Source organism: Eumetopias jubatus, unplaced genomic scaffold (assembly GCF_037043125.1).
Source record: "Eumetopias jubatus isolate StellerSeaLion01/CBP00866 unplaced genomic scaffold, mEumJub1_p1.0 scaffold_9, whole genome shotgun sequence".
Lineage (NCBI taxonomy): Eukaryota > Metazoa > Chordata > Mammalia > Carnivora > Otariidae > Eumetopias > Eumetopias jubatus.
In genome coordinates this window covers 8,006,352-8,291,499 of record NW_028274815.1, presented here as the reverse complement: position 1 = coordinate 8,291,499, position 285,148 = coordinate 8,006,352, and the positions used below count along the sequence as shown (strand labels likewise).

The 285,148-nt window shown below is 52.7% G+C and overlaps 2 protein-coding genes, 2 long non-coding RNA genes and 1 other non-coding gene across 8 annotated transcripts; 4 read left to right on the top strand and 1 right to left on the bottom strand.

The window, feature by feature from the left end:
* Positions 1-74,677: 74,677 nt before the first annotated feature.
* Positions 74,678-79,206, top strand: LOC114205863 (uncharacterized). Its single transcript, XR_015768896.1, has 2 exons — positions 74,678-75,073; positions 75,583-79,206. It is a non-coding gene; the product is annotated as an uncharacterized LOC114205863 (long non-coding RNA).
* A 2,973-nt stretch (positions 79,207-82,179) lies between these two features.
* ODC1 (ornithine decarboxylase 1) lies at positions 82,180-90,109 on the top strand. 2 transcript variants are annotated; one of them, XM_028099436.2, is made up of 12 exons: positions 82,180-82,390; positions 84,948-85,068; positions 85,357-85,490; positions 85,770-85,943; positions 86,133-86,305; positions 86,779-86,913; positions 87,035-87,116; positions 87,309-87,392; positions 88,151-88,313; positions 88,491-88,603; positions 88,688-88,902; positions 89,629-90,109. In XM_028099436.2, the coding sequence occupies exons 3-12, from the start codon at positions 85,389-85,391 to the stop codon at positions 89,771-89,773; spliced, it is 1,386 nt and encodes a 461-aa protein (XP_027955237.1). In that variant the 5' UTR covers positions 82,180-82,390; positions 84,948-85,068; positions 85,357-85,388; the 3' UTR covers positions 89,774-90,109. The 2 variants fall into 2 exon arrangements, with proteins under 2 accessions (XP_027955237.1, XP_027955236.1); XM_028099435.2 differs by having other exon boundaries at positions 84,921-85,068.
* On the top strand, positions 83,880-84,012 carry LOC114206052 (small nucleolar RNA SNORA42/SNORA80 family). The gene has a single exon (XR_003608545.1). It is a non-coding gene; the product is annotated as a small nucleolar RNA SNORA42/SNORA80 family (small nucleolar RNA).
* A 10,438-nt stretch (positions 90,110-100,547) lies between the features above and the next one.
* Positions 100,548-207,789, bottom strand: HPCAL1 (hippocalcin like 1). 2 transcript variants are annotated; one of them, XM_028099339.2, is made up of 5 exons: positions 207,484-207,789; positions 125,022-125,107; positions 105,347-105,742; positions 103,355-103,460; positions 100,548-100,829 (listed from the first exon to the last, which is right to left on the bottom strand). In XM_028099339.2, the coding sequence occupies exons 3-5, from the start codon at positions 105,722-105,724 to the stop codon at positions 100,732-100,734; spliced, it is 582 nt and encodes a 193-aa protein (XP_027955140.1). In that variant the 5' UTR covers positions 105,725-105,742; positions 125,022-125,107; positions 207,484-207,789; the 3' UTR covers positions 100,548-100,731. The 2 variants fall into 2 exon arrangements, with proteins under 2 accessions (XP_027955140.1, XP_087882443.1); XM_088026317.1 differs by lacking the exon at positions 125,022-125,107.
* On the top strand, positions 121,017-148,458 carry LOC114205798 (uncharacterized). Of its 2 annotated transcripts, XR_015768895.1 has the most exons (6): positions 121,017-121,169; positions 122,616-122,700; positions 127,588-127,861; positions 135,141-135,275; positions 144,934-145,059; positions 146,774-148,458. It is a non-coding gene; the product is annotated as an uncharacterized LOC114205798 (long non-coding RNA). The 2 variants fall into 2 exon arrangements; XR_003608472.2 differs by lacking the exon at positions 122,616-122,700.
* Positions 207,790-285,148: the final 77,359 nt, after the last annotated feature.

Genomic DNA, 285,148 nt, shown 5'->3' with positions numbered 1-285,148 from the left:
GGATAATAAGATTCAGGAAAATAGAAGGAGTGGGGTGAGTCCCAGAAAGAAATTTCCTGAGGTCAAGCTGGGCAGAAGAGAGGTCAGCAAGAGGCCAGGTTATAGGTCTTCGCATGAGGTGCCACGGAGTTTCGACTCTCCTCCCAGCGTAACGGGAGCCAATGACGGGCTCAAGGGAGGTGTCAGGGAATATTTGAATTTTAGGAAGATCTCTCTGACAGCAGATTACAGGATGATCCAGAGAGAAGGAGACACAAGAAGCAGGGAGCCAGCTGGGGGGCACTGTAACTGTGGGGTGGTGCCTCGGGAAGGCGAGTTCCCTGGGGCTAGCCAAACTCAAGGTTAAGGGCCATCCTCCACAAGACAGACCTCACTTTAGACACCAACCACAAGCTCAGGGGTCCCTGGGACCACCTTCACTTTGGAGCCGCCGGCTACGAATTTGGAGGTCCCCATGGACTCTCTCAGTCTTGATAATTCCCTAGAAGGACTCACAGAACTCAGGAAAGTGCTACTCTTGATGGTTGCAGCTGTATTATAGCAAAAACCCAAATTAGAACTGGCCAGGGGAAGAGATAACACAGGGAGAACGCAGGAATGCAGAGCTCCCATCATTGTGGGGGGTCACGGTATTCTTCCCGCATCGAGTGTGACGATACTCAAAGACTGTTGTGCACCAGGGATGCTCACTCGAGCTTTGGCATCCAGCATTTTTATTGGGATTTAATTACATAGGCACAACTGATTGAACCACTGGCTGTGGGATTGACCGTGACCTCCAATTCCTCATCCTGCCCCCCAGGTCAGGTCTGATAGCATGTGGCTTCAGCCCCGACCCCTTATTCACACGGCTGGGCATTCTGGTGTGGCCAGCCTCCATCCTGAGTCATCTGCTACCGTGAACTACCAGGACTCCCTCATCACCCTGAGAAACGAGACCTCTATCACTCAGGATCCCGAGGGCTGAGAGGTTTGTCCCAGGAAGCGGGACACAACCACTGGTGCACGGAACACCGAGGGAATGTGTGGAGTCCAGGGCCTGGAGGTGGGACATGCTGGAAGGAAGGTAGGCCTGAGCCTTGGGGGAAGGATGGCTGTCGTCTGGAGATGGGGTGGGGCTTGTGAAGCAGAGTTTTATCTTTTTTTTTCCCCGCATCATGTGTGTATTTGGGGTCTTGTTCGGGAAGCGTTTTCCAATCTCTAGGTTACACAGATTCTCTATTATATTTTCCTTCTATAGGCACATCTCAGAGATATTGTGGGTTCAGTTCCAGACTATTGCAATAAAGCGAATATTGCAATAAAACGCATCAAATGAAATTTTTGGTTTCCCCCCAGTGCATATAAAAGTTCTGTTTATACTATACTGTAGTCTCTTAAGTATGCAATAGCACTGTGCCTACAAATGTGCGTCCCTTAATTAAAAAGTACTTTATTGCCAAAATATGCTAGCCATCATATGAGCTTTCAGTGAGTCATAATCACTGACCACAGAACAGATCATGGATCACCACAGCAAATATAATAATGATGAGAAAGTATGAAATATTTACCAAATATTTCATTACCAAAATGTGATACAAAGAGACAAAGTGAGGGGCGCCTGGGTGACTCAGTCAGCTGACTGTCTGCCTTCGGCTCAGGTCATGATCCCAGGGTCCAGGGATCAAGTCCCGCATCGGGCTCCCTGCTCAGTGGGGAGTCTGCTTCTCCCTCTGCCTGCCGCTCCCCCAGCTTGTGCTGTCAGTCTCTCTCTCTATCTCTCTGATGAATAAATAAAAATCTTAAAAAAAATAAAACAAAACAAAACAACAACAACAGAAAATCAAAGACACAAAGCGAGCCACTGTTGTGGGGAAAACGGCACCAGGAGACTTGTCGATGCAGGATTAACACAAACCTCCAGTGTGTAAGGAATACAGTATCTGCGAAGCACAATAAAACGAGGTATGTCTGTATTGGGTTTGTGATTGCAGTTATTAGTTCATCTGGAGTCTACTATTTAAGATGTGCTAAAGATAGAGAGGAGTCCAGCTTAATTTTGCACAAACCAGGACCAGTTTTCTCAACCCCACTTTCTGAATGAGCCCCCTCTCGTTTCTGTGGGGCCATCATTCCTGAAGAGCAAGTGCCCAAGTATATATGGAGCCATTTATGAGCTGTCTATTCTGTTTATTACTTTACTTGTCTACTCCCGGCCTAGTATCAGACTAATTTTATTTCTGACTTTCTACTCACAGGCTAACAGCCCTGGCTGGGGGACTGGGGGCTCGGAGCTGGCTTTGCCCAGGAGGGCCGGGCAGGAGAGGAGGCAGGGCCTCGGAACCCTGCTCTCGGGGTCACCCACCCGCCCGCCCACTCTGACGTCCCTGAGCCCCCCCTCCGCGGGCCACAGACCTGGTGCAACTGGGGGACTTTCGTGCTAAGATGGTCCCGGGCAAACCAGCACTGACTCAACCTGGAAATGAAGAGATGAGGCCTCTCTTCCCGAATACCCTGCCTGAGCGGCAATCACCGTCCCCGGTCTCAGAAATAAAGGCTTTCCAGACACAAGATCAAAGCTAAGAGCCAGAAGAGTATTAGGTTCCAGGCATTTCCAAACAAGCAGGCTCCACTATTGGTACGTCCGCAAAGGCTGAGATAGGGAAGGCCCTTCTCTTTCTTTTTTTTTTTTTATTTTCTGGACGCCAGGGGAAACAGAGCTAAGCGAAGAGCGGCGGCCCGGGGTAGCCAGCAAAAGTGGATTTGTTAACAAGGTACTCCGCCCAGCCCAGCCAACCCCTGTTCTGGGGGCCACTTTCCCACCTGCGGAGGGTCCCACGAGCAAGAGGACACTTGGGAAGACCAAGAGTCAGGTGATCAGGCTTTCGGTGTGTCTGAACCCAGGCAAGGGGCCGCTGCATGCCCGGGGAGACCTGGATGTCACCACTCCCCCTGGGGACCCCAGGGCGGTCTCGCAGTGCACCCACCAGACACCACTCAGGTCCTTCGACCAAGGCTCCAGGTGGCCCATGTGTCTCTCCGCCAGGTGTCACCAGCCTGGAGCGCATCCCCCCAGCGGAGGGGGAGGGAAGCTCCTGGCAGCCCGCAGTGGCTCTGATGTTCCATCAGCCTCCTCCCCCCTTGCAACCAGCCACCAGCCTCGGTGCCCCCCTCAGGGTTGCCCTACAGAAGCCAGAGCCTTCTTTTCTCTGCCAGTCCTCCAGATGTTTGATCAGCTCTTCCTTCTCCGTGAGCCTCCCACGTTCTCCGGGGTAACACACCCAGCCCCTCAGCAGGTTTTCAGGCTCGTGGAGGCCCGTGCCACCCTAGCTGGGCCCAGCTGCGGAATTTGTAGAAACGTTTAATAATTCAGGAAAGCCCCCTTGTTCCTCCTGCGTCTCATCCGCTTGCACGCTGCTGCCACACCCGACAATTCTGACACAAGAGGCGGGGGGGGGGGGGGCGGGGGGGAGTTTCGCCTGGATTGGGTGCTTCCTCGACACCAGCTGGAGGTCCCAGCATTGAACTCGATTCTGGCACCATCCGCCTGGAGAGAGCATCGGGGCCCACGGGTTAGTGGCTCAGGCCCACGAGACTTCAGCCGCCAATGGCAATTCCAGATTGGCACCTGTGTTTCTTTTTTTTCTTTATTATTATTATTGGGTTTTTTTCTCTTTTTATTAACATATAATGTATTATTTGTTTCGGGGGGGGCACCTGTGTTTCTGACCTCCTGGCTGCAAATTGCAGGTTCCCGCAAACTCTCCCTTCGATTAATTTGCTAAAGTGGCTCTCAGAACTCACAAAAACAGCTTATTTACTGTTTACTGTTCCTTCTAAGAGGATACGACAAAAGATATGGGTGAACATCCAGCTGGAAGAGATGGGTAGTGTGAGGTGCGTGGGACGGGGATTCCCTCCATGCACGGCGCCGCCGGCCACCCAGCACCTCCACGTGCTCCCAGCCTGGAAGCTCTGCGAACCGCGCCTTGTGGGATTTCATCACCTAAGCACGATTGATCATTAACTCCATCCCAGCCCCTCGCCCCTCCCTGGAGAACGGAAGGTGAGGTTGGAAACTCCAACCTTTTAATCACGGCTTTGTCTTCTGGTGACCGGTGCCATCCAGCAGCCTGCCCAGACTCACCTTAGAACAAAGACATTGCTATCACCCAGGAAATGCCAAGGGATTTAGGAGCTCTGTGTCAGACTGCCGTCAAAAGACCAACTATTTGAACAAAGGATGCTTCTAGTGCTCTTATCACTTAAGACATTATGAAAGTTTTAGGAGCTCTGTGCCCAGAACCAGGGGCAGAGACCAATATATGTATTTTCTAGCATCTACCATTAATGCAGAATAAAAATGTGGGGCCGTTGTTCAGAAACCAGGACACATTGCAAAATAGCAGCTGCAGAGGGTTGAAGGAACTCAGGGCCCTTTGTGACGGCACAGACCGTACACTGGGAAGACAGCCCCCCCATCGCGGTCACTTCCTCCTGGGTACCCTCTGGCCTATCGGTATCCTCCTCAAAGGGCAGGGGTCAGGCTCACTGGGCCTGGTCAGAGCAGGCGTCAAAGCTAGTCATGTCTTACTCCCTTGCCCAGCACTGCAGCCTATGGTCAGAGAGGAGACACTGTCCTCTGAACCCCTGCAGGGCTGGCCAGGAATGCAGATTCCAGCCCCCCGCCCGTCCAGCCCCCAGACCTCCTGGATCAGCGTCTCCAGGTGTGAGCTGGGGCCTCTGCCTCCTAAACCTGGTCCTTACCTCAGTTCGTGCTGCTGCCGGAGGAAAGGCTGAGAATCACTGTTGGCCCCGGGGCTGGTCCTGCAGCCTCTGCGGGAGGAGGCTGGGCTCGTTCATGGAGCTGACTGTGAACTAAACATCTTTTCCCGAGGGCTGCTGGTCAGCCCCATCACCCCATCCTTGGCGTGAGCAAGTTCCTTCTGACCTTCTCCTTGCAAGAGCGGGCCTGACCCGACATCAGACAATGGCAGGCCTGAGCGCTGCCCAGCTGCCCGAGTGCAAGGCTGAGGGGCCTGGGGCCCATTTGGAGCTCCTGCCACGTGCCCCGGAGGCCAGACTAGCGAGCAGGGCCACTGGGGTCCAGGGCAGCTGGGGAGGAGGGGTGGGGGTCAGAGCATACTCTGGGGGGAGGGGACAAAACGTGGGGCTCCTGTTTGCAGCCACAGCTCGTCAGGGCCCCCGGGGACCGGGACCGGTGGCCGAGTCTGTGGCCTTCCTGCCAGGCCCTTCTCTTTTCTGGGCCTGCCATCTTGGTTTTCCTTCCTCATCCCCAGGCCAGCTTTCCTTTCGGGGAAGCCGCTCAGGGCATGAAATGTGTCTCCTGGGGCCTCCCCGTGCCCCCGGGGCCTCCCAACCAGTCAGAGCCCAGGGCTCCGAGTTGAACTGAGGTCTGTCTGGGGCCCAAACCTGGAGTCAGAGGTGAGAGAGGGGCCTCGTGTGGCCCCAGACACTGGCCCATGTCTGCCTCAGGAACAATTGAGAAAGGAAGCTGGTGGACTCCCCACCACCCTCCACCCCCCCCGCCCCCACCATTCCTACCTGTGGAGGATGCTTTCACAGCACCATGTCACTGCACCCTGCCGTCTAGGGGGCATGGTTTCTGTTTTTGAGCAGCAGAAACCGAGTCTTCACATAGCAGGTGGGAAAGCGTTCATGGGGCAGGAGGGGGCCACGTCCATGATTCTGAGAGGGACGTTACAACGTACCCTGTGAACGGCTGCAAAGCAAACCTTTAGGGACAAGAGGTTTTCCCCAGGAGGGAAGTGGCCCGGGGACCAAGCCAGGAGGTCTGGGCCCTGAGGGGCTCTGCGGAGGGGATATGCATGTTTTGGGGCTATCCTCGGGACCAGGCGTCTACACCCAGCACTTCAACCCCCCTCCAGTGACTGGGCCAGGTCGGGGACTTCTCCCTCCTGGAGCAGAGGAGGTCAGGGTGGCGGGGGGGAGGGGGGATGCAGGGAGTGACCCCAGCAGAGGGACGCAGCTCCGGATGCCGTGAAAACCACCAGTGAGGCCACGGGTTTTCTCCATGACAGTGGCAGTGGCCAGGGCGCCTGCAGGGCACGGCACGGGGGCTGTCACTCTGCGGACCCCAGGAAGAGAGTCCAGTGGTGACACACTGCTCGAACCCCGCCCGCTAGGCGAGGGCCTGGACAGGCAGCAAGTGTCCAGTGACCCTCCCGGGGCTTGACATTCATTCACTGTGTGCGAAGGAGGCCCCAGCATCAGTGTGAGCGCACAGACCAGAGCAGGGGGGCACAGGAAAACCTGCATCCAGAACATTCCTGCTGAATGAAACGCGACGACAGAGCAGGGCAAGGAGAGGCGCTCCACAAACGGAAATCTCCCAGGGCTGCCGCTGGGGCAAATGCACGCTCAGCAGGCGTAATCCAGGATGCTTTGTTCTTTGTTCTTTTTTTTTTCTTTTGGTTGTTGTTTCTTGTGTAAATATTATAGTTCTTTTGTCTTCATCAAAGCCCTACGCGCTTATGTGTCTTGTCTTGCTCGGCCGTTTCTGAGCTGGTTAGACAGAGCCCCGTGTCCCCAGATGAACCCGGGATTTCAAAATGATCTCCGGCCCTGATTGATCCCCCGTCCTTCCAGAGACAGCCTCCACACGCGCGATCACCCGAGGATGGAAAAGCAACGCCATGCCTGGTCCCACCCCAGAGACCCGGATTTAGTGGGATGAGAATCTGCTCCCCCAGTGACTCCAGCACAAGGCCTGGGCAGGAACCGAGGCTCCAGGGAACCTCGCTGGGCGGTGCTGCACGGATGCCCGCCGACCAGCCAGAGGCAGGAAGGGCCCTTGGTTCTTATCAGTTGTGTGACTTTGGCAAAGGCTCCGAGCTCCCTGGGTTTTGGGTTCCCCACATGTGAGTCGGGATAGCAGCCCTGCCTTCTGTGTCTCTCAGGACTGTGGAGAACATCAAATGATTTCAAGGATGGGCCAAATGCAGGCCAGCAACCAGGAAATGCTCTGTCTCTTCCAGGCGGCGCCTCGGGGTCGTGAGTCTGTCACCTTGGGAAGGGCACCAAGCCTGCATGGGCTACAGACAAGTACAGCAGGAAGCCAGATGGATCAGCTCTCCCGTGGGTTCTGTGACCGTGCAGAGGATCTGCCGGGACGTGATGGGGGTGTTCTTTCCAAGGGCTTCTGCAGTGAGCAAGGGCTGGGCCAGGTGGGACACAGCAGGGACCAGGGAAGATGGGCAGATACCAGCAGCACAATGCCAGGAGGGCCCGTAAACAGTTTCTCTGATGGGAGGTTTCACCTGGGTACGGAAAGAGAAGAAGTTACAGGGCAGGAGTGATCGGAGACCCTGGGGCCATACTGCCTGTGGGAGAATCCAACCTCTGTCCTCCATCAGTACAAAGGGCCTAGAGCCACTCTGAGGACCAAACGAGAGCATCCAGACCCACGGCTTGCTTTCGACACTGTGTCATCACGACCGTCACCACCAGCACGGAGGGCTGACGACGGGCTCTGGGTGGGTGCGGCTCGTTTCTTGTGAACAGCAGTCTTGCTGGAGGTCCTACCCTCCCTCCTTTTCTCGGGGAGACAATTGGGACTCAGGGCTGAGTCCACTCACCTGAGGTGACAGAGCCAGAAGTTGAACTCACGTCTGCCTAACCCCAGAGACTGCTGTCCTCCGGTGCCTGGCCTCGTCCGAGCGAGCACTGGTTCTGAGCTGTCCGTAAATGGGACGAGATTGGGCCCCGGGCAGCTGGGGGCACGGCTGGTGGCCGCTTGTCTGACAGAAGCCCCTCAGCCTCCCAGAGAGGAGCACAGGGGACACGTGGGGGGCAGGGGGCATGGGGAGGCCCCGAGAAGCAGCCGCAGGGCATGAGGCTCTGGGGTCTCCTGCGCTCCTATTATGTGCCCCAACACATTTGCTGAATCCTGAATCCTCACACGTGGTGGGACTATCCCGGAGATAATCTGCGATCTGTGACAGACAAGATAGACAGACCAGGCCCTGCGTCCAGTCTCCGGGAAAGACACAGAGGTTTGCACAGGATTGCGACAGACAGCAGGGTGAGAGGACCTGGGCTCTGGGACGGCTGGGTGCTTTCCGCCGCGGAGAGGCCCCGGGAGCACCCAGCACTCACGCCTGCCCCCGGGGCCTCTGCAGGGCTGAGGCCTCTGCTGCAAGGCCTCTCTCTGCGTCGGTGCGGCTCCGCATGGCCGCTTCACATTCCTCTCTGGGATCCCCGGCTGGAATGGGCTCTGCCCTCCGGTCTGCACAGCTGTCCTGCCTGCATCCGGGCACCGGCCCCACCTTCCTGCCCCCCTGACGAGACTGGAAAGGCAGCTCGAGGAACAGCTGGGCCCGGGACCCCGGCACTGGGTGGGTGCTCCGTCCTGTGCCTCCGTTATTCGCAGGGCTGACAAGCAGGCCTGCAGAGGGGTTTCTTTCCCTTCCTTCCTTCCTTCCTTCCTTCCTTCCTTCCTTCCTTCCTTCCTTCCTTCCTTCCTTCCTTCCTTCCTTCCTTCCTTCCTTCCTTCCTTCCTTCCTTCCTTCCTTCCTTCCTTCCTTCCTTCCTTCCTTTCTTTTTTAGATTTTATTTATTCATTTGAGAGAGAGACAGACAGTGACAGAGACAGCGAGAGAGCGCACCAGCCGGGAGGAGAGGGAGAAGCAGGCTCCCCGCCGAGCAGGGAGCCTGATGCGGGGCTCGATCCCAGGATGCTGGGACCATGAGCTGAGCAGAAGGCAGACTCTTAGCCGACTGCACCCCCCAGGCGCCCTGGGGGGAACCACTGTGAAGGGTTTGAGCTGCGTGGCCGAGAGTTTGAAGAAAGAAATGACAGGCTCAAGACCTGCCCACAGAATCACAGAGCTTGTCTTTGTAGCTGAGGCTAATGTGACTCAAAACAGAGCAGAGGGTTGCCGGCCGGCTCTGTTGATTAAGCGACCGACTCTTGGTTTCAGCGCAAATCATGATCTCGGGGTCCTGGGATCGAGCCCAGCGTGGGGCCCTGCGCTCGGCGGGGAGCCTGCTTCTCTCCTCCTCCCTCTGCCCCTCCCCCTGCTCACGCGGGCCCTTACGAATAATCTTAAAAAAAAAAAAAAGAAAAGAAAATTCACTTGCTATTTCATTATTAAAAAAAAAAAAACAAACTGAGCAGAGCTGACTTTAACACCGAGTGAATTCGTAGCCCCTCTGGGCCTCTTAAGGGCAAGTGCCAGAACCTTGGGAATTGTTGGGGCACTTTGGGAATGTTTGCTTTGCTGGGATTCCCAAGGCCCTGGAGCCCACAAAGCACCTCTGGCAAAAGCAGCCCGTCCCTCCCAGCTGAGAACGCTTGACCTTTCTGTTTCCTCCTCACCCAGCGGCCCTTGCCTCCTGTAGACCTGTCACGGCACAAGATGAGGGAGATCAGCACAATCCTCAGGAAGGACGAAGGCTATGCACCCTCCCCTACCAAAACCCCCAATATTTGCCAGTTTTTTAAATCCCAAACTCAGGGAATATATGTGAGAATGGATTTGAGAACATTAGACTGGGAAGAAAGAAATCGAATATTAGACTGGACTGATTTTATTAATATAGCTGCACTTAGCAAAAATCTGGAGTCCCCGGGGGAGTGGGGAGCGGTGCTGTTGGCTCAGTCACGGACTGGAACCTGGACTCTGCGGGCCTGAGATAAAGAAAGGGAAGCTTGCCGAGGTTCCTTGCACCAACGTGGAGCAAAGAATCCACACACGTCCAGAGAATAAACGGTGGGCAGATTTGTGCAGCCCCTCCCCCACCCCCGCGGTCCCCCTGCGGACACTGTCCCTTTACCTGAGACTAGTTATCAAGGTTATCACCAGCGTCTTTTTTCTTTTCTTCTCTTCTTAAAGATTTCACCTATTTATCAGAGAGAGAGAGCAGAATGAGAAAGAGAGCATGGTGCGGGGAGCGGGAGGGAGGGGCAGAGGGAAAGGGAGATGCAGACTCCCTGCTGAGCAGGGAGCCCAACGCGGGCTTGATTCCAGGACCCCGAGATCATGACCTGAGCCGCAGGCAGACGTTTCACTGCCTGAGCCACCCAGGTGCCCCTCACCAGCGTCTTTGAAGAGAGATGAAGTGAATATCGCCCCCCGCCGCCCCCCCCCCCCCCCGCCACTGCCCAGAGCTGCCAGAACCGCCTAGGATTTGCGGCCAGTGATTTGCTGGGCTCTCTGATTTCAGAGGGCATGATGGGATCCCTGAGGGGCAGGGCGGGGGCAATGTTCCTGAGATGGGCAGCAGGATCCAAGTGGCCATCAAAGGGGCTGGCCTGCAGAAGTCTTCCACTGATTGCAGGATTTCCAGGACCTAAACAGGAGAACAGCTGCTCAAGTCCTCCTTGATTCGTACGACCAAAGAAACTTCCGGCCAGACAAGCAGAGACCTGGCTTGATCCATCATGATGGAGCATCATGGTGCTTCACCCACACTGCAGACCTCAGAGCCCCTGGAATTCCCGAGAGAAATTCCTCGAGGAAATGCTACACGTCAATAACTCCACAGGTCAATGCTGCAAAGCTGCCGAACACCTCCTGAGGTGCCTATGGCCATCACGGGGAACTATGGAGTGGGCAAAGAAGAACCAAGACTTTGGGGCGATCACCTGACACTGATCCTGCGCTCTAATGACCAAGGATGAGTTAGTAAGGTCTCGTGACTGTAGCACACCAGTCCCGACACTGGTTTATGGGAGTCGGTGATAAAACACATTCTTGAATGCTTCTATCATACATTAGCCTTGTGGCTCCAAGACCCCGTGCCATGGGGGAGTTTCTAGATTGTATGGCTGGAATCCCCAGACTGGCTTCCCGGCTCACAGAACAAGGACCGTCACAGCAGACACCAGTTACTCAGATGTCTCCAAAGCTCCCTATCCTTATAAAAAGTATCCAAGCATTACCACATCCCTGCTGACATCAGAGATACCGTTTTTACCATCAAGCCTCAAAAGATGGAGAGACAGTGAATGAAATCCTATCAATTTGGGGTTTGCAGAGACCTAAGTGTCCTGGAAAATGACCGTGGAGTCACTGAAGCTTAATCGGGTGGGGAATCCACCTGCAGCTGCTGATCTCTCAGGGGCCCCTTTGCTGGAGCGAATATGGGCAGTGATGGGTGTGGGAAAGGCCCCTCTGCAGCTTACCATGCAGACGGCATCAGAGGTGATTTTTTACCTGGCCAGATCTGCAGAGAACTGGGTCTGCAGGGTTGCTCTCTCGCTCCTTGCTATAATGTCGTCCATAGGGACTTGAACCCCTCATTGTTGCAGAAGTCATCGGGCTGGACCATGACACGGATAACACCACGCTGCAGGCACCTGACGAGCGGGAAGTCCTAGGTACCCTCTCAACATGTCACCAAGACCCCTGTGTGCCCGCGGGTACAATAAACCCCTCCTGCCTGAGCAAAGTTCCTGGGACTGTTGGGCACCTTCCCTGCAAAATGAACTTTGTAGTCTACACTGAGGAAGAGGTACAAAGCATGGTGAGTCCCTGTGGATTTGGGAGACAACAGATATTACCCCTCCATGGGCAGCTCAGTCTCACGTATTGAATAGCTATACCACAGGCTCTCCTCTTTGTGTCGAGAGCAAGTGAAGCCTTTCCAGCTGATTCAGGCCTCTGTGCAGGGAGCTGGGCCCTTGATGGCAGAGAACGCAGAGGCAGGGGGCCCTAAGGGTCTATGCCAGACTGGAAGGTGGTAGACCAGAGGACCCACGCCAGCCCCAGTGAAGGGATCACAGCACAGATGCCCAGCTCTAGGAGCAAAGCCACACTTTTAACAGCAAGTAACGGTCCTTCAGTTGAGAAACAGCCCCCAGGCTGAACGTCAGCCATGGAAGAGACCAAGTAACTGTGACCTTGAGCTAGACATCTCATACTGAGTGTTGTCTGAGCCGTCCAGCCGTAGGCTGGGTGTGTCCAGCAGCAGTTAATCACCAGGGGAGGTGGTAGGTACGAGACCGGCCTTGGGAGGAAGGTCCCAAAGGCACAGGTAAACGGAAGGAGCGGATGGCTCAGGCTCCCGGTTCTCCCCCTCCTGCTGCACCTGCATCACCTGACGCCACGTCCTACTACGGAGGCCCTGTAGCCAGTTGGGTTGGCTTCCTGGGGCTGCTGTACCAAGTGTCTCAAACGGGTGACCCAAAACAACCAAGTGTACTGTCTCACAGTTCTGGAGGGCAAAAGTCTGAAATCAAGGTGCTGGCAGAGCCATGTGCCCTCTGAAACCTGTAGGAGGAGTCCTCCCTTGCCTCTACCAGCTCCTGGTGGTTGCTGGCGATCCTTGGCATGCCTTGGCTTCTAGATGCCTCCATCACTCCAATCTCCATCTGTCGTCACATGATGTCCTCACCTTGTGTGAGGACACCGATTATATTGCATTATATAGGCCTACTTACTCCAGTATGACCTCATCTTAACTAACTACATCGGGAATGACCATATTTCCAAATAAGGTCACATTCTGAAACACTGGCGGTTAGGACATCCACATATCTTTGGGGGGGCCACACAATTCAGCCCTTAGAACAGGCCCGGTTCTCCGAGCCCCTCTGAAGCTCGGCGCCTGAGCTGTCACGCAGGGCACTGAAACCTAGTTGGAACATTGGATTAACGGGACCCTCTCCAGGCAACGCTTCTCGAACATTGCACGCGCAGGAGATGGGCAGATCGATGTGGCAGTGCCTGGAGCTTACTCAGTTTGTGGAGCCCCGTTTAAGAAAAAGAACACACAATTATGAGTATAAAACCGCAGGCTCTGTGAGCTTCCTGGAATATGGCGCGGTCAGGGGGCCGTCCGGGAAAGCGAAGCAGCACGGGCACACAGTGGGGGGGAGACCCTGCAGGCCCAAGCAGGACCCGCCACCACGGCTCTGGGCAGCGGAGTCGCGCGGGGGCGTCTGGGGACCCCGGACAAGGGAGAGGCCTTTGCGAAAGGAGCCAGGCTGGGGGCCGCAGAGAGGGCAGGATGGGGCCCAGAGCGCGGGGCAGCACGGCCAGGAGGGGCTGGGCCAGAAAAACCTGGGTCTGGGGCCCCGCGCCTGAGGGAGCCAGCCAGCCGGGTGAGTACGGGAGAAAATGAGTCTGGCAGGAATATCTTGAGTAAATTAAAGAGTACCGATGCGGTGAGGCTGGGAGAGGGACATTCCTGGCGGCACAGGGGGAGAGGAGGTGAGCACAGGTAGAAGCTGCATAATATGGGCTTTAAATCCCTTATATCCGGGAGGAGCTGGGCCTGGCAGTGGCCCCGAGGTTCTGGGCTGGAAAGAGAGGGAAGAAGGGAATTTGACCTGAGGTGACTGATGGGGGATCTGGGAATCTGCAGGAGGAGAGGAGAGAGAGGGGGCAGGGGGAGGGGGAGAGGAGTAGAGAGGAGGGAGGAGCGGGGAGCCAGTGGGCGCAGGGTGTGCGGAGACTCAGGCCGCGAGAATGGGCTGTGGGGAAGGACGTGTGTCCTTCACGGTTGGAGGAAGGTCAGGAAGAATTGGCCCAGAAGGGTGACCAAGTAGCTCTTCTGATTAAAGGAAGGCGCGTGGCCAGCCCGGAGCGAACCGGCCAGGGGGCCCGTCTCTGAATCTAGTGACTCCAATTCCAGTAACAGCCAGCTTATCTCAGCAGGAAGAACCCGGGGAGCATGGCCCTGTCCTTCCATTATACAGCTGGGGAGACTGAGGCCCGGAGCTGGAACCAGAACCCAGCCTCTCTGGGCACCATCCCTGCCCCTGGTGTCAGGCTGCCCAGCAGGGCCCCCTGTATCCTGCCCCCGAGGCCCTGTGCCAAGAGGAAATGAGAATCCATACACACACAGCTCAGGGAGCGAGCCGAGCACAGCCCTCAGGAAGGGATGCTCCAGCCCTGTAGTCTTGAAAAACGGAGGTATCACTCCCCACAACGTTTTGCTGACTAAGGGTCTAATCTAAGACGTTTGAGATTTCAGTCGGCTTGCAGGTGCTTAGCCCAAGAGTAGGGCTCTTCCATGAGAACCTGGCAGAGGGATGCTCTCCCTGTGAGTGGTCTCCCATGACCCAGAGCCGCTGTGTTCATTGTCCAACCGGCACAAGGCATAGTGGGGTCCCCTGGGGTTTGTCGCAAACCTGAAGGTCAGCCCAGGGCAAAGAAGTACTGCTCCTCCTCCTGCCCCGGCTGCCCCACCTGACCATGGCCTGGATACCATTAGCTAATATATGTTTATAATGTGAATTGCTTTTTGTGATTATGAAAATAATCCGTGCTCGTGAGAAACTGGGAAAATAGAGGAAAGTAAACGAAGACAACAGAAATCACTCATAACCACACCTCTGAGCAATCATAGGAGATGTTTGGTGGTCTGTTTTTTTTCTAGGCATTTCTCAGTGTGTAAATGTAACTTTCAAAAGTCGTCATAACTGGGGTCACACCACCTGCGGTTTCATATGCTAGTTTTTTCTTAACTGAATATAATATTCTGTGGAATCTCCCACATCAATATACATTATCCAAAAGTAAAATTATGAATTCACTTTATTTAAGCCTAAATTCTTGGAGAGGTTAAATTATCCAAGGTGCCCGACACATGATAAATCCCCACTGCCAAATAAACACCTAAATAAAAATGCCACTTTGTCCCTGCATTCCAGAACTTCTGCCTCTGATCTGGCCAGCCTCACGGTCTGACTTGGGCCAAGCAAGTCAGGCCCAAGAGATTTGGAGGCATGATGGATAATGGAGAAAAGATCTTTCCAGAAGACAAGGCTGTTTTCTAGCATAGAAAAGGGGTGAGACCTGGCTCTGCCCTGATACGGTGCAGACACTGTTTGAAGTTTCGTGTACATTATTCTCTCAAACTATATGACAATCTGTCAGATGGCACAATTAGGCCGACGGCCTATTTTCCCCCAGTGTTCCTCGCCCTTCTTCCTTAGCATAAAGACCTCGATTTTATCAGGACACATGGGTACTGGAATAAAAACTACATTCCTGGGCGCCTGGGTGGCTCAGTCAGTTAAGCGTCTGTCTTTGGCTTAGGTCATGATCCCGGGGTCCTGGGATCGAGCCCCACATCAGGTCCCTGATCAGCGGGGAGCCTGCTTCTCCCTCTCCCTCTCTCTCTGCCTGCCACTCCCCCGGCTTATGCTCTCTCTCTCTAATAAATAAATAAAATCTTAAAAAAAAAACCCTGCATTCCTCAGAATTCCTGGTTGCTGGGTGGGACCATGTGACAAATTCTGTCTAAAGGCCTATAAGTTAACGTGTTGTGTGCGACTCCAGGAAGTGCCCTTTAAAGAGAGGCAGAGAACCCCACTGTGCTCCTTACTCCTTTTTGCTTGCTGGAAATAAGACGTAATGGCTGGACCTTGGCAGCAATATTGGGCCAGGAGGTGAGAGCTTCCGGCAAGAAAGAAGGGGACTGTATCCCTGTAGATTCACCCTATCAGCCCAAGACTGCTTACCTGTAGAACTTCATATGACAGAAAAATAAACTTTTATCTTGGTAAAAATAAATAAATAAAAAGGCCATGGCAGGACTTTCAGAGCCCTGGGCTCTTTCCAGAGATAGAGCCTCACTACTATTAGGGAAGATTGTTAACATTTATTGAGTGCCTATCACTTGCCAGCATATTATATACCTTATTTAATTAAATTTAATGTAATTTAGCTTAATTTAATTTCCCCAACAACCTTGCAGTGTTAGTATTATTATCCCATCTTACAGATGAAGAAACTAAGGCTCAAAGAGGCTGAGGAACTTGTTAAGCCACACAGCTAGTAAATGATAGAATGTGACAACCCAATTTCTGTCCTCCCCACTTTCCCTCCCTGCCTCCCAGACTCTTCTGGGTTCATTTGCTTGCGCTTCCAACAAGATGAGCGCCCACCTGAGAAAGCGAAGTTGCTAAAGGTAGCTTTGTCTTATTTTCTGCCAGCCTCACATTTGAGCTGAAGTTCCAGAAACCACGCCACTTCCCAGGGGTGTGAAGGAAAACTTAAATCATGTTTTAATATCAGTAAATTATTTTCTTCACTTAAGGGGGAAAAAAAAAAGCCCGTCGTCAGCTATAATAAATCCAACTCAATTACACTTATTATAGTGATGACTGTTCATGCCACTCTAATTGGCTTCTCTCGGCATTTTCATTAAGAACCTGCATCTTCAAAGGTTTATAACTCAGACCCATCTTTACTTGGAGCTGAAATTTGGCGTTAACAGCCAGATGGGGAACCCAGGCGCCACAAGAAGGAAGAAAGCCCAGGCCCCACCCCCCGGAGCCAACCCTCTGTGCCTCGGATGGTGTTAGCAGGTTCGTCTAGGCGACTGGTCACTGCCCAGTTGTCTCCACACGGACCTGAGTCTTGTTGGGACGGGTCCCTGGGCTTGTCGGATGGTAGTGGGGCCGCAGCCTGGCTGAGGCCGGGCTCCAGCTGGGATTCTGGCAGCTCATTTCACTGGGAAACAACTCCCCAGGGGACCCCCCCCCCGACAGGGGTTGTGGGGTTTGGTGGAAGGAAGCCAAGACGAGAAGTCAGACCTGGGTCATGGTCTTCCTTGCTGTCCCACGGCCTTGGGCAAGGTGCTTGGCCTTTTGAATGCCTCATCTTCAAAGTGGGTAATATTTACCATGAGGCTCAAATGAGCCGTGGAAAGCAGCTATGGAAAGCGCTAGATAGATGTCAATCTCTGTTATGGCCCCCCCAGGACACCAGTTGACTTTTCTCTTAAGTAGGAAGCTTGGACAGGCTGGTTTTCTGGACCAGTGAGACTCGGACTCAAGTCAGTTCTGCCTGCGTGTGTCAGGCCAGTGAGAGTCACAGCATGCCCCGCCCAGGTGGACGGGCTCATGGGTGGCTGTGGGGCTCCTGTACGGCAGAGGGGAAGGGTGCTTTTCTTAGCCGGCCCTGGGTTCCAATCCTGCCCGCTCCACTTACTCTCCAGGTGACTCTGGGCAAGTCACTCAGCTTCTCTGAGCCCCAGTTTCCACTAGTATAAAATGCAGGTAATAACTGTGCACGGTACAGGCCAGCACAGGTCGGCCCTCCACACAGCAGACCTACTGCTATTAGCAGCAGGTAAACTTGCACGATTCCGAGAAGCTGGTGAGTGGAGGGGAGCTGGTCAGCAGTCTTATCCCGCAACATGTCCCCAGCCCTGGTGACTCCTCGCGGAGGAAAAACAAAAACTGTCCGGCTCAGGGGGACCAGGCCCATCCAAGGGTGGCTTCTGGGAAGTTCACCTGGAGACCTCTGCCTGGGGATCCCCCACTGGGACCCTCAGCTCTCACCTCCGCGTTCCTGCTGCTCATCCCCAGCCAGCCTCAGATGACTTCCTGGAGCAAGACGGAGCCAGCCTTGATTCAAGGGGTGTGCAGGGACAGAGAGAAGGGGGTGGCCCTTGGTGGAAGGGCCAAGTAAATGTCTAGGAAGGGCTCCTTCATGTGGCCACGATGCAGGGTGGCTGTGGGAACAGGTAAGCTTGAACTCACTCTTGGCTCCCCCTCTGGCCCCATACCCCTGCCCTGGGATGTCTCTCGGTGTGACTCTCTCTCCCACATGTTGGGTCCCAACCACCAGTAACTGTACCGTAGTACACGGAATGTGGGCCCCAGGCTCAGCAGGCTGAATGCTAGCTCTACTCATCTGTTGGCTGGAGCAGCTTCCGGGGCCTCAGTTTCCTCAGCTGCAAAACGGGGTAACAATGCATACCTGGCAGGGTTGTGGTCAGGTTTAAACGAGGCACTGCACTCCGGGAGCTGTGCAGGGCCCAGCATGCAACAGGCTTTCAGCAAACAGGGCAGAAGCAACAAGTTTGGAGCCTCCCAGGACCCTGGTGACCACCCGGTCCCACCCCATCATCTAACACACCCATGGTCCAGGCATCTGGGGTGAGGGCGGAACCCTACAGCTCACCCCCTTGCACCCCTCCCACCAGGCCAGCTACACCCACCCCTCCTCATCAGGGCTCTCGTTGCCACTTGCTTTGTGCAGCAAGCTCCTCATCAGTCTCTCTGCCTCCGACCTCTCCCCTTCCTGTCCCTTCTATGGCCCACTGCCTAAACTGCCCTCCTAAAGTCTCTCCGTTCAGAAGTGCCCAATGGTACTACTGTATGAGTCCAAGTACATGACATTCTGGAAAAGGCACAACTATGGAGACAGTAAAAAGTTCAGGGGGTGCCAAGGGGAGGGATGAATGAAGCACAGAGGGGTCTTATGGAAGTGAATATTCTGTATGATGCTATCGTGGAGGATACACAACATCATACAGTCGCCCAGACCCCTAGAATGTATGACAGCAAGAGTGACTCTAACGTAAACTGTGCACTTCAGTTAATAACGCATCAGCTGAGTTCGTCAATTGTGACAAACGCACCACATCTATGCCCTGTATTAAGACTAGGAGAAATCGGTGGGCAGCGAGGGGGAATATGGGAACTGTAGTTTTGGCACACTGTTTTCTGCACACCTAAGACCACTCAAAAAAAAAAAAAACCCTATTACTTTTTTTTTTTAAAGCCTCAATTGTTCTAAACCTCTCGATTTCAACCCCTCGATTTGACACTGAGGCCCTCTAGGAATGGACTTCACCTCCCGCCACAAACACCCCCCTGGGGCGGGGGTCTATCTGGAATCCCCAGAGCCCCGGGTCCCAGCTCAACCTTCAGGCCAGAGACTGACCTGTGCGGGATCAGAACAAATACAACTCAGCCCGGGGCCCCGACAGAGATGCACCGGGGCCTTCCCTGGCTCTGGGGGTCCTCACACCCACCCAGCAGCACCTCGGGCTAGTCTGAGCGGCTTGGCCTTCCCCTGAACCCCCCTGCGCGGTGATGGGCTGCAGTCTCGGGGTGCCGAGAGGCACTGCAGGGAGGGGACATTGTCAGGGCTGCTCTGGGGGTCCCATGTCCTCGGGGCCACTTGCTGCTGCAGACCCAAGGGCAGGAAGTCCAGGGCGCGTGAGGGCAGGGTGGCTGGTCACCGGGTCTATTCCGTGCCACTAGTTCTAAATGCCCCGTTTGTGATTCCCTGGAGCCTCACGACGCCCCAGGAGATTTACTTCCCCGGTGTTTCAGACAGCTGAATAGTGGCCCCCGAAGGCCTGCGTGTCCTAGTCAGCGGAGGGTGACTTAGGCGGCCCGCGGGGCCCTGTGGATGTGACTGGGCGGAGGCGCTGGAGAAGGGGGGAGGCCCCCAATGTGACGCCATGGTCCCTCCAGGGAGCAGAGGGAGCGCCGACGGCAGAGGAGGAGGGACAGGCCCAGACCAGCTTCTCCTGCTGAAGGGACCAGCCCTGAGGTCACCCTGGCTTCAGCCCCGAGACACTCACTTCAGATCTCTGGCCTCCAGAGCTGTAAGAATAAACTGGGTTATGAACCACTAAGGCGGTGGTGATTTGTTACGGCAACGGGGAAGCTAATCCAAAGGCGCAGCTGCCTCGCCCAGGACCACACAGCCGCCCGGTGCGGTGGCACCAGGCCCGACCGCCCACGGAACCCTGGGTTCCGGGGCCTTGCCCTCCGCCGCCCGCCCCGTAAGGCCCAGGGGCCACTACGGGCAAGAGGTGTGCCACCCCTCCTGGGCGGCCTGGACCTGATGGCGTGGGCCACTGCGACGTAGTCCTGGCCAACCCCCCGGGGGTCGGTCCCTTCTGGCTTGGCACCTGCGACATTGACCTCGGAGCCAACACCTGCAGCTGCCTCTGGCCTCCTTCCCTCTGCTGGCCTCACACCTGGCCCCTCCTTCCTGACGCCAGCCGCCCCCCCGGCCCCTCCTCTTCTTTCCCCATCTCCCCAGCATGTTTGTGCCCCCTTCCCCTGCGCCCTCCCTGCCTGGTGGCCTCTTCCCAGTTCATGTGCAGCCTCTGCCAGGCCTCGCTGCCCGCTTCCCACACCCCTGCCTCCTCATCCCTCCGCCCCTCCAGAGCACTGACTCCCCACTGCTCGGGGGCCGAGGCCCACTGGCTCACTCGTGATTCATTTCTTCACTGGTTCTTCATTCGACAAACTTCAGTCAAACCCCCACAGGTGCCAGGCCGCATCTGGGCGCTGGGGATACATCATGAACAAGACCGAAAAATCCTTGCCTTGGTCAGTTCCATTCCAGGGGACAGGCCCCCACAAAATACTAAGTGCTGCAGGGGGAGAGTGGGCAGAGCAGGGCAGTGGTGCCGGGGACTGCTGCGGGGAGGGGCTGAACCAAGGTCTGAGGTGTGGGGGTGTGAGCCAAGTGCGTGAGGGGGGCGGGGTGCCCCGGCAGAGGAGAGGCCGCAAACGCACCGACTGGGCACGCCCCCCCATATCAGCCTGCCCCGGCTCTCCCTACCTCAAGACAAAAAGAAGATGAAAAAACAAGCAAAATCTTTCTTGATCCCACTCCACCCCACCCACTCTCTCGCTCTCCTCTCTCTTCCCAACTTCTCAGAAGACCCATCTAGGTTCTCGGTCCTCACCTCCCACCCTCCCACCCCCATCTCACCTCCGAACCTGTGCACAAAGGCCCCTCCGACCAGTGGTCAGGGCACGTTAGGGGAAACCACCCCCCAACCACGCATTGCAGGGACTCATGAACATGGGAGATGGAGGACCCACCCAGGGGAAGGGATGCAGTCAGAGTAATCGGGGGGCTCGCGGGTGCTGCCAGGTTCTAGGCTCGACCCTTGGGTCCCCGGCTGCAGGCCGGCCGCTGCTGGGGCATCGTGGACCCCAAGGGGAAATAGGCATGAAGTCCTTCCCCTCCACCTTCCAGGCCGCGTCAGCAGAGCCAACCACAGCGAGTGTGGACGGGGCATTTTGCCGTGTCCCCCTCCAGCATCCCCAGAGCCCAGCAGGGGAGGGCGGTGTTGGGGCGGGGGGCTGACAGGTCCATCCCTGGCACTTTTCCCACCAACGGTAGCGATAGTTAACATCTAAGAGCTGCCTGGGGAGGGCCAGCAGCATGCCAGACACGCCCCCCCCCCACGCTCTGTCTTGGGTCATCACCTGCTCCTCCCAGTTTGGCTCCCAAATTTGGGGGGTGGGGGAATCTTTTCCTCCCCCTTTCTCACCTCCGGTTCCTCCTATCCAGGTAATTGCAACAGCTTAGACTCAGGCTTCCTGCCTCTATTCTGCCTCCACACCACCGCACAGGTGGCCTATCCACATCACAAACCCCTCAACGTGGACCCCTCTGGAACACCCCCTCAGGCCCAGCGCCCTAGCACCACTGAGACAGAGCCCCTGCCCCTTCTCGGGGTGTGCACAGCTGCCTGATGTGGGGGAGGCCTATCCGTCCCTCAGCCTTGGCTCTGGCCTCCCTCCAACAAGAACACTTTCCCCTGGCTGCACCTCTCCATCACACTTGACCTTGGACTTGGTTCAAGCAGCCCCTTGGTGCCAGGTTCTTCATCTCCTCCCCTTGCTCAGCTAACACCTACACAGCTTGTAAGACCTGGACTGGGCGTGGCCCTCCATCAGGGCCCGAGCTACCCCACTCCCTTCCCGGGTGGTGCCAAGGTGTGCCCTTTGAACAGGAAGCAGGGTGTGGGGCAGCCTCGACCGGGGCAGGTACCTGTGGCTCTACACAGGAGGGGCCTAGGTGGACCTTGCTCTCCTCAGCTCTGCTGAGCACCCACGGCAGGCCAGGCACTGTGGAGTGCTGGGTTCAAACACTCACTAAGAGACCGACATGCAGAACAGCCCAACGAGCTGGGTAACCCCGACAATCCTAAGACTGCCCGTGCGTGTTCTGGCCTCCAGCCTCCCCTTCTCCAGCCCTCCCTTCTCTGGGCTCCCAGACGGCTCTTTCCAAACAATAGGAACACCCACCTGATCCAGAGATTCTATGAGGAACTGATGTCAAAACTGAGATCTGAAAACTTTGTGGAAGTATCTACATCAGGCTGTGGCTGGGAGGTAACATTTTAAGCAGAGTAGCACGTGCAAAGGTCCTGGGTCTGGGACACATATGACACATAAGAGAAATAAAAAGAAAAATGTGGCAAGCACAGAAAAAACCTGCTCCTTCCTTCCCAGAATATCCCTGCAGGGATGGATTTCTGCCTTGCCATACCCTCTCCCTGTGACTCACCCACCCCAGGAGGCCCTGTCTGTCACTCACCAGCCTCCTAGGACGGGAGACCAGAGACATTTTGCCCATGTTGGGAATATGGAAATGGGAGGACATTGTTGTATATTTTCCCAGTGGACTCCAGATTTAGGTCTCCAAGGATAGGCCCAGCTATAAATCCTGTAAAAGACGGGCCAGGTCCTCCTTTATCTACCCAGAAGGGGAAGATTGCTACTGATGCCTATCAGACCTCGCCTTCAAAGTACAGCAGGTGCGCCCTATCTGATGTTTATGTGAGCAGAGAAAATGCTTGGATGTAACTTGCCAGAGGGATCGTGAAAAGGGAGGAAGCACCTCTGGTTCCAGTATCACTGTCTACACCTCTTTCTGGCACTGAAAGGGCAAACCCTGATGGGTTTCGTCACCCAGCGGCCTGGCCTGGAAACTGCATGCTTTCTCTACCTTGACAACATCTGGACTCCCCCGCCTTCATCTGCATCCAAGCAGAAGCTTTTTCAAGGGCAGTCATCTCCCCCAGACATTTGGGGTATTTAAAAAAACAACCACAACTGTGATTAGGAGAGCCATCCTCCAGCTAGGAAGCCCACTTCCGGAGGCTCCCCTACACAGCAGGCTCTCAGCTCAGTGGATTGGCTTTGTGCTGCTTTGCTGGAAGGGGGGCAGTTGAGCACAGTGAGCTCCAAGCCTGACAAGCCCTGGATCGCCTCTCTAACACAGTCTTGGTTGTCTTCAGAGCAGGAGTGTGCTCAGTCCAAGGGGAGAACCAAGACTGGTTTATGTAGTCATGACAATCTGATTCCATTTGCCGGATACTTGGTTTCTTAGTGTTCCTCATAGCTAGGGCTAGTCATGTGACCACATCCTGGACAGTGAGATGGACAGGGAGGGGTCTGCTGGGGAAGCTTTGGTTTTCCTGATAAAACAGACAGATGGGACTCTTTCTTCTTTTCTTGCCTTAAACCAGGATATGATGTCTAGAGTTATGGTGCTCATTTTTTAACAATGAGATGATCAACATGAAGAAAAGTCAACACATATTAAGGGGACATATAGAGAGAACCTGGACCATTCCCCCACCCCACTGCATTCTTGAGCAGACGACTCAACATCCCCAACTGTCTACCCCTACATATAAGAAAAATAAGCCCCTATCTCTTAGGTCTCTACTATTTGTAGTTGAAAGCATTCCTACCTGATTCACCTTGTATGTCTAATACCCCTAAAATTCTCTAAAGCTGGTTCCGTAGCATTTATATTTCCAGAATCTTTAATACGAGCAAGTACTGTGTCTGGTGCAGCAGAAAGAATGCCATCAGTTTCATTTCAAGGAGCCTTGTCTCCTTTCATAATTTTCTGAGATTTAGCACACTACCAGTAGATTCATCACTATGCTTAGAAGAAGAAAATTAACCTAGGATTCAAAATTCAAAGCCCAGGACCCATGTAAGGTGGGGACACTACTAGAAGATCTTGAACCCATCATGCTAGAACTCTAAAGGGCCACGCCCCCAGGATTAGTGTGAACCAGAAGTCCATCTTCCCTTCTTCCCCTACTGTAGAGACTACAAAGAACAGTTTCTTGGCACTGAGGAGATCAGGGGGAAAAGCTCAGCTCTGGGAAGTTGTGACCACATACTAACCCTTGTGCAGACAAGTAGCCCAAATACAACATTCCCTGAGGGGTCCAAAAAAACTTCAAGAAGCAGGTGTACATTAAGGCAATTCTGGAGTGGAAGTGCTCCCAGTGCATGGCAGAAGCAAGCGCAGATCCTTTCTAGAAGAAGCCACATTCATCCCAGCCTCAAAAAATTCCTGCTAAGTAATTTTTCAAGGACAGTAAGCACACTCAGTAAAAATATAAAAAGCACAAAGGGAATTAAGGCAACAAGAGCAAGAACAAGCAGGAAAAAAATAGATAGCTAGCCTGACCCCCAAATGCTCCATATTGGTATATTGGAATAATATTGGAAGAATAGGAAGCAAACCATAAAGCTGTTTAGTATGTTAAAAGAAATAAAATATAAACTTAAAAATATCTGCAGGAAACAGAACTATAAAAAACTGACCTGGCAGATTTTTTTTTTTTTAAGAATCAAATATATGTTTTTTTATAGAAATGAAAACTACAATAACTGGAATTTGAAATTCAGTAAATGGATTTAATAGATTAAATATAGATAAAGAGAGAATCAGTGAACTGGAATATGGGTCAGAAGAAAACATCAAATGATAGCACAGAGAAACCAAAATATGAAAACCATGAAAAAGAGGTTCAGGGATGCGCAGGAGAGAGTGAGAATGTCCAAATATATTCAGCTGCAATTCCAAAAGGAAAAGCAAGAGAGAATGGGGCCAGACTATTATTTGAAAAGATAATGTCTCAATTTTTCAGAACTGATGAGCGAGGTCAATCCATGGATTTAAGAAACCCAACAAATGCCAAGGATGAAAAATCAAAAGTGAAAAGGATGTTCAGACTCTGAGTACTCATCACAGCCCTTGTCTCTTACAGGCAGGGTAGACCAGTAACATGTCCCAAGGGCAGATGTTACTCAGCCCGTCCTGGAACGTGGGGCTCCTGCAGGGGCATGAACAAAGCAAGTACAAGTGTGTGATAACCATTTCTGCAAAGTCCATTCCTTCTTTCCTGTCCTAGGTCTGCAGAGGGCCATGATCAGAATGATAGCTGAGGTGTCAGTACATCCTGACCCTCCTTCTGTTTATTATGTACAGCGCAAGAGAGACGGAGGCAAAGATGGAAACCCCATTCCGCCAAGGCTGGATTAATTTATTATTGAGAAGTCTATCATAAATTCCTTGTTGACCTCACCTGGCTCTTTACCTTAGTCTCCATGCCCACCTTTGTAGCTCCGTGCACTTAGGATTTGATAGCAAACACTCTGGGATCTCTTGTCTAGCAAAACTCTTGGAGAAAAGTTCAATCTTGTAAATTTTGGAATATCAAAGCTTACATCTCATTCTCAGGCAGAAAAACTGAGTCCAGAGAAGGTCAGGAACGCACGAGGGAGGTCTGAGTTAAGGGCAACCTGGGCCAGGGTCTCCTGATGCCCGGTTCAGGGCACTCTCTGCCATTTGCCGGCCCACTTCTTGAAGAACACGGAGGCAGGCTACTTCATTCTCAGGGATGGCATTCAACAAGTGGTCGTGACAGCATGTAACAGAGTGTGTGAAAAGGAAGATTCCTAGAGCTCCCCAGGGGTGACATGGAAGTACAGATTTGGGCACCCCAACTCCAAACAGCCCAGTTACATAACCGCAACAACAAATGGTGAATCATTGCCGTGTAATGGAAAAATCAGATTGGTCACTAGGAAAAGTAAAAGGATCACTGTGCTGAGTCACTGGGCCCACCCTCACCTCGAGTCTCCGAAACACTACACCTACCGGTTGATTCAGAGTCTGGCCTTTGTCTTCCTTTCTTCCACATCAATGTTTTGATATTTCACAATGGAGCTTTGCAAGTGATGCGAATTTCTAAAGAAGGCTGGGCCAAAGCCCCACACATTGTCTCTGGACTGTTCTAATGGGTGGGCTCTACACCTACACCCAGCAGAAATAACAGCTTAAAATGGAATAATAGCTAATATTATCGAGTGCCTACGGTGTTCCAAAAAGACACTTGGACTCCTGGAATTCCTTATACTAATTCATCCTCATTACAACTCTGTGAAATGGGCATTGTCCCCATTTCATAGATGAGAGAGCTGAGGCTAGGAAGGATTAGGAACATGCCCAGAGTCTCACAATTAGCAGGAAATGACAGAGGCAAGAATCATCCCAGGAAAATCCATCCTAAGGCCTACCCACTTTCTACCAGAATAGAAGACCTCCTCTAGGCTTTTGTGATTTAAAAGAAAGGCAGACACCCAGATGGTGGTTGTCATTAGGGGGGGAGGGGAGAGAGAATGGAGAGGTCCCCACTCTCCTGGTGCCCACGGTGACTGCGCAATAGGTATGATCTCCCCCTTTTTCGGAGATTGTAAGAGTTGAAGAGAAGTGGGACAAGAAAGGCAAGCACAGCTCTTGGAAGAGGCCTTTTTGTTCAATGGGGGGCAAGGCTTAAATTTCTCTGTTACTCCCTTGGTAGACCACGTGGAAAGTTCTAGAAGGCAACCTTTTTACTCAACACTGATGAGGAGCACTGGCCCATACTGCGTAGTGGAAACTCACCCAGAATAACATTTTCCAAAGCAGCTGTTCACTTGATAGGCTGGGCGTGGAGAATGCCTCTTCCACAGGAAGTTCCAGCTGAGCACATGTAAACACGCTGTTTTGATGGCCTGAAGAGTAATTCACTTATTTATATATGTTACTGGTGTGACCCACGTCCTCAGCCACTTCTTTTAGTATTCAAATTAGTCAGCTGAGCCATTGCCCCAGAGCCTCAGGGACTCAGTTCTAAAGGGCCAGACCCTCTGCCTCCAGTTGCAGAGAAGCTGACTCGGGTTCCCTCTGCAGCGAAATCCCAGACTTGAAAGATCATTGTCACTCACAGGTCCATCTCGGTGCTCTTCCCCACCTCGGTCTCAAGGACACCGCAGCTGGCCTGGAAACAGCTCCTCAGGGTACCTGTGAGGAGGAGCGGTCTCTGCCTGCATCGGCCCAGCTCTGGCTGGCCCCTCGACAATCCCTCAGCTGTGGGTCAGACCAAGGGTGCGTGTGCCCAGGCTCACCTGTGCCCTCCAGGTCCCAGCCCTTAGCACTTCAGAACCTCTGTCCCAGGGGGGCAGCGGCCAGGCCAGCAGTGTGTGTGTTCTGGTCGGAGGCCCACGGGGAGCTCAACCAGCTTCTGCCCAGTCATACTCCGCAAAGTCCCTTTCCTCCTGGTGGGGCTTTGTCTCTCCCACCCTTGGAGGTTCTGATGATGCTGAACGTTACTGGCCTCACTCCACACACTTACAGAACTCAATTCCAGGTGGACTGGAGACCGAACTGTGAAAGGAGAAACAACAAAGCCTCTAGAAGAGAAAATAGGGGTGCATCCTCATGGTCTTGGGATCAGCAAAGAGTTCTTAAACAAAACACAGAAAGCGCTAGCCATAAAGGGAAGAGACTAGAAAGTCAGACTTGACTAAAATTGAGAACTGCCGGTCGTCAGTGAAGATGCCATCACCATTAAGAGAGTGGAAAGGCCAGCCACAGAGTAGGAGTGACCTGCCATACGTATTTCTGACAAAGGACGTGCACTGGGAATATGTTTTTAAAAATTCTCATGAACCGCTAAAAATCAGACAAGCCAATAGAAAAATGGGCAAAGGACTTGAACAGGCTCTTTGATGAAATCCAACGGCCAGGAAGCAAAGGAAGCAAATGAAATTGCATGCTCCTTCATCCGCCACCGGGGATGTGAGGTGAAACCACAGTGCCGAACAGTGGTGCCACAGAAAAGACACACAGTGCCTGGTGGTGGCAGCAATGCAGGGTGCCTAGAACTGTCCCCACTACTGTGGGAGGTGAAAATGGGGGCAGTCGCTTTGGGAAGCTGCTCAGCCCCCTCGACTGGAGTGAACAGAAGCTCACTGCCAGTTCGGAGACTCGCCAATGGCTACGTATATGCACGTGCATATACACACATGTGAAAGAATACCCACAGGAATCAGTCTACCAGAACTGAAGTAGTGTCACACAGTGGGATAGAACACAGCCAAGGCCAAAGTGCTGATTTTCTGAGCCGCACGTGCAACGAGACACAGGCCGGCAGCTGAGCAGCGGAGAGCACGCTGCAGGCTTTCCTACATGAACTTCTGAAACAGAGGAGGGTCTGCGATGGAAGAAGTCAAAAGAGAGGGTACTCTTGGGGGGTATTAGTGACTGCGAGGGGCACAAGGTGGCTTCTGGAATATTCTGTTTCTTGCTCTGGGCACCGGGTTCAGCTTGTGAGAGTTCACCGAGTTGTTCACTTACAATGTGTGTGATTTTCTGATGCAGGTTCTAGTCAATGAAAATTTTTCTTCGAAAATGTGAAAGGGAAGGGGTCAAGGTGTCTACCTCTTTCCCTCCAGGGAGTGTCTCCCACTGTTTATGAATTTGCACACCTCCTCTGTGGCCCTTGAACTCTGTGTTTCAAGGATTATGTCCAGGGAAGGGCTGTGACTCTTCCATGCGTATAGCTGTGCAGGCCGACTCTGGGGCCTCTGCCCAGAATGCAGGGCACGAGCTTTGCTTTTCCTGCTGGAGAAGCCTCTGGCAACCATGACATGACAGCTTTTCTCACCAAAGCAAACAAGTAAGCTTTGCTTCACATCCTGAGACTCTCTCTCTCTCTCTCTCTCTCTCTCTCTCTCGCTGTTTTTCTGATTATGCAAGATCTGCAGGCCCATTGTAGAACATTTAGAAAACATAGAAAAGAATAAGGAGAAAAGTCATTTGGATCCTATTGCCCAAACACAAGACAACTTCTCATTTTGGCATGTTATCTTCCAGTCTTTCTTTACATGTATATTTCGTGAATACATTTTTTTAACAGCGTCCTTGAGGTGTAATTTACACATAATGAAAGTCACCTGCTTCAAGGGCACAATTCAATACTTTCCAGTAAAGTTAGAGTTGTGCAACCACCATCACAGCCCAGTTGTAGGACGTTTGCCTCACCCTCGAAGGATCCCTCGCGCCCGTTTGCTCTCACTCCCCATCCCCCACCCCCACCCTCAGGCAGCCGCGATCTGATTGCGGTAAATTTGTCCTTTCTAGGCATTTCATATAAATGGAATCATACAATATGCAGTCTTCCTCATCTGGTTTATTGCACTTACCATAATTTTTTTGAGGTGCATCCATGCTGTAGCATGAATCAGCAGTTTGTTCCTTTTTTTTTAAGATTGTTATTTATTTATTGAGAGAGAGAGAGAGAATGCTAGAGAGAGAGCATGAGAGGGAGGAAGGTCAGAGGGAGAAGCAGACTCCCTGCTGAGCAGGGAGCCCAACGCGGGACTCAATCCCGGGACTCCAGGATCATGACCTGAGCCGAAGGCAGTCGCTTAACCCCAACTGAGCCACCCAGGCGCCCAGTTTGTTCTTTTTTATTGTTAAGTATCACCCCCGTGTGTGGAGATACTGCATTTTGTTTATTCATTTATCAGTTGAAGAGCATTTGGATTTTCTCCATTTTGGCCATTGTGAGTACTGCTTCGGTGAAAATTTGTGTACTACCTTTTGTCCGGCCCTCTCTTTTCATTTCTCTTGGGTATGTGCTCATGGCGGAAATCCTGGGGTATATGGTAAATGTACATGTAACTTTTTAAGAAACTGACAAACCGTTTTTTGAGGTGGCTGTCCCATTTCATGTTCCTGGCAGCCATGGAGACTCGTATAACTGCAAGTTTTTAAAATTACACCCATTCTGGTCAGTGTGAAGTGATTTTAATTTGCATTTCCCTAATGACTAATGAGCCATTTGTGTATCCTTTCTGGTGAAGTGTCTTTTCAAATATTTTGCCTGTTTTAAAATTGGGTTGTTTTGTCTTTTTATTGAGTTGTAAGAGTTCTTTATATATTCTGGGTACATGTCCTTTGTCAGATATATGATTGACAAATATTTCTCCCAGTCTGTGGCTTGTCTTTTCCTTTTCCTAGTGGTGGCTATTAAAGCACAAACTTTTTTTTTTTCCTTTACTATTTGCATTTTTTTGGTGTTGTATCTAAGAACTATTTGCCCAGCCCAAGATCACAAAAGTTTTATCCTATGTTTATTCCTAAAAATTTTATAGTTTAAGCTCTTATGTTTATGTCTAGGATTTATTTTGAGTTAATTTCTGTGTATGGTGTGAATTAAGGGTCTAAATTCATCTTTTGGCACGTGGGTATGTAATTATTCCAGTGCCATTTGTTGAAAAACCATTCTTTTCCACCCTTGACTTCCTTTGGCATCTTTGTTGAAAATCAATTGACCACAGTGTAAGAGTTTATTTTTGGGCTCCTGATTCTGTTCCCTTGATGTGTGTGTGTGTGTGTGTGTGTGTGTCTTAAGTCAGTACTATACTGTCTTAATTATTGTAACTTATTTGTAATAAGCTTTAAAATCAGGAAGCATGAATCCTCCAACTTTGTTTTTCAAAATTGTTTTGGCTAGTTTGGGCTCTTTGCATTTCCTTATAGATTTTAGGATTAGCTTGTTAATTTCTGCAAAAATGCCCACTGGGATTTTGATAGGGACATAACTGTAACAGTCCTTTTGAAGAGAATTGCCATGTTACACAATATTGAGTCCTCCAATCTATGAACATAGAACATCTTCCCATTTATTTCAATCTTTAGTTTCTTTCAGGGATGTTTTTGGTGTACAAGACTTGTGCTTCTTTTTACTTAACTTATTCCCAAGTATTTTATACTTTTTGTTGCCATCGTGAGTGAAATTGCTTTTGTGATTTTATTGTTGGATTGTTAATTGATTTTTATAATTGAACTTTAAACTGTGACCTTGCTGAGCTTGTTCTACACTTCTAGCAGTGTGTGTGTGAGTGTGTGAATGTGAGTGTGTGTGTGTGTTTTCCTTAGTTCCTTAGGATTTTCTATATACAGGATCACACTGTCTGCTAATAAAGACAGTTTTGCTTTTCTCTTTTCCAATCTAGATGCCTTTTGTTTCCTTTTCTTGCTTGATTGCTCTGGCCAGAACCTCCAGTAGAAAGATAAATAGAAATGGTGAGAGTGATCATTCTTGTCTTGTTACCAATCTTACAGAGAATGCATTTAGCCTTTGACTGTGAATTATCATGTTAGTTATAGGTTTTTGGTAAAGTAGGTTGGGAAAATTTACTTCTATTACTAATTTGTTGAGAGTTTTTATCATGAATATTAGATTTTTTCAAATGCATTTTTTTGTGCCAACTGATCCTGTGGTTTTATTTTTTATTCTATTGATATGATGTATCACATTGATTTTTCTTGCATTCCTGCAGTAAATCCCAGTTGGTCATGGTGTCTAATTCACTTTATATGTTGTTGGGTTCAGTTTACTAGTATTTTTTTGAGAATTCTTGTATCTGTATTCATAAGAAATATTGGTCTGTAGCTTTGTTTTCTCGTGATGTCCTTGTCCAGTTTTGGCATCAGGATAATTCTGGCCTCAGAGAATGAGTTGCCAAGTGTTCCCTCTGTTTTCTGGAAGAGTCTGTGGCAGATTGGTGTTATTTCTTCTTTAAATGTGAAGTCATCCGGGCCTGGACTTTTCTTCGTGGGAGGATTTTAAATTACAACTTCACTTTCTTTACATGTTAAAGGTCTATTTAGGTGATCTCTTTCTCTTTGAGTCAGTTTTGGTCTTTTGTGTTTCTAGAAATTTGTCCTTTTCATCTTCGTTGTCTTTTGGCATCAAGTTTTCCGTGGGATTCCCTTACAGTCCTTTACCTTTGCTTGAGTCAGCAGTCATGTCCCTTCTTTCATCCTGATTTTGCTAAGTGGTGACATCTTTCCTTTTTTCTTGGTCAGTCCAGTGAAAGTTTGCTCACTGCTGGTGATCATTTCAAAGGTCAGGTGTTGGTTTCATTACTTTCCTTTTTGTTTTTAGTTTATAGAGTCCACTTTCATCTTTATTTGATGTACATATACATATATGTGTGTGTATGCATATATATATATATTTTTTTTTTTTAAGTAGGCTCCACGCCCAGCATGGAGCCCAGTGCAGGTTCCAAACCCATGACCCCAAGATCAAGACCTAAGATCCATAATCAAGGGTTGGACACTTAATTAACTGAGCCACCCAGGTGCCCCTGATGTAAATATTTTTTAATGAAATTTGATTCACACAGCTTTATATCCTGTTTTTTTCTTTAAAATAGTCGTAAATCTTGGGCGCCTGGGTGGCTCAGTCGTTAAGCGTCTGCCTTCGGCTCAGGTCATGATCCCAGGGTCCTGGGATCGAGCCCCACATCGGGCTCCCTGCTCAGCAGGAGGCCTGCTTCTCCCTCTCCTACTCCCCCTGCTTGTGTTCCTGCTCTCACTGTCTCTCTCTGTCCAATAAATAAATAAAATCTTAAAAAAAAATAAATAAAATAAAATAGTCGTAAATCTTTTCCCATCATTAAAAATTCCTTGAAACTCAGTTTTTGTGGATGCTTAATATTACATTGTGCTAGTTAGTGATTGCCCTAAATCCTGAACATTTGAATGGTTTTCTAGTTTCTCATGATCATGAACAACGCCTAGACGAACATCTTTCTACTTACATCTAATTATTTCTTTTTTTTAAAAGATTTTATTTATTTATTTGAGAGAGAGAATGAGAGATAGAGAGCACGAGAGGGAAGAGAGTCAGAAGGAGAGGCAGACTCCCCGCTGAGCAGGGAGCCCGATGCGGGACTCGATCCCGGGACTCCAGGATCATGACCTGAGCCAAAGTCAGTCGCTCAACCAACTGAGCCACCCAGGCGCCCACATCTAATTATTTCTTGAGAGTAGTTTCTCAGAAGCAAGTTTCCTGGATCAAAGCAGGTGAATACTAATTTTTTCTAGAAGGTCTTCACCAAGTTATGCTCTCTTGGCGGGGATGAGAGCATTTATCTGACTGTTCTTCCATCACAAATGTTAAAGGAGGAGCCTTGGCCCAGGTTTTCTGGGGCTCGGTGACAGTGGGGACCTCGAGGCCTGCAGCAGGGCTGAATCTGAGCACAGGCTCCCCGAGCTGCGTTAGGTTGGGGGCGAGTGGAGAGAATGCGAAAGATGTCCTCTCCCAGGTCTGGTCTCAGGGCCTGCACACCCATGCTTGCTGGCAATGGCGATTCAGCACTTTGAGGCCAGGGATTAGCTACCTCAGCCTCTGCAGGGGGAACCTGGAGGCTGGTTCACGGACGCTTAAGAGCCACGTGGCTCCCTCAGGGTTAATGGGCCTTTCAGCTCAGCGCATACTTTGTTAAGCACCACACATCAGTCACCAGAACGATTTGAGCATGACGAGGTTGGCTCACTCCATACCCAGAAACTCGCCATTGTCCTGCAGGGAATGAAGTGCAAGTTCTTTAGTTCCGTGTTCCACACCTTTCCAGAGACGGGCCCAACTTAATTTCCCGGCTTTGTTCATTTTTTCCTTCATGTATGCAACAAATGGGAGTGCCTACTATCTGCCAGGCACGTTTCTGAGTCCTGGGACCCTGCGGTGGTGAACACAGGAAGCCTGCCTTCAGGGAGCTTCCGGTGCGCGTGGGCCTCTCTGCACCCGCTCTCCCCACGCACCTGTGCCGTCACCATGCCAGCCTCCTGCTCCTACAGAACACCGAGAAGCAGTCTCTCGCCACAGTTCTGCCCCATCTTGCTAGAAGGTCTGCTGCCGCCTGGTTGTAAAGCTCTGCCCCCCCCCGCCCCCAGCAAGGCCCATCAGAGGTACCTCCTTCAGAGCAGCCTTCCCCTGCAATGCCGTGGATCTCCTGAATGCAGGGCTGCCTTGATCCGTCCCCTATCCTTGGTGCCTCCTCACTGTCAGAGGGTGCCCAGCAGGAGGGGTGCAGGTGCGCAGGTCACAGGGACCGGTGTGGGATGGCAGAAACCTCACTGGACACCAGCTGTGTACCTCTGGCAGACTACACATCCCCGTGAGGCTTTGGGGTGCTCTCCTGTAAGACGAACGGTTTGGCGAGATGGGGAGTCCCCAGAAAGTAAGGACCCCAACAGTGCCCCCCTCTTGGAATTTTGTTATAGAGGCTCTGAGGCTCTGATCCAGGGGGCTGTGGCAGGGCCCAGGAATCTTGAGTCTTCGATGACTGGCCATCGTTGGCTTGGAAAAGACTGGACAAGGTGAACTGTGAGGTCTCCACGGCTTCCTGAGTCCCTTGGATCTAAATTCGGTAACTCAACCTGGAAGATCTGTGAAAGTCTCTAATTAAATCTGCTCCTTAGGATTTCTGCCGTGTTTCTTCCTTTGAAGACAGGGCCCACTGCTGCTGGCTTGCCCAGGTGTGGGGGAGCCAGGCCAGCTGGAAGCTGTATGCAGCCCTCTGCTTCCACAAGACTTAGTGGCCTCAGAGCCGTGCTGTGCCCCGAGTCCAAGCCTGGGAATCCCTTCTGCAGTGGCCCCTCTGCTCTCTGAGCAGTCTACTAGCCACAGCGTCCTGCAGGGGTGGATGATGGGGAGCCACCACACCTGGCCTGCAGGAGGGTCTGCCACCTCACTGAGCCTCAGCTTCCTCTTCTCTTCCGAGGGGGCCCCTGCCAGCCTGCCTCATAGGTGGTCCCAATGTTAGGGTCTGAGCCCCCGCTCCGTCCCCGGTGGGGAGCAATGCTCCACGTCAGCCCTGGTGCTGAGCCCACAGGGATAAAGGCATGAGGATCAGGGGCAGGACTCAGATGGGGGCAAGCAGAGGCTAGACCCCCCCGACAGTTGTCAGGCAAAGGCCTGAGCCAGGAGCCAGGCTGAGCGGCAGGCATGCAGGAATGAGGCCGAGAGCGGTGGCCTTCGGTGCCCGGCCCCGACGCCCGGCCCCGACGCCCGGCCCTGGGTGATACTGCCTGCCCCCACAGCTCTTGGAGGCCCAGGGCCCACCGAGGGCGGCTGCTCCTCGAGGCTAGGTTTCCTCCCTCTTCCACAGCCATGGAGAATCTAGGGACCCACCTGGGAATGCCGCCCCTCAGAAAACTTGCACTGGCCAGAAAGGGTGGTGAAAGTGGGCCCGGCCAACCCAGGACTGTGGCCGGCTTCATTTGGCTCAGCTGCAGGTTCATGCAAACTGCAAATGAGGTTGGAGCCCGGGGTGAACCTGAGCATCAGCTAGTCCAACACGTCCATTTTACAGACAAGCAAACTGAGGCAAATCAGCTGAGCTCAGGCTCCAGGTTCCCGGGTCAGAGAACCATTTCTGCTCAGCTGCTGTCCACTGCCTTCCACGCCTTCCTAGGCTGGCGCAGGGCTGGGTCCTTCTGGGAGTTTTTCCCCAAGAAGTGCATGGTGAGCCCCGACCCCCCTGAAGGATCTTCGGCGGTGATGGGACGTGAAAGGGGTTTCTCTTGTCTCTCCTGGCGCTCAGCTTAGCCACCGACCTTGGCTGGCCTTGAGGGAAGGAAATCAAACAAGGTACACCCGTTTATCTACCGTGAGGCCGACTTTGGACTGAGGACTGCTCGCTGGGGACAGCAAGGCAGGGGTGGGGTAGGAATTTTCGTCTCTTCCTCACAAAGGTGGGGAGAGCCCAGAGTCTCAGAGCTGTCAGTGCAGGCCTGCAAGGTGAACCCTGGCCCTTGGACTCAAGGATTGAGCTCTAGAAGGAGAAGAGAGAACTCTGAAATGGTGTCAGGACTTCGAGCCCACGAGCCACGCCCCTGCGCCCCCAGCTTTGCCTGTGCTCCTGTATCTGATTTTCATTTCTCGGCTACAATGGTCTTGTGAGGGGGACATGACTGTGCTCACAGTCCTGCATGGGGTCATCTAGCTGGCAAGGTTGGACTGAGAGCTGGAGCCTGATGCTGTCTGAACCCACCTCCACTGACGCCATCCAGAACCTTCTAAGGGGCGAGAGTAATGCCAGCTCCAGAGCTGCCCGGCCCTTCCACTTTACAGGCAGGGAACCTGAGGCTCGGAGGGGCATGCCTACCTGCCAAAGTTCGCATCGCACACCGCAAGAGGCTCCAACCAGCCCAGCGGTCTTTCCTAGCCCTGGGACCCCCTTCCAAGCTCATTCCCACCTTTCCCCAGCTCTTCCCAGACCCGTTTGTGGACAGGCTGGGCCTGAGGCCATCTGGGGAGTCTGCCCACCAGCCCAGCCGGGGCCCGGGCCCGCGGCAGCCGCGGCTGAAACCCGAGGTGGCAGGGAGGGCGTCCGCAGAGCCCGGCACAACACACAGCCATCTGGTACTTTCAGCTTTTTGCAAATCCTGAAATATCACCTTCTAATTGCTTAATTTTCTGAATTCGTTCATTTATTTAGACTAGCCTGGGGCTCTCCCGCCCGGCGTATTAGAGAACTTCTTACTTTTTAATAATAATACTTAGCATTTATATAGTGCGTTTCATGTTCAAAGTGCTTTACAGAGTTCACTAATTAATCAGAACGCTAACTGCCGCCCTGGGCAGGTTTGACCAAGTTCTCGGGCTCCTAATTGTGAGGGGTGTAATTCCTCCCGCTGCCCGACCCCCGGTTCCCCCCCCCCTGGACCCCCATTTCCACCTGCAGCTGAGATTCTGGGCCATTGCTCACAGCTCGGCCCCTTTGCTGGGCCGGGCCCAGGGTTGGGGACATGGAGCTGGGGCAGACAGGCTGCCACCTCTGGGAGCCCCCCGCGCATGGAGGGAAACAGACTGTGTGCAGGTGACCCTAGGGCTGGGGTCGATGCCAGAGCGGAGAGAACCAAGAGACCCATGGAGGGGGCACAAAGGACAAAGTGCCCCAGTAGGGCCTCCCAGAGCGGGACTCCTGGAAGGATGGAGATTTAAGACTGACAAGGAGCTGCCCCTGCAGGGGAGGCAGAAAGGGCATCCGAGGCCGAGGGAACAGCCCGTGCAAAGAGATGTCGTTGAGAAGCAGGAGTTTAATGTTGACACAGCAGGAGAGGGGCAGGCGGGCAGGGAGGCCAGGGGCCAGACTGCAGTCGCTGAAGGGCCTGCAGAGGAGCTGAGGTCTTATGCACCGACCTGTCAGTGTGGATCTGCTCTTTCCAGGTTATTCCACGGGGAGCAGGGAGGCTGAGCCAAGGACAGGAGCAAAATGGAGAGGCCTGAACCGGGCAGATGGAAAGAAGGACAAACCCAAGGATGATACAGGGGAAGATGAACAGGACGGGTGCCCAGGTAGTAAGAGTGGAGGGGCACGTGGCTGTGGGGCGGCCTGAGGTTCCCAGCTCACTGAGGGAGGGTCCAGAAGGTGGTGCCCGCGGACTTCCTCCCAGTGTAGCTATGGTGAGACTGCCTGGGGGTGAATCTGTGGGTCTAGGGCTTGGAGATTTGGAGAGAGGTCTGGAAGAAGCCAGACTTGGAAGTCACTGGGGTGCAGGCGGCATCTGAGACCTGGGAGTGTCTGGGCTCTCTGGGAACATCAGTCTGTCAGAGGTGGGTGGAGCTAAGGGGCTGGCATAAGCAGCCGAGGTGAGGTGGGCAGAGCGGGGCAGGGTCAGCTGGACAGAGTGGTGCCACCGAAGCCAGAAGGGGGATTTCAGGACAGCGGTGGTGCAAGGTCGGGAAAGAAGGCCCAGGGGAGTGGAGGAGAACTGTGTCAGGAGGGCAGGGTGCACAGGTGAGGGAGGGTGGGCCGGTGTGTGTGCCGGGGGTGCAGGAGGAAGGGTGGCTGGGCAGTGACCGGTGGGAGAGAGGGCAAAGGAGAAACTTAGGAGCGTGTCCAGAAAAGAGGAAGGAGACTGGCTGCAGCGGGGGAGAGCCCAGAGGGGCCTCTGTCTTCACCTCGGTGGGGCGTGTGAGCATGCACATTGGGTGGGCTGGCAGGAGCCGAGGGGATTTCCTGTCTATGGATGCTGGTCATGTCAGTGGAGGAGGAGACGAATCTTTCCATGGGGCAGGAAGACCAGGCCCTGGTATCTGAGACCGTGACCCAGTCCTGGACCTGCCCCGGGCCTGCAGAGCTGGTAGGAGCTTAGGGGCCATCAGGATGGTGGGCAGGTTTGTGGTCTACATCGTGGGGACTGGCTGTGCCCATGGAGGGCTCCAGGGGTCCACCTGCGGCTCCCCGCCCTCCCCAGAGGCTCCTGTGAGGACAGGGCCCAGCTGTTCACTCACGCTCCATCCCAGCCTGGCCTAGTGCCAGGGCCTGCCCCACCAGGAGTCCCTGAGGGAAGTGGACTTCAACTCTTTGGGTGTGGCAAGCAGTAGGGGTCAAGTGCCCCTTATTCTCAAATCCCCATCCAACCTCCAGCACAAGGGTCAGAGACGAGGCTTGAATCCCAAATCTGTGGGCCCAAGGGTGTGCAGAGCCTCAGAACGCACTTGCCACTCACCACGATGCACCCACAGCTGGATGCACCCCCACCTGAAGCAGACCTCTAATCCGGGAAGACCGGGGAGAGAGCAGAGAAGCATGAGGGCTGGCCAGACAGCCGGGCCCAGGAGCTAGAGGCCAGAACACCAGCAGCGGCCGCCCCGCCGGGTGACCAGGGGCTGCAGGCTGTGCAGGCCGTGGGAAGATGAGGGCCGGGAGGGTGCGGAAGGAGAGGAGAGGAGCCTGGGGGAGGGGGGAGAAGGGGCAAAGGCCAGGCCAGTGCCCCTGGTGTCTCCGTCTGATCGTCCGATTGTCAGATTGTCTTCCCCAACAACAAAATGAGGCCGGGAGGGAGGAGGCACTGACTCCTGTGGGCTGGGGCCCTGCCAGGTCTGCGGCAGCCCAGAGACGCTGTGGCCCCGGAGGGAGGGCGGGGCGCACCCGTTCTTAGTCTCCGCTCAGGCTTCTGACTAAGGGGGTGCTCAGCGCCCAGGCCCAGCAGCCTCCTGGGTTTGCAAGTCCTCGGGGCTGGGAAGGAGAGGAAAGTTAATTGAACAGCTAATAGGGAACAGGCCCCGTGCCAGATAATAATGATTAGCTTTTATTGAGCACTGTGCTTGGCGCTCCCCGCAGCTCTTCGCACGGATTACCTCAGTGAAGGTTCGCCACAGCCCTAGGAGAGAGGTGTCTCTCGCTTTACAGATGGGGAAACTGAGGCAGACTGCTGGGCAGCAGCGGAGCAAAGCCAGCATGGAGCTCTGTGCCGTGCGCCCCCCCCCCCGCCCCCGCCACACTGATCTTGGATGCTGTTGTCCACTGAGGCAGACGGGGCACCGAGGCTCGGGATGCCCAGAGGACATGGGGTGGGTGCGGGCTGCAGGGTGTATGGAGGGTGGGGTGTGTGGTGTGTCTGTTGTGTGGGGGTGTGTGTGTGTGAAGTATGTGTGTATGTGTGGGTGTGTGTAGCTTGTGGACAGACAGCTTCCTCCCCCCGCAGTCATGGGCTTCTTCACGGGCGAAACGAGTGCTTTGGACCTGAAGTAGTCCAAACTTTTTAACCACAAAATCTTACTCAATGGCAATCTTACACGAGATCACCAAGATCTAAAACAGATTAAAAAGAAAGAGAGAATAGAGAGAATTTTCAGGTGGAACCCCAGCTGACTCGACTTCTTTCCCGGCCCCCTTGATGGCCCCGGACACCCGGAAGGACCCCTGAGCGCTGCCAGCCTTCGACTCCCAGAGCCCGGCTCTTGCTGAGAAATCTGTAACGTCCCTAAACACTACCACCTTCAAGCATGAAGAGCACATGCTGATCAGAAAAAGAAAGCATCGCCCTATTGAGTTGTATATAAGCAATCCCCACCCCCCCTCGCCACACACACACACTAAATAGGAATAGCCCCAGCACAAAAATTAATTTTATTTGCAATATAAAGATATACAAATTAAAAAATCATGACACAGTGATTTGTGAACTTAGCATTTTGCAGCCTCTCCCAAAATGTGAATGGAAACCGAAGCTATTTTATAGGGAAAAAACATCCGTAGCATATTTGACAAATCTTAATCTAGTTGTTCTCTCCGTGAAATCCTGGGGTCCGGCTCCCACCCCCACTGGTGCAAGAGACTTCAGGGGTGGGCCTGGCCATTTGGAGTGCCTTTGGGATTGAGGAGCCCAAAGGCAGAGCCATGCCGTGCGTGTTTTTCGTTCATTCATGTTATTTATGCATAAGAATTCAATCCACATATACTGGGTGCTTTCTGCCCAGCCATGTTGGGTGCTCAGGATCCTGGGGGCCAGGGAGGTGACACCTCTGGTGTGGAAGAGTACCCCTATTGTAATGGCCAGTGTAGGCAGATTGGGACGCTTGGGCCTCACTCGGGCACCCCCGATCTTTTGCTTCTGCTCCCACTTCCTGGGCTGAGGCATTGGGGGAAACCACTGGGAGATGGGCCTCCAGACACACAAACAAGCCAGGTTGGGGTGACAGCTGGGAGGGGCCCTCCCATAACACTGGCTTCCCCTGACGCACCTGTGGACACACCTCCCTCCAGCCATCATTCACTTCCTTCTTCAGGGGCCTGGCCCTGACCACCGGGATCCTCACTTGCCTAGTAAGGAATTTTGGCACAATGACTCAATGCAGTCACCTAAATGGGTTTGTCAAACAAATCAGAATCCTTGAATTTCACCAATGGAAAGTCCCCTTGACATTATGCAATCCATACGAATGTGGCCTAAACAGGTGGCTAGCCTGCCCTTGCTTGAACACTTCCTGTGACAGGGACCTCACTACGTTTAAGGCGGCCCCTTCCTGTTCTCAATGGCTCTTATTAGAAATGAGTTAAATTTTCCCCTTGGTGGTTTATACACATACATCCTTATGGCAGCCCAGACCAACCTTTATCCTTTTCTACAAAACATTTCAGCTGCTAGAAAACAGGACTCATGTGGGCCAACCAAAGCTGCAGTCACGTCTGCATGGGTGTCCCTCATGCCCCCACCTGCACTGGCACAGGACACGGCATTTACTCCTGTACCTTTCATGGAGCGTGTCCAGCTCTTCGCTCCAGCCCCCAGCCCTCCTGGGCTCATGGCCTGCTCGCTGTTCCGCAAGAGCTCTTCCATCTCCTTTTTAAGACCAGAAACATCTATTTTAGCTTGTAGATTTTGCCAGAGAGTCCATTAGGGTGACCACCACCATGAGTCCTTTGGTGGCAGAGGGAGGTGGTGTGGCTCAGGAGAGAGTGTATGGCAGGATCTCCGGGGTCCAGGCTGTACTGCCCACCTGGCCATGGGATCTTAAGGGCAGAACTAGGGGTTCCTGGCTAAGGGTTCTACTTGCCAAGCTGAGTGCCTGGTGGGGGCTGTATCTTCCTAGAGATGTCCCCCCTTCTAGAGCACAGGAACGCGGCTCTCAGCACCAGCTACAGCCTTGCCTGGGGAGTCAGAGCATCTCTGAGCCTCAGTCTCCTTCCCCGTATAAACCATGTGAGTGCTGACACCTAGGAGGTGCTCAGAAATATTTGAATGAATGAATGAACGAACGAAGGAAGCCCATCTTACTGGGCAGTTGTAAAGACTTAGTAGGATAATTCGGGCGCTTACACCACACTTGGCACACAGTAGGTACGCGATCTATGCTCATTTCCTTACTCCACCTCCTTCTCTAGGTCAAAAGAAGAAAACCCTGCTGCATATCCGCTCCTGTACACACAGCTGCTCCACTTTGCGGCCCTGCCTTGCATTTGCATTTCGTTCTCTTTCTACACTGTGCTCTGAGCCCGGACCGACCTAGCAGCGCGTCTGGTCCAGGCCTAAGGTGAGCCACGGCTGCACACGGAGGCTGGTGGGTGGCGTGGTTGATGTTCCAGGCCCAGCTGGCTGTCTTGGCCGCGGGCCCCGCCACAGCCACCCTCTCCCTCAGTGGAGGCGATTACAGGCCGTTGACAGAGGAAGAAAGTTAGTCAGTGGCCCCGCGAGCCGGCAGCAGCAACAGCCTGTTACATCACAGCCCACACGCCCGGCCGCCTGTCATCCACCCAGCACGCTGGACAACGCCCCAGCCCCAGCCCCGGCCAGGGATGCATCATGCAGGTAACTCCCTACTGCCTCCCTCAACAGTTGGCGGGCCCCGTCTTGCCTTGGCACCATTGGCTCCGGTTCTTACCCAGATCATTACGGGGAGTGTGGCGTGAGCAGCCTCTCTGTCTCCTGGGGTGAGGTGGCTCAGAATGCTTGCACAGGGCTCCGTGGGATCTGGGGTTCTCTCCCAACAGGCCTCTGTGACCAGCCACCAGAGGCCCAGGGGACAGCTGCAGGTGGTCATCGGTTTCAATTGTGCGAATGGACCGGATAGGGGTTGCATGTCAGGTTGGGAGTTAGGGCTGCCACTGACCAGCTGGAACTCTGGACAGGTTTCTAGCATTTCTGAGCTGTTCCATCAGCTGTAAAGCTGGGATGATGACGGCACCGACTTCTCACAGCGTCTTGTGTTAAATGAGATAATGCTATGGAGCCCCACGCACCACGTGCCCGATGCAGAATCAGAGCTTATTCCGGAAATGGCTACCACCGGCGTAGCCGGAATGATATTCCACTGTTCTTTTCCTTTACTATTGGTCAAATGGCCAAATGCAAATGCTCTTTCCAATGACATATGGTCACGGGGAGAATAGAAAGAAAAACAAAAACAGTGTAATTTTGAATTAGAAAAAAATCCTCAAGTTGGGGGCCATGGGTGGCAGAAAGATGGGACGAAGATGGTACCTGTTCAAGCGAGGCCAGGGGCACACGGGGTCCTTACGCCATTCTGTCAACTTTGTGTATGTCTGATGTTTTTCATAATAAAACGGCTAAATGAAAATCATAGTCTGTGTGTCAGGCCGACACTTGGGTTGGTTTGGGACACTCACACTGACTGACATGGGACAGATTTAATAACAATTTTTCTGAGGGCTGATTCTATGGCAGGCCGGGGAGTCGAAGATTCGGAACAGAGGGTCCACTCTTAGTGCTTCCAGTAGAATAGAAGAGAGAACCATCAACAGGTCATCTATTGGAGATGAGCACAAAAGGGGGCCTTCCTAATGAGATGAGTTCTGCAGGGGAGAGCATTTCAGCAGCGAGAACAGCCTGAATGAACATGCAGGGTGCACAGTGGGCCCCAGGCAGTTCTGGACGAGGGTGACTTGTGACACCCTGCATGGCAGATAACAAAGCTGGGCAGGTGGCGGGCAGTGGGTGGTAACTGTGGCTGCCTGCATCGCTGGGCCTTCGTCTGGAGACTGGGAGAGCCCCCAGGGGTTGCACCAGGTAGGAGAAGGGCTTACAGTGAGATGTTTTTCAAAAAGTTCATTTCACAGCCATGGGGAGAAGATTGGAGGGAGCCAAGGACCAGCTGGGAAGCTCCTGCAAGGGGAGCTTTTGAGAGAAAAATCAGTAGCACTAGGCTGTGGTCAGATGGAGGTGAGGGCAGGGCTCTGGGTGCCCCCCCACCTTGATTCCTGGCTGGGATGATTTGTGGAATCTGAATAGTGGTGAGGAGGGCATGTGGGATGGACCCCAAGGCCGAACTTGGCCCCCAAAGGACCTGCTATTGAAACTGTCCAGGAGGTGGGTGCATCAGGCTCAGCCACGGCTGGAAACAGGGGTTGGCATTATAAGCGGAGAGGTGATAGCCGAAGCTGATGGGTCACTCAAGTGGAATCTCGAAAGTGAGAAGGGTAGGGATCAAGTCAAGGGCACCTCAACTTAAAGGGGAAGCAGGGCAGGGAGGAGGGAGCAGTGTCATGGAAACCAAGTTGGAAAGAGGATCTGGGAGCAATCTCAATGTCAGATGGGGACCGGCAAAACATGAAATTTGCTCATTGGATTGACAACACAACCATCGCTGGAGACTTCTACCAGGATGGAGCAGGTGCTACAGCCAAAATGCCATGGGTTGAGTGGCACACAGGAGGCCGGGTCATGCATGTCCTGATGGTATAAGTGAATCCTGCAAAGAAGGAAGGGGACAGGGAGCTGGAGCAGCTGGGGCAGGTGGGGCTGCAGCAGGGTTTATTTGGGGTGGGCAAAGTTTCTCAGAGACAGCCTCACCTTTCTGCAGGGGACTCTAAGCCTCATGTCCTGACCACAGGCACACCCACAAGGCCACTGCCAGCCTGGACCCAATCACACAGCATTGGGCTGTTCACACCATGGACCCCCAGTGACTCAAAGGAGGAGCAACAGGTCCTAGAAGGAGGTCACAGAAAGGAGGTCTGAAGACCTGGATTCTTGTCGCAGCTCCACCAATCCTCAATGTTCTCGTCAGTGAAATGGGCATAAACATTTTGGGTCATTCCCAAGCTTGGGCAAGGTCACACACGCAGACGTTCTCTGTGTTTGGTATTGCATAAGGGGAGCATGATCCTTGCTAGACAGTACTGGCCTCAGTCCACGGGATGTTCTGCAGTGCTTCCTCCCTCGAATGAATCTTAGTGTGTCAAGGGTCAGGCTCCATGATCCCACTGTGAGAAGCTGCCATGATCTTCTTTGGGTTGTAGCTCCCCACCAACTTCAGGGACCTCATCTGGCACAGGGGTGTCTCCAGAGCTCACCCGAGTCCACGGCACTGTCCCGCATTCTGCAAAAGTAAACACTGCCCAGCCGAGGTGGCTCCCTGAATGGTTTCTGGGTGAATCAATGAGACAGTGTACACATCCTGTTAAGTAATCATCCTCTCTCCTGGGGATTCCCCTCTTCCCAGGATGTGATCTGTAGAAAGCCTGCTGTCTCTGTATGTGCCCTGACCCAGCGTCATTGCCTGGGTTGCGCAAATAGCCCGTGAGGAGTGCAAACAAATGCCAGCTGCTGAGGTAGGCGCTTCCAGTGAATGGTGACATAGGGCCCCGTGTGGGTTCCTGAAACTTCCACTGGTGGTCTTGGCCCACCAGTCTTGGCCCTCCAAGGGCCAGCTCTCCTTATTTTATGCTATTTGGGTCTCAAAGTGCCAGTCCAGGGGAAGGACAGACGCTGCCTCCGAACCTACCAAGTCGAGTCATCTCCAGGATGAGACACCTCCTTCCTTGCAGTTTAAGGGTTCAGTACCTTGAAGACAGCTCAAGTCTTAGGGCCTCGAAGGGTAATTCATGAGCAGCCAGATCCAGCAAACATTCCACTAAACACCTACTATATGCTCATGACAGCTCTTTTTACCCTGTCATGAAATTACAGTGTTTTATGGTCAGAAGGGACTTGTATGGTCATCTAGTCCAACCCTGCCTTCCCAACCTATGCTTGAATAATCGCTCCACAGGTTCAGCTGGACAGTGGATCAACCCCTGCTTTGTTAAATCCTTCAGCGCCAAGGAACTCACTACCTTACAAAGTGGTCAGTACTGTCTTATAGCACCTTACACTGATAGATTTTCTTACTATGAGGATTTTAGTAAGTCCTTAGCAAATCATCCAGGATTTAGTAAGTCACCCCAGAAGCTCTGATTGGTCTTGCACTGACTCTATGGAGCCATGGGGCCCTCATCCACTTGCCAGACACAAACCTGTTGGCTGCCACTTTTCCTTCTCATGATTTCTCTCTAATAGTTGTTATTGTCTATTTTTTAAATTATAACCATCCTGGCTGGTGTGAGGTGGTATCTCATTGTGGTTTTGATTTTCACTTAACCTAATGGCCAACGATGTTGAGCATCTTTTCATGTGCTTACTGGCCATTCATATATCTTCTTGAGACATATGTCTATTCAAAGCCTTGGCCAGTTTTTAAAATTGGATTATTTGTCCTTTTTTTGTTGTTGAGTTGTAAGAGCTCTTTATATATCCTGGATACTAAACCCTTATAAAATATATGATTTGCAAACAGTTTCTGTCATTCTGTGGGTTTTTTTTTTTTTACTTTCTTGATAATATCCTTTGACACACAAAAATTTTATTTTTCCAGCTCTATTGATGTATGATTGACAATTAAATTGTAAGATATTTAAAGTGTACAACATGATGATTTGAAAAAAATTTAAATTTTTTAAGGCCTTATTTTTAAAAAGTAATCTCTATACCCAATGTGGGGTTCAAACTCAAGACCCCGAGATCAAGAGATGTGTGCTCCACCGACTGACCCAGCCAGCCACCCCCTCAAAAATTTTAATTTTGATAAGGTTTAATTTAGCTATTTTTTTGTCTCTTGTGCTGTTGGTGTTACATTTAAGAAATCATTGCCTAATCTAAGCTCACGAAGATTCATAGCTAAGACTTTTTTTTTCTAGGGGCGCCTGGGTGGCTCAGTCGTTAAGCATCTGCCTTCGGCTCAGGTCATGATCCCAGGGTCCCGGGATGGGGCCCCGCATCTGGCTCCCTGCTCCGCAGGAAGCCTGCTTCTCCCTCTCCCACTCCCCCTGCTTGTGTTCCCTCTCTTGCTGTGTCTCTCCTTTGTCAAATAAATAAATACAATCTTAAAAAAAAAAAGGCTTTTTTTTCCTAAGAGTTTTATAGTTTTAGCTCTTACATTTAAAAATCTTTGATCCATTTTGAGTGATTTTCTGTATATGGTGTGAGGTAGGGGTCCACCTTCATGCTTTCACATGTAGCTATCCATCTGTCTCAGCACGTTTGTTGAGAAGACTATTCTTTCCCCCATTGAATTGTCCTGGAATCACTCTTGAAAATCAATTGTTCTTATGTGTATGGGTTTATTTCTATATTCTCAAATTTATCCCATTGAGATGTCTGTCCTTACACTTGTACCATACTAGTAGCTTTGTAGTGAGCTTTGGAAGTGGGAAGTGTAAGTCCTCCAACTTTGTTCTTCCTTATCAATATTGTTTTGGCCATTCTGTATCCCTTGTCTTTCCATATGAGTTTAAGGATCAGCTTGTCACTTTCTAAAAAAAACCAAACCAAAACAAAAACCCATCTGGCATTTTGATAGGGATTGCATTGAATCTATAGGTCAATTTGGGAAGTATTGTCTTCCTAACAATATGAAATATTCCAATCCATAAACTGGGAATGTCCTTCTGTTTATTTAGGTTTGCTTTAATTTCTTTCAACAATGTTATCCCCCTCTCTCTAGGCCCACTCAAACTTTTCTCGGAGCCAAAAACCTGCAGTCCCTCCAGGTTACACATGGGACGTGCGTATATGACCCTCGGCCTCCAGGCTGCTCCTCTGAATGTGTTCCTGTTTGTCCAAAGAACCCCTGAGCACCGTGCTCCCAATCTGGTCAGCATGGCAGGGGAAGAGGCCTGCTCCTCTGGGATCCCCTCAGCGCCCTAGAATGCCCATGCTGACCTCCAGTGACCCACCTGCTCCTAGGTGCTGGCATGGTGATCCTCAGGGTTGAGTCATTTGCCTCCCCCAGGACACTGTGAACTAGTTGGAGGCAGTAACCCAGGCTCATTCAGCTCTGTCTCTCCAGGGTCTGACTCCAGGGCTTCCGTGAATGTTTGCAGAACAAGGCAGTTTCCTTGTTCTGGATCTAGACAGCTACGAATGCCACCAAAGAGAAAACACCTTGGGGATGCTCCTAGACCCTATTGATCTTATGGCATGTCTGTGAGTTAAAATCCCTCTCTCTTTGGAAACCAAGCATTCTGAGCATTATTGGAGATTCCTAACCCTCTTTTCTCATTCCCTAGCTTGCTTCAAACTGACGACTCAGGACATTTAGCTCTAACTTGGGTGCTTAAATAGGAGCACTGTTCACTTTATGAGTACCCAGAGGCTCAGAGATGGAACACTTTAAATGTGATAAATAATAATAATAATAATACTCTCTTCTCTTGGGGGCTAAGTATTTAAATTAAATGTTTGGTTTGGGTGGCGCCTTCCAACGCCTGCAGGCAACATGTAGCACCTTCAGATAGGAATTGGAAATAGTGAGAACCATGACTCAGTCACAGGAGGGACTCAGGAGAATATCAAGAGTGCTGTTTCTGAGATACCACATCTCAGGGGACAGAAATATTCGGAAGTTTCCCCAGTAGGGCAGAAACAAGACCACTCAGAACAGAAGACACTGGATATGTTGTAAACTAGATCCAGAGCCTGAATGAATGAGAGGTTCCTTGGGGAATCAAACTGTGAATCATCTGAGATTCAGCCTACCCTCTTCACTTGGGAGGTTCTCACTGAGTTAGGTTATCTAGAGAAACCCTACCGGCCAGGTCGCTGACACCCTGTTGGTGTCCAGATACCAGGTGGGTATAGTAGGTTCTCTTTTGACTAATAGAAGAGTCTGGATCCTCACCTTAAGTGGCTGGCATGATTTTACTCACCCAACAGAAATTCCAAAGTAGGTGCCATTGACACTACTTGGTCTGGTCCTACATTATGGGGACATCTTTTTTTCTTAGAGCACTCTAGAATCTGAATTTTACAAACTGATCATGTTTTATGCCAATCTGCTCTCAAATGTTTATTGACGGATTGGCTGGGGCTCACCCAGCCCTGCCTCTCATGCACAGTGGGTACTGCTTTTCTTATTTTGGATCCTGAGACTCAAACCCTTCCTCCCTAAGGTGGAGTGTTGGATTCAGTGAGGTCCAGGCCTTCAGGCCCTGATGCCCCAGGATCCTTTCCACCCTGACCATGTTTGAGCTACAAACTGAGCCTTAGGAAACTAGGGGCCCCTCCCCAGTGCCCCTCAGTGAGGGGTAGGCACTGGGGTTTGATCCCATGGCCTGAACACTCAGGATTCTCTCAGGGGTGGCAAATCTGAGTAAACCTAACATAGTTTCCTATTGGATTATCTCTTTAAAAAATAAGAATTGTCACACAACAACATTTAAGGTTGAAACAAGTTCTAAAATACCAGCCCAGCTTTCTCTCTCTTCTTTACCTGTGGGCTCCTCCGTGTTCTTTTCAGCTCAACTGTTGAATCTTAGTTTATCACAAGAACCTCTCCCCCCGGCACACTCAAGGTCTTGGTCAGCTTGACACTAAAAGTTCCTCCTGGACTTGGCCCTTTCTCTGCCCCAGCCACAAGCAGGCTGGGTGGCCTGGCCGGCCCTCCACCACACGGAGCAAAGCCAACCTGCACCCAGAACCTTCGGCAGGGTCCCCACGGAAGCTGGCAGGGGCAAGGCAGCGTTGAGGCTCTGAGGCACCTTGAGGAGGTGGAGGGACCAGGTGGGTTGGGGAAGAGGGTCTGGCAGCAAGAGCAGGGAGGCCCGTGAGGAGAGGGGTGAGCACTTCCTCCTCGCCAGAGGGGGGTCCTGGGCCAGCACCCGAAGAAGGCCTCCCAACATGAGGCTGGAGCTCAGGCCACCAAACACTGCCTTGAAACATTAGTCAGGGTCGTTGGAGCCTCAGGCTGGCCGGGCCACCAGGCCTCCTAGGCCAGGTATCCTGGGCCACCGCCTACAGGACAGGTCCTGCTGCCCCTTGTGTTCCCCTCACTAGATAGTGTGGCCCTGTGGCCATGCTTTAAAATGGAAGAAGTTAGAGAAAAGCCCCCAATTGTATCTTCATACCTCGTTGCCTTTTGGAATTTCCACCAGCACCAAAATAAAGCCCTCAGGATACGCACATTGTTGCCCCTCCGCAAGAAAAGTCCTCGGACAATGACCCTACAGCCCTGTCTACATGCCAAGGGTTTCTCACTGCCATTTCAGCACCTCAGACAACCAAGGACCCAGAACCTGGAAATACAGAGACCCAAACAAATAAGCCAGAAGAAATAGTCTATGCAGGGGAAAGAAAAAAAAATCATTCTTATTAAAATCCTGAAAGAAATATTAATTCCACTCATGAAGGAAGCAGTAACAAGATGCTTGATAGAAGGACAAGAAAATTAAGGAACTCTCTCCTAGTAAGTAAAGCAAAAAGGTAAGTGAAGGTACAGGAGAAGAGACACAAGAAAACTAACAGGTCTAGTGCAGGAGGCCCACTTACAATAGAATGGAATACATTCCAGAAACAGAAGCCAAGAAAAGAGGAGAGGAAGTAACCAACAAAATAATTCAAGAAAAAGTTTCCCAAACGAAAGGCCCAAGTGTCCAGAATAGCACTGAGTTACAGTACAATGGAGGCAAATGGACTGATGACCAAGGCTTTCCTGGGAAGGTGGCTTGATTTTATTTCTCTGAAAAGTTGTAAAATGTAGAAGAGAGGCCTCTAGTTCTGGCAGGTGAGAAGGCCTTGCAGATGGAACTAAAAGGGAGGCTTTGCATGCCTGTCACTCAGGCATGGCACCAGGGCCTATGTTCTGTGGGCCCCCAACACTCCTTGAAGCATGCTCCCTCCTTGCCCCCTTGGGAACCACCTGATATTTTCCTTGGATCCAAATGTCACGGGAGGAAATGGACTGGAGCGGGGTCTCATCAGTTGAGCAGCTTACTGAAGGGAAGTGAAGTCCAGCCTGGGTACAGGAACTCCATTAGAGGTCCAGGCCCCCTCAACACCAACCCTCCAATGCATGCTGATTCCCTGGGGAGCCGGAGAAAAGAACTAGGGTCTGGAACAGGGGCATCAGGAACAAGGATCTTTGAAGGCTCCACAGGGTGCATCTGTGATGGTTGAGGCAGGGGTGCTTTAAATGCATTTTGGCGGAAAGAACAGATGATACCATGGCATCACCCTCCCCCCTTGGCCTCCTTAAAACCCTTCGTCTGTTGTCACACCGGTACGTGAGGCAGTGGCAACGTGTGTTTCGAAGCAGTTTGCGCAACCCACTCAGACTTACTTTGTGGTTGGGTGTGAAGAGACCAAGGCAAGGATGACAAGGCCGACGGCCTTTCTCCAAGGACAGGATTGATCTGTGATTCCTGAGTCACAAGCAGGCGAATGGGAGAGGCTTTCAAATCAGGGCGTTGGAGAGAAGCTCGGGTTATGTAACAGAAGCAGGGTGAGCTGTTCTTGATATGATTACCACTCTCGGTAATTATTATTATTATTTGACCCACTCAGATAAATCCAATTAAATAGAATTATTTTGCAATCCGTTGTTCCGATGATGGCAAGGAGCTCTCTCTGCCGAGGCACGAACAATCCCTTGGGTTTGTACTACACTGGGTGGTTAAGAAGACAGCCCCACCTGTATGGTCTCTTTTAGATTTTGATCCACACAACCAGAAGAAGATCAGGTATGATTTCCCCGTTTTATGAGCACAGAGTTATTTTATGGCTCAGAGACGCCAGGTGACCTTCCCAAGATCACATAGCAGAAAAAGGACAGAGCCAAGACTGGGCTGGTCTCCAGGACCCCGTTTCAGACTCGGCTCTACCACTTCAGGCGAGGCTGCGGAGAGCCTCTTATCGGGTGGCACTCTTCTGGGCTGGGGGGTCAGCAAGTGCTAGAAAGAGTAGGAACTTTGGGTTAAATAAAATAATGCAGTGTGGGTTCCTGTAACGAAACCATTGTGTGGTAGTGAGGTATGGCGTGCCCCTGAGCCACGCAGAATCCGTGAGCGTCGGTTCTTCACTGAGCCCCGAGCAGCCTGAGCTGTGAGAACCCTGCGCGCTGTTTGCACCTGAAGGAGACATGACAGTCCTGTTATCGCCATCTCAAAATGAAAAAGTGGTTTTCCTCCTGATCATAACAGCATGACAGATTTACTCTAGAAAATCTTGAAAAACCAGAGAACTATGAGGAACAATATAAAAAGCATTCATATTTCTACTAACATAATGTACTTCCTTCCTGAAATTTTTCTTGGATAGATGGGTATTTCTTTTTTAAGGACTTGGGATCATGCTGTATAAGGTTTTGCATCCTAGGTGTTTTTTTTTTCCCCCACTTTAACTTATTTCACAGTTCTTTCCCCATGACATTGGTCTTCGAATATAAAAATTTTCCTTGATTTTTGTCTTTGTTAAGCCATAGAAATGAATTAAAACAGGAAGAATGAGAAACAGGTTATATGCCTGTGTAAATTTCCAAGCATGAAAAGCTATTCTTGAAAAACAAAGTTTGAGCAATGTAAAGAAAAAAAAAAATCACACACACACACACACACACATGCACACACACACACACACACACACACACTAATTGAGCCTAAAAAAGCATTTGACAAACATTTAGCATTCTTTCTTAAAAAATTCTAAATAATAGAGCATGGAAACTTTAAAAAAAAAAGACCATTCACTAAGAACCGACAGAAAACAGTTTTCTAAATGGTGAAACTTTAGAACAATGTTCAGTGAAATCAGGAACTAAACAATGACGATACTACCACCATTATTATTACTGAACATGGTCTTGGTGCTTTCAGCAAATGCAATAAGATAAAAATACTATAAAACTGATTTGAACCTTGGAGAACAAGAAATTAATTTGTCTATTTCTGTTGATGATATGACTATATACTCAGAAACCCCAAAATTAGCAAAGTGACTAGAATCAAAAAGTATTTTCTAACATAGCTAGATATAAGATAAATATACAAATATTGACAAGTTTCTATTCTAGCCTTAAGTAATTCGAAATGGAAGAAAATATATTCACAACAGCAAATAAAACTATTCAATACTTAGGAATACAATATACAAGAAAGAAAAATATTTTGCATTAAATTAATATTATATTAAAATAATAAAATATTATCAAATAACATAAACCAAGACATGAATAAAGGGAAAACCATATCCTATTCTTACATGAGACAACATAATATATATTTAAAGTTGCCCCTCCAGAATTAATATATATATTTAATTCAATTCCAAATAGACTCCTAACAGAGTTTGTGTGTGTGTGTGTGTCTGTGTGTGTGTCTGTGTGTGTGTCTGTGTTTTTGGACAGATAATTGGACAGAATAATTATAAAGTTTATTTGGGAAAATAAATTCTTAAGAATACTAACTTTTTGAGGGGTGCCTGGGTGGCTCAGTCTGTTAAGCATCCAACTCTTGATTTCAGCTCAGGTCATGGTCTCAGGGTTGAGATTGAGCCCCACATTGGGCTCTGTGATGAGTGCAGGGCCTGCTTAAGATTCTCTCTCTCTCTCTCTCTCTGCCCCTCCCTTGCCCTTGTGCACATATGCGTGCGTGCTCTCTCTCTCTCAAGAAAAAAAAAAGAATACCAATTTTTTGAAAAAGAATAATTAGAGGAATTTGCATTTCCAGACCACGACATACCAAAAAGCCATTCTATTCAAATAAATATGGTATTGTCATAGGAAGAGAACATTACATCTAGAACAAAATGAGAAAGCAGTAGAAAGCAAAAGCAGTATGTTTAAAAATATAATACATGAAAAAATGGTCTTTTACTAATGGGAAAAGATAAATTGGTCTTCAGTCTTACAACTTTACAATGACCAATTTCAGATAAAGGCTTAAATATAAAAAGGAAGACAATAAAAATCGCAGAAGAAAGACTTTATTTCCTTTCTTTTTTTTTAGGAAGCTACATAATAATTTAGCAATAAGAAAACCTTTTTCTAGAAACTCAGAAGCTGTTAAAAGGGAAAAAAAGGCTCATTTGTCAATATTAAACCACTTAAAATTGTTTATGGCACAAGATACTTTAAACAAGTTGCCAATTATATATATTTGCAATTCAGAGAACAGACAGTGGTTTAGTATCTATTTACATAGAAATTGATGAAAGACAATCACCCAGTAAAAAATGGATTAACAATATGGAGAAGCAATTCATAGAAGAGCAAATCTAAGTGACTAACAATTTTTTTTTAAGATTCCCAAAACTCTAATAGTGTAGGAAATGCAATTTACACTAACTGAGATAATTCTTCAAAATGATAAAACTAACAAAAGTTAAAAACAGCAATAATATCTTTTGAAGTATGGGAAAATCAGTACTCAGTTACTGGTTACAGTTTAATTGAGAGGCAATCTGGTAACATCTATTAAAATAATCCTTCAGCCCAGCAATAACCCAAGCCTGGGAATCTAGTGCATAGAAATAAAAGCATCAGTATATAAGGCTTTATATTCAAGAATTGCAGCCCTGGAAAACTGTGGGAACAAAGTGAATACATACCTGTCAATAAGAGAGGTTGAATAAAGCATAGTAATTCTCACCTTAGAATATAATATAACCATTAATAAGGATAAATTAGGGCTATAACTGTTGACATCTATGAGAAAACGGTGATGCAAAAACCTGTATAAAGTATGACCTTGTTTTTGCAAACGATAGGATAAAAACCCTCTCTGAGCTTGTATATTTATATGAGTAAGGAGAATATATATTAGCTTGTTAGCATAGACATCCTGGAGAGTTGCTATAGGTAGAGTTGGAAGGGGCATGGAGGGCTGGCAGAAAAAAGGAAAAGGAAAAAAATTAGCACCCCAAAAGAAAAATAAACCAAAAGTGGGGATGGTGTGTTCTGGGCCTTTTCCCTTGGCCTGGACCCAAGGGAAGTCCAGTGAGATTTGCCATATCTCGATATAAAGACCCAGCATGGAGGCTTTTCCTCTAATATTTAGCAAGTGGGAAAGTGGGAGACATAAGCTTATCAGCTTATGCTTATTATGACTTAGAGCTGGTCATATATTTCTACTGTGACTTCTTTAACAATAAAGCAGTAATGGAAAATCTCGCCATATCCCTCCTTCATATGGGTGATGAAATGCAGTATTTGCCCTACCACAAACCCTTCCTTGGACAACCTCGCTCCCCAGAATGTCTGCGGCCCACAAGGACCATCTGACTCGGGTAGCTTATCCATTGGCAGCTGATCCCGGTCAATTGGAATCAGGGTGAAAGTGGGAGCTGAGAAGACACCAGGACCGGTCATTTGGTGATTGCAAGCTTTTGCACTGAGAGGTCATATTGAGTTGGGGTTGGCGTGACCATTGGGGCTGAGGAAGCAGGATTGCCAAGAGTGAAGGCACCTGACTCCATCAGGTGGGTTCTGGAAGAGCAAGGCCCTGTGCCTCTGCAGTCTCCTTCCTCAAAGAGATCAGTGGGGAGCAGATTCGTCCAGGTGCTGAACACAGCAACAGCCTGTGTCCCATGCTTTCCCTGGAATGCGACATTCATGGATATGGGCCGCTAGGTTTCCATCTCACCTTTGTGGCTTACGAGCTCTGTACCCCAGGTGCGGTGCTTCATTTCACTTTCTCATTTGTTAGCTGGTGATCGTGACACACCCCTCAGCGGGCTCTGCCGAGGGGAGGTATCTCGGGTACTTAGCACAGGGTCTGGCACTTAGCAAGCACTCCGTGAACATCATAGTTATCAGAAACCAAGTCAGTGCTCATTCATTGACCAAATAAAGTGATGAATTGGTTTCCATGACACTGCACATTTGTGTTTCTCTTTCTCTGCTTTCTGATAACCTTCACAGGAACTAATAAGACTTTAGATCACTTTATGCTACTAAAGGGTATCATGATTTGCCACAGGCAAATTTGTGGGTCATTCAACAATTGCATTGCTAGGTATTTACCCCAAAGATACAAATGTAGCGATCCGAAGGGGCACCTGCACCCCAATGTTTATAACAGCAAGGTCCATAATAGCCAAACTATGGAAAGGGCCCAGATGTCCAACGACAAATGAATGGATAAAGAAGATGTGGTGTACACACACACACACACACACACACACCACACACACACACACACACACACACACACACACACACAATGGAATATTACTCAGCCATCAAAAAGAATGAAATCTTGCCATTTGCAAAGACATGGATGGAACAAGAGGGTATTATGCTAAGCAAAATAAGTCAATCAGAGAAAGACAATTATCATATGATTTTACTCATATGTGGAATTTAAGAAACAAAACAGAGCAGCATAGGGGAAGAGAGGTAGAAATAAAACAAGATGAAACCAGAAAGGGAGACAAACCGTAAGAGACTCTTAATCAAACTGAGGGTTGCTAGAGGGGAGGTGGGTGGGGGATGGGGTCCCTGGGGGATGGGCACTAAGGAGGGCACGTGATGGAATGAGCACTGGCTGTTGTATGCAACTGATGAATCCCTGACCTCTACCTCTGAAACTAATAATAATATACTATATGTTAATTAATTGAATTTAAATTAGAATTTTTTTTTTAATTTGTGGGTCATTTCACCATCTTGAAACTGCTGACAAATGTTTTCAAGTGAGCACATCTACTCGTGTTAAATTGAGTGGAGTTACAGGCCTCAGAAAAACTTAATAATGGTTGTTCTTGAAAAATTCAAATACCAACTTTAATCAAGAGGTGGCTTAAACTCTGTATGAAGAAGTTTATGTGACCACCACTGTTAGCTCTAAATCTAACTCCCATGTAACCAGAGAAATTTATTTCTACTATCTTGAAGAGAAGAGAATCTCCATTTGTCTGTTCACAAAAAAATTGTGATTTTTTTTTTTTAATGGAAACTTCCAGGAGAATATTCCACAGGCACAAAGTTTATGACCTTTACAGAGTGGCAACATTTCCCTTTCATCTCTCCTCTCTGATTTCCCACCTCGTCTTTGTTTTCCCGCCATTACAGAGTGGCAGGGTCAGACCAGGGTCAACGGCCATCATGAGAAAGGAGAGTAAAACACTCCTCATCTCTTGCTAACAGGAAGACACAGGTAAACACATTATGGTTTCTGGTGGGGTTGATGTGTGGGGCACACACCCACACACTGCTGTGTGGACTTGTTCCCACGAAATGAGTCTCTCATGGTGGGAAGGGAATATTAATTTATTTGATTGGATGCCTGTCAGCATTGTTCTAGAGGGAAAATGCCAGAACCGCACCAGCAGACATAGTCATGACAAAGCATCAGCTGAAAAGCTTTCCTTGATTTACTTTAGCATTTCTTCACCACAACTTCTTGCAGCCCTTGTGCCTACGTACGCCAATTGAATTCATTCCATACCTATCCAATATCTTCCACGTGTCGAGGACACACAAAGAACCTAGGGTTCTGCCTTAAGGAGCTCCCACTTGGGGGGCAGAAGAGGGAAATACACAAAGGACCAGTGCCCAGTGCCATGGTACAGGGCAGTTTGGTGGATAGGCAGGCCACTGGCTCAACTCGGGACAGAGGAGCTGCCCTCGTTGGGTCTGGAAGGATGAGTAGACCTCACCAGGAAAAGAACCAGCAGGTACAAATGTTCAGAAGAGGAGGAAGGCAGGGGGCTCAGACTCCTCCAGCAGCGGGGTGGGCCAACAGCGCGTAGACACACAAAAGCACCACCCTTCTTTGTTGGGCTGTGTATCTTGCCCAGTGGACTGTGAACGTTAGGGCACAGATGGCATTTCCTTCCTTTGTGGGAGCCCCAGTACCCCACAATGGGCTTGATACAGGTGGGGCTACTCGGTGAATAGAGAGTGATTCAAACAAAGGCCATCACCCAGCTAGCCATGCGGTGGGCTCCATTTTGTCCTGGCCCAGAAGGGACTTGGCATCCTTTCTTCTTTGGCAGAGCCTGAGACTTGGGATTCTGATCTGAGAGCTTCGTGGTTCCCTCAAAACCCCAAGATTCCTCCTCTCTCTGTACGTATTTACAGAAGCAGCGGTGAAAAATACAGCATTTTAAAGCTGACTCTGGAATACTAATGCCAGATCCAAAAATGGGATTTTTTTTTTTTCTCCTCCCTTTTGGTCTATCAATTAATGTCAAAGAAAGACATATGGGTAGAAGATCATACCCTTTGAAAAAAAATTAATTCTTTGATCAAAGAAGAATGTTTGGTAAACTTGCCCAGAGTTAAACTAATTGGTTTGGGAGCTGATAGAATCTTCCTGAGGTGCTCTGTTGCTAAATTAGTATTGGTCAAGATGTTTGAAGTTCAGAGGAGAGCGGATTCTCAGAGGAGAAGTCCATTTGCATAATTGGCATCACGTGGTGTTCTGGGTTCGCAAACACCGTCTTCCAGCATCCAACCCTCCTGGAGAGATGAAAGAGACACTTCCTCTCTAACTGACCTAGCTCTTCTGCAGTGGAGATGCTCTGGAAACTTTGAAGAGCAAGTGGCTTACCTGCCCTTGAAAACAAGGTGTTCTGGAACACTGACAAGCAGAAAGAGAAACGGCGGGAAGGCCTCCCACAGGGTCTGGACCACAGCGGGGTTTCTCAACCTTAGCAGTGCTGTTGACTTTAGGTGGCAGCTAGGTGCTTTGTGACACAGGTAGCAGCATCCCTGGCCTCTCCCCCCCCCCCGCCATTGTGACAACCAGGTGTCTCCAGACATTGCTGAATGTCCCCTGGGAGGCCCAAATCACCCCCAGTTGAGAACCCCTGGGCTAGACCTGTAGAGTCTATTCTTGGCTCTAAACAAAATTTGGTACCTGTAGCTTCAACGTGGAGACTTCCTTGGTCAGAGAGTGTTCCCTCCTCCAGCTTGTTGCTGTCGTCTTCCTAGCCTATAGTGTTAAGGCCGAGATTGACATTATAGGGGCGCCTGGGGGGCTCTGTTGGTTAAGCGTCTGCCTTCGGCTCAGGTCCACGATCTCAGGATCCTAGGATGGAGCCTCACATCAGGCCCCCTGCTCAGCGGAGATCCTGCTTCTCCCTCTGCCCCTCCCCCTGCTTACTACTAAGTCCTCTTGCTGTCCGCTGAACTCATTCACAGCCCGTCTTACACATTTTGAAAGAGCCAGGAGGCTGTGTTCTCTGGGACAGGCACTCAGGGCTCAGGAAGGAGCACGGGCCTTGGGCTCAGTCGGGCCACACTCGGTGTCTGGCCGCACCATGGCCTGGCTGGGGCGCGGGCTGGGTCCCTTAGCATGTTCACACTCCCCCCACCTCCCCTGAGCAAAAGGAGTCAAGAATCCCTACTTCACAAGGTCTTAGCAAGGAGGAAGTGGGGAGACAGATGGAAAAGTTCCCGGCACAGAGCAGGTTCACGGACATGGTAAATGATCCCGTCTGGTTTGGTCATCATGATGAGCCCAAGCTGCGGAAGGAAGACAGGGAACAGAGCGTGACAGGTATCTGTCTGCGGAGAGGCGACGAAGCAGCTCTCCGCTGGAATGTGCTGCGGTGGTTTCACTCAGATGGGGCTCCTGTGCAGCATTAAACCAGGCACGAGCTCAGTGGAAGCCTGCTGGCTGAGCACCTTCAGGTTCTAGAACCATGAGATGTCAGCGCCGAGGGGACAGTTCATGACCGTCTCCTTCAGGTGTTCCAGGCTGTCAGTTTTCTTTAAGGAAGAAACTTCCAAATCTTCCGAACTAAGCCATTGGTTCCCCCGAGACTATAAAACTCACAAAGGCAGTGCCGAAGAGCTAGGGGCAGGTGGGGAGCAGTGTGGGCTCAAATCCTCTGGAGTCCCCCCAGGGGACCTTCAGGGTCAGAGACACCCAAGTCCAGAAGCACTTACTTCACAGTCTTAGATTTGGCACACAGTTCACTTCCCCTTTTTCTTACTCTGAGAGCCTTGGCTCTCAACAACATCACCATGGGTCCTGCTATACTTGCTCACATATGCCATGGTTCTGGAATGACCGTGTCTACCTTAGCACTTCGAGGACAGCCACCGAATGCAGCCTAGATCCTTCGGGGGGTCCTTAGGGTGACTGTCATCACCAGCATAGCGGTGTCAATGGAAAGCACTTTTCCCTGGACGTGTACATCACCAAGTTGATAGACAAACATTTACTTAATTAGTGTGTTTTATTTTTTACAGATCGCTTTGTTCTTTTTTACTTACCTTTGTTTTTTTTATTTTTTTATTTTTTTTTTTAAAGATTTTATTTATTTATTTGAGAGAGAGAATGAGATAGAGCATGAGAGGGGAGAGGGTCAGAGGGAGAAGCAGACTCCCCGCTGAGCGGGGAGCCCGATGCGGGACTCGATCCCGGGACTCCAGGATCATGACCTGAGCCGAAGGCAGTCGCTTAACCGACTGAGCCACCCAGGCGCCCACCTTTGTTTTTTTTAAATTTGGTAAGTATGTGCAGTTTCCAAAATTCGCACAGGAAAGCAAGGCACATCTGGAGAGGTCTGGTTTCCAAGCCCGTGTCCCCTCTGGCCCTGCCCTTGCCCTCTGCTGACAGGCTACCCTTTAAAATGAGGGCGTGCGGGTGGCTCAGTTGGTTAAGTGGCTGCCTTTGGCTCAGGTCATGATCCCGGGGTCCTGGGAGTGAGCTCCACATCAGGCTCCCTACTCAGTGGGGAACCTGCTTCTCCCTCTCCCTTTGCCCCTCCCCCTGCTCATGCTCGCGCGCTCTCTCTCTCTCTCTCAAATAAATAAAATCTTTAAAAAATATAAATTAAAAAAATAAATTCCTAAAAATCAATTAATCAATAAATAAAATGAGTCATTCACTCCTTATTGATTCTTTGTGAAATATAAGTGAATATCTCTCTTGAGTCTATATATTGAATGTGCATCTGTATCCTATTTTGTATATATACATAATACATATTATATCACATGTATACATGTAACTTTTATTTTTTATACATACAATTTTTAAATTAGCATGCTGCACATGCACCATGCTTCTATTTCTCAATACAGCTTGAAGATCTCTTCCTTAGCAGAATATGAAAGGTTTTTTATCATTCCTAAAATCAGCACCTCCAACCCTTTCGTTCTGACAGGTAAGGACACTGAGGCCCAGAGACTCCATCTGTCCGCTGAGCTCAGCCCATGGAGGTCCAGGAGACCGCAGGTCCAGCCCAGGGCTCCTTCCATTAATCACAGATGGACCGAGTGTCCAGGGCCCCCTGGGATGAAAGGTCTTCCCAAGGCGACAGGCTGGGTCACATGTGTGCCGCCCTCCGCCGTACCTCAGGCAGAGGGCCAGAGCCCCCCGGGGACCTCATCCAGACACAGGCCCCAGAATGGTGGCTAGAGAAGGCTTAGGCTCCCCTCAGCCCCCTGCCTCTCCCCCTGCACAGACAAGCAGCCCGAGGCTGGGCGATGCACAGTGGTGGCCCCCAGCCCAGCCTCCCCACGCTGTGGGGCTTCAGATGAGTCACCTGACAGCACTGAGCTTCAGTGCTCTCATCTGTCAAACAGGGATGCCCTGTGGTTCCACTGCAGCATGGGGCGAGGTGGCCGGGAACAGGGCTGAGCGTTTCCCGTGCTCCATGGCTGGGCCTGCTACGAACAGCGGCACGGCGTCTCCCAGCACGGCCTTTCGGAAGCAGCCACCCAAAGGTGGAACACCAGCCAACGGAAAGCCGGTGTGGGGGGCCGGGGAGAGCGGGAGCAGGGTGACCTCCCCGACCTGCCTCCTCATCAGGAAGAGGGCCTGCGTCGGCCCAGGGCCAGGTGCCCGCCTGGATTCAGCACAGGGATTGAACAGAGAGCCTTCAGCAGAGGAGGTGAGAGAAAGGTGAGAAAATCCTGACAAGGCCCCAGCAGCCCTTCCTTGGCCCATTCTCCAAAAGCAGGCCCAGAAGTACCAGAGCCCCGAAGCCCAGCCTCCAGCCCCGTCTCTCCATTGATAGATAATTCCCTGCGGCCCTCTCAGCCCCCCATCTGGCTTTGCCAGCCATCATTTCTATTCCCATGACCACCCTGGCCTCTCCACAACCCTTGGGACAGGCATGGGAGCTGCTGTTATCCCAGGTTTGCAGATGGGGAAACCAAGGCCCGGGAGGTCCCCAAAATGACAGAGTCTGTGAAAAATGCAACAAGGGGACCCTGACCTTCCTTATCCAGGAAGAGCGTGCCCCCTACTTTGGTACCGTAGGAAAGTCCCCAGGCCTCTCCGAGTCCCAGCTTCCTTATCTGTAAATCAGACTCTCTCAAAAGTCCCCTCACTGCTTAGTTAACTCCTCAAATTCCAAGAATCAGGGAAAAGGATTTCCTTCCTCTGGCCCATCTGTGCCAACCCTACCTTGGGGGTCTGAGCTGGCAGAGCCCGGGGCCGAGTCTGGGTGCCCATATTTGGTGGGATCGCAACCCCATTGGCCTGATCTCCGGGTGTTGGACCCTCCCTGGCTCTTAGTCACCTGCCCAGGAATGCGGGCACTTGTGGGAGATGACAGAGCGCCTCCGAGCTTCTGCCAGCCAGGTGCTCTCCAACCCCGCGTTTCCTGCTCAGGTCCCTGCTGGAAGGCCGCTGCGTGCGCTCCGGAGACCGAGAGGGGGATCTCATCATGTCTGTCCCATGACGGCTCAGATTTTATCTTGCTCTCTTCGTTTCCGAAGAAGGACATTATTTCTCGAGGGTAAAATTAAGATGCGAATACTTCATCTCATAGATTCCTTGGAGGCAACCGATGAAGTGAGATTTTTTTAAAAGCACATTTAGCAAGGAGCTGGCCCAGACGGGGGCGTGCGGGGCCTCGCAGGACCAGGCACCTCCGTGTGGACACTTTCCCAAGCGCTGACCCGCTGAGTGGTCACGGCCAATCCCTAACCCCCAAAACAGGGAAGGGATCCCTGTTTTCCAAGAAGGAAAATGCCCAGAGAAATGAAAATACTCCCGAAGTCACAGAAAATAAGTGGTAAAGCTGAGATTTGAGGAAAGGGAAGTTATTGGCTCTTCCCCATTTGGTGCCCAAAGGAAGCAGCTTAGGTGGGCTGTGACCCTGATTCCGGCTTTCAGCATTGCCTCTACGTACCCCCCCCACCCCGCCTTGTCCTTTCTCAGACAGCTTCCCCCTGTCCAGCAGAAACCTCTCCCCAGACATCCGGGATCCTGGAATGAGCAATGCGGATACACCCTTTTCTTTTCTATGGATGCCCATTCATTTTGTGATTTTCAAGTCTCAATGTATTATTTTTTAATTTGCCAGAGAAGCTGTGAAATTATATGACTATTCTGCCTACCTTGCATTCTCTCATTTCTCGGTACATCTAATCTACAAAAGAATAATACTTTTCTTTTTCAGGATTGGTTGCTTTATAAGCACTGACTAATACAACCAAGGGCTTAGCTGTCACCCGCAAATCTCACAGCAAATGGGGGCCACGCTACAATAGATCCAGGTCTCCTCAGACCCCAAGCCTGTGGCTTTTCCACTCTGTCTCCACTTCCCCCAAGACAGAAACAGCCTAAGGGCCTGGGTCTGCCTGCCTGCCTGCTCCAGGCCTCCCCAGCCTGGGGCTTAATTGCACAAGTGGCAAGTCTTCAAGTCAAGATGAAAGAACCAGCAATATAGAACTTTTCCACACACATGCCTCTCATCTGAAAGTCCTATCTATCTATTTATCATCTATTAATGTTTTTAAAAGAAGGTAATTGACTCTCCCAACACAGCTCAGAGGCAGGAGGAGACGGTCTTTCCTTTTTTTCTCATGAAGAAAGAAGCCTAGAGGTGCGGGCTGGGCGGCTTTCTCCGGGGATGGGCGTTTGAACATGAGCTAGAATGCTGAATGGCAACAGCTCTGTTTTCCCGTCAGAGAACCTGACCCCCACCTGTCTCCGTTTCCCTTTGTAGTTATGTCTCAGATCTGCTTAAAGACCACCTGCCAAAGGGAATCAGCATGTCACCAAGGCCTCCTCCCAGCTCAAGCATTAAGAGCAGTGACCAAGGCCAGGAGAGGATTCTAGACTTTGTCCTGGAGTCCTCTCTTGGGGGGATGATGTTCATCTCGTGGGGTTGTCATGGGATTCCAGGAGATAACTCGTAGAGACTTCCTAACCCAAGGCCCGGCACACGGATTAGAGACACTTACTGTTAGGATTTGCTGGCCTCTGACTGAAATCTGTAATTATCATGCTGCATTGATTATTGGCAGGGAGCAAACATGGTATAATTTTTAAAAATTATATAAATTATCTTCTAGATTTTTTTTAAACTTTCTATGACTATATCTGCCTTTGTTTCTGCTTGTATGGAAATTAAAATTTTGCCTTTTCCTGCAAAATTATCTTTTATAGCCTACTAGATTATGATAATAATACTTTGTACTTTTGTCGGGCCTTTTATCCAGGAATCTCAAAGCACTTCATAAACTTTAATTAATTCTTGCAGCAAGCCCCGTGAGGTAGGTGAGCATTATTAACCCCATTTTACAGATAAGGAGAGTGAGACATTGAGAAGTTAAGTAATTTGCCGACGGCCCCAAAGCGTTTAGTAGCTAAGTCTGAACAAGACCGCAAAACGCCCGTCTCAGGCCTTACTTGGCCCGCTGGGGCTGCCCCGCTGGTCTCCCCGGGGCCCCCCCGGGCATGATTGATGGGGAGGCCTCAATTGATTGCAGCGTCCATGTTAAGTACATGTTGTTGGGCTTACAGGCGTTATGGGGAATTAGTGAGGCTGACTCACGTTTCGCCCCCAGGTACTGGCCTATCTTCAGGTGAGCTGGGCAAAGCCTGCGCACCCATTTCTCAGATCAGAATGTTCCTCTGCTACAAGACTGTCTCGGCCAGTAGACTCCCATTTCCCTCCTATTTGGACTCAGCTAAGCACTGGGTTAGGGGCTACTTTACCTGTTCACCTCCTCTAACAATTCTTATGGCAACCCTGGGAGGGATGTTGTGACCCCTCCCTTGCACATGAGGACACCGGAGGCTCAGAAAGTGGAGTGGTATATCCAAGGCCACACAGTAGGACCAGAATGCCAACCAGGTTCTGGCTCAAAGATGGGTGATCTTGTCACTCGACCGGCTGACAACTGGCATCTGGCTGTGTCCCAGGGAAGGCTGTGGCTTTTCCAAGGGGCAACGGCAGGTGAGTAAAGAGTCTCTATTATCATCGTAAGCCAGGTCAAGCTCATAGCTTCCCTTCGTGGATGCGCAAATTAATAGGCAACTCTCCTAGGAAGGTCTTGCTCTAGGCAAGATTTCAGGAAGGGACATGGTTCCTCCAGAGACCCTTTCCAAAGGGTGCCAGCAGAAGGCTTTTATCGCCTGTCTCTACACTGCCCCATCCTTCCTTACTCAATGGCCTCTCACCATGGGCAGCAAAACTCCTTCCCTGGGGCTTGAGACCCTGGGATGGCTCAGGATACTTCACTTTCCTCTAACATTACTGTTGAAGTTGGACAAGCCTGGATTTGAATTCTGGGTCTGTACTCACTTATGGTTAATCCTGGGCAAGTCCCAACCTCTGCACAGCTCAGTCTCCTCATCAGTAGAGGGACTGGTTGCTAGGATTAAATGAGTTGATGAACACAAAAGCCCACGGCACAGGGTCTGCATTCAGTAGGTGCTCATTAATGTCCCCTCTCCCCTCGTCTTCTTGCCAGGTCATTGCCTGAATGGAGCTGAATGACTCACAGCAGTGCTACCCCGTTCTTTTCCTTGTGGGCTTTGCCAGCATCCTGGCTTAGACTCTTGAGGCCCTGCCATAACTCACCCAGGTCACTGCCACACCCACCAGCGGTCACAAGAGCCCTCCCTGCAGTCCCCTGCAACCACTGGCAGGGCCAGGGGATTGGTTGGAGGTCACCCAGCCCTGCCTCTCACCCACGGTGGGTGCTGCTTTTGCCTCTTTCAGATCCTGAGACTCAGACCCTCCTCCCTAAGGTGGAGTGTTGGACTCAGTGTGTTCAGAGAGCTTAATGGCCCAGGGCAATGAAGATGTGACCTGACAGCCCAGGATCCCTTCGGCCCCCGTGTTTGAGCCACAAGCTGAGCCTTAGGAAACCAGGAGCACCTCCTCAGTGCCCTCCAGCGAGGGGTAGGCACTGGGGTTCAGTACCACAGCCTGAACGCTCAGGATTCTCTCAGGGGTGGCAATCTGAAGAAACCTAACACAGTTTCCTATTGGATTATCTCTTTAAAAAATAAGAATCATCACACAACAACATTTAAGGTTGAAACAAGTTCTAAAATACCAGCCCTAACTTTCTCTCTCTTCTTTGCCTTGGGCTCCTCCGTGTTCTTTTCAGCTCAACTGTTGAATCTTAATTTATCACAAGAACCTCTCTCCAGCACACTCAAGGTCTTGGTCAGCTTGACACTAAAAGTTCCTCCTGGACTTGGCCCTTTCTCTGCCCCAGCCACAAGCAGGCTGGGTGGCCTGGCCGGCCCTCCACCACACGGAGCAAAGCCAACCTGCACCCAGAACCTTCGGCAGGGTCCCCACGGAAGCTGGCAGGGGCAAGGCAGCGTTGAGGCTCTGAGGCACCTTGAGGAGGTGGAGGGACCAGGTGGGTTGGGGAAGAGGGTCTGGCAGCAAGAGCAGGGAGGCCCGTGAGGAGAGGGGTGAGCACTTCCTCCTCGCCAGAGGGGGGTCCTGGGCCAGCACCCGAAGAAGGCCTCCCAACATGAGGCTGGAGCTCAGGCCACCAAACACTGCCTTGAATCATTAGTCAGGGTCGTTGGAGCCTCAGGCTGGCCGGGCCACCAGGCCTCCTAAGCCAGGTATCCTGGGCCACCGCCTACAGGACAGGTCCTGCTGCCCCTTGTGTCCCCCTCACTAGACAAGCTCAAAGCTCGGAGGGCGTGTCCTTGTGCACCCAACCTTGTTCAGGGTGGCCTATCCAGTGACAGAAGCATCCGGTCTCCAGATAACCTGCCGCTCAGAGGAAAAAAGTGAATACAGTCATCATGCTGACCCGCATGTTTGCGTGTGGGTTCCCCAGGCAGCTTCTGACAGAGCGATGCCCCCAGCCTAGGAAAGCTACGGCTGGCCACTTGCCCTGCACCCAGCATACCCGCAGCTGCCTCTGGTCTTCAGCTCCCCAGTGGGTCTGCTGCCCCCACAACCTCCCAGGATGGGTTAACCTGAGCCAGTCCCTTGAGCCTTGACCAATGGGGAGGTTCTGAGCTGCAAAGCCAAAGACCTGGCCTTGGCCAACCCCACCCAAGTCCAGCCCTCAAGGATCCTGTCTTCCCATTCTCTGGGGCATCTGCCCACAAAGACGGCCTTTCTTATTTAAATAGTGGCAGAATTAAATAAATGTTTGCTAAGCCCTTGAGCCTAGACAACCTCATGAACTCCCACACTGATATGTAATCAGTCCTTCCACTCAAGGGAATCAGACTTCTTTACAGCAGTGTGTCCTTCTAGAAGTTTCTGACTATCACAAAGGGTGCAACTGTAAAAGAACGCGGATGGTGCTCACATGTTCGTGTGTGTGTGTGTGTGTGTGTGTGTGTACATACACACTTGTGTGTGGCCCCTGGGATCCCACGTGAAGTATCTCATACAAGCCAGATTACAAATATGACCCTGAACCAAGAAAGCCCAGCCCAGGGGCCAGGCCTCTCCTCTCAGATGAAGGGAGTGAGAAGAGAGATGGGCTCATCCTTGGTCTGGCTTAGAAGTGCTCAGCCCCAGAAGCAACTCTGTTTTCTCTCATCTTCAAAAATCTACCCCTGGATGGTTCAGTGTTGAAGTATGTAAGTATGTGACTCTTGATCTCGAGGTCACGAGTCTGAGCCCCACATTGGACGGGAAGATTACTTTTTTAAAAAACTAACTTTTAGTACTTATGATCATAAAAGTTAAAACTTGAATGTTACAGAAATTTTGGAAAACACAGAGAAATATGAAGAGAAAATAATAATGACTGTAACTTTTACTGAGCCCTCCGGGCTTGGTGGGTGCACATTCCTGTGAGCGGGGGTGGGGGGTGAGAGGGGGTTAGGTGGTAGGCTTCAGGCAGGCAGGCAGGCCCGGAGCCCCCTCCGAAACAGTTCACATTCTATGCTTTTCCTTCCAATGTCATCTTCTCCCCCACCCCCACCTTTTCAACAAAATTGGGCCCAAATGACATTCATTTGCATTCTGCTTTCTGTGTTAAACCCTGTATTGTAAACATGTTCCCTGGTCACGAAGCATTCTTTGAAAACATCATTTCAGTTACCGTATAGGATTCCAGCCTATGGAAACCTCTCCCATCATGTATTTAACCATCCTGCCTGGTGGACTTTGGGGGCAGGCCACGGAAATATGGTGGGCTCTGCCCCTCACGAGAAAGCCCTTCCCGGGGCCTGAGCCAGTTTGCATCCACTGGCCGGTGAACCAGGACCGTGGCCGGGGTTGGGGCTTCCGGGACACCCCCAACTCTCGTCATCAAAGATAATTCTCTCCATTAAAACCGCCAGGCTACCTAGTGGTTGTGAGGTTTCCTTTTGGGGAGATGAGAAAATTCTGGAAGGAGAATAGTGGTGCTGGTAGCAAAACACGGCAAATGCCCTGAATGCTGCTGAATTGTAACTTTAAGACAGTAAATGTTATGTGTATTTTACCAATTTTTTTTTTTAAACTGTCGAACTGGAACGGTCACCGTGGCCCCAGGTTTTCTCCTGGCTCGTGCACACACCCCCCACGATGGTGCAGGGGGCCTCACTCTCATCGGTGGCAGAATAGAAGGAAGGCTTAGAGCATCACAGAGAGGTCTCAAGTACTGTCTTTCGGGTCAAGGATCATCTCATTCAAAACCCTGCCTCCCCGCAATGGCTGTGTCCCCTCGACAGAAAGCCTGACGCTGGGGCTCTGCCTGCCTGACGTCCCCCCGCCACTGGGCATTGACCCAGCTGGTAGCCAGGGTTTTCTGCAGCCACTGGTTCTGTTGCCAGGATGTCTTGGCACCTGATGAGGCGTGATATTTATTGCTGTTGCCGTGGAGGGACTTTTGTGCACATCCTGGCCCAGGTGCCCCTCTTCATAAAGCCTTTCCCCATGCTTGCTGCTGGAGCCAAAGCCCTCTGCCCTTGTCCCCTTCTGCCCTGGGTTGCAGTGATCTCTGTGCTTATGTCCCCTGCTAGATGGCAGCACTTCTAGAACAGAAGCATTGTATCATTCACAGGCCGCTCCCAGCCCCCACAGCCGCGCAGGACTCGTTTCTTCAGCACACGGTGAGGGGATACTTAACAAGGTGCTGAGGGCATGGCGGCGGACCTTGTCCTCCCCACAAAGAGGCTTCCTTCCAGTTAGACGTGCAGAGGCCTTCAATGCAAGAGTGTTAGTCCGTGGACAGGAGTGGCCAAGTGATCGCTGCTGAGGAGATGTGTCCTTCACATAGATTGGGTGGAAATGGGGTCCATGTCACTATTTTCAGAGGACAGATGGTGTTCTTTGCAGCACGTGCAGCCCTTCTGCTGCATGTCCCTCCTTTGCAGCAACCCCCTTCCGGAACTTAGAAGAAGGGGCTGTGTTCTAAGATTCATGTGGAAGTTATTTGGAATATAAGGTGTATGTTAGTGGAAACACTCCTATGAAAGGTAACCAGTTGCCCAAAATCACTCACAAACTCAAGTCAGCCCATATGTTTGAAATGCCACACACTAGTCAGTAAAAAATATTAGAATCTAATGGCCCTAGAACCCTGGTGAGATGCTGGTTGTCCTAACCTCACTTGCCTAAGAGTACAGGCAGACCCAGGCTAAGTGCCTCCAAGACCTCAGGAGCCCTTACCCCACCTGCTCACATAGGACCAGCCCCCAAAGAGCGATCCCTTGTCCTGTGTCTCTCTCTGGCAGACCCTTGCTGTGGATGCTTACACACAAGACGACTGAGGGGGCTGAGCCGGCTAAGCCACAAGCATACAGCCTGGGGGAGCCCTTGAGCAGCCTTGCCTTGGCACCACCATCTTGAATTTCGTGGGCCCTTAGCCCCCTGGGCCTGCTCTCACCCGTGGCCTTTAGGGGAGCTGGGGGAAGCAGGCAGTGAAGTGAAGCCCCTTTACAGCTCACCCCAGCAGACTCCAGTCAGATCTGAGAGTTGGCCCACACTCATTGACAGGGGTGGATAAAGCTGGGTGTCACTGGGGGCAAGTGATGCCTTGGTGCCTGGTCATTTCTGCTGAGGCCATCACCAGAACTTTGCAGAACTCAGGGTTGGGGAGCCAGAGAGCAGCTTTCCCTACTCTTCATTTGTTCGTTCAACCTGTAGATCTTTACTGGGCATCAGCTGCGTGCTTGCTTTTCGGCTGTAGACCTAAAGAAGCGTCTTTGTTGGTGGTCATCTTGGAACAGAAAGCCTGGATTCGCATCCCGCTGTTTGACTAGAAGCATAGGATTTCCCTGAGCTTTAGTTTCCTTATCTTCGACAAGGTTGTTCCCTTGCTGGGCTGTGGCAAGAGTTAAAGACGACCAAGCCCGTGGAAATATTTTGTGAACCGGAAGCACTAGGTAAATGCCGAGTAACTAAGTAAACAGAGAGAGTGCGGCCAGATGGCTTTGGGGTGTGTGTTCTTCCAGGGTCTCGTTGCTTCCTTGATGACAAAAGGTAACAATCATACAAATGCTTAGATCTGCTGCCACCTCCAAATGGTGCCTCTCCCCATCTAAACAAGGTCAACTCAAAAAGAAGGACCTAAATCAAACAATCAATCAATCAATATAAGACAAGCTTCTCATCATTTCTTAATCAGAAATATAAAAAGTAAAGAGAAAATCGCCCCTCTCCTTCTGCACAGATCTACCTGTAGCGGTATACAGGATGATAGCACAGCAGAGGTCGTTTCTTTCCTGTAGACCCCAGATAATTCTTAAACGTTCCAACATGCGGACCTAGAGCGGACGCCCATTACCCGTCCTTTGGGTGGGTTCCCAGGGGGTGGGAAGGTCCTGAATTGCGGAAGGGTGCACGTGACCTCACACATCATATTCACACAGGAGCCTGCTCTAGAGCTTTGCTTCTCCAGCATCTGTGTGCCCACAGCTCACCCGGGTCTTGTTAAAACACAGGTTGTGGGTCACTAGGTCTGGGGAGGGGCCTGAGAGTCTGGATTTCTAGCAAGCCCCCATGCGACTGTGGGACCACAGGCCTCCATCTGAAGGCCAGGGCTGGGGAGTCATGGTCCTTGCCCCTGGCAGCACGTTAGGATCACCTCAGGGCTCTATGGGTCATGCTTGAACACCACTCCCTTCAAACTTTTCTGCTTTAATTGTTGAGGTTGGGGGTCGGGGCATTGGCGTATTTTGAAAGCGCCCCTGATAATCCTAATGTTCAACGAAAGACCCTTCATTTTAGGCCGGCAGACTTATCAGCAAACACAATTTGTATAGTCTCTTCTTGATTAAAATAAAACATGTGTTGTTAACAATAATGTATTGGTATTTCAATATTGATTCATCAGTTGTAACAAACATACCACATTAATGCAAGATGTTAATAATAGGGAGAATGTGGGCGGGCAGAGGAGCAGGTATATGAGAACTCTGTATTTTGTGCTCGATTTTTCTGTAAACCTAAAACTGTTCTGAAAAATAAAGCCTATTAATTTTTTTAAAAAATTAACAACTGGCATTATGCAGACACTGACCAATCAGATGGAAGCAGAGTCCCTGGGGGATGGGCCGCAGGGACTTCGCTGAGGTCATGGAGGGAGGGTGGGGGAAGGGGGGGGTCCCAAGGGAGGGGCTGAGTAGTCAGAAGGCTCAGGACTGCAAAATTACTTCAATATGTGAGCAACTATCATGGTCTCAGCACCCAAATATCAACTCTGACTAATGCCACTATTATCAGTTGTTGTATATGAATTAAAGGCAGAAATGAAGAACGCCAAGAAATGACAACTTGTACAGTACATATTGTTATCCTCATTGTATACACGAGGAAGCAGAGGCACACGGAATTCGTGACTCGCCCAAGGTCCCAAGACTGTTCAGTGGCAAGCCTGAGAGCCGAACCCAAGCTTGTCGGCCTCAAAACCTAAGCTCTTCTCTGGCTCAAGTTGCTGGTGTTTAGTGAGCCTAATCAAGGCTTACTGGTTTACTTCTCTGCGAAGGTGGGTCATGAAGCTGGCATTTGCAAAGTGCCAAAAAAGTACACCTCCGTTTGTGCACAGGAGGCTAGAGTTCCTGCCCCGTTCGGCCACTCACTTCACCGGGAGGATCTTTTCCCTCCTTCTGCTTCACTGTAGACCTGGAGGAAGTCAGCACTGCAAAGACCTTCGGGCTCCTTCGTCAGTGGTCCCTCCCTCCCATTTTATAGACCGGAAAAGTGAGGCTCGGAACAGGGAGGCAACCTGGCTAAGCTCTTGGCAGGGTGCAGGTCAGAGCACTGTAATTCTCCCAAGTGCACAGGTGCAATTAAGCCGTAAGGAGCCATCCCCCCCCTGCAGTCAGTGGGCCACAAGGCCACTCTGTGAGCTGCGTGCAGTGATGTAACTGGGAGTTGTCCATGTATGACTTTACAAATGTGTGACAGGGATGCCTACACTTCCCCTGTGCTTCAAATCTGCAACTCAGCATCCTTCCGGATACTTCATCTGGCCAGCATGCGCTTCGCGAAAGTAATGGTTAGAGGAGAGTCCATTTAATGTAATGAGGGGTTTGGTTTTATAAGCAGGAAGAATTGCCTTTGTCCAGCAGCATGAAAAAGTGGTTTTTTAAAAGTTAAAATCATATCACGGGGTGGCTCTCAGACTCCGGCAATGTATCACACCTCAGCAGAGAGTTACAGGGGTGCTTTCTCCCAAAGGGAGGTCACAGCTGAGGATGCCCAGCCTGTGGCTCAGGGAGCTGTTCCCACTTGCTTCTAAAGCGCTGAGTCAACAGACTTTCCAAGGAATACCCTGTCCTTGGCTGGAATCCTGTCCTGAGAACACGGTTCCTGGAGGGCCAGGTTGAAAGGGGATCATGGGCTCAGTAGGTTCAGATGGTCTTCAAAATGCAAACGCCGTTGGGTATGTTGCTATGTGTATGTCTGAAATCAACATTTATACCTTTCGCCTGGAGCTTCAGGGTCTGACATGGTAACCACCAGCCGGGCATGGCTATTTAAAAGCTTAAACTAATCAAAATGAAATGCAGTTATAAATTTGATTTCTCAGTCACTCCAGCCTCATTTCAAGAGCCACACGGGGCTAGTGGCTGCCACACTGGACAGCAGAGATACCCAACACTTTCATCATCGGACAATGGATTGGTGCAGGCGTAGAAAGTGAGCACCATTGGCCGGAGGGGGTGCAAAGAGCATATCATATAGACCCGGGGAACCAATCAGAAAGGCCCAAACCACATGTTCAAGTGAGAGAGTCTGTAAGTCTAGATGTGGTCAGAAAATCTAGACCTGGGGATGGTGATGCCATCCTACAAGGAGAGATTCTCCAGCTACATCAAGGTGCCAGATTGGTTCTGCCCAGAACACAGTTCTGTAGATCTGTTCTCACTTTATCACATAGCACATTTCTCCAAATCATTATAAAACATTCATAAACACACTGGTAAAGTCTGAGTACTGTTTTATCCTACAGCTACAGCATAATTTTATCATCCTTCCACTCATGTTGGATATTTGACGTGTTTCCAATTTCTGTTATCATAAATGACATTTTCATGAATGCCTTTGTGACTAAAATGTCATTTGCTTTTCAGAGTCTACCTGTGGATAGATAGAGCCCTACAAGTGGCTTTGCTAGACTAAAGGGCACAACATGTTTGAGGCTTCTCACACTTACCACGAAGTTGTGTTCAGTAAGTGTGGTACCGATTTATATTTGTCCTTGCTGTACAAGAGAGCAGACTGTCACACTTGCAGCCCAAACGGTTTCATTTGTGAAGGTCCCCGGCAGCCCATGGCTCCTCCCCTCCTCCTGCTTGAGTCTTGCTTTCACCCTCCACATGCTGCTATTGGTTGAAGGCCCAGTCACGGTGCTCAGGCCACTGGCTCAGACTCATCTGAAAGGTCACTGGCAACGGGCCTCCCAGAATCCCCTGGATGGGTACATGGCCCGGGCCCAAGGTTCAGACAGGTGCATTCTGGAGAGAGTGAAAGAGGAGGTGAGTGCCCATGAGGCCTGAGAAGATCCGGGAGATGAGGCGAGGGTCATTTAGAGGGAGGGGACAGTAAGACTTCTCAGCCAAACCAGGACGTGTTGAGAGTGAAGGGAAAGTGACCACTCCTGACGTGGGAACAACAGCATAACCCAGGGCTGACTGTCCCAGGCAAACCGGGATTTACACTCACCTTACAACATCATCTGGGACCACATGTCTACCCTAAAGTCAGCACCAAGAGTCTCTAAGAAACGGGACCCCCAGCATCAGAAATGAGGACCTAATTAGGGACTATGGCTGTTTGGTTTCTAAATGGATGCAGCGAAGGGAAAGTATGGCCTCATTGTCCAGGGAACGTGCAATTTCATGGGGTAACAGGAGGTGCACGTGCACCTCAATGCTAATACCCCACCTTGCCAACGAAGCAGAGACCAGACAAGACCAGATACAGCCCAGAGACCCAGGAGAGGGCAGATGTAAACAGATCTGTAGGAATGTAATTACCAGGATTTCACCGATTTGAGATGAGGCAAATTTCAATCAGCAAAGATCTCAGGGGAAGGCATTCCAGGAGAGGGAACTGGCTGGGGTAGATACGGAAGCAGATACGAGAGTTCTCAACGGTTGTTGTTGAGCTTTTCCCAAATGTCAAGGCGGGCTCCGGGCACCTTATAATCTGTGGAATAATCCAGTCACCAACAGCCATGCAAATTCCTACGTCCAGCAGCCCTACAAAATAACAGTTAGATGCCCCCACTCACAGAGATGGGGAAGACATTCCCCCAAGAGCCCAGGGCCAGGTGTACTGACAGCTAATGTCTCTGCTCACCGGGAGCTGTGGTTTCAGACGGGCGGGACAGCCGAGCGTCTGCCCCCCCGGAAAGGCAGTGGGGACCTGCAATGTCTATAGGTCATTTGAAAACAATAACAAAGCTGACCGGAAGGTGTCTTGCTTGTCATTGTCCCCTGGCCCATCGATTCCATCTAGTGGCACAGATGAAATACTCCTCCTTGAAGAAGGTCCTTTGTTCTAAACAATCGCTGTGGTTATAATTGCGTTTTAATGATACGTCTACGAAACGTCACGTTTTCATTGCTCGCCTGGTTCATAAACGTCCTATTCTGCACCTCGGTTAATTCAGAAAACTCTCAGTTCTGTAGTTGGGCCCCTGATTCACACACACTTGGCTACATGTGTTTGTTCTGTTTCTCGTGGTTTGCAGTCCTTCCGGAGGCTAACCAGCTGGTCCTCGCCAATCACCCAGGACGTTTCTGCTTTTGACACCGAACGTCCCTGGCTTTGAGCTCAGCCCAGGAACAACTCATGTCTCCAACTCCCATGACAGATATGAAATAAACAACAATGTCACAAGGTTGGGAATGCAAAAGAACAGAGCTTGAATTATTTCAATTTTGTCCTTCCATATGTAGTTTCGATACAGAAAGTGTAAGCAGTGGGGATGCTAACTGTAAGATGTGGTATTTGTATTTGGTGGGTACGGATTTTTGTTCATACACGGAACATTTAATTTAATTTGAATAATATCCGTAGAATTGAAGTTTCTTCTTTTAAAACGATTTTTTGGTTGTTTTAAACCTAAAGAACAAATCAAGAAAGTGATCGTTGCTGCTGGTTTTTACAGAAGTTACTAACAGAAAACAGTTTTGTTGTATTGAGGCAGAGGACGTTAAAAAGGTTTCCGTTGCAGGTGTCAGTTTCAGTAGATTGTAAATTATCTCATTTAATCTCCATGGCAACCCCAAGAGGTGGTTTCTATTATTTCCCCCATTTAGAGATGAGAAGACTGAGATTCAGGGGAAGGAGCTGACTTGTCCGGGAGGTCTGGGACTCAGATCCAAGCACTCTGTCCCCAGAGCTCACTCTCTCAATCCTGTGTTAGGAAATATTTAACCCCAAAGCTGGGCTCTTCCAGAGAGAGCTGCTCACAGGGGTATGCAGGCCCAGCTCAGAATTTTTTTTTTTTTAAGATTTATTTATTTTAGGGAGGGAGAGAGAGGGAGGGAGAGAAAGGGAGAGAGAGCATGCGCGTCAGTGGGGGGAAGGGCAGAGGGAGAGGGAAAGAGAATCCTCAAGCAGACTCCCTGCTGAGCCCAGGGCCTGACACGGAGCTCGATCTCGCAACCCTGAGATCATGACCTGAGCCGAAACCAAGAATCAGACGCTTAACCGCCCAGGCACCCCGCTCAGAAGTTTTGGTAAGAATATTATGGCTGCTTCTTTCAGTTTTATATGGCTATGTAACAAATTAGCCCAAACTTTAGTGGGGTAAAACAACCATCTATTACACGTGCAGATTTAGTGGGTCATGGACAGTGGGGCCAGGTTTGTCTCTGCTCCATGACGTCTGGGTCTTCAGCGGAGAAGATTTGGTGGCCGAGTGACCCCCCGGCTTGGGGCTGGATTGTAGGTGTTGGTGCTGGCCATCTGCTCCCTGCACGGGGCTCTTTACCTGGCTTGGGGTTCCCCCAGCATGGTGGCCTCAGGGCAGCCTCCCATCTTACAAGGTGACCCAAGGGCTCCAAAGGCCAGCATCCCAGCTCGCAAGGTGGAAGCTGCCTCGCCTTTGCCACATTCTGTTGGTTTAAACAAGCCACAAGGCAGCCCAGATTCCACTTAATGTCTTGGCGGGGGGGTGGAGTTGACATATTGGAGCAGCTGCCTTTGTAAAACCCAATCTGTGTCACTTCTCTTTTTTCTCATCCAGCTGGTTCTGACTCTTCCAGGCTGCTCAGCTCCCAGCTGGGCTCTTCCTGGGACTTCTGGCCTCCTGCAGACCCAGGTCCTTCAGGTGGTCCCAACCCAGACGGCATTTTCAGGTGCACCCTGGGGAAGACAGCAGGTAAGAGAAGCATTTCTAGTGCTAGTGGGTGAATAGAAATTAGTTTAAGTCAACCAGGGACGTCCCACCCTCCTTCCTAGAGACTGAGAAGGCAAGAGGATGTGATCCATTCCATTTACTAAGACAGGAAGGGATGTATGTTGGGGACAGTTAGTTCTTGCGTGAAGAGAGATGGAGGAAGAGATGCTCTCTACCTCTTTCCACGAGCCTTTGCTTTATAAACTGTGTCTGATGCTGACAGCCAGGCCAGGCAGCTGCAACCATGAAGGGAGCTCCCTCCACCCTGGGCATGGAAGTGAGAAAGATGAACAGGACCTGGGTCTTTAGTATTGTTTGTGAGTTTCTCAATGAATGAAACTGGAGCCTCCCTTCCTTGACACTTCTTGCTATGTGAGATGATTAGTTTTCCCTGCTGCTCAAGCCAGTGGGAAACGTAATACTGTGCTTACTGGAACTCTTCTTGGGAAGTGTCCTCCAAGTTAGCAGGAAGAAGATTTTGACAAGCCTTTGGAAAGAGAGCTGTGCCTGTCATTAGCCTGCTTGATCTCATGCCTACCCCCCCACCCCCCAGGGCCGGGCTGTTTTTCGGGTGGACGGAGATGGGGGCTGAGTCCTGAACATCACTTGCCAGCTCTCTTGCCAACAGGGTCCAACTGGGGAGCCCCAGTAAGAGAGTGGAGGATGGGAGAAGCTGGGTCCTTCTCCTCCTGTCTCTGCTTTGAGCAATATCCCTGGTATTGGCTGCTTCCCTTCGGTGGTTCCAGCGCCCTCTGGTCGGTGCCTCTCTGTGGTTCCAGGTCCCACTGGGCAGCCCCCCAGTGGCCACAGCTCTGCTGGGGGCCCTTCCTCCCTTTTATGCCCAGCCTATGGGTGGTAGCAGCTTTCTGCAGCAGTTAGATACTCTGTTATCTCTGTAACTAGTTCCCATGTTAAATTCACCCCACTGAACTGCGGGCTGGAGCCCAGAATGATATAGGGCATGGCGTGCTGAAGGGGAATGTTCAATACCTGCTAACCCCTCCTCCCACCCTTTGAGATGACTGGGTCCTGTTGTCAGCAAGGATTTGGTTGGGCTGATGGGAAATGTAGATTGAGATCTGTCTGCACAATCACAGTGGCCCCTGAGGGTCAGAGGCTGTCCCCAGAGTGCGTCCTGTCATATAGCCTTTAGTTCTTTTGCCAAGTGAAGCTAGGTACATAATGGTTACCTCTCTCCATGCCTTTAACTTGAGTGCCCTTGGCCCCTCCCCAGCTCAGCCCAGCCGGAGGAGATTTTCTCTCTGTTTCTAATACCCAGAGCCAGCTCACGCCTTTGTCCTTGGGCCCCCATGCTGGGCTGAGCCACTGTCCTGGTGACCAGACATACATAGCACACGCCTGGGAGATGGCCTCCCCTCTGACTGCGTGCTCCTTGAGGACAGGGGCCTCCTTGGCCCATCTCCTCCTTGGCAGCTAGAGGGGGCCTGGCCTAGAATAAGGGCTCACAGGTTGAAGGGGGACTGGTGGGGCCCCACCTCTGGGAAACCCCAGAGCCTGCAAGAGTTCTTCCTCGCATGGCAGGGATCAGCATGTGGAGGGCCTGGCACAACGCAGGCCTTCTGGAAAGGGTGTGCTCTGCCTGGGGTTGGTATGAGCTCCACATTCCTGCCAAGTCAGACCCAAGACTGAAGGGCCAACAGTATCGTGCTGGGCTGAGCCTCGGGCGCCCCGGGCATAAGGCAACGTGTGTCTGGGCTCATCAGGGTGGGGCTCCAGCAAGAAGTGGGGCAGTGGCAAAACCCAGCACAGGTGCTGCCACAGGTGAGGTCAGAGGCAGTCACCAGGAGCCTAGGAGAAAATCGAACAGAAGAGGCAGTAGGTCAGAAGGTCGGGCCCTTGGCAGATGTGCCAAGATGCCCCAGCACCCAGCGCAGAGCAGCAGCCCCAGGATCCTCCGTTGTCCAGCACACCAACTGCATGTAGGAGACGCTCAAGATGAACATGGATTGAATGAATGAATGACCGAAGGAAGAATATTCAGCATCTTTTCTCCCTCTGATTTTAGACGGCACGTAGGGAGAAATTCCCATGAGCTAATCAGCCACGTAACCACAAGTCACAGATTTCTCAGGGCAGCCCTCGCTCCAAGCTAACAATGTTGAGTGACTTTCGTGTGCCAGGTACTGGGCTAGCAACTGGATGTGTGAAGGTAAGTAAATTGTGGTCCTGACTTCAAAGGGAGTAGGAAGAGATAGGGGCCAAGACCCAATGCGCCCATCCTGCGTGAGGCGCGCTGGGATGACAGGTGGGCAGGCTTTGCAGAACAAAGGGGTTTAGGAGGGCTGGCACACAGCCCGGTGCAGGAGAAGAGACGGGGAAAGGGAGTGGGACAGACCTCAGAGGGTCCTGGGTGCCCGGCTAGGCGCCCCGACTTCACCCTCTGGGCCCCAGGCCACTAGTGAAGAGTTGTAGATAAACAAGTAAAGCGGTCAGATCTGAAAACCTTTGTCCTGCTGTCGGCCCCCGTGGGGCAGGTGGCATATCTGAATGCCGGCTCAGCACACAACGTCCTGGGACTCTGTCTTCAGGCTGGTCAGAAGGCAGGCTGTGGGAAGCAAAATATTGCTCAAACCAATTTGCCAGTCAAATGAACTCCGGCTCTTCACATCTGGACAGAAGCCATCTTTTCTCTGCAATGTACCGTGTGGCCAGTGACCTGCCGCAGGGTGCTGCTGGGCTCCAGGAGGTCCTGGCCCCCTTCCCGCCAGAAGGCCTCTGTGCCAGCAACTTGCCAGGGAGCCCCACCAGGGCGGGGGCGAGGTGGGGCAGTGAGACAACACTTTATAAAGCAGACGTCCTGGCACTTCCACTTACACATGGGTGTCTTTGGCTTCCCACAGACACATTTAGGGGTGCCCCTCTTCTGTGATGACACCTGTGTTGCTCAGAGCAAGGAGGGCCTCCCGGAAGCTCGCTGTGCACGGGGCACGTCATTTGGACATGGGTGAAGGTAGCACACTTTCCACCTTGGAGGGTGGATCGGATTTTTGGAAACATGTCAGGCGATTCCAGGGCAAGGCTAGTGAGTGGTGAGTGACTGAGCTTCAGAACACATGGTCAAACATCCACAGGTGACTAGAGTGTCCCATGACTGCTTCCCAGGTGTCCTGAGTTAGGGAAACTTGTGGGACGGGCCCTAAACTCTCCCAGGTCCTCATGTAACTGGATGTCACGAGAGCCTCACTCCGAAGTCGACTCTTGTGTTTCTGGGAGGATATTTGGTGCTGCAGCAGATGACCTTGGACATGTGGACAGAACACAAACCCATTTTCCAGGAGGTTCTCAATGTCCAATATTCCAACATCGACTGCATGGATACATAAATGTTCGCCAAGTGTTGTCTTTTATGTTCTTTAATTATTTCCAGTAAAGGGGACTCCTTAAATTTGTATTCGCTATATATACCTTTATAAGCCCTTCCATGTTAGTCAGTAAATGAAGAGAAAACACCGCCTTCTTCAGACATGTCCTCATTCTTTGGTTCAAAAACCGTATACAGCGGATTTATACTTGAGCCTCGTTGTAAAAGAAGTTCGAGATTTGAACATCAGAGTGCAAGAGCTTTGCATATTTACGTACGCCGATCCAGCCAGAGAGCATTTTACACGAGGAGCCAGAGACCCAGTGAAGGGAAGGGTTCCAGAATGAGCTCAGTGGTGAGGGTAGCTAACAAATGGGAATTGGTCCTGGAGCTTAGGTGGCATAACTAAGGATACACATCCAACATGGTTTTTGGTGTATTTCTTTGCTGCCATTACAGCTTCTGCACCAAACACAAAAAAACCTCACCTTCACGTTAGTGTAACTTTTAGGTGTTGGCCACCACGTAGTTGACAAGGATCTGTTGCTTTTCTCCAAGGAAAGAAAGAGTCTGGGAGACGACAGAGTCTACTGAAAATATGCAGAAAGACATTAACGCCACGCGTATGAATAAGGCCTGGTTTAGTCATCACCGAATTTATCTTCTCAAATCCAGGTTAGTGGCTGGGTTTAATGACTCAGGCCCTGCTAACTCCCAGACCCAAGGCCAAGGGCCTCTCCAAAAGTTTGCCTGCAGCCAGCCGGGCCAGCGCTCAAGGAAGCAGCTCCGCCTCCTTCCCTTGCTTCTGTTTCCCTATCTGGGTCAGATGGATCACCTGGGCAAGACGTGGCCTCCCCAGAGGAAAGTACGGCATGTGGGCAGGAGTTTGCATGCCTGGCGTGGGCTAGCAGGAGCGGCAGCACCTACGGGCAACCCGGGTGTGAGTGGTATATATGTACAGCACGGGGACCCACCACCCGGCTTCCTCAGTCAAGACCTTGCCTCTCATTTCAATTAAGACCTCTAAATCTAAAATATAATCACACAGCTGAGCTGGAACAGGACCCTGGATCTGGCCCAAAACGTTCCCTTAATGGCTGGAGACACAGAGGCTCAGAGAGTCAGGGAGGCGGCCAGGTCACACTCCCACAGTGGCAAGCTGCAGGCAAGACAGGGCTGACTGTCCTCCCTCCAGGCCGGGCCACTACCAGGACCCCATGTGCAGAGATATCCGGTCCCCGCTGCCTGCAGGAGGCTGCAGAGCGGGGATGATGTTTGCCTGGCAATGACTGGCTGATTGACATGCCAAGGAGAGCTGGGGGTGTGGACACTTCCCCACTTGGCCGTGGCACTGGACACGGAAGACTTCTGGAATGTGAGGAAAAGTCTGTAATTGGGACAAAATGTTTCTTCACAGAGGGGGGACAAATACCAGGGTGCTTACCATGATTCTAAAGCTGTCTCATTTAGTGTCTGGGTTGTCGTGTTTACTCTTGGGTTGTTAATCTCATCCTTCGGTAGGAATTAAGCTTGTTAGGGTGGAGATAACTTCCCTACTCCCTTCCCTAGTCCAGTGATGTCTGGCACCCACCCAGTGGCTGCTCAAGGACTATGTAAAAATAAAGTTGAGCAAGATGTGCCCCAGGCCTAGGGGACAGTACTAGGGAAGTTTCTCAAAACCTCACAGGGCTTTGCCGCTGTAAAGATCCTTATGTCATCTAGTCAAAACTCCTCCAAGGCCCAGAGAAGGGAGGTAATTGACCCAAGCTCACACAGCAAGTCCCCACCAGGGACCCCGGTAGAGCACGGAGCTCCTCCAAGGTCCCTCTGCACCAACCACGACTTGCCTGGGCTAGCTTTACACGTTCTTTAAATCCTCACCAGGGACCCTCAGGTGGGCCGCACCCCACACTCTAGGGTGGGATGTGATCGTTGCATTTTGTCTTCAAGGGAAAGAATGGTAAAATGAAAGAACAAAGAAGTGCCCCACGTTCCTTCTCCCCTTCCTGGGGCCCACACCCCAGAGGCACAGTCCTCCACCAGAGGCTGCACGCTCCTAGGGATAACAGATTTCCTAAGGCTTTTGCCTTTATGGATTCATTGTGCAGACTCAGTTGCTGTGCTGGGACTTACAGGGCTCCCTCAAAGCGAGGCAATCGCATCCGCCCTTAGAGATGTCTAGTCACTGACGAGTTGCCAGTCTACTGTGGTAAAGGGCAGTGGAGGAGCTCGGTGGCCTGTGGCCCCTCTACCTCCTTCCCCTAAGGCCCTTAGACAAGCCTCTGGCTTAATACGGCACGTGTGCCTTCGGGTGGCCGTCGCTGCCAGCCATCTAGAAGGAACACACCTGGATACGTCTATTGGCGCAGTGGCTCGGAAGCGGCCGGAAGCGGTGCCAACTTGCCAGGTGACCCTCGACACGCACCTTGCCCCTGTCTACGTCTGCGCCCTGTTCTTGGGGTGAGGCCAGAATCGTTCCAGGTCCCTCCCTCCGGGCTGGAGGCGCCTGGCAGGAACGGCCAGAGTCCACCCGCGGGGGAGGGGGTCCACGTGGCCCGCTTGTGCCCACGATCTCCTTTCTCTGCCCTACGACACGAGGCATTTAAAGCCAAGTAGAAGAACAGTTAATGCCCAGAGCGGACGCTGAAATTCGGCTTCTGCGGCGCCCGCTCCTGCCCCAAGGTTGATGTCCCGGAGAGCGGCGGGCACGGGAGGGCCCTGGACCTGTGGCGTCGTGCGCGTGCGCGTGCGCGGGCCCGCCGCAGGGCCGGGAAGGGCGCGAGGCCGCCGGGGTGCCCTGCGGCGTCGTGCGCGTGCGCGTGCGCGTGTCTGCCGCAGGGCCGGGAGGGGTGCGAGGCCGCTGGAGGCGTCCTGCGGCGTCGTGCGCGTGCGCGTGTCTGCCGCAGGGCCGGGAGGGGCGCGAGGCCGGGGGCGGGCCGGGTGGCGCTCGGAGCCGCTGACGTTGAAGGGCCCGGCGCCCCCCATCCTCCGTCCGGCCGCGGGTTGGCCGCCGCCGCCGCGCTCCGCCCCCTTCCTCGGAGGACGCCCGGACGGAACCGATCGCGGCTGGTTTGAGCTGGTGCGTCTCCATGACGACACGCGCGGTGCTATAAGTAGCGGAGCGGCGGCTGGTCGGCTTTGTCAGTCCCCTCGGCCTCCGCCGCCGCCGCCCCTCTGCCAGAGCTCCGGCGCCACCTCGGGCCGGCGGTCCTCCGCGGGAGGGAGCGAGGCGGCGGGCGGCCGGCTGACGGGGGCGGCGGGGCGGCCGGCGGTCCTGCGCGCTCGGGGACGGCATCTCCATGGGGCTGGCCCGCGGCGCCCGTGCGCTCTAAGGTGAGAGGGGGCGCGTCCGGGCGGTTGGGAGGCGGGAGGAGGGACGGCCACGTGTCTCTGCGCGGCGGGCCGGAGGCCCGGGACTGACCCCGCGCCTGGAGCTGCGAGGGGCACGTGGTCGTCGCGCCATCGGGTCCCTGACCCTGGTGAGCGGCTACCCTCCGGGGCCTGAGTTCCCCCGTGAAGCGGGACTTCAGACCCCCCTGAGCCTGCGAGCGCCCGGCGGCCACCCTCGCCGCCGCCCGACCTGCCCCGGATCGTGCCGGCTTAGGGCTGGAGGGGACCGCGTCTCACCTCTTCCGAACCACGTCAGTGGGGATTCTGAGCCGGAAGCTGTTGGGAAGGCCCGTGGTTCTTTCAACCGCTATTCTTTTTTAAAACCCATGTGGCAAGCCCGGCAGCAGGTGCAGGGAGACGTATGAGCGAGCCCGTGCAGGTGTCGGGCCCCCATCGCTCAGCTCACTTTTATTAGGATGCCTCGTTGTCCTGGAATTTTGTTTCTCTTAGTTTTCGTGTGCAGAGGAAATGACCCGATGTAGAAATTCGCCGGAGTTGCGAGAGCTAAGATACGAGATAGCCTTGTAGTAACTATGGTAATACATTCTCCATTAGCTGTGCCTTAGAATTGTCTGTGTAAGGAGTCTTTGGATGACTTGAGAGATTTAAGAAAGGCCTAGAATACTGAGATCCTAGTTCGGGCGAACGGACTTACACGTAGGAGGCAGCGCTTAAGATTTTCCAAAAAAGCTGATTGTGGTTGTTTGAGAATCCCAAATAATTGGTAAGTGTGGGGAGCAGAACCTCTTAGAAATATCTGGGGAGGACAAAGAATGTGTTGACTTTATTTAAAGCTAAAATTGGGCATAATTTAGTTGACTTGTGAAATTTTTTCTCAGTTTGTTTAAATTGGTCTCTGTCTCTTGTATAATACTTTCCAGTTGGCAGGAGAGAATTTCATAGCAGAAAAGTGCTATCTTGTGCTCATTAACCCATCGTTTTAAGTAACTTAGCTATACAGAACACTAAAAGGTGAAGTTTCTCTATATTGTAAGTTATTAAAGTAGAGCTTTAAAAGATACTTAATAGTAACATGTTTCAAAGTAATAACCTCCCAAGTTTAAGCTTGAACACTGCCCAAAAGCTTTTTAACAAGACCCTAACTAGCCCAGTCGGTCACTGCGTGAACCTGAGTTAAGTGTTAATTTTATATGGCCAAAATGGGCTTGCTGTCCCCTTAGTCTCTTGACTTCCCCTAGAGGTGGTTTCGGCAGTGTAGGAGGTTGACAATGGAAAGTCTCGTTAGATCAAGTCTTGAAACAAGTTCTACCAGGGGCTCCTGGCTGGCTCACTAGGTAGAGCGTGCGACTCTTGATCATGGGGTTGTAAGTTCAAGCCCCACGTTGGGTGTAGAGATTTAAAAAAAATAAATAAAACCTTAAGAAAGGAAAAAAAAAACCACACAACAACAACAAAGGACAAATTCTATGATGCATGGGTTTGGATTTATGGCAGGCTCGTCTCCCTGGGCCTCTCATAGTGTCCCATGCCAGAGCAAACCGTGGCCCCGAACCATTGCCTGGCCTCTGTCATAGGCTGCAGGCACTGAAGCGGGTCGCACAGTGAAAACAAGAAAGTCCTGCCTAGCAGAAGTTAAATAGGTTAAAATCAATAATTTTAAGATAGCTCATTTACCAGTGTCAGATTTCGTGAAGACCAAGGACAGTGGCTCTGAGGGTTATGAGCTTTATTTTTGCTTATTCATAATTCATATTTGCTTCCTTACTTTTGTTGTTCTTAAAGTTAGCCAAAAACTATTTCCATATGATTATTGTTCATAGCTAAGCAAGGATGAGGGTGCCTGTAAGGGCAGATGAGATTTGCAGAGTCACTGACTTGATGACAGCCAACACTGGTTTAAGGATGCTGATTTCTGCGCACATATAGCAACTGTAGTACAACGTGCTGATATGAAGATTGCTCTCTGTAAAAATACATGCCTGTCATGAAAATAAACTAGCATAAAACTTAGCTCATAAAATTCCTAGGAAACTTAAGAGCACTCAATAAGTGTAGCCTTAGACATTTCCACGATGCCTTTTAGTTGTTAAAAATTCTGTGTAAGGCTTAGTGAAAACGGAAGGTGGATGTTTATAAAGCGCCTTTCAATAATTACTGAAATGCTGTTTTAAGCTTCTAAAGAAATGAAACTGACCGTTACAAAAGTTTTTCCGTTTTAATGAAGTGATTCTGAAACCTTTCTGTAGGTTTTTTAGCATGAATATTTGAAGTGCTTATTTTGAGGTATATAGTAGTACGTACAGAATTTTAGTGTGTTGCTTTGAGAAAGTCTAGTGTTGAATCTACAGTGTCCTTGGATTGCATAGAGGTTTATGGAGTCCTGTGACTTACACTTGGAATAATGGGATTCCCAAATCCAGTGAGTGAGCCATCTACAGAGAGTACTTGAACAGCACTGCTTCCTGTGTGCTCACAGTCAGTGCCTGATCTTTCCATTTGATGTATTCCTAAGGTGGACTAGCAAATTCTGTTTTATCAGAACATTTCCACTGCTGCACCTGAGGGCACACGCATCTTCAGCGGGGACTTGGAATTCCAGAGAATTGCCTTTGTGAGAAACTGGCAATAATTTGTTTAACTTCCATCTCTTAGTTTTCCATGTAAGTATTCACGGTTGTTGCAGGTTGTTATTAAGAATTACTGAGTATTGGGGCTCCTGGGTGGCTCAGACATTTAAGCGCTGCCTTAGGTCATCCAGGATCTAGCCCCACATCTGACTCCCTGCTGAGCAGGGAGTCTGCTTTTCCCTTTCCCCTTGCCCCTTCCCCCCTGCCCCGCACTGTCTTTCTCAAATAAATAAGTAAATAAAATCTTAAAAAAAAATAAAAAAGGAAGAATTACTGAGTATTGCTACCACGTCTGAGTAAATTTCTCCACCCTGTTTGCAGTTTGTTACGTTTTGGAGGAACTTCAAGAAACCATGAACAACTTTAGTAATGCAGATTTAGACTGCCATTTCCTCGATGAAGGCTTTACTGCCAAGGATATTCTGGACCAAAAAATTAATGAAGTTTCGTCTTCTGTAAGTATCTTAAGTCGGTGCTGACAGTACGGCTTTGAGAATGCTGGGCACGTCAGTGAGAGACCTCAGTGCGGTCTCAAGGAAATGGAGTGGGACTCCCCTGTCCTGTCAGGGAATTCAGAATTCACTGGCTGCACATCACTCAGTGATAATAGCGATGTTCGTGTCGGTGGCCAGGGCAAAGCGCAGAGGGTTCGTTGATGGGCAGGAGAGGGGAGGCTACCTGTGGGATGTGTGAGGAGGCTGCTGATGAGTTCCCTGCAACCACTCCTGCTGTAGGATGATAAGGACGCCTTCTATGTCGCCGACCTGGGAGACATTTTAAAGAAACATCTGAGATGGTTAAAAGCTCTTCCTCGGGTCACCCCCTTTTATGCAGTCAAATGCAATGATAGCAGAACCGTAGTGAAGACCCTTGCTACCATTGGGACGGGATTTGACTGTGCCAGCAAGGTAAGCAAAAGCAGCAGGACTCAAAAATGGTGATCTCAAAGGGCCCTGGTGCTCCCAACAGGGCACATCAAAGTTGTGTTTCTTGGGCAATATGTAGTAATGCAAGTGGGGGGACTGAACTCCCGTGTTTTCCTGTTTCTTTCATTGATTAGCTTCCTGTACGTAATGTACCCTCTCAATGTTTTTCAGACCGAGATACAGTTGGTACAAAGTCTTGGGGTGTCTCCAGAGAGGATTATCTATGCAAATCCTTGTAAACAGGTGTCTCAGATTAAGTACGCTGCCAATAACGGAGTCCAGATGATGACTTTTGATAGTGAAGTTGAATTGATGAAAGTTGCCAGGGCACATCCAAAGGCAAAGTGAGTGACTCCTCAGGCATTTGCGGGCAGGGCAGGGTCACATACAGGATCTGCACACTGTCAAATTCACGTTCGCAGTTTGGAGATTTCTGTACTTTGGTAAAGGATAAAAGTCTGCTGGGTCAGAGCCAAAGTAGAAAATCTTAAATCCTCTTGATGAATAAAGCTGTAGGAGACTCTTGGGGTGCCTGGGTGGCTCACCTGGTTAAGCGTCTGCCTTTGGATCGGGTCGTGATCCCGGGGTCCTGGGATCGAGCTCCACATTGGGCTCCCTGCTTGGGGAGGGGAGTCTTCTTCTCCCTTTCCCTCTGTTCTCTCTCTCGTTCTCTCTCAAGTAAATAAAAATCCTTAAAAAAAAAAAAAACCACTTAATGAGACTCAAATCACAGGGTATCAGAGCCACAGATGCTTTTAACCATGGCTCTAAGTGGTCTTCTGTCATGGGAAATGTGATACAATTTTTCTGCTTCTAGGTTGGTTTTGCGGATTGCCACCGATGATTCCAAAGCAGTCTGTCGCCTCAGTGTTAAATTTGGTGCCACACTCAAAATCAGCAGGCTTCTTTTGGAACGGGCGAGAGAGCTAAATATTGATGTCATTGGTGTCAGGTGAGATGTTCTTGGTGGTGGCACGGAGGCTGAGATACTAGACAATGCACGTTTTACAGGTTTTTCTCCCACTGTAAATAGGAATTTTCAGAAATAGCATATTCTCCTTTCTTTGCCCCAGCTTCCACGTGGGAAGTGGCTGCACGGATCCTGAGACCTTTGTGCAAGCCATCTCTGATGCCCGCTGTGTCTTTGACATGGGAGTGAGTATATGTAAACCCAATTCCGGGGTGGGGGGCTGGGGAGCAGGGCTGACAGTAACTAGAGTCAGTTCTAGAATTAACCTTCTGCAGAAGTCCTCCCATATTCCCGAGGCTTAAATCCATCTGCTGCATACATTTTTATGACTTGTTATCAATCTGGCTACTCGATTGACTTGACTTTCTTGACTCTAGGCTGAGGTTGGTTTCAACATGTATCTGCTTGATATCGGTGGTGGCTTTCCTGGGTCTGAGGATGTAAAGCTTAAATTTGAAGAGGTAATTTATAACAAAAATGTTCATAGCTATTTTAGCAAGTTCCATTTTCGTGTATTTCAGAACTTAAATGTTTTTAAGTAATAACAAAAGAAATTGTACAAACCTAAAAATGCCTTAGTATGGTATTTTCAGTGAGTTCTGTGCTACTTAAAATTGTATTTAATGGGCTTTGGTTTTCTAAACCACAGTGAGTCAATTTCCCCCCAAATCGTGGGAAATAGTTGATTACTTTAGGAAAGAGCATGCGGACTTCGGTACATCATTACCCCAAATGGGGTTTTCTAAAATTTGTACTTTCCTTTGAACATTTTAACTGTCTTAGTCACTTAGGAAGTTAAAGTGGACATCTTATTAAGTGGACCATTATGCAGTGGTTGAGTTTGTGAAATAGATCCACCTTCTTAATAAAATTTTGTGAGATAGGCAGAATAGAGTTTTATTCTGTTAGCGTGTATTTGATAGCTTAAAATATTTAGGCCCCTCGATACCTCGGTAAGCAGTAATACATTTATAATATTGTTTGATAGAATCCTACCCATAACATTTTATAAAGGATAGGGGGTTATCCAGAGGGATATCCAGATGAAAACACGGATATGCAGGCTGGTTCTTAGGGAGACGCCAGTTGGTTGGTTTTTGTTTGCTGCTGTCGCCCGGTAGTGCACCTGACGCCTGCACTCACGTTTGTTATAGCCTGTCACTGGTTCTCACTCTGCCATGAGTTCCCCTTGATGACTGTCCTTGTCTGTCCCTTGTAGATCACCAGTGTGATCAACCCAGCCCTGGACAAGTACTTCCCGGCCGACTCGGGGGTGCGAATCATAGCGGAGCCCGGCAGATACTACGTTGCCTCAGCCTTCACGCTCGCTGTGAACATCATTGCCAAAAAACTCGTATTAAAGGAACAGACAGGTTCTGATGGTACGTATAAAGGATGAATCACGCAAACAATGAATCCTGGAACACTGTACCAAAAACTAATGATGTATGGTGATTAACATAACATAATAAAATTAAAAAATAAAAAGGACGAATCATTGCACGCGTAGCTGTATGTTGGTACAGAAAGTGGTAATTGAGACTTCTGTGCCTTTCCAGATGAAGATGAGTCGAGTGAACAAACCTTTATGTATTACGTGAACGATGGCGTGTATGGATCGTTTAATTGCATCCTCTATGATCATGCCCACGTGAAGCCCCTCCTGCAGAAGGTACCTTCTGAACGTAGTATATACAGCAGTGAGGATGTGTGGTCATAACCAGGGTAACTGGTTACGTTTTTCTCTCAAATGTAGAGACCCAAACCAGATGAGAAGTACTATTCAACCAGCATATGGGGACCAACATGTGACGGCCTGGATCGCATTGTCGAGCGCTGCGACTTGCCCGAGATGCACGTGGGCGATTGGATGGTCTTTGAAAACATGGGTGCTTACACGGTTGCTGCTGCTTCTACTTTCAATGGGTTCCAGAGGCCGACTATCTACTATGTGATGTCGGGGCCGACATGGTTAGTGACAACGACGCGTGTTTATGGTTTGATAAGAGCAGGTTTCTTATGGGGTTTCTGCTGGCTCTTGTCTGGTTGAGTAAGAAATCGTCTTGTTTAGATTAGATGTAAATACTAACAAGGTTCTTAAAAATAGTTCGTTTTCTGCCTGTATTAGGAATATATGCATTCCTCGGGGCGCCTGGGGGCTCAGTCAGTTAAACGTCTGCCTTTGGCTCAGGTCATGGTCCCCGGGTCCTGGGGTTGAGCCCCACATCGGGCTCCCTGCTCGAAGGGAAGCCTGCTTCTCCCTCTCCCGTTCCCCCTGCTTGTGTTCCTTCCCCTCTCTTGCTGTCTGTCTCTCTGTCAAATAAGTAAAATCTTTAAAAATATATATATATATATATATATATGCTTTAGGAAATTTGGAAAATACAAATGGAAAGAAAATTCTCTGGTGATACTGATCTGTATTTCTTTTCAGATTTTTATAAAGGTGTAACTATTTCAAAAAAAGCCTAGGGTATTTCTATATAAATAGAATATTGTAATGAGTGCACGTGACTTGTGCTTTCCCTGTTACTGAAAAGGTGCTCCTGAAGAAAGGCTTGCTTTAGAAATGCACTGAATTGCTTCCTGATGACGTAGTGGCCGGGGAAGTAAATAGGCTCATGAGTAAGTGACTCTCATGAAGCTGCCGAGTTCCGGGGACTCAGGGTTTCCGATTGTGCCCCTTCTGTCTCTCAGGCAACTGATGCAGCAGATCCAGAACCATGACTTCCCGGCCGAAGTGGCGGAGCAGGACGTCAGCACCCTGCCTGTGTCCTGTGCCTGGGAGAGCGGGCTGAAGCGCCCCCCGGCCACCTGTGCCTCCGCCAGCATCAACGTGTAGGTGCCACTCCTGTAGCTGTTACCTTCGAGTTTAGCTTGAATTGGGGGACTTGGGGGGACCGTTTAACTTAATTCTTGCTAGTTTTGAAATGTCTGTAAGTAGGGTTGGCACGGATGCAACAGTATGGAAGACTAGGAGATGGGGTCACTTATCTGTGTTCCTATGGAAACTATTTGAATATTTGTTTTATATGGATTTTTATTCAGTTTTCAAACATGCTATTAAGGCGTGCCCCCCTGCTGCTGAGCAAGCGTTTGTAGCTTGAACACTGGCAGGGCGGGGCCGGAAGCTTAGTGTTGTGACCTGTTTTAAAAATAAAGTATCTTGAAATAATGAGGCATTGGGGAATTTTTACAGTGTGTCCATTCCAAACGGCTCACCTTGAATGTGTTTTATAAGTGGGAATTGATGTTTTGTCCCACCGGCTGAGAAAGTTGTCCCAGAGGACTTAGGAGTTGGTGGTTTTCAGTATTTTGAAAATCTGTTGAAATGCCATCTTCCTGTTCAGCATTTTTATTTCAAGTACATGAGTCTTGTATGAAGTTTGCTGTGGATCCTCCCAGAGAACAGTGGATTTAGCCCTCATGTAGGTAGAAGGAAAAGCGTGGGTGAGGCAGGCCGTCCCCGCTGCTGCTGACACGGCTCGGCCCACCCCGAATGTCCCCAGAAGTGGCTATGAAGGAGTGCCTAGAGCCCTTTGCTAACTGTCTTGTGTCAGGGCTGTGCCCGGGGAAGGCCCCAGAAGCCCCCCGAGCACTGCCTGCGGGACACATGTTCCCTTCCCACTTGTCGTCTTTCTGGGGACAAGTTGCAGAGCTGCAGGTTAGGAATGTGGTACAACGTTCGGCGGTCAGCTTACTTTAATAAATTCAACAATTATCCTGTGTTGTAGATCTCTACCTTCTTTGACCTTGACCACTGGCCTTTTATGTTCTTTTACTCAACTCGTACCCCTACTCCCCCCGAAAAGGACATCGGGCTCTCATACAGTGTAACCCCCAAGATGAGAGTGTCAAATCGTGCAGTAGCCGTACATGGGAAGGAAGGCCGTGTAAAAGCCAGACGTGGCTCTAGGAAGCCACTAGTCCCCACTGTCACTGCGCAGCATTGTCTCACCAGCTATAGCAGGGGGCCATGGGAAGACCAGAGTCCAGGTGGGAGGGAGTACTGCAGCTCCTTTCATCTCGGGGGGAAAATGAAGCCAGGCCCTCTAGCTAGTGCTGTATTAGTACATTTACTAAAGGATTTGAGGGGAATGACCTGTTTTCTAAAAAGACACCGTTCCCCCCCCCCCCAAGACCCGAGTTCCACATGGACATTGCATTGCTGTGGTTGCAGAGTCCCTTCTTCCTTGGCCACTCAGCCAGACACGGGCTGGGCATGTCCCCAGCTCTGCTCTCCCTTCCTAGACCTGAATGTGGTTTTAGTTGCCATACGTACATACATGATGTTGCCATGCGTACGGACATACATCAGGAGCTATAAACAAAATAGTTCTGACTGGAGTGGGGGCCAAGGGGAGGGAAAAACCTCTTAAACTGACTGTTTGTCCCACTTCTGTGAGCACATCCTTTTCTGACTCCTCAGGATGTTCAAAATAAAGGAATTGGTGTTGAGGAATGGGAGCTAGTCACCAAGCCTGGAATCTTGGTAAATTAGGCCTTCTGCTTGAACAGGAAGGGCTTGAGATCTCCTAGTGGCAGCAATGAGCTTGGATGGAAAAGAGAAAGGGCTTTCCACTCAAAGTATGCCAAGGATCTGGAAACTGCTCTTCTCTCAGCCAGTCCCCACCCAGCTGTTGGGTTGTCCTGTTCCACCCACACAACAGCCTCAGCCTCACTCCCGACAGCCTGCTTAACGCTTGTAAGCCCCCAGAGTTTCTGGGCTCTGCCAAGGCCACGTTCGGGTCTGGAGGGTAATGTGGCCTGGCCTGGGCCAAATGGCCACCTCTGGTCCTTACACCTGGGAGTGGGCAAGTGAGTTTAGCCAAAGAGGATGGAGATCTCAGATGCTGGATATGTGTCGACAGACACTCCTCCAAGACCCATCAGGTCCTAGGTTGCCGTGCGCAGTTACCTATTGCCATGTGGTGAAAGATGGCACTGTCTAGGGGCACCTGGGTGGCTGGTTGGTTGAGCGTCTGACTCTTGATGTCAGCTCAGGTCATGATCTTGGGGTCGTGAGATCGAGCCCCACATCGGGCTCAGCATGGGGAGCCTGCTTCTCCCTCTCCCTCTGCTCCACCCCACACTTGAGTGTGAGCTCGCTCACTCTCAACAACAAAAAAAGGCACTGTCTAGTCATTCACAGAAACCGGACACTTCCAGACTTGAGTGTGAAGTGACTATGGCTCTGGGCCTCCACCAGGCAGAGGGTAAATTTTCCTCCTGAAAAGTGCTGGAGACTCCAGATAGGCCCCCCATGGGAAGGGACCCGGGGGTCTCAAGCTGTTGGTCCAAGATGAAGGCAGTGGTCTCAGCCTGCATTCAGTTCACTCGGGGGAGCATCTTCTGAATACAGATCGTAGGGCCCACCCCACACTCCAGAGTTGGTGTAGTGTGGGGAAAGTGGGCCAACGCCTGGAAAGAGCAAGAAGAGCCTCCCCAACTCCTTACATAGTACATTTGAGGTGAGACTTGTAACAGAGCAGACACAAAATTAACACATTTGAAGTCAAAAAGGTAAGGGACAAATAACCACATGAACAGGGCTGACTTTCTAAATACTGGAAGGCTCTGGTCGATAAAAGCACAATGTAATAGAAAGACAAGTCACAAGCATGGATTTTACAGAAAAGTCTTAAGAGTGTGAGACTTACAAACTGGAGCAGTGTACATTAAAACAGACTACCCCATGTCCGGTGGGCAGATGAAGGGGTTTCCTCGGTGGCTGGCTAAGCAGGTGTGCTCACACTAGACGGGAAAGGGAACCGTGGGGGTAATCTCTTTGGAGGCCATTGGGCAATACCACAATCCAAACTGACCCAGCTATTTAAGGATTTCCTGACACAAACCCCCTCACAGGCTCTTCACTGCACTGTTAGCAGCACACGTTGGAAACACGCCACATGTCCACTGAGCGGGACAGGCAAGATGCCCAGGGGGACGGGGCCTCGGCCGCTCGAACCTGCAGGAGCTGACGGGGCCCGCCTCCCGGCCAGAGTGCAGACCAGCAGGGTGAGGAGCAGCGTGTCGTGTGCTGTGTGTGTCGAGAACAAACAGCCAGTATACCATGTGCGTGTGTGCGTGTGCAGAGGCACATTCCCGTGCGTGCCCAGAGCCTTTCTGGAAGAACTGACAAACGGGTGGGAAGAGAATCGGGGCCTGAGGAGACTGCACGGCACTTCTACACGTGTCCGCATTACTGATCTTACTAAAGAAATCACGAGCCTCCCAAGTGAGGAAAGAGGCTCAGAAATGAATTGCTCGCTTCCCATCGCATGGCGGTGGGCAGAGGCAGGCCACGTGACTCCCACGTCCACTTGGCGCTTCTAGCCTACAAATAACGTTGCTGAACTTGAAGCCAGAGAGGCCAAGTGACTTGTCTAAGGGAGGCCAGCGAGTCAGGAAGACCTAAGAGGAAGGAGGTGTCTGCTTCCCTGGCCAGTCTGTGGTCCTGGTCACTCACTGAAGAAAAAGAGCCGTGGCGAGAATGTGGCTGGGGACGTGGCTCCGGGCCCTCACTCTCCCTCGGTCTCCTCCCCACGCAGGCCGGCAGCAGCACCCGTGGCTTTGAGCCCCGGCCCGCGGGCGCCTGGAGCTGCGCACACCCAGCCCCTCCCTCCCTACCAGTGACAGGGCCCCACCGTGGCCACCGACCCCTACAAGCGAGGCTTTTGAATCCCTCGAGTGCGAGGAGTCCCTCCCTGGCGGCTGTTCCGAGGGAGGGTCAGGGACGCTTGGAATGTAGTGCCCCGAGGGAAAACGCCTGCGACGTCCTTGCCGCTCTTTCCCTCTTTCCGGGAGCGGAGGATTGTTCCATTGTTCCATCCCCTCTGCTGACTCGAGAATGGGGAGGGTCAAGAGCAGACACCCCTGGGGGTGGCCTGGCCCCTGCAGCTTCTGACCCGCCCTGGGGCCGGTGCACACTCCGCTCCCTGGTTTGACGAGGAGAGTTGCCAAACTCAGCAAATAAGAATACAAGATTCTGCGTGGAACAGAGATTCGTTGTCTGAAACTGAAATTTAACTGGGCAACACTAAGGAAAGGCCTCCGAGTCCTGGGTAGCAGGAGCCCAGCCTCAGCCTCTGTGCTCTGTGTGGCCCACAGAAAGTCAGGTGCTCCTCGGAGCCTCAGTCTCCTTATCTGACAAGTGGAACAGGGACAGAAAGCTATATAAGGCAGGCCCAAGTGGCTCTGAACGCGGGCGGGAGGCCTTGGGGATCGGCACCCCAAGCCTGAGACCGCCCTCCCAGCCGCAGCCACCAGGGGGCAGCAGCACCTCGTGCTCCAGGCTCCTCTGCTCAGCTAGGAGCTGTGACCAAACTGTCAAGTCACACAGTCACTCAGCAAACGCTTGACCAGGGCCCCTGAAGAGCCTTGACTGTGCCAGGAGGGCCGTGGGAACAGGCCCTGCTCTGGCTCAGACGGAGATCCAGGGCCAGCCACAGCAGTGGATCTGGGGCTTTGAGGAAGGGGCTTCAGGCAGCCTTGGCCAAAACCAGGCCACTGCCCCCCAAAACTCTTCCTGAGCCCCAGTAGGTGAAGCCCATCCCCCAGCCCAGCCGTCGCCCCTCCTGCCTCACACCTGCTGCACCAGCCCTGTGAACAGCCTTGCTGCCCTCGCCTGTCCGGAGTGGGTAACACCCCCCAGCCACCTCTGGAGGTGACCTGGTGACCCTGCCCACTGCCCCACTTGCCCTGGACAGGGCCCTCCCTGTCCTCTCCTGTAGGACGGTGATGCTGAGGCTCGGCCTCCCTGCTGCAGTGTGGGGGTGGGGGAGGCAGAGGGGAGCTGCTCTCACGGGATCCCCCACCCACTGCGCTCTCCTTGGAGCCGGGGTCCAGGTCCCTGCCTGTCTCCACGCATCGGTACCTGAGGCTACCGATATTATCCCCATCTTCACATGGTCCCAGGCCCATGTTCTTCCCACACCAGAGCTGCCCCCATGGGGGTGGGGGGTCTGGTCTTAACCCCGGCTCTGGTCCCATGGCCCCCACATCCGGGGGATCGAGGAGCCCTTTTTGGCAGCCCTCGTTCTGAGCTGGAGAGTCTGAAGGGCAGATGTCGACCCAGGGGGTGGCTTCACCCGACCCCAAGGCCCTGCAGCCCTTCCCTCTGGCAGCCGACGTGCAGGAGAGGACAGGGAGGGCCTTGTCCAGGGTCACGGGGCTCCTCCGTGGCCAAGCTGAGACCCGTACCTCTGCCTCTGGGTCCAGGGTCGCTGGGGTGCAGCTCCAGGGAGTAGGGATGGGCTGCGCGCCGACTCTCAGTCGTCGTTCCCCAGCTGCTAATCCCACGCTGGGCCTGGCACTGGATCCAGGGGCAAGGGGGCCCGGAAGGAGATGGGTGGACAATATAAGGTCCACGTGAGGGAAGCAGCGCTGGGAGTGAGGGGAGTGGGCGCGGGGGGCTATAGGCACTGGCTGGGGGCAGGCGGGGAGGGCTTTCTGGAGGAAGGGACGTTTGCATGTAGTCTTAGAAAGGGCCCGGAGTGTGGGTGAGCATGAGGTTCAGGGAGGAGGAGGAGGGAGGGCTAGCTACTGTCGCCTACAGTGGCGACAGGAGCCACCGCAGCCGAGCTGGGCCCGGCTGGTCTCTGCCCGGGACGTGCCTGGCCGTGTCCGTGACACCCTCCACACGGGACAGACAGACGCACGCTCCAGCCTGGACCAGCCAAATCCCCATCTGCAGAGGCTCAGGCACCGACCACACTGCTGGTCCCCAGACACACACACAGACACAGTGCACACACACATGCACACGCCCAGTGCAGGGGGCACCGTCTGGGGGGCTAGTTCTGATCCTGCTACTGACTTCTGGGACCTGAGCGAGCCTGAGGGGCCTGGCTGATGGCTCGTAGAGAGCTGGGAGCGGGTGGTGAGTCTGTGGGGCCAGACCACTCCCTTCCCGGGTCTCCTCCAGTGGCCTGCAGGTGGAGCATGCGCACCACAAACGGAGCCGAGCTGCCCGAGCGGAACAGCGGTGCGGAGCGCGCGTGCACGGAGTGCGTGCGCGCGCGAGCTGGGGGCACACCCAGCCCACGGGCAGGGCAGACTGGCCAGGAAGGGCGCAAGTGTGCCCTCTCATGAACTGCAGGAGTCGGGTGGCCGGGCGGGCCCTCAGAGATGGCTCCCCTTTGGGTCTGAGCCCAGGGACGCCCCCCCACCCCCCAGGAAAGCCTCAGAAGCTGCTGGGACGAGCCCGTGGGTGATGGAGGGGGAGAGGCCCACTCTTTGCCCTCCGGGGGCAGCTGCCTTTGCTCCCCAGGTGCCTGTGCGAGTCAGGTGGTGCTCACCGCATGGCTCCTCCGGCCCCACGCCCTGCGTGGCGTCCTGCACCGCCATGGCCCAAGCTCGCCCTTGGAGCGTCTGCTTCATAAACACGCCTCCCTCCAGGCCCAGGCTCCCGGTGCTCCCGCACCACTGCGTCTACCACGTCGACTCGGCCTTCACCCCTTCTCCTCTGACAGGCCTTCTGGATGTCCCCGTGAGCCAAGGAGAAGGACGAGCCTGGCTCCGACTCCAGGCAGACCCCCCAGGGCATCCGGCCTGAGGAAAAGCGGTGGAGGCGCCAGCCCCTGAGAACAGGCCTGCTGGGAGGATGCCCCTCGGCCCGGTGCCGGGGATCAGGCCTGGGTGCCGCAGATGCGGCCCCCGCTGCGCCCTACTTAGGGACGCAGGGACGAGCCCCTGCATTTCCCCAGACACGTGGGGCCCTGAAGGTGGCTTCAGCTCCCTGAGACCATTCTGTAATTAGGAGGAGCCCCAACTTGGGTCCTTGGGAACTTATCCCAGGCTCCAGTCCCACATCTGCCCCTCCTTTCTGGGGCAAGCGACTTCCCTATACCCCAGTGGATCCATCCGTACCACGTGGGTAGTAATGCCTGGCTGCAGTCTGATGGGACGTGTACATTAGTACATTCAACAGTATCTGTCCTAGGAAGCCCTCAGCAAATGCGGGCTCACGTTTTGCTGGCTTAATGCTGGTTCCCACCGAGGAGGCCAGCCCACCCAGAGAAAGCCTGAGGCTGCAGTAATGAAAAGCCAGGGTTTAGAGTAAGGGGGGGGGGGTTGGCACTGCCCTCACGGGGGTTGACCATGGCCTGCCCGGATGAACGGCCTTGGACATCACACCCCAACCTCCCCACTCTCCCCTCCACATCCCAGGGCTTCAAAACATGTTCCTACTTCAGGAGTTGCTCCTATCGCTGTATTTCCTCGGGGGGGAGGGGGGGCACTGAGCTGGGGTGTCAGAACAACTGGAAAGGTCCATGGAGACATCGTGCTGGAGCAGGGGTGCTCAGTCCACAGGAGGAATGGAGAGCTGAGCCACACCCTTTGAGCTGCCCCCTGGGGCACACTGGGATCCTGTGTTTTCTGGGCAGGACCACACGGGTCCTGGGCAGAGTCACAGGAAATGCAGACCAGATCAGGGCCACTTTCTAGAAGGCCTACTTTAGACACATACATTATTAGGTCTGCAGTCTAGAGTCTAAGGGATACATAAACTCCTAAGGAACTTGAACCAACCTGAAGTGCCCATACAGGGTGGCAGAGGGTCTGGGCTTTCCAGGGCAAGGAGAAGGCAGGATGAGACCCTCATAGGAGGACGGGGATGCAGGGAAAAAGGGGCAGGCCCTGGCCTGTAGTGCAAATTACCGGGGAGGGACAGGAGACCTTACAAACTGCTCCGGAAGAGCCTGCTCCGAGATAGAGGATTCTTACTGGGAAGGTAGCCGGGACCAGTTTTGAGTTCAATTCTGGGCTCTTTCCTCCTTGGATGAGCTGAGCTTTCCTGGCATATGGATGCCACCTTTAGGGCTGCTTCCCCTCGCTCTCAGGTAAAAGTGGGCTCCCTAGAGAACGGCCACACTGACTTCCGTGAGCTCCTGCTGGGGCAGGGTTGACGAGGACCCCCAGACCCACATCTTCCACATTTAGGCAGAAGCACTTGTGATAGTTTTTTTTGTTTTTTGTTTTGTTTTAAGGTTTATTTATTTGTTTGAGGGAGAGAGAGAGAGAGCACATGGGGGGAGGGGAGCGGCAGGGGAGAAGGAGAGAGAAACTTAAGCAGACTTGGTGCTGAGCACGGAGCCAGATGCGGGCTCGATCTCACAACCCTGAGATCACAACCTGAGCCGAAACCAAGACTCAGATGCTTCACCGACTGTGCCACCCAGGTGCCCCTGATAGTTTTATGTGCCATTTTACGTGCCAGGTACCACAGGGGCCCAGACACCTGGTTAAACATTATTCTGGGTGTGTCTATGTGGGTATTTCTGGATGAAATTAACATTCCAGTTAATCAACTGGGTAAAGCAGGTAGAAGGCCCTTCCCAATGTGGGTGGGCCTCAGCCAATTCGTTGAAGGGCTGAATAGAGCAAGACACAGTTAAGGGAAATTTTGCTCTGTCTGAGGGTCTCGAACTGGAATGTTGATCTCTTGCCTTCAGGCCCTTTCTTGAATTATGCCATCAGCTCTTCTGGGTGGAGCTCCAGCTTACAGATCTTGGGACTGTTCAGCCTCCAGAGGCATATGAGCCAATTCCTTATAATAAATGTGTGTGTGCATGTGCGCGCGCGCGTGGATCTCCTGTTGGGTCCGCTTCTCTGGAGACTCCTGTTCCAGCAGTCCCTCCCATCTGTGCCCCCCCAGTCCACTCCAAGCACTGAAGCCCTCCCCAACAAGCAGTATTGATTTAACCTTTTTTGTAAAATTCAAGTCCCTCACTGGGAGGGGAGACTCCCCTAGGCCAGGCAGAGATGTCAAGGCACGATCTTACCGTTTCGTAGCAACGGAGGGTGCTGCCCACCGAGGCCCATGGCTGTGGGTATGCAGGGAGCTGCGCCATGAACTAGCCTCTGCTAGTACCACTGGCTCATTAGGCACTTGCAGACGGCTCAGTGTTCCTATTCAGAGGCATGTATCTTACAAGATTACTAACAAAATAGCCACGGTCCCTGACAGCCTGTGAGGCAGGCTCTGAGCTGCACGCTCTGCCCATTTACCTCCATCACCCGCCTCTCCATTTCACCCCTTCTGCCAGCGAAGACACTGAGGCTCTGAGAGGTCCCACAGCCCAAGGCAGGCAGGTGAGACAGACACTGCTGGTGCCCATCTTGGAAACAGAACTCCAATCCTGTTCAGCCCTTCCCACTGCCCTGCCCTCTGGGGAAGGGGAGCCCTCCTCAGCCAAGGGTGCGTCTTGACTGGCCAGTCACGGTCACCGCACACCCCCACTGAGGTACTGGCCTGGGTTTCAGCCAATGAGAGGGGAAGCTGATGAGGAGGTGGGCGGCGGGAGGGAGAATTCTGGAAAGTTCCCCTCCCTCTCCAGGAAGAAGAGCAGACAGCGTTGCTTCTCTTCTTGCCTGTGGAACGCTGTGTCAGCTGGACCGTGGGAACCCCAAGGAGAAAAGTATGAGGACAAACGCTAAATGCGAGACTGGGGGGCAGGGTGGTGGGGAAGGCGCGGGGAACCTTGCGGCCCCAGTGATGCTCTCTCCAGCTGCTGCATTAGCCAAGCCTACAGCACGCTGCCTTTGGACTTCTCGACGTGTGAGACAAACATCCTATGGTAGAAGCAACCTCTGTTCAGTTCTCTGAGGCTGGGGCCAGAGGTGTCCCTCCGGCCACAGCCTGAGAAACTTGGTCTCCCTCCCGGCCCGTGCTGATGGCCCTGGTCCCCGCTCTGTCCCTGCAGGGCATGTGCTGTCCTGCTCCCTTGCTGATCAAATGGGGGCAGGGTGGGACCGGCGGGGAGGGAGGCAGGCAGAAGCCTGAGACTCAAACCTGCCAGGGACAGTCACCTTTTATTTCCATTAAGTATTTCTTGGCACGAATGGGGGAGATATTGGAGAACAGGCTGCACAAGATTTATAGACACAGGGACATGAGAGGGGCCGAGTTTACCGACAGCAACTGGCCCCGCTGAGTCTACCCTGACCCGAGGGTCCTGAGCAACCCGGGGGCTCTCACGGGCCAACACAAAACTCAGAGAATTCCGTTTATTTGATCATTTTTAATACAGGAAATGCCAGACCAATCAACAAGGAGGACAGACCTTACACAGACGCCTGCCTTCACTACGTGGACGGGACGGTCCGCACGGCACTGGGCACGCATGCATTTCCTTGGAAACGGGTAGAGCGAGAGAGCGCATAAATACCACAAAATAACCGGGCTCGGGGGCAGATCACAGGCCACGGGGGAAACCACGCTTCACAGGCAACGGAGGCATGAAATACGGGACCTACACGGCACATTTCACTTCACCAGAGGCATAATTTATACGTGAAAGGGAAGGAGGCCCCGGTATCTGTACGTGCAAGCAGCTTTGGTCAGAGGAAACGCACGAGCGAGGTGGAGCCATGCACGGGGAGGGCTTGCCCGTCTACTCTCCCTCCGGTCTTGTCCCCACCTTGCCCATGGTCGCCTGCCATCACAACATACAACAGCTGGCCTTGTCTCCATCTTAGAAGCCCCATCCATGTCCTCAGCGGTGTTCTCGGGGCTCCCTGGGGCGGCGAGACGCCCCAGGAGCCAGAACTGTGAGGCCTGCGTGGAAACACCTCCCCGGGGGGGCGGGGGGGTGCCCTGGGGGGGGGGGGCGGGCGGGGGCAGGAGGAGGCCAGGTGGAGGAGGGAGGCACAGCCACCGGGCCGGGCAGGTGCCGCGTGTCGCCTGGGCCCCGGCCGAGAGCAGGAATGGTGGAGGAGGCGCCCACCCGTGCAAGCAAAGCTTTAGACGGCGAGACGAGCCCGTGTTTCTCTGCCGCTGTCTGGACGCCCGGCCCCTCAGAACTGACTGGCACTGCTGGGGTCACACTGCAACAAGCGGACGATGGAGGGGTCGCTCTTGGCACCTTTAATGAATTCTTCCAGCGACAGCTTGCCTGTGGCACGGGAGAGAGGAGAGGCGGGGGTCAGCCAGTGCTCCGCGGTCTTCGCGCATCCAGAGGTCCCGGACACCGCTCCCTGTCGGGGGACGCCCCCTTTACTCTAAGTCTCGCACCTTCCCGAAGCTGGACCGAAGTGAGGCTCCACTCACTCTGCATACATTTCTGGAAAAATCCCTTTTCGCTTTCACGGCTTACAGCAAAGCATCGGGCAACTTAAAGGACACACCCCCAGTACGACAGGGGCTGTGGCTTGTGGGACAATGTAAATGCTTTTAGAAGCCGCCCCAGGCTTTAGGTAATAAATTACTGCTAGGGCCAAGAGTAGAAAAGCGGGTTTGAAAACTGAAGTGAGTTCTGGAGGAGCTGATGTTGGGGACACCCACGGGCCCTCCTCGGCGGTCCCTCTCCCAGGACCCACGTGCCACCCACCCCCACCCCCCCCGCCAACGGGGAAGGACCTAGGTTTGAAGCTGGCTCTGTTCCGGGGGCTCATGCCTTGGGGGAGTCTGCAGCTGTGAAGCCATGGTGACAATGACCCCGCAGGATGGCAGTAAAGGGGCTAAGGAGCTCGTGGCCTACGCCACGCCGCCACGGGCAAGCTACCAATCTTTCCACGGCTCAGGATCTTCAGCCGCGGCCCGGCCTGGAGGATGCATCCAGCCGGCTGCTACCAGGGAGCCAGGAGAGGGATCCAGAGGCCCCCAGGCAGAGACCTCCCGCCAGCCCACTGCCAGGGAGGGACACCCACTCCTCCCGGCCCCCAGCAGGGGGCAGGCAGGCTGGCCCCAGCGGAGACTAAACAACGCCGGGGCCCAAGGATGGGCTGGGAAACAACCCCTTCAAAGGAGGAGAAATTCTCCGGGACCCTCTGCTCACACAGAGGGGCTACTGGGCTTTGCTTCTCCCCTATGGGTGGTGGCAACTTTTACCTGCCACTCCCCCAACTCTGACCACTCAGATCGAGAAGCTTCTGAAAGCATAGCCCCCTCCTCCTGGCAGAGAGCGGGGCAGGTGCGGGGCCGATGGGGGGCAAGAGGGGCCCTGGGGGTTCCTGAGCACGGTCTGGGTCTGTGTGGCAGCAGTCAGCATGTTCCTGGCGCTCGGCCAGTCTCCGATCACATGTACAGCCAGGAGGGGTGTGAACAGGAGAGGTTTGTGCTGGCGGAAACCAGCCAGGTCCCCCCTGACCCCCGGATGGAGGGGGCAGGGAAGGTGAGACAAAGTGCAGGGCCCTGCCCACTCCTGAGCAGCCCCCTCAAGACGGGGTGCCCCTGAGCACCCCTGCCTTCAGCCTCATCTCCGCAACATCGACCCTCCCCCTTCCCTCCCCGAGGCCCGGGGACAGACGGACACTGGGGCTCAAGAGGTGCCCTGCCCCACTGGGCACAGACTCAGGATCCCGACAAGCTAGGAAGACACGGCCCCGCTGGCCTTCCAAAGGGATGGGGTCGGGCAGGCTCAGGCAGGGGAGAGGGGTCGAGAGCACAGTGCCCAGGGCTCTGCGCTCACAGCTTTCTGGGCATGGTCTCATTGAATCCTCACAACCACATGAGCCTGAATTTGTGACCTCCGTTTCACAGAGGAGGAAACCAAGGCTGAGACTTGAGCCAAGACTCGGTGCAGGTCTGTCGGAACCCGAAGCCTGCGCCTTGCAACCCTGGAGGGTGAAAGACAGGTTTTAAATCAGCCCAAGGGCAATGCCAGGCACAAGTCTGTCTCGTTTTACACGCGACTGTGTTTGGGAAACTGTTCCCGTGCTGTCTGGTGCGTCCGATGTATCTTCAGCCCCCTGTGGTCACACAGTAAACCCCATCCCTGGGCTGGCTCGATCCTTAAACTCATTTGCCAAAAGCACTTCAGAGTTTACAGAGCTTTTCCTCATGCATTAGCTTATTTTTCATCTCCAGCACAACCCAGGGGGTATTTCCTTTTCTATTCTAAATGTCCCATTTCTTTATTGTTCAAGAGCACATCAGACCTGACTCTGGGACTTGCACTTCACAAAGCCGGCAGGAGGCCTGGACCCACCAGGTCGTGGCTGCTTGCTCTTACGCGGATCCTGCAGAGCCTCACCACTAAGGCACCCCAACAGAGCCCCCGGGGGCCACTGGGGAGCCTGCTGTCTCAGGATGACAGCAAGGGTCCCGCCATCCAGGACCCTTGATCCTTACCTTCCCCCCAACCCAAACAGGGCCCAGGTGCCATCAGCACCCCTGCCTCCCCGTCCCTGAGACGCATCCATGGGGCTGACAGTCTCCCCTGTTTTAGAAGCAAGGACACTAGGGCTCAGGGGAGACAGGGTATGCCCCGAGGACAGAGGCAGGATGCAGACCCAGGTCTCCCTGCCTCTTCTCTCAGGACAGCTGTCCTGGTTGCACAAGTCCAGAGGGGAGCTGGGGGAGGCCTGAGGGGCTGCCGAGGGAAAGGGAAATGTTCCAAACATACCTCTGCTCTCAGTAGCCACACACACACACACACACACACACACACACACACACACACACACACACGCTCCTTACCGTCATTGTTGGTGTCCATCTGCCTGAAGATCTTGTCCGTTCGTTTCTCCGGAGTGGACTCATCCTCGGGCATTTTCATCACAGAGGACACCATTTTGTATATAGCCTGCAAAGAGACATGGAGAAGCATGTGCGCAGAGATTCTGGAATGTTCCCGAGCAGATGGGGCAGGTGTGAGCTTCCACCCAGGCCACTGCAAGGCACGAAGGAGTCGACATGCGAGCAGCCTTCAGGACCCTTAGCTTTCTAGAGGAACATTTCTAGAATGCTCCATGGTGACTATCACAGATGGCACGCTGGGCAAAGGCAGCCAGACCAATTTACGTGAAGCTCAAGAGCAGGCGAAATAACACCCCAGTGATAGCCCCGAGACTGGGGGCTGTCTGGGGTGGCAGGTGGGACAGTGGCCGGGCAGGCACTTGAGGGAGGCTGCTGGGGGCCTGGGAATGTCGGTAACTCACTGAGGGTGGTGGTCATACAGGCATGTATGTACACGATCCACCGCACTGCACATAGCTGTGAGCATTTTACTCTGTGACTATCAGACCTCCGTTTAAAACAAGAAAGATTTTGTCCCTGAAACCCATAGGGAGAACCACATCACGAGCGCCAGAAAGGACCAGCAGATAGCACAGGTCTCTCCAGAAGGATGGAGAACCTCTTTAGAGCACCTCACAGCACAGGCAGTGAGTGTGTGTCTTGGGACCTGGCTGCACAGGTGTGTGTCTCCCTGGGACAGGCCATCCTCTTGGGACTGGGCCACGCGGCACGGCCAAGCGCAGAGCCAAAGGCAGCACCAGGCCCTTCCACGGTCTTGACAGACTTCTGAAGTTCCTAAAACACCATTCCATGCTGAGAAAGGTACAGGAGGTGAGTACCCCTCCCGGCAGGCTGAGAGGCCATGGGGAAGGGTCTCAGGGTTTGGGCACGGGTGTGGGGTCCTAGCAGCCAGATCCCATTTGGACAGGTGTGGCGCCCACCCCTACCCCGTACGGTGCTGTTCTGAAGAATCCCACTGGTGTGTCCAGTTTTGGCCAGGCCGGTCTGCTCAGCCAGTGACAGGCATGCCCGTTTGCAAAAGGGGTGTCAGGTAGGCTAGGATTCCAGGGAGACAGAATTCTTATTTCTATCACCTCTTATAGCTAAGAACCCGAAGTGACAATTGAACCACAGAGGTCCCCAAACCCGTGTTGATTTATTCTGTGTGAGAACCACCTATTAGGGAAATGGGTTGGTCACTCCTCGGGCCATTTGCAGCTGGTTTAGGAGTTCATGGGTTTGAAGCTCTTTGCTCAAGACTTAGCTCCTGAGCCGAGAAGTGCCTTACATGTAGACACTGCCTCTTGTGAGGAATCCTAGAACCGAATCCCCCGGGCTCCAGGAGTAGGGCCACTGGGGGGCGCCCGGGAGCAGGTCTGGGGTTCTTGACTCTCTCACAAACCCAGGCACCCAGTGAAGTGAACAAAACTGGGTTTCTTTCTGGAAAACAGCCTCACCTGCCAGAGCTGTTGATAGGCATGAAGGTGAGGAAAAAAGGTCTCAGGAAGAGGTGTTCCTTCTGTGTCAGACTTTATTATTCCATGACCACTAATATTTCAGTTTTCCTTTACCATGGCATGCTCCTGGGGACGTGACAGGCTGTGTGTCACATTCTCAAATACGGGGACTTGAGAAGGTCTTAGTAGGTGCCTTCTGCAAGAACCAAGGGACCTCTCCATTATAATTTTCAGCTCTGTAAATTCTTAGGACACCACCTCTCTGCGCCTCGGATTTTGTGAAATGCAGAGAAGGACTCCCCCACCCCCACCCCCAGCCCCCAGGGTTGTGAAGAACAAAACAGATCAAAGCCCTCAGCCCAGGCCTGATCCAGAAACACTGGGTCTTACCATTCCTACGGCAAGGACCCTCCCGGGCAGGTGACAGGCAGTCACTTTCACAAGTGGTGGCCGGGGAGTGGCTGGCGTCAGAGGGGACCGGGGTGGGGGGCCCTACCTGCACGATCTCCAGCATCTCGCTGCGGCTGATGTAGCCGTTGCCGTCCAGGTCGTACATGCTGAAGGCCCACTTGAGCTTCTGCTCCAGCTTGCCCCGGGACGTGACGCTCAGCGCGATGATGAACTCCCGGAAGTCGATGGTGCCGTCCCCGTTGGTGTCGAAGGTGCGGAAGACGTGCTCGGCGAACTTGGAGGCGTCGCCATAGGGGAAGAAGTTGGCGTAGATCTTCTTGAACTCGTCCACGGTCAGGTGGCCGGTGGGGCAGTCCTTGAGGAAGCCCTTGTACCACTCCTGCAGCTCGTGGTCCGTGAACTCCGTGTTCTCACGCAGGTCCTGCAGCACCTCGGGCCGCAGCTTGCTGTTCTGCTTGCCCATGGTGGCGGCTGGTCACACCTGCAAGACGGGGGCGTCAGCGGGGGGGGGGGGGCGCCCGGGGGCGCCGGAGGGACCACCACCGTGCATGGGACGGCTCAGCCCGTCTAGGATGCCCTGCGGGAAGGGGGACCACTCGTGGGCACATTCTGACTTTGAGAATGTGGAAATGGGGGGGGGGATGCAACTTAAATCAGTGGAATGAAGTGTTCACCGGGGCTGTACAAGACTTGAGGATTCATCCTCACTCTCCTGAGCCTCACCCGCTGCAGGCAGAGTTCTTGCTATGCTGAGTGCACCCCTGACCCTCTGGTTCTTAGGCACCTCATTCTGTTTTTAGAACAGGTGTCCAGAAACTTTGGAGGAGTCCCCTCTCTACTGGGCCTCTGAGAAACTCCCCGGGGCCAGGGGGTAGGGGTGGGGTGGCTCTAGGATTAGCACCGGGCAGTCCACGATGTCTCGAATGTGACCAGTAAAATATCAGGCGGCCGTGGGAGCGCAGAACCTGCTCCCCACAGCAGTTCCCCGCATGGAACGGACAGAGGACCGATCCGCATCACCTCCCCTCCTCATTTCATGGTCCGGCTCTGACAGTAACACATGACAGTCATCATTCTTCAAGCATACACAGAAGACGAGACAATCAAAGTGAAATGTCTCCTGCCCCAGTCCCCGAGGTGCCCACTTTGAGCTGCTTCTGTATTTATAAACTCTAAACAGTATGCACTGCATCCCCATTAGGAAAGATAACAGATGTAGCTCACCTCTTCTCCCTGGCATGTCCTCCTTTGCCCCCTCCTGGGTTTTATTAGCTTTATAATACATATCCCTGTTTTTACTTGTTATCCTTATGGCTTTTTTTTTTTTTTTTAAGATTTTATTTATTTATTTGAGAGAGAGAGAGAGTGAGCATGCGCAAGCGAGGGAGGGACAGAGGGAGTTAATCTCAAGCCAACTCCCCCCGCTGAGTGCAGAGCCTGACGTGGGGCTCAATCTCACGATCCTGAGACCATGACCTGAGCTGAAATCAAGAGTCAGACGCTTAACCGACTGAACCACACAGGGCGTCGCTTTATGACTTTAAATTATATACTTAAAGTTCCTTTCCTGATTTCTATGGAGGGCAGCCTGGCCATGTCTTTCAAAATTGCAAAGCCCAGTTCTCCCATTTGGAGGAGTTGCTACAGATGCTCCAGCTGTGCAAACGGAGCAGCAGTAACCAGGATGTATTTTCAAGTAAAAAGAGAAAGTGCAGAGCAGCACATAGAGTTTTTGCTACCATTCATGAAAAAGAGAGGAAACAACGTGTATGTGCGTGTCTCTGTGTCTGGAAGGTCCTATTCGGACATGACGTTGCCCAGAGAGAGGTGGCTGATGGACAAGGTTCGAACGGGGAGTTTTTACGGTAAATCCTTCTGCAACTTTAAAATGTTGAACTCTGTGTATGTATTTTCATACAGGGAGCGCCTGGGAGGCTCAGTAGGTTAAGCATCTGCCTTCAGCTCAGGTGGTGATCCCACGGTCCCTGCTCAGCGGGGAGTCTGCCTCTCCCTCTCCGTCTGCCCCTCCCCCTTCTCATGCAGGCACTCACTCTCTCTCAAATAAATAAAATCTTTAAAGATAAATAAATAAATAATAAACAAAAATAAAAATAGCCCAACCTCTATTTCTCGATCAAGCAACTTTATTCCTGGTTCTCTCTCCATAAGATCAAGCTATGGATCCCCCCACCTTCCTTCCTTATCAGCTTCTGTTGCGAGAACCACTATTTTCACGATGTCAGGGTTTACAATCTCTACTTTCTGCCCTTACCTATAGACTGATCTTAAAAAGTGGAAGCCAGCAAATGTCTAAGGAAGCCGGTTGTCTGTTTCCTGGTGACGAGAGGCCACGTCAAGGGCAGGACCCACACTGGGGCAGCTGTCCTTGCCTCACCCGAAGTCACCAGGAACCTGCGAGGCCACCTCGCCAAGTGCAGTGTGTCCTAGAATGAGGACACACATGATTTCCATTCCACAGGAGCTGAGAGGTCACAGGAGGTCCAGGCCACCATGTACAGATCGGGGAACCCCACACCTCCACCAGCCAGCTCTCTGACCCACCCTGGGACTTGGGGTGGCACGCTCTGGGAGGCCCAAAAAAGTCCTGGCGTTCACATGTCGCTGATTCAACTTCTGGTCCCTTCCGAAACTCAGTTCATTAATAAGATTTTTCTTTTTTTTTTAACGACCATTGTGATTTCTACGTGAAAAATAAAGGTGAATGTGAAAATCAGTGTCTGACAGAAGAGGAAAAACAACCAAGGTGCAGGTCAGATCTCTGTCCTGTGGGAAAAAGCTCCAAGCCAGATTTGGATGTGCGGCTGCCTCTTGATTCTGCACTTTCTGCCATGCTATCGGGGCCCCACCCAGACCAGCTCCCGGGTCCTTCTAGGTGTCCCCTTGGCGGACCTGATGGCGGGGCGCTGGGATGGCTCCGTGCCCAGACAGCCCCACTGGGCATGCAGGGCCATGTGCCCCAGGACTAGGGTGGTGCTGGGCACCCAGGACAGCCCAGCATGGCAGGCCTCTCTCCTCAGGCACACTCAGGTTATGGTTGAACTGTGAACCCCCCAACCAAAAAAAGATGCTGAGGTTTTAACCCCTAATGCCTGTGAACAGGACATTATTTGGAACTGGGGACTCTGAAAATGATCAAGTTAGGATGAGGTTATTGGGGTATCCTTACAAAAAGAGGACATTTGGAAATAGTACAGAAGGCAGACATGTGGAGAGGTAGGGAGAAGACACAGCCATCTACCAGCCAAGGAGCACGGGAGGCCTCCAGAAGCTAGAACAGGTGCTTCCCCACATCCCTCAGACGACCCTGCCCACACCTCCAGGACTGCGAGGGAAAATATTCCTGCTGTTTAAGCCACCCGGTCTGTGGTACCTTGTTAGGGCAGCCGAGTATGACAGACCCCAGGGAGGTGCTCGACTCAGCCCCATAGCAAGAGCACCTTGTCCACCAAACCCAAGGACAGGAGCTGAGGGCACAGGGAGAAGCCACGTGGGTGTTGCCGGCGACTTAGGCCAGATGCCCATCCTTCTCTGCCCGTCCATCTGTCCATCCACAGGCTCTCCCACCTGAACTCCAAGGTGGGGACCAGATCCAGGCAGCCTCGGGCGTGACCCCGAGACCCGCCCCCTGAGGCTGATCCCCCCACTGAGGCACCTCCTGCCCATGCCAGCCTCCTGGGGGCATGTTCTTGCGCGCACACGTCTACACACACAGAGGGAGCAAGGAGTCCAGGAGGCCCCTGGTGTTGGGTGGGGCCCCCCAAAGGTGACACCGCAGAAGCCACTGAGCGGGCAAGCCAGGCAGCAGAGAGAGCCCTCGGAGCTCAGGGCTACAGACGCCCTCTGCTCTCTCTGTACCCAGCGAACTCTCCTCCGCCCCACTCCCATGTGATTTCTCTGCTCCCGTGAGGATCCCTCTATTAACCTGCTAGTCACACCCCTGTTTCTGTCTGCTCTGTTCAAACAGCCCCCCCGGCCTCCTCCAGGTCCTATCACGTAGGACTTTTGAACTGCAAATTTTGGACTGCAAAACTTTCAAGGTCAGCTGACCCGGCAGGTGGCCCGAGACCCCCCCCATGCAGGGTGACTCACTGTGTGGCTTCTTGCCGGCAGCCCCACCTCTCAGTGTCTGCAGAGCACTGGGCAGCACCCGCCCCGGGGCTCCCGGATGAGACCTAGGACAGCCTGAAGATTCTGAGCACTTCCAGGTCCCAGGCGCCTGGGCTTGAAACAGGCTCATTTTCCAACCCTTTAATCAGTTTACTTGCTCTCAAAGCCTTGATATTTGCCATGCTCCCCTCGAATTGTGGGCGTGTCCTAGCCAGCGTCCGGAGGGGGCAGAACACCAACAGTCAGTCTGAGGTCTCTCCCGCGGGACCTCCCCACCGAGGCTTCAAGGGCGGCAGAGCCAGGCGCGCAGCGGGCCCGAGCCTCGGATGGCTACCTTCTGCACCTGCTCCTCCCCGTTCCTCACTTCGTCCGGCCGGACCTGGCGCTGTTCCCACCAGCAGCGTGTGTCCCTGTGTCCTCAAAGGGGGCGCGTCATACTGCACGGGGCACAGCGCGAGAGGACCAGCGTGAGCGGGGCGGGCCAGCTGCCGTTCTGGACTGAACCAGGGCCCCCAAATTCACCTCGGAATGTGACTGGATTTGGAGACGGGGCTTTTAAGAGGTAATTAAGGCAAAATGAAGTCACTGGAGTGGGTCCTAATCCAATGTGGCAAGTGCCTTACAGGACACAGAGGGCTGGGGCGCCTGGGTGGCTCAGTCGGTTAAGCAGCTGCCTTCGGCTCAGGTCATGATCCCTAGGTCCTGGGATCGAGCCTCACATCGGGCTCCCTGCTCAGTGGGGAGCCTGCCTCTCCCTCTGCTCGTGCTCTCTCTCGCTCTCTATCTCAAATAAATTTTTTAAAAATCTTAAAAAAGAAAAAAGACACAGACGGAAGGCCACATGAGGTCACAGCAAGAAGACAGCCGTCTGCGAGCCAAGGAGAGGCCTCAGAAGGGACCAAACCTGCGACACCTTGATCTTAGACTTCTGGCCTCTGGAACTGTAAGAAAATAAAATTCCTGTTTTTGAAGCTGCCCGGTCTGTGTTCCTTGGTTACGACAGCCCTGGGACGCTGACTCGGCCGCCCCTGGCCAGTGACCCGATCAACATGTGCCATTAGTGTCTGTGGGGGGCCAGGCACCCGGAGGTCCCCACAGCCTCCCTCCCAACCCACCAGCAGGCTCTGGAGGCAAAGCCAGCACTCGGCCCGGGGCTGTCTGGCCCACACCCCACATCCTGCTGCAGGCAGCCAGGGGGAGGCTGGTCCACGGGAGGGCCACGTGGGCATGAACAGCACCTTCCCCAGGCCGCCTTGGATCGTTAATGGCACATCCTTTACCCTGATTAGCATCCTGTCTTTTTCACCATGGAAACAAGCGGCCTTCTGTCAAGTTTCTAGGCTCTGAGGGCTCAGGATCGGTCCCTTTAGAATCCACTCCCCTCACTGAAGACCAAATCACCGCTCAGAATGACGCTATTGGTTTGCTTCAGAATGGATCTGTGATTTATGTTCTTTCAGATCCCATAGAAATTCCAAATCCCCAACACCTCCTCTGTCTGAGATAACACATGTTTATGGAAAGGACAGTACCAGATTAGGGAGAGGGACCAGTACGGTCAACCCAAAGCTGGAAGGTCACAGGCAGAGGGCTCGGCGGTGTGCCCGAGTTTGCCAGCTCCTTTCCACGTGTGTCCCCGACGCTGACCCGCAAGACCGAGATCCCCCCTCCCAGCCCCTCCTTCTCAAAGTGCTTCCAAGTGGGGGGTGGAGGGCATTCCTGGGAGGGCTGTGTGCGGCGAGAGGGCCTCCTTCCCAGACTAGGGTCCCTTCCTGGTCTGACAGTCTAAGATCTCTGGGTCTGGAGGTCCCAGGCTGAAGATTCCTGTGTCTATATTTGAGGTGGGGGAGTCTCTCATCACAAGCGATGACCCCTCCCAAGAAAGGCAAAGGAGTCCGGGAAGGGGGTACAGCATTCCCTGGAATATTCCGGAAATGTGTGGTCTACAAATCTGTGTGCCTCACCACACCCGCACCGTGTCCTGAGTCCTGATGCTTGCCTGCACGTGTCCCCAAGCTGGTGCTCCGCTCCCCAAAAGCCCAAACCCAGAAGTGCAGGCACACTTGCCCTCAGCACGTTCTCAGGGCCTGGCGCCAGGCTGGGCTCACAGTGGTTATGCATCTACTCGAGTCCACTGAGCCCTCTGAATGCCTAGGGATGCACCTCCTGGTTCTCAGTGCTCTGGGCTGCTTACGATGCAGGTGCCTATGGATGGGGGTGGTGCTCCAGGGAGGAATCGTTCATTCCCACGGCGGGGGGGGGGGGGGGGGGCGGGGGGGGCGGGGACTAGGTAGTCTGCCTAGGAAGACAGCATGTGGAGTCAAAACTGAACGATAAGGAGGACTTTAAAAGCCACTGGAAGTCGGGGCGCCTGGGTGGCTCCATTGGTTAAGTGTCCAACTCTTGATTTCCGCTCAGGTCTTGATCTCGGGGTTGTGAGTTCAAGCCCTACACTGGACTCCACCCTGGGCATGGAGCCTACTAAAACAAACAAAAACCAAAAAGCCACTGGAGGTCGACCCCCATAGGCCACTTCTAGGCAGATTCCAGGTGCTGGGAAGATGGGGGTCATGCTTGGCCAGGCTGGGAGGGTGCAATGTTATCTCCATCTTAGAGACAAATGAGGTCTCCGTGGGGCACGTGCTTGTCTGCGACCTTCCCCGGGGTCCCTTCATTGCCCAGGCCCATGGGCAGTGATGGAGGCCACCACGGGGCTCCCAGCTGGTATCCCCCACCACCATGAAGTGGGGCCCATGAAGACGAAATATAGCCCCTCGTGCACTGCCAGTCCCTTACTGGGCCAGTTCACATGTGCTTACCAAAGACTCAGATGAAACAGTTAATACAGAGAGCCTCATTTTAGCTCTCCCCTGGAGGCTCTCAGCCCAAAGCATGCGGCCTCTCAGGGACCTGGGATGGTGGAATGCTGCATGCACAGTGAGCCCCTCTGTTACTAATTAAGCCAAGGAACCATCATTGACGACTGGCTGGCTGGGAAGATGGATGATAACAAGCCAGCCTTTCTGCAAAGACAAAGCAACCACCCTCATTTCTCAACAGAAATGACCCCCCAGCTCCAGTGCCCAGGCACACACCCATCCTTCATCTGTAGACCAGAAAATCTTACTCTCATCTTCGTTGACAGATGGGGTGAAGAATGGGCGTGCCAGGAAGGGTGATCAATTCGGGATCAGAGCCACCTTTTACTTGGCTTGAAAAGCTTCATGACCAAGCAGGGCTCGGATCAGACAGGCAACAGCCTTCTGAATGCATCAAAGATCATATTTTAATTCCCAGTAATGGCAGAATGGGGAGACAGTTAATGTAGAGCTTACATCCATCCATCTCTCTCTGGCTCTCGGTTTCTCCATTGTTCTTAATGTGCTAAATTGTTCAAAAAAAAAAAAAAAGGCAAACATGTAGCTGGGGAGCCCTATGAAAATATTTAACCCAAAGTAGGCATCGCCTGCAAATTAAAGCCTTTTTAATGGCGCAGTTCTACCAACTGCTCGGTGAGGCTCCAGGGAACCAAGTACCGAATGTGTCATTAATCACAGCTCCACACCGGCTGATGGCATGGGTTGACATTTCAGTCATTGCTTTAAAATGCTTTCATCAGGTTGGATCTCCAGAGCTCGCTGGGCCAAGCTGACTTACACTCGGAGGGAAAACGATGGGAAAGATGGGAGGAAGCAAGTCCTTATGAAAGGCCCCAGCTCAGGATGAGGCTGGAGGGGCATCCGCAGTGAATCTGAACTTCAAGGGACCAGATGGCTCTTTTGGCGACGAGCGCTTATTCTGTCTGGGCTCGAACAGGAAAGTCGGGGCTGAAGGGACCAGCAGAAAACAGGCGCTTTGTGCTGTTCCTCGTGCAGCACAAGACCCAAGCCGTTCTTTCTCCTGGTGACCCATTAGCAAATGGGCAAATGCTGAGAATTTGTCCTTCTTTTCTCCAAGGAAGTGGGTGAGAGGCAAGCTGCAGGCAGCCTCGGCTTCTAGTGCAGCTGCTCTGAGGAGGGGGTCAGTCCTGTCCCAAGGGGTCTGTGACAGCTTCTAGACCCCCAGCAGGAACAGCACGCTTGGGGGGGCTCAGGCTGCAACGCGGCTGGGAGGACGCTAGAGGGCGCAGGCAGGAGGACTCCTCGGGACCCGGCTGGAGACCCCGCCCTCCCGGCCCCGCCCCCGCCACGCCTCCTCCACGTCGCGGGTGCCTCAGTTTCTCTGTCTATAAACTAGATTTGTCCAATTCAGTAATCACCAGCCACATGTGGCTATTGAGCACATAAAATGTGGCCTGTCTGAATTCTTACAGATGCCCCAAGAGTAAAATACACACTGGCTTTTGAGGACTTAACCCACAAAAATAATGTAAAATATCTCATGATGATTTTACTATCCTGATTACATGTGGAATGACAAGTGACACCGTTTGCGATATCGTGGGTTAAATGAATCATGTTGGTGACACTAATCTCATCTGTTTCATTTTACCTTCTTAATGTGGCTACTAGAAAAGCTAATATGACATACGAACATGGCCGATATTCTATTTCTACCGGCTGCTCAGCCCTGGGTAGATCCCTGGGACACTCCCCACACACCTCGTGCCTCTGAAAACACTGGTTCATCCATATGGCTGCTCGCCTCAGGTGCCCGGCAAACTTCTACTCAACCTCCAAAGCCCAACTCACAAGCTACCTCTTCAGAGATGCACGTCACAGCCCCCAACAATTGCTCTTCCTTTTGCATCCCGATACCAATTTTTAACCTATTTCTATTATGACCTCAGCTTCTGTAACATCATTTACTTGTATTTTTCCCTCATTAGACCGTAAGCTTATTGAGGAAAGAGAATACCTCATTCATGCCAAAGCATGTTCTAGCCTCAAGGCCTTTGCATTTGCTGTTCCCTCTACCTGGTCTCAAGGTGCATTCCCTCAACGTTCATGTCTTTGCTTGAGGCTTCTTGGGGGTGCCTCCTCCACGGAACCCATCTCAAATAGCATCGGCCCTCACGCCCTAGTCCCTCACTCTGCCCCCTTGTCATAGGGTTCCCTACTACTTGGCGCCATACTGATACATTTATTGTCTCTGTCTCCTTTTGTTCACACTGGACCCCCACACTGCCCAGAACAGGGCTTGGCACAAAATGGGTGCTCGGTAAATCTCTCTGAAATAATGGCTGTGTGTGCCAAGGGCCTAGCACAGTGCCTGAATGGATGAGCAGATGGAGGAGTGAATGGATTTTCTTCTAGGACCCTCTTGCTCCAACATTGTGACTTCTCCAGGAAGGAACATCATGGGTCGGGATGGTAAAGCGCTCTCTTGCCCAGATTTGAAACTCTAAGAAGGGACATTCTGTAATCCAGACTTGGTATTTTGGGAAAAGCTCCATTTGCTGGCCCAGAAACAGCCACAGCAGAACAGAGGGCCTGCCTGGGGCATGTCAGACTCCGGGGTCCAATCACCAAACCCGTGCCATCTCCTCCCTGCCTCCATGAACACGCCCCCAGCTATGTGGTCCTGGGCCAGGGTCCTCACTGCCCCCCTCCAGCTGGGATCTTTCACCCAGAGCAACTTCGCTGCTCTTCGAGTCTCCTAGGGAGGAGCACTCAGAGCTGCTTGCCCTGTGGAAGAAGGTCGCTTACCGGAATGGCCGTAAATGAGCCTCTGGGGAGAAAAGCCGGAGAGAGAGGAAGAGAGAATGCCCAGGAGAATAATCCTCCCCCTCGTAGAATCTGCTAACACAACAGGAAGAGAACTCTAGGCAGGATTCAAAACAAGACCATGGGATTTTTTTTCTTAACACCAAAACTGCTGCGTAGGACCACCCATACGTGAGTTCCAGATTCTGGGGCTTCCGGTGGGAGTTAGTCCCTGTCAGGCTGGAGTGGGCAATTGGAAGTTTCTGAATTTGCGCCCTTGTGCCAGCAAACATTTCCAACAGTTCCATTTCCCCTCTGTGCCAGTGTGGGAACAGCTGGATGAACAACAAAGACCCTCCGCAGGTGCCTGGAGTCCCCTTCCCCCAGGCACGCCCCTGAGCCACGGGGTACTGTGCACCATGAGGCTTACTTAAGAGGGACCGGGAGAGCGGGAGCAGAGCTAGCCTGTCCCCGAGCAATGGTCACGAGGTCTGATCGGTGAGGTCTGAGCCAGGCTTAAAGGCTCCCGGGAGTCCTCCAGGTGGGCAGATGACGGAAAGAGCGTGTGCCGGGGCGAGGGCGCCGGGAGAGAGCCCACCCGAGGCCACAGAGGCTGGGACATTGCCGGTGAGCATGACTATGGAACAATGCAACATTGAGGAGAGGGTCCAGGAGAGAAACAAGAGGGGACTGGAGAAGGCGAGGCTGGCCATGTCCCCTCACCATCCCCGGCAAAGGCCCAAGCCCCGTGAAGCACTCGGAATGAGACAACCAGCCGAGGACTCAGACTCTATCACTGTTTGATCATCCACACCCGGGAATCACCCTACATCCCCCTTGCAGGGATCCCGAGCCCACCAGGGCTAAATCCTCTTTCATCGGAAATCTAAGAGGCCCCAGTAGACCGGTCCGTGGGGACTGAAGGCAGGAGCCAGTCTGAGATTTCAGAAGCCCCCTCCCCCATAGGTCTGACCCGGCTTCAGTCGGCCCTGGGGGCACAGACCTGGTGGAGGGCCCCCACCCGGCTCAGCTGCGCGTGTTATGTGTGGAGACGTGGGAGAGCAGCCCCCACACAGCTGCGTAAATGCCTCCAGGCTACGCATGTCCCGCCGCAGAATGACTCCAGCACCCGCCAAGCCTGCGTGGGACAGATCCGCACGGCACGTGACAGAGCGAGTCCCCGATCCCGCGCCGATGCTCCTGGCCAGGATGTGAACCCCAGTCCTTCCACCCCCCCGCAGGAGGGAAGCCCATCCTTGCGGGCAGTGCCTACACACCCTGGCCAGTGGGGCGCCGCTCGGGAGGCGGAGGGTGCACCGAGCCAGGCCCTGGGGTGCGGTGGTTCCCAGGCTCGGTGCCTCAGATCAGCGTCTGCTCGCTCCTCCATCATGGGACCAGAACGGCCGCTCGGTGGCGGCTGTGCACAGAAGGGGCCACACGGGCTAGCAGGTGCGCGGAAAATGGCCGGCCTGGCTCTTCCCGGGCTTCCCCGCCTCGCCTTACGGTCTTGGCTGTCTCATAACTTCTCTGGGCCTTGGCTTCCCGAACTGTAAATGGGAATAACAGTCCACGCCTGCTGATGTGACCGTGGAGCCATGCGGATAAAGGGAAATGAAGGGCGTAAAAGGACTGACGAATTTAAAACATCATATACCTGGAGGTAACATCACAGCTTTTAGGATACAAGAAATGTGTGATGCACTTAATGAGCTTAACTGTCGTATCAAGCAGAGCCAGGCCGGAGGCTGAGGCTGGAGGCTGAGGCTGAGGCTGGAGGCTGAGGCTGGAAGCTGAGGCTGAGGCTGAGACTGAGGCTGCGACTGGAGGCTGAGGCTGCGACTGGAGGCTGAGGCTGGAAGCTGAGGCTGAGGCTGAGACTGAGGCTGAGACTGAGGCTGAGACTGGAGGCTGAGGCTGAGGCCGGCTAGAGCTCGTGGGCTGCCTGCACTTTTGCAGACACTTCTCGCCCACATGCCCAGCAAAGAGCATGAAAACCTGGGATCCCAGTGGCCCAGGCACATCCACTGCGGGTCAGTCAGTGAAACTCTAACTCCTGTTCTTCAGAGAAAATGAGAAAAACGGACAGAAGAAAAGGGCAGTCCTCCGGTGGCCGAGCAGAGCCTCCCAGCCAGCTCGCGCTGCCGGAGGTGCAAGTCCGGCAAAGCCTCCCGAGGCTCCGTGGGCACTGCTCTGCTCCTGCTGGCCATGGGACATGTGACCCCCACCCCAGGTGGGGCGAGAGAAGGAGGGGGAACCCCTCAGGGAGCGGAAGGGCTCTTCTCTAAGGGCATGATGTCTCCTGGGGAGTCTGTGGCTTCTACCCGGTTCAGGTCCACGTAGGAGCCGATTTCTGCACAGGACAGATCCCCAGAAGGACAGGGAGTTTTGCAGATACTGAAGGAGAGGTCTGGAATTTGCCCAGAGCGACCCCCAGCATTCCAAGGCGGCTGGGTGCTGGGATCCATGCAGGACAGGGGGCATGCACACACACAAACACCCCACGTCCTACCACACCACACGACACATACACCGTGCACACACCACACACACCACTTGTATGTATCACATGTGCATACACCGCTGACTGTCCGAACGCCTCCACCTGTCCCCTGGCTCCTGGTGGAAGAGAACCCAGGCCTGGCTGGGCAGAGGTGGGGGTTGCTGCCAAGACAAAGACCTTTCCAACACATCAGTGCATGGGGGGCTAGGATTTCACCCTGGGAATGTTCTTATCTTAGAGAAAATAGCATGGGCCGTGTTTACCATTCATTCACTCATTCATCCCATGGCTATCTCGACCCTCACTAAACCTGCACAGATTCCTTATGCACCAGGACCCGAGGCTGTAAAAAGGGAGCCACTGTGGGCCCGACACGATGAAGAACACGCTGGAGCCTCTGCTGGGGCAGGTGGGGCCAGGCCTCCAGAGCTGCCATCTGGGAAACCATTTTCTCAGCAGAGAAGGGTTAAAAGTGGCATTCGAGGAGGAGTCCCCAGTGTTCGCAGAGGTGTGGGTGAAAGCGTGAGATAGCACAGTGTGGCTGCAGAAATGCTGGCTCAGGGCACATGGCTGAGGGGTGGGCAGGGCTAGCCTCGGGACTTTATCCTGGGGGTGCTGGGAGAACGCCACCAGCAAGTACCCAGCCCCCGCTACACAGCCCTGGGCCTGTTACCTCTTGAGGCACCTTTATGAGCAATGACTGGGCCAGCAATATAACAGTACTGAGCTGTACAGGACAATATGGAACAAATGGATAGATTAACAAATGTAGGGTGTGAGGAGGAGGGGCAGCTAGGGGACAGAAGAAAAAACACCATCAAATCCTAGGCATTCAGACTCATTAGTCAAAGGGTAGTTCAAATGTGTCAAGTCCAAGTCAAAAAAAAAATACCTAAAAAGGTGCCTCTGAATTCTTTCTCAGGTAAAGGGTAAGGGCTGGACGGGCAGCTCTGTGAGGTAGATGAGTAGGCACTTGCAGTGAGGAGAGAAGTTAGCGGCTATTAGCACAGCTGTCATTCCCAACCTCAGAACAGAGTGGGGGCCCCGGGAAGTCCTGTGCCTCAAAGGGCTGCTTTCTTCATCTGTGAATGATGACTTTGGACTAGTGAACCCCGAAGCATGTATGAGCCCTGTGGAGGCTTCTACGGCACCTGACAAGTCCACTCGCTTGGCTGGAATGTATGTCCCTCTCGCCAGGATCTTTTTTTTTTTTTTTTTAAAGATTTGATTTATATATTTGAGAGATAGAGGGAGAGAGTGAGAGGGAGAAGCAGACTCCCCGCTGAGCAGAGAGCCCACGTGGGGCTCAATCCCAGGCCCCTGGGATCATGACCTGAGCTGAAGGCAGACGCTTAACCGACTGAGCCACCTGGGCGCCCCGCCCCAGGATCCATTCGCAGACCCATTCGCTTAGCTCTTCTCCCAGTAGATGGTAGAAAGCTAAATTTCTGCCAGGCTCCTGCTTGAGTGACGCCTCAATTCACAACTCATGGGCCCCAAACGAACCGCTACCAAACTGAATTCACGTGCCCCAAATGAATGAGGTCTGGCCACATTCTAAGTAAGATACCTCGGATAGAAACTTGTCTGTAAGAAATGTCGTTACAGATACCAGATTTCAAAGATTTTTTCAAGACACTCATGGCCCCCTGGGGGTTTGTGGGCACCGACAAGTGGCTCTGTCCCCAGGAAAGTCCACTCCACGAGGTGCTGCCCATGGCAGAGCTCCTGGGGGCCCGGCTGCCGCCAAAGGCCGGTGTGTAGCTTGCTCATGGCTCAGCTCCCTAATCCAGAATTTTTTTTTTTTTAAACTTGGAAGGAAACTTCCAGTGAATCATCTCATATGCTATTTGATTCATGTTTAATGTCTTTGGGAAGAAATAAAAACAGTAAGTCATTCTCAACACAAACGGCATCAGCCCGGCTAACATGCTAGGCGCGCGAACGGGGGTGCGCCATCTGCCCTCGGACACCACAGCAACTGCGGTCCTAACTTGTCATTAGGGAGCATGTTTATAATCCAGAGGGCAGACAGCTCATAAAAGCTGCCCTTTGCCCTTTTTACTCTTTAAATCACAACACCAGAAGCCATAGATTCCGCAGGGAGAGCGGAGACCGATGCGCAAACTCGCGCACAGACAGTGTCGATCCACACGCATTAACTGAGCTTGTACCGAGTGAAAACCAGCGCGCTAAGTGCTTGGGGACACACAGAAGGATGGGAGGCTCTCGGACTGCTTACGGTCCAGGTGGGGAATCAAGGCATGAATCCCTTCCTTCTCTACGCCGAGGGAGCGCCTCTGCTAACCAGGCACCCAGCTCCAGGGCTGGTGGCATAAGGGGGAGCAAAGGAAGGCGGCGTTCCAGGAGGAACAGACAGACTAGCCTTCGGGCTGGGGCCCACGTCCTTTCCTGACTTTTTCCCCCAAGGACACAGAGCTGAGTTCCGTTCACCCAGAGCATGGCTGGGAGTAAGCCTGTAACCAATTAGCACCGTGCCTGAAACACGGGAAGGCTGCAGTATTTGGCACTTGGTGAGAAGAAGGAAGTGAGGGAGGGAGGGAGGAAAGGTAGGGCTGACGACCCCCAGCTCCTCTGTAGGCCCAGCCCTTGCACAGTAAACTTGACCCGGCCCCGCGGAGCCCCTCTTGCGGGCGCTCCAGGTCTCTGAATTTCCTACCCAAGACTTTCCGACCCGGACAGTCTTGAACTTCAGGGAAAGAGCCAGTCTCCTGGAGACCCGAGGAGGTCCCAGGGGCAGCCACCAGAGCAAACCTTTGCTGAAGTATGCTCCCAAGGGAGGACTTTTTAGCCACAAACCTGCATAGACGGTCTGATAGGCCCAAGAAGAGTCAAGAGGTCCACAGGACAGAAAACGTGAAATCCGGGCTGACCCGGAAATCTGGGCTTTGGGAAGTGAGAAGGATCAGTGCGGGCCACCCGGAGGGGCCTGCGTCATGGCGGGGGAGGGTCTGCGTGGACGCAGACCTGAGAGGGGGCCCCGGCCCAGGCGCCAGCGAGCAGCAAGACCTTGGGGTTGATCATTCATTCATTCATTCATTCACTCGTTGGATGCAGAGGCTCCCTCTGTGTCCCGCCCTTTCGGCGCTGAGCAAGGGCTGACTGGCAGTTAAAGCACCCTTCCTCCCCAACATGATGCAGAAACCTTCCACCAGAGTGGAAGCTCAGGGATGCTGAGGGCAGTGATTCCCTTGCCTGAGGCTGGCAGTCCTGATTCGGGCCAGGACAACAGTCCTTCCATGGATTCCCCAGCAGGTGAGAATGCCAAGCCGAGCTGTGCATGCCCATGGTGCACGTGCACGTGTGTGTGTATATGTGTGTGCATGTCCAACACTGCACGCTGCCCACAATGCTTGCCATGCAGGATCTGCCCCTGTGGTTGAGGCTTAAAGGAGACGCCCACAGGAAGCGATATTGCAAAGTCATCCCAAGTCACTATTAAAAATAACCCTCAACTTACAACACAGGAAGGATTTCCCCTTTCCAACGCCCTGCCTCAAAACTGGCGCCGTTTCTACTTTGCAGGCCACTTCAGAGTGGCCCGTGGATGGCTCACTGGGACCTGCAGACGAGCAACACTTCCGCGGGCTGCAAGCCCGGCAGCCAGAGGAAAGGTTAGTCTGGCGTCATGCTCTCCTATTCCACCCAATCTCCATGCCCCTGTTCACCTACCATCTCCCAGCAGAACTGTGGCTAGACAAATCTCTGTGAGCAACAATTATGAGATTTCTGAGGAGGGGGTCACTATTTAAAGGACGGAGGAGGTGCCCTGTACAGTTTGATTTTGGCAGCACTGAGATACCGTGGTATCACCCATATTGCTCATCGGGTTAGCGTTGCAGGTGTCCTGCCCCTGTGTATGACCTACACCCCCTCCCATCCCACCTGCCTGGCCATCTATTCCTGCACCTGCCCCCCCCCCCCCACAGTGACACTGATCTTCTTGCTGCTCCTTAATGACTCGGGCGTATGTCTGCCACAAGCCCTTTGCACTGGCTGTTCCTCAGATATAAAATTGCTCCCTCCCCTCCTTCAGGTCTTTCCCCAACACGCTTCCCAGCGAGGCCTTCCCCAGTACGATATCCAAGCTGAAACCCCAACCCACATTCTTTCTTCTCCTGTCCTACTTGATTTTTTCTCTAATTGAGTTCATTGTCTCTCTCCCCCCAGAACTAGAATGCAAGGTCCCCGGGGCCAGGCTTTATTCTGGTTTGTTCTCTACTGGAAGCCCAGAGCCTAGACGCTTCCTGGCACAGTGTGTGATCAATAAGTATCCGTTAAGTAAACAAACGCAGGGTTGCTGCGGGGAAGGCCGGAACCCATGGCGTCACACACAGGTGCTTCTCCTCCAGTACCTGGGAGCAAAGAGAAGGGGTCCTCCCATTTGCCATCACCTGACCTAGGACATCCACGGCTAAGGATATTGATGTGCCGGGAATTATCATCTGACTCCCAGAGTTCCTCATCTCTTGGTGGTGGTGGGGGTTAGCAGGCATTGGCTGTGGGCATTGGAACCCTGGGCTGGGAAGAGACACTCCTCGGCCCCCCTTTGGGCCCCTGTGCCTGCTCCAGCATCCTGACATCTAGCTACGAGCCTCAGCAGGACCTACCTGGCCAGGAGCCTCCCCCAACCCCAACCCCGCCTCTAGTTGGGATGCATATACCGGTATACCTCGGTTTTATTGTGCTTTGCTTTCTTACACCTCGCAGATAACGCTTTTTTTTCTAAAGATTTTATTTATTTATTTGTCAGAGAGAAGGAGCACAAGCGGGGGGGGAGCAGCAGGCAGACGGAGGAGACTCCCCACTGAGCAAGGAGCCCGATGTGGGGCTCTGGGATCGTGACCCGAGCCCAAGGCAGACGCTTAACTGACTGAGCCTCCCAAGTGTTCCACGGATAATGCATGTTTTACAAACTGAAGGTTTGTGGCAACTGCATATCAAGTAAGCCTATCAGCGGCATTGCCCAAGAGCATTTGCTGACTTCGTGTCTCTGTGTCACAATTTGGTAATTATTGCAATTATTTCAAACAACTTCATTATGATTATATTTGTTACAGTGGATGCTCTGATCAGGGATGACCAATCTCTGAAAGCCCAGATGACGATTAGCATTTTTTAGCAATGAAGTATTTTTAAATGAAGGTATGTGCATTGTTTTTTGTTTTTTGTTTTTTTTTTTTTTTTTAGACATAATGCTATTTCACACTTAAGAGACTACAGTATAGTATAAACATAACTTTTATATGCCCTGGGAAGCGAAAACATTCACTGACTCCCTTTACTGGGATATTCGCCTTATGGCTGTGGTCCGTAACGGAGGCTGCAGCGTCCCTGAGGTGTGCCTGCACGCAGACAAGGTCCGGGTAACACACAGCCCCATTTTCTCATCTCCCAGCTCCCAAAGAGCTGGCGGAAGGAGATCGAACTAGTAGTGAAAGCTGCACTTTCCGCGCTCATCTATCCCCTGAGGCAGAGGCAACCCCAGGAGCGTTTTCACAAAGGTGAAGAGGACAGATCAGGAAGGACATCCAAACAAGAGATGGGGGGACCCCCCATACCCAAGGGATGCAGGCTTCCTGGGGGGGCAGGGAGCAGGGGGACGTGCTGTGCTATCTGGGGGCTCTGCCGGGAGTCTGTTGGTCTGACCTGCCTGCACACACTCACATCTGCTGAGGGTATTCACACGAAACCAGCAGCTTGGCCTCTGCCCTCCCCAGGCTTGCAGCCCCCTCAGCCTCCTCAGACCCCCTCAGGGCTATAGTGCTGGGCACCCAGCAACCCTGGGGTGGTTAATTAAGGTGGAAATTAAGGCAGGTTTTGGGTGCAAATCGTAGCCTCTCAGCTGAGACTTAAAGGTGATTCCTTCCGGGTGGAAGGTGAGAATTGCACGCTTGGAAGGCCTAGAAAAGTCCAGACTTTCTGCGAGGGCTCTGAGGCGGGCTCTCCTGGGCTGGGCCTGACCCTGCAGGGCTGAGCCCCCAGGGCCCATTCCCTGATGCTGCCTCAACCCACCCGGTGGCCACTGGCCACAGACCCCACACCCCTGGCCTCGACTGGGGCTCACAGTACCGGGGTGGGCCAGGCAGAGCAGGGCAGGGCCGATGGCTAATGGCAGTCACTGTAATAATCACCAGAAGCCGGGCAGGAGGAGGAAGAAGGGCTGTAGGGCAGCTGAGGCTTCCCCACACCTCTACTCTTGCAACCACCCCAAGGGGGAGGCGTGACTGACCCTCTTACAGATGAGGCGGGGAGGCTGTTAAGTGGGCCCAGCGGGATCCAGACCGCACAAACCCAAGGGCAGAGGCCTTTCTCCCACTCACCACCTCCTTCCTCACCCGGGCACAGAGCCGAACCCTGAGCTCGGCAGGAGCGACCGACAGCACAACAGAGGCGGGCCGGGTCCTGGGCCCCCCAGGGGGGGCTTGTTCAGTGCTCAGTCAGCACTTCCCGGTGGGGGAGCCACCTGGTGGCAAGAGAGCCCTACGGAGTGCCTCCAGAGGGCAAGCAATGGGCTCAGGCCCGGGGTCACGAAGGCTTTGAGAAAGGACGCCACCCCTGAGCTCAGCTGTACGGGATGGCCAAGAAAGGGGACGGTGGTCTAAGCAGAGCCACCACTGAGCAAAGGCCTGGGGGCTGGATGGCACTTTCGAACACTGCGGGTCCTCTGCTATCATTAGAGCTTCCCCGGAACCCAAGGCAGGCAGTGCTTTGAGACGGGGCCAGGAGGGTGCTGGATTCAAACAGACCAAGGGCTGGTAGGTCATGTTGATTTCCGTGGACTTGACCCCTTCCCCGGGAGGAAAGCAGCCAGCTCCAGGTTTGGGGGCCAGGCCTGGTGAGGGCCTTGCCAGGCTGGAGGGCAGGAGGCGCATGGGGCTGTGAGTGAGAAAGGGCTGCCAGTCTCTAGGGGAGGCAGGAAGGGCAGCAAAGCGGAGGGGCTGGGAGAAGTCCCGAGGGGCCAGAGAAAAGTCTGGGGGGACAGGGGTGGGGCCAGAGAAGAGGGCGTTTGAACCCGAGGTTTCCGAGGCCCCAGCGAGGCCTGGGGGAGGAGGGAGGTGGGGGTGGGGAGGCTCAGCCCTGGGGCCCTGGGAAGGGAGCTCTTCCTCCCTGTGGGTAGGAGGTAGGCAGGGCCTGGGAGATAGAAGCTTCCAGGAATGCTCTAATTCCCAAGTCAAAGCATCCCAGGCCAAATGACCTCCCAGAAAGACCTGCCCGGCTTCTGGCGAGAACCGAGATGATCATGGGACCTGGGTGGGTTCTTTGCATCCCAGAGTCTCAGTTTCCCCGACCACTTCATGGGTGTGCCAGGCAGGCCGTCCCCAACTCCTGGTCTCTTCCCACTGAGCTAGGTGAAATCCCCACACGCCAGCCACAGGCAGGACCCCACAGAGTGGCAGAACCCCCACCCCACCCACAGGTCCTCCCCTGCTTCCAGGCCCCTCTGACCTCCCAAAGTGACTTACCCGAGGCCAAGGGGAGGTGGAGGCAGTCAGGACTAGAAGCTCCGGGGGCGGGTTCCACAACCTTGTGGGGGCTGCTAGACCATGCCCTGGGAGAGAGGAACAACAGGTCACTTAGGGTGCGTACACCCCCGGCCCAGAGCCCACTGCCTTTCTGGTTGCTTCTGTGTGCCTATTGGGGGGACCACAGCTTTTGTGAGCCCCACACGGAGTACAGGAAAGCCCTGGCTCCTGGGCCCAGTCCAGCCACAGAGCATATGGACCTGCTGCCCCGGGAGGGAGGAAAGCCCGCCGCAGTATTGATGAGAGAGGTCTCCCGGGGAGACCCAGGCCTCCCCGTGGGTGAGGGCACCAGCTATCATATGCTGGAGCAAAAGCCACGCCAGGCTGGTGGCCTCTCGCCTCTGCAGTCTGCACACCCAGGGCTTGGGCGGTGGCATCACTGAGTCACCGTGGTCCGTCCCAACGCTCTGACCCACAGGGTCACCATATAGTCCCCGGGATTGTGAACACCACAACCTGGCACAGGACGGGCTCACAGGGGCTCCTGCAGCCAAGCTCCCACCCCTGCACGCAGAAACGGCCAGAAGGCATCACCAACCTCAAGCCCACGGCTCACAGTCATACGGTCGGTCACCATGAGAAGAGAAGTCCACACGTTGTGGGCATCCTGGCTGCCCCGACCACTCCCCCACCCCACCTTCAACTGTCACACCGCCAGTTTCGGGCACATTCCACACACCCTGCCTGCATGGCTGGCGGATGGCTGACCTCCTTTACCCCTTTCTGTGAGCGGGCTGCACCCTGTACGTGGCATGTAGTTAAAACATTCTCAGGGTTACCGTCCCTAGGCTGCCGGGGGCTGTGCTAAGAGCTTTCTGTGCATTTATTCGCACTAGCCAATTCAATCGTCCCATCAACCTTATGTGGTAGGCATAATGACTAACCCTGGTTTCCAGGTGGGGAAACTGAGGCTTAGAAAAGCTAACTACTCACACAACGGCATGTGTTTTCCAAGTGGCAGAGCCAGAATGGAGCCCAGATCACACCCCGGGGTACCCGCCTTCCCCTCTGGCTGGCTCCTCCTCAACCCCCAGTCCCCCATCATGCGTCTCTTCACCCGAGACCCCATTTTCCTTCCTAAACACACTTCCCAGCTACTGCCTCCTAATGTGGGTTATCTCCTGCAATGATCACGGTTTATACACACTCACTGGAGTGGTCCTGAGGACGGGAGCCAAGAAGCTCATTCACCCCAGAAAATATGGCCCCCGGACTGTATCTCCTCCAACTGACTCTGAGCTCTGGGAGGGCGGGGGAGGGGGGGCACAGTCTCTGCTCCTGTGCGGCTGGTATGCAACGGCACTCACTAAGTAATCAATGGTGGACAAATGAAGGCCCCCAAAGGCATCGCACAGACGTTCCCGGAAGCAGAGTGCACTTGGCTCCAGAGTTAAAATTCTATCCCGTTTCACCAATGTGGAACTTCTATGCCAATTACATTATTTAAAGTCACTGCTGGGATCTAAGACCTCGAAAGAAAAGCCGTACATCTTCCCACCAGAAATTCTCACTGGAAGGTCACTGAGCTTTTAGACAGCACTGTACACACACACACACACACACACACACACACACACACACACACACGTGTGTCTACAGACACACATATATATGTATATACGGATATTTAAGATATTTTATGTATATATTTTATTTCATTATATAATGTATATTTTTAAAAAATAGACTTTTTTAAGATTTTATTTATTCATTTAAGAGAGAGAGAGAGACAGAGCACAAGCAGGGGGAGAGGCAGAGGGAGAGGGAGAAGCAGGCTCCCCACTGAGCAGGGAGCCCGATGTGGGGCTCGATGCCAGCACCTGGAGATCGTGACCCGAGCTGAAGGCAGATGCCCAACAATCTGAGCCACCCAGGTGCCCCTAGACTTTATTTTGAGAGCAGTTTAATACTCACAGCACACTTGAGCAGCCTTCCCCATGATCAACCAAAGACAGTGGCACATTTATTACAGTTGCTGAACCTACATCGACACACATCATCACATCAAATCCATAGTTTGCATTAAGGCTCACTCTTGGTGGTGTACCTTCTGTGCGTCTGGACGAGTGTATGATGATGTATGTCCACCGTGACAGTATCATACAGAGAAGTTTTACTGCCCTAAAAGTCCTCTGCACTCCCCTTGTCCCATATTTTTTAAAGGCACTTTAAGTCCATGATCTTAGCTAAGCCATCTCGCAGCTCCGTAAGCCCTCCTTTGACACTCAGGGAAATCAGGCCCAGATAGGGTCAAGGGCCCTCCCCAAGGTCACCTTTGCAAAACCCAATAACAGAGCCAGCAGCAGAATGTGCTAGACGCCTGTGTCCAGTGGTAATTTTATCATCCTATCCTTTTAACAGTCCTGGCAGAGAAAGCCCATCCTAACCCCCAGTTTACAGAGAGGCAAACATACTTGGGGACACTTGCCATGGTCAGACATGGCTAAGTGGGATGCCAAAAAATGCAAATTCCTCAACCCATGCCTGCTCTCTCCATCAATCACAGGAGCTTCCAGGAGGCTGGGGGAATGCAGTGAGCAAGCACCCCCCTTGGGTCAGGGGCGCTCTGACCCAGAGCAGGTGCTCCCCCAGCCCTCTCAGGGAGACCCTCCCCTCCAGGACCCACTCAGCCACCACACTGCATGATTCATGCCGCTGGACCGCGCTTGGGTGAAGGTCAGTTGGCTGCCCACTACAAAGGCCCTACCACTTCCAGCCTCCCGGGGGCAGCCCTCAACAATCAACGTGTTCAGCGACCAGCTCAGGGCCCTGAGTGCCAGGTGAGAACATTTCCAGTCCACACAGACACCTTCCTCCACAGCTCTTCCTGTCCCACTGAGACACACACCAGCTCGTATGGGGCAAGTACTGGGTGGTAGGAGAGCAGACCTGGTGTGCCCCTGTCGCCAAGTGGCCCTGTGACTTGGACACGCCCTGTCATCTCTGTCATTCTCTTCCCCCATCCTTGACAAAGCCTGCGGGCTGCATCCCCTCAGAGACGGGGCCGGCTCTGCCATCAGGCTTCCTCGCCGAAGGAGGGTCCATCATTCCAGAGGCCTTGGAGGCTCTGGCTCCCCAGCTGCTTGGGGACACTCCATTAACTCAAATTGCACATTTCCTCCTGGCTCTATCGCTGAGCCACAGGGGCTCCCCAGCCACTAGCCTTTCTGTGACAGATAAAGATTACAGTCATTGCTCAAGACTGAATCAAGCAGCAGAAGTCATTATGCAGAAATAATTATGTTGAGTTATGCCTGGTGGCTCCTGATTTCTGTCTAGCAATTGTCTTGCAAATGGTCTGCCTCCTTCCTCTCCAGAAGAGCTAACGGTGGAGGCCTGGTGATTCAAACGGACATACGGGGCGCAACCCCACTGCTCCAAACCCCTGCCGGTGGGGAGAGGGCATCAGCACCCTACGGGAAGGTTCTCTGTGAGCCTCTTTTGCTAAGCACTTGGGAGAGATGAGACAAGGAAGACAAAAGCCCCGGAAGGGGCTCACTCACAACTCAGCGACATGCACCCCTGTACTGGACCCTCCTTCAAAGCTTGCTTCACACATCACTTGCTCCATGGGGCCCTTCCTGACACTCCAACTTCCCCAGCCCCTTGCTCATGTCGGGCATAAGATACCCCTTTCTCTTAGGTTTGGGGTCTCTGGGGAGTGACTTGGGCAATGACCAGGTCTGACCTAGTCTTGTGCTAGCACAAAGCAGGGCCTCAGGAGAACAGGGAGGACAGCAGACAGGGCTGTGTGGCCAGACTGCCTAGGCTCAAATCCTAGCTCTACTACTGCCCGGCTGTGTGGCTCTGACCCATTGTTCAACTTCTCTCTGCCTCAGTGTCTAGGTATGTAAAATGGAGACAATAACTGCCCTACCTAGTGCATCAAGTTCTTGTAAAAACTATATGAGCTAATGCACAAAAAGGTGCTTGGCACACAGGAAGAGCTCAGTGAATGTCAACAATGACTGAAAGAGCAGAAAAAACATGCTTATAAGAATCTAAGGCAGTAGAAAGGCACAAACTACCAAACCTTACTCAAGAAAAATAGACAATCTGAAATAAAGAAGGAGACGGTCTGAAATGCCTATAACAAGGCAATAGATAGAATTAGCAAGCAAAATATTATTCATACACAAAAAGGCCCAGACCCAGATGGCTTCACTGCTGAATTCTACAAACATCTGAAGAGTCAATACCAATTTTCATAAATTCTTCCCAAAAAAATAGAAGAGGAGGGAACACTTCCCAACTTGTCTTAAGGCCAGTACTACCCTGATATCAAAACCAGAGAGACTTCAGAGAGAATATATAGACCAGTGTCATTATAATGGACATGGACGCAAAAACAAACAAACAAAAAATCAACAAAGTACTAGCATACCAAATCCAGCAACATAAAGAATAGAAAGAATTACACACCATGACCAAGTGGGATTTATCTCAGGAATGCAAGGTTGGTTTACCGTCCGAAAATCCATTCATGTAGGATATCATATCAATAAAAATAAAAAGCAAAAATCACATGCTTATCTCAACTGATGCAGAAAAAGTACTTGACAAAATCCAACACTTTCATAAAAAAAAAAAAACAAAAACACTAAATAATCTAGGAGTAGAAGGGAATTTTTTCAACCTGACAAAGCTAACATCCTACTTAATGGTGAAAGACTAGATGCTTTCTACCTCAGATGAGGAATGAGACAGGATGCCTGCTCTCACCACTTCTATTCAACAACATACTAGAGGTTCTAACCAGGCCAATAAGGCAAGAAAAAGAAGTACAGGATTAGAAAAGAAGAAGTAAACTGATCTCTATTTGCAGATAACATTATCTTATACATAGAAAATTCTAAAGATTCCACTAAAAAAAAAAAAAACTAACAGTTCAGCAAGGTTGTGAGATATAAGATCAATATACAAAGATCAATTGTATCTCTATATACTTGCAATGAAAAATCCAAAAATGAAATTGAGAAAACAATTCCATTAGCAATAGCATCAAAAAGAATAGAATAGGAATGGATTTCACAGAAGAAGTGCAAAACTTATACTTTGAAAACTATAAAATATTGTTGGAAAAAAAGATCTAAATAATTGGGAAACTATCCCATGTTCATGAATCAGAAGACTTAACGTTATTAAGAAGGCAATACACCCCAAATTAATCTACAGATTCAATACATTCCCCTATCAAATCCCAGCTTACTTCTTTGCAGAAATTGACAAGATTCTAAATTTTATATGGAATTGCAAGGACCCAGGACAGCCAGAACAAATCCCGCAGAAGCAGAACAATATAGGACTCACATGCCTCAATTTCAAAACTTACTACAAAAGCAATAATAATCAAGACAGCATGGTATTGGCCCAAGGACAGATATACAGATCAATGAAATAGAATTGAGAACCCATAATTAAACCCACACATCTTTGGTCAACTGATTTCGAGCAAGTGTGCCAAGACTAGCAGATGGGGAAAGAGTATCTTGTAGACAAAGGGTGCTGGGACGACTTGCATAGGCACATGCAAAAGAATGAAGCTGGACCCTCACCTCACATCATATAAAAAATTAACTCAAAATGGATCAGAGAACTACATGTAAGAGCTAAAACTACAAAACTCTTAGGAAAAAAAAAAAAACATAAATCTTCATAACCTTGGATTTGGCAAAGGATTCTTAGATATGACACCAGAAGCCCAAATAACCAGATAAGATAAATAAATTGGAATTCATCAAAATTTAAGACTTGCGCTTCAAGAGGACACAGACAAGAAAATGAAAAGACAACCCACAAAATGGGTGAAAATATTTGCAAATCATATAACTGATAAAGGACTTGTATCTAGAATATATAAAGAACTCTTACAACTCAATAGAAAGACTTATAACCCAATTAAAGTATGGGCAAAGGATGTGAATAGACATTCCTCTAAGAAGACATACAAAGATCAATAAAACACATGAAAAGATGCTCAACATCATTAGTTATTAGAGAGAAACAAATCAAAAGCACGTTGAGATACCACTTCACACCCGCTAAGATTTCTAGAATCGAAAAATCAGATCAATACAAGCGTTGACAAGGATTTGAAAAAATCAGAACCCTCATACATTGCTGTTGGGAATTTAATGGTGCAGCTGCTTTGGAAAACAGTCTGGCAGTTCCTCAAATGATTAAACATATATATAGTTACCATGTAACCCAGAAACTTGGCTCCTGGGTAGATACCCAAGAGATGTGAAAACACGTGGCCACACAAAGACTCGTACACAATGTTCACAGCAGCATTGTCCATAATAACCAAAAGGTGGAAACAACTCAAATGTCCATCAACAGATGAATGAGAACAAAACGTGGTGTATTCATACGGTGGAATGTTAATTAGCCCTAAAAAGAAATGAAATACTGACATATAACATAGAAGAACCTGGAAAAGATCATACTAAGTGAAGAAACCAGACACAGAGGGATAAATATGACATGATCCCATTATATAAAACGTCCAGAATAAGAAATCTATAGAGACAGTAAAAAGATTCATGGTTTCTTAGGGCCGGGGGATGGGGAGATAGAAGGCGACAGCTAAAGGGTATGGGGTTTCCTTTCAGGGTGATGGTAATATTTTAGAATTGACTGTAGGGATGGTTGCACATACATGTAAGTGTACTAAAACCCACTGCATTGTGTACTTTATTTTATTTTTATTTATTTATTTACTTTAAAGATTTTATTTATTTGTGCATCCTGTACTTTTATGGGTGAATTATATGGCATGTGAGTTATGTCTCAACAAAGCTGTTGAAAAAAAAAAAAGGGACTCTTAAGTCAAGGTCTTTGGACAGAAGGGCAAAGAGCAGGCTCACAGGAGCAAGGAGGCAAAGTGCAGGGCTTCCCACCAGAGCCTGGTGGCCTCGAATCTCGGGACATGACCCCTAGGAACGTGCTGCAGACCTGCCCCGGGGAGCCCCCCACCACAGACACAGTATGCACTCCACACACATGCTGTCCGTGTGCTCAACATGTGTGTTAGGTGCAAGAACAACAGCCCCACTTTTGAGGAGCCCACAGCCAGTGGGGTATGCTCAGGTGTGTGCCAGACGTCCAGGGTGGGCCCACAGACACAAGCTCACTGGATCTCTCTGCAGTCAAGGGAGTGATCCAATGCACAGCAGGGAGCGAGGTGGGGGCGGGGGGCAGTCCCTCAGGATACACACTCAGAGAGGGAGGTGCCACTGAACACTCCACTCAGCTCCTGAAATGGCCCAGGCAGTCCCCCCGCCCCCGCCCCAGGGCACTGTGGGCGCCACCTAAGGAGTTACAGTTCTGGGGGCCTTTCTGGGGTCAGTTCCTGGACCCAGGCATGGAGGGACACAGTGCCCACTGTCCTTGCTGGCCAGTCCTGAGGAAAACAGCTAGAAAAGCATCTTCCTTCCACGCCCAATGAGCCTCCTCACACCCAGACACAGACTTCCCGCCCCGCCTGGGATCTGCAGAAAACCGAACGGCCTCTCCTGCTGGCTCACACCAGGGGCGGATGTGTGCTCAAGAGCTGACAAATTATTTTAATATATCCTGAAATCTAACTTAATTAGAGAGCAAAGTCCCCGAGGGAGGAAAATATAGTGGGGTCTGAAGTCCAGATGGATGGGTTTTGGATTATGACTATGTCGGAGCTGACTGCAGTTTTAGGAATGACTAATTCCACCGCAGTCCCCAGGTATTAGGGCAGATGCTTACTGAATACTTTCACGCAGACATTTCCCACAACAGCCACTCGGGAGAGGCATTTTCCTCCACTGCTCAGTTCAAGAACCGAGAGGGGCTGCGTGCCCTCCAGAGGGTAAGACCACCCAGGCCGCAGGTCTCACGGAGGGGAGCAGGGCTGGAAAGGATGCCCAGTAGGACAATGAAGGACATCCTGAGCCTGGCACAGCCACGCACGTGGCCTGGCACCAGCTCCCTGGCCGATGGCACCCCAACTTCCAGCGAGTGTGCCCACTGTTTGATGGTAGCCCCCACGGCCGTTCCAGGGGTTTGCGATCTTGTCACAAAACCAAAGGAATCCACCTCGGACCGCTCTGAAAAACTTCTGAGTATTTACCAAAGATGACCACACACGCCCCATGCACTAGGAACTCAACTTCTTGCTCTGTTCCCAACAGCAAGACTGGCACGTGTCCACCGAAAAACAGGCTTTGTAACGGCCCCGGCTGGAAACTCCCCAAGTCCATCTGCAATAGACTGGTGAATGAACTGGTGTGTTCATGCGACAGAAGACCACAAGCCATCAGAATGAACCTCAGTGACACAACAAAGACGCATCTCCAGACAGAGCACTGCGTGAAGCGGCCAGACACAAAATACTTCATGCTGTATGGTTCCATTTACAAAAAGAATAAGCGCAGGCACAATGAGCGCGTGGTGATGGAAATCAAGACCGGCTACGCTTGGTGGGGGTAATGATTAGAAAGTCGTGGGGGGGCTTCTGGGTGCAGGTTACACAGCCGTCTTCTCTTGCGAAAATGTGCACTTTAAGGCACACAAGTTAAACTTCAGTGAAAAGCCAAGCAGAAAGCGAAGTACCCACAGTCATCCCTGCATCCGTCCCTGGTCCACCCTGGGCAGGACCGGTGGCTTCCCAGCATTCCCCTACCTGGCTGAGGCCATAGCCCAGGGGTGTCTTCCGGTGGGAAGAGAGCAGGCCAGTTCAGCCCTGACCTCCCCAAGGCTGGCTAACCTCTCCGCACCCCAACTTCCTCACCTGAGCATGGCTGTCACATCTGTCGGGGGAGGCTCCCAGGGATGTGAATTTTCACGAAGTAAGGGCCCTGTGTAACCAGCACCCAGCCTGCAACTCCCCGCATCAGCCATCCGCTTGCTAGACTGATTTATGAGGAGCTACTCTGCGCCAGGCACTGGGGATTCCTGAGTATTGTCAAGCACCCTGCCTTAAAAGGGCTGACCTTCCAGTAACAAGACATAAATGGGGGGGGGGGGCAGGAAAAATGAGTGAAAAGGGTCAAAAGATAAAAAAAAAAAATTAACACACACAGATTGCACTTGAATACCCATAAAGTACTGCCATGGCTGTCATGGTGGGGGGAAGGGAAATCGCTCAGACTACCACCTCGGATTGTAAGGGAAGTATCTCCCCTCTTTACAATAAATATTAATTTATGCCACCTGTCAGCGAGCACCAGCAATAAGGAGCATCTCAGAACCAAGCCTCAGAGGCCAGGAGTTGTGTGTGATCATTTGCAAAGACAGAGATTCTCAGAGATCTGGAAGGAAAAGGGGGACCGGCAAAGTGAAGGGCTGGGGTAGCTCTCGGGGGCGCTCCTGCTAGGACAAACTCCCAGGGTCACATTTCCAGCCTAGGGGAGTTCAGCAGCCAGACATGCTCTTTCTTCGAAGAGCCTCTGTCTTCCTTTCCCCCCACCAATGACGGGTCCCTCTCCAGTTTGTCCAGCGCACAGGGGAACTGGTCAACACCCCCCACTCCTCCTGTCTCCACCCAGACCTTTAGCGCAGGTTCTAAGACTTGCCCCCCCCACTCCCCCACCCCTAGCCCCGCGAGCACAACAGAAAAAGGAACCAGGGAAATGGCATTTGGATGGTGTGCCCCCCGCCCCCCAGCATCGATTTCCTCTTATAATAATCCTCAGTGTCTCTTAAGGGTCCACACTGCCTGCATTCCCAACTCGCTGGCCCCAAAGGGCGCTCCCTCACTTTCCCCCCACAGACGGGGCTCTCTCCCATTGCGCTCTGTCCTGACACCATGAATGACTGGAGATCCTCATCAGCCACGGCAGGTGGGCCTTCAGACAGCACACGGGCTCGGAGAACAAGGGGAGCACAGCGGTGGAGGTCCTTGAGGCGGCAGTGTCCCCACCCAGTCCACCCTGGACTCCTCAGTGTTGCAAAATATTAAATTCCTTGTTTGCTTTAACCCACTCGGAGACCGTTTTCTCCATCGCTTTCAAAAGAGTCCGAACTGATGCAAGATGCCTTATATTCTTCAGAAGGTAAACACGACTGCATCTCTTCCTCCAGGCTTCACTGTTCTGCTGAAGGACCTTTAAGTGTTGAAATGTCTTCATCTTCCTGCTCTCATTTACAAAAAGTATTCCCAAAAATGTCTTCCAAGGAAAATTAGTTTGGGGTGTTGTGCCTCACGGGATGTAAAAGGTAAGAGATGGTCTGCGGTCACGTAAATGTGCAAATTACTCCCTGCCACAAAGTTAAATTTGGTTTCTTTATTGCAGGACTTCTCAGACCCTTTAACGTATGACTGGTTTGTTTGTTTGTTTTTAAAGATTTTATTTATTTATTTGTCAGAGAGAGAGAGAGAGAAAGAGCACAAGCAAGGGGAATAGCAGGCAGGGAGAAGCAGGCTCCCCGCTGAGCAAGGAGCCCCGACTCGGGACTCGATCCCAAGACCCTGGGATCACGACCCAAGTCGAAGGCAGACGCTTAACCAACTAAGCCACCCAGGCATCCCTGACCGGTTTATTTTACTTCAATCTTTGCGACTAAGATTTGTGTGCTCAATTTTTAAGGGGGTGTAACGGCATGCCTGACTCCCTGCCGTGTGTTTGGCTGTGGAAATCTTATTTTCATGGAGTAACTACAGGAGAAAATGACATGAAATACACGGTTTCTATTTGGGGGCCCATTCCGCCCACAGACACGTCGCTGTCTGCTGTGTATCCACCGGAGAACAAGCCTCGCGTGTCTCAAGGCCTGGGCTGCAGGGACCCGGGCCAGCAGCCGGGCGTCCCTCCACCCTGCAGAGCCACCTCGTGTGCCCTGTACAGGGACCTCTGTCTGTGATTTCACTTGGAGGGAAAAGGTTCAGCTGCAAAGAAGAAGAACAAAGAAAAAGAAGAGAGAAGCTGCGTGTGTGGTCCAGCCCCTTCATTCTGCAGCTGAGCAAGAAGGGTCTCGCCCGAGAGCACAGAGCCAGGGACGAAAGGGCCCAAACTCCGGGAGGGACACAGGCACTTGGATTTGCTGGGCACATGCAGATTCCAGGTGCCCCATGGGCCCGGCCACAGGCCTCTCCCTGAAGCATCCTGAGAGTTTTTTTAATCATGATGTCGGAGGAGAGCAAAGGTTTGGGCCAGACCGTCAAGACTGCCCTTTCCCGCGAAAGCCCGTGGTGCGGGAGAGACAGGAATTCCACAGAGCGCGAACGGCAGCCACGGGTCCACGCGCATGAGCCCAGCCGGGGCGGGCACGGCAGTCAGTCCCACTTCAGGCCCGAGGCCCAGGGTCTTGCCTGGAGCCACAGGGCCAGGAAGAGGAGGGGAGCGTGGACTCCGGACTCCAGCTCAGGGAAGCGGGCTGAGGCAATGCCACAGCCAGAGGAGGCTACTCGGTGTCCGACCGGTGTTGCCCACTCAAGGCGGCTGCTCCTTCCAGGGAGGAGTCTGGTCCCAGACTTGAGGTGGGAGCTCCCTCTGGCCAGCTGGCCTGACCCTCTGCCAGGCATTCCTCCATGCACTCACCCCGCGGCCACGCGGGCGCAGAGGGCTCGCGGCCCCCGTGCGTGGCTCATACCCCATGTTGCAGGTGCTGTGGGCTGAGGGGAAGAGGGCGTGTCATTCTAAGCAGGATCCCCCAAGGAAGGCGTCACCAGGTGACAGGCGGCGAAGCCTTGCAGCGTGGGTACGCCCCGGCCCTCCGCTCTCTAGATGCAGGCCCGCTGGGGGGAGGGGGCGTGAGGGGCACCCTTACTGTGCCTGCCATCCCAAAGACCCCTCCTCTCCTAACCACGGTGGTGGCCAGGTGGCAGAGGACAGGAGACCTACTCCCTGACAGGCTGTCCCTGGACCCGCCTGGATGCCTCTGGGACAGCAGGTACTCAGAGCACCGGGACCGCTGGAGTGGAGGGGTACCAAGCACCCCTTCCCGTGCACGGGGCCCAAAGAGTGTCAGATTTGGACTCTGATGTACTGCCGTGTGGCCCTAGGCAAGTCACCTCTCCTTCTGGGGCTGCTTCCTGCTCTTGAGCGCCTGGAAGTAGCTTCGAGGACCACGGAAGCAATGAAGGGATGCTCTTCCAGCCCCGACACCTAACCCTGGAGTCTAAATGCAGCGTTTAAAGCTCTACCTCAGGACCTCTGGGCACACCCACACCTCGTCCCACACTCTTGGGGTCACCGCCCCCCACTACAGATGGGGAAACCAAGGCTCAGAAACAGGAAGCCACTTTCTCAAGGCCACACAGCCAGGCAGTACTGCGCCCACTGAGACTAGCTGGCCTGTAGGCCACGCTTCCCCCACTGGCCACAGGGACGCCAGGGACCTAACTCTGCCCTCGGGGATCAAGGAAAGAGGCACAGTGAAGTATATGAGGGTAATTAAGCAGTGAAAGCAGACGGCAGTACAAAGGGGAGGCCTGAGGTGGGGGTCTGTGCAAAGGCGGGAAGGATGGGTGGACAGAGCGGCTCTGGGCCAGGCTGCCCACAGGGCAGTCCCCCCAGGCCAGGCTCCAGGCGCCGGCCTCTCAACCCCACTGAAGCCCCTGGTGGTCCCATGCCGCCCCCAACCCCGGTGGTTCAGCGCTGGAGGCCCTGGTCCCACCAAGTGTGGCAGGTTAAAGATGCCAACAATTCTGAGACTCCCTCCCATGAAGCCTCCCTCCCTGCTCCCCACCGTCCCCAGGGCCCTGAGGGTCTGGGAGGCCTGCCCATAACCCATCTGCTGGGGCTCCCCACCCCCCTGGATGGAAGGCTCAGAGGGCAGGGTCTTGCTCCCACGTCGCCCAGCAATCCCCCTGCATGGCACTTGGGGTGTGGGGGGCTCTCGATCAATGTTTAACGAATGACTCAGGGAGCCGGCAGCTCAGAGAAGAGATGTGAGGTGGAGCTGCAGAGGAACGATAGCGCCGGATCATGGAGGGCTTGCAACACTGGGCTTCACGTCGATTTTGGCAACAGGGTGCCATGGTGGGCCCTTGGGCATGGGCTTGGAGGAAGATGGGCTTGGTGGGCTGGACAGGAAGGCTGGTGTCGGGGGCCGTGGGGGTAAGCAACCTGGGCACAAGCACTGGTGCAAATGGGACATTTTCAAGGGCGACTGTGGCCACACACAGCCTGGACTCTTAAAGACCCCCAGGCCAGCTAGTACTCAGGGGCGGGGGGCACACTTCCTAAAGCAGTCGACCAGCAGAGAAAGCACCCCCACAGACAGAAAGGAAAGTGCCCAGAAGGGGGCAGATCTGGCTCTCCTGAAATGCAGCCTGCAACCAAGGGCCAGGAAACAGGCGCCCAGAGCTGTGGAGATTAAGGCCAGTTCTCCCGCTAAAGCCACTTAGCAGCCGACACAGCATGCCGAGCTCGGCCACTGTATCTATGATGAAGGAATAAGTCATCTGAAAACACAAATAAATTATTCATTCCCCACAAATGAGCAGCCCCTCGGTTCCTGCAACAGCCACCACACCACAAACACCCCAAAGGCTCAGCGAATCCTATTAGTGACACTGCTCTGCGGAGCAGACACCGGATTCCACCATCACCCCATGTAGACAGCTCTTGCCCGAGACCTGCCCACACGGCTTTCCATTCTGCAGCCACGAGTGACATCAGCCTAGCATCAGATGGAAAATCACAGCCCAGCCCGGCCTGGCTTGGGAGACGTGGGGCTTTCTGTGCAGAGCACGTCTGCACTGAAGGACCGGTCTTTTACCCACCGCCTCCTGACCCTGACTGCTCCCCCCAGGGGCCAAGTCACCGTCCGGCCCAGGGACACAAGCCCGGAGTTGGCCTGCCAGCTAGCATGCAGATTTCTGGGCCCGGACACCTCCAGGGTTCAGCCTGGGGGTGGGGGGACACTGCATTTCCCAGCTGGGGCCACCAGGAGGAACCACCTGGATCGATCACAGCACAGCCGGCCTCACACCACTAGGCAGTCCTGGGTCAGGCTCTCGCCTCCTGGCGCCCCAGGTGCCCTGATGGGTTTTCGGGGGATGGCAAGAGAGGACATTTGCAAAGTACTTTCACGTCCTGGTGCTCAGCGGAGGTCACTTGCAGCTGGGTCTTTGCATAGCGTCATACCTCCAATTTTAGATCTTTGATTCCCGTCTGCTCAGCTCGGGTCACAGTTAGGAAGGAGAGCCTGGGAGGTTTTTCTGAGTGCCAAGCTCTGTGCTTGCCTAGAACACCCCCTGAGTGCCCAGAGAACCCCCCTCCCTTCAGACCCCAGCTCTCGGCCCCTCCTACTGGGAGGTCCCCAAACTCCGGGTGGGCGCTCACTTCTACAGCGCTGCGCTTTGCTGGGATTTGCTGACCTGCATCCAGAGCCCCACAAGCAAAGGGACAGTTGGACTGAGGTCTTACCGCTGGGGCCCAGCACACCGCCGGGCCCAGAGCCGCAGGGTCAGCGTGGGCAATGAAAACTAACCACTTTCTCTTTGCGGAGTTAGTTGTCTCATGTGATGTGAGCAGAGGGGCTTCGTCCCTCTGTCCCTGCCCCTCCATGACAGGTCTGTGCAAGAACAACCCTTGTTGTGAGGGGTTTCCAGCCCCTCCCCGGCTCCTTGGGGGAAGAAGTGGCTTTCTGACCTGACTGAAGAAATGAATGACCTTCCAGCCTGAGGGCCCCCACCTCTTCCACGCTGCGCCCCCCCCGCCCCCCAGGGTGGAGATCAGTAGCTGCTCCGCTGTCTGTGTATGAAAGGGAGATTTGTTTTTAAGAGTAAGGGCAAGTAACAGGAAGCTCATTCTGGCCAGAGAGCAAGCTTGCCCATCCGCAACTACCTGCAAAAAGGAGTGCACGTGTATGTGGGCACGTTCACACATAGACACACACACACACACACACACACACACAAAATTTAGTGGTTCTCAACTGTGGGTGATTTTGCCCCCCTGGAGCTTTTGGAAGTGTCTGCATTTTTGGTTATTACAACTGGGGCATGGGGATCACCCCCTGGCATCTAGTAGGTGGAGGCCAAGGATGCCCCTGAACCTCCTCCAGGGAACAGGAGCCCTCCCCAGCCCAACAAAGAATGATGCAGCCAGACCCTCAGCAGTACAGAGGGCGAGAGCCCCTGACGCAGATACATCCCCCGTGTTTTTGTTTGCCCCTCATCTGGTGACAGAATCTTGCCCTGAGCAAGGACTTCCCTGACGGAAGCACGCCCCTCCTTCCCAAATAAAGGACCAACGGTCCTGCAGGACGCAGAGCCAGCCCACGCGCCCACTGCTTGAGAACGTCTTGCACAAGCAAGCCCACACTCCCCACGCTTCTCTTCAACAGGGAGGGGCTCTGGGAAGCTGAGTTTCAATGCTTGAGGACTCACGTTGATTGTGCAGGGGCCCGCTGTGTGGCTGGGCGGGAACAGGAAGATGTGCAGTCTTTGTGGCTGGCTTGTGGACACCACACTCAGCGGTGACAGCAGGCACATGCACCTGACACCCCTCCCACGCGGGCCAGGGTGTGCGGCCCGGGGCCTCCGCTCTATGACATGGATTAGGAAGCCCGGCCCTTACTGCAGGACTTGGCATGTGGCCATTTCCTTCTGAGCCCTATTTTTTTTTTTTTAAGATTTTATGTATTTATTTGAGAGAGAGAGAGAAAGAAAGATCGAGCAAGAGCAGGGAGGGGCAGAGGGAGAGGGAGAAGCAGGCTCCCTGCTGAGCAGGGAGCCCGATGCGGGGCTCGATCCCAGGACCCTGAGATCCTGACCTGAGCCAAAGGCAGACGCTTAACCGACTGAGCCACCTAGACAAACCTCCTCCCTTTTATTTTTTAAGATCACACAAGATGGGGTCTTTTCTGCACACCAAAGTCTCAAACGTTCCATCAGAGAGCTCTACGGACGTGAGGTTTTGGTGGCACAGGGAACCTGGGCAGGGAGTTTATACAAAAAGTGTCAACCCCCACCCAGTTCTTCAGAGCAAAGGGAGGCTGACAAACGCAGTCCCTTACTAGAGGCTGCTTGGAGGCAACAGGCTTGAGCTATGGAAGGTAGAAGGGCCCACGGTGACCACCTGGCTGAATACAGACAGGCCCATCAGGTGACCCACCTCAAAATACCCACAGGCCCTGAGGCACCTGGCTGGCTCAGTCAGTTGAGCGTCAGACTCTTGATTTCGGCTCAGGTCATGATCCAGGGCTGTGAGATCGAGCCCCACATCCGGCTCTGCGCTGGGCGTGGAGTCTGCTTACGGATTCTCTCTCCCTCTGCCTCTGCCCCCCCCTCGAAAAAAATCCATAGGCCCTAACTGACCCATGGGCTACTTACAACCAGAAACAGTTACCAATAAAGGGAGAATTCCAGACTTTGCCATACCACCTCATTTTCCCCCTTTAAAAACAGGCCCCAGGGCGCCTGGGTGGCTCAGATGGTTAAGCGTCTGCCTTCGGCTCAGGTCATGATCCCAGGGTCCTGGGATCGAGTCCCGCATCGGGCTCCCTGCTCCTTGGGAGCCTGCTTCTCCCTCTGCCTCTCTCTCTCTCTCTGTCTCTCATGAATAAATAAATAAAATCTTTAAAAAAAATAAAAAACAATAAAAACAGGCCCCACCCACTGCCTCACTGGCAGAAGGCCTCTCCTCGGGGGTCCTGCCCGCGCTCCCCGGCGCTGTATTCAGTAGACTTCTAGCTCCTTTGCTCTGCCTCAGGTGAATGCTTCCAATCGGCTTCCACCCGCTCGTCCCCCCACATTTGGGGGCCCTCATCTGATCGGGAGAGACACCCCATTCAGACACCACAGCTTAGTCCTGCATGATGTGGAGTCGACACCCAGTGTCAAACCACGAGGGGGACGGAACAATCCGCTCCACACCGCGTACATTACAGTCCAGAGAGAACGTCACACCTGCGTTGTCACTTAACCCTCCTGACCCGAAAGCCTGGGCCGGAGAAGGTGGGAGGCTGGCATTGGTCTCAGTGGGAAGGGAGATTCGAGGTCCCTGGGCAAGACTTCTCCCCGGGCTCAGCGGACAGGGGCTGTATTGTTGTTCAAAGCACCACCTTCAATCTTAAAGGAGCCGTAGGTGGCTTCTTGCTTGCGTCAAGGGCCTATCTGGTTATTTCATAGTTGGATGCACCTCCCAGGTGGGCCCTATCAGCGGCACCAAGACGCCGCAGACAGACGGCAGCAGGCCCCCTGCTGGGAGATTCCGGGGCAATGTGACATGTGCCATGAGGAGGGTGAGTGCAGGAGGCTGGCGGCCGTGGGCACTGAGAGGCCTACAGCCCTACCTAAGGATCTGGGAAGGCTTCTTAGAGGAGGTGACATCTAAAGAGAGACCTAAAGGATGAATAAGACTTAGCCATGCACACAGAGAGAGACAGAGAGAGGAAATGCAGAGGGGTGGGCTATAGGGAGCGGCTTTGCCAGGGACTTCCCAAGAAGCTCCCTCAGCCAGGCAGGGGCAACGCAGGCTCTCGGGGCCCAGGCACCCCACGGACAGACTACAGTCAGTGGGCAGCTGCGGTCAGGGCCCCTGGCTCCCGTGTGTGAGGCACCTGGGTGGATCACAGTCAGGGTGCCCGCAGGCTTGTTCCGGCACGGGTGGCCTGTCTGGAAAAAGCATAGGGGCTGGGTGTACTCAAGACGCAAACAGCAAACACCCCTCCACCCCCGCCCCGCCCACAGCAGCACCCCTGCCCAGATCCTCTCTGGTTCTCACGGGCCACTGGGCCCACAAAGAGGGCAGGCTGAGACCCGGGGCTTTGCCACCACGCACCTGCCCACACACCTTCCTGCCAGGCCCAGAGCAAAGGAGCCCGGTGTCTCCAGACCTGAGCACTTCCTCACTGAGAGCTAGATCCTTCTTTGTAACTGCAAGTGTACCGTGGCCAAGGGGAGCAGCACCAGCAGCTTCCACGGGCCCCTTCGGCGTGCGGGGGCAGGGTCGCAGTTAAAATTGTGCAGTCTGCAGGGATTACACTTCCCATCTGGACCTCCAGGTGGGCCCGGGGCAGGGAGTCCACCTTCCCTTACAAGAGATTTTGCCCAAAAGTTGGGCCCGCTCCTGATTGCAGCGCGAGGGCTGTGATGCAATCTGTCCGGACCGACGGGCAGGAGCTGCTGACTCCAGGGCGCGCGCCCACCTCCCACAGCTTTTCATGTTTTTCTCAAACCTGTACACTCGTGAATGAACGAATCTATACTTAAACCACAGGGCAAAGCCTGCCTTTAACCCTGTTACATTTCAGCTCATCCTTTCCACCTTGCAGAGCTTCTGGTATTCCGTGGCCCCCTGGCTTTTAGCCACTGTGACGTAGGTACCACGTCATACGCAGTGGCGAGTGAAGATGCTGACGCAGTCAGGGCAGAGCCACACGGCACCTGTTGAGAGCCGTCCGGGGCCACCGTGGTCCCACCGCTCAAGGCCTGCAGGGAGGGTCATGCCACCATCCCTGGGGCCTCTGGCCACCACTGCTCAGCCCCCACCACCAGAGCCTCCACTGTGCCCTGCTGAAGTCCGAGGGCAAAGTCACAGCCCCGCTGCCCAAGAAAGGAGCCCGGTTTGTGTGTCCTCACGGGTGGCCGCCCTCAGACCCCCTCCCGGGGCCGCACCCCATCAGAGTAACCCCCACAACTAACACCTCGCCCATCTCCAGTTTTTCTAGAAACACACAGTGAAGGACATTTTGCAAACGGAAAGAAGGAGGTCGGACTTGGGGAAGCAGCGGGGTCGGACTTCAAATCCTGTCCCTGGAATTGCTGACTTGTGCAGGCGGACAGGCGCGGCCTGTGTGCTGGAGACTCGAACGTTCTCCCCGAGGCAGGGAGGGTGGGTGGGGAGGTCACATGGTGGCTCCAGGCTCACACCCCGCTCTCCCCTGACCTCCCCAGGTGGGCGCCAGGGGCGCAAGGCTTGCCTCCCGTGGAACAAGAGGCTGGACTGAATCATGTCCACGTCCAGAACCTTCTGTGATTTGCCATCAAAATTTAAGTTAGTGCCATAGCACTAACCGGGAAGGTGGGATGTGAAGGGGATTCGTGGTATATGTCCCTTCACCGCCCTATCCGTAAATAACACTGGCTAGAAGAAACGGCCCACCTGTTAGCCGTGATTTCTCTACATTGCAGGACAAGGGGGTTCGATTTGCTTTTTTTTCTGCATTTTTCACCTTCTTCACAGTGAGCACCGAACATATATAACCAGACCAAAAATACTTTGAAGGACACGCTTCTCCAGCACAGGTGCTAGCGGACCGCAGCCTCACCCCAGCCACTGGGTCCTGGACCAGGCAGCGCCCTACTTTGGGAGCAGGGGGTAAAACACAGCTGCGACCAAACTTCCCCAGCCCTGAGCACCTTGGAAATGTTGATTATTCACACAAAGAAGTCCCACACCTCCGTTCAAAGCAGTCTTTAAAAAATAAAACAAAAAAAAAAACCCCAAATATGTAATTATATCTCCCTGCACTCTGCTGTGGGTAAGGCAGGTGCAGAGCTGATACTGGAAAATGCCAGGGGACTCAGGCAGTTGCATCCAACCTCAGGATCCCATGATGTCACAAATCCCATAGAGAGCCCTGAAACCGAGCAAGTTACCCCAAAGAGCCAGCGTCATCCTGGCCTCCAGCATCCACGCTGACAGGAGGCCACAGGCCTGGAAATGACCACTTGGCTCAGTGAAGGCCTTCAGCCCCAAGTGAGGAGGAGGCTCCTCTCTAGCAGCCCCCTTCTCTGTAGTTGCTCAGACACCCTCTCCTCTGCGTGCCCCCCTACCCCCCGCTCAGAGGGCAGCTTGCTGCGCCCAGGAGGACTTCGAATGTTCTTACGTGTGTATCCATTTACCTTCCACACTGGGCTGACAGGTCCTCAGAACAGAACTCCCTAATAACCACTTTTGCATTTCGGTGCCAAACCCAGCGCCAGGGCTGAATGGAAGGGAGAGAGGCGAGCAGGCCTGGTTCGTGTGTTAATGGTGAATAACTTGGCCCTGGCCCCACCTTGAAGTTGCTAATCTGCTGGATACTCTCCAAGTACAACGTTCAGGTAGGTGGAAGCATGATGTGAGCCAAGACAAAGGGAACCTTCCAGGAGGTGGGCTTCGATGTGGACCAGGAGAAGTGAAGTGCACAAGACAGGACGGGAAGGGGACATGCCCCCAGGGGGATCAGGAGAGGGGTCCAGCCCGGCCAGGCACTCGGGTGCCAGAGTCCAAACTCACCTGTGAGCAGTAGGGCAGTGACATTCTCAAGTCCTATCCATACACCTCTCCAGCTGAAGCGCTAAAGCGGTGGAAAAAACAGAATAAATCCCTAGTGCCCAGCAGGTCTGGACACACAGGGTACCGTGCTTTAGCTGTGATTCAGCTCGGCCACCTCCCACCGGCCATCCACGGTGGGCGGGTGCAGCCTCTGCTGTCCAGCTCACCCCATCTCTCCATGGTGCCTTCTAGAAAGACCAAGTGCAGAATGGCAGGGTGTTTGTTAAATAAGTAAGGCTTGGCCAGGAATGAAATATGGCCAAAGCCTGCAAAATTGGGGCCACAAAAGATGATTTTAATAAAATGGAAGAACGTTTTTAATAAGTTATGTTAAACAGGTTACGATGCAGTATGTAAAAAATAGAGTCTCATTACAGCAAACTTTAATGAGACATGCATTTTCTGACATTCGTGAGACTAGAAACTATAAGGCAGTGTGATCCGGGGCTACCCTGCCAGGCTAAGCAAGATTATTTCCAAAATTGCTCTCCCCGTCCCCCTGTGAGCCTGCCAGGCCCACTCCCACCTTGGGTCTGGCAATGGCTCCGCCTGGACCATCTTTCCCCGCAGCAGTCCCCACGTTTGGTCAAATATCACCTCTTTTTTTTTTTTTTAAGACTTTATTTATTTGAGAGAGAGAGCATGAGTGAGGCAAGGGGCAGAGGGAGAGGGAGAGGGACAAGCAGAGTCCCCTCTGAGCACGGAGCCCAACTTGGGGTTTGATCCCACGACCCTGAGATCATGACCTGAGCCAAAACCAAGAGTCAGATGCTCAACTGACCACACCACCCAGGTGCCCCTCAAATATCACCTTCTTAATGAGGTCTGCCACCACTGATTTATCTCAGATTGCAAGCCCCTCTGTCCAAAGCCCCCACTCCCCATCACCCTGTTCAACTCCTTCCCAACATGATGGAATTTGCTCGATTATCATGTCGGTCCCCCACTAAATGCCTCGTCCTTGAGGTAGGAGCTTTGTTACTTTATGTTTCAGGAGTATCCTCGGAGCCTAAAACAGTGCCTGGCACAGAGTAGGCATTCAACAGACACCTGTTGAATTCACATGTCTATCTTTTGTAGTAAGAGAAAAAAATAACAATAGCAAAATATTTAAATGTCAAAAAAAATTTAAATGTCGGGGTTTTTTTTTTTTTCTTCCTCTAGATCAGGCACATTTCCCCTTAATGCGAGACCTGGGTATTTTCACATGCCTTATCGGCATTAAGAATGGGATCTTTTTTGGTGAAGGCAAGTTCTTTAAGGTATAATTTACATATGCTAAAATTCATCCCTTTTAGGTACACAGTTGAGTGAGTTTTGACAAATGTACACAGTTGTATGACCCCCAACATAACATTTTCAGCACAAGAATGGGATCTTTGCAAATTATATATTAATAAGCAGTCATGGCTAATAGGAATATTTATCCTCTCTCCAACTACTCTCCTAATTATTTCACTAACTGATAGTTTTGCAACTGATTCTCCTTTTTCTCCCCAGATACAGAAGAAGGGCAGAAAGGAAGCCAACGTTTGCTGAGCACCTGGTACACGTAAGGCGCTGGCATGGAGACATCTTCCTGGGTCTCACTTTCTCCTGGACCCCTCCGAGGGGGGTGCTGTGTCCAGGGCGAAACCACAGTCGGAAGGTCAGCACCCTGCCCAAGATCGTAGAGCTGTGAAGAGGACAACGGGGGGCTTCCATCCGTCAGGTAGATTCTGACTTCAGAACTCACGTTCGTCCCAGCAAACAACAACGGAGTCATTGTCATAACCGTGAATGACGACGGGGTGGTTGCAATCTGTCAATCTGAGACAGCCTTGCCTTGAGTTTCCAGCACGCTATGAAATAGGGTGGCCGTCGATCCCATGCCCTCTGCCCAGTTTGCTTGTGTACTTCCTTCTTCACCCCGACACCTCTGACACACAGCTCCGGGGACGAGAAAAACCCCCAAGACCCCAGCCCCAGGACGAGCGGCAGAATGCCCAGGCAGGAGAGGCTCCTTGTTGATACCATCCAGCCTGGTGAATTCTACAGACAACAAAGCGTCGCTGAATGAAAAAAAATAGGTCTTGAAACAGTACCTAAGGAATGATCTCATGTACAAAATTCCATCTATAGGACTATGTACCACAGGGGCGTCCTCCTGGGGGTAGGACAGGCACCAGAATGTTGTCTCTTAGCTGGGATTACGGGTAGGACTTCTCTACCCCCTGCCCCCACCTCTTTGTTCTTGTAGGATTTTCTTCCCTAAAGACAGCTAACTAGGGAAGATCTACCCCCACCCCCACCCCCGCAAAGACCTCTGGGCCCAGATCCCTCCGGATCCTCCCAAAGACCCTCTAGGCCCAGATCTCCCAAAGACCACCCCTGTGTGGCCAGCGCATGGACACAGACACCTGCCTGTCTGCCCACCCTTCCATTCAACACTTCAAGGCAACCGGTTCTGGGTGATGAACTGACCACTCTGGTGGGTGTGGCGGAGTCAGGACGCCACCTCTATGCCATCGGGCAGAATGGTCTGCCCTCCTCCCCTTTGTCAGATCCTCCGTCTGTGGACACTCAACTCAGTTCCCAGGCCCTCCCAAGAGGCTCTTCCAAGAAGCCTTCTCAGATGCACAGAGTCCAAAACATTCTTTCCCTTTCCTCCCAACACCCACTTGCCTCAATTCTCTGCTCCCGCCTCTACGTAAATTCCTGTCCCATGCATTGTCTTTGAATTAAATACCCGTGTCTGTGTCCCTGCGCACTCCTATGGGGCAGGTCTGGTTTGAAGCTGTACTTCACTCAGAGCCAGCACAGGCCTGCCCGGCAGCTGTGCCCCAAAGCCTTGCTCAATTCAAACTGGGCCTCTGGTCTGGATGGGCGGCTCCCAGAGGGCAGGGCATCTGCATCCTGCACTGCATAAAACTGTGAGGAGCAACAGTTCCCCATGATGACTGTACAGACCGTGAGAACGGTCAGGTCAGGGGTCAACAGGCAACCCTGCAAGGCAGGGGCCACCCTCGTAATGCAGACAAACGAGGCCAGAGGGAAACACACGGGGTGAGGCGGGGGTGGTGCCTGTGTTGGAAGGCCACGAGCAGTGATTTTTTTTTTTTTTTGTCCTATATCCCGCCAACTTTCTGATGTATGTTATGTACTGTATTACATAACTTTTCTAATTAAAGGAAGAGTTTTATGCAGTCCAGCATCTCCTGGGCTCTGGTGTTCTGCCCCAGTGACCTCAAGGACGTGGCCCAGTGAGTAAGAGGGACGATCTAGGACGATGAAGGAGGGAGGGAGGGAAGGAAGGAAGGACCGCTCCCAGGGCCTAGGGCCCCAGGGTGGCAGAGGCTCACCCAAGAAGCAACACTGTGGTGGCGGAGGCCCTGAGCTGGTACACGGGGTGGCCAACACTAAGGGACTCCCACCATCTCCGAAACCAAGAGACCTTACTCATTTCCTTGGCTTAAAAAACTCTGAAACATTAAAACCCCACCAACTGCAGGGGGTTTTGTGATGATATCATCTACGCTGAGATCCGCTCCAGCACCCAATCTCCGGTTTCTAGAAACGCTCCTGTCACTTGTCACTTTAGATCACTTTAAATTTTAATTTTTCTATTATCAGTCAGATGATAACAACGATACTTCCAGGCCTCCACCCTCCGCATGTCTTATTCATGGAGAAGCGGCTCAGCGTGGGGAAGAGAGAACTTGCTCGGAGGCCCTGTCCTGCCCCTTTCCGGACAGGCCCCTCCGCCCCCGGGCCTCAGTTTCCTCTCCTGCCTCCATTCCAGTCAAGGAATCTTGACTGTCTCCCACCCCGGGCCCATGGCCCCACTGGCCCACAGGCTGTTCTCCTTCGGCTGTTCTCACAGGCCCGGCCCGTGGCTGTGCTCTGGGGCGCCTAGGGTCACACCTGTTCAAGCCCTTCTTACTGGAAGGTAAGGTCAACTTGGAGGAGAGCAAGGCAGCGCTCCCTTTCTGGGGGGGCCCTGTAGCACTGTTCTCCTCACTGGGGAGGGCACTGAAGGGATGGAGGGCAGGGAGAGGGGACCCCAGGGGACTTCCAGAGACGGGGGAGCAGGGGGAACCCTGAAGCTGGCCACCTTCTCCAGGACCAGCCTTGGCTTCCAGGCCAGGGAGTTGTGGGGGCCCCTGCTGCCCCAGGGACCTGTCTCCCCGCCACCCAGCTGGAGGCTCCCAGGCATCAGGCCTTACTCATCATGTATCCCCCCCATGGAACAGTGTCTGGAACATAACAGGTGCTTAATAATTGATGGAGGCCATAGAGTGAGCGCTCCACACACTCAAGCGGAATCCAACGGCGCCCCGATGAAGTGCCTCTCACGCGATTTCTCCCCCTCTCCCCAGCCAGCACACCCCACGGCGCACTCGGCTCTCTGGTGTGGCTCACGCCAAGAAAACGCAGGGTTTCTGCTCTTTAGCCCCCCCGGGGATGATGAGAAACACAGATAAAGCAAATGTGAAATCGGGACCTCTGGCGACACTAGACGGAGACCGTCCGCTCTACCCGCCACATTTCAGCAGCACACTGGTGTGCTTTAATGTTAGAGAAAGACCCCCACGGGGTATTCCTTCATCTCTGAAGCTCGTTGGGCAGAAGAAAAAAGAAGGTGAAACGGCCCTCTGAGGGAGAGAGAAAAGTCCCAAGCGCCGGCAGACCCAGTTGTGACCCAAGGAGGGTGCAGCTAGCCTGTGCCCTGAGGTCTCTGTGTCGCCAAGGAGTAGCTGCGTGGAAGTTTCTCAAACAAACCCGGGCACGGTGCCACAGGGGCAGCAAAGGACCATGGCTGGAAGCCAGGGCCCCGTCCTCCATGGCACACTGCCCCCCGTGGGGGTGAGACGGCCCAGGCCCGGCAGAGGGGACTTCCTGGGCACCTCACCTGGCCGCTCAGGGGGCGTCTCTAGATGAATGGAGCAGCCCTATGGGGAAAATGGGGAGCATGGGGTGAGGAGGCCACTCGGAAATGAAGGTTAGTGTCCACGGGCCATGGGAAGAAGGACGCGGTTCCTCCACGGTCCCCTCTCCCTGCTGGGGAGCCCGGGGCTGGGGCTGAGGGCACAGTGAGTGGGGCCGGCACCCCGGGACTGCCTCTCCGGGCAGGGCCATTCAGCCCAGGTGAAACTGCATTCAGGGGACGTGGAGTCACAAAGCGAGCAAGGTGAACAGTTTGCTAAGAAGAGCTCTTCCCAGAGGAGAAGCATCGAACAGGTCAGCCACAGGGCAGATGTGGATGTCAGCTCTGCCTGTCTGCCTGGCTCCAGGGGCTGATGGCTATTCAGCCTGGTTCTCCCTTCCAGCCCCGTAGCCGGCGCCACCCACAAACCCCCCCAAACCGCAAACAGCAGGGCCGCCCAAGCCTCATGCCGTTGCCTAAACCTGCCTAACCAGTTCCCAAGGGCCACCAGCGCCACTCCAGGGTCCCGGGTCATACCCCCTCCCTGCCCAGCAGCCCCTGCGTCCCCTGCTTTTCTTGTCGGCTCACCACCGGGTCCTGGATCCTAGAGGCACCAGCTCGGGCCCCCACAGGCAAACGGTCAGCCCCATAACATGTCCAATTCGGTAACAGCCTCAGATGGGTCCTTGGCCTTACAGGTGGGGAGACTGAGGACCACAGGGAGGGAGGGCAGAGGCTTGTGGGAGGTCAGGATTGGAACCCGATCCTCCTTCGACATGGCTGCCACCTGCAAGCCTGTCACAACCCCAGGAGCCGGGTGCCACATGACAGAGGAACGCACCCTCGGGATCTTCCAGCAGCTGAGGGGGCTCTGGTGGTGCCTTCGTGGATGCCCCTGGATCACACCCCTGGGCAGGCTCCCATGGCCTGCAAGAGGCCCGTGTCAGTGACACCTCATGTCCGGAGCCTGACCCCAGTGTCCAGGTACCACAGGGCAGCCTGTCCAAGGGCCCGCTCACTGTCACCCCTCAGTCCGCCACGGGGGACCCTGCTTGGGGTCAGACACAGCAACCCACCCTGAGGCCAGCACCTCCCACATTCCTTGGAGCTTCCTCCTGTCAGCATCGAACTAACTATTCCTCACAGAGACAGTCCAGTTCTGCACGAGGCCCTAGAGCTTCCACGGCCGGGGACAAATATACTAAACAGGCCAAAAACCCACCAGGCCAAAATCCTAACCCCCAAGACCACCCCCATCCAAGTCCATGCATGCACCTGTTGGGCGCACACACATGCTGCCCCCCTTTCTTCAGCCGCACACCCCACCGGGCCCCAGCACTGCTGGGAACTGGGAAAGTCGTCACCTCTAAGGGCAAGGAGAAATTCAGGAATGCAAGCAGCAGAGGGCTCCTAGAGATCTCCAGCAAGGGCCCACACACAAGTGTTTAGCTCTACTTGGGCACAATGCCAAATCCAGTACCTGCGTCCCCACCACTCCCCGGGGCCCAACCCAGTCGTTTGCTGAAGATAAGAGGACCAGGTATGCATCTGCACGTCCAGATAAGGACCATATATAGAAGGAGAACGTTGTTTTTTCCAGAATGTTAAGAAGCACATTTCAAGGAGGGAAAAGGTTTCAAGGACGCACAGGGGGTGGCCTAATGAGGCCAGAGCCTTTTCCTTTTTCAAAACCATAAGCTGAACTTCTCAAAGTCTAAGTAAATCTGGCCTGCTTGAGTTCACATTGCCTCTTACCTCACTTTCCGCTTCCCCTGGGGGATCCAAACACAGCATATTCATTATTATTTGATTAAGAGGGAACAGCTTCCAACAGACAAAATTGGCTTGCTTAGCAGCCCCCTCCTCCAACAAGGCCTCAGGGACTCCTCCGAGGGTTCCTGCCACAGCAGGGGCCCTATCTCCAACCCCCACCAGCCGTAGGCCCTGCGGGGGTCGGGGGAGGGGGAGCAGGGGCGGGGTCTGCAGTTCTAGAACTTGCTTCGGCACCAGCTGGTGCTTACCGATGCCTGTCAGATGGAGCTGAACTACAGAGCGACCAGGAGGCCCACAGGTACATGCATCTAGAACTATCCACGCGCGTGCGCATCTAGAACCACCTGTTAAAACCACCACACACCAAAGCACGTTTTTATCAACTATCTGACTTCTGTACTGACCTGATTCTCATTTACTAGGGCGAAGCCTGCTTGTACTCATGCAGCCTCGTGCCCAACACCAGGCGGGGACCCTAAGTGAGAGATGAAATCGGAGGCCCCGCCATCAGCCCAGATCTCTCAAAATTTGACCCGACGCATAAATCACCCCAGAGCAAGACGGGCCGGGCTGACTTCCTCAAGCCAACAGCAAGGGCCGGAGTATAAAGAAGAAGCACGCTAGGCAAGCTGGGAAGAGCTGGCCAAGGGCGGACAGTCGGCTTTCTGGAAGATAGCTCTCTCCTCAGAAGTTCCTTAGGAAAGCTCACTTCTCTCTGGAAGTAGCCCGGGAAGCAGTCAACACTGGGGTTGAACCCCGCTTCCTGCCCACTGTACCCACCTCTCTCCAGCAGCAGGCAGCTCCGGATTCATACCGGCCCGGCTCCACGGAGAACCCAAACGGGAGCACAGGGCAAGTGGCTCCCCTCACGCAGCCCCCCGCCTCCTGGCCCTGCAACCACTAAGCACTTGGGCAGCAGGAAGGCAGATGCCCTGCAGGGTCAGGAAGGGCATCCTGAGATTTCTGTAGATCCTCCCAAGACTGTGAGGCTGGGAGAACCCAGAGGGAACTTCCCAGGATGTCGAGAGAAGACCAAAGTGAGCCCCCGGGGAAACACACCCCTGCGAGGCCAGATGGGGCACAGAAATCAGGCACAGGCATTCCATGACTTTCCCAGGCAAAAGAGATGGCTCCCTGCCCCTGGCCCCACAGAGCTGGAGGGAGCTCCCTCGCTGTGGCCACCCTGAAGTGGCATCGTCAGCGGGACCGGGCTGGCCTCGCGCTGGGCAGATTCAACCACTGGGACAGGCGTGGCGGCCTCCGGTGCAGCCACCCCCCCGCCTGGGGGGGAACCCTGGGCCGCCGCCAGGTGGGGAGACAGGCTTTTGGGAAAATCCGGTCATGATGGCATTCCTCTGCCATGTCTCCCCACTCGGGATAGATGGTGGCTCAGAAAATGAAGCCAGTTGTGGCAATGACTTCCAAAAGATACAATCAAATGATCTATTCCTGGATTCTGCAAGTACTGAAATGTAACTCAATTCCTGAAATGTCATTTGGAGCTGCTGGTGCAGGTGGCAGGGCAGCTCAGTAAACACATCATTGTTCAAGCCTAAACACACCCACTGACCTTGAGCCCTGGTGCACGGCGTTGTGGCAGAGGCCCACACCTGAGGACGCCACGGCCAGCAGGGCCCGAGAAGAGCAGTCCAAGGGGAGGAAGCCACGACCGCGAGTAAAAATAAAAGACAAAGCCACAGGAGGTGTGCTGCTGGAGAAATGCCAAGGAACCGCACTGAGCTCGAACAAAAGGGCTCGTTGCACCTGGGGCAGTCGGGAGGCTCCTGAGTGAGGCGACAGGTGTCACTGAAGCTCCACTGGCCACTTGAGAGGAGGAGAACCGCCCTCAGGGGGCTCCAGTCTAGTCCATGTGGATGCATGTCTGTCATCCACCCACACACACACACTGACACAGATGTGTGCACACAGACACGCATGCACATGCACACACATGCCCCCACGAGCATGCACACACACATATACATGCCCCCACGTGCATGGACACATACACACACTGACATGCATGTTTCAGATGCACACACACGCATGCACACACATATGCATGCCCCCACACACATGGGCAAACACACACTGATATGCGTGTCTGAGATGCAGACACACACACATGCACACATATATGCATGCCCCCACACACATGGGCAAATACATATACAGACACACGTGTGACATGCAGGCACACATGCACACACATGCACGCCCCCGTGTACATGGGCACATACATACACACACTGACATGCACGTGTGGCATGCAGACAAGCATGAGCACTCATGCACACACAAGCATGCACACATATGCATATGCCCTCGCGTACATGGGCACATATGTGTACACACTGACATGCATGTTGACATGCATGAGCACACTAGCATGCACACATATATGCATGCCCTCACGTACATGAGCACATACGTACACACTGAAATGCATGTTGACACACATGAGCACACTAGCATACACACATATATGCATGCCCTCATGTACATGGGCACATACGTACACACTGACATGCATGTTGACACACATGAGCACACACAAGTATGCACATAAACACACACATGCATGCCCACTGGCAAACACACAGAGAAATGCATGTGTGCACACACACATGCACACCTGTGCACACAGATGCCCACATAAACACGTGTGCGCACACAGTGCACATACACACAGGCCGCCGGTAGAGAGGGCAAGGATCAGATGAGGCATGAGGATCCCACACAGCACAGCCTCCAGTGCGAGTGGCACAGGGCTGCCCCTGCTCCAGCGCAGTTGTGTCCACATCCCCCACCCAGCACAGGGTTCCTTGTGACAACAGCCCCACAGTTTTCTCTGGGAGCTTTAGTCAGGGGGCTGTGGTGTGGGACAGGGGCTTTTCCGGCACTTTGATGCATTTATGCTAGCAAGCCAAAAACTGACATCAGAACTGACATGTGGGATTATGGTGATTATTATTTTGCTTTACTGGTTTCTTTCTAAAGTTTATGAATTTTCCATAAGAGAGATATTAAAATTTTAGTTTAAATTATGACAAAAAGTGCCCCCTGAGAAAACACCAGTCTCTGCCCACCCTCCCTGGATTAAATATCTCATATAATAACTGCCTCACGTGCAGGGAGGAAGGTCTCCTTAAGTCCCCAGCAGATGACAATAAACAGAGAAACAACTGGAAATCGCTAGACAGACTCATCTCCCTTGGACTCCCCATGGCGACACGGCGGCCTCTCAGCAGAGGTGGGACCAGAACCGCTCTGTGTGGCTCCAGGCACCCCTTGCCTGGCCGAACACCCCATCCTCACACACGGAGGGAGCCGGTGTCTGCCCTGCATCTGGCTGTCCCCCCGGAAAGTCCCAGGCTGATGCAGCCCCCCAAAACAAGGGCACTGTATGAGATACACTTGGGGCCCCCATGGCCTCCAACATCCTCCGTCTGACAGCCACACCGCAATACTTTCTTGGCATGCTGAGGGCTCCCTGTGCCGCTGCTGGAGGCTGAGATGCATCAGGGACTGGAAATCAGGACAGAGGCCCATGTGGGGAGCCCGTGGCAGGTGGGGAGGGCATCGGAGGCTTCCAGAGGCGACACCTGAGCCCTGAGGTGGACAGAATGGGGCTGCGGGTGGGCTGGGAAGGAGCACACCAGGACGGGCCAACGCCACGAGCTTGGCACGGGTACTTCTCCTGGTCCTGGACAGATGTGCTCTCGAAAAACCAGCTCTTAAAGCGAACTGGGAGATTGTGGTATTTATGGGAGCCGAGCAGAGAGCTCCTCTGGTACACAAAGAGTCCCTCCCCGGTCCACATTCCAGTCTGGCTTGAGCTCAGGGGAAGGGCCTGTGGGACACAGGGTGGGGACGCACATCCAGAGCAGGGGAGGTCCTTCTACAGGAGGACTGCTTTTGCAGAAACCAGAAGACCTGGGGCTGGTCCAGACAGACAGCTCAGGATTCTCATACTCCACCTTCTGCGAGCCTGTTTGTGAGGTGAGGACAAGAGGCACTCAGATGAGTGGGAGCCTGAGTGAGGGTGCGTATGACCTGCAAAGCCTGGCGCCTGTTAGCTGCTGTTACGACTTACTCTCTGCAGCAGGGGAGGGAGGTGAAGACTATGGGGCCAGGTGGGGCACACTGCGATGTCAAAGGGATGAAGAACCACCCAGAACAGGTGGGAAGAGAAGCAATGGTCTCCCAGCTGCAACTCCCAGAAATAGCCCTCGGTGAGGAAGACCTGCCTGTCCCTCCCCAGGCCAGCATCAGCACCACCCCATCTCCCATGTGGACTATGGGCTGTCTGTCCACATAGCAGACACCCCACCCATGCACCTTGGTGCCGGAGGGCACATTTATTTCCAAGCACATCCCCAGAGTTGGGGCTCAGTCGCTCGCAAACACCAACCCCCCGCCCCGACGCTCACACTCGGGCCTGGAGCAGGTGCATAGAAGGTGGGGTCGCCCGCTGAGGTAACCAGGATCCCACTGTCCCAGAATATCGTCTGAGAGGAGCAAGAGCAGGGTTAGGGGACCTGAGTTCTAGTTCCAAAACATCCATTTCCTCACCTATAAACCATGTGGGTGACCAAGTTCCAGAGGATGGGGACAGCCCTGCCCATGACTGCCTCTGGGGGCTGGGCCTACGTGTGTGCGTTGGGGGTGGGGGGTGCGAGCACGTGCAGAGAAAGGGGCCACAAATCCCTTGCATCCAGCTCCCTGGGACTCCCTGCATTCAGGCTGGTGGTCAGAGGGGCCTCGCACATGCCCGATGACACCTGGGTGACCTCACATGAGAGCACACGGCTCAGGATATGGCCAGCTGTCGTGTGCCCAGGCCCCAGCTACAAAAGGACAAGCACTGGGAAGTCGTGAGGGACTGTCTCCTTAAAGGGGGGGCTGCACCTGCTGGGGGGACGGCAGCGACAGGCGAGGGAGAACTGACCGGGCAGGAGGAGACTCCTCGGCAAGAAGTCAGGGGAGGGAAGAGAAGTTCCTCGAAAACCAGCCAACAGGAAAAGGAACATTTCCTTCTGATAATCAGTGGCCGGCCCTGAGGGTGCCTCCCATGGGACTTATCAGATCTGTCTCCCCGGAGTCCCCCGCCCCCGCCCCTTGCACACACACCCTCCCAGCTTCTGTCTCCCTGGCAACCCCAGGTCAGGTCCCAGCCCCTCCGCCCCTGCACCCGCAGCCACACCCGGAGGGCAGAGCAGGTCCCGCATCCCTGTGCTCGGTGCGCTGGGCCCCCCTCACCACTCAGGAAAATCGCCACAGGGCCCTAGGGAAGCCTATGACCTAATACGGTAGGTGTGGTATATCCAACTTTCAGACCAGAAACCCAAGGCTCAAGGATGGGAAGCAGCTCACTGGAGGTCAGGCAGCCCGTGGAGGCTGGCTCCAGATCTGAACCATGTCCGGGTTCCGGGCCAGGGGGCTCACACCGGGGCTGACCTCAGAGCCTGTTTAACATGCAGCTGCCTGGTCCTGCCCTGGAGATCCTGATCAGTACGGCCTGGGAGGACCCAGGAGTCCGCATCACAGCCCACGAGCTGCCTGGGGGTTCCGATGGAAGGTGGGCGACACCTCTCAGAAACATAAGGACGTCCCTGCACCCATCATTGAACTGGAATGCCACAAGGAGAGGTTAGACACCTGCCTGTGTGCCGGCACATCCTAAAAGGTCCCTTCTACAGCTCCTACAAACTGCCAAAAAAGTCCCAGTGTCTCTCTAGCACCACCCAAGTTTCGAGGGAGCAGGAACGGGGCCGCTAGGGCACAAGCCTCCAGCCCCCCACACTGCAAGGGCGCATGGCTTGCTTCACGTGGCAGAATTCTCCAGAGTCAGAAATATTCCCTGCCATGGTGTCACAGTGACCTCAGAAGAACAGCTTTAGGAGAAATCCATCTCTCTGCGGCTCTGCTCTGCACTGCCTTTATAAAAAATTTAAAAAAATCTTCTCTTCTTCCAGTCTATTTCAGAAAAATAAATAAATAAAATTAGACACAGCATGGGACAGAATGAGACTGGGGCTGTGTGACGCTGGGAAAACCGCTTTCCCCCTCTGAGCCTGAGATTCTCTGTTCGGGAATAATCTGACTGTATCTTTTCTCATGCAGGCCGTGGCAGTGCGAAAGCCACCGCTGAAACCAGTCCCGTTGTTGGGCACTTCTTTCTGGCACAGGACCACGATCGGCTGCAGCTTCCCCCTTCAGGGTCCCTCTGTACGCAGCGTGCAGTGTGCACGGCCTCCGGGCCTGGCTCCCTCCTCTCCCACCACCCCAGAAATGGGATCCGTATCTGCAGATAAGCACCCAGGGCTGCTATGTCCCTCGCCTGGCTGCCAACCGGCAGAATGTTACAGCAGGTCACCGCGAAGGTCTCGGCCACGCTCCAACCCCGCGGCCCACCTCTCTTTCCTGAAGGAACAAAGCCTCATCTAAATAAGGAAACAGAGGAACAAGCAGAAGCGGTCCTTCTCTGTTCTCTCCACTGCTGGATGCTTGGTCCCTCACACTCCCCAGAACGTCCCTCCGCAGCCGTTAACCCCCGAGAACTCCGGCCTGACCTCTCTGGGAAGCAGGACCAGAGCCATTCGAAGCTCGGCCTCCCAAGGATGCCATCCTCGCTTCCTCGCTTGACAGCCTGAGTTGCCCACCACACACCTGCCAAGGGCTCCCCCCACCTGCCTGGGTCCCAATCGCCAGCTGCCACCCTCTGTCCCCACTGCCACCCGAGCACCACGTGCTCCTGCCTACCCCACGTATGCACCTGCTCTCATAATGCTAGCATACAGCAAGTGCTCAATAAAGACTCATCGACTGAGTAACTCAAATTCAACGGGGCAGAGTCAAGTCGAACCAGCCCTAGGGCCCTTCTCTGCCACTCACAGCTGTGTGACCTTGAGCACATTCCTTACCCTCTCTGAGCCTCCGTTTCCTTGTTATGGGAGAGACGGTAACCCCAGTTCATAGGACTATCATGAGACTCAAGTTAGCTAAAGTGTATGAAGGCAGTCAGCAAGATTTCAAGAGCTACAGAAATGTTATCAATGTTATTATGAAAAAACAGTCTCACCGTAAGAGAGATCCTAACCTTCCGATGTACTGGAGTAATCGTTGCAAAACGGAAAGAGCTCTCATCACAATGGTAAGCACCGTGTACACAGCCTAGGGAGTCAGTTCATCTCCAGTTCCCAAACATGATGGTTTCACAGCGCCAACGAGGAAGCAGGACAAACATCGAGAGAGCTGGAACTGGTCAAGGACTTGGGTTAGAGATTCTGTCTTCTGATAATTTGAAGCCAAGTAGGGTAACTGATTCAAATTTCAGAGAGACGTGACAGTGTCCTGGGGTGGCCCTACACACAGGGTTTTCCAGGGGAGCCTCACCCATCCTCAGTTAGTATTCTAGAAATAGGGTCCCCCAGCCAACAGGCTGGACGGTGAGCTCCGTGAGACCGGGGCCCATGTCTGGCCACCTTGCTCTCACATATCCCCAGCACTCAGCAAATGTGTGGCACATGCCAGGACCCCAGACATCGCTTCTGAAGGGATGCTGATGGACAAGGGATGAAAATGCAATCAAGAAAGTTCAAAGGGAGAGAGAGAGAGAGAGAGAAAGAAGGAACAAAGGAGGGGGAGGGGAGAGGAGGGGAGGGGAGGGGCGGGGGACAGCGGAGAGAGTAAGGGAAAGAATCCCAAAGAACTCTTCTGGAATATGCACAGGCCTCGGCTCTAGTACTAGGAAGATGGCTGGTCTCTTGTCACATAGGATTTGTTTTCCAAGGGAAAGTTTGATGAAAGGATTGTTTTATTTTGGGTTTTGCTTTCCACTGTTCATCTTTCATAGCTGACCGCTCAGTTACTTTGTGAAAAAGTCTCTCATGAAACAGGACAGCCAAAGCCATTGGCTCACGGGTCCAGCTCACAGGTGCTGGGCGTCTGGGGAACTCAATCTCCTGGGTGAGGCTTCCTAAGCCCTAACACCCGCCCCGCCTGACACCCCCCCCACACACACACACCCTGGTGGCTCCTAGGGCAGCAGCTCAGTGCAGCCCCTTCCAGGGCTGCCTCCCCCATACCTCCAACCCAACGTGGGGAGTCAGGGCCTCTCCCCCAGCCCTGTGCCTCCTCCATCAATGCGCCCTTTAGGGCTATGACTGCCCTCTCAAGACTGGGGGCCCTCGCTAGCATCCCACACCCCGCAGCATGGGACCTGGTGGAGTGTCGGATGAAAGATGAGCAGACAAATGGATAAATGAAAGGCAGCGCCGATCAACCCATAAGGCAAATTCGCGGGCGATGAGGAAGGGGGTAAGAGGCAAGTTTAGGGGCTTCTGGGCTGGGTGAAGACAGCAGAGTTAACCCAGCCTTCTTTGAAAAGTGTGCATTAATGCATCGAGAAATATGGAGATAAAATCGCCCACCACTGCTAGGGGTGCTGGCCTCCAGGAAAGGGGGCACCTTACTCAGAGTGGAGAGGGGCGCTGGCTTGACCGCCCGCCCACCAGGCAGTGAGGTGAAGGTCAGGGTCAGGGTCACGGGAGGCAGGGAAGCGTGGGTTGAGGTTTGTCTGGGGTTGGAGGGTGAGGCCCCAGCCACCCAGCAGGCCTGGAAGGTGGGGTCAGGGTTCATGGTCTAGAAGCTTCCTTCCACGGCCCCCAGGCCGTAGGTGGGAGGCTCTACCTGGGCAGAGGGCCAGTGAGATATGGCCCCATGGTTTGGTGGCTCCCCAAGAAGCAGAGGGCAGAAGAAAAGCCCCCCATGCCAACTCAGGGACTCACTGCTGCTACGCAGGGCATCAGGACGGGGGGAGGAGAGACCGGCAACCAAGGCGCCTGGTTTCAGCTTCTCAGTCACTACTCTACAATACCTCGCTTGCAGGGGCTACAAGGGAAAACGGATGTGGGCGCAGCCAGGTAAGAACAGCCCCACCAAGTCTTCGAAAGTCCTAGGCCAGGGGCGCCAGATGGCCTTGGAGGCTGGACTCCATCCTGAGGGCCGCCTGGAGCCCCTCGCTGGCCAGTCTGCACCTCTGCCACTACCCGGCCACCATCTCGGTCATCCAGAATTTCCAAAGACCCTCTTTCCAAAGGCTCTCTAGATGGTCACTGTCCCGCTTTACCCCTGCTTCTCTCTTCCTACTTTCTACTTTAAAAAAAATGGGGCTCAACCCAACGATCCTGACACCCGGACATCACATCTGTCCCCAGTCTGTAAAGTGGGACCAGAGGCATTGCGATCGGGGCCACGTGTAGCCAGAAACTGGAGTCAAACACTCTTCTTTCTTGCAGCGAATCCCCACGGCCCAGGAGAAAGGCTCCGTTCACAAGGCTGCCTACAGCAAAGCCGTGTCTGAAATGTGAAAGGAAGCGGGTTTCGGGGGAAGAGGATGGGCAGGGGCTGCGGCCCCAAATCATAGCCACATTTCCCCCGGAGAGGCAGAAGCTCGGGGGGGTGCAGACCTGGGGGGCCCTGGCCGTGCCCCCCTCCACCTCTAGCTGCTCCTTCCGCGGCCTCGCTCCTGGCAAACACAACAACACGCTTTCTCTGCCTCAAGACGAGACGCCGCTTCGTAACAGGAAGACAGATCTGTCGTTATCCCCGGTGGGGATGGGACTGCGTGGAGGGAGAAAAACAGGGTTGCTTGATTTCCTTCTCTCCACTGCAGGCGGGGAAACAACAGAAATAAGTATCATTGTTCTGCAGACACCTGGTGGGGAGGGAAGGTCGCGATGTTTAAAAGAACCTGCTGGTTCCGTGGTGGATCTCATTCTAGGGCGATCTAATCTAATAAAGATGCAAGAGGCTCTTCCTAATACACTCCTTGGAGGAAACACACTGCGAGCGATGGTGTGAAACCAATCCAGGCAGAACCATGCAGCGCAGAGCCTCCCTCCCGCTTCCATCCACACCAGTGGCAGCTTCCCGGCCACGGCAGCACCACAGAAGGTACAAGACTCCGGCCTCACGGCACAGTTCACGCCGCAGAGGAAGAAGGAAGACAAGTAAGTGCTACAACATAAAGAAAATGCATGATGAGGAGGAGCCAAGCCTAAGACAGTGCATGGGCCTCGGCTAGCCAGGGAGTCATGAACTCCTTCACGTGGCCATCACCTGCCGAGGCTCTCCCTCCTCTCCCCTCCCCCCGGCTGCCTGGACTCCTGGGTCCCCAGCACACCACCTCCGGCCCCCTCTGCCACGCTGGACCTCAGGACGCAGTTCCCTGAATGGATGGCATGGGAACATCGGAGCAGGTGCCTACCCCACGAGTCGAGAGATCACTGTTTTAAACAGCTTTGCAGCTGACAATATACAGCTAGGGTTTGTGGGATGGTAGCCGGTGCAGGTGGGAGCCCCTGAACGTGGCCGGGCCGGAGGAGTGTGCAGGGACAGGCCCACATCCGTGCAGGGCAGGAGCTGAGACCTGGGGGAAGGCCGGGGCTGGGCCCAGAGCCCCGTGGGAGACCTTAGAGAATGAAGGTGAGGGTTTTCCCATACACCCACCACTCACTTTGTACCACCACCACGGGGGGGCCCTTTCCTGCTGGCCAAGCCCTGGGTGGTGTGGCGTACAGGGCACAGACTTGCTATGGGGCCAGACAGCGTGGGTCCCCATCCTACCTTTACACCCCAGACCAGTTACTTAGCCTTTCCAGCTGGCGGCAGGACGAAAGGGACTGTGTGATGCTCCCCTGCCCCCCACTGTCCCGGCCTGCCCCTCCCTACTCAAGCTTCTCTTCGGCTGTCCTTTGAGGCCTCATTCAAGCCACCCCCAGGCCCCCCCAGGCTAGAAGGGGTATCCCACCATGAACTTAGGCACTGTGTGTCTTTAGGGAAGTTACCTAACCTTGCTGGGCATCAATTTATGTATAAAACAAAGACAATAATACCTGCCTCAGCGGGTTGTTGCTGGAATCAGAAGAGCAAATGAGGGAATGAATAAGCAAACGAGTAAAGAAAAGGGCCTGGCGCGGAGAGAGCATGTGAGAGATGTCGGCGGTATCAGGACTGAGCCCCTCGCGGGCCGGGACATGCTGCAGGCACGAGGTGCGTTGTCTTCCACAGCTCCTGCCACAGCGTTTGGTGCAGGACGAATGCTCGGTGACACGGACTGGGGGGGCGGGGGGGAGCAGGAGGCAGCTCTCCACGCACGTGAGGTGACCACCCCTGCCAGGGGGTGGAAAGCGGACTTCCCAACCCCGAGGAAGCCCGGGACGTCGGAGGTGGCACCTCCGTCTGGCCGGGGAGCCCCACGCAGGACAGAGGGCCGGAGGGCGGGAGAGGGCAGCCCCTCCTCGGAGACAGGGAGAGCCCACCCCTGCAGCTGGGAGGCGCTGTCCCTTCCCAGATGTGAGGCAGGAGCCCTCAGGATCCCAGGCCAGGAGGCCTGACCCCAAAGGGTGCTTCCCAGCAAGAGAGAAAGGCCAGGTGGGGGTGAACTCAGGGCACTGGCCAAGCCCCCCCATCCTGTTCCCTCCTCACCTTCTCTCTCTCTCTCTCTCTCTCTCTCTCTCTGCATCTCCCACACCCCCCACCCCCATCACATCCCGCTCTGCTCCTCTCTCCCCCCATATCCGGAGAGCAGACCTCCTCTGTGACCATGCAGTCAGGCGTCACACAGAACGTCTTCAGGCTGCCTCTCTCACCGGTTATAAACAGGCGCGTTTTGCCAAAAGGCCCACAAATCAATACCATCCCACTCTGTGCAGTTCCTGAGGTAAATTACTGTTTTGTGACTAATGTTCCTGGGGAAGAGAACGCACTCTCCAAGATGGCCCAGCACCTCAGCCAGAGGAGCACCCAGCCTCCTCTCTCCAAATAAGAGAAAATAGGTACCGATTTTCAAGACCCGCGGAGCAATGTCCTGTGGGCACCGCCCCCCCTCCCCCCCCTCCCCCGCCACGGAGCCAAAAGAAACCTTCATAAGGTCATTATTTATCTACTTAGAAAAAAACGTGTACACCTAACGTGGAGTTTAATGCTCCCAGGCCTTTGCAAAACTAGCTTCTCCATCTCCTTGAGCCCCGGGCGGTAAGCAGATAACAAAGGAATTCAAACCCTTAGTGATTTTCCCAGCTATTCGTCAGGTGTTTCTGCACAAACTAACACAGTCGCAGTCTCCAGGAAAAGTTGTCATGACTAAACACCCAATGTTGCTCCCTACTTACTTTTTAGTGATCAGTTAATTGTGTGACTGTCCCACAAACTCCTATGCACCCTTCAATGCCCAACCCAAATGCCCTCTCTCTTTGCTGCCACCACCCACCTCAGGAAGGTGTCCCACCACTTGCTCCCCCTGGGCTTTCTTTCAGGAGGCTGGGTGCACAGGCCCGTCTGTCTACTGACCTCCCACTAGCCTGTGAGCTCCTGGGGCACAAGGATACCATCTTCCCCACCGTGTGCTCTGGAGCACCTAATGTCATGCCTGGTTCATAGAGGAGGCTCGGTGGGCTTGTCAGGTGAAGGAAATAGGAGGAGGTAACAGGAGTTTGAAAAAACTAAGGTCACATCGCAAGTTTTCACATGAGGTCCATGCACGGGGCTGCACATCTAGGATCAGAAGCTCTTGGGAAATCTGGGTCACTGGTACAATAAGCCCCATCCACATTCCCATCCCCAGATCTATGCAAGAACGCAGACAGAGGCAGAAAGGAGGTCTGAGTAGTCAGAAGCCCGTCTCCGCCTTGACAGTGCGGGGCCTCGGAAAGAGTATGAGGCTTGCGGCCAAGACCTGGCTTAGAGTTGTGGTGCCTCAGCCTCCAGCTATTCAGTGAGCGGGAAGCCTCAGTTTACTCCTCTGTGCCAGGAGGATAGTGATGCCTCCAGGCCACCTTGGCAAGGGAACCTGTAAGGCACCTGACCCTGACCCGGCCTTAACCTGGCAAGGTCGGCCTCGGTTTGTACCCAGAATTTCTGAGAAGATCGGAGGTTCTTATCCAAGGGAGCAGGGGAGTGGTGTGGAGGGGCCACTTACAGTGAAGGGAAGAATGAAGGTACTGGGAGGCTCCCAGGAGGTCTTTACCTGCTTGGCAGTAGGAGGTACTCAGAGAGCATCTGTGGGATGAAGGAGGCAAAGGAGCGCAGGGGACCTGGCTTGCCCTGGGATGCCACCCTGACCTCATGGTCCCATACTCAACACATGCACACAGGCCTCTGCTGGTTCGCAAGCAAACCTTGAAGCTAGCGAGGCAGAAAACTGAGGTAGAGAAAGGCCAAGTGACCTTTCCATGGTCCTCTAGCAAGCCAACTGCAGGCAGAGAAGTGTATCCTCACTGACTGCCTAACAGCCCACGGCAGTGGGGAGTACCTCTGCCTTCGTCTTAACCTAGTCAACCACACATCCCACCACCCTCTGTTGGCAGGACTGACAAAGCATCGTCTTCTCGAAGTCTTTGTTTTCAGTGACCAGTTCAAATCAAAAAGTGGTAAATGTCTAACCTGCTCACAGTTCTTTTTCTTTAATGTCAAGAATGATACCTGCCTTTAAAGAACTTACTAGCTGGTCAGAAAGACTAGAAGATTCTTTTCATTCTGCTCCAGAGAGTGCAGACAGCTGGAACATTCCCCATCTGGAACGTTCCAGAAGGCCTGGCAGAGCAGGGAGATTCCAATAGCGCTCCTGCTGGGAGCGCCAGGCCTTGAGCTCCTTCCCCATCTCTCTGTGGAGGCCTGAGCTCCCATGACCCCACCCCCCCGATATCGAGGCCAAATCCCCAAAAGACTAGACAGGAAGGGACATGCCTGGGTCTTGCCCCAGCATGCAGACCTGTGCCAATGGAACCAGCTGCCAATGGGGGAAGAAGTCAATTGCTTCCAGGATAATTAATTCAATATCAAACACAAACCTACTGAGAAATCAGTCCATTAAGAAAGAGACTCAAGACCAGAATAGGAAAGTTTCAGCAATATGTGGGTGGGGATCAAGGTATATTCTAGGTCCTAAGGGGTTTAAGGGATCAGGGAGGGAAAAAAGGAGGGTCCCAAACACTTCAAGGGGAACTCGATGCAGAACCTCCCTCTCCCAGAAATCTGAATGGGGAAAGGGGAGGGGGTCGGAGAGGGGAGGTTGGGGGCATAGTGTGGATAGGCAGCAGGGCTCCTGGTGTTTTGTTTTTAAAATAGTAGCTTTCTTGAGATGTAATTCACAATGCACACAACTCACAAATCTCAAGTATGTAACTCAGTAATTGCACCATCACCACAATCAATTTCAGGACATTTTCATCTCCCCCAAAAGACACCCACACCTATTTTTTTCTTAAAGATTTTATTTATTTATTTGAGAGAGAGCATGAGAGATAGAGAGCACGAGAGGGAAGAGGGTCGGAGGGAGAAGCAGACTCCCTGCTGAGCACGGAGCCCAATGTGGGACTCGATCCCAGGACTCCAGGATCACGACCTGAGCGGAAGGCAGTCGCTTAACCAACTCAGCCACCCAGGCGCCCGACACCCACACCTATTAATAGTCACTCCCATTCCCCTCGAAGCCCCCAGCCCCAGCCCTGGGCAGCCCTGAATCTACTTCCTGTCTCTATAGATTTGCCATTCTGGACACTGCATATACATGAAATCACATAAATCCATGGTCTTTCGTGGCTTACTTCCTTCACTCAACATATTGTTTTCAAGCTTCTTCTGTAGTATAGCATGTGAACAGGATTTCCTTTTCATTGCCAAATAATATTCCACTGTATGGATCTAACACATCTTATTTACTCATTCATCAGCTGATGGACATCTGGGTTGTCTCCACATGTACATGCATGTTTCACGTGGATGTGAGTTTTCCTCTCCTTGGGGTGTTCACCTGGGAGGGGAACTGCTGTGTCATGTGGGAATTCTCTGTCTAACCTTGGGAGGGACTGCCAAGACTATTTTCCACAGCAGCCGCACCAGTTACATTCCTACCTGTTGAAGGATTCCAATTTCTCCGAGTCCTCGCCAACACTTGCATTTATTGGACTTGATTCTAGAAACCTCAGTGGGTGTGAAGTGGTAACTTGTGGTTTTGATTTGCATCTCCCTGATGACTAATGATGCTGAGCATCTTTTAATGGGCTTGTACGTCTTTGGAGAATGCCTATCCAAGGCCTTTGCCCTACTTTTAATGGATTTTTTTTTAAAATACTAAGTTCTAAGTTCTTTATTCTAAGTACAAGTGTAGAATACATGTGACTTGCAAATATTGTGTTCCATTTTATGGGCTGTCTTTTCACTTTCTGGATGGTGTCCTAAGAAAGACATTTTGATGAAGTCCAATTTGCCTATTTTGTCCTTTGGTCATTTATCCTTTTGTTATTATATTCAAGAAACAACTGCCTAATTCAGATTTCACCAATTTTTCTTCTAAGAGTTTTATGGTTTTAGCTCTTAACATTTAGGTCTTTGATCCATTTTGAGTTAATATTTATAAATGGTGTGAAGTAGGGTCCAACTTCATTCTTTTACATGGGACTACTGAGTTGTACCAGTACCGTCTGTTGAAAAGGCTATTCTCTCTCTATTGAATTATTTGCTACCTTTGGAAATCAACTGACTATAAATATGAAGGTTTATTTCTGGAGTTTGAATTCTATTCCACTGATCTGTATGTCTCTCTTTGTGCCAGTACCACACTGTATAGATTACTATTGCTTTGTAATAAGTTTTGAAATCAGGAAGTATAAACCCTCCTACTTAGTTTTTCTCTTTCAAGACTGTTGGGCTATTCTGGGTTCCTTGAATTTCCATATGAATTTTAGAATCAGCTTGTCGATTTCTGCAAAGAATTCAGCTGGAATTTTCATAGGGAGTTGTGTTTAATCTATAAATTAATTTGGGAGCAATGCCATCTTCATAATATTAAGCCTTCTGATCCATGAACATGGATGTCTTTCCATTTACTGAGGTTGTTAATTTCTTTCAAAGTACGTTGTCAGTTTCAGAGTAAGTCTTGCACTTCTTTTGTTAAATTTATGCCTAAGCATTCTATTCTTTTTGATGCTACGGCAAGTGGATTTACTTTCTTCATTCAATTTTCAGGTTCTTCATTGCAAGTGTACAGAAATGCAATTCATATTTTATATTGGTCTTATATCCCACAACCTTACGGAACTTGTTTATAAGCTCTGATAGTGTTTGTAGTGGATTTCTTAGGATCTTCTACATGTAAAATCATCTCGTCTGCAAACAGTTTTAATTCTTACTTCCCAATCTAGATGTCTTTATTTATTTACAGTTTTTTGTGTTTTTTGTTTGGTTGGTTGGGTTTTTTGTTTGTTTGTTCATTTGCCTAACTGCCGTCAACGGCTAGAACTTCCAGTACAAGGCTGAGTCGAAGTGGCAATGGTGGCCATCCTTGTCTCATTCCTGGTCATAAAAAGCTTTTAGTATTTCACCAGTAAGTATGACATTAGCTGTTATGTGTTTAGGTGTAAAAATTTCAGCCTGGAATTGATAACATTATGAGACTTCTCTCAAGTAGTTAAAAGAAGGAATCACACAAAGTGTTCTATATGTAAAATGAGCATAGTTGCCTCCCCTAAACTGCCCCTGGACTATGGGATTCTCAGCATTCCCTGTGAGGTGCTCCTGCCAGACGCTTCGGGTGGGCTGCTCTCTGAATTCACCAAGACTTGTCCTCAAACCGGCCTCCACAGGTTGTACTTACGTAATTACATAACTTAATTAAATTTTATGTAAACCATTGGAATAGGAGTTAAAAAGGAATTGTTTTTATGAAACAAGTGTTAGGTATTTGGGAAAGATCACTGCTAAATTAGGCATGGCAAAAATCACTGTATGATATTGGGGGAGTGTATTAAAATCTGCAAGTAGTAGGTTCTCAGTCCCTATTTCACTTGACAGAAACAGAAACTGAGAATCAGAAAAAGTAGAGGGGGCATTAAAGGGAAATACAAAAAAAGTAATATGGACGTCATCCAGTAAGCCCATAATGCAAGAAGGCTTCGGTCTTAAAACGGGACAGGCAGAATGAATGCATGTTTTATGTTAAAATAAAATGTTCAAGGTATGTCTGCATCATTTTTTGGATCCTTTCTTTACTAATCTTTTTCAACCAAGCAACTCCACTGCCAGGGCTGATGGTACCAGAAGAGAGCTTCTGGTGGGACACAAATATAATGGTGGTTACCTGGGCAGGTGTGACAAGATGTCACTTTTTTTCAATCTCCTTTTTACCATTTGGTTTTTGAGTATGTATTGCTTTTCCAGCAAAGAAAATGTGTAATAAAATACCTTGTTTAAGAATGAGATTCTATTACTTCCTGCTAACAATGGGAAGGAATCCAGAAATGCCACCTTGTCCTGGCCAGCACTGTCCCTGGAGCCAATGAAGGGACCCAATGCTACGAAGGTCAACAAGAAATACGGAAAAGGAACAATATAGAACACCAAACTAATCAGGACTCCCTGGCTCGAGTGCATTGCCATTTTCTTTGAGAGTTAATTAACACTGAAATTGACTCCTTAATTTGGATGAAGCTGAGACAGGCCCCTTCACGGAGCTCTTCGGTTCACCTGCTGAAAGGCAGGCTTGCTTTCAGAAGAAGGTTCAAGTAATACCACACCAGGCAAATCTCGGTTTCCTGGGAGAAGACCAGAATTCAGAGTTATTTTTGCAGAAACGCAGTGTTTCTTCTTCACTCTGTGCAGGAGGAGGGTGAGACAGGTGCATCTCACTGGACCTAAATTCCTCCACCACCACCCTGGCTTCTTCATCCCAGCACTGTGCTGGGTTTATGGTAGGCATCTAATAGAATGAATGAATGCTGCACTTGAGAGTAGTTTATCAGGACGCTGGGCCTTCTCTTACAGTCCTGGGCTTCTGGAATGGCAGAGGCTGCTGAATCATGCACGCGCGCACGCGCACGCACACACACACACACACACACACACACACACACACACCCCATGCCCACAGCCTCACATTCTCATAATTACTCGCTCTTACGTTTGAAATACAGTTTGCTAAGCCGGACCCTGTCCAAATCCCCAAGGACACAGAAATGAAGGGACTGGGAGCAGAAAGCAAGTCGATATGGCCAATGCCCTGTGCCAGGCACACAGTGGATTCCGGGGGTAGGAAGGGGGCCTCCAGGAATTCCCAACCTCCCCCAGACACGAGGAAACGGCCCCAGTGCCATGGAAAGAGGTGATAAGCAAGCTGTTTTTAAACCCGCAGGGGAACGAGGACCGGCAGGACCCAGAGAGTCTGAGCTGGACTCAGATACACACACGCGCGCCAAGCCACGGCAGAAATCTTCCCAAATGTGGCCCAATGTTCTCAGTGGTCACCCCTTTGGAGGGAGGGGCTATTGTACATAATCAATTCATTTCCTACTTTATTTTTAAAATATTCTACTGTGAACAGGCATATATCACATTTCTGTTCAGAAAAAGATCAAGTGCACAATTTTTAGAAGTCTTTCTAAGACAAGTAGTATGGACAGCCTCCTACTAGGACAGCCTCCTAGTAGGACACACTATTAACCTCACCTCATTCCCTTAACAGCACTGAGCACGAGGGCCTCCATGTTACAAGGGAACAGACCAAGGATGAGAGAGCCAACAGAGCAGCCCAAGGTCGCCCGGCCAGCCCACAGCCAAAGCTGAGAAAAGTGGTGTTCTTACGCCTGGGAAAAGGCTTCTCTGGTGCTTCCCGAAGACAGCAGAGAGCTCGCAAAAGGAGGAGAGGGAAGGGGGGAGCCGCATACGTATGGCAAGCCAGATGCCTGTCCGTCTTACTCATTTGATTATAAAATATTTCTGAGCCACCAGATGGTATAATAGCGGCTGTGGATGCCCCGATACATTTCTTCATTTCTTTGCATAGGGCTCCATTTCAGGGACCTGAAGAGTGATATTCTGGAGTTCCATAAAGACAGTAACCGTAGAATTGAAGAAACGCTATGCAGCGCACCTGCTTCCCAGATGTGCGTTTGTTCGTGCTTCCCAGATCAGCAGGCCTGAGGCTAACCCCAAGGCACCTGGGGGCACTTGGGCAGAGCCTGCCAGGGCCCCTTCCCAGTGTGGCCAGCCGCCCGGGGATCGAAGCTCTGTTACGTAATTAATCCCTGGCTCGGAGGCACGGCACTCTGCCGGCTGGCGCGGGCCCGGGCCGTGGAGGGAGCGAACATCAAAGACCACGTCTTCCTTGTCCTCCAAGATCAAAGCCACGAGGTTGATGAGTTCACCGTAGCACTCCGTCTTCTGCTTGGCTTGCCCTGCCTTTTTTGTTTCTTGTTTAGTTTTTAATAAGAGACCCTTCATCCCTGGTCCTTCAACAGCTCAATAACCTAGTTAAAAACACAACAGGTCAGGGCTCTTCGCAGATGCGCTAGCCGGGCTCGGGCTGGACTGCGTATGCACTTCAAAGAACCGGTGCACTAATGTTCTCAATAACCCAGAGAGGAGCGCGGGTCTTTCTAAGCCGGAGGCTGGCTCTCAAATTACTTGCTAAGGAAGAGTGTGGCCACCGGCCATTTGTCCAGCCTGCACCAGCGCTGCAGAGAGACCGAAGACTGACCCTTTTTCTCCCTTCTCTGGATCACTCTGAGCCAGCAGTGGCCTCACTCAGTCCAGGGTCTGCAGTCAAAGGCAGCTGCAGCTTGCAAACCCGTTCACCAGGTCCCCTATCCAAAGCCACCGCTCACCCTGAAAATGCTACAGACTTCAAGAAACCTCCGAATCCAGAAGCAAAAGAAAGAACAACCCCGGGAACGGCAGGAACAGCTTATGTGGAAGTCAGCGGGCAGATACTAGGCTGGCTCCCCTGCCTGCCTGGTGGCTCACCATCCACACATTCTCTGCCCCCATCCCCCCAGGAGTCCTGGGGGAGATAGGGTGCCGCTGGTACCCTCTCACACACTAGTGAGAATTACCAGCGGGTTGCATTCATCTTGCTCCAGAAGAGAGCCACTCTCTGAGGATGGGCCTCTCAGTGGAGGAGCAGGGAAAGGGGGGTAAGTGATGAGTGTGCTGGGTTTTAGGGAGTGGGAAGGCCTCTGGGGGTTGCTGGAGTGGGCGCCTTAGGGAAGAATGGTCTTTGACAGGACGGACACACTAAGGGAGGGGGTGAAGAGGAATAAAAAGGAACAAATGTTTCTCTTGTCCTAAAACTCTGCCATTCTCAACCCCGACCTTAGGTAGGGAGAAGAAAATAGTTCCTCCTTCTCCCTCCCATCCCACACGGGGTCCTGACCGGGAGCTGGCCCTTACTAAGGCCCGTGCTTCTGCTGCGTGGCTCAGCCACGCCCCAGCTGGAGCATCAGCCCACCCATAAGGGGGATGGAGGACGTGGAGAGGAGAAACAAAATGGCCACGAACATGCCACAGGCTTGGATTCAGGCCCCAGGACAGACAGAGAGAATCCTCAGAGGCCGGGCCAGAACGTTCTGGCCCAGCCCCTAGAGGGCAGACAGCCCAGCCCGGGGACATACTGTGCCTCTCCTTGACCAGGGACAAAACAAAACTCAACTAGAGAAAGAAGGAGAACCACAGAAAGGAGCTTATGGAGTGGCTTCAGCATATCTGGCTCTTTACAGCCCAGACACCTTAGCACATGCTGTTCCTTATGCCTGGAATGCGTTCGCCCCAACTTCTTCCCACGCCAAAAGTCTAGCATCCTTAAAAGCCCAGGCAAGCGTCCTTCCCCGGGAGGCCTCCCTCACCCCTCCCAGGCTAGGTCCATTAGTTCCTCCTGGAGCTCTCTGGGCACTTGTCCCCGTGCGCAGTATTATCTACGTACCCCTCCCTGATGGGGCTGGAGGCCAGGGGCTGGAGCTCCTTATCGCCCCAGGCCGGGACCCAGAACTGTCCGGCCTGGCATACGGGATGCAGGGCCGTGGCCTTGGAGAGAATGCGGTGAGCGCCCCCAGGGGAAAGGAGCACAGCCCCCACCTCCCACGCTCATTCAGTGTGGAGTCAGGGATTCCGTCCTAAATCATACCCTAACCCTAACCCCCATCTAAATGAAACAGACAGCACCACTGTGAAATGAAGGACCCCTTCCTTCAAGTTCAAACTTGGGGATCTTTGCTAAATACTTGCATTTTCTCCAGGGTACTCCAGAGGGTGCTGCATCTAAGACTGTGGCATCGTCAGGAAGCCCCGGGCCCCACCCCCACCGACCCGCACCCCCCCGCCAGCCCCATCCTCCCCCCATCCCTCGGAGGTTACAACACAACTGAGCATCACAGAATTCACTTCCCGATTTTAACAAAGCCAACAGCTCCCATTTAGGTTTCTGGGTCTCTGAGCAGCTACCAATGTATCTGGGGGAGTTCCTGCTTAAAGACCCCAGACCCCACAACCCCTCATCCCGGGGTCACCACCAAGCCTGATAGAGAGGGCCTGAGGGCAGCCACATAGCTCCGTCTCTGCCACGACTTGCATCATGGATCTGGACCCCTGGGTCATCAACCCAGACCATCAGAAAAATTGCCCCGGACAGCCCATTTAAAGCATAACTGCTGAAATCCTGCTTCTGGATGCATTATAGTGTAGTGAGCCGTCACACGCAATTTGTTCGGAGTTTAAGACAGATCCAATATAGCATCTAGAATTCGTAACAGATGTTGGTGGGGGGATGATTTAGCCCCGAGCACAGAAGTGTGAGGGTCAATTTAGTAAAATCATCATGATTCTATAAGCTGTTTCTTACCTGGAGGACAGTAAACAGGACAAGCACACGGGTCCTGGGGAGGAAAGGGGCCACAGGCACTGGGGCTGGCGGGGGGGTGGGGTGGGGCGGGGCGCGGAATGCTGGGCCAGGAGGAAATTTGCAGGATGCAGAGTTTCTTCTCAAATCATCCAAGTCCCAAAGGAGCCTCCCCTGGCATCTGGAGTGACAGCCTAAAGGCAAAGCTTTGGGAGCAAAAGCATGGGCCCAGCAAGCTCAGTCCCCTCTGAGCCTGCATCTCGGGCGGACAAATGGGATGCTACCCCTCCGGGGGCACGCAGTACCCCCTACAGCTGGTCTCCCAAGTTCACCTCCCTTCTCTCGTAAGCAGTATTCTAAGTCATCCAACAGGAAAGACACACTAATAACCAGAACATCGCTCCGCCAACCTCTGGAAAACATTATCCTTTACCGAGATTGTGTGCTTTTTAAGCAACAGGTCCTACAATATAACAGCTCTTCTTTACATGGTCAGAACAGTCTGGAGGTCCACACTGAGGAGCTCCAGGAATCAGCAAAGGAAGCGTTAATATCCTTTCTGTTCAAGGGAGGAAACTGGGCTCAAGAGAGGTTAGACGACATCTCCAAAGCCACGCAGCTGGTGAGGGACGAAATTTCACATGGAGGTATGTCTCACTTCTGCTCTGCGGGGAAGGGGATGGTGGGGGAGAAAGCGCAGATATGCACCCACCCCCCCACTTGATTCTCACATTTTTGAAAAGTCACAGGATGAGAAACCAAGTGATGTCACGTGCCCACAGATTCTACCAGATCGACATAATCTAGTGAATGAACCGCCAATATCACGAAGGCCAGAAAGACCAAAAATCCCCAAATTTCGGCATTTCGGCTCTCCAGCCCCTCCCACACATCTCTCAAGCCTAGATCTCCTGCGATAGGCAAAGAGGGGAGAGTATCAGCCGTGGCTGGGGACACAGGAACCCTGGCTCCTCACGGCCTCTGGCAGGAGGAAGAACTGGTCTCAAGTAACCCCAAGAGGACCCCTGGCCCAGGGGACCTGCCCCACCAGCCCCGTTGCTAAGCCTCACCATCCGGAAGAGGGTAGTGAGCTCCCTGAGTCTTGCCGTGTAACCTTGCACGTGCTCTGTACCTCAACTTGCCCTTCTGTAAAATGAAGAGAGTAGCGTCTTACCTCACCACATCGCTGTTTAAAACCTTTTCTTATAAAAAATTGCCAATACGTACAAAACAGAAAGACTAGTATCGTGAGTGACAGGTACCCGTGACCCAGCTTCAGAGGCAGGGACATGGTGCATCTTGTTCCCTCTCGGCGACACTCTGTGTTGTCCTGCCCCCCGGCAGGGCTGCTTTGAGAATTAAAGACACGCACAAGTCAAGCACTCAGGTTCCGGTAGCTGACGTGTAGCACGTAGTCAATACTAGCAGCCTGTCTTCCTTGCTCTTATTAAAGACGTGAGCCAACACGAGCATCACGCCACCACCGCCACACTCCAGGTGGCCTCGGCTACTACCACCACCGTGCATCACTGTTCTGTCCATCGGGTGGTGCCACTGTCACCTGCCTCAGCCACCTCGCGGGTATGTTTCCAAGCTCTACGGAAGGGCCCCGACGGACGATGGCGCCATGAACAGTTTCTGACTTGACGGTGGTGCGAAAGTGAGAAGCATTCAGTAGAACCCGGACTTCGATCTTGAATTTGGGTCTTTCCTGGGGCCGGCGACGGGCAGCATGATGCTCTGGCGGTGCTTGCCGGGCGGCGGCCCCAGCTCCCAGGCCGCCCCGTGATCACGAGATAACCACGCTGCACCCACACAGCCATTGTGTTTCTCACATTCAGGACAGTGTTCAATAAACTACACGAGCTGTTCGACCCTTTACTGTAACATGGGGTTCGGGTGAGATGATTTTGCCAGCTGTCAGCTAACGAAAGCTAATGGAAGTGTTCGGAGCATGTTTAAGGCAGGCCAGCCTAAGCTACGATGTCTGGTAGGTTACGTGTATTAAATGCATTTTCGACTCACAATATTTTCAACTTGCAATGGGTCTATCGGGGGCATCACCTTACTGTCAGCAGAGGAAGATCGGTACAGGGGTGGGCTCTCTGGACGGTACCCTCCAAGGACCTGGTGTCAAGGGGTCTTGCCAAGTCGACTCAGGGCCTAGGTGTGCCCCATAGGTGGGGACTGTGCCTCACCGTCTTCATACACCTGCCCCCACAGAGCGGAGCACAGTGAAGGTGGCCGAAAAATCAGAACTACGGCTCTGTGAGTACCTGCTAGTGCCGAGCCAGGCAAACATCACCTTGCCGAGTCCGTACTCCATCCCAAAGGGGCAACTCCCCACCTTTACCAACAGGGAGACCAAGGCTCGAAAGGACGAAAATCACACAACGAATATCCAGGCCTGCTGGATTCCAAAGTTCACACTCTGTCCCCTCGCGTTGCCCCCAATAACTTATCAAAATATTGTCCATTATCATTCCGTCTGCTTTGTTTTGAAAGGATACAGTTCCGCGGTTCCCAGTGTATCCACAAGGCTGTGCAGCCATTCACCACTAGTCTAATTCAGAGCGTTCCCGCCACCCCCAAAGACACCCCACACCCTGTACCAGCCACTCCCCATCCCCCCTCACTTCTGGCCCTGGCAACCACTAATCCGCTGTCTGTCTCCTTAGACTTGCCTATTCTGGATGTTTCATATCAGTGAAATCATACGAGATGTGGCCTTTCGTGTTTGGTGTCTTTCAAGCAGCATCCTGTTTTCCAGGCTCATCCATGTTGAAGCTGAGTCGGCACCTCACTCCCGTTTATGGCTCGCTAACGTTCCATTGCATGGATGGACCACGTTTTGTTTATCCATCACCAGCTCAGGGACATGTATGTTGTTCCCACTCTTGGCTCTTAGGAATAATGCTGCTGTGAACACTCGTGTATAGGTTCGTGTGGACATGTGTTTTCTTGGGCACATAGCTGCAAACGGAGACATGAGTCACATAGTAACTCTATATTTAATTGTTTGAGGAACGCCGCCAGACTGTTTCTCCCAAGTGGCTCCCCCAGTGTCCATCCCCACCACCAATGAGAGTTCTGATTTCTCCCCATCTTCACCAACACTTGTTACTGTCCATCTTTTGGGTTCTGGCCATCCCAGCAGGTGTACCCATTTATAGTCTAGGCATTCAGAGCTCACACCACACCTCTGTGAAATCTCACAGGCTCCCACAGTAAGCATAGAAAAGAGGCAGGGAAGAATTTCATATTTTTTTTTTTTAAGATTTTATTTCTTCATTTGAGAGAGAGAATACAAACAGCGGGGGGTGGGGGCAGAGGGAGAGAGAGAAGCAGGCTCCCCGCTGAGGCAGGAGCCCCACATGCAGGCTCGATCCCAAGACCCAGAGATCCTGACCTGAGCCGAAGGCAGACGCTTAACCATCCGAGAAACCCAGGTGCCCAAATTTTACATTTGACAGAGGAGCAAACGCAGGCCCAGAGACAATGAACAACCTGACTCAAAGATGATAGCACGTCACCTCAGTCTCAAAGCAATCAAGGGCACAGGGCACCATTCCAAGCTCAGCTTCTCCTCTGGTCTAGAGACCAAGGGGACGCTTGAGGTTCCACGAGGGACCAGGAAGGAACTGGTCATTTGGTTTGGCCCCACTGTGAGGTTTACTTAGATTTCAGCACTTACCCATCATGCACAGCAGTCCACGGTCTAAAATGTGCCACTCCTATAAAGAGCCATCCTCCTCGATAAACAAGCATACGTCTTCAGTTCCGCCAGCTAACAGGATTTATAACGCTCTCTTATGTTTTTCTAAAAATAGTAAATCCCCTCCCCAAGTCCAGAGATGGTCAGCGATACCTTAATGCAGATTAAGCCAATGCCGCCATGGCTGGTTCATCCTCAGAGGACAGGCTCTGATGGGCTTCCTCAGCGTGGGGCCTGGGCCTGGCACCTCTCTGTGGACCACACAACCAGCCACAGGGCATGTCTGGAAACGGAGCAGGGGCTGGGTGGTGGGAACAAAGGGGCTGCAGGGATTTTAGTCACAGACTCCAAAGGCCAGAGTGACAGAGAAAAAGCCCAGCACCGAGTAGAAGTCAGGGCCTCTCCTTGTTAGCTGCTGTGCAATCCTGGGCAAATTTCTCAATCTCTCTGAGCCTCGGGCTTCTCACTTATAAAAGAGTGATAAAACACCTGCACCACCAAATCTCACAAAGCAACTACAAGAAGTAAATAACGTTGTTATAGTCGTGGGGGGCGGTGTAGGGGAGTGTTTCCATGTAATAGTATTTTTTTCCTTTAAAAATGAGTCATCGGGACTAATAATTATTTATAATTTCACAGCAGGAATGCAGTAAAAGTTAAAACCTAACATAATAAAGAGCAAAAGCTTTACAAACAGGCATGTTCCTAACCTAGTAATTCTACTTCTAAGAATTAATCCCGAGGCATAATGATACAAACTGGCGAGGGTGAGGGGTATAGAAATGTTCATCACAGCATACGGAAAACTTTATTGCTCAAAATCACCATTGTCCCTTCCCACGGGGGGACAATACCTTTTACCCCAATAACATCAGGCCCTGCCATATGGTTGGCTTTAGCCAATGAAATGTGAGGGGCAAGAGAACTACCCTGCGATCCAGCAATTGCACTACTAGGCATTTACCCAAAGGATAGAAAATACTGATTCAAAGGGATTCATGTTTATAGCAGCATGATCTACAATGACCGAACTACGGAGAGAGCCCAGATGTCCATCAACTGATGAACGATAAAGAAGATGTGGTATATATATTACTCATCCATCAAAAAAAGTGAAATCTTGCCATTTGCGACAGTGTGGATGGAGCTAGAGTGTATTATGCTTAAGTGAAATAAGTCAGTCAGAGAAAGACAGATACTATACAATCTCACTCATACGTGGAATTTAAGAAAGAAAACAGATGAACATATGGGAAGGGGGAAAAGAAAAAAGGAGAGCGGGAAACAAGCCATAAGAGACTCTTAACGCTAGAGAACAAACTGAGGGATGCTGGAGGGAGTGGGGTGGGGGATGCGCTAGATGGGGGGTGGGGATTACGGAGGACACTTGTTGTGATGAGCACTGGGTGTTGTATGTAAGTGATGAATCCCTGAATTCTACTCCAGAACCCAATATTGCACAGTATGCTAACTACCTAGAATTGAAAGAAAGAAAGAAAGAAAGAAAGAAAGAAAGAAAGAAAGAAAGAAAGAAAAGAAAGAAAGAAAGAAAGAAAGAAAGAAAGAAAGAAAGAAAGAAAGAAAGAAAAAAAGAAAGAAAGAAAGAGAAAGAAAGAAAGAAAGAAAGAAAGAAAAAGAAAGAAAGAAAGAAAGAAAGAAAGAAAAAGAAAAGAAAGAAAGAAAGAGAAAGAAAGAAAGAAAGAAAGAAAGAAAGAAAGAAAGAAAGAAAGAAAGAAAGAAAGAAAGAAAGAAAAAGAAAGAAAGAAAGAAAGAAAGAAAGAAAGAAAGAAAGAAAGAAAGAAAGAAAGAAAGGAAGAAAGAAAAGTGAGGGCGATTGACAAGTGGTACAGGCAGTTTCCACTTCTGGGCAGAAGCTTAACCATCATGTTGTTCCATTATCTTTTCTCTCTCCATCATGAGACCAGCAATGTCCCCCACGGGCTGCTCTGTCAGCCTGGGTCCCAGGGGGATGAGGGTAGAGAGCAGAGCTGTAGCCGACACTCGATGGTCATGTAACTTGTGCAAGAGAAAACCTACATTATTGCAAGCCAAAAGATTTAGGGGCTCATTTGTTTACCAGAGCACAGCCTAACTGACTGACACACAGCCACGTTCCCACTAACGTAAAGTGGCGAACAACCTAAACGACCAGCGAAATGGCATCATATGTACACATACTAACAAATAACACACTAGACGTTATAAGATATATCCAATGTTTAAATATATTATATGTGTGCTATATACAACATGTATTTATATATAAACATGTGTATATCTTATTAGATATGTGTTTATATATGTATCTCTATAATACGATGCCAATAAGGTGTTCATATTTAGTGCATAGCTAAAAAAGTGTTCACCAGCACAGAAAAACATCCTCAACATGCTATTAACTTAAAAAAGCAAGAGTATGAAATAGTATTACTGACCAAGGATTAGTCTCCAAAATATAAAAATATCTATAATCAATAGGAAAAACATAACCTACCCCCAAAAAAGGAACTGGACAAAGGAAACGGATATGCCAGTCACAATGGAGGAAACCAGAAAGGACAGTAAATATGCTGAAAAGGTGTTCAACCTCACTAGAATTCAGGAACGTACAAATTAAAAGCCCATGAGATATTGTTTTACACGCATCAGATATATGGGTTAACACACTAACATCTGAGAACACAAGTACTGGAGAGGCGTGGGGGAAAGGGGGTGGAGCTCTGTTTTCGGGCTCACTCACATGGGTGTGGGCATTCTCCCCACAGGGGAGAACCCTCACCATGTGGCAGCTGGCTTGCTCCAGGGCAAGAGACCCAAGAGAGGGCAAGAGAGAACCCCCAAGTTGGCTGTCGCGGTCCTTTTATAACCTAAGAAGGTGATATCGCAACGTGCTGCTCTTTTCCATCTTGGACTCAAACCAGTAAGTCCAGTCCACACCCAAGGGCAGGGGATCACGGGGCACCGTGTCCGAGGCTGCCTTCCAAGGCACTCAAGAAAAATAGTGCTCATTACAGCATTCTCTGTGATGGCAAGAAAAAACAGAAAACGACCTAACTGGACATAACTTGGGAAATGGGGAAATGTGGTTTATTGAAACAAGAGAACTCTATATAGCAGTTAACAAGAGGGGGAAAAGAAGACCATCAACCATACCTACATATCACTGGGATTAACCTCAAAGACCGTGTTGGACACCTTGTCAAGGGCCAAACTACAAAACGATATGAATAATAAGTAGATTTATGAGTATTTCTAACACATAAAAACTAATGCTTGTTTAACACCCTTACCGCATGTGTGGCAAGAACCCAAAACACGGATGGACGCAACCCTACTCCCTCGGCAGAGGGGCGCCCTTGGGAAGGGGCAGGCAGAGAGAAGGAGAAGTTGGGGCTTTGGCTGGTCCGTCATGTTTACAGGTCTTTATGGAACAATTAGTCAAAATGAAATGAAACTATGATCGTGTTTTTTGCTAAAATATACACAATTTTTATTATATGTATGTACACAGCATCTATAAAGTCTGGACACAGAGGATACTCCTTTATTCTTTTACAGATTGAAGATGATGTCACATCTATCTGCCTATGTTTCCAGACATCACAGACACCTTTTTGTAGACGGAAAGGAGGCTCGAGGGCTGGACAACGGACTGCTAACAAGGGTTATATGAAGCGGGGTGGGTGCTTACAATTTTATAAAGATTTTTTTTTCTCTTCATTTTTCCGTCTTAGCCTATCTTACCAAAGTGATGCAGAATTTTGTGTGGGAAAATGAGTTATTTCATCAAAGATTAAGTCAAGCACAAAAGCAAAATGGCCACAGTTGAATACCGGAGCACATGAGTTTTGAGACCACAAAGGAATTCCAGTTTACAGCAGAAGGTTTGGGGAGAAAACACCTGCCTCTTCGGAAGACAAGACACAGGGCCCCTAGAAGCTCAGCCTAGGCGGTGGCCTGCCCCGGGGTGGCCCGGGGAAGTGGCACCTGACATCAGGACCCCGGGGAGCTGTGTGGGAGGCTGCAGCCTGCTCCCATCCCTGGAGGGAAGGGCTTCCTGCTGCCGGTGCTGGAGGAAAGAGGCTGCTGACACCAATGTGCAGGCTCCTGGGCCCCTAGCACCCGACTGAATGTCCCCCCTGAGGGCTCACAGATTAGCAGGGGTCAAAAGGAGAACCGCCAAACCAATTCCCGGAACACAGGCTCCGGCAGCTACAATTAGTTATGACCACCTGATTTACGCCCCTCTCCACTTCCTGAGTCTACAGTGAAAACACATTACTTTTATCACAGGGGAACAAGTAACTTTAAAAAGAGAAATATCTTTGGGGCGCCTGGGTGGCTCAGTCGTTAAGCGTCTGCCTTCGGCTCAGGTCATGATCCCAGGGTCCTGGGATCGAGCCCCGCATCAGGCTCCCTGCTCAGCGGGGGGTCTGCTTCTCCCTCTCCTCCCCCTGCTTGTGTTCCCTCTCTCACTGTGTCTCTGTCAAATAAATAAATAAAATCTTAAAAAGAGAGAGAGAGAAATATCTTTGTCTACATCCACAATGCCCAAGAGGCTGATGAAAGACTGAGCCCGGGGTGACCCAGTTCACACAGGGACTCCGTGCCCCACGTGCCAGTTAGCACTCGCCGCCCCCCCCCAGAGCCCCTCCTGGCTGCCACCTGGCTGTCTCGGCCAGGTTAGTCAGAGTCCCCCATCCTCGACATCTGACCACCCGCGGCGCCTAACTGCGTTCCTCATCCCTGACCTTGGATGTATTATTAGTCCTTGGCCTGTGTGAACAATGAGCCAACAAGATTCCTCCAACCCTTGAGGTCCCGATGAGTGACATGCCATCCGCTGACCCCCAGCTCCTTGGCTGTCCTCCCCACCCGTCCATGCTATGTTCTCCCCTCTGCTGCCACAGAGGCCACCCTCCTGTCCCCCGTCCTGAGTCTAGTCCCCCCACCGCTTAACACGGGTCAGGACGGTTCCTTCCTCAACAGCCCACAGCCTGGCCGGGGAGCCCGGGGCCCCTCCCTGCACACAACCCCCCCGCCCCGCCACCTGCCCGGGGAGGAGTGGGGGTCACAGAGGGAGTTCCCAAGAGACTGGGGCGGGGAGCAGGCAGCATAGTGGCTGGAGCAGGGAGGGCAGGCCGGGCCGATGGACCTTAAACACACAACTGGGAAAAGGTTAGAGAACACGGCGACCCTCGTGCTGCCGTGAAGCCTTCCATGGAGTGCATGGTCAATGCGGAGGAGACCCGGAAGGGGAGAGAAGGAAAAAGGCAGTCAGCTCGGGGAGGCGTGGGGAAAAGCGGTGACAGGGCAGGGGTCGGGTCCCAGCGCGGCCTCAACTCTGTGTGACCTTGGGCAAGTCACGTCCCCCAGAATGGCCCTCTGTATCTTCCACGGAAGTAGGAAGGGAGAGGACACGAGATAAGGAAACCCTGTCCTGGCAAAACAAGCCCTTCTGCTCTCCTGTCCGTCCATCCATTCGTCCGTCTGGCGAGAGGAACACACGTCTGCCCTGCGGGGAAGGACGCTCAGGACGCTCACCACATGGGAAATCCACACACAGCAGCCTGTCTCCACGCACCGCTGGGCAAAGCAACACTCAGAACTAAACTTTTGAGTTCAACGGGCTTTAGGATACTTAAAATACTTTTAGAAAGCCTGTCACAGCTCCCTGGCAGCCTGCGATCTCTCTCTCAGGCTCGGTCAGCAGGATGACCGGGCGCCCTCACTGACCGACCCCAGAAGCCCAGGGCGCTCAGCCTCCGGCACCTGCCACCGCCCGTCGGCTGGGGAGTGGACCCCCACCCGTCACCCTGCTCCCCAAAGCTGTGGTCCCGCCAGGCCGCGGCCCCAGGCTCAGCCGTCTGGCCCAGGGCAAGCTCCCTGCCTGCCACCTCGCTCTGCCAAGTGACCGGTGGGGGGACACTGTGGACATCCAAGGTCAAGACAAATGCCAGCCCCCCACCACCACACCCCACGCTGCCTTCCCTCTCAGCCAGGCTCACCTGCCCTTTCTGGGTGGCCACAAGAGCCCTTAGGGACAGCGGGACAGACCGACCTGCCCTTAGTGACCTCTAGTGAATCCACCGACAGTTATGAAGGGATTTGTTCTATGAGCCAAAGAAGGTTAGCACTAGAAGGGCCTTAGAGATTGCCTGGGTTAGTGTTTTCAGACACTTTGGGTAAAGATACGAAAATGAAACTTCCCCCAGAACCTCACTAAAATGCATCCATGGGGAGTCGGGGGGGCCAGTAGAGCTGCTCGCCCCTCACTTCCACTCAGTTATTCCCCGGGGGCTGCTCTGCAGAGCAGTGACCACAGTTCAACCAGACCCCACACCCGCCCGGAGCAGGACTCATGCTGGGGCTCAGGGCCGGCAGCCCATGTGTGCAGCTGCTTACCGCACAGCCAGAAGCCAAGGGTGTGAAATGACAACAGGTGTCACAGGGCTGCCTCCTGAGACGACACAGGTGACACGGAGCTCCCTGGTGACTTGACAACAGGTGACACGGAGCTCCCTGGTGAATCGACAACAGGTGACACGGAGCTCCCTGGTGAACTGACAACAGGTGACACGGAGCTCCCTCGCCAAGCAGGCACTTCACCAGCACAGGCAACAAGCTCAGCCAGGGGCCACCACCACGTGGCCAGTGCGGCCAAGCAACGGACGGCAGCATCCGTCCAAGTCCGCAGAGGATCAGATGGGCAGGAAGAAGCGGCTGGAGACACAACGAGAGCCATGAACAAAGGAGGAGACAGAAACGGTACAAAACAGGGAACTCACCAAAGTCTGGGGACGTTCGGTGAAAGGCAAGCACAGCCTGGCCTGCAGAACACGCCTAAGAAGACAGGATGTCCATCTCAGCTTGGCCACTGGCCGTGACATGGCCTCAAAAAAGTTACTGGGAGTTCATTTCCTACCCTGGAACACCACTTCTTACATCCACTCGGCCGGCAGACATTTCCTGAGTGTCTCCGGGTTTGGAAATGGTGCTCGGGGCCACAGAGGACACGATGGAGCCCGGTGCTTGAGGACACAGGCGAGAGGAAACACGGGAGGAGGGGTGCCAGGGAGGGGTTTCAGGGAGGGGCGCCAGGGAGGGTCCTTGGGTGGGGGCGGGGGGCATGTGCGAAGCTGAGGAGGCAGGACAGGCACCCGGCTCAGCAGATGGCACATGGCTCTCCATGGCACACAGTGGCAGAGTTGGGCAGGAGGCCAGGCAGGACCCACCTGGACACGAGGCAGTCCCCTGAGCTCGAGTTGCCCGCTGCAGACTGCTGGCAAGCCCTCGGAGCGTGGGGCAGGAGGGTGTGTGGCTCAGAGAAGTCACTCTTGCAGCCGGGAGAACAGATGGATGCATGAGATGGAAAGGGAGCCACCTGGGGAAGGGGGACAGCCCGGGCCACAGGAGAGGGGCAAGCATGGACCAAGATAATGACAAGACAGCAGGCCAGAGGGCCATGGACGGGAGTCTGGTTCTCAAACTGCAGTTCATGTGCTTGGGAATACTTACTTAAAATGCAAATTCCCAGGCCCTGGCCCAGCAGCGTCTGACTCCAAAAGCCTGGCGTGGGGCCCAGGTATCTACAATCTCGGGTAGATGATCAGGATCCACATTTTGAGAAACACAACACAGACAGCAACCGCTAGTGCGTGAAGCAAGTTAATGTCTAGCAAGAACCTAGACCTGGCATGCAAGCGGCACTCGAGAAAAATCCCTCCAAATTTTCCACAGCTAGTGCTGGCTTGCCACCTCTTGAGTGTGCTAAGCACTTAAATACATCAGTATTCAAATTAATCCCTTACCGACCTGATTTAGGTGAGCACTCTAATTCCCACATGAATGGGAACTCAGCTATGGGCTGGGGTGTGTGTATCCCCCCCTACATCCGTACATTGACGCCCCAACCCCAGGACCTCAGAATGTGACTGCACTTGGGGACGGGTTCTTTACAGAAGGGACTGAAATGACCAGGTCCAATTTGACTGGTGTTCTTAACCGAAGAGGAAATCAGGACACAGACACACACTAGAGGCCTCAGCAGGAAGGCGCAGAAGGCTCAGAAGGCTCAGAAGGCCTCCAGACGTTAGCCTCCAGGACCATAAGAAAACACTTCTGATGTATAAGCCCCCCATCAGAGAGAGGCACGGTTAAGGGACTTACCAGTAAGGGGCAGGGGGTACAGCAGGGGACCCAAGTCCCCCACGCCTCTCCAAAGCGAACGCTCCCAAGCGCCATCCTTAACGGACTATGACTATTTCCTGTGAGAGCATTCTATGCCCAGTAAACATCCGCCTGAAGGTTCACGATGGATCATCTTTCCTCCTCATCAGAGGTGTCTACACGGGGAGCACCAAGCAGGCCTCACGGACCCCCATTACAAGACCCTCCTCACACACTCAGAGATCACTGGGCCACTCGGAAAAAGAAAACACGTCTGGCTCACCACAAAACCGTACAAAGTCAAGTCTCTAGTTTAAAAGGAAAAAAAATCAAAAGGACCAAGATTTAAATAACAGGAAATGTTCTGAGGGCCGCAGACCAGGTGTGCAGGTGGAAGGAGAGAGTGAGCTACAGAGAAGGAGCCCGGGTCCTGGAACCCTGCACCGCTTGACGCGGCCACGGCCTTCACCCCCTCAGACAGTTAGACCATGTCGTTTAGGAAAAATGCGACAAGTCCAAGGCCGAGAAGACAGGACCAGCAGCACTTCAAAGGCGCTTGGTTAGCTGGATCTTTAACTCTGAGCTCCTGGGCGTGGGCAGGGGTGGGGCCAAGGCAGCAGGGTGGTGGGAAGGGGGAATGTTCTGGAGGGAGAGCCTGAAGTGATGAGGAAGAGATTGGACTCACTGGGACAGAGGGGCCGCAGGGCTGCATCTGTTCTGAAGGCTCCGAGGGAGACTCCATTTCCCTGCCTTTCCCAGCTTCGAACGGCCGCCTACATCTCTTGGCTGGTGGCCCCATCCTCCTCCACAAAGCCAGCTGCAGTGCTGCCCTGCATCTCGTGGCCTGTTCTTAGTCACATTGCCACCAGACTGACTGCAGCTGGGGGAGGCTCCTCCCTCTCAAGGACTCCCGGGTCCACCTGGAGAATCTGGATACAGTCCCTGAGCCAAGATCCCCAATCTTAATCGCAATGCAAAGCCCTTTACCACGTAAGGTAGCAGAGTCTGGGACTGTGCTACCTTACGTGGGATCAGGGCTGTGGACCCCTTTTGCGGGGGGAGGGGGTAGGCCACTATCCGGCCTGCCACAAGACCGTTAAGGGGAGGGATTCCATAAAGCTGGAGCTGTGGTTTCTAACTTCTGGGTGCACAGAAACCCCCAGAACAGCTCAAAGGCATTCTGAGGCTCACCCCTATTGTCCCTGATGCCAGAGAGGTGGGCTGGGGCCAGGAAGCTGCATTTTAATCATCTGCCTCAACAGCCCCCCACCCCCACCCCAACAGGCCTAAACGTCTGTGGTACAGTGTTCAGGTGGGTGAGTCAACCAGATCTTGGACAACAAATTTAACTGAGCACCTGGTCCAAGCTAGACACTATTCCAGGCTGGAGTCAGACATACCTGAGTTCCAATGCCTATTGTCACTTCCGAGCAGTGAACCCTCAGAGAAGTCGCTTAACCTCTCTCGGCCTGAGTGTCCTCGCTGTACAATGGGATCCTTGCCATCACCTGCCTACTGCGAAGAGTGCCTGAGCCCACACACACAGCCAAGTGCACGGGGCGGCCCCTCAGCCACCCCTTTCCATGCCTCATGGGGCCAGTGTTCTAGAAGTACACGAACAGCTGTGGACAGAAATGGCTTCAACTTACATCTTTTTACGTTTACGAAATCTTACAGGCCACTACCAATGCAGCTTCTGATACATCAGTCAGGAAATGAAAAGTTACGGGTCTGGTGTTAACCATAAATCACCCACTTGTGAATACATATATAGTAAGTCATTAGCGTTACCACCATCTGCAGAGAATGCTACCCGGAGAATTCAGTCCCGTACAACTGGGCTCTGAATAACACCATTCTCAAGCGGAACAAGACAAGGCTCTTGGCCAAAATTAGGTCCTGGCTGAAGGTGAGAGTACTTACACCCACAGATGACTGGCAAATTGGTTCCTGTTTGGTCTTAAAAGTACTTCAGAGGAAAAACCAATGGAGCCCTGACATTAAGAAACTAACAGGAACACAGCACTCTAATATAAACTAGCTCATATAATCCTCATGACAGCCTTACCATGTCAGCACAATTTACACGTGTGGAAACTGAGGCTCGGAGCAGCTAAGTGATTTGGCTCATGGGGCCAAGAAACGGGGCCGAGGTCTAACCCCTCCACTAGCCATCGCAAGAGATCAAGAGAAGCAACGGCACGGTCCGTCTGATAGCAGGCCCGCAACAGCTACCCGGGGAGCTGCTTTATACATTCTGGGGTTACAGAACCAATATCCATGAAATGCACATTTTGGAAATTCTAACATAACCTAGAATACCGCCAAGTATTTCTCCAACTCTTAGCCATGGCTGCAAGTCACAGAGTAATGGGAAGGTGAAGCTGGATTCCAGGTAGACTCAGATGACAGGAGCCCTTCCACATGCTGGATGGGGTGCCGGGCCCCAGGGAAGATGAACCCCAGCGCGTGCGCCGGACGGGCTCCCCTCCTCGGGGACACCGCAGCAGAGAGCCTCTGGCACCATCTCCCTCTGAGGCGTGGGGTCCGCAGGTCAAAGTAGGGAGCAGCCCCACGTGCTCCAGCCACCCGGACAGAAAGCTCACTCTAGCTTGGCGAAAGGGAAGGGCAGCAAAGACAAAGAGCCGGAGGCCAGAAGGACACGCCGATGTGTTTGCCGGATGGCGACAGTCCGACCCAGCTGGGGCGCGGGGTGGATCCGGGGGAGGGCACAGTGGCCGGTGGCCCAGGCTGAGAACCTAGCCAACTTCAAAGAGCAAGGGAGGGGGAAGGGGGGGTAGCGTTCTCTAAAAGACAGAATATGTGCCATGTGACAGTGCCCCAATTCTCCCCAAAGGGAGAAATGCCATGTCTCATATATTTATCAGTGCTGTCGCTGAGAAGGAAAGAGAATTCCTCACGCAGGGCACCACGGGCTTCCAGCCAGCCTTGAACTCTCCGCTTGAGTCACAGAAAGCGGGCTAACGCACAGGTGAGGGCACTGAGGCTTGGGGCTGAGGCGAAGGCAGACCCCCAGGTCGGCTCACTCCTGGCCCAGGTGTCCAGCCAACGCGACCAGACCCCAACCCCCCGCCCCCAAAGAGTGGCCTGCCAAGGTTTTGGAGGTCAAGGAAAAGAGTGCCAAAGGTCAAGGTGTCGGAAAGCAGGATCAACCAGAGGGTTCCCACCACCTGCTTTAAGAGCCTGAGGATGACAAAGACGACACACCAGCTTCCTTCAACACACACTGAAAGCAACCTCCCACCTTCCCCGCAACAACTGGGGCTGGCCAGGCAGCATCTGCTCACGGCCCCATGGCCAGCGGCCCGCGAAGCAGGGAGACCCCCTCCACGTTTACTTTGAGAAGCAACTCCAAGAAAACATGGCTAAGTTAATTAAACTTTATACCCCCAGGCCAGACTGGGAGTCCACCTGTCCCTCCCTTCTGGAATTATCCCCGCCCCATGCAGTCAGCGGGCACCGAGCGGACACGTGGCGGCCCACGGCACACCTGCAGCCCTCAATGTCATGGTCCTCCGCCTCCTCTGGGGCCTCAGGGTCTGCCGAACAGTCAGACTGCTCTGTGGAGGGTAAAACAACCTAGTTCCTACAGAGTTTAAAAACCCCCAAGGGCCGCATCATCTCCCAACCATTGCCCCCCACGGAGCGGAAAGAGGCCAGTCCGGGTCTCATTCCGCAAGGCCCTGGATCGCAGCCCCATGGAGCCACTAATTAGCCCAGTGGAGAGCAGGAGCATGGGGCAGGGACAGTGAGCCAGCTAGGTGGCCCCTAGCAGAGGCTTCCAGGCCCTCCTCCAGGCTAAGAGAGCAGAGGCTGAATATGCACCTGCAGTTTTGGATCCTGACATCCTAAAAGCACATACCGTGTTAGGAAGCTTCTTTGCAGGGACACCCCAAAAGAGACATCACGGCGGCTCTGGGCCCAGCGTTAGGAACTAAGAGGCCTGGGCAGCTGGAGTCTGGGGGAGGGGTGCTGGGACCAGCTCTGAGTGGGTCTCTGCGGAAGTGGGTGCGGGGAAAGGCCGGGAGGCGTGGGTCCCCAGGGCCTCCCTGGGACACAGCACCATCTCTGCCCGGCAGTCAGGAGCCCACAGCAATCCTGGCACGGCTATCCTAGGGCCTCGAGACCTGAATCCCAACGTCTGTAAATCCCTCCCCTGTAAAATAATTATGGCCCCGGAGGCTGGGGCTCCAGAGAAAGCAAAATTAAATGAAGGCTGGAGAGCATGTCTGTGAACTGAAAGCCCTAAGGAGATGTGATGATGGCAGCTGGTGGGTTCAATCCCAACAACCCCCCCACCCCCCACCGCCCCCCCAAAACGGAGCAACGGAGCAGGTAGGTCCTCGCTGGCCAGGAGCCAAGACGACAAAGAACAGCACCTTCACCGAAGGTCAGTGAAGTCAGACAAAGCAGAACCAGGAGCAGCTCCTTCACCTGCCCTCGGCTCCCTTATTCTGGTTTCCCCAAAAGGCAGCCTGAAACCCGGCAAGGTCAATCAGGAATCCCCAGAATTAATGTGGTGATTTCTGAGAAGTGCTGCAGGGCTATGTTACCCCCAGAGCCCCAGAGCGGCTGTCCCTGAAGAGAGGAAACTGAGGCACAGGGGACACGGCTTCCCTCCCAAGGTCATGAAACAGGTAGCCTGGCTGGACTGGGCCCTCCCTCCAGAGAGCTCAGCCCCTGCCCCCAGAGATGCAGTAACTCCGACAGCCAGGCCCCAGAAGAATTCCCCAGAAACAGACCACTCGCCACTGAGCACCGCTGTCATGGCAACCAAAGTCTTCACAACTTTGGCATCTCCACACCCTTTGATTGATCCAGTTCTCAAAATTTACATTACAATGAAACAGTATTTGCATTTAATTTATTTTAATTGGCTTTTACATAACTAAACGTCTGGGTTTCACCCTTAATAACAACAGGGTGAGTGAGTTTTTCATAGCGGGACCCTTAAGACAGCACAAAGAAAGCTAATATAACTCAGCGTTTTCTTGTTTGGAAAAATTCCTCACTGATTTTCTGGAAGTGCATTTTTGCTTACTTCTCCTTTTTTTTTTCCAGAGAAGACAGGAGGACCTTTGGCAGGTTGGAGTTCATCCTTCAGACTATCCTGGCATTATACTGAGAGGTTAATCTGATTAGAATGCCTTGTGTGGTAGTTGAAGGCGTGTGGAGCAGCAACGATGGAAGCACAGGTGAGTTCCAAGGGGAGTTCCAAGAGATTTTTTTCCCCGCGGACACACCCCTCTCATCCCTGGCATGGAGCAGACACGGGCAGTAACTGTGTATTGAATAAATGAATGAGGGCTAATTCTCATGGTCTGATACAAAGTGCCACTTAGGATGGTGCCAGTCACTTGAGCTTTTACTATTTTCATTCTAAGTGAGGTGTGGTTCGAGCCCGGAGAAGGTGGTGCGTTTCTGGGGCTGTAAGAATAAGGGGTGCAAGTGCAGGGGGCTCACCCGGGAGCCTTCACCTGCAGCTGCCTCAGTCACTCCCCACCAATTCCACTGAACAGCCATCCATGGCAAGGGGAAGTCACAGCCCCAACGCAAAGCCTAACAGGGAATAGAGAGAGATGAACCGGAACGTGTTTGTTTACACTCTCAAGGGGATTCTGTCTGCTGGGAAGAAAGACTCATTTTTTCATGCCGTTCCCTCTAAAAGACGCTCTGATAATGACCGCAGAGTACAGGTGCGCAGGGCACAGGCAGGGGAAAAGGCATCAACCAGAGCAAGAAGCCCTGCTTGCTTCTCGAAGCTTCTTTAAGGTTGTGTGGGTGCTCACCAGGTTGCGGGGGGAGGCTTCCTCTCCTCAAATGATGAAAGTCAAGGTGAGTGTTCTCTTTCCCATAACCCAAGACAAGGAGCGCCCTGCAGCCCAGGACCAGTTCCACTTAGCAGGCAAACGTCAGACATGGAAAAAATCCCTAAGAGTCTTCTACCCCCAGTCCCTGCCCCCCCACCCCCGCTCCAGCCCCACCTACTCCCACCCCTCTGGTCCCAACAAAGGTGATCAGACAGCTGGCTGTAAGTGGGGAGTGGGTTTAAGGGGAGCTGCTTGCTAAACACATACTCTGATTTGAGCCAAACTTGACTGTCTGCATTTGAACAAGTGTTTTTAATCTGACCAGTAAGTTTCCAGGCTGCCCGACACACAGTCAGCCAGTGATTCCCCTGCCTGCAGACTTAAGAAAGATGGAGCAGATCCGACAGTCCCAGAGGATGGGTGAGCAGATACAAATTTCCATTTCTTCTGTGAGTCTCGGACAATATGGTTCTCGGGCCTCTTCTGCAGGCTGACACGTTGCGGGAGGGAAATGAGAATCACAGGTTGACCCCAGACTGGGAGAAGAAAAAGAGCAGAAGATTTAGAATTCAGTTTCCATGGCGGGGGCGGGGGCGGGGGGGGGGGGAGGGTGGCGGGGGGCATAAAGACCCAGCAAGGAGACCTGCCATGTTAGACCACCATGTGTCAGAGGCTGCAGGATGTGACTATAAAAAGATTGATGATGATGATGATGACGATCATCGTCTTTCCACGAATACAGCACTTTAGAGTGTATAAGAGGTCTAATGGCTATTTCTTATGACAATCCAGGGAGAGAGGGTTTTATAATTCCCATTTCAGATGAAGAATGGGATGCTCCAGGGCAGTGCTCCAGGACACCCAAGGTACCTGCATGGGGAAGCGATGGTGAGCACTGTTTATACCTCGGGAAGGGGAGCAAGATAGGGACCAAGTCCACGCAGGTGCCTTTTTTCCTTCTGAAAAGAGTAGTGGGTTCACTATCCATTAGAACAGAAGAGACATCTCTAGGGGCACTCAGGTGGCTCAGTCAGTTAAGCATCCGACTCTTGATTTCAGCTCAGGTCTTGATCTCAGGGGTGTGAGTTCAAGGCCCACGTTGGGCTCCATGCCAGGCACAGAGGCTACTTTAAAAACAAAACAAAACAAAACAAAACAAGAAGAGACATCTCCAGTCTGGGGTCACCCTCTGCAGCTCAATGAGGCAGGAAGTCTCCTCAAGGCCCAGAACACTGGGGGCCTGAGGGTTGCTTTCTTATTCAGATGACAGCAATCCTCTGCGGTGACCTCTGGTCCCATCACAGCGTACACAAAGGCTGGAGTCGGCTGCTTCCTCGACATCACCAACATCTAGTGTGGCCACCAGCTCTGCCCTGAGCCCACTGGCAGCCTATTCAGGCTGTGACAAGCCCACTCAAGGTCCCCGCCAGTTAACAAGCTTGTGCAAAGCGGGCCGTCCAGTGGTGAGGCTGCAGTAGCCCTTTGCTTACTACAAACCTGCAGAAGGCAGGACAAAGTGGACGTGCCTTTCTCTGCAGAAGTGACCACAAAGAAGCATTCGGCAGGAGAGAGAGAGAGGCAGGGATGCCCGCCACGAGCCTCCAGCTGCTGATCCTGTGGGAGGCTGGCTGTGGCTCCGTGGCTGCTGGTGGGAGCCGGGAGCTGGGAGCAAATCGGCCCAGGGCCCCTCCTTGGCTTCACGCTGTCTCGTTATGGGTCACAACCATAACATAAGTTCGGCAAGGGCGGGGCCTCCAACATCCTGCTCACTGTTGGTCCCCAGGGCCCGGAGCCCAGCCTGGCGTACAATACATAACGGTTGAATTAATTTGCCGAAATGTACAGCCGTAATCATCGTTCACACTAAAGAGAGCATCCCTAGCTTTATTAAAAGATTTTGTTCTAGTTGTTGATTCGGGTAGGTGTTCCCTTGATGCTTTTTTTTTTCTTTTTTTTTTTTTTTTTTTAGTGTTTCTGGTAGGAAAGGCAGGGGCACACAGCATTAATAGTTAGACAAACAGAAAGGAGGGCAAAATTATGTCAGAAATCACCTAAGTCCATAAAACATATGACCTTTGTTTAGAAAAATTTAATTCACACGCACAATTTCAGAAATAGAAGTCAGGCTTGTTCCTTTTCCAGGACAACTGCGATACCCAGAAAACCACAGGGACACGCCCGGACACTGGAAACCTACCTGTTTCCAGTGATTCGAAGGCTTCCTTCCTGCCTCCATGTGGAATCCTACAATAAACTGAGGACCCAGCTCTCAAAAATAATAATTTCTGAACACCGTAGCCATACTAATTTTTTTTTTTTTAAATATAGGTTCCTTATGGTTAAGATCCTGAAATAGTTTACCAGATGTGTGCGGAATTTTGCTGACAATTATTTTCTTGCTCAGGATCAGAAATATGGACCGCAGACTATAAAGCTGTGATTTTTTAAAAAATTTCAAATCCAAGAAACTATAAGCAGACACAGAGCCAGTAGTAAAAGCAACCTCTGGTTTTTCACATTAGATAGCCCAGCCATCGGTATCTCTCCCTCATTCACCCTGAAATTAATCCTTCCTATTAGACAAGTTCTCTGATGACTGGCCTCAACCTCATAACCTTCCACTGCTGACTCAGTATCCTGGACTCAGACAGATCGAACCTCTGAAAAAATAACAGCCTAAGAAGCCTCTGGAGCGATGCCACCAAGAGTCAGGCATGGCCCTAACAAGGGCTGAGAGGGTCCTGCTTCCCAGCCAGTAAATACAGTCAACCCAATGTCAACCCAACACCAACCCAATGTCAACCCAACACCAACCCAACATCAACCCAACCCCAACCCAACATAAACCCAAGTCAACGCAACGTCAACCCAAGTCAACACAAGGTCCAAGGCAGGAGCAGCACAGGGAGTGGGGAAGGATCACCTCCAACTGGAAGGTGATGAAAGACCAGCAGTTTTACTCTTGGGCCGGCATGAAGCAAGGTCAGGGATGGGGAAATAGAAAAAGTTATTTTCAAAAAGGGAGCTGAAAAGCAGCCTGACCAACAAACAGCAAGGAGATTATCCCTGGAAGAAGGCCACTGTGCTCAACACCTGGTGATGAGAAAAGCCAAGGAAAAGCAATAGAAGCCGAGACCAGGCACGGGTGGCACAAGGACATTGACCACCTCATTCAAATACCCCAGATAAACCCAGGGAGAGCCATAAAGGCTCTTCCAGGTCAAGAAACAAAGTGAACACCCAAATTTGAGCAAGTAAAAAAGAAGAAACATATTCTCGACCATAAACAAACTCTACCCTCTGCCATGTTGGAATGGTGAATTTCTAGGAAGGCTCCGAACATTTTTCTTCATATCCAGTTAATAAAGTTGCTCAGGATTGAACTTAGATGAGATTAGCAAATTCTAATGATGCATTATGATAAATTTCCATTAACTCAAATCATCACAACTATGGAATTCGTGGGTTCCAGACAGTCTGACTATAAAAAGAAAGTTTGCTAAGCAAATAATGGAGTAAACAAGGTTATCAGAGGAATGTGTCCTTGGGGTTCCTTTTAAAACCTTTTATTTTTCTTAATTGCAAGAATAATACATACCCATTGGTGAAAATTCAGTGTAGAGAAATATGAAAAAGGAGGAAGGAGAAACCACTCATGATCCCATCAGACTCAACCACTGTTAAAAGTTCGGTGTATGCCCTTCTCATCTATTTTCTGACTTTTTTTCCCTCACAAACATAACTGGAATGAAACTGTCCATATAGTCCTATACCTTGCTCCCCAGCCCCATATTTAGGAGAAATGCTTAAATTGCTTATTTTCAACCCCTTTAGCAAAAATCTAGCAGCCTATGACCATAAATGTGCTCATTTCAAAGAATTCTTTAAGATTTTTTTAAATTAATTAATTAATTTATTTATTGAGAGGGAGACAGAGAGAGAGAGAGAGAGAGAGAAAGCACTGGGGGAGGGGCAGAGAGACAGGGAGAGAATCTCGAGCAGACTCTGCCCTGAACACAGAGCCCAACACAGGGCTCGATCTCAGGACCCTGGGATCATGACCTGAGCCAAAACCAAGAGTTGGACGCTTAACCAACTGAGCCACTCAGGGGCCCCTCAAAGAATTCTTAATAATTCATTAACTCAATCAATTCAGGAGTTTGCATTAATACATACTTTTGTCCAAAAATAACACAATTCCTTGTCTTCTATAAAACTCCCTAATTGTCCCTAATTCACAGTTAGTCAAAACAAAAGTTCAGTCTATCAGTTTCGTGATAATCAGTGGTAAGGGCCTCCCAGAAAGGAGAGAGTTGCACCATTGCAAAGATAAGGGTTGTATCCTCCGCCCTGGTTTTCCCTGAGCGTGTCCTCTGAAAGGGATAGTCAACAGCTTCTAAATCAGGCGCCGGATCCAGAGCCTAAAAACTTAACTATACTACCAGCCTTCTGTGCGCTCCCACTGACATCGCTCACCTCCTTTGTACCAGGAACCAATTCATCTCAGCTTCCTTCACATACAGGACCGGTCCTGGGACAGGAAGTTACAGGAACGTGCTGAATGGATGGAGGGCTGGATGAAACACACAGAGCTCACCTCCCCAACTTCAGTATCCTCTGACACTTCCCCTGCCTTCTCATCTGTGCGCCACAGATTTGTCCCTCCATAAGACCAGCTTCTTCTGAATTAGGGTGCCGGCTCTTGAGATGGCACTTGCTAAGGTGTCTGTGCTTTCTAAGACATTTCTTTCTTTCTTTCTTTCTTTCTTTTTTTTTTTTTTGCAGTCAGTTTAGCTAGGAAAATTCTCTCTGTGCTTTATGTTGGGTGTGCCCTACAATTCAAGTTTACATTTTTTTTAAAGACTTTATTTACTTGACAGAGAGAGACACAGCAGGGGCAGAGGGAGAAGGAGAAGCAGGCTCCCTGCTCCGCAGGGAGCCCAATATAGGGCTTTCTGGGATCATGACCTGAGCCGAAGGCAGACACTTAATGACTGAGCCATCCAGGTGCCCCTACATTTTTTTTTTTAAGATTTTATTTTTAAGGGGCACCTAGGTGGCTCAGATGGTTAAGCGTCTGCCTTTGGCTCAGGTCATGATCTTCAGGTCCTGGGATCGAGCCCCACATTGGGCTCCCTGCTCAGCGGGGAGTCTGATTCTCCCTCTCCCTCTCCCTCTTCCCCCTGCTCATGCTCTCTCTCTCTCTCTCTCTCTCTCTCTCTCAAATGAATAAATAAAATCTTTAAAGGAAAAAGATTTTAGTTTTAAGTAATCTCTACACCCAACATGGGGCTCAAACTCACAGCCCTGAGATCAAGAGTCGCACGCTCCACAGACTGAGCCAGCCAGGTACCACTCAGGTTTACATTTTTAAACATTTCTCCTGAACTGTAGAACTGACAGAGAATGTAGAGGCTACCTAGTCCTGAGCTCCATATGACAAACAAGGAAACTGAGATCTGGAGAGGAAAAAGCACTCATGCCAAGTTAAAGCCAGACTGATAATCAGCTGGGGATAATTCCGCCAGCCGAGAAAGCGCTGATGGCTTCTTTAGCACCATGCCACAATTTTAGCGAATGGGTAGAACACTTGCCAATCAGTGATGAGCACGGAAAACAGTGCTGACCTGCCAATCATACATTCAGCCTGCAAAGCAAGCCCCTTTGGCAAAGGTGTTAAGGTTAAACACTTCAATTCCCCCACCATCCTACAGCCCAGGGAAGGGAGTGGTGGTTTAGCCACACATCTGGGCACCCATTGTGTTCCAGGTTCTGTGCCAGGAATGGGGGGCCATGGAGGAGAAATGTACAAGGTCCTACGTGCAACAGGCCCACTGCCCTGGGAGAGGCAGACAAGCACAGTGCCCAACCAGCAAGGTCAGGCTCCTGTCAGCACTAATGAAGAGTGGCAGCAAAGGGCCAGGAGAATACAACAGGGGGCCAAAGCCGTCCTCCCTGGAAGGACCATGGGGAACTCAACAGAATAGGTACCACTGGCTCTCTCCTGGGCCTGCAAAACAGGTGGTTTATCAGTTAAGGTTCTCCAGAAAAACCGAACCAGTAGGAGATATATGTATGTGGAGACTTATCGGAATTGGCTCATGCAACTTTGGAGGCTGAGGAGTCCCACACCTGCCATCTGCAAGCCAGAAACCCAGGAAAGCTGGTGTTATTCAGTCCAAGTCCAAAAGCCCGAAAATCAAGGGAGTGGATGGTGTAAGTCCCAGTCCGAGTCCAAAGGCCTGAGAACCAGGAGCACTGATGTCCAAGGACAAGGGAAGACAGACGTCCCAGCTCAAGCAGACAAAGTAAATTCCCACCTTCCACCACCTTTTTGTTCTATTCAGGCCCTCAGTGGACTGAATGATGTCTGCACACATTGGTGAAGGGGGTCTTCTTTACTCAGTCTGCCAATTCAAATGCTAATCTCTTCCAGAAACACCCTCATAGACACACCTGGAAATAAAGTTTTACTAGTTATCTGGGCATCCCTTAGGCAAGTCAAATTGACACATAAAATTAACCATCACAGGTGGGATTTTCCAAGAATATTCCAGATCAGTGAGTCTCATGAGGCCCCTTTTAGAGTAACATTCCATCACCCACCCATTTGGGTTCTCTATGCCTACCATCATTTTGTACTAACTCCCCCCATTACCCTCCTAACAGTAGGTGTCCCCCCACAACCTGCCAGGAAAGAACAGCTAACTCAACAGAAATGCACCATGTGAAGCAGTGACCCAAAAGTTGGGAAGCAATGTGAGACCAGATGGTGGCACTGATGATGGTGGTAAAGGTGATGATGATTACAGTGACGATGATGATGATGGTGATGGTGGTGATGGTGGTGATTATGATAAGGATGATGATGATGGTGATGGCAGTGACGACGGTGGGGACAGTGATCATAATGATGGTAATGACGGTGATGAGGAGGAGGATGGCGATGATGGTGAGGAGGAGGAGGATGGTGATGATGGTGAGGAGGAGGATGGAGATGATGGTGAGGAGGAGGAGGATGGCGATGATGGTGAGGAGGAGGAGGATGGTGGTGATGGTGAGGAGGAGGATGGTGATGATGGTGAGGAGGAGGATGGAGATGATGGTGAGGAGGAGGAGGATGGTGGTGATGGTGAGGAGGAGGATGGAGATGATGGTGAGGAGGAGGAGGATGGTGGTGATGGTGAGGAGGAGGATGGTGATGGTGGTGATGATGGTGAGGAGGAGGATGGTGATGATGGTGAGGAGGAGGATGGAGATGATGGTGAGGAGGAGGAGGATGGTGGTGATGGTGAGGAGGAGGATGGAGATGATGGTGAGGAGGAGGAGGATGGTGGTGATGGTGAGGAGGAGGAGGATGGTGATGGTGGTGATGATGGTGAGGAGGAGGATGGTGATGGTGGTGATGATGGTGAGGAGGAGGATGGAGATGATGGTGAGGAGGAGGAGGATGGTGATGGTGGTGATGATGGTGAGGAGGAGGATGGTGATGGTGGTGAGGAGGAGGATGGTGATGGTGGTGAGGAGGAGGATGGTGATGGTGGTGAGGAGGAGGAGGAGGATGGTGGTGATGATGGTGAGGAGGAGGATGGTGGTGATGGTGGTGATGATGGTGAGGAGGAGGAGGATGGTGATGGTGGTGATGATGGTGAGGAGGAGGATGGTGATGGTGGTGATGACGGGGACAGTGATGGTCAGAATGATAATGTGGGAAGCCAGCATGGGGCCCAGGACAAAGCACAGGGGAAAGGAGCAACGGGCCGCAGTGAGATCTTCACACTGCTTGGGGTGCCCCGGCCCAGAAGACCTGGAGCTCCTCACCTGTGCTATAACTCCCCTCCCCCTACTTCCTCCAGTGATAGCGAAAATCATTCCCAAATGCATAAGCTTTCGCCTTGTAGCTAGCTCTGAAAACAATCAGCCCGGCCATTTTGTTTTGGGGGCAGATAATAGCATATCACCAAGAACATATGCTAACAAAAGCAGCAATTCTTTATCCCATCTCCAGACAGAAAGAAGAGGGACAAACACTCCCCAGAGAATAAGAATGGATCATTAAGTGCCCAAAGGTCCAGCATGAAAGAAAGCCAAGCCTCAACATCTGTCGGAGGCCTCTTCCTACCTTCACTTACTGAAACGAAAGACACCCAAAGAAGGCAAAGCAGGGCGCCTGGGTGGCTCAGTTGGTTAAGCGGCCGCCTTCGGCTCAGGTCATGATCCTGGAGTCCCGGGATCGAGTCCCACATCGGGCTCCCTGCTCAGCGGGGAGTCTGCTTCTCCCTCTGACCCTCCCCCCCTCATGCTCTCTCTCTCTCGTTCTCTCTCTCTCAAATAAATAAATAAAATATTTTTAAAAAAAGAAGGCAAAGCAACCACCACATTATGTCTCCCACCCTTGGACGCTGAGCCAGACTGTCCAGGCTGCGTCACCAAGCATGAGATTGGCACTGCATGACTGAGGATTTTTAATAAAGCCTTATTCCTGCCACTGCCGCCCCACGCTTTGGAGAGGGCTGAGAGAGAGAGAGAGCACGCCACCAGTCCTGCCCACCCACGCCCTGCCTTGGGCCCACGGTTGGGGCATAGGCTCTTCTAGACATCCCACGCTCATTCTGGCAGGAGTGACTCTACAGCCCCACCATGTAAATACAGAAAATTGTACGATGTTGGAAACGCTTTGTTTTTAAACCCAGGTGATTGATTTGGAGAGGTTCTCACTTCCCTCCAAAAATGGATTGTAGCACAGCAAAGAGAAAGGATGGGAGCGACAGGGAAGGGTGGGAGCTGTCGCCAATTCTGCTTTCTGGAAATGTCTGTTAAATGCACAGGAAGGAAGCAGAGACTTGAGCACTTTGCTGCTGGAGGGGGAAAACAGTGCTATGATCCCTACACACTGCCGCAGAGAATCGTAATCCTGCCGGTGTTCCCCAGAGTCCCTGGGCCCACTGGCACACTAGCACGCTCGCAAGCCAACGCAATAAAGGCTTCCAAGCCCCCTAGGAGACGGGATCAAGAGGTCGGAGCCTCACTGAGTCTGAGAAATAACCTACCTAGATCTGAGGAGTGACCTAACCTAGATCTCTTTGTGCAGCCCCCCAAGTTCGGGGTCACCACGGCTGTGTCAGCGACCCTCACAGAGGCTTCTGAGAAGACATGAGCTGGGCAATCCAAAATGGCAGCTCCCTAACCTTCAAGTCATGGCCCCCACCAGCTCCCTTCTAGGAGCCTTCACACACATTCATAGGCTCTCACATCAAATGCTTCGCTACTACAGGCTGGCTCAAAAGATGCCTAATAAACCTGAATATGAAAAGAAATCCTTAGTGGCAGAGGAGGCACGCCACCCAAGAACGTTTAAACAGCAACAATGGCCACCACTTAGCACAGACATGTGACCAGCCCAAGACTCCACGGCTCTAGGTCCACGTTCCATGTGATAGTCCAACATGGCCCCGGAACCCCTTCATAAACGTAAGCAAACTCGGGCTCAGAAAGTGTTAGCCAGCTAATAAATGACAGAGCAGAGCCTGACTCCAACCCAGGTCTGCTGGACCCCAACATCTGTGATCTTCCGAAAGAAACAAGACACTCTTGCTGTCTACCAAGAGAGTTCTCCACCTCGGTGGGAGACAGAGACCATTTGTGTTTTCTGTTTGGTTTTGTTTTTTACCTCTATAGGAGTGTTTCTTTTTTTGGTTTTTGGTTTGTTTTTTTTTAATTTTGTTAGTTAACAGACAGTGGAGAGAGACCATTTGTGACCTGGTGGTCAGACCCAGATCTACCTGCCTACGCTGCATATACAATTTCTGTGACTCAATTTGCAATCTGTAAAATGGGGTCTCCTCCTCTGCTTTTCCTTAAAGAACAAAAATAACCCAAGAAGGGAAGTTCTGAAATGCACAAGCCAGGCAAGTGCACTCCCCTCCCAGGGCCTCTGTCTGTCTACCTCCCAGGAGACCTCTCTGCTCCCACGCACACTTGCGTCACTCCTACATGGTCAACTGTGAGCCAAGTCCTGGGGCAAACGAAGACGCGCCATATACCGCTCATGCCCTACAAGGAATTTCCATGGCTCGGAGGCCATACAAGAAAAACTGAACATTACTCTGGGAAAAGCCCCAGAAGGCAGATCCTGACTACCAAACGGGGAGGAGAGAACAAGACCGGGCTTAATTTCTTAGTTCTTCTACTTCTTGCCCACGGCTTGGGTGAGTTGGGTGTGCTCTGGGCATCCTGGATTTTTTTGTTTAAAAAATTAGTTTGACCCCTTTTGCCTTACCCTGTACTTTAAATTCGAACCCCCTGCTGGATACTCAGGAGCTGACAAGAGAAATGGGGGGAAGCAACTTCACTGAGTGCAGTCAACAGGCCCTCTATGTACCCTAGGCGCCCAAGCCGCACTAGGGGAGGGATGGGGGCCAGAAGGGTGCAGTCACTGCGTCAAAGAGCTGGCCAGCCCTCCGGCAGGCAAGCACCCAGTCTCTTTGATCAGCCTGAGGGAGCAATCAATTCTCACTGGAAAACTCCAGGAAAGCCTCAAGGAGGAGGCCCTGGAGCCAAATCTATAAATGAGAGGCAGGAAGAAAAGGCAAATCTAGAGACAGAAAGCCCATTGGTGGCTGCCTGGGGGTGGGGGCGGGGACAAAGAGCGACAATAAAAACGGGCCGGAGGGCGCTTTCTGGGGTGATGCAAAGGTTCTAAAACTGGATTGTGGTGACAGCTGCACAATTCTGTAAATTTACCGAAAAGTACTGGATTGTGCATTTGAAATGGGTACACTCCACGGTATATAAATTATATCTCAATAAAGCTGTTAGTTAAAAAGATTTTTTTTCCAAGGATGAGGAGGAGTTTAGCAGATAAAGAAGTCTGGGTGGGAGAGAAGAAAGGCAGGTGTTGGGACAGTCCGGCTACCCTCACCCTCCCAGTCCCGCCTCCCCCCCCCACACCTGCACCCCTCCCAGCACAGCTGAGAAGGTTAGTTCCCAGAGCCGCCCCCCCACACCCTAGCCCAGGGGAGGAGCTTCCCTGGAGCACTTGTCAAGCTCTGAGGGCTCCTCTGAGGGTCTCCCCAACCCCTAGCCCAAGCTGGGCTTGGGCAGGGAGGAAGCCTGTGTCGGGCTTTCAGAGCCCTGCTTGGAGCAAAGCGCCCAGCAGGTGCTCCGAAGAACACTTACTGAGCAAGAACATGAACCTGGGGTCGGGGGTGGCTGGGGGGGCCAGAGTGCAGAGTGAGAGGACAAAATCTGTTTTCCACAGTAACCTGACGACAGCAATGACTCAAGTGGAAGGGGGGCTCCAGGGTAAGGGATGAGAAAGCTCTGCTCTGTGGGAACAGGAGCCTCGGGGTCGTCGGAGAGGAGGGGCTAGGGCAACAGAGGACTGACCGATTCAGGATTTCCAGACAGACGAAGAAAGGGAAAGAGCCCAGAAACACTCCTGAGGTTTCTAGCTGGAATGAACGAGTAGGCAAGAGGCATTCACTACAACAAGTAGACGGACCCGCTTGGGGGTGGAAGGACGGACGTTCTGGGCTCTGCTTTGATGTGGAGCAGGTGGAGCCCGCACGTTGGGTCTGAGCATGGGGAGAGCTCAGGTTTGCTCACCTGCCAATGCACAGACGTGAGCCCAGGTGAAAGGAGAGCACTTAGAATGTGCCTGACTAAGGGACCTCCCTGGCCGAAAGAGGCACAGGGAAGATTTCAGCTGGGGCAACAGGGTACTGAGGCAATCGAGGGAGACTTGCACGAGAACCATGCACACCCCCGAAGCCTCCTTCCTGTCTGCAGAATCATGGCAGCTTTATCCACGGAGTACAAATTGAACTATCCTGAGTGTTTCTTAGCCAAGAGTCACAGACCCATCACTCGCTCCTCAGAAACTTCTCGTCGAGTGAGGCAGGTGGGACTGACGCCAGCACCCCGACCCGTCTCCTGGCTTGCTGCCAACCTGAGCCACACCCCTCAAGAGCTGAAAAGCAACAGATATCCGGAAAACACAGCTGCTGGATTAGCAGGTGCGGGGGTGCGGTTGGCTTATAAAGGTAAATGAAGGGGCGCCTGGGTGGCTCAGTCGGTTAAGCAGCTGCCTTCAGCTCAGGTCGTGATCTCGGGGTCCTGGGATGGAGCCCCGCATCGGGCTCCCTGCTCAGCAGGGAGTCTGCTTCTCCCTCTCCCTCTGCTCTTCACCCCCCCTCATGCACACTCTCACTCTCTCAAATAAATAAATAAAATCTTTAAAAAAAAAAAAAGGTAAATGAAAAGAGCCCCGAGAAGACATCTTTGCACACCTGCAGCCAGCAGGGGAAGGCTGCAACAACAGGAGGAGCCTGGGATCTCTCCGAAAGTGTCTTTAGTTAGTCATGCCTCATAAATGCAGAGATACGAAGCTTTGCCTCTGCAATTCAATTATACTTGAAAGGACATGGCCAAGGCAGGGCTCTGTTAAAGGATTTACTGTGCTTTCCTGATGATAAAAAAAAAAAAAAATTCTTTAGACTTGCACCTTGCTCATCAGTGCCTAAGAAATGTTCACCTGTCAAACCGTATTGATTACCGGAAGTTACATGAAAACCCATGCCACTAGATTCCAACTTTTTTTTTTTTTTGGTGGAAAGTGATTTGAAAGAAATATTTTTCCCCATGGTGCAAGAGTCACCGAGACAGCCCCTACCTAAGCCTGCTTTGCTATCTCCATATCATTTGCTATCACCTATCATTCCCTCATTAGAAACTCAACCCAAAGGGAAGAGGGCAAGAGCCACAGGAGATGCACAGCCTTACGTGTGGGCATGAACACACCAAAGAAACCCAATGAGACCGTGGGAGAATGGTGAATCCCACAGTAGAGGGAGCGCGATTAAGGTTTATAACTGCCCTCCTTCCACAAACACAATGACATCCGGGGCTGACAAACTAGCAAAATACACATAATCCCCCATCAAGCCCGGGCTGGCGACTCACAAATTGGAAGCATTATCCCATAACAAACAAGCTTGGTTTAGGGCTTGCTGGCATGCTAAATTCTAACACAAACCTGATCCTGATCTAGATAAAATTTCAGCTGCAAAATAGCTTACTCTGTGGTGCCAAATAACTCTGGGGCTCCTTAGTAGTCTCCAGGATTAACACCGGTCCCTAAGTGACCTGGGCACTTTACCACTTATGAGTGGCTGGCTATACAAGGTCCCAGGATAAGTTGGGGGAAAGGACAATAGGCATAAGGGGGAGACAAACTGCCTAATACACGAACGTTTAATAGGGTATTTTTATGGGAAAAGGCAACCCTTGGAACTGTGCACATGGAGCCCCAAAGGCAGTGGGTCTGAGGCCCCTGGAAAGCACTACTGCTTTACCAGATGAAACTCCAGAGCAGCCCCAGGTAGAGAGAGAGCTCTGTAAGCAGGAGGCCCCGGATGGGGACTGTGCGCGAGGGCAAGTCCACTCCTTGTCACTCAACAGCTTGTATTTCTAATTCTGCACAGCCCAGTGGCCCAAAAGGGGCATTAAGATAAAATTCTGAAGGAATTAGTCCAAGCTCCTTTATATCTCTTAGAGTTTCCCTCTAGAGGGCTTATTGGAAACGAATGGATCACCGGCTAGGGTTTGGGCAAATCTGTTCTTCTGGCGGTTTGACCTACTGTTTCTCCATAAGTCTGCGCTTCCAGGCATCTGATTCCCAATGCCGGGTGTCCCGAATTATTATCGCACGTTGACATCTATTTTTCACCTTACAAAAAGCACCCAAGTGGAACCCAAAGGGAGAAGGCAAGGCTAAAAATGCACCACATCCCACGGCAAGTGAGAGGCAGAGCCCCTGGGCCTTCCCTCCGGCACATTATCCAATAAAGCCTCAAGAGCTCAGTAATTACAGGCGCTCTCAAAAGTGAAACAGAAATAGATCTAGGGCCAAAACACTGGTTTGCTTGAGACAAAGGGCTGGTTTTAAGCAGGAAAATACAAAACAGCCACCCCAACAACAAACAGCCCAGCTTTTGGTCTGTCTTCTGAGCTGAGAAAGCCAGCCTGATTTTTTTTTTCCTTCAGTATTATTCAATCTGATTATGGGAAAGACAGTAGGATTCAGATGAAAATCCCTTTTCTCCTCCAGGATATAAAATCATCTTATGCAACAGAAAAAGCAGGTTTCATTCTGAGTGTGCCCCTGACACCAAATCGGATGAAAACTTAGCTTATCCAAGTCCCCTGGCCTGCCATCACCACTGAGACCTCAGCACTCGGGGCTGTCAGAAGACAGACCAAGCAAGAGCCTTCTGCTCCCGTTTCATAAAAGCCTGCAAAGGATTCCAGCTTCCCTGAGCACACCCACCGGGACCAGGTGATCCCGGGAAACACATCCCATACCTACGCACAGCCCAGCTGATGATCCCCAAAATGGGCCCCGTGCCCATTCCATGCTGACACTCCATTTTGAGAGCGTCATGCACCATGAGGTTGGCTGCTCCCTTCCTGAAAGGTTATTTGTTTTTCTGACTGGGAAGGGTCCTGAGAGGAAGAAAGAAACCACAGCGATGGAGGGAAGGAATCACCAGCTCTGGCAGAAGGCAGCAGGGCGGCCGGGGCCAGCTGGCCCTGCCGGGTCTAGCAAGCGCTATGCTGCGGTTGGCAGGACTCTCCCTGAGAGTGAACCGTGGTTAGAGGGTGTGCACGTTCACTGCAGTTCAGTGTTACGTAGTAGTAGGCTTCAAACTAAATATTTTAAAAATTAAGGGGTAGGACTAGGAGGAAGGATCCCACGCGCCCTCGGGCTCCTGCTTAAGGCTGATCCAAGAGAGACGCGGTTGGATGTGTGGGGGGAGGGGTCGGAGGGTGTCCAACGCCGAGGCCCAAGGCAGCACTTGCGGTCCTGGCAAACACCCTCCTCTAGGGGGACTCGGTGCTGTCGGGAGTAAAGGAGATGGCCTTCAGCTTGACCAGGCCCGGCCGGGATGCCCTGGGAGCCCGAGGTCCGTCTCTGCGGGGAGCGCCACTTTCACGCCCTGGCTGTCAGACTCTGCAAGCTGCAAGCCCGGGGACTAGGCACTTGTTGAACAAAAAGGCTCCCGACTCCAGCAGCCGCCGCAGTCGGCCAGGAGAGGGACCCCCAGCTCGGGCGCGGGAACCTTCATGGCTGGGCGCTGCGCGCTCCTGCACACTCGAGGCGGCGCCGCCCGGGAGGTGCGGCGAGCAGGCGGCGCACCCGGCAGCCTAAACTTTCTCGAATCTCGGTGCTTCGCAGTTAAGTTAGGGCCGTGAGAGAGGCACAAAACACGCGCGGGGGGCAGAGGATGTAATAGCCCCACCCACGATAAAGGGAAAAAAAGGATTAAAAAATGAGAGACACTAATTCAATTAACTTAGCACCTACTATGTGCCAAGCACCGGGCCAAGAGCTATCTCTAGTGCGTTCTCATTTTAAATGTCATGGCAGACCCCTAGGGAGGACTGTCCCCATTTGATAGAGAAGCAAACCTCAACCAGAGAAGGTGGCGTGTCTGGCCCAGGTCGCAGTGCGGGTCACGGCGAGGCCAGGGCTCCTAACTCCGGATCAAGGCTCTGTCCGTCGCCCCTCGGCCTAGTAAGGAGGGCGCAGATGGCCGCCGCGCCAGCCCCCTACCCTGGCGGGAGCGCACCTGCCACCCACGTGGGCCTCGCGGACCTGCCCCCCAGCGGGGCTAGCCCAGGCTGCCCCAGAGGCCCGCGCTAGCTCCTTTGGATCCCAGCTGTCCGCGGAGCCCCTGGAGCTCCGCACTGCGCCGGCCGGCGGGAGACAGAGGGCTCCGCACACAGGGCTGGACCGCCCACGCCCACCCCGCCACCCGCGCCCCACGCGCAGCCGCTCACACCAGCCACCCGCCCCGCCAGCCGTCCCCACCAGCAACTGTGCCCGGACACACAATTCCACAAACGCAACCCCAAAACATTACACACCCACTGTACACACGGATCCCCACGAGGACACGCCATTCCAGGGACACACCACCGTCCGCGGTCACCCACAACTCCACCACGCAGACAAACACAGGCACCCCCAACACACACACGCGCGCGCGCGCGCGCACACACACACGCAGAGAGCCCGGTCGCAGCTCACACCGGTGCACACGCCTGCACTCTCCGCAGACAGCCGCCCCCCGGTTGCCCTACCTGCTCCGGCGCAGGACGCGGTCCGCCGGCTTCCCCAGCCCAAGTTCCGCGCGGCTGGCGCTGGGGCGGGCGCGGGCCGCTGCCTGGGACTAGCGCGCCGAGGCCGGGAAGGGTGGCTAGGAGCGCGGGCCTCCGTGCGCCCGCAGCCTCCGCGCCGGCCCTGCGCTCATCGCCTCCCAGAAAAACAAAAGGAAGCCGGCAGCGAGGGAGGGAGCGAGCTGGAGACGCCCGCCCATCCGCCGGTCCGCCCGTCCGCCGCCTGCAGTCGCCGCGGCCCGCCTGCCAGCGCCGGGAAGGAAGGGACTCGAAGGCGGGACCCGGAGGCGGGGGCCGGGGGCGGGGCGTGCGGCCGGGGCTGGCGCTCAAGTTTCCTGCGGACCCGCCCCCGCCCGGCCACGCCCCCACACTTGGCCCCGCCCGCCCACCCTGCTTGGGTCGCGCCCCTGTCCCCAGCCACGCCCCTTGCTGGCCCTTAGGTGCCGGGCCTCCGAGTCTTCCAAGCCGGGCCCCTCACTTGCTCTGTAGTGCACTCTCCGCCCAGTCTAGGCCCTGACCCGCTCCCAGTCCCGGGTGGATTTCGGCGCAGGAGCGAAGCCGCGCACCGGTTCCGCCTCCCTAACCCTTGGCCTCTGGCCTGCTGGTGTGGGAGAGGCGGGGAGGCGGCACCGGGAGGGGCCGGCTCCGCGCCCACTCCCCCGCCTCCCCGGTCCTCTGCAGGAAGTGAGGCCCGGGTGGCCCAGAAAGGGAAGAGGCCGGAGTCGCCCCAGGCCGTCTCCCGGGGCCCTCTGGCACCCTCACCGCCAGTCCCCTGAGCAGATACCAGAGGCCTTCCCTCGCCTCTCTCTGGGAAGGAGCCGAGGACCGGGAGGAAGGACACCTGAGTTCCAGTTCTGGTTGCCTTTGCCAGTTCTGGGCGATTTGGGCAAGTCCCTGAGACTCCCGCGGGCTTGGTTTCCCCACCTATAAGATGGACGGGAGGAGGGGCGGGCTCCTTCGGGCCCCTCCCTCCCTGACATGCTGTGGGTCTTTAGTCTCTGCTGAGGAAGGGACTTGGTGGACATCTCGCTCCCAGGGACAGGCGGCCTGGGAGTCAGGGAGAGACAACCCTGTGTTTCCCATGGACTTCCTCTGTCCCCCTCTGAACGCACCTGCCTGAGAGCGAAGGAAAAAGGGACTGTGCTTCCCAGAGCCCCTCACCCCAGTAACTCTTGGAAAATCTGGGCCCTGGAAAAAGCAAATATATACACACACCCACCACTACCACCACCACCCACCCCAAACATCCCCAAAGAAAGGTAACCACAGAAACAGCCCTGGTTGTGGAGCTGGGCGATAGCGTTAGCCTGAGACAGACTGTCTTTCTGGCGTCTCTAGGGGAAAACTCAAATCCTCCTGCAAATCCTCCTCCACAAAAACACCGGGAGTGAACTCCCACTACACGGGAGGCTGCTGAGAGGAATGCTGGTGGGCGGCTTGGGGGGGAATAGCTGGGCTGGCAGGCCAGGTGGTCTGAGAGCCCAGACCCCTCTCTCAGCAAGCGAATGGCGAAACCAACCCCGGAGGGAGTTAGTCTCCTAGGCAGCCCTGCTGTGGGGATTAAATGCAATAATGACTGTGAGCATCAGCGGTAAGGGGCTGAGGTGATGTCACACGGAGTGGCTCTGGTACCCAGGGCCAGCATCTTTCCTTCTCAGCAGACCAGGGGCCAGGGTCACTGAGCAGCTTCCCTGTCATCTGTCTGCACAGAGGGTGGGGTTACAGGTGAGAAGCCCCTAGCCACGTGTCAAGCCCAGGCCCGTCGGCCTGGGTGACTGCAGATACTGGGTTAACTGGCATAGGTTATGTTCTGCTGTGGTCACACATAAGACCCACCTCTCACTCAGGCTGCAGTCCGGTGCTAGGTCGGAGGGCACTGGGAAGACTCCTCACAGGCGCTCAGGAACTCCAGCCTCTTCCATCTCGAGATTCTTCCTTCAGGGTTTCTGAGGACATCGCTGGCCCCTTGCCTTCCAGCCAGCAACAAGGGAGGAGATAGTGCTGGGGGGGGGGCGAAGAGGGGGGGAAAGGGGTCATTGGGAGCCAGGCCTGGAGGAGGCACACATCACATGGGTCCATATTTAAGGACCAGAATTAGTCACGTGTCACTACCTGGCTGCAAGGGGTCCAGGAATTACAGCCTTCCTCTGGGCCCAGGGGAAAACCGTCTTGTTGGTGAACACATCATGATGTCTCTGCCACAGACTCAGAGCACAGGTCTCCCCAGTTCAGTCACAGGACAACAGATAGACATCCACATAGAGCATGATAATCACCGTCATCGAGGACTGAGCTCTAGCTAGCTGTGACCCCCTGCAAAATCAGCTCGTGGGGAGAGGAACGGCTCACAGAGCAGGTGGCCGTGTCCCTGGGCCTTGAAAGATGAGGAGGAGGGGAAAGTATGGGAGACCCAGGGTGAGGCTGGTGGAGGGTAAGGAAGCTCAGGGAGAGTACAGAGCTGGACTGAGGCAGTCCTGGACCCCACCTATCAGTGGACCTTGGGGCCTTTGCCTCCGCAGGCCTCTCCCACCCATCTGGAACCTACCTATCCCTCAGGGCTCGGTTCCGATTTCACCTCGCCCTCTGACATCTCAGCTCTCGGGCACTTCTCCCTTCCCTGAACTTCTAAAGGAGGAGTGTCTCCCTCAGGTGAGATACAGCCTGATCTCTTCCTTTTGTTCTCGCAGGGCATGTAGTAGTTACTCAATAAGTACTTTTGAATTTAATAACCTAGAGCAAAGCAAAAAGCAAATTCAGGGTACGGTGTTGTTAGTTTACTGGGGCCGCCGTAACAAAGTACCACAGGCAGGCTGGCTCAAACCGAGACATTTATTGTCTCGGAGTTCTGGAGGCTGGGAAGTCCAAGCTCAACGTGTCAGCAAGTTTGGTTCCTTCTGAGGGACCTGAGGGGGAATCTGTTCAGGTTTCAACCCCTGATTTCTGTCAGGTGCTTCTTGGCTTATAGATGGCTGTGTTCTCCCTATGTCTTCCTTCATCTTTCGTCTGTGTGTGTCTGCCTCTGTGTCCAAATTTCCCCTCTGCGTAAGGACACCAGTCATATTGGATTAGAGCCCATTCTAATGACCTTGATCAGGTGCAAAAACACTGTTTCCAAATAAGGTCATCTTCACAGGTACCAGAGATTAGGACTTCAACATCTTTATGGGGGAACAATTCAACATAACAGGTGGCCTGCTGTATATACAATTTGTCTTCCATACCCTGGCTGTAAACACTTTAAGTCAGGAATGAGTCTCATTATTCTTAATAATAACTGACTTAGGGCGCCTGGGTGGCTCAGTCGGTGAAGCATCTGCCTTCGGCTCAGGTCATGATCGCAGGGTCCTGGGATCGAGTCCCCGCATCGGGCTCCCTGCTCAGTGGGGAGTCTGCTTCTCCCTCTCCCACTCCCCCTGCTTGTGCTCTCTCTCTGTCTCAAAATAAAAAAAAAATAAAATAAAATCTTTTAAAAAATAATAATAATCATATCTGACTTAGTTTTATGACCTTACTGTTTTTGAAGCAGTTCTATTTCCAATGAGATTATCCCCATGTCTTACAGATGAAAACACTTACACTTGGAGAAAGGAAATGACCAAGGACGTGTATTAGCATCAATGGCAGCCAGGTCGAAAAACCAGATTCAATATCACTGCGCTGGGCCCACACTGGCTTTGGAAAAAGTCCTATTAAAGAAAACAATTATTTGTAGTTCTTTGATGAATTTGAGTGTGTATCCTACTAAGGAGTTTCTTTCCAATAAACCTGGTTCTAGCTCACAGACCCCTGCTCCTGAATGCTTGAGGAAGTGAAGGCCCACTTGTCTCCAGGTCCTCTTTTGACTCTGGTCCTCTGTGCTATTGTAACTACAGAAGGGAGAAGGGTGGCGGCTGGGAATTCAGTGGGCCATGCTCCCTTAGGCTGGATGCAGCACGTCTGGCTGCCCACACCCTCCCTGACCCCAGAAGCTCAAACCAGAGGAAACAGAGCTGGTGACACCAATAGCAAGACTCGCTGGGATCACTGGATCCTGCCTCGGGTCAGTATGGATCAGAGGTGGGGAAATTGGATGATGAGGCCACCTTGCCTCTCCCTGACGTCCACCAGTGTTCATGAAGGCCCCTGAAGCAGGTGCTATGACCCATGCTCACCTGGGGAGTGTGACTCAGAGGCACATTCGGATAGATCTCCCTTCCGCCTTCCCCCTTGCAAGCTCCGAGGGATCAAGATAAACTAGAGTGCCCCTTCTCCTAGAGCAACCCCCTGCTATGGACTGAATCGTGTCCCTCCGAAAGGCATACATTGCAGCCCTAACACACCCAGTGTGCCTGGATTTGGAGAGAGGGCCTTTAGGAAGCAATTAAGGTTAATGGGGTCATAAGGGTGGGATCCTCATCCAATAGGGCTGGTGCCTTTATAAGAAGAGGAAGAGGGAATGAGATCTCTTCCTCTCTCCACAGAGGCCATGTGAGGACACAGCGAGAAGGCAGCCATGTGCAAGCTGGGAAAGGAGCCCTCACCAGATTCTGAATCTGCCAACACCTTGGTCTTGGACTTCCAGCCTCTGGAGCTGTGAGAGAGAAATGTCTGCTATAAGCCTCTTGGTCTCAGGATTTTGTTATGGTGGTGCAAGCTAAGACATGCCAATATATCTTCTCATCTGTTTCCCACCCCATCTGCCCAGGTGCCCCCCTCAAGACTCAAGGCTGGGCCCCAGGACCCAGTTCTCAGGACCAGGGGCTTTCAGGACCTTGTTTTGTTCCTTGAGCAGTGCATCGCCCACTTGCCCCTGCTCTCCGAGGAAGAGGGTGAGGGTGTGGAGGGGAGCCTGGCTTGCCGGTGAGGGCTCAGGAGCTGGGCTGTCTCTCAACATCACCCAAGGTACGCTGCTGAGGTGCAGGGGAAAGTGAGTGGGGTTCTGGGGCAGGCAGGCCTAGAGGCAGGTCTGGCTCTGGCAGTCACGGGCATGGGGATCTTGGGAATAACTCCCTTCCTCCTTCCCTCCCCCCTCCTCCCTCCTTCTCCTTTAGCGGGTCCAGAACATTCCCTTCAGCAATTCCAACTGAGCCCTAATCCAGGGTTCCGATTTCCTAATATGTAAAATGTGGCTATTTGTGTCTCCCTCGGACTAAAAGGGGCAGTGCATGTAAAGGGCCTATGGCATGATAGATACTGGATAAGTGATTTGGACATTACCTTCAGCATCATCAGCAGCATTACCAAAGGCTGACAGACTCAGTACAAATGTATAGAGGAAAGCATCCCGTTGAATCTCAGGAGAGCCGGGTTCTAGTCCCAGTTCTGACATGTTCTAGCTGTGTCACCCGAACAAGACACCTAACCTCTGGGAGCTTGTTTCCTCAGGACAGCGCTGCCCACAGGTGACCAGGGCGGGGGGAGAGGGTCAGGTGCACCAAGGATTTGAGAAGTGGCCTGGGACCCTGTTGAAGCACCTGCTGGGGGCCTCTAGTGCTGATCTTGAAGTCGCAGCTCCATAAGGAGTGCTCACGGTGCACCGGACTAGGGCCCCTGGGACAGGTGTACCTCGCTGGTTTGCACAGGCTGGATGGACGGGGGCCTGTGTCCATGTCCTGCACGATGACCCAGGGTAGGCGGGGCACACCACAGCAGCAACCTGCCAGGCCCCCGTATGTCAAGCCAAGCCCCCAGCCCGGGGCGCGGCACACCCAGCCCGACATCCTTTCCATGCTGGTGAGCCATGAAGGAAGCATCCAAGAGTCTGTTTGGCTGTGTCACACTCCTGCTCAAGCACAAAACCCAAAGCCAAACACAAACAGTGGCTTTGACCGCTTTTCCCAACCAGTCTGAACCAGAAAAGGCGGCTTGCCTTTCTAGCTCTGCTCCTGATGGCTTCTCTTCTGGGAAATAGAGCTCCTGGAGCCTGAGAAATTGGTACATGCCCTGAGCAGGACAGTAGGTGCGTGTCTGCCCGAAACAGTTCAGTGGCTAATGTGGAGTAGAAGTCTCTCATTTCACCTTCTAGCCAACTGTCCACATTCCAACAGAAAGAAAATGTGACCCACATCTGCAGGCACATTTTTAAGTGTAAAAAGACACAGGCAAAATTAATTTTAATGAGGGCGCCTGGGTGGCTCAGTCGTTAAGCGTCTGCCTTCGGCTCAGGTCATGATCCCAGGTTCCTGGAATCGAGTCCCACATCGGGCTCCCTGCTCCGCGGGAAGCCTGCTTCTCCCTCTCCCACTCCCCCTGCTTGTGTTCCTGCTCTCGCTATCTCTCTCTGTCAAATAAATAAAATCTTTAAAAAAAAATAAAAAAATAAAAAAATAAATTTTAATGATACATGTTTTAATTCAACATAGAGGAAATGTTCTTACTTCAACATGTAATCACTCTAAAAATTATGAAAAGGTATTTTGCATCCTTTTTTTCATATTAAGTCTTTGACATTCAGTGTGTGCTCTATATTTCTAGCACATCTCAGTTCGGGCTAGCACAATTCAAGTGCTTAACAGCCATATGTGACCGGTGGCTGTCATCTAGATGTTGCAGATATAGAGCAATGGATCCCCATCTATAGTGTACATAGGAATCCCCTGAAGAGCTTGCAAAAACACATTGCTAAGCCCCACCCCCAGAGTTAATGATTCACAAAGTCTGGGGTGTTGCCTGAGAATTTGCCTTTCTAACAAATTACCAGTGATGACGATGCTGCTGGTCAGGAGCCCACACTTTGAGAACCACTGGGCTAGGCAGTCTTCTGAGGCAGATGAAATGTGCTTTATAATTTACATCTGGGAAAGCTATATCATTACAACAAAGCTACAGTAATCAAGAGAGTATGGTACTGGCATAAGGGTATGTATATATATACATATATGTGTGTGTATATATATATATGTATATATATATATGGAATAAAACTGAAAGTCCAGAAAAAACCCTGACATTTGTAATCAATTGCTTTTTGACAAGTGTGCCAAAACGATTCATTGGGAGAAAGAATAGTCTTTCCAACAAGTGATGTTGGAAACAACTGGATGGTCACAGATGGTCACCTGTTGAAGAATGAAGCTGGACCCCTACCTCACACCATTTACAAAAGTTTAACTCCAAATGGATCAAAGACCTAAACATAAGACTGAAGACTAAAGCTATAATACCTGGAAGAAAACACAAGCATAAATCTTTGGGACCTTGGGTCAGGCAATGGCTTCTTAGGTATGACAGCAAAAGTACAGGCAATCAAAGGAAAAGCTGACAAAATTGAAAACTTTGGTGCTTCAAAGGGTATCATCAAGAAAATGAAAAGACAACCCACAGAAAGGGAGAAAATATTTGCAAACTGTATATCTAATAAGGAACTTCTATGGCATGTATATAATGAACTCTTCCAACTCAACAATAAAAAGACAAATGACCCAATTTAAAAATGGAAAGGGATTTGGATAGACATCTATCTAAGGAAGATATACACAAGCCAAAAAGCACATGAAAAGATGACCAACGTTATTAGTTATCAGGGAAATACAAAGCAAAAACTCTTTGAGATTACTTCACACACACTAGCGTTTTTATAATCAAAAAGAGGAACAGTGAATGTCGGTGGGGATTTGGAGAAGCTGGAACCCACCCACGTTCATGGCCAGTAGTAATACAAAATGGTGTGCTAGCTGTGGAGAACAGTCTGGCAGTTCTTCCACAAGTTAAAACATAGAATTTACCATGTGACCTGGCAGTTCGACTCCCAGGTGTATACCCAAGAGAATGGAAAATATATATCCACCCCACAACTTGGGCATGGATGTTGATAGCAGCACTCTTCATAATTGCTACAAAGTAATGAAGGGGATGTGGGGAAAGAGACATCTGAGGGGGGAGCGTAAATGGCAACAGTCTCTTTGGAGAACAATTTGCCAATATCTGGCAAAGATGGAGAGACAAATACCCTTCAGCCCAACAATTGCCCCTCCAGTTACCCACCCCAAGAAAACTTCTGTGCATATATAAGCCAAAAAGCCATGTGGGAGAACACATAGCAACATAGGAGGAGTGAAAAGTAGTCTCAATGTCTTGCATGGGGGAAAGGAGTGAACAAAGCACCTTATATTCATACGACGGTTTTACTATAAATGGTAGTAAAATCCATCAACTAGATATGTCTGAATCAACACGGAGAGATCTTCAAAAAAAGCATTGAATTCAAAAAAAGGAATGGAAACAGAATGGTATGTGTATGCGACAATACAATGTACATTTGTATAAATGTATACAAATATAGCAAAAGTATCAACGTGGACTGAAGGACAGCCCACGGATTGCTGTTAATGATTGCTTCTGGAACAGGGCGCGATGAGACTAATCGACTGCACCTGACATGCATTATTTCTAAAAATATGAAGCCAGTCTGTTCCGATAGCAACTCTGTTGCAGAAATGTATGTGTATGATATATTAGTCCCTATATTTGTGTTTTACAATATTTCTCATAAAAAGAAAAGTAATACAAACAGTATCCCTTCTCCTTTGTTTTGTCTGTTGCGAAGTCTGGATTCTAATTTATGGTAATGCCCAGCAAATGTAAAAGGCAGAGTGCCAGGAACCCCAACCTTTGGGAACATAGCCCTCAAACCAAGCAGAGGGAAGAGCTCTTGCCATGGACGAGAAGGTTGCTGTGCAGCCCAGGTCCTGAATTCCATAGAAGCCTCAGCCTTGGTTGGTAAAGTGAGGCAGAGGCATGGAAAGCAGTGAGCCGTCCTCAGAGCGGAGAAATGCCAGTAGCTCAGAAGGATGTTAAATTTCACGTCTTTGGAGCAGGGTCAGTGATGTCACCGTGAAGCTCAAAATAAGGAAGCGTCAGGACACGGGGAGGCATTGCCAAAGTCAGTGTGTGGAAAGACAGCCCACCAAGGGTCAGCTGGAGAGACGGGTAGACAACGCATCTGACACCACAGCTTCCCAGGTGGGAGGGGACTCTGTACAGAAGGAAAGCAGGAGGGACAGAGCTTCAGGACCCACAGAGCCGGGCATCTGCCCTGTCAATGGCATGAGGCTTCCAAAGGCAGGTACAGGCTGCTCCCACACAGCTAAGTAACCCCTGAGGACATGGTGTCACCGCTACAGTGACATGCTTCCCAGATTCCCCATCAGAGCCGAGACACGTAACGCTCAGCTGCTGGGAGTGGTGGCTGCTGGTGGCTCTTGGCTGATTCCTCCCTGGAAATTGCCATTAAGTGAAAAGAGCTGCCTGGCCTCAGGTTCCCTGCTCCCCAGGTCCAGTCCCCATCCAATAACTGGTAACTTGGGGACCTAGCCCAGGACATCTCTGAAGGTCTACCTTGGCCTCAGAGCTCCCTGTGGGGACGGCTGAGGCTCTGGGGCAGTTGCCCTCACCCTGTGGTCCTTCCTTCCTGCAGAGGTGTGTGCCCAAGGGCACTACCTAATAAACCTTCAGTTCGAAAAATCTCATCTCCAAATCTGTTTCCTAGGGAACAATCTAAGATATGGGAGATCTAACAACAGTTAAGACAGTATTACAGTGTGTTTAGGAGCCTCTCTTTGAGGCTGCATGTAATATATCTATAGTCACTTCTGCATTAGAATCAGCTGCAAATCATAAAGGCCCCCAAAATATTGACTTCAGCAAGATAGACATTTAGTTCTTCCTCGTTTTAAGAGCAGCCCGGGGCAAAACTATTCTATAGGACAAAACGCAGGAAGGTGGTACCTGAGGCAGATGTATGGAGGGCCAGGGGAGCAGGGATGGAATGTAGAGGGGGGCAGAAAACTTTGGGGAGTGATGGAAATATTCTACATCTTGGTTTGGATGGTGGTTGCGCAGGCATACATTTGTCAAGCCCCAATGAATGGTACACTTAAAATGGGTGCATTTTAAGTAAATTGTAACTCAATAAACTTGATTAAAAAAAATTTTTTTTAGGTAGTCCAGAGACAGGAAGTCTGGGATTAAAATGGCCCCAGATGACAGGGACCCAGTCTTCACTTAGATGAAGTGGTTGAAATAAAAAAAACATATTTTGCATGCTTAAAACGGAAAGGATCAAGCTAGAAAATTGACCATGTGGAGGTCTTGGGGCTCTCCCAGTGAAGGCGCAAGATCCAAATGTTAGCATGGATCTCTATACCACGGAGACAGGTTCAGGATCTGCAAAGATCGAACATCCAAAGTAAAAATCACTTTATTTTCTTAGTAAACTCATGGTTTCCTAGGGCCGGAGGCAGTGATCAGAGTACAATCGGGGGTTATCTGCTAAAGGGGATGGGTTTCTTTTTGGGGTGACGAACATGTTCTAAAATTGGTCATGGTGATGCACAGCTCTGTGAACATACAGAAATCATTGAATTATGCACTTAAATGGGTGAATTGCATACTCTGTGAATTATATCTCAATAAAGCTGCTATAAAAAAAAGAAGATTTCATTTTCCTGTATCCTCTTGGTGGTCACCTGAATAACATTCCTGCCTCCAGGCCTTTGCCCACGCTGTGCCCTCTGCCCGAGGCACTCCCCACCCCTCCTCCACCGAGAAACATATTTAGCTTTTAGAAGCTCCTCAGGCGTCCTGAGCCACAGCACAGTCTTGGGCTGAAGGGAAGTGTGCACCCCTCCATACACTTATCCCAGTTCCTCCCATTTCTGAATCCAAATGGGAAGAGAGGCTCTACACTCCAAAGCCATGGCTATGTGGAATGCCCCGAGTCGCCCAGTCTGTGCACAGGCCATTATCAATTCTCTCGGCCACTGTCAAATCTGTCCAGGGGACAAGAAGGCCACATGGCCATGACCTTGGGTAGAGTAGACACACTTGTTCCCATTGCTCAAGAATGCAGGTTCGTACAAGAAGCAACAGCCTGTTGCTGTTTAAGTTTTTGATATTTTGTTCATCAGGGATTTTTTGTACATCAATGCTGAGTTTAAAAAACATGACATTAAAATGGAATTGTCTTGAGGACTGAGTTTTTGGTACCCGTTTACATTCTGAGTGTAAGGTGAGGGCCTCACTCTCCTTGCCCTGGTCCTTGCTCTGTGGAAGCCTACCCTCTGCTTGTCCTGCTTCTCTGGGAGTCTGTCCCACTGTGGTCACAAGCTCAGTATCTGCCTGTCTCCACCACCAAACTGTGAGCTCCCTGGGGGCAGGACTTTTCTTAAATATTCATTTCTATACGCAGGGCCTGGACAGGCTATGCCAGAGGCAGGCTGTCACCAACTGGCTGAATTCACGAACTTGGGACCCAGGCTTGGTCACCCCTTCTCCCTTCTGCACTAGAAGAACAGAGCCAGAGAGCCCAGTCTCCCTGCCTGCCCTCCCCACCTCCTGGAAAGTAAAACAAAGAAGTAACCTAAGTTCATTTATCCTCCTGGGGAAAGCTGCTTGGAGCCCCAGAGGCTTGGTGGGCCAGGCTTTATCTTTAGGCCTCACCTGGGCTGGCGGAGCGCAATCCTGCGTTTTGGCTTGGGGAGTAGATGGCCCCTTCTAGGCCCACTGTCCCTGGATTCAGACCGGGTGCCGAGAGAACCCCCAGCTCTGAGATACCAGTAGGAACATCTCAGGCAGCCATCCTGGGCAGATGGTCTAGAGGCTTGCAGGAGGTGGCTCCAGGGAGTCTGGGTCTGGAATGTTCCGCCCACGTCAGTTACAGGTGGAGTTGGACAAGAGTACCCAGGCCCCTCTCCATGCCAATGACAGTTCCGGCTGAGAAACCGGGGCTCTGGACCCCACCCAGCCCACAGCTGGTCCTACCCACACTGTGCCCCCCCTTCCTTTGTTTTGCCCCAAAGCCCAGGGCAGAAGCTTTCCCCCATCACTGTCTTCAAGTAGGGGTGGGCAAGACACCAGCAAGAAAAGGAACTTGAAAGCTTTGCAGGCAGTAAAGCATCTCGTCTTGTTTCTCTTTTCGGGGCTGTGGGCTACCAGTGTGCTGGGTCAGCTGGAAGGATGCCAGGCTCTGCTCGGGGTGGGTGGGTGAGGGTGGTTTGTTGGTTTGGATTCAGGGGCTGTTCTGGCTTCTACCACCTTCCTAGGTGTCAGAGAGAATGCCCCAGCTCAGAGGGAGCGGGGACCTGTGCTCACTGACCCTCTGCAGCCCCAGGCCTGACTGCCCCGACTGACAGCAGACACAAGTGAAGGCCAGGGCCTGGCAGTGGAGAGGCAGGTGAGGCCTGGCATCTCCCTGCCCTGGTAGGCCTACTCTCCAGAAAGGACTCCCCATCAGAGCTTTACATTCAGGGAAGACCGTATTGCGGGGGGTAGGAACCCTCCCATGGGATTGGCACCCAAGGCCTTCTGTCTTCTGAGCTCAGTAAAGACAATAAAACATTGCAGACTTTTCCAGCTCTGGATCCTGCCCAGAGCCCCACCAGCCTTCCTTGCTCAGAGCCCACCCAGAAGCTGACAAGAGTGGAGTCAGCTGAGAATTCAGGGCCCACCACAGTCTGAAAGGCCCTGAGAGCCAGAAAATGGGCCTCCTCTCTCCCTTGCTCCCCTGAAGGCCAGTCGGCACAGGCCCACCCTGGAATTCTTTCTGCCTGGCACACCTCCGGGCTGGGAAAGCGGTCCCCCCACATTCTCTCCTTATCAAGCACCTTTCACCCTTCAGAATTTGTCTCAAAACTCAATGTCACTTCCCTAAGCACCTCTCTGGCAGCCAGCACAAGTGGCCCCCAGATCCTCCGGCCTGTGCCTCCAGTTCCTGGGTGTGCCTCTGCAGGAACTGGTTACCTGCGTGTACCCCCCCCATCCTGAGAGCACGCTGAGGGGGTCTCCCTGAGCAGCACACAGCAGCCCCTGCCCAGCAAACACGCAGCAGTTCAGGCCGGGGCAGGCCTCCCCAGGCCCCTCAGTGGTGAGTGGGTTGGCTTGTACACAGCTGGACAGGACCCACGGGGAGGCTGGGCAGCCACCTTCCTTCTGCCCCATACCAGCCAGGGGCCAGAGTGACTCAGCACAGCAGGCTGGCTTCCTGCAGAGAGCCTGGCCACTTCCTCCAGCCAGCCAGTCAGCGGAGAGCTCATGTGCTTTCTAGGGCCTGGGGCCTGTGTTTCGGGGATGCGAGCCCTGGACCAGAGGTCAGACTTCAGCGTCCAATAAACCATTTGCAGCTGGGTAGCTTCGGGCGTGTTGCACAACCTCTCTGAGTCTGGGTTTGCAATTTCTGGGAAGTAGGGATTAGGTCTCAGCATTACTCCCGAGCTGATTCAGGAATTAAGTAACCGTGACCTCCGCCCTGAAGGTCCTGTCCCTCGTCTGCAGGTGCCTTGCTCTCTTACGTCTGCAGAGTTGCTCCTGCTGTGGCCAATCCAGGCAGCCCCTCCTGCCCCGGTCCCTGAGAACCCTCCTCCTGGGCGCCTGGGTCCCCGCAGGGGTGTGTGTGGCTCCCAGCACTTTGTACCCCCTCCTTACAGTCCTTCAGTACCCCGTGGTGCCTCTCTGTGTGTCTGTTCCATTCCTGCCCAGGGAAGGCACTCCCCAAGTTTCTCTTCTTGCAAGAGGGGAGGCACGGTGGTGGCAAAGGAAAAGCCATGGACCGCAGGTCACTGACTGAAGTTCAAACTCAAATATAAATTCCTGCTTCTGCCACGTGCCCCGAGGCAGAGACCTCGCTCCTGCCCGTGTCCAGCTTCAGGAGGCGGCTTTGACGGCAGCGTGGCCCTTCCTCTCGTGGGCATGGTGGGGCTTGAACGAGTCCACCTGCAGGGAGCGCTCTGTGTCACGGGCAAGCTTGCAAAGGTTAGTGCAGCTGGGACGGAATAGGTCCTGGAGGTCACGGTCTTGGGGCACTAGCTGCCATGGGGTCTGTGGTTGTGTTTTCCAAGCCCCGAATCGGGACACCTAGACTGGCAGTGGGGAAAGGTGCTTGTCCTGGAGATTCTGGGTGTGAGGCTGCTGTAAGGAGTGCAGGCCAGACGTGTGTGTGTGTGTGTGTGTGTGTGTGTGTGTGTGTGTGTGTGTGTGTGTTGGGGGTCCATATACTCAGATCTCCGGGGGAAGGGAAGCTGCTCAGCAGCTAATGGAGCCTGCGGAAGCATCCTTGCCCTGGTGTCAGCGCCTGCACGGGGTCCGTTAGCGCCTGCCAGAGGGCACAATGCGGCTTTGTACTCCACCTGGCATCCGTGCCAGGCTCCGACAAAGCAAACCCATCACAGGCCTCAGCTCCCTGCACCCTAATGGCAGAGGGGCCTGGAGCATGGCAGGGGGCTCCGAGCAGCCCCGCTCCCCCCACCGACCCGGTCTGAGAGCTCCAGAGGCGTGGGAGTCCCAGGACTTCCCAGAGGGGTAGCAGGGGTGATATCATCTACAAGCTTGCTCTTCTCCCCTGAAGGCTGGAGCACCTCCCGCTTCTGTGCTTCCAGGCCTGGGTCCTAAAGCCGGGCCGGGGGAGCCCTCCCCCGCCTTCCCTGCTGGGCCAGCCGGCCCTTGCCCGGGAGTCCCTGGGGCCCAGAGCCACCTTCCAGCCCGCACGACCTCTGCGCTATGACGTCGGACTCTGCCCAAGTAGAGCTGAGGGCAGGAACTGGTCTTATTCCCCTCCGTGTCCCCAGCTTATTGTTAGGGCCCTGACAACAAAGATCTGAATGACGCGAGACAGGAAATAAAGGTACAACCTAGTTTGATGTGGAAAATATGATTTTTTTCCCCCTCTTCATTTTCTTTGTTGCATAAGAAGGATCCAACCCATTTCAGGGTTGAATGCACCTCCCAGGAGAAAATGCAAATATTTTCCCTTATATCCAGGAAGTATCTGTAAGTTAAGCCATCCTGGCCTTTGTAGAGAGGGGACCGAGGCCCTTAGGATCTGATGTGAAAGAAAAAGAGGAGACGAGGGCCTCAGCGTGGAAAGATAAAGAAGACCGAGGGTGAAAGACAGGGGATAGCTGCCCAGGCTGGGAGCTGCTCCTGCCAAAGAGGCCCCTCCATTTTGAAGGGGTGAGTGGGGAGGGGGAACTTCTTATAGAGGGAGGGCTGGGAGAGGGCCTTCAGACTGGGGGTCCAGCAACTGGCTGTGAGGAACAAACCTCTCCCCACAGGCCAGCACTTGTGGCCGCTCACTGAAGTGCCCAGAATACCAGCGAGCCAGACGGGGGGCTGCTGGGCCAGCAGGCCGGGGCTGATGACAGGCCCCCGAGCTGGGTGGTGCTTGCTGACACCTCATGGTAGCTGGGTTAGTGGGGGAGGGCTGGTGTAGAGAGGCAAAGTGGTGGCCCTCGGAGGGCAGCCCAAGGCTCCGTTGGCTTCAAGGCCACAGCTGGGACACCCCCTCCCCCCCGCCTTTTCCCTACCTTTCCCAGCTCCTCTGCCAAACCCATTCAGGGCCTGAAGACCTCTCCCTGGTCTGTGCCGGGGGAGAAGGCTCAGGGAGAAGGCCATGGAGCCCTCACCGTGCACGGGTGGGCTCTTCCCAATGCTCCATCCCTGTGGGAGGTGGAGGTGGCCAGTGACACAGCTCATTCCTCCCCTCTTTGCGACGCTTTTGGGCCCAGCACCCAGCCAGGGACAGTGCAGGAAGCAGAGGTGAATTTGACTCCTTGCTCACGGTATTGGTCCCAAAACTGGCTGTGTCTAGGAGAAGCTCCTTGGTTCCGTCTACTCAGAATAATCTATCCCAGACATGTGGGGATTCCCTGCATCAAGCAATTCGACAGTACCTAGTGCCCTGCAAGTCAATTCCCACACTATCTACCTGGACACAGACCGGGTTAAGGGCTCAGTCCCACCAGACTGCCCCCACCCCCTTCAGGCTGTCACCTGCCTTTCTTTTTTTTTTTTTTTTAATAATTTTTATTGTTATGTTAATCACCATACATTACATCATTAGTTTTTGATGTAGTGTTCCATGATTCATTGTTTGTGCGTAACACCAGTGCTCCACGCAGAATGTGCCCTCTTTAATACCCATCATCAGGCTAACCCATCCCCCCACCCCCCTCCCCTCTAGAACCCTCAGTTTGTTTTTCAGAGTCCATCGTCTCTCATGGTTCGTCTCCCCCTCTGACTTACTCCCCTTCATTCTTCCCCTCCTGCTATCTTCTTCTTCTTTTTTTTTCTTAACATATATTGCATTATTTGTTTCAGAAGTACAGATCCGTGATTCATCAGTCTTGTACAATTCACAGCACTCACCATAGCACGTACCCTACCAATGTCTATCACCCAGCCACCCCATCCCTCCCACCCCCCCCACCACTCCAGCAACCCTCAGTTTGTTTCCTGAGATTAAGAATTCCTCATATCAGCAAGGTCATATAATACATGTCTTTCTCTGATTGACTTATTTCACTCAGCATAACACCCTCCAGTTCCATCCACATCGTTGCAAATGGCAAGATCTCATTCCTTTTGATGGCTGCATAATATTCCATCGTGTATATATACCACATCTTCTTTACCCATTCATCTGTCGATGGACATCTTGGCTCTTTCCACAGTTTGGCTATTGTGGACATTACCGCTATAAACATTGGGGTGCACGTACCCCTTCGGATCCCTACATTTGTATCTTTGTGGTAAATACCCAGTAGTGCAATGGCTGGATCGTATGGTAGCTCTATTTTCAACTGTTTGAGGAACCTCCATACTGTTTTCCAGAGTGGCTGCACCGGCTTGCGTTCCCACCAACAGTGTAGGAGGGTTCCCCTTTCTCCGCATCCCCGCCAACATCTGTCGTTTCCTGACTTGTTAATTTTAGCCATTCTGACGGGTGTGACGTGGTATCTCATTGAGGTTTTGATTTGGATTTCCCTGATGCCAAGCGATGTGGAACACTTTTTCACGTGTCTGTTGGCCATTTGGATGTCTTTGGAAAAATGTCTCTTCATGTCTTCTGCCCGTTTCTTGATTGGATTATTCGTTCTTTGGGTGTTGAGTTTGATTAAGTTCTTTCTAGATTTTGGATACTAGCCCTTTATCTGATATGTCATTTGCAAATATTTTCTCCCATTCTGTCGGTTGTCTTTTGGTTTTGTGGACTGTTTCTTTTGCTGTGCAAAAGCTTTTGATCTTGATGAAATCCCAATAGTTCATTTTTGCCCTGGCTTCCCTTGCCTTTGGCGATGTTTCTAGGAAGAAGATGCTGTGGCTGAGGTCGAAGAGGTTGCTGCCTGTGTTCTCCTTTAGGATTTTGATGGACTCCTGTCTCACGTTTAGGTCTTTCAACCATTTGGAGTCTATTTTTGTGTGTGGTGTAAGGAAATGGTCCAGTTTCATTCTTCTGCAGGTGGCTGTCCAATGTTCCCAACACCATTTGTTGAAGAGACTGTCTTTTTTCCATTGGACATTCTTTCCTGCTTTGTCAAAGATGAGTTGACCATAGAGTTGAGGGTCCATTTCTGGGCTCTCTCTTCTTTTCCATTGATCTATGTGTCTGTTTTTGTGACAGTACCATACTGTCTTGATGATGACAGCTTTGTGATAGAGCTGGAAGTCCGGAATTGTGATGCCGCCAGCTTTGCTTTTCTTTTTCAATATTCCTCTGGCTATTCGGGGTCTCTTCTGCTTCCATACAAATTTTAGGATTATTTGTTCCATTTCTTTGAAAAAGGTGGATGGTATTTTGATGGGGATTGCATTGAATGTGTAGATTGCTCTAGGTAGCACTGACATCTTCACAATGTTTGTTCTTCCAATCCATGAGCATGGAACATTTTTCCATTTCTCTGTGTCTTCTTCAATTTCTTTCATGAGTATTTTATAGTTTTCTGAGTACAGATCCTTTGCCTCTTTGGTTAAATTTATTCCTAGGTATCTTATGGTTTTGGGTGCAATTGTAAATGGGATCGACTCCTTGATTTGTCTCTCTTCTGTCTTGTTGTTGGTGTATAGGAATGCCACTGATTTCTGTGCATTGATTTTATATCCTGCTACTTTACTGAATTTCTGTATGAGTTCTAGCAGTTTTGGGGTGGAGTCTTTTGGGTTTTCCACATACAGTATCATATCATCTGCAAAGAGTGAGAGTTTGACTTCCTCTTTGCCGATTTGGATGCCTTTGATTTCTTTTTGTTGTCTAATTGCTGTGGCTAGGACTTCTAATACTATGTTGAATAGCAGTGGTGAGAGTGGACATCCCTGCCGCGTTCCTGACCTTAGGGGAAAAGCTCTCAGCTTTTCCCCATTGAGAATGATATTGGCTGTAGGTTTTTCATAGATGGTTTTTATGATATTGAGGTATGTACCCTCTATCCCTATACTCTGAAGAGTTTTGATCAAGAAAGAATGCTGTACTTTGTCAAATGCTTTTTCTGCATCTATTGAGAAGATCATATGATTCTTGTTCTTTCTTTTGTTAATGTATTGTATCATGTTGATTGATTTGCGGATGTTGAACCAGCCTTGCAGCCCAGGGATAAATCCCACTTGGTCGTGGTGAATAATCCTTTTAATGTACTGTTGGATCCTATTGGCTAGTATTTTGGTGAGAATATTTTCATCCATGTTCATCAAGGATATTGGTCTGTAATTCTCCTTTTTGATGGGGTCTTTGTCTGGTTTTGGGATCAAGGTAATGCTGGCCTCATAAAATGAGTTTGGAAGTTTTCCTTCCATTTCTATTTTTTGGAACAGTTTCAGGAGAATAGGTATTAATTCTTCTTTAAATGTCTGATAGAATTCCCCTGGGAAGCCATCTGGCCCTGGGCTTTTGTTTGTTGGGAGATTTTTGATGACTGCTTCAATTTCCTTGGTGGCTATAGGTCTGTTCAGGTTTTCTATTTCTTCCTGGTTCAATTTTGGTAGTTGATACATTTCTAGGAATGCACCCATTTCTTCCAGGTTATCTAATTTGCTGGCATAGAGTTGCTCATAATATGTTCTTATAATTGTTTGTATTTCTTTGGTGTTGGTTGTGATCTCTCCTCTTTCATTCATGATTTTGTTGATTTGGATCATTTCTCTTTTCTTTTTGATAAGTCTGGCCAGGGGTATATCAATCTTGTTAATTCTTTCAAAGAACCAGCTCCTAGTTTCGTTGATCTGTTCTACTGTTCTTTTGGTTTCTAGTTCATTGATTTCTGCTCTGATCTTTATTATTTCTCTTCTCCTGCTGGGTTTGGGCTTTATTTGCTGTTCTTTCTCCAGCTCCTTTAGGTGTAGGGTTAGGTTGTGTATTTGAGACCTTTCTTGTTTCTTGAGAAAGGCTTGTATTGCTATATACTTTCCTCTCAGGACTGCCTTTGCTGTATCCCAAAGATTTTGAACAGTTGTGTTTTCATTTTCATTGGTTTCCATGAATTTTTTAAATTCTTCTTTAATTTCCTGGTTGACCCATTCATTCTTTAGTAGGATGCTCTTTAGCCTCCATGTATTTGAGTTCTTTCCGACTTTCCTCTTGTGATTGAGTTCTAGTTTCAAAGCATTGTGGTCTGAAAATATGCAGGGAATGATCCCAATCTTTTGGTACCGGTTGAGACCTGATTTGTGACCTAGGATGTGATCAATTCTGGAGAATGTTCCATGGGCACTAGAGAAGAATGTGTATTCCGTTGCTTTGGGATGGAATGTTCTGAATATGTCTATAAAGTCCATTTGGTCCAGTGTTTCATTTAAAGTCTTTATTTCCTTGTTGATCTTTTGCTTAGATGATCTGTCCATTTCAGTTAGGGGGTGTTAAAGTCCCCCACTATATTTGTATTGCTGTCAATGTATTTCTTTGCTTTTGTTATTAATTGCCTTATATAATTGGCTGCTCCCACGTTAGGGGCATAGATAGTTACAATTGTTAGATCTTCTTGTTGGATAGACCCTTTCAGTAGGAGCTAGTGTCCTTCCTCATCTCTTCTTACAGTCTTTGTTTTAAAATCTAATTTTTCTGATAGAAGGATTGCCACCCCAGCTTTCTTTTGGTGTCCATTAGCATGGTAAATGGTTTTCCACCCCCTCACTTTCAATCTGGGGGTGTCTTTGGGTCTAAAATGAGTCTCTTGCAGACAGCATATTGATGGGTCTTGTTTTTTAATCCAATCTGATAGCCTGTGTCTTTTGATTGGGGCATTGAGCCCATTTACATTCAGGGTAACTATTGAAAGGTATGAATTTAGTGCCATTGTATTGCCTGTAAGGTGACTGTTACTGTATATTGTCTGTGTTCCTTTCTGATCTATGCTGCTTTTAGGCTCTCTTTTTGCTTAGAGGACCCCTTTCAATATTTCTTGGAGGGCTGGTTTTGTGTTTGCAAATTCCTTTAGTTTTTGTTTGTCCTGGAACCTTTTTATCTCTCCTTCTATTTTCAATGATAGCCTAGCTGGATAAAGTATTCTTGGCTGCATATTTTTCTCGTTTAGTGCTCTGAAGATATCATGCCAGTCCTTTCTGGCCTGCCAGGTCTCTGTGGATAGGTCTATTGCCAATCTAATGTTTCTACCATTATAGGTTACATATCTCTTCTCCCGAGCTGCTTTCAGGATTTTCTCTTTGTCTCTGAGACTTGTAAGTTTTACTATTAGATGTCGAGGTGTTGACATATTTTTATTGATTTTGAGAGGGGTTCTCTGTGCCTCCTGGATTTTGATGCCTGTTTCCTTCCCCACATTAGGCAAGTTCTCTGCTATTATTTGCTCCAATATACCTTCTGCCCCTCTCTCTCTTTCTTCTTCTTCTGGGATCCCAATTATTCTAATGTTGTTTAGTCTTATCGTATCGCTTATCTCTCGAATTCTGCCCTCGTGATCCTGTAGTTGTTTATCTCTCTTTTTCTCAGCCTCTTTATTTTCCATCATTTGGTCTTCTATATCGCTGATTCTTTCTTCTGCCTCATTTATCCTAGCAGTTAGTGCCCCCATTTTTGATTGCACCTCATTAATAGCCTTTCTGATTTCGACTTGGTTAGATTTTAGTTCTTTTATTTCTCCAGAAAGGGTTTCTCTAATAACTTCCACACTTTTTTCAAGTCCAGCTAGTATCTTTAAAGTCATGATTCTGAACTCTAGGTCCGACATCGTACTAATGTCAGTATTGAGTAGGTCCCTGGCAGACGGTACTACCTCTTGTTCTTTTTGCTGAGGTGATTTTTTTTGTCTTCTCATTTTGTCCAGAGGAGAACAGATGAATGAGAGAACAGAATGCTAACAGGTTAACAATGTCTCTAGCAAATATACTGTATACAAATCAGAAAAGACCTGAAACCAGGGGACAAGAAAGGGAAAGAAAGAAGAGGAAAAAAAAGGAAAAAGAAAAAGACAAAAACAAACAAAAACAGAACAAAACAACAACAACAAAAAACAGAATATGATCAAATATGATCAGGCTAGTGCATAGATCAGTGCCACACACTAGCTTTTGGGCATATTTTGGTCTGTTAGAAGAAAGTGCCTGCTAAAATTTTAAAGGAAGAAAGACTTATATATGTACAAAATAAGGGTTGATACAATGAAGGGATTGAAGATGACTGTAAAGATGAAAATTATAAAAGATTTTATAAAAGGAATTGATAAGATAAGAAGTTGTTTTTAAAAAGAAAGAAGAAGATTTAAAAAGAAAAAGAAAAAAAGAAAGGGAGAGAATGTGATCAGGCAGGAGACTAGAACAAAGCCATACACTAGAGATTTAGGGTATATTTTGATCTGTTAGAAGAAATTGTATCTCAAAATTTTAAAGAGAGAACAACTTATATATATATGCCAAAAATAAGGGTAACTACTATGAAGGGATAAAAATATGACTCTAAAAATGAAAAATAAAAAATGTTTTTTTAAAAAAGGGATTGATAAGATGTTGTTTGAAAAAGGGAAAAAGAAAAATTCAAAAAAAAGTTAAAAAAATTAACTTTGAAAAACTAATGAATTATGGTAAAAAAGCCATGAATTCTATGTGCAGTATTCCCCTAGCGCTGGAGTTCTCCCGTTCTCCTTGATCAGTAAACTTGGTCTTGGCTTGCTGGCTGTTCGTGCTGATCTTCTGGGGGAGGCGCCTGTTGCTGTGGTTCCCAAATGTCTTTGCCGGAGGCGGAATTGCCCCGCCCTTGTGAGTCCGGGCTAAGCAAGCTGCTCGGGTTTGCTCTCAGGAGCTTTTTGTTCCCTGCAAGCTCTAGGTACAGCCTTGGAGGACCAGGGCGAAAATGGTGGCCTCCCAATCTCCGCCCAGAGGAGCCGAGAACTTGGGGCCCCGCTCCTCAGTGCGCCCCCAGAGAAAAGCAGTCACTCCCTTGCCCCCGGTCTCCGGCCACTCTCCGCGCTCACCCGGCCTGTGACCGAGCGTTTCTATCTCTGGCACCCGACCCCGTGTGGAGTCTCCAAACCCAGCAGATCCCTGCGGTGCGCTTCTGCGCCGCTCCTCCTGGGGGAGGAAGGGGAGTCTCCCCGGCTCTGCCACTTGTTGGGTCCCTGCTGGAGGAGCAGTGGCCCGACTGGGCCGCGGATCACACTTTATGGCAACCCCGAGCTGAGAGCCTGCGCCTCGGCTCCGTCTCTGCAGCCGGCTTCCCCGCTCCGATACCTGGGAGCTCTGCCGCACTCAGGCACCCCCGGTCTTTCTGTGACCCTGAGGGTCCTGAGACCACACTGTCCCACGAGGGTTCCACCCCCAGCTTAGCCACTGCAGCAACGTCCCTCCGCGGAGCCGACTTCTCAAAGGTCCGATTTTGTGCTCCGCGGCTCTAGCACTTGCCAGAAGCGGCCGACGGAGGCCCCCTCCCCCGCCGTCTATCCTCCCGAATATCGCCTCGGATTCACTTCTCTGCACGTCCTACCTTCCAGAAAGTGGTCGCTTTTCTGTTCGAGTGTTGTTACTATTCTTATCTTCAATCTCCTGTTGAGTTCGTTGTCACCTGCCTTTCTGACCGACTGGCGGAAGATTGGACGTTCCCATGACCCCCTCTTATGGTTGATGAATTTGCTAGAGCCACTCACAGAACTCAGGAAAACAGTTTACTTGCTAGGTTACCTGTTCATTGTAAAAGTTACAACTCAGACACAGTGAGGTGGGAGAGATGTACCAGGCCAGGGACGTGGTAAGGGGTGTGGGGCTCCCATGGTCTCTCCAGGTGCATCACCCTCCCAGCACCTCCACACCTTCCCCAACCTGGAACTCTCTGAACTCTGTCCTTTTGGGTTTTTATGGAAGCTTCATTAGAGAAGCATGACTGATTAGACCAGGGATGGGGATCCAGGTCTCCTGGCCCCAAGGCAGCCAACTCTTGGGTCCTCGGGCTGTGAGAACAGAAAGGGGGGGTGATCGGAGGGGAGCAGGGGAGAGAAGAGGCAAGAAGCCCAAGCTCCCGGCTCAGGAGCTGGGTGGATGGCAGCACCATTGGCTGGGAGAGGGCTCTAGAGGGGTGAGGGGTTGGGTAAGGGAGAGAAGGTCATGGCAAGAGATGGGGCATGCGCAAGATGCCCTGCCCGTGGCTGGGTACGCAGGAACGGGGCCTGGGGGCGGGGCAGCGGGGGTGGCAGCGGGAGGAGGTGGCTGAGGGTGGGGAGGCGCAGCGTGGGGCTAGCAGAAAGCAGAAAGCCAGTGGCCGGCGGAGCTGCCAGGCCCTTTCTCAACCCTCTTTCAGTTCATGAAAACATAGAGGAAGAAACTCTTCAGGCAGGCAGCTGCGCAGGGCGGGAGGGACAGGGGCACCAGCCGAAAACAGCTCTCGGCAGGGATTTGCTAGAATCCTCTGCAGGAATCCTCCTTCCTGGCCAGACCCGCTTATGTTTGGGACCTGAACTCAAATGAGGTCAAAGGATTTGTAATGGGCCTTTCTGTGTAAAGCATCTGGTTGGATGTTTAAAGTATAATTCAGATGTTTTCAGTTTGATAGACATATAACCTTTCAGGTCACTGTACAAAGGGGCATCCACATGTATTGGCAGAAGCCCACAGAAACACTCTCCCAAGCTCTCAGGGCTGGGGTCTCTTTCGTTCACCAAAAAGTTGGTTAAAGTGGAAAATTATTTTTTTTTAAAGATTTTATTTATTTATTTATTTGAGAGAGACACAGCGAGAGAGGGAACACAAGCAGGGGAAGTGGGAGAGGGAGACGCAGGCTTCCCGCCGAGCAGGGAGCCGGATGCGGGGCTCGATCCCAGGACCCTGGGATCGTGACCTGAGCCGAAGGCAGACGCTTAACAACTGAGCCACCCAGGCGCCCCTGGAAAATTATTTTTTAAAACTCAAACATACCTTAAAATTTTTATTTTTTAAATTTTTTTATAAGACGTATTTATTTATTTGAGAGAGAAAGAGAGAGAACATGGAAGGGGCCAAGGGAGAGAAATCCTGCAGGATCTCCTGCGGACTCCCTGCTGAGCATGGAGCCCAATGCGGGGCTTGATCTCCCGACACTGAGATCATGACCTGAGCCGAAACCGAGAGTCAGACGCCTAACTGAGCCACCCAGACGCCCCTAAAATTTTTATTTTTAACTGCAATCCAACAAAAGCATATTCACCAGTCAACTTGGCCCCGGGGGCAAAGGCTTCTCTGAGTGGGGGTCCCATGGTTGGAGTGAAAGCAGACCATCTTGCTCCAACAACCCCCACACCGTACTCCCGACTCCTACTTACTACTTCTTTAGAATCTAAAGAGAGCTTAAGCACATTTGTGAAACAGCCCGAGTGCAAGCTCCACTTACATTTTTTTCGTTTTTCTGTGATTCTTTCACAGAGGCCTTCCCTGTGCGTGCTCGTTACCTCTGGCCACGTAACAACTACTTCAGTACGTGGTGGATCGTACAGGTTGGCCCAGGGTTTCTCCTGAGACTGGCCCAGCTGGCGGCCGGGCCTGCCCTCCAGAGAAGGACTGCCCGGGGCTCCCGGATCGGCCTCCAAAGCTGCTCACTCCCATGGTGGAGGCAGGTCGCTCCGAAGAGGCCGGAGTGTCCTCACGGTATGGACAGCTTCCTCCAGAACTCGTGACCCAGGAGAATCAGGCAGAAGCTGCAATGCCTTTTTACTTGACCTTGGAAGACACACAGTGCCATGGACACGGTTTCCTCGGGGTCTCGCAGAGCAGTCTTGACCCGGTGTGGGAGAGCCTCCACGAAGCTGTGAATACCAAGGAGCGACCGGCCCCGGGGTGGGGGTGGGGGCGGGCAGCGTGGACACTGGCTGTCCCACCAAGCTTAATTTGACAGCAATATTTTTAAAAGCAACTCACCCTTAATGAATCTTTTTCAAAGCATTTAATTTAGCGTTCATAGAGAAACCCTCTCTTTTGAATTCCTACTTTATCATTTTATGTATATTGAATTACACAATGTCATTATAATAATAAGCGTAACGAACATAAATGGATTTGGGAACATAATCGACTGACAGGTGATCAGGTACCACCCGATGCAGCCGCCCAGGGCCCCAGGCACCCGGGGGAGAGCAGGAGGCGCTCTGGGCCTGGTCAGAGATGGAGAAACAAAGCCTAATGTGCCATCTGGTGTCCCCTGGAGCCCTTGAGAGGGTCGAAAAGTCTCTGAACCCAGGGCCACTCTTTATTCTTTGGTGAACCTAGACGTTGTACAAAGTAGGTGTGTTGGGCAAAAAAAAAAAAAAAAAAAAAAGGTTAGTTCACTCCAAGAGGCGTTTCCAGAACCCTTGAAGATCCAGGCCCCAAAGGAGCTGAATTCTCCAGGGAAGGGGCTGTCCAGTGAGGGAAACAGAGGTACACAGGGTATTTCCACCAGGTGCTCCCCGGGGCTGGGGCAGAGGGAAGCCTGGAGGTGTGAGACTCCAAGGGAGTGTATTAGTTTGCCTGGGGCCTCCATAACAAAATACCAGAGTAGGGGCAGGTGGTGGTGCTTAAACAACAGACGTTTATTTTCTCACAGTCCAGGAGGCAGGAAATCCAAGGTCAAGTGTCAGCAGGGCTAGTTTCCTCGAGGCCTCTCTCCTGGGCTTGCAGCTGGCCCTCCCCTCCCGGTTCCACACATGGCCTTCCCTCTGTGTTCTCTGCGTCTTAATCTCCTTTTGTAAGGACACTGGTCTCCTTGGGTCAGAGCCCACCCGTGTGACCTCATGCTACCCTAATTACCTCTTTAAAGGCCCAATCTCCAGGGCAGCTGCATTGCAAGGTACTGGGGGTTTAGGGCTTCACCGTATGAATTTGGAGGGGGACAGAATTCAACCGTCATGGGAGGGAAGGGCCTCAAATCCAACCCGGGAGATCTGAGTGGGCTTCCAGAGCAGGCACTGCTCCAACCAGGTCCGGACGGTCGGTTAGGAGTTTTCTTGGAGAACAGAGGGTGGGAGTGGGGAGATGCACTCTGTGTGGCCAGGAGGGGAGGAGGGATCTCAGCCATCAGCATGGAATGTGGGCTCTAGCAGGAGAAGCCCTCCTTATTTTAGAACAGGTCCCCGGGCCCCCTCCACCGAGCCCTGCCTCTCGCTTCTCAGGGCTTGGGCTCCCACCTCTGTGGAGAGCGCTTGGGGAGGGGGTCCCCCCTCAGAACCCAGCACCTTGCACCAACGCATGAACCAATACTCTTGCGGCTAACTGGGAGTAACTGGTGTGTAATTTGGCCTCGAGCGTGGAAAGTTAAATCAGCTGGAAAGAGTAAAAGGAAGTTGGAAAAACATTTTAACCCAGCCACAACCCCAGGAGTGATAAAGAGGTGGTGAGGTCACTAGGACCTGAGGAAAATATGAATCGGCCAGATAGTCTGAGGAAAAAAGAGTAAAGCGGGGCCCTGTGAGCCCAGGGAGGGGTGTGTGTTATGACAGTGTCTGTGACCCTTCAAGGAAACTTCGGTCTGTCTCCTCTTGCCTGCTTTGCAGAGGGTGTTGGACTCCAGGGTCCGGGAAGGCAGAGGCGAGTTATAAGTGATCCTTCTCAGGAGCTGCACCTCACAGTGGAAGCACTTGCAGGGAGAGAGCGAGGACACAGGCAGGCACGCGCGGGCGCCCAGAATGGGTTCAGAGTCCGACGGATCTACTCGGCCTCCGCTCCTTCAGGGTCTTGCTGTGCTTCTAAGTGGGGCAGGGAGGAGACTGACTGTGGGCCGGACGGTGGGCTTCAAGCTGCAGGGGGAAATGCTCCCGGGCTGGGGGCACCTGCAGGGGCCGGGCCTTCCTGGCACGATGCCAGCCTCAGCGGACAGCTCGGATGTGGGTTATGCTGCCGGGGGGGGAGGCAGAACCTGAGTCTGCCCGTAGAACAGGCTCAGATCCGAAAAGGATGGATCCCTCCAAAGGTCTCCCAAGTGGAGTGTAGACCCACCTGGGGTGAGGGTACGGGACAACCCGTGTGAGAAAAATATAGCCTCTCTGTATGATTTGATTCGCCCTTTAAAATTTCTCTTTGGGGAATGTTTCATAATTTATGTAACACATTAGTGCAGGAACACTTGTGTAGGATACATAAATGAAGGTGTGTGCTCGAGACTTCTTTTTTTTTCAAGTTTTTGTTTTAATTCCACTTAGTTAACATAGAACGTTGTACTAGTTTCAGGTGTACAATATATAATTCAACACTTCCATACCTCCCCCGCTGCTCATCAGGACCGGGGCCCTCCTTCAACCCCATCACCTCCTTCTCCCATCCCCCACCCACTTCCCCTCCTGTAACCATCAGATTGTTCTCTATAATTAAAAATCTGTTTCTTGCTTGGACTCCCTCATATTTTTTCCTTTGCTTGTCTTTTTGTTTCGTAAATTCCACATGCCTGAAATCGTGGTATTTGTCTTTCTCTGACGGATGTTTCACTTAGCACTGTACTCTCTAGCTCCATCCACGTTGTTGCAAACGGCAAGATTTCATTCTTTTTTTAATGGCTGAATAATATTCCATGGTATGTATACACCACGTCTTCTTTATCCACTCACCGGGCGATGGACACTTTGGCTGCTTCCATATCTTGGCTACTGTAGATAATGCTGCTATAAACATAGGGGTGCATGTATCCCTTTGAAGTAGTGTGGTTATTTATTTATTTATTTGAGAGAGAAAGAGAGTGCGCGCGCACGAGAGAGAGAGAGAGAGCATGAGTTGGGGGAGCAGAGCGAGAGGGAGAAGTAGGCTCCCTGCTCAGCAGGACTCGATGCCAGGACCCCGGCGCCGTGAGCTGAGCCGAAGGTGGATGCTTAACTGAGTCACCCAGGACCCCCTGAATTCGTGTTTTTGTATGCTTTGGGTTCAAAACCTCTTTTTTTCTTTTAAAGATTTATTTATTTGAGAGAGAGAGCGAGCACGAGTCAGGGGAGGGGCAGAGGGAGATAATCTTCAGGCCGACTCTCCACACCCTGAGATCATGACCTGAGCGGAAACCGAGTCGGAGGCTTAACCTACTGAGCTACCCAGGTGTCCCCGAAAACCTCTTTACTGTAGGGGAGCGTGGTCACAACCCCTATAGCCCACACCCCTTGCCTGGCATTCAGGCTCTAAAAAAGCACCTCCCTTCTCCCATCTTCGGCAGCTTCTCAGGGACAAGCCCTCCCTCTGGGGCAGGAGCTGATGTGCTGGGAGGCTTCTGGCTCTGCCTTTTCCTGAGGTCAAGAAGGAGCCAATTAGAAACATCCTTCTGGTGTAAACAGAGGCAGAGCATGCATGTGAGCACACACACACACACACACACACACACACACACACACACACACACGCTTCCCACTCAGCCTGAGATGCCAGGTCTGCAAGCTCTCGACTGGGTGTCTTGGGCAGGGCTACCCTGATAAGGCTCCTGTGCTGGCCCCAGAAAGGGATTGGCACCAGATAGGCCAGCTGGCATGGCTACAGGGCCTGGCTAACACCTTTGGCCTGTCTGCCAGGTGGAGCCAGGCAGCCCTTATGGGCTTGGTCCCTGGGCGCCTTCCCCCTGGAGAAGTCCCCCCACCGCCCCCCATAAAGGCTCGGGATCCTGGAGCAGACTCTGACCCTCTCCCTTCACAGCTGGCTGACTGAGGCCATGGAGGAAGAAAGACATGCTCAAGGTTACCCCACCGGCCGGCTGCTGAGCCTTGTACTGTGCCTGCCCTCCCCACCTCTCAAAGCAGCAGGACCTGGCTCACCTACCAGGCCTTGGTGGGGGGGGCAAAAACAGGCCAGCACCTGAGCAACCTCCCACAGCAGGGGTGTGTGTGTGTGTGTATATGAGAGAGAGAGAGAAAAACAGAAAGAAAGAAACCACTCCCCCTCTACCACTTACACAGCTTCTTGTTGGCCACACGCCCTCCTGATACCCAGGGAAGCACAAGGAACAACGTGAAAGGTGATAAAGTTGTTATTTGCACAGAATTTCGGCTTGAAGCCATGTCCCTCCACCCACCCACCCCCACACACACCCCCCCCACACACACGAACTGAGTGTGGAGTGGAATTACATCTAGGGCAGAGGGGAAGAAGGACGGGCAGAGAGATGAAGCTCTCTGTGCGGAGTCCACCGACCCTTGTCTCCTGCTCCAAGTTCAGAGTCATCTCTCCTGCCCCCATGTTACATCTTAATAGCTATTATTTTAGGGCTGGCTCTAGAGCAGCATTCTCAAACTGTATGGTCTCAGGATCCCTCCATGCTCTTAAAAATTACCGAGGACCCCAAAGATGCTTTGTGTAGGGGAGTTATATTTATTGATATTTACTGGGTTAGGAATTAGAACAACAATTTCAGCAATATTTCTTATTGTTTCACTTTAAAATAGGCCCATTACATGTTAGCATAATAACATTTTAAATGAAAAAAAAACCTATATTTTCAAAACAAAGCAATTTAGTGAGAAAAATATCTTTGCAAATACCTTTAATGTTTGGCTTGATAGATGACTCTGCATTTAAACTCCACTGCACATTCATGAGAGAATAAGAACAATAAAAGCAAAAAATGTCTTACTATTTTTATGAGAATAGTTTTGATCTGCAGACCCCTTGAGCCAGTCTTGGGGTTCCGCAGGGGTGCCCCCCTGGACCAAACTTTGAGAGCCGCTGCACTGCGCTCTCTGTGGTATGGTTTGCTTCGTACCTCATCTTCCTTCACCACATTTCCTTGATTCTAAGCTGCATCCCCCTGCCCCTGCCGTGATACTCTTTGTAAAATCCTAATGCTAATCCAGTTACATTTGGGTTGTCCCTCCCCCCACGCTCCTCTGCAATTGCAGGTGCATCTTCTAGTAGGTGGCCTCTTATTGTCAGGGACACCAGATCATAATGATCACTGATGGGGGCCTCTGCAGACAGCTCCCAGCACAAAGGGCCCGCCCACGTTGGCTGGAACATAAAGGGAGCGAAGGTTGGGACAGGCATGGGGGCAGGGGTGAGGCAGAGCCCCCGGACGGGTGAGGCCAGCCTGCAGTCTGCAGGAGAAGCACTCCAGCCCAGCCTCAGTTCACCGGCTCCTGGAGAAGCCGGGTGGGTCTCCTCTCTTCCTTCCAGGGCATGTGTACTTGCCTAGGGACAAGCTGTTGCCTTGTTTGTCTACGGGTCTGCCTCCCCACCTGGCTGTGGGCACCTGCGGGGGAGGGAGGGTATCTTTTCCATTTTTATAGCCTCGTTTCCCAAGCCTGAGACTCGGCGCACGGCCAACCCTCAGCTGTTGGAGAAAGGGGACTGGCAGGTTCTGTCCCATCAGCTAGGGAAACCTTAGCTCGCAAAGGCCCATTCCTGGGAGCAGACGGAGGGCAGAGCCGGGCGGGGGGGCGGGGGGGGGCGCGGTTAGGGTGGCCGCGCAGGGCAGCTGTTGTGGGGCAAGGCCGGTGTAATTCTGCACAGAAGGGGGTTCTGTTTTGGCAGCTACTCAGCACCCTGCAAGATAAGCTGTATGGTGCCATCAGGCAGGGAGCCTCGCTCCGCACAAGAGGTGTTGTCTGGAGATCCTCATGAGGAAAGGCAGCTTGGGAAGATTATGGCCCCAGGATAGCCTCCTGGGACGTCCTCTGGTCGGCGGCGCCCCTCGCCGGTGCTGATCCGGCCCCTCCCCGCCCTGGGCACAACTCCCCGCCTGCTTAGAGTTACGGGGAATTTTCTTCTGCTTGTTCTCTCCACGGCCCCCGGGACAGGACCCGTCGCAACGCCTGGCACCGGACACGGGGCTGGGAATTGAATATTTTAGGTACACCAGGAAGCGGGCAGGGCAAGGAGCAGCAAGGTGATTGAGCGGCTAAGTGAAGTTTTTACTCCGGACTGAGAACAGTGGGGCCCTCTCTGACTCGCGTGGATTTTCCTATACGAGGTTTTCTTAAAATGGGGCCCACTGGGCATTCATAGCCAAGGCTGCTGGAATGCTCAGGAATTCTCACCAAATCGGAACAGGACGTCTGCAGAGGAGGTGGGCTGAATTCTTCCTCCAGAGCAGGGGAGCATGCGAGGAGGGTTGTGGGGGCCAAGGGGGACAAGCCTTGGGGGCAAAGGACCATCCAGAGGCCTTTGGAGGATTGGGGCAGCTCCCCAGGGGGTGTCCTTGTGGAGCTGCAAGCTGTGAGTAAGAAAATTCTAGAAAGCTCACAGGACTTCAAGAAAGGTGGAAGGGAACAAGGCCAGAGATTAGGGCGACCTCCTCAGTCATTCCAAACTGCTGGGAACCCGGCAAAGAAAGGGGGCGGCCGCTCTGTGTGTCTGGGTCCTCATCTTCATTCCAGGCAGGCCTCAGAGTATGGAGCGTGAAGGAGGCAGGAGGTGTGAGAAGCACAGAAAAGAACCCCATATACACATATTTCTCCACCACAATCCTGGAGTAGTGTCTAAAAGCCCCATGTAAATGACTCACTTTTTGGGGCTAAGTCAATAAAGGTCTTTGTTTCTTTTTTTTCTTCTGTTTTTTATTTGTTGGCTTTATTTTGTTTGTTTGTTTTTACAAAGAACACTGTATCTGAGAAACCTGGGCTTTTCAAATTGGGGTGTGAGTGCATTAGAGGGTGGGCTTTGGGGTGCCAGGGAGTACACAAGGCACCTGCTTAGATGTTGGGTTCTCCTGGGGGCATTCTTTGCTCACAGACTGGGAAGGAAAGCACAATTTTTATGTTAAAACAAATATAGACGTTTTATGGAAGTGAAGGAAAAATAACTGTATGTTTTGGATTAGAACTGGGAATCTTCAAGGACATTTCTGGTTTATAGGCAGGCCCCTTGGGATCCCCTAAGACGTTCACCCTCCGGAACACTCATTCTCAAACTTCTGCCACCGGGGGCTCTGGAGTGGAAAGTTTGAGAGCCACTTTACTAAGTCCATTAAAAACCACGACTTCGGGGCAGGGGTGGGGGTGGGGGGGGCATGGTGCCTGGGTGGTTCAGTCAGTTAAGCCTCTGCTTTTGGCTCAGGTCACGATCTCAGGGTCCTGGGATAGAGCCCCGTATTGGGCTCCCTGCTCAGCAGGTAGTCTGCTTCTCCCTCTGCACCACCCCCCCCCGCAACTTGTGCACACAGTCTGTCTCTCAAATAAATAAATAAAATCTTAAAAAAAAAAAAAAAGCAAGACTTCAGGCTCCTGGGTGGCTCAGTTGGTTGAGTGTCCGACTCTTGATTTTGGCTCCAGTCATGATCTTAGGGTCGTGGGATCGCACCCTGTGTCAGGCTCCGCGCTCAGCACAGAGTCTGCTTGTTCCTCTCTTGCTCCTCCCCTTGTGCGCACTCTCTCTCTCTCAAATAAATAAGTAAAATCTTAAAAAAAGAAAAAAGATTTAAAACAAAAACAAAAACCAACCAAGACCGCATCATTGCCCTGTGCTTGATCAAGTTTAGAGCTGGCCAGTCTCGGGGCTTTGGGAACTGGCACCGGGAGGAACTCAGAGATCACCCTGGTGGTACGAGAAAGAACCCTGAGCCCCGGGAGACATGGCAAGTTGCCCGGGGAAACCGAGGTTGCTCCTGAGTCAGCATATGCCACCCTGGACCCTTTCCTCGGAGAGTGAGGTCCCAAGCTGGCTACCTGGCAGACTGTTGCTCGTGTTGAAGAACACGCCCCCCTCCCCCACCCTGGGGACTGCAGAACACCAGGAGTCCCCAGGGCCACCTCCCTGGGAGCTCAGAGGAGGTGGGGAGGAGATGGCCAAATCAAAGCGGGACGTCTGCAGAGGAGGTGGGCTGAATTCTTCCTCCAGAGCAGGGGAGCACTCGATGAAGGCTGCGGGACCCAGGGGGACGAGCCTCAGGGACAAAGGACCATCCAGAAGCCAGCCCCTCTGGCGTTGGGTCGGGGGGTTGGGGCAGCCTCCTTGGGAGAAGTCCCACCTGCATTTGGACTTGGAGTTGCAGGTGTGAGTGAAGAACCTCAGTCAGGATGCATGGGTCCTGGAGGTCAAGTCTGCCCTACCGCTGACCGGCTGCATGCTTTTGAGCAAGTCCCTGCCATGAGCTTCACAGTGTCCCCTGTGGTCCGACGGGGAATCATCCCAAGGTCCCGTCCAACCCTGAAACCCTGGGCTCTGGACTCAGATCGGCCAGAACTGGGAAGGGCAGGGCAGGGTCCTGGGGGTGGTCAGCCTTAAGCCGACCCCAGGGAGTAACTGCATGGGGCGGGGGCCAGGGGCAGGGACAGTCTGGCCACGGGGAGTGGCTCTGGATTGCCTGGCCTCCTGTCAGGGTTGTGTGCGGCCCAGGGCCCCTGTCTGCCTGAGGTCAGCCGAGCAACAGCCCCCAAAGGCATTCATGTCCTAATCGCAGGAATCTGTGAATGTTACCTTATACGAAGAAGGGTCTTCGCAGGTAGGGCTAAGGATCTAGGGATGAGGCTATTATCCTGGGTGATTAGAGTGGGCCCTAAACACAACCCCAAGTGGCCTTATGAGGGGGAGGCCAAGGGAGTTTTTTCCAGAGAAGAGAAGGTGGTGTGAAGACAGCGGAGAAAGATCTGAAGATGCCCCAGTGCTGTCCTTGAAGGTGGAGGAAGGAGCCCTGGGACAAGAATGGAGCCCCGGAGAACCTGAAGGCAAGGAGACGGACACCTTGGTTTTAGCTCCATGAACCTGACTTCAGACTTCTGACCTCCAGAACCGTGAAGGAATAAACGTGCGGTGTTTGGGGTTTTGATATACTTTATTTTTCAGAGCACTTTTAGGTTCACAGCACCATTAGGAGGAAGGTACAGAGAATTCCCCTATACCTCCTGCCCCCCACACAGGCACAGCCTCCCCGTTATCAACAGCCCCCTCCAGAGTGGGACGTTTGTTACGGTTGGCGAACCTACGGTGACATGTCGTCATCAGTGTCACCCAAAGTCCACGGCTGACATCACAGTCTTCTCTTAGTGTGTACGTTCTATGGGTCTGGAAGAATGCACAGGGCCATGTGTCCACCATTATCATACATACAGAGTAGTTTCCCGGCCCTGAAAACCCTCCGTGCTCTGCCTATCATCCCTCCCCTCGCCCCTCCATAACCTCGGGCAACCACTGATCTCCTTATTGTCTCCATAGTTTTGCCTTTTCTAGAATGTCGTATGCTTGGAATCCTGCAGGATGTGGTCATTCCAGATTGGAATAGTTCACTTAGGACCATACATTTAAGTTTCCTCCATGTCTTGTCACAGTTTGATAGCTCATTTCCTTTTAGTGCTGAGTAACATTCCATTGTGTGGATGGACCGCAGTTTATTTATCCGCTCACCTGCTGAAGGACATCGCGGGTGCTTCCAAGTTTCGGCAGTTAGGAGTAAAACCGCTATCCACATCCACGTGCCCTTTTTTGTGTAGACATCGGCCTTCAACACCTTTGGGAAATTCCCAAGGAGCATGATTGCTGGATCATCGGATGAGAATATGTTTAGTTTTATAAGAAATCACCAAACTGTCTCCCAAGTGGCTGCACCATTCTGCATTGCCACCAGCGGTGAGCGAGCTTTCCTGCCGCTCCCCAGCCCCGCCAGCATGCGGTGTGGGCAATGCTCTGGGCTCTAGCCACTCTAATTGGTGTGTACTGGTATCCTGCTATGGTTTTCATTTGTGATTCACTCATGACCTATGACGTGGAGCATCTTTTCATCTGCTTATTTGCTATCTGTGTATCTTCTTTGGTGAGATGTCTGTTCAGGTCTTTGGCTCATTTTTAAAAAAATCAGGTTGTTTGTTAATTGGCGAGTTTTAAGGGGTTTTGTATATTTTGGGTAACAGCCGTTTATCAGATATGTCTTTTGCAAATATTTTCTCCCAGCCTGTGGCTTGCATTCTCATCCTCTTGAACGTGCATTGTTTTAAGCCACCGCGTTTGGGTAGCTTGTCACTGCAGCTGTGGGACACAAATAATTATCCCCGATCAAGTTATTCTCAAGCCTGATAAGCCAGGACTAACCAGAGCCAAGGGGCCCCACTCAGGACACCGCTGGGCTCAAGAATGTATGGACCAGGGGCGCCCGGGTGGCTCAGTGGGTTAAGCGTCTGCCTTCGGCTCAGATCATGATCCCAGGGTCGTGGGACCCAGCCCCGCATCGGGCTCCCTGCTCGGTGGGGAGCCTGCTTCTCCCTCTCCCTCTGCCTCTCCCCCTGCTTGTGCTCACTTGCGCTCTCTCTCTCTCTCTCAAATAAATAAATAAAATCTTAAAAAAAAAATGTATGGACCAAGGTGACATGCAGAAGACATAACCAAATAGGCATCAGGTGAGGACGACGCCAGGGCTTTCCAACAAAGGCGAGGGTGTCGCGTGCCTTTGGAGCTGGTGGTGCTGGGGGACTGGGAAGGGCAGGGGACGCTCACTGGGAGGCTGTGGCCTCCCCTCCCCCACCCTCCCCTCCCACCGGGAAAGCACCTGACAACTATCAGGCTTTGGAATCAAGTCGCAAGGGAGAGAGGACACGAAGCACAAATGCAGGGATCGGGAGACTGGCTTCAGGAAGGGTTTGTTAACGCACAAACAAGAGACTCTGAAAATAGAATAAAGAAAGTATATGACAAATGAGGGAAAGAAAATGAAAGGGAAAATAGGTTAGGCCTCAATTAGAGAAAAAGCAGATTAATTTCCTGATTTTTTTTTTATCCCCATTCTCTGCTTTCACTGAAAGCTAAAACATTAGCAGCCACGTATTTTGCAGAAACAATAAAGAAACCTAAAACAGAAAACCTCCATTAACTTGAGTCCAGACCAACCTTTCTCTCTCCCGATTCTAATGCCTGAAGCTTTCTCTTAACAAAAATTTTCTCAGTGGAGTTGGCTTTAATCAGGAAACAAAAATAGCTTCAAGAAAAGGAATAAGCTTCCATGCAAGATTAACAAGAACCAAACCCCTCCCTGTGTCGTGGGCTCAGACAACACTCCTTAAACCTGGCCCCAGGCCTCTAGACCCTCCACCTTCCCTTCCCTGCGGGGCCTGCAGGGGTGGCCTTCTTTTCAAAGCAGGCTGCATAGGTCACTCCCCCACTCAAAGATCTGCAATGACTCCCCATTGCCCCCAGAAGAAAGATGGTGTTCCCTGGACTCTGGCTCCTGTAGGAGCTCCTTCCTCCTTCCTCTGTTCAGAGCCCCCCCAGAGGTCTTCCGCCCCCAGATTGCCCACCTGCCCTCGTGCCTCCATGGCAGCGCACTCACTTAGATACCCGCGTGTACGTCCGTCAGGCCTCCCAGGGGTTGGAGTGGAGGGCAGACGTGATTTGCCTCCACCAGGCCTGGCCGTAACAACCTCCTTGTGCTCACCCTCTGTTCTTCTTTTCCCTCCTAGTGGGCTGGAGGGAGGCAGCCTGCAGGGTGACCTTGGGGAGCCACGTGGCAAAAGGGTGCCTCTGCAAGATGGAAGCCACCTGGGTCTCCAGTCTCTGCTTACTCTAGCTGCCCGGGAGAGCTGCCCCAAACCGGCCCCCCCTCCCCCGCCCCGAACACCCAAATCCAACTATCGCCTGAGCAACAGAGGAGATTACTGTGTTGAGCTCCTGAGATGCATGAGGTCCTCTGCTAGACCAGCAGCATTTCCCTGCCCAGTGTCCCCGGCATCACTCTGGACCCCACCTCTCTCATCTCCCATCAGAGAGAAGGAGATTTTCGTGCCAGATGTCTCTGGATTGACCCCCTCTCTGCTCATCTGGCCTCAGCATCTCTAGTCTCCTCACCGGTCTTGCGGGCCTCACCCCAGCGCCCCCATCCCCATTTATCCTCCTGCTGCTGTCAGTATCACCTCCCACACGCCGGGGGGACCGTCTCATGCCCCTCCTTAAACCCCCACAGAGATGTCCATTGCCTTCGGGACCAACTCCAAACCCCTGGCCATGGCCCTGGCCCCTCGGTGGTCTGCCCACTGCCCGCCTCCCCCCAACCCCCCCACTGCTGCCACTCCCGCGTCATCCTAGGCTCCAAACACTCTCCCTGGATGGCGGTCCCCTTCGTGCTTGGTTCCCCTGCCTCTATGCCCCTCCTCCCACACTCAAGCCTCAGTTTGGGGGTCTCACTCCGGAAGGGCTTCCCTAGCCACGCCAGACTCCCCTAGCCCCGGGTTCGCGCCCGCTCTGCCCCAGGGAGGCCATGACCTGTTTTCCTGAGTGGAGGGGATGTGTGTGGGGTTCTGTCTGCCCAGCACCCTCGTCCAGTTGGGGAGCTGTCCGCCCTCTCCCTCTGCCATGTGGTTCTGGGGGCCCATCTATCCAAGCAGCTGTCCAGGACCTGACCCATCACGGTGGGATGCCGTGAGCCCATCAGGCCATCGTAACTGTGGTCAAGGTGGGATGGGCTCCAATCCTTCACCTTTCCTACAGTCAGACCTTTGCCCACATGACATTGAAGTTTCTGCTCCCACATTAATCTTTCAGGTTTGACCATGGTCCATTTGAGCTGCGTGAACAGAAATACCACAGTCTGGGTGGCTTATAAACAATAGAAATTTATTTCTCACCGTTCTGGTGGCTGGGACATCCAAGATCAAGGCACTAACAGACTTGGGTGTCTGGCAGGGGCCTGCCTTCTTGTTCTTAGATGGCCCTCTTTCCTCCAGACCTTCCCAGAGATCATGGAAGGGGGCTCTCTAGGGTCTCCTTTATCAGGGCATTGATCCCAGTCATGGGGCTCCACCTTCGGGACCTCAGCACCTCCCAAAGGCCCCACCTCCTCACACCATCAACCTGAACAGGGGAGGGGGGACACTTGCAGACCATTGCCCCCCGGGACTAGGTGGGAGAGAGAAGGTGCCAGTTCTGAGTCTTGGCTTGAGGCCTTGCATGTTTCCACTCAAGCTCTTGCACTTGCCCTCCCATCAGCACAAAAAGAGCTTCCCCGGGTGCCCACTGCCCCCTCAGCCCCGCCAGAGTGGACACACGGGGAGCGAGCCTGCACCCACTGCTCAGAGGCAAGCTGAATGCAAAGACCTAAGAGAGCCCAGCCTGGATCAGCTAAGCTCCAGCCAACACCGCAGCCCATGAATTTCGTGGACGTCTGCTTAAGACCAAAGCTAACTGTACAACCCTTCTTTAGGAGATTGCCCACATGCTTGCTGAAAGGGAGAGTTCTTTTCTCTTTCTGGTTTGGCTCAGGGCTGGAAGCAGCCATCTTTCCTCCTAAGTCTGGGGTACATCTGAAGCAGGAGAGCATGAGGCTGACGTGCCAAGGGCAGCAGAGATAAGCAGAACAGAGAAGTGGAGGAGACAGAGCCCAGACAGGATCATTTAAGGCCCGCATCAGCCCCGGCACTCCCTAGCCATGCGGGCCAAAGATGATTCATTTTGGAATGGTCTAGATTTCTTCCTTAGGCTACTGAAAGGCTCTTGATTGTTTGTTTGTTTGTTTTTTAAGATTTATTTATTTATTTGAGAGAAGGGCAGAGGGAGAGGGAGAGAGAAAAATCTCACTCTGCTGAGTGCAGAGCCTGACATGGGGCTCGATCTCACGACCCTGAGATCATGACCTGAGCTGAAACCAAGAGTCAGATGCTTAACTGAGTCATCCAGGTGCCCCGGAAGGCTCCTGGTTCTTAAGACATTTCTTGTCTCCCTATGTCCTTAGCTTCTCAAGGACAATGACTTAGCTTAATTCACCTGTCTCCAAAGCACAGCACTGTGTCTGCCATAGGGCTTGGGCTCAATCAGTATTTCTGAGTTTTCTACAATAAGTGTCCAATCAGAAAGAATTGTCCAGCGTTGTCTGCTTTAACCAGAAAAGCCACAGGATCCTACAATTGATGGTTGAAGAGTATTTTCTGGAAAAATCCAGGACACAATAGGTGGGTGGAGACCTCAGTCCGGTCTCCCGTCATTCCAGTCCACTTTGCTTTCTAGGCTTCTATGGCTTTTAAGCAATAAACTCAAAGCCTGCATACCCCACACAGCGCCGTCCATCAAGGCTTTACTACAAAATCAACACAAATGTCCCAGGGCAATTTGGCGGTGGGGGGGGTGGTGATGGCAAAGGGGTGAGAGGATGGGGAGCCATGGAAACCGAGGCGTGGTGTGATTTGCCAACAGGGAAAGTTGCACAGAGCTCTGCAGAAATGTGGGGCTGTTCAAAAGGTGATGATTTCTTCCCCTGTAATTGCAGGTCTCTCGGATGGTGGAAGCTCTTTGTGTTCCTAGGGAAATTTAATAGAGCAATAAAGTTTTAACGACCCTCCTCCCAACACCGTGCACCCCGCCCCTGGGTGCCAGGCGGTCAAGGTGTGCCCTGGAAAATGGGCATTAATCATCCTTCTAGAGTGTGGCTATGCCCTACAGCTTGGAAGCGATCTTTTATTTGTCCAGGACCTCTCAGAGGGTGATGTACCTAGGTGATGTTGGGTAAACTGAGGCAGACAGCGCCCCCTGCACTTGGGCAGGGAGGTAGAATTCTGGGATGCCCTGGCTCCTCTTCGCCCTTAAATGCCTCCTGGGATCTCTCCAGCCATGCCCAGGTGCCAAAATTTAATGACAGCCTCAGGCAAGAAGGCCCTTTGGACTCAGAAAGAGCTGGTTTGAATTCTGTTTTCTCTATAAAATGGTGCTGTCCATGCCTCCTTCACAGGTGCTGCCGTGAAGGTCCAGGGAGACAGTCCTGTAAAGCACCTCACTGGCCCTCCCTCGAGCACCCCGGCCACAAGTCCCCCGAGACGTCTGTGGGCAGGTGCCTGAGCCCAGGGCGGCCATCTTTGGTCCACTCCCCTCCGGGACTCCCCACCGCTGCCTCTCCTGGGGCTCCAAGTGGGAACCCAGGAAGAGAAGAGTTTGTGGGCAGTGCAGGAGACAGGCAGGAACCTCAGCGGGACGCCTGGGGCCCATCCTTCAGGCCATAGGCAGAGAGAGGCAGGGACCGGGTCCATCCTGGGCTCCCCAAGGTCCGGCCCTGCATCCAGACCCATGCTGACAGGTGGTTCAGCCTCTCCTCAGCTGGAAACTCCTAGGGTTCCAGGCAAACACTGTCACCTCACTCAGCACAGCGGGTGCATCCTGTGGCAAGAGCTCTGATCGCACCAGGCAGTCGCTGCAAGCTCGCCGTTTGGAGCAGACCCACCTATGGGCTTGCTTTGCGCTCACCGGTGTGTGATCTTGGAGGGGACCTTTGGTTCCGGTCTGACGGGGGTTTGTTTTTCCTGGTGGTTTAAGAAACAGGAATCACTGACCAGCTTAGCAGTTGAGACCTGCTGTTTCTGTGCTGATACAGCGTGGGGTGGTAACAGGAATCTTCCCACCTGACCACTGGGCTGGCGACACCCGCAAAGACAACTGGGGACATCTTCCTCTCAGATCAGCTTTAGAAGAGAGGATGGGGGACGCTGCTGCAGGGGCGGGGGGGCCTGCTGATGGTGACCACGGTCACTTTCTTGCTGCCCACCTTTCCCTCCCGTGGAAACTCCATCAGGATAGAGACCTCGGCCTCGTCTAGGGTGCCCAAAAGTACCAGCTGGCCTGGGACTGTCCCGATGTCAGCATTAAAAGTCTTGAGTCCTGCAGAATCCCTCTGTCCCAGACAAACCAAGATGGTTGATTGCTTTGGTCAGCCCAGGACACAAATACGGTACACACTCTGCAAATATTTATTGAACGAGTAAATAAATTCCATTTAGCTTCAGATGATTAACAAACTCCTGTTAGATACATAACAATGTGGTCTGTTTCTTGTTTGAGTTGCAGTTTGCAAAGCTCCTTTGTGTTAACCATCTCCACCTAATCCTCCTGCTCCTGGAGGCCGGTGGGGGGATGGAGAGGTAGACGTTAGGTATTGCTTATATAAGTCAAGGTCCTCGATGCCGGCGTCCTAGCTCAGAGGAGCTAAAGGGCAATGCACTGCTCCAGGACCACAGCCTTCCCTGGGGTGCCGTTACCCCGAAGCCAGCCTGGTGGTGGTGGCCCCAAGGATGACGGTGGCGCCTTGGCCTTGCAGAGAGCATGAGTCTCACCGCCCCAGCCCTTGCTCTCCTCGTGTGGAGCTGCTTCTTCCAGAGCCCACTTGGCACCTGGTGTCCTTTTTAATAAGAAGACCCATGTGTTACCCTCACCCCCTGGTATTTCTTTTTTTTTTTAATTTTGCATAACAAGTTTATTTTTTTTAAAGGCATATAGACAATAAACAAAGTAAATAATCAGATCTTCACTTCTACCCAGTATTATCTGTCCTAGAACTGTTCCATTAAGTTCCGGTCTCTAAACATCTTAAATTTCAACAATCGTCCTCTTCATCAGAGTCCGTGACTTTTCTTCTGTTGAATTTAACTGTGGTTTTCTTTTCTGTTTGTTGGCTTACTTTTTCAAGGATTTCTATTAAACCTTGTTCTGATACCTTCCCACTTAGTTGTCCGTATCTTGCAATCTGTATGAGGTAATTCTCTACTGCTTTAGTTTTTTTCGGGCTTTACAAGTGCTAAGTTACTTAAACGGGCCCGGGCTGACTGATCCAGGACTTGGGCTAAGATACTGTTTCTCATTTCTGCTTCCCTGTGTTTTGCTTCCTGTTGTGCTGCCTCGCCAGGATCCCCATGTTTCGCCTGCAGTTCGGCCAGCCTCCGTTTCCTCAGAGCCTCCAGCTCCTCCTCCGCCACGGTGCGGCAGTCGGGGGACGAGCCGCCACAACAACCACGCTCCGCGGGCTCTCCCGCGGCGCACGACTATCCCCACTACGCAGGCGCGCGCAGCGCCCAGCACCCCCTGATATTTCTTTTTTTTAAAAAGATTTTATTTATTTATTTGAGAGAGAGAGAATGAGGGTCAGAGGGAGAAGCAGAGCAGGGAGCCCGATGTGGGACTTGATCCGGGGACTCCAGGATCATGACCCGAGCCGAAGGTGGTCGCCCAACCAACTGAGCCACCCAGGCGCCCGGGTCCCCTGATATTTCTTGAAAGCATTTTGGCTGAGGGTCGTGGGGAGCAGGTCCCAGAGACAATGGCAGCCCAACACAAAGGAGGGAAGCCCACAGGGGGTTCGAAGGTGCCGAAGGAGGGGCCCGGAGCTCACATCGCACAAGCGTGAGCTCACGTTCACCAGCCACGCAGACTCGGGCACCAGGGAGCAGTGTGTTTTGGCTCCGATGCCCGGAGAATTCTAAGCGGCTACGTTTGCTGGCTGTGTCAAGGCCCTGGCTGGGCACAGAAACAGCGCGGGACCTTGAGCTATTTCTGCGTGAGGTTCAAAAACAAGCACAGGGCAGACCCAGAGCACGAGGACAAGGTGGTTCCCAAAATGGTCTGCAGCAGAACTTTGTCTTCCGGGCTGCACGCCTCCCTCAGAGCCTCCTTCAGGCCCTGGGAGCTCATGTGGCTCCCTCCTTCCCTCCCTGCACTGGCAGCCCACGGTATCCGCGAGCAGGGAGCCCTCAGTAAGACTCCAGTTATATTGTGTGTCACTGGATGTAGTCTTGTCACTGTTGTTTGTGGGGTTGGTTTGTTCGTTGCTTGGGGCCATATCTGACAAGATATGGCGCTAGGAGGGTACAAAGCCGTGCCCACCAAATATAAGACGTAACAAGTGGATGGTGGCAGAGATGCTGGCAACAAGCATGGTGTGGGGAGGGTGGAGAGGGTGAGGAGATGGTGGGTGAGGCGGCAATAAGGGACAACGATGTTCACTGCAGATGGAGTCAGACAAGTCTGCTCTGGGTTTTGCAGGTCTGGGTCCGTGATGAGAAGTCCAGGAAAGGCTCTAGCACATTTATGTACCCCAGGTTTGCAATCAAAGCTGCTCTCCAACCCACGGCCTGGCTCAGTCCATCCCCTGTCAAATGCTGCTCGTGATCGGAAAAGCAAAACTCTAGGAGGAATGCATTTTCTCTCCGGGCCTTTGGAAAGACAGAGGGAGGAAGAATAACTTGGGAGCAGCACCCGCGGGTGCTTCCTGCCTTGGCCAGGTTGGGGGCTGGAGGGCACGAAGGAGACTGAGTGCCTGGCAGCGTGCACGGCCGGGCCCCTGGGAGAGACTGCTTATCAGAACCTTCCCCGAATCCGTTCCTAGAAACAGCCCCTCCCGTGGGTGGGGGTGGGGGGGTTTGCCTTTGAACACAGAGTGTGCTCACCCTCGGAGAGCTGTATTTGGGATTGCCGGCTGGGTGCTGAGCTGCCATGAAGCGTGTCTCTGAGAGGCACCATTGGACAAGCCAGGGCTGCGGACCGCAGCATGCTGGGTGCCATGGTGGCCTTGCCCCCCAGCACCTGGGACGACCATGTGGCCCCAGGCCCAGCATGGAGAGCTAGGGCAAACCGTATAGGCAAGGACAGAGGACCCCCAGGATGGGGTGCTGGGGGCGGGAGAGGGACGAGGAGCAGGACGGCCTCCTCTGCCTCTTCACTGGGCCCAGGGCACCCGCCTGGGTTGCCCTAAAATCCATGAGGCCATCACCAGCACCCAAGGCAGCCCGCTTGCCCACTGGGTCTGTCCCACCTGGGCTCCACTGCGTCCCTGCCCCTGGGAGCCCACCTTGGTACTGCCCCCCACCCCAGGTCCTCAGAATGACACCGCAGGCCCCGACTTCCATCTGGGCACCCCGATACGGGGCTCTGGTTCCACCCTCAGCTTCAGGACACGGAAGGAGCCAGGAGGTGGGCAGCGGACGTCAACTATGACAGGTGCTACAGACAGGGTGTGGGGCCCAGGCTTGAGTGGTGGCCGGCTGAGTAGAGTAAGGATGGGCCAGTCTCAAGGGTGGCGGGAGACAATGCTGGGGAGCCCCCTTGGCCGGGAGCTATTGTAAGGCCCCAGAGAGTTAAAAAGTCCTGGTGAATTCCAGAAGCGCCCCACACAAGGGGTCTGGTATCGCCTGGTGTTCTACCCCTTTTTCCCACACTCCCTTCGGCCCTCAGGGGCCCCACGAAGACGGCCACCCCCTGATGGGGGATTCTCAGCATCAAGCCTATTACATTCGCTTTCTGTCCTGTTGGTCTGTCTCTTCATGATCAGATTTCTGTCTCAGAGCAAAGCTATAACCAGCTAATGGGTCTGTGATGGTCAGCTTGGCTGGGCCATGGTGCCCAGGTATTTGGTCAAACATTATTCTGGATGTTTCTGTGAGGGGGAATTTTGTGTGAGGTGAACATCTAAATCAGTGAACTAACCCTAACCCTAACCCTAACCCTAACACCAACCCTAACCCTAACCCTAACCCTAACCCTAACACCAACCCTAACCCTAACACCAATCCTAACCCTAACACCAACCCTAACCCTAACACCAACCCTAACCCTAACCCTAACACCAACCCTAACCCTAACACCAACCCTAACCCTAACACCAACCCTAACCCTAACCCTAACACCAACCCTAACCCTAACCCTAACCCTAACACCAACCCTAACCCTAACCCTAACCCTAACCCTAACACCAACCCTAACCCTAACACCAATCCTAACCCTAACACCAACCCTAACCCTAACACCAACCCTAACCCTAACCCTAACACCAACCCTAACCCTAACACCAACCCTAACCCTAACACCAACCCTAACCCTAACCCTAACACCAACCCTAACCCTAACCCTAACCCTAACACCAACCCTAACCCTAACCCAAGCCTTCCCCAGGTTGCCATGGAATGGGCCCAGTTGGATTATCAGCAGACGTCCTCCAGCTGCAGAGGGACAAAGGGGGTGCCTTGTCAGGCGGCGCCCCACTCCCATCCCTCACAGGCATGTGTGAGAAGGCCATTAAAGAGGGGGTCACCCTGGGTGTGCCCTCCCTCCATCATGCCTCTCCCCTCCCAGGCCCCTCTTCCAGCACCCTCCCAAGTCTGGTGCTCTCTGCCCTTCCCATGGGGCCTCCATCCCTCCCCGTAGATGGGAAGACTGTTTCTGGGCAAACTGGAGGCTTTGGATTTGGCCAGAGGTGGATGGTGGAGTCGGCTCTGCCGCCGTAGGGCCAGCCTTACAGCAGGAAAAGTGGGCTCTGGTCCCGTGATGTGGGTACTGGCGGGTGCTTCCAGCCGGCAGTGTGACCTCCTGCTGGGAGGCTGTGGTGGCTCAGTCACCAGTTACCAGGGGACACAATCAGCTGGCCGGGGCAAGGGTGAATTTCTTTTCCTTAGAAGCAAAACAATGCAGCAGCATATGCAGAAGGATCTATCCCTCCTGGTGACCACTCTGACCTGCACCTGTGCCCAACAACAGCGGCTCGGTGCCCCAGGGGGGCCCACGCTTCTGGGCCGACCCGCTGGGACCAGCTCCGCATGCTGTCCTCCCCACGGCACTCCTGCTACCCTGCCCACTCCCATCACAGGAGGGCTCTGCCTTCAGCCCCCGCCTCCCTGACACAACCCTCCCTCCCCAAGGACCCCTGGCTAGAGTTAGAGCCAGACAGCCCTGGACTGACTCCTAGTTCTTCTGCTTCTCGGAGTCACCGAAGATTCCTCAGCTTGCTCGACCTCCATTTTCTCATCGGTCAAGTGGGCTGATAGTAAGGGGGCCGCGGCCAGTGGAAGCCCCCCTACCGCCAGGTGCCAGGTGTGTAGTAGGTGACGGTCACCGAGCCGACTCCAGGCTCAGGGGCGGTGACAGAGGGAAGGGCCAGTTTGGGTTCCAACAGCCGTGGCTCTGGGTCCCGCCCCGCCGCCCGCTGCCTGCCTTCTCTGGGCCTCCACTTATTTCTCGGCAAGTGACGTCCCGGGGTGGCCTCGGGGACACCAGGGGATGCCAGGAGCCAGCGAGTTCTGGGGAGGGCTTAAATTAACGGGACTCTGGCACATTCCAGAGAGCCTCCCGATGGTTCCCTCAGAATTTAGCTACTGCTCCGAGCCCACAACCTCTCAGGCTTCGGAACCGAAGAGGCCCAGGAGGTGCCCCCTTCCCACAAGAGCCTCTGAACCCCTGACTCAGGAGTGCTGTCTGCCAGTTTTTCTTGCTGCCTGGGGAGGGGGGGTCCAGCAGAGGAGAAATGGCTGCAAGATGGGGGCACCCCGCAGGCAGGGCAGACATAGAGTATGACTTGGGGGGTCTCCTGCCAGGGCGGTCATGATGAGTGTGGGGGGTCGGGGCGGAGGTCGGGAGCAGGGGCACGCAACCCCCAACATCTCCACCAGCACAGCCCCTGCTCCAGCCCCGGGCTCCATGGGACTGCAGATCGTGTGTACGGGCCCCACGGGCCAAGTGTCCACTAGGAGCTCGACACACACATGCACGTGCACACACACGCACCACACTCACCACACACACCCCATATGCACACACTGTATACACATACACACCATATGCACCCCCACACATACACAGAGACACACACACACAGAGCCCAGGAAACAGCTCCCCCCTCGAAGTTTTCAAGGAAGACAAGCATTTCCCCACATCTTTCTGCGTCTGCTCGGCGCCCCCGGCCCGGCCAGCATTAGGGCTGCATCCGTAGGTGGCTAGTGGACTCAGGGTTCGCCCACCCGGCCTGGCCGTGACTCATCGCATTGCAGTTCGCAGTGGTCCTGCCAAATAAGGGAGAGGAAAGCCATCCTTGGAGCCACGGAGTGGGATTTGCCAAGCATGGAGAGCGGGGCCAGGGGGCGGTCAAGAGGCCACCTGGAGCCCACCCCCTAACCTGAAGGCGCACTGGGCTGGGCCGGCCAAGGGCTCATCGGGCTTCAGGGGCTCTGTGAATGCCCCCTCCTGCTGAGCTGTGAAAGAGCCCCGAGAGCAGACCTTTTGGAATAGGTTCAAATGCAGGGCTGGCCCCCCAGGCGGGAGGAGGAAGGCTTCTATCAGGCCAGGGTGTTCACCTGAAGGCCATTGCGGATGCCAGGATCACAGGCAGGCCACGCAGGAGGGATGCAGCTGGGGACGGAAAGCGCTAGGTGTGGAGCGGGAAGCAGCCTGGGAGATCTGGGCTCTGCCGACCGCTACAAGGTGACTCTGCCTCTCTGGGGAGCACTCACACCCCAGTTGCCCGTAAGAGTGAAGACTGCCATCCCAAGGCCAGGTTCCAGTGCAGCCTGGCACCCCTAGATGCCGCCCCTGGGCACGGAGATCTGGTGCCCAGCTGCATCCTCGCCTGGGATTACAGGCGACACGGGGCTCAGGGCCGCCTCCCCCGACAGCCCTGTCCACACGCTCCTTCCTTGTTCCAGATGCCCCCTTCTCGGGGGCTTTCTGATCTCCCCCATCTTCCACCCCCTCATCTGCTCTGCGTTACCCTACCTTGTCCTTGGCTTTGCAGTTCCTGTCACCTTCTGGAATGATCTTGGGTAAACCATCTAGCGGAGCCCTCGATGCCTGCCAGGCCCTCGGGAAACATCCGTGGGGACAAAAATGAATTTAAAAAAAAAAATGCGTGAGAACACAAAGAGCAACTGTAGAGTCCCTTCCTGGGTCTGGAAGCTGCGGGGGCTCCTGAACCTGAGTCTGGTGATGAATATGGGCGAACCGCTTGCTTCGGGAGCCCCGGCCTGCTCTCAGAGGGGACGTTGGTGGCCACACAGGGCATGGTGGGCAGTGTTCTCACGGCGGTGAACGTGGGCCTGCCCGGCCCCTCCTCTCCCGTTACTTGGTGTGGATGACAGTGACATGTCTCCCTCTGAGCAAGCGGCTTTCAGACCAGCCGTTCCTTCCCGCTGCCAACAGGTGCTGCCTCTAAGCCCTGTCCTTCACTGCCTTCTGGAGCTCAGCAAGCAGGGAGGGCAGGCAAGGGCCCGGGAGCACCCGGCCCTCACCTGGCCACCTGTAGAGTGAGCGCAGGGCCGCTCTGTGGATTGGATGAGATCCAGTATCAAAAGCGGGAGAGCGAGCCTTCGAACAGGACAGCAGTTCCTGGGCTTCTTTGCCTGAAAGCCTCCTATGGCTCCCGTCTTGCTCAGAGCCAAACTCCCCATGGTGACTGACACCCTGTGGGCCCTACTCCCACCTTGTTCCCTGTAGCACCAGCCCCTGCTCCCTCTGCTCCAGCCTCTGTGCGCCTTTACATCTCCCAGCACGGCCTCCTCAGGGCCTTTGCACGTGCTGGTCCTCCTGCCTGCAGCGCCGCCCTCAGGCATGCTCACCTCCTTGCCTGTCTCTGCTCGGAGCAGACTTCCTTCTTCCCCACATGGGTTAGCAAGAGAGCCCCCCCTTCCTCCATTAGTCTGCTTTCTTTTCTGGTTAGCCATTTTACTACCTGACATTATATTTTTATCTGCCTATTTACTTCTTGCCCCCTCCCTCCAACTCAAGTGCCAAGAGGGTAGAGTTCATGCTTGCTTTGCGCACTGCTGAATCCCCATCTCCCCCTGGAATGGTCCTAGCACATAATAGGTGCCCCATAATAGGCACATAATAGGCTCCCAGCACATTATAGGTGCCCCATCAATATTAATTAACAGAGCAAAGGGCATAGTTGAAAGTGTTGACTCAGCAGAGTATTTAGTATATAAAAGGCACTCAGTAGATGCCCTGGTTGGTGTCCTATGCATAAGGTTGCTAGATTTAGCAAATAAAAATACAGGGTGTTCGTGCATTATTTGGGACCTCTACAAAACAGTTATTTGGGGCTTATCTGAAATTCCAGTTTAACGGAGCATCCTCTGTTTTTTCTGGCCACTCTAGCCATGCAGCTCCCCGCTGACCTCTGCATCCTCGCTTTTTCCTCCGTGTCCCCAGTGACCCAGGGGCCAGCGACCCAGTGCACAGAGAAGTTCTGACGTTTCCCACACCGGGGCAACCTCTCAAGGAGACCAACAGCATCTTTTCTCAGAGGAGGTGCTGGGAGTCGCTGCTGTGTGGAGCCAGCTCTCTCCACAGCCTGGGGTCATCATAGCCTTCTCCCCACAACACCCGCTGGGCTCCTGTCCCGCAGCCGTGCCAGCCTTGTCGCCTGCTTGAAACATGGGGTGAAAGCTGTGCTCCGTTCGAGCCGAACACAGGCTGTGCTGGAGCCGAATTCCTTTTAGGGGAATGTCCCCAACACCCCACTCTCTCCCTGCTGTCACCGTCACGGCAGGGGGCGGGGGGTTGAGTCTCCAGACCGTCAAGGGTGACATGCTTCTCTGCTAAGGACAAACAGCCAGACTTCATTTCCCTCCAAGAGTCTCCCCCACCCCCTGCACGAGGGCTTTGCTGTGACTGGGGCTCTCGTGTTGGAGCCTGCGAACCCTCCACAGTCCCCCCAGACCTCTGAAGGCCGTGCAGGGAGACTCTGGAAGATCCAGCTTGAGCCCACTGCACCAGAGCCCCCCCCCCCCGTGTGAGCCAGTGAAGCCAGCAGAGGCCTGAGCCCCATGCAGACTTCGGAAGTGGCGTCTCCGAGGCCCGGGCTGGAATGTCCCGGGGGCTGTCACGCATGCTCAAGTTTGAGAACCTCCCTCCAGGCAGGTGAGTGGCAGCAGGGAAGGTGATGGGAGGCGAGCGGGCAATCTGTGGGACTTGCAGGCCCCACCGTAGCAAGCACAGGCCTTCAACTCTCAGCTCCTTTCAGCCGTGCGCAGTCAGCGACCCTGTACTGAGCGTCCTCCCCATGTGAAAAGTGCTGCTGCATCCCGCCCTCCAGCTCAGACACAGGGAAACCCCTGGGCACCACCATCTACTCTATTTCTTAAGCCAAAAACAAGATTCCTCTCTGTTCTTGACTCACCACGTCAGCAAATCTCATTGACTCCACCTCAAAGCACAAGGTAGATCTGACCAGCTTTCCATCTCTCCCACCAGCCTGGCTCAACCTGCCATCACCTTTTCCCTGGACCATGGCAGAAACACAGTGTTCTCCCGGCTTCTACTCTTTTCCATTCCAACCAGTTCTCCACACAGCAGCCTGGAGGGTTGTTGCGGAAACCCTTCTTTATTCATGGTAGCCCCAAAGTGGACACTACCCACGTTCTTCAAAGGGTTAATGGTTAAATAAACCATCCTATATCCTTTCAGCAATACATAGAAATGAATTCTTTTTTTTTTTAAAGATTTTATTTATTCATTTGCGAGAGAGACAGAGAGAGCACAAGCAGGGGGAGAGGCAGAGGGAGAGGGAGAAGCAGACTCCCTGCTGAGCAAGAAGCCCGATGTGGGACTCGATCCCAGGACCCTGGGATCATGACCTGAGCCGAAGGCAGACACTTAACCATCTGAGCCACCCAGGCGCCCTAGAAATGAATTCTTGAAACACACAGCCGTGCAGCTAGAACTCAGGGAAGTTGTGCTAAGCGGAAGAAGCCAATCTCAAAATGATTCCCACTCCATGAGTCCAGTTCTGAGGCCATCGTGAAATAACATAATCACAGAGGTGGAAAACAGACTTGTGTTTTCCAGGTGGGAGAGGAGAGGCTGCCTGTGACTACAAAGAGCCGACGTGGGGAGCCTTGTGGGATGGTGCCCTTAGGGATCTTGATGGTGGTCGCGGTTATACAAGGCTGCACGTGGGGCACTATTACACAGACCTCCACACACATGCACATGCAAATGAGCGAGTGAATGGTCAACTCGGCGCGAGCCCTGTGGATTGCACAATGGGAGTTTCTTGGCTCTGGTCAAGCAGGATGGTTGTGTCAGAAGTTAAGACTGGCGGGTGTGGGAGGGGGTGCCTGGGACATCCCGGTACATTTCTGTCCAATAGACACATGTCTTGTTATTCTGCCCCCATCACCCCAAACCTTCCACAGATTCCAGCTTTGTGGCTCCTGTTAAGGAGGGCCTCTCCGCAGAGGTGACACTGAGACCTGAGGGATGGGCTTTTTGTTGTTGCGTTGTGGAAGTTCTTTATATTTTTTGGATATCAACCCCCTATCAGATATATCGTTTGCAAATATCTTCCCCCATTCACTAGGTTGCCTTTTGTTGATGGGTTCCTCCACTGTGCAAAAGCTTTTATTTTGGTGTAGTCCCAATAGTTTCTTTTTGCTGTTGTCCCCCTTGCCTGAGGAGACAGATCCATAAATACGTTGCTAAGGTCTATGTCCCAGAGATTACTGCCTTTGTTTGCTTTTAGGAGTTTTATGGTTTCAGGTCTCACATTTAGGTCTTTGATCCATTTTGAGTTTATTTTTGTGTATGGTGCAAGCAAGCGGTCAAGTTTCATTCTTTCGCATGAAGCTGTCCGGTTTTTGTTTTCTGTTTTATATATATGTGTATATATATATATATATGTATGTATGTATGTATATATGTATGTATGTATGTATTTTAAAGATTTTATTTATTTGACAGAGAGAGACACAGCGAGAGAGGGAACACAAGCAGGGGGAGTGGGAGAGGGAGAAGCAGGCTTCCTGCGGAGCGGGGAGCCCAATGTGGGGCTCGATCCCAGGACCCCAGGATCATGACCTGAGCCGAAGGCAGACCCTCAATGACTGAGTCACCCGGGCGCCCCTGTTTTTTTTTTTTTTTAACACCGTTTATTGAAGAAACTGTCTTTTCTCCATTGTGCATTCTTGCCTGCTTTGTTGCACAGTCCCTGACCCTCAAGCACAAGTTTATTTCTGGACTCTCTATCCTGTTCGATAGCCCAGCCCAGCTGGGATCAGCCTTGTCCGCACCCCAGGGACTGTGCAAGGCCCATGGGATACCTCTCATGAGGGTCCTGCCCCTAATCAGGTCGTGGGAAAGCCCATCTGTGTCCAGAGAGCAAGTGAGGATGCATTCACCCCAGCGGCTGGGAGCATCCCTGTTATGCCAGCACATGTGGAGGGCAGAGCCCAGAGACCTGCGGAGAAACCACCAGAACCCCTCTAACCAGGCCGGAAAATGACTATGCCTGGGTTTTCTGTGGGTGAGCTGTTATATCTCCTTGATGGATCCACGAAGCGGTTCATCCCTTTAGCGCTCATTCTTGTGTTTGCATTTGTATTATGAAATAATTCAAGTAGAGACCAGCATAGCAAATGGACTTGATCCCGTAAGTCAGTTAGCAAGACCGTGCAGACAAGTCAGTTGGAACCCAGAGAGGGGACAGAGCCCCCCACCTTCCGCTCTTCTCCCCTCTGCCTCTCTGCCCCTCCCCCCACCCTCCAGCCCTGGAGCCGGGCTCTCCAAGGGGGTCTGAGCCTCCAGGGGCTGGGGTCCTAGGTGCTTTCCCGCCACCAGGTGGAGCGCTGACTGGGGTCTGCTCCACCCCATCCCCCTCCTGGTCTCTGTGTTTAGTTACTGGGGGCAAGGAAAATTTCCCCTTCTCCATCGTGCGGGGCCCCAGCCAGTAGAAGAGATCACGTGGGCATGGAGGCTGCACTAGACCGGCAGAATCTTCCAAGAGGCAATCCTGGGCTTGTTCTCCAGCTGGAGGATTCTAGGGTTATTTGGGGCTCATTGCATAGATGAAGAAACCGAGGCCCAGAGGGGGCCAGGTGACCCAGTGGGGCTATCGCTCACGGAGGCCTTTGCCCCAGGCAAGTTCCCGGGAGAGGGGCCTGCTCAGGGGGGTTTGCAGACAAACAGGTGAAAGGCGGCAGGGGGAGCCTGGCTGGAAGGAAACGTGGGGCTCCATCAGAAGGCAGCAGATTAGGGACGGGGCTGCGTGTAGGAGGGGCAGGCTGGGGGCTCCAGGGCAGCTCAGGGACGCGGGGGCGCTTGTCTGTGGCTTGGAGGCAGTGACCCTGTGGGGTGAGGACTGAGGGAATGATGGGAGCGACAGCCCAGCCCAGCACCAGCACCTAGTAGGGGCTCACTCAGAGGTCACTGTCACGCTTGTCTTGTCGCTGTGTCTGAGAACCTGGGCGTCACTCCCTCGGCCTCCCTCACCTCCCCGCCCAGTCCCGGCCTGGCCCAGCCCTGCTTTTCTCTCCCTCCTCAGTCCGCTGGGGAGAAGTCATTTCCTGCAAACATTGTCCTCACGTCACTCCACTCCACTGATCAATATAAAGAATGAAAGCAATAAGCGAAGTTTATTAGGGACCTATTATATGCCGGGCACCGTGATGACTGCTGTGTAGCCAGGAGGGGCTGAGACAGCCCTCCCTCCCACACCAGATCCTGCCCCTTTGAGGCCAGGGCCCGAGGGTCCTTCCCTCCAGAGGGGTGTCTGAGTCCACGTGTCTGCCTGGTTTGGTGTCGCTCTGTTCGTGGCCTTGGACACGTCCCTGCCCCCCACAGGCAGCTTTCCTGTCCGTAGAACAAGAGGCTTGAAGGAGCAGGTGCTCCCTGGGGCCCCTGGGGCCCTGCACGTTCTGAGGACTAGAATAATGACGGTCACAGGAGCCCTTCACGGCCATGTGGGAGCCCTGGTTTCACGGCCTCCATTCATGTAGATGCATATTTTTAACATCCTCCGGTGCCCTCAATTTGTTTTCTCATTTTTCATCCTTATTTCAGTTGCCCCTTGGGACTTGAAACCTAATTTTAGTGAAGGTCAGATGCAGTTTCTTGGGGCCGCCCCTTTCTCAACACCCACCTTCACAGTGCAGGGCAGCGACAGATGCTTCGGGCTGTGTCTGCGGCCTGGCTCCAGGGCAGGGGGCTCGAGGCTTCGGGTGTGGATGGTGTGGGGCCCCACGGCCAGTGAGGAGTTGCCCAGCTAGTGCCAGGCTGAGTCCTGGCTGGTGCAGGTTGGCCTGGGTGTCCTTCAGAAGGGCCCAGAGTTGCGAGAGGCCTCAGGGGTCTCTGCTTCCACCTTCCCACTCGCAGTAGGGGAAACCAGGCACAGAAAAGGGCTCGTGTGGACAGCTGAAGATGCAGCTTCATCTGACTGTCAATCCCGTGAGTCAATGTCAAGAAGAGTGAAAGGGAATAGGGTCACTCCCCAGACACGCATCACAGCATCACACCCCAACATCCACAGCGAACTAAACACTCCATTTAATAATTGGTAGAAAAGGGGCGCCTGGGTGGCTCAGTCAGTTAAGCATCCGCCTTCAGCTCAGGTCATGATCCCGGGGTCCTGGAATTGAGTCCCTCATTGGGCTCCCTGCTCAGCAGGACATCTGCTTCTCCCTCTCCCTCTACCCCTTCCCCCCACCCCCGCTCATGCTCTCTCTCTCTCTCTCTCTCTCAAATAAATAAATAAAATCTTAAAAAAAAAAATAACTGGGAGAAATAGCAAGTCCCTGTATTTTCTCCAGACTCCGGCTGGCTTGAGCTGGGCTGGGTGTGGTGACCAGTGTTGATGTGCTCGGCAGCAGAGGCGTGGGGCCAATCCCTGGCTGGTAAATGCTACACATGAATGTGAGTGTTTCTTAGAAATACAAGGTTGAGTCAGAGGTGCCCTTGGTTGACCTCTGTGCCCAAAGAACAGGCCCCCTGAATGATGCAAAGACACTTGGGGGGAGGTTGGAGGCTGGCCGTGGGGGTGAGTTTTGAGGGCCCGGGTCTCAGCGAGGGGCCAGTTGAGCTTGAATGTAGATTCGCTCGCTTACAATCTAGCCCCCCACCCCCAGTCCTGCCCCACCGCCAGGGGGCCGTGAGAATTAACAACTCACAGCCCCGAAGGTCCTAGACACCGGTCATGGCCCCCGCCGTCGTCGGCCTGCTCGGGGCCTGTAGACCAGGTCTTCTACCTTCTGCCCCACTGTGGAGGCTGCCTGCCCCTTACGGCCTCCACCTCATTCCTTCCGAATTGCCAGCAGCAGTGGTTCATGCCCTGCCGTGACCATGAGGAATAGGCAATGTTTGCAAATAATGATTAATCTCCAAGGCCACGGCTCAGGAAAATGAAAACTGCAGATACCGGGCTGGGCTTTTAATTATGGGAGACATTGAAAAGGGAGGAGGCAACCATTCCTGGGAAACACTCTTGGCTTAGGGACCCCCCCCTCCCACCGCAGGAGACTTGTGGTATGAGGGGTTTGCTGGGATCCACAGAGGGAGGAACCCGGCTGCCTGGCCCAGCCTTGAGGACAGTGCTCAGAGACCTAAGGGACCAGAGGGTGGGGCAGTCAGGCTGAGCCCTGCCCCCCAGCCCCAGGCCCGGAGTTTCTCAAACACTGCTTCATCTGAACCTCCCCTGAACCTCCCCTGAACCAGGGGGCTGAAGGGGTGAGGGCCTGAGGCTGGGGACAGCTTGTGTATTACTCTGTCCAGATCTGGACACAACGGGAAGACAGGTGCTTCAGGATGGCTCGGGGGACCGGGACACACAGCATGAAATGGGCTCAGAGGGAGGCCTGTGGCTGCAGAGCCTCAGCTGTTCCACGGCAGGAACTCCAAGCCTCTCTCTCTCCAGGCTGCCAGCGCCCCCTGCCCGCCTTTCAGTGCCCCCCTCCTTCCCACCGGGACATGCTGACCCAGGTCCCCAGGTTCTTCTCAGTGTGCTCTTCCCTGCAAGACGTCTGCTCAGCCCTGGGTTTCCCAGCTGTAGATTCTCTAATGTGCGTGTGTGCACGCATGGGTGAACGTGTGTGTATGTGGGTGAATGTGTGTGTACACGTGTGTGTGCATCAGTTGTCTTTTCCAGCGCCTTCTAGCCGGGCAGACGGACTCACCCCAGAGCGGACCAGGCCCTGCACAGAGGGACTCCCCAGGGAGGAGATGTGGCCAGCTGTATTTGACACGAGGACACTGAGGCTCGGGGAGGTAAGGGAACCTGCCGCAGGCCCCCAGGCCCTGCCCCACGCATGCTGCCCTGGGCGCCTCCTGCCCTGGGATGTAGGTCAAGTGCACATGCACATGAGTGCATGTGTTGTCTGCACTGTTCTCAGCTGGGCCGGGGCAGCCGTCTGCTGGGGTGTGAAAGGGGCATCGTGAGGCCGAGGGCCTGTGTGTGAGCTGAGGGGTCCCCAAGGGGGCTACGCTTCAGTGTGGGCTCTGTACCTCTTTTAACCACTTTCCCCCGAGAAAGCAGGCCTCCTCAGGGCAGGGCTGATGGCTGAGACTGCCCCCCCCGCCTCAAGCTTCCTGCAGTTAGCACACAGTAGGGCCTCGTCTGCTTTGGAGTGAGTCCAGGCACGGGGTGCCCGCCCCCCTCTGCCAGCACAGCGAGCCCAGCCCACCTCTGACTCACCCCTGTGCGCTGGGATCCCCTTGCTCCCCCTGCAAGAAGCAGGGCACGCAGTAGATGGTTGAGGAATGGCGCTGAAGAGGGAAGGCAGGGGCCCAAGGACTCCCAGAGACACCCCTGTCTCGAGGGGGCCCCCTCACAGGCACACAAACCATGACGGGAGGAGGGCGTGATGGAAAATTCCGCCTGTGACTTCGTGTCCCTGAGTGCCCTCCCCCCGGCATGCCCGCCACTTCCCGGCTCAGTCAGCCGCCTAAGTGCTCAGAGCAGTGAAAACCTTTTAGAGCTTCTGGGACCTTCCCTTGGCTATTTTTTTTCCCCTTCCATTTGAAAGAGAATTAAGTAGATGTTGAAAATGCAGGCTGAGCACCTTGGGGTGGGGTGGGCTGGAAGGCACGGTGTCCCCCCATACGCCGCCTCTGAAGGGTCACCTGAGGTCCTGCGTGGAGCTGGGCTGCAGAGGCGGGGACTTGGTGGGACTTTATAGGAGCCAACCAGAAAGAACAGCTCATTTTGGAGACCAAGATGTCTCATCAGGCGGTTCTATCCACCAGCAAACTGTCTCCTCAGTGAGGGGGCTGTAGAAAGGTCTGGCGCCAAGGCCTCTGTGGGGCCTACGGTAGGAGCCGTGCTCCTTCCCGCCTTGCCTAGCACCAAGCCTCCTGCGGGGCCAGGCCCTTTGACCTTCCTCTGTGTGGTGGGGGGATGGGAGGGGCCGACCCTCAGGCCTCTTGGGCTCAGGACGGATTAGGGAGCTTTAGGAAAACCAACACTATCAACGCAGCCCATGGAGGGAGGGTGTCAGGGTGGACAGGGTCATTACCGGCATTAGTGACCTAGCCACAGATGTCCGTGGGTAATAGGAGAGACCTGTCCAAGATGGCGAGACCTCTGGATGGCTCCACCTCCAGGCCTGGGACACCCTGGGCAAGGCACCGCCCGCCTGAGCCTCAGTTCCTCCGGAGCTCAGAGTGAGGGTAGAACCAATGACCCTGCACGTCGAGGATGCCACAGTGCTCACCCACTCTGTGCTCAGACGGAAGCAGGAGGAAGGAGCTCTTCCTTCTGTGGAGGGGGCAGCGGGCATGGCTCTCGTGCCGGGCCTTCATTGCCTGACCCGCCAACCCAGGTATGGCTGCACCCCAGAGAGCCAGGGGAGGGGCAGCTGGTGAATGACGGTGTGCGTGGCCAGACTCTGTCCATCCTGTGGGGCTGGCCTGACGGAGACTGTGCTCGGCTGTGGCCGGGGTTCACGGCTGAAGGAACTGTCTCCTGTCCGGTGACTGGCCTCACGCTTCTCCCGGGACACCACAGGACACTGCAGTGGCAGGAGCAAGGGCCAGAGGGCCTGAGAGACCATCTTGACCTCTCTGGGCCCTGCCTCTAGAGGGGTGCCTCCCGAAGGTCAGACGTGAGCTGTCTGGGGGTTGAAGCTCAGACAGGTTGGCTTCCTCTATCCCAAGGTTCTGCCAAGGGCCCCTCAGCGTGTCCTCGAGCAGGTGGCTAGAGAACCCGAGTCGGGGTGGGGTGACAGGGCGGAGCGCTCCTCGTGCGGGCCCACGGCGGAGCCCCTTCGGCTGACCAGGGTGGACAGCCCTGCGCCCCAGGGCAGCTTCAGCTCACGCCTCCCGCCGCGGCCCGGCGTGGGGCCCAGCTCCAGCATCGGGCCCGGGAAGGCCCGCGGGGGCCTGAGTGTCTCCAAAGATCTGTGCACGATGCCAACGGGGACAGGACCCTGCCACCCCTCCCTCCCGCCCCCGTCTCCTCCGACACACCACCGTCAGGAAGGAGAAAGCTGAAGAGGACGAGCGGCGCCTGCTCTTACGGCCCGCGGGCCCCCGAGCCTCGCGCTCCTTTCCCTCCGCGGCAGGAGATACCGCGTCCTCTCCGGGAGGACCATTCCCTGCGCGGGCCCGGGCGGGCTGGCAACATTATCTACAAAGAGAATTGTCTATGTATTTGGGGAATAAAACTAGAAAGCCCTTGATTTGATAAATGTCACCCACCGGAGGCGTTTTCAGAAATGCAGGCAGCAACCCAGCGACAATCGATGGCAAAGGAAGCTGGCGTCATGCTGCCCTGTAAACAACGGCTTCGTACTTTTCCAGGGCGCTCCTGGGGATCCGTCCCAGAGCCACGCGTGACTCACCCACCCCCGCGTCAGCCCTCTACCTGAGCTCAGACAGGAGTCACGCGTTCCACAGGATCCTTCCGATGCCTGTGAACATTATGCTCTCTGGACTGGGACATACCTTCTACCACAGACAGGGTCCTGGGCTCCATTACACCCCCAACAGGCTTGGCCTGCAACTGGAGGGGCTCCCTTCCTCCTTTCCCTAGCACCCCCTGGATCTAGAACATCTGTGTGATGCTCCATTGGTGCAATGGGTACCATGAGTTAGACATGGCTGGAAAGAAGACCTGGCACCTGGCAATGTCTGGCTGACTCGGTTGGAGGTCCTGGAGCTCTGTATCTGGATGAAGATGGGTCCCCAGTGGTGAGGGATGGGGGGGTGGGCGAAGGTGGGTCCCCAGTGGTGAGGGATGGGGGGTGGGCGAAGGTGGGTCCCCAGTGGGGAGGGATGGGGGGTGGGCGAAGGTGGGTCCCCAGTGGTGAGGGATGGGGGATGGGCGAAGGTGGGTCCCCCATGGTGAGGGATGGCGGGTGGGCGAAGGTGGGTCCCCCGTGGGGAGGGATGGGGGGGTGGGCGAAGGTGGGTCCCCCGTGGTGAGGGATGGGGGGTGGGCGAAGGTGGGTCCCCCGTGGTGAGGGATGGGGGGGTGGGCGAAGGTGGGTCCCCCGTGGTGAGGGATGGGGGGTGGGCGAAGGTGGGTCCCCAGTGGGGAGGGATGGGGGGTGGGCGAAGGTGGGTCCCCCGTGGTGAGGGATGGGGGGTGGGCGAAGGTGGGTCCCCCGTGGTGAGGGATGGGGGGTGGGCGAAGGTGGGTCCCCCATGGTGAGGGATGGGGGGTGGGCGAAGGTGGGTCCCCCGTGGTGAGGGATGGGGGGTGGGCGAAGGTGGGTCCCCCGTGGTGAGGGATGGGGGGGTGGGCGAAGGTGGGTCCCCCGTGGTGAGGGATGGGGGGTGGGCAAAGGTGGGTCCCCCGTGGTGAGGGATGGGGGCACATCAGGATCAGTTGAACCATATCCATATCTTTAGAAAGAGCTGTCCCTGGAGAATGCCCAGTGGGGATCTGCTCATGTGCCTGCGTGTGGACTCCTGGATGGCTGTGGAGAGCAGGTGGCCAGAGCTGCAGGGGAGCCCTGGGAGGATGGAGGAGGAGAGGGAAGAGTGGAAGGGAGGACAGCGGGCAGGGAAGTGCCCGTCTGGTGCTGGAAAGGCTGGACTGGGAACAATCCACCTGAAACAGAGGAAAGGGGGTGGCTGATTATCTGGGAAGAGGCCCCCTCTTCCCCTTTCCCAACCCCCAATTCTACAGGGTGGGCTGTGATCTCTGATTTAGCCTGAACCCCTTCAAATCGTCAAGGATATAGTAGAAACCATCACGGCCTTCATTTCAGACCACATAATTTAGAATCCAAACAGGGTGCTTCTGGGCATGGAAAAGGCACTCTTGGTTGTGGTCCTGAGTGACAGATATACACCAGGCCGGTCAAGACGCCAGGTACATACCCACCCTGTTCCAGAAGACTTGGGCTAGCAAGGGCTCAGCATTTGCCAGCTGTGTACCCCTGAGGATGGCACCTGATCTCTCTGGGCCTCAGTCTTCTCATCTGTGAAATGGGTACAGTAAGACATAACCCATGGGGGTGTCTGGGGGCAAGTTGAGAGAGCAGATGTGGCTTCACTTTGCAAACTCCACAGCACTAATCAGAAGGCACAAGTCACTGCCATGTCCTCATGACCAGGAGCTCCTGGATGGGAAGGATAGGAAGTGATTATGGGATGATTTTCCTAGTCTTTCAGGAACAGTCCTGGGATGACAGGGAAGGCCATATCTGAGGACTGTGAGCTGCCAAGAAGAGCCTTAGAAAATTCCCAATCCCAAAACAAGGATGTCCAGCGATGCCTCGAGTTTCCCCGAGGAGCCCTGTCCCATCATCATCTCCTGGAACATTCCCGACAGGGAATGGGAAGGTGGCAGCCCTGGGGCCGGGGTCCAGACCGCTAGAGCCGCTCAAGGCCCACTGCCTCCTGCCCGCACCCCCATTTCCGCTGGGAATTCATGAGCAATTCCTACAAGCCAGGCACCGACCCCACACCTTGGCCATGACCCATTTGACCCTCACCCTAAGAGGAGCTGCCATCTTCCTCATTTCCAGAAGGAATGAAGTTGGATCCCTGGCCCCAGGGTCCAATGGGGATTAGAAACCTTTTCTGCCTACTCTGCAGCCCACAGCCTCCCTCTAGGATGTTCCCGGGAAAGTGGACAGGGGCTGGCCTGGAGCCCAGCTGACGAGAAGTAGCCCGAGGGACGCGCACATGGGTCTGTCTGTGTTTCCTGAGAGGTTGATAAAATGATGTCTTCAGGCAGGCCTGCCGGCGTGCCCGAGAATCCAGCCCTGCCCTGGTGACCTCAGGTGGCCTGGTGGCTGCCTGGAGGAGGGTGGCTCAGTCTCTCTGAGTCTCCCTGACTCTCCTGTAGGAAGAGTCCCCGCTCCCAGCCCCCATCCCTGCTTTTCCCACTGGCTCCTGAGCTCAGCCCCCTGGGGGAGGCCCACAGCTGGGAACAGGGGCTGCCATGCTCCGCTGGGGGTTGGGGGGGACCAGCTCCAGTGAGAAGCGTGGCTTCAGTCTTTTCACACCCTTCCTGTTCTTGCTGGAACCCCAGCTTCTCCTTGAGGCCTGTGAACATGGAGTACCCTGTGCACACGCACTCAGCCCCCTTTATCTTGCCCCAGGTTTTCCCCCAAAGCACGCTGATCACACTTTCTTTCATCAATGAGCTTGCTCAGGTGCATGTCTGCTGTTCAGGTTCTGCCCGTCCCCCCCACAAGGTGAGTCCCCAGATGACAGGGAGCCAGGCCTGGCATTTTGTAGGAACCTGAAGACTCCGGTCTGCGGCCTCTGCAGAGCTTTGGCCCATGGCAGCCCGTCAGCACCCCCTTCTTGGCCTCAGAGGCCTTGACTCTACCTCTAACGTCTGCCCACACACAGTCTGCACACGCACACACCTGACCCTGAGCTCCCACTGCCCTTTGCCCTTGCAGCTTCCTGGACTGAGCATGGTCCTATTTGCTGAGCGTGCAAAATGCCACCTCAATTACCGTCATTTGAGCTCCACGCCAGGAAGGCATTATCAGCACCTACCCTGGGCAGAAGAAAACCCCGGCAGAGCTGCGATGCGGATTCCTCCCCAGGGTCCTGACTCTTACTCAGTGTCCCCTCAGGCTGCACACCCTCACGGCTGCAGACAGAGCTCAGCACCCCGAGACAGCCCTTCCAGCACTGGGGTGCCCTGACTGGCAAAAAGTGCTTCCTCGGTTTGAGCAAAATCCAGCTGTTCCTCCAGAGATTGGGGACAGTGCTCCTGACCTCCCCCAGCATCCCTTCTCCAGCCTAAAATCTTCCTAGTCCCTTCGGCTTGTTCCCTTATGACCTGGTTTTCTGTCCGACAGGCCTGAGGGGCAGAAATAAGAGGGGGCTTCTGGTCTGGGTTTTTAGAAAGGGGCCTGGAGACTTTGGTAAAATTGCTTCAAGACAGTAGCGGCAGTGCCTCGGTCCCTGCAGCCAAATGTGTGATGTGTAAAATTTAAATATCCACCCCCAAAAGGGCAGTGTTGGGGAGAGTTTTCTTTTGAGCTGGGTGCTGAGTTGAGGGGGTGTGACCATACATGAGAACCTTCCCCGCAGAGTAACCTGCAACAGAGGAAGGGTAAGCTGAGAGGGGGGGAGAGGACTCTGAAGCATCCTCTGGGTGCCTGGATGCAGCCGTACCTGCATACACATTGTAAGCATCTACATTCCTATTGGTGTCTTTCAACTGCTTTTTGTTGTTGTTTAAGCCACTTTGAAATGGTTTTCTGTCACTTGCAACCCAAAGCTCTCTGACTGCCACAGCTTTGTGAACACAAAGTATTTGATAGTGGCATCTTAAAAACTGGGTTCCTGGGCGCCTGGGTGGCTCAGTCAATTAAGCATCTGCCTTCGGCTCAGGTCATGGATCCCAGGGTCCTGGGATCGAGCCCCACGTCAGGCTCCCTGCTCAGCTCTCCTTCTCCCTCTGCCACTCTCTCTGCTCGTTCTCTCTCTCTCTCTCTCAAATAAATAAATAAAATCTTAAAAAAAAAACCCACAAAACTGGGTTCCTAACAAAGCCTAAGCTTAGAGTCATAATGATTATAATCATGTATATTACAACTCATACTGATCAATAACATAATTATAAAATAAGTTAAGCCATCAATCCAGAGTCACAGGAAAGGTCTGAGGCCATGTCTATCCATGGGCTTGGGAAAAGTTAATGTTAATTTGGAAAGAAAGAAGCTAACATCTAGTAAGTACTCTCATTCTCTGTTCCAGGCTCTGTGCTAGGCCCTTTGGCATGCTTTGTTCCATCTTCCCAACAGCGCTAGGAGACAGTGTTACCTAGCATAGCTCTAGATGCTATAGCCTAGAATATACAACGGCTTGACAACAACAGACCTGGGAGAGCGCATCCTTACTTCTCAGAATCCCTGACACGGGAATTTCGCCCATGATGTGCACTCATGTTCCCTCAGCTAGGACCCACTCACGTGACCACAAGGAACTGCAGGGAGGCCAGGAAGCAGACCTGAGAAGGGGATCTGGGGAACAGTGGGGTGTCATCTGCTCTAGGATGAGTAACGAGGGGCTCCCATGGCTGGGAAGGGACTGAAGCAGAGTTTGGACTCAGGTCTGTCTGAGCCTGCACCCCTCTCCCTTGTGCTTTCTCCGTGCTGCCTGAATCCGTGATCGGTAGGGCACCAAGTGGCCTAACAGTGGAGCTAACAGTCCCTTAGGGAAAACCCCAAATCCTGGGAGAATAATTCCAGATGGAACAAGAGGCCACAGCCAGGCCGGTCACTGGGTGCTGCTGGAGGAGGGATCGGGTGGCAGGATGCTCAGCTGAGGCAGGACCTAAACACCGAGCAGGTGCCCTCGTGGGACTCCGGCAATAACCTCGGTCTCACGTCTTTGAATTATTCCAGAGAGAGGATGCAGGAACAAGGGCAGGCCCTGATGTTCGTGTGAGTGCAGCTCTTTTTGGGGAGCAAACTTGGGGAATGACTGTCTGTTGGTGGTTAGATCCCCACTTCCTCAGCAAGGTCCCGACCGCAAACAGGTCATGTCAAAGAGGAACGTGGAGCTGGCCCCACTCAGACCCTGGAGGCTCTGCTAACAAGAGGGGTGAAAATACCCTCCAGAGCAGGTCCCTGAATAGCTCCCCCCCACCAGCCCTCCAGCTCCCCAGAGTCTCCCCACCCTTCCTTTGTGCTCATACTTCCCCTCTGCGCCTGCAGTCACAGCCTTGGGCTTCCTGGCGGAGCCCGGAGACGGGAACCCTGGAGCCCACACCTCAGGGGCAGCGTGGCGCCCAGAGGAGGCCTGGCTCCTGGCCCAGCCCTGCTTCCTGCTGTCCAAGATCCTAGGGGTCTCCTCCCCTCTCTGAGGGCATCTGTCGAAAAGGAAAGAGACCACGTGATTCCAGCCCAAGCAGCCTGCAGGGGCCAAGGTAGAGGGGTTCCTGGCTCCCGCCTGAGCCCCAATATCCAGTGCGTCACAGTTCTGATTGCTGTGGTGTAAACACTCCCACCAAGTCGCCGCATTTGAACAACCAGCTCGCAGAACTCCCCCTTACCTCACACTGGGCTCTCTCCACACCATCGCCTCGCCCGGAGGACACTTGTACCACTTCTCCTGGTCGGCACGGAACACAGCTAGAAGGAAGCTTCCCAGCTGTCAAAACAGAGAGTCGCAAATCTTATGCCCTAAAGCTGAGATCCCATTAAGGACAAAAGGGTGATGGAAAGTAAAAGATTTCCCGACAATGGAAGCCGAGGGGACAGACCACAGCATGGAGTCATTTAGGGGCAGAAAGTGCCCAGCTGAAAAGCAGACGGAAGGCTTAGCACAGCCAGTGACACCACCAGGTAATGCCTCTGAGATCAAGGAGGCAAGTTAAGGTGAGTTTACGGAAAGAACCTCGGGAGACAAAACGACTGGAAGATTCTGGAAGATACTAGCGATGCCTCCACACTCTCGGGCTAGCAGAAGTCATGGGAGCACCGTCCAAGCATACAGGCCCTGTGTCTTCAGCTCCCCTTCTTCCCCCATACTCACGGGAACGGGTCTTGATGGGCTTCCATTTATTAAAATCGGGGCCTTGACTGGATCTCACAGTTGGGAGGGAGTGATGGAACTCTGATGGAGGGTGAGGGCTGTCACAGGCTGACGTCTCTCCTGGAGCCAGGAAAAAGCCAGTCGGGGGCCGGTTTGGTTGGGCGACGCCATCGGGAGTCTTGACTAGATGTCCTGCTCCAAGTCTGTGAGAATTTTTGGTGGCCTGCGACAAAATGAGAACCACATTTGTGGGTTGTGGGTTTCCTAAAGCTAAGTGTGTCCACTGTGGAGTTCTGACCTTCGTGCTGAGATGTGTAACCATGTGCACTCCTTCCTAAAACGATGGGAGAATGGAGGGCAGTTGCTTATCTTTGTAAAAGCCCCCCCTTCTTGTAATGGGAAATTGGTGACTCTCTGTGGGTCCTGTCTGGCCAGGAAAGATGATGTCAGGGCCTGGGAGGTACAGAATCTGGAAATGATGGGTGTGGTTCAACTCCCTCATGTATAGACAGATGACTGAGGGGCAGAGGAGAGGGAGTAACTTGCCCTAGGTCCTATGGAGAACCCCTCACAGTCTGAACTTGGGGTTCAAGAGTGTAGGGTCTCCTCCAGGCTCTGGCTGTTCCAGATCCGAGAGGCCCTTGGTGCCATGGGCATTGTATCAGCTTCCACAGGCTGTGGTGACAAATCCCCACAAATGTAGTGGCTTAAAACAACACAAGTATATTCTCATTGAGTTCTGGAAGGCAGCAGTCTGCAAAGGGTCGGCAGGGCTGTGTTCCTTCTGGAGGCTCTAGGGGAAAATCTGTTTCCTTGCCTTTCCAGCTTTTAGTGTTTGCCCTGGATCTTGGCTCATGCTCTGTGTCACTCTGACCTCCGGAGTCTGTCCTCACATCTCCTTCTCTGACTCTGAGCCTCCTGCCCCTCTCTTATAAGGATTGTTGTGATTACTTTGGGGGTTTTTAAAGATTTTATTTATTATTTGAGAGAGAGAGAGAGAGAGCACACAAGCAGGGGGGAGGGGCAGAGAGAGAGGGAGAGGGAGACTCCCCGCTAAGCAGGGAGCCTGATGCAGGGCTCGATCCCAGGACCCTGGGATCATGACCCAAGCTGAAGGCAGATGGTAACCCGACTGAGCCACCCAGGCGCCCCTGTTGTGATTACTTTGGATGGACCTGGTAAGTCCAGGATAATCTTCCACTCTCAAGACCCTTAATTTAATCACATCTACAAAGTCCGTTATACCATGTCAGATAACATATTCACAGGTTTTAAGCATTTTGACGTGGATATCGTTGGGGGTGTTATGGGTTGAATTCTGTCTCCCAAAAAGATATATTCATTCTACACTACAGCTAATAGTTGGAGACTTCAGTATCCCACTCTCATAAGAGATAGAAGAACCAGAGAGAAAGTAAATAGGGAGCTAGAGGACTTGAACAGCACAATGAACCAAGTAGATCTAAAGGACACCACAGAACACTGTGCCCAGAAACAGAACCCACGTTCTTCTCAAGTGCACAAGGGACATTCTCCAGAGTGGACCGTATACCAGATGGCAAGTGAAGTGTCAACAGACTTTAAAAAGTTAACTATTATACAAAGTATCTTCTCTGACCACAACAGGATGAAGTTAGAAATCAAGAACAGTAGGAAAACCAGAAAATTCGGGAAGTTGTGGAAATTAAATAACACAGTCTTAAACTACCAATGAGTCAAAGAAGAAATAATAAGGGAAATCAGAAAATACTTAGAGACAAGTGAACACGAAAATGCAACACACCAAAACTTATGGGATGCAACAAGAGTACTACTCTGGGGGATATTTATAGCTAGCAGAAAGAAAGAAAGAATAAAGATCAGAGCAGAGGTAAGTGAAATAGAGAATAGAAAAAAAATAGACAAAATTAAAAAAATCAAAAGTCGGTTCTTTGAAAAATGCCAACAAAACAGACACACTTTTAGTTATGATGACTTCAAAAGAAAAGAGAAAGATCAAATTACAAAAATCAGAAATGAAAGTGGGGACATTACTACTGATTCTACGGAAATCAAAGGGATTATAGGAGAGTACTATGAACACTTGTAAACAAAACAAAGCAAACACCTAGATGCAAGCCCTAGAAACATGGAACCTACCAAGACTGAATCATGAAGGAAGAGAAAATCTGAGTAGATCTAAAACTGGTAAGGAGATTGAATCAGTAATCAAAAATCTTCTGACAAAAAAAAAAAAAAAAATCCCTGGATCTAATGGCTTCCCTGATAAATCCTATGAAATATTTAGAGAATAACGAATACCAATCCTTCCCAAAATTTTCCCCAAAAAAAACTGAAGAGGAGGGAATGCTGCCTAAGTCACTCTATGAGGCTAGCACTGCCCTGATGCCAAAGCCAGACAAAGACAAAAGGTAACCCTTTATCACTATTGATGCAAAAATCCTCAAGAAAATACTAGCAAACTAATTAAGCATGGCCAAATGGGATTTCTTCCTGTAATGCAAGGATGGTTTGACATACAAAAACTGATTGGTGGGACACACCACATCAACGGAATGAAGGGGGGAGACCACATGACCTCTCAACTGCTGCAGAAAAAGCATTTGATAAAACACAACACCCATTCATGATAAAAAACGTGCAAGAAACTAGGCATAAAAGGAAAGTACCTCAACATAATAAAAGCCACATATGGAAAACCCACCACAAACACCATATTCAGTGGTGGAAGACTGAAAGCTTTCTCTCAAACATCAGGAACAGGGCAAGGATGTCCACCTTCATCACATCTGTGCAACGCAACGTATGTACCTGGAAATTCTATCCAGGGAAATTAGGCAAGAGAAAGAAACAAAGGGCATCCAAATTGGAAAGGAAGAAATAAAATTATCTCTGTTTGCAGATGATATGATCTTATATGTAGAAAACCCTAAAGATTTCACCAAAATAACTAATAGAACTAATACATGAGTTCAGCAAAGTAGCAGGACACAAAATCAACAGGCAAAACCAGTTGTGTTTCCATCCCCTACCAATGACCAATCCGGAAAGGAAATTAAGAAACCAATTAAGAAAAGAAAGGAAATGAAGAAAGCAGGTGTGTATGTTTGGCTCTATGATGAGGGTGCAGCCTCTGGGGGACACCCACACCCCAAGGTCAGAGGCAACGGGACTGATGCGCAGAGGCAACAGTCCATCCTCGTGGGCCCCAGCTCATCAGTTTCCAGCTTATTCTTCCTCTTCCCTCCCACCTTTCTGTCCTGGGGACTTCAATCCCCTTACCTACCTGCCTGTCTGGGGGACTTCAAGCTCCGGCATCAGCTGCAAAGATAACAGCCTTCCGGAGACTGCTTAACCAGCCTCCACAGTTGCAAGCTCCCTAAGGTCAAAGCCCTGTAACAAGTCTCTTATAAACATACACACACGTGCACACGCACTTTCACTGGGCAGATGCTGGGGAACAGAGCTTCTGGCATCCCAGGCCTGCTCTCTTGTGGCTTCTGTCCTCACTGTGACAACGGTTAATTATTAACCTGCAATCAAAACCTCCACTCCGCCATCACCTCAGAGGGTCAGTTGGCCCACGGAAGCAGGAGTGAGCGTGCCGGGTCCTGGCAGCAGGCAGCCCTGTCTGCCCAGAGGCTGCCCAACCCCGACAGGCCGCACTCCATCATGCCCCCAGCAGAGGGGCCAGCGATGGCTGTCCTGGGAGGTTGCTGACAGGCCAGAGGCTAAGGGGCCCGTCCAGGAGGCCACCTTGGGCACAAGCTCGCCTTGCACAGAGTCGACCGATCTCAGCCAAAATCCCTCCAACCATCCCCTTCACCGGCTTCCACTTCGGTCGCTGGGATATTTGCTCGTGAAGCCTTCAGCCGCCATTCAGTCAGCTGGACTGCCATCGGCTGCCATGTTGTCAGGAAGCCCAAACCAGCCTATGAGAGAGACTGCGTGAAGAACCCCTGGGACTTCAAGAGAGCGATGCCTGGCTGGCCCCCAAGGCCTTCAGACGCTGCTGCTCTGACTCGAAGCATGTCTGACTGCAGCCACATGAGATCCTGAGTTAGAACCTTTCAACTGGACCCTCCCCAAATTCCTGACCCACAGAAACCATGAGAGACAACAAAAAGATTGGTGGTATTGGGGGCCACTATATTTTAGGGTGATTTCTTACACAGCAACATGTAACTGGAATACCTTGTTTGAGTGATTTGGGGAATCCTCGCAAAAAAAAAAAAAACCCAAGTCAGAGGCCTTGGGCAAAAGAGAATGTTGGTGGACAAGGCCCACGGAGCCTGGGTCTGCTGATGAAGGTCAGGGGTATCAGAGCTGTGCCCGCCATGGGGCCACTGCTGCTCCAGAGCTGTCCGCAAGGTGCTATAGCTGAGTGAGCTGCAAGGGTGGCTCAGGGCGGGCCCGGTGAGCCCTCCCTGGGGAGCAAGGACAAGACCGTAGCCAAGGGCTTCGGGCAGGTAGGGGAGACCCGGAGGGGTATCTGCTCCCGGCCCAGTCTCACCTTGCAAAGGGAAGTGAACAGCCACTATCCAAAATTGACTTCTGAGGCCAGAGGAAGTCGGACTCTGCAACCCTCGAGAAGCTCAGAGAGCTAACAAGATTTTAATATTTCAGAAGCTTCTGGGTCATAGTCAAAATGGTGTTTCAGAGGCTTGCAAAGTTCCGGGCCACACCTAACATCACCCAGCCACACAATCTAGAGGCACAGATGAGGCTGTGAGGTCAGGCTTGGGAGCAGCCCGCCTGGGCTTCCAGCGAGCCCTTGACCTTCATGGGTTGGGGATACCCAGGGGGTGACACAAGGTCAGGAAAAGCTGGTTGGGTCCTAGCACTGCTGCATCCTGGCCGACCTCACACAGGGCAGAGCAGCGGCCCAGGGAGACCCCCAAACAGGGGATGCCCAATGGAGCAAAAAGACAGGACGCAGGTCAGCGAGGGTGATGGGAGGGGCCTCCGGGTCCATGGGGACTGTGGCCTCCAGCGAGTCGGCCAGAGCTGGGCTGGGGACAAGGGGCATTTGGCCTTGGGAACAAAACAACAGCAGGCAACCCACAGGTGGAGGTGAGGGAGCAGGAGCGGTGGGCCCGTTCCCCGGGACCAGGGCTAGGTGTGTCTTCTGGAAAATGGGTCCTCCCAGAGGATGCCGTGCTCGACCATTCACGCTTTGAGACCAGCAAAATGGACTTTTTAAAAAAGCTCTTAATGTAGCACTGAGAGAGAAAGAGAATAGGACTCGATGAAATGACACCGGACAGGACCCCGGGGCATCGCAGGAGGGCAGCAATGGAAGATTCCAAGCCTCCTCCTTACTCCTGCTCCTTCGATCAAGGGGGTCACCGTGAGAAGGCTGTGGGCACCCTAACTCTGCCCAAGGCCCCGGTGGGGGTAGACACGAGGGGGCCGGGGGGTGCACCAAGCTTTGGAGTCCTGCAGGCCTGGGTCCGAACCTGGACTCGGTCACTTAATACTGTTAGGCCTGCCCAAGCGACCTCACCTGAGTCCAGCGTCCTCATTTGTTGATGGAAGGGAGGGGGTAACCCCTACCCCCGGAGTTGTGAGAACTGTTGGGCCTCCTCTGAACCGGGAGCCCAGCCCAGAAGCTGCCGATGGTCCCACACCGTCTGTCTCTCTGGCGGCTCTGAGTTTTTCTCCCCCTGTGAGAGCATCCTGTGCTCCAGGCTGCCAGCGCCACGGGGCTCCCCGCGCAAGGGGACAGCTCTGGGACAGCTGGTGTGGCGACCTGCTCCTCGTGGGCTGAGCCTCGCCGAGCCGCTCTGCAGCTAACGGACGGCTCACGACTGGCTCCGCTCCCCCCACTGCCCCCTCCCCTGGCCCACCGGCCCTCCTTCTCCACTGAGCGTGCGGGCTGCGCGTCCTGGGCAGCCAGGTCCTGTCCAGCTCACCGAGGGTGCACGTTTCCAGGGCTGCCCTAGCAAAGTGCCACACGCTGGGTGGCGTCAAACCACCGAGATGCCTTGTCTCACAGTTCTGGAAGGCAGAAATCGGAACTCAGTATTCCCTAGGAGAGGCTCCTTCCCGCCTCTTCCAGCTGCCGGTGGCCCTGGCGCCTCTTGGCTGTGGCTGTGTCACCCCAACGTCTGCCGCTGTCTTCACGTGGCCGTCCCTCTGAGTGTCTGTCTCTCTCCCCTCTTCGTATAAGGGCACCAGTCATCTGCGGTTAGGGCCTTATTCCAATGCGACCTTCACTTACCTTGATTACATCCTCAAAAGCCCAGTTTCCAAATAAGGTCCCAGGGGTTGGGCCTTGAACCTACCCTTTGGAGGAGACCCAATGAAACCCACGGGGATTTTGGATCCCAGGGACATCCTCAGTGCCCCGGGCAAGGCCCCTAACCCTCTGGTCCTCCGTTTGACCATCTGTAGGCTGGGGACAGCAATCCATTTCCTGCCGCCTCTGAGGAGATGACAGTTGTCCCTCTAATCCCCAATGGCACGTGACAGAGGGCGGGGACACTGGGCTTTGAGTCCCTACTTTGTCACTGAAGAGCTGACGCATCAGTGGGGCAGCAAGACAGGGACAATGACACCTACGGTAGTCTCACTGTTGAGCATGAAATGACCCAGTGGATCGGAGGCCTGAGCCACGGAGCTGCGCCTGTCCCCTCCCCTCCTGCTGGATGGGGACCGCTTCCCAGTGGGTCGCAGCCTCCCTGCCGGGCAGGCCTCCCCCCATCTCGGCACTTCGCTGGCCATCACCAGCCTGCGGGGCCGGCCCCGCCAAGGGCTGTTTCCTTCCCCACAGGCCCTGCGATGGCCACCTTCTCCACAAGCCAGGCCTCCGGAGGCGGGTTGGAGCAAAGAAAGCCGCCTTTATTAAATGCTTCTCCACTCAATTAGGGTTTTCTACAAAACAGAACATTTTATTAAAAGACCTGAAGATAAATTATTACCAACCACTGATGATTATATTTAAAGGAGCAATACATAATTTAGAACAAGGTTTAAAGAAGTTAAAATACCTCGTGTATTTTTAGTTGGAACACTTTTGGTGGCTAATGACAGGAACTCGGCCCCATCCAGCTCAGACAGAAAAGGGAGTGTGTCAGCTCACGACACTAAGAAGTCCGGGGGCCCGTCGGGTTCAGACACGGCTGGATTAGGGGCTCCAGTCAGGGATGTCTTTCTCTGCCAGCTGCTCTTGTTCTTCAGCGTGTAGCCCACGAGAGGGTAAAGGCGTCCGCGGGCACCACCACCACCACCTCGGTAACCCGGAGGAAAGACGTTCTCACCCCTGGTAGCTCCAACTGGGGGTCGGCACTCCAGCTGGGGTCCCCTCCCTTCCAGACCCAGGCAATGGGAGCTGCAGTTGGCCGGACCTGGTTCCATGCTCACCTCTGGAATACCCCAGGGCAAGGGAGTGTGGGGTCCACCCCGAGCCAAGTGTGTGAGGGCTTCAGGTAGATGAGGAGTGGGTCCCCCAGAGAGGGAGAAGGTCCGGTCGAGCTAAGAATGCCTTTCCCCTGGGCCCTGGATTCAGGAGCCTCGAGCGACTCTCCCTTCCCTGCTGACCCCAGCCCCAGATTGATCTCAGGCATGAGTCAAGGGCACTGACTTAGTCATACTTAACCAAATTCCTGGAAGCCAAAGGAACCTGTAGGACAACTCCAGCCGCTCGTGTGGCTGTGCTAATGTCACCGGCTCTGCCGACCCGCAGCCCTCGAGGATGGCCTAGGCTGGCCCCAGCGGCCAGGCAGGCTTTGGCCGGTGTGTGCTTGCTAACCCTCTTCATCCGGCCTTCTCCCCGAGGGCCTCCATCAGTGGCCCCACCATTAACTCTGCTGGGCTCCCTCCATGACACTGGATCCTACTAGCAGCTCACTTGTTTGTATCTCAGAAGGGGTCCCTCATTTTTATCCCTTTCTAACTAATGCGACTTGCCCCGTCACTGTGGTGATCCTGGGCCCCGGGCCCCACTTCCCCGCGTGAGGATGACTCATCTGAATTGGTTCTGAGGCAGCGACAGAGGGCGTCAACAAGGCGAGACAGAACCCCACCAGCCCTGACCCTTTCTCCAGTCTCGTGCCCTCCACAGTTTCTGTGTCCCTGTCCCGTCCCCCACGTCACCAGGCGCCTCATCGTGCCTGTGAGGCCGGTGGGGACAGCACTGTCACACCATTTTATGGAGGACAAAAGGCAGGTCATTGAGCCACAGAGTCTCTAACCCCATCTGTGGTGGGGGAGAGCTCTGTCCTGGCCTTGGTCACGTCACAGTGGAGTGTCATCCGTCCTGATGACCAGTCGGGTGAGGCATTCCTTCACCCTCCCCTAGCCTCGCCTGGAAAATACAGATCATCCTTAAAACCCCAGGCTGGCTGGAAAGATGAAATGAGATAGCGACTGGGGACGTGCAGCCTAAACTGTAAAGGGCCGCGCACCTCAAAGGGGCTGTCGCCGTCTTTGTCATCATCATGCTGGTGAATGGCCTCGCCTCGGAGGCAGGCCGCAGGTGACAGCCAGCCCCCAAGCCGACAGGCCGAGCAGGTGCCTGGGGACACCTAGCCCGGTGCAGGCCGCCATCGGCTGGCCGGCGACATTCCTGCAGGAGGCAGAGAGGCCCGAGCCGGGGTCCCGGACACCGGAGCTCCCATGGCCGCCTGCCCAGAAGCTGCTCCAGAGTTCGAGCAAACAAGTGCTTCAGGGCGCCTGGCGGCGCGGTGAGCAGAACAGTCATTACTGGAAATGAGAGGAGCCCGGTAATTGAGGGCATTCTTCTCCGCCAAACCTGAAATTACTTTCGCTATTGGTGGGGGCATAATGGGAACATCAAAAAACTCCCGCGGGGAGCCCGGCCGAGTCCCTGGCGGCCCCCAGGGCCTGGACCGCCCTTGGCTCTGCCCTCTGCCCTCCTCCGCGCTGTGGCCCCGGGTCTGCGGCACCCCTGAGGGGGGCGTGTCCTGGGCTCAGCGGGCGGCAGGTGCCTGGTTCCGATGTGGTCAACGCTTGCTGGATTATTAAGGATTCAGCTCGTCCTCACCCCAGATATTTGGTACTAGAACCTGTCGTCCCCCCTCAACCCATCCCCTGGGGAGGGGGGTCACTGGCGGCTGCCTAGTTGCTCTGATTTCTAGCAAGTTCTATGCGGCTACATCCCCACCCAAGCACTGTTGTGTTTTGTTTTTATTATGATAAAATATCTCTAACATAAAACTGACCATTTTAATCATTTTTAAGGGCACGTTCAGTGGCATTAAGTGCATTCACATTGCTGTGCAAGCCATCCATCTCCTGAGCATCTCCATCTTCCCGAACTGAAACTCTGTCCCCCGTGGATAACAACTCCCCCGTCCCCGTCCCCCTCCCCCAGCCCCTGGTAACCACCCTGCTACTCTCCGTCTCTATGAATTTGACTCCTCTAGGCACCACATACAAGTAGAGTCATCTGGTAGTTGTCCTTTCGTGCCTGGCTCATTAGCATGAAGTCCTTAAGGTTCATCCATGTCATAGCATATGTTAGAATTTCCTTCCTTTTTGTGGCTGGATAATATTCCATGTAGACAGCACATATTGATTATCCATTCATCCATCGATGGACACTTGGGTTGCTTCCACCTCTGGACTATTATGGATGACGCTGCTATGAGCACAGGTACATTATGCAAATTTCCACTCCAGGCCCCTGGACCACAGGGTAACTCTGTATCAAACTCATCGAGAGCCTGCCACACTGTTTTTCACAGGAGCTGCGCCCGCTTGCCTTCCCGGCGGCACAAAGGTTCTGATTTCTCCACCTCCTGGCCAGCACTTGTCATTTCCCTTTTTGAGGGTAGCCATCCTTGCGGGTGTGAGCTGGTATTTATTCCCTGAGCTTGTGCTGCTCACATGCCTGTCTCCCACGGGATCAAAATCCCAGGGATAAGACCTCTTTGAACCCAGCGGGGCACCTGCCACAGGGCTGAGCCTGTGGTCCAAGCTGAGTTTTTTTTTTTTTTTTAAGATTTATTTATTTATTTGAGAGACAGCGAGAGTGGGGGGAGGGGCAGAGGGAGAGGGAAAGAGAGATCGAGAGAGAAGCAGACTCCCCACTGAGCGTGGAGCCAGACCGACTCGGGGCTCGATCCCATGACCCTGAGATCATGACCTGAGCTGAAATCAAGAGTCGGATGCCCAACCAACTGAGCCACCCAGGAGCCCCCTACGCTGAGTTTAATTCTGTCGGCGCCATCCCCTATTCCTCACCAGCCCTTCCTCCCCCGCTCCCACCCTGGACAGCCACTTCCTTCCCCAGCGTTTCCAGAGGAACAGCCTGGCATTCTCTCTGCGCGTGCAAGCCACAATTTGTTCTTCAAATTGCCAAACTGTTTACCAACAGTAAAATCTCCTTCGCACTCTGCTGATCTGCAAAACCAGTAATTATCCCAAGCCTGGCCGCCTTACTCAGGCGAACAATGGCTTAATAGGAAAATCAGCACAAACGGCTCAGAGGCCTAATCACTGCCCTCCAGTGAAGCCGGTGCCCGACACAGCCTGGCCTCAGCCCTGATGTGGGGAAGGGGAGGCGGTGCTCGAGATTCAGCAGGAAGAGGGCTGGCTCCTTCTGGGGGAGGACAGGGCTCCCCCTCCAGAGGAAAAGGCAGCTCATCAATCACATGGTGCCCAGTCCATCCACTGGCCAGAGGTGCAGCCCTCCCCTCAAAGACCAGCACCCTGAAGATAATGCTTCTAAGCTGCTCAGCCAGCAGAAGGTAGGAAGAAATGTGGTCAGAGTTCTAGCCAGACAGGCTAAGATGGAGTCTTATCCCTGCCACTCCCTAGCTGTGTGACCTTGAGTAAGTCACTTGACCTCTCTGAGTTTCAGTTTCTTCACCTGTGAAACAGAGACAGTAATAGTACATCTCTCCCAGGGTTTTATGAAGTCTCATCAGAGAGAAAGTGCACAAAAAGCTTCTGCTGGCCTGGGGCGCCTAGGTGGCACAGTCGTTTGGGCCTCCAACTCTTGGTTTTGGCTCAGGTCCTGATCTCAGAATCAGGAGATCGAGTCCTATATCAGGCCCCATGCTGAGCATGGAGTCGGCTTGAGATTCTCTCTCTCCCTCTCCTTCTGCCCCTCCCTGCTGTGCTCACTCTCTGTCTCTCTCTCTCTTTCTCTCGCTGTCTCTCTGTCTCTCTCATAAATAAATAAATCTTTAAAAAAATCTTCTACTGGGGTCTGACACATGCACTCAACCAGGACACAGATGTATGTGGGTTTGAATCCCAGCTCTGCCACTCACGACCCCTGGGGACCTGGGCCTCGAGCTTCTCCAAGTCTCGATTGCCTTGTCTGTAAACAGGAATACCGTACCCATTTTGTGGCATTTTTGCAAGGATTACATGAGATGATGTGTACGAAGACCCAAGCAAATGGTAGCCTAAGGGGTCATAAGCGGTGGGTCGTCCTGGGAGATGCCCCCCCCCCAACACACTTACAGAGGAGTGGGTCAGTGCTTAGCAATGCCCAGACCTAAGTAGGAGCTCCTGGGCAATGCCCAGACCTAAGTAGGAGCTCCTGGGCAATGCCCAGACCTAAGTAGGAGCTCCTGGGGAGGGAGGGCCAGCGCACCTGGGAGAACCATCCAGCGTGGCCGACACCAGGATCTTTGAGGGGCACCTGCGGTCACATCCAGGGCCGGGTAGCCAAGGCCGGGCCCAGTGCCCACACTCTCGGCATGGCGGTTCTGCAAGTCGCTGCTGTAAGCCGAGGGCCCGAGAGAAGTGCTCTCTGGGGGAGAAGCTCCCCGGAGTAAGACTCCGGCACACAGGGCCTCCTTTCCATCAGGACGCCTGTTTCTGCACTGTCAGGTCCTCTCCCCTCCATCTGGCCGGAGGTGGCCTGGAGTGTTGGGCAGAGCCTCTCAGCCTGGGCACTCCCCGGGCGAGAAGCCTGTTCTGGAAAAAGCACATTGACGTGGGTGCCTGGCTTTAGACCTGGAAAACACTGGGCTGTTTTCCTCCAGTCTAATGGAGGAGGCAGACCCAGACTGACGGTGGCAGCAAAGGATAATTCAGTGTCTGATGGGACAGGGTATCGAAGGGGACAGGGAGGGCCCTGCCCCAGCCGAGAGGTCCCAGGAGGCTGCCCGGGAGGACTCGGAAGAAAGCAAGGAAGGTGATCCGTGACCAAGTTAGAAGAGGGCAGGATGATGCGGGGCTCTCACGGGCTGGTCTGGGCACGGCCTCTGACCTCCAACCCAGTCAGTATCAAGACTCCGAGACTGCTGGGCCCTACCCCCCCTCCCCCCGCCCCCCCCCCCCCGGGCACGCCAGCCCAGGCCGGGTCACCAGACCGAGGCTGCAGAAACGTAAAGAAGTCTAAGATCCCCAGGGAAGCTGTCCCAGCGCAGCAGGGAAGGAAGTTGAGGAGACTGACACTGAGCTGTGTAAAGGTCACACCCTCCAGGCAGACGGGCCTCGAGGCTCTGGGCTCCAGACGGGACCGGGTGCTCACACACAGCCCAGATGTGCGCTGGAGGAGAGGCTGCTGCTGGGCTCCACTCTCTGGCCTGCCCTGCTCCTTCCATCACGGGGCTCAAAGCAGCGCGTGCTCACTTTCTCTCCATCCCAGCTGCCATGGAGACTCGGGATGCTCTGTTTTCCTGCAGACTCCTGTTGCCATTCAGCCGTTTATCTGCTGGGTAGGGATTTGCCGGCTTGCAGACCTGGGAGATTCCAGAAGCTTCCTTTCATCTTCATTTCCACCCCTCACAGGGCTCCTGGTGGGCAACCCCACCCCAAGGGGTCCGGCTTCAAAGAGGGGTGAGCAGGAGAGGAGGGAGGGCCCCCGCTCCGGGAGGCAAGGGCTTGAAAAAATGCCATGATTCATCATCCCCGAACATGAGCCGTCATAAATAATGGAACAAATTCGGACATGGTGATTCAGTGCGTCAAAATATAGAAAGGCCATTTAGCATTGGTGACAAAATTAGATGAAAGGCTGCACTCCCTCAGATGAAGAAGCAGACAGAATGGTGTGGATACAAGACACAGGGCCACACCTCCACACACGCACTGGGGAGACTGGTGACCACCCCAGCCTGCTCTGCCCGAACAGGAGGTGTCACACAGGATATGCATCCAAGAAAACTCACGTCGCCCGAGTGCGCCTTCGGAAAACAATTGTTTCTCCGGGAAATCTGGAGTGAAGAGCTGGAGTGTTTCTGATTTGCAGTAACACACTCTTTTCCTTGCAGGAATTTAAATAATTCAAATGTCTTCCATAAAAACATTCTTCAGCTGCAGCCTAGAGAAAGTAAACTGACTGATCGAAACTCACCAAAAACAAAAACAAACCAAAACACTCCCCCAAACAGACCTGTTTCTCATTTACACTTTTCAAGCTGGGTGGCGCCTCCAGCACTTTGGGCCTTGGTGTTGCAATGCTGCT

Excerpts from the sequence above, each read along its gene's own strand:
- HPCAL1 (XM_028099339.2), bottom strand. The coding sequence starts at position 105,724 with ATGGGCAAGCAGAACAGCAAGCTGCGGCCCGAGGTGCTGCAGGACCTG. Across the intron at positions 103,461-105,346 it reads AGATGCTGGAGATCGTGCAG|GCTATATACAAAATGGTGTC; the intron begins GTAGGGCCCCCC and ends GTCTCTTTGCAG. Across the intron at positions 100,830-103,354 it reads GATGGACACCAACAATGACG|GCAAGCTGTCGCTGGAAGAA; the intron begins GTAAGGAGCGTG and ends CCCGTGCCACAG.
- ODC1 (XM_028099436.2), top strand. The coding sequence starts at position 85,389 with ATGAACAACTTTAGTAATGCAGATTTAGACTGCCATTTCCTCGATGAA. Across the intron at positions 86,306-86,778 it reads AGGGCACATCCAAAGGCAAA|GTTGGTTTTGCGGATTGCCA; the intron begins GTGAGTGACTCC and ends TTCTGCTTCTAG. Across the intron at positions 87,117-87,308 it reads GCTGTGTCTTTGACATGGGA|GCTGAGGTTGGTTTCAACAT; the intron begins GTGAGTATATGT and ends TCTTGACTCTAG.